The sequence below is a fragment of the Mirounga angustirostris genome, unplaced genomic scaffold (genome assembly GCF_029215605.1).
Source record: "Mirounga angustirostris isolate CCGP_5_RB_7025 unplaced genomic scaffold, mMirAng1.0.hap1 SCAF_15, whole genome shotgun sequence".
NCBI classification, from domain to species: Eukaryota; Metazoa; Chordata; class Mammalia; order Carnivora; family Phocidae; genus Mirounga; species Mirounga angustirostris.
This window is the reverse complement of record NW_026991723.1, coordinates 65,464,111-65,752,468: the sequence shown is the minus strand read 5'-3', so window position 1 is coordinate 65,752,468 and position 288,358 is coordinate 65,464,111. Positions and strand designations below refer to the sequence as shown.

Genomic DNA, 288,358 nt, shown 5'->3' with positions numbered 1-288,358 from the left:
CACAGTTTGGCTATTGTGGACATTGCTGCTATAAACATCGGGGTGCATGTACCCCTTCGGATCCCTACTTTTGTATCTTTGGGGTAAATACCCAGTAGTGCAATTGCTGGATCATATGGTAGCTCTATTTTCAACTTTTTGAGGAACCTCCATACAGTTTTCCAGAGTGGCTGCACCAGCTTGCATTCCCACCAACAGTGTAGGAGGGTTCCCCTTTCTCCGCATCCCCGCCAACATCTGTCATTTCCTGACTTGTTAATTTTAGCCATTCTGACTGGTGTGAGGTGGTATCTCATTGAGGTTTTGATTTGGATTTCCCTGATGCTGAGCGATATTGAGCACTTTTTCATGTGTCTGTTGGCCATTTGGATGTCTTTGGAAAAATGTCTGTTCATGTCTTCTGCCCATTTCTTGATTGGATTCTTTGTTCTTTGGATGTTGAGTGTGATGAGTTCTTTATAGATTTTGGATACTAGCCCTTTATCTGATATGTCATTTGCAAATATCTTCTCCCATTCTGTCGGTTGTCTTTTGGTTTTGTTGACTGTTTCCTTTGCTTTGCAAAAGCTTTTTATCTTGATGAAGTCCCAATAGTTCATTCTTGCCCTTGCTTCCCTTGCCTTTGGCGATGTTTCTAGGAAGAAGTTGCTTCGGCTGAGGTCGAACAGGTTGCTGCCTGTGTTCTCCTTTAGGATTTTGATGGACTCCTGTCTCACACTGAGGTCTTCCAACCATTTGGAGTCTATTTTTGTGTGTGGTGTAAGGAAATGGTCCAGTTTCATTCTTCTGCATGTGGCTATCCAATTTTCCCAACACCATTTGTTGAAGAGACTGTCTTTTTTCCATTGCACATCCTTTCCTGCTGTCGAAGATTAGTTGACCATAGAGTGGAGGGTCCATTTCTGGGCTCTCTATTCTGTTCCATTGATCTATGTGTCTGTTTTTGTGCCAGTACCATGCTGTCTTGATGATGACAGCTTTGTAATAGAGCTGGAAGTCTGGAATTGTGATGCCGCCGGCTTTGCTTTTCTTTTTCAATATTCCTCTGGCTATGCGGGGTCTTTTCTGGTTCCATACAAATTTTAGGATGATTTGTTCCATGTCTTTGAAAAAAGTGGATGGTATTTTGATGGGGATTGCATTGAATGTGTAGATTGCCCTAGGTAGCATTGACATCTTCACAATATTTGTTCTTCCAATCCATGAGCATGGAACGTTTTTCCATTTCTTTGTGTCTTCCTCAATTTCTTTCATGAGTATTTTATAGTTTTCTGAGTACAGATCCTTTGTCTCTTTGGTTAGCTTTATTCCTAGGTATCTTATGGTTTTGGGTGCAATTGTAAATGGGATGGACTCCTTAATTTCTCTTTCTTCTGTCTTGTTGGTGTATAGGAATGCCACTGACTTCTGTGCATTGATTTTATATCCTGCCACTTGACTGAATTCCTGTACGAGTTCTAGCAGTTTTGGGGTGGAGTCTTTTGGGTTTTCCACATAAAGTATCATATCATCTGCAAAGAGTGAGAGTTTGACTTCTTCTTTGCCAATTTGGATGCCTTTGATTTCTTTTTGTTGTCTGATTGCTGTGGCTAGGACTTCCAATACTATGTTGAATAGCAGTGGTGATAGTGGACATCCCTGCCGCGTTCCTGACCTTAGGGGGAAAGCTCTCAGTTTTTCCCCATTGAGAATAATAGTTGCTGTAGGTTTTTCATAGATGGCTTTTATGATATTGAGGTATGTACCCTCTATCCCTATACTCTGAAGAGTTTTGATCAAGAAAGGATGCTGTACTTTGTCAAATGCTTTTTCTGCATCTATTGAGAGGATCATAGGATTCTTGTTCTTTCTTTTGTTAATGTATTGTATCACATTGATTGATTTGCGGATGTTGAACCAACCTTGCAGCCCAGGGATAAATCCCACTTGGTCATGGTGAATAATCCTTTTAATGTACTGTTGGATCCTATTGGCTAGTATTTTGGTGAGAATTTTTGCATCCATGTTCATCAGGGATATTGGTCTGTAATTCTCCTTTTTGATGGGGTCTTTCTCTGGTTTTGGGATCAAGGTAATGCTGGCCTCCTAAAATGAATTTGGAAGTTTTCCTTCCGTTTCTATTTTTTGGAACAGTTTCAGAAGAATAGGTATTAATTCTTCTTGAAAGGTTTGGTAGAATTCCCCTGGGAAGCCATCTGGCCCTGGGCTTTTGTTTTTTGGGAGATTTTTGATGACTGCTTCAATTTCCTTAGTGGTTATAGGTCTGTTCAGGCTTTCTATTTCATCCTGGTTCAGTTTTGGTAGTTGATACATCTCTAGGAATGCATCCATCTCTTCCAGGTTATCTAATTTGCTGGCATAGAGGTGCTCATAATATGTTCTTATAATTGTTTGTATTTCTTTGGTGTTGGTTGTGATCTCTCCTCTTTCATTCATGATTTTGTTGATTTGGGTCATTTCTCTTCTCTTTTTGATAAGTCTGGCCAGGGGTTTATCAATCTTCTTAATTCTTTCAAAGAACCAGCTCCTAGTTTTGTTGATCTGTTCTACTGTTCTTTTAGTTTCTATTTCATTGATTTCTGCTCTGATCTTTATGATTTCTCTTCTCCTGCTGGGTTTAGGCTTTAATTGCTGTTCTTTCTCCAGCTCCTTTAGGTGTAGGGTTAGGTTGTGTACTTGAGACCTTTCTTGTTTCTTGAGAAAGGCTTGTATTGCTATATACTTTCCTCTTAGGACTGCCTTTGCTGCATCCCAAAGATTTTGAACAGTTGTGTTTTCATTTTCATTGGTTTCCATGTATTTTTTTAATTCTTCTTTAATTTCCTGGTTGACCCATTCATTCTTCAGTAGGATGCTCTTTAGCCTCCATGTATTTGAGTTCTTTCCGACTTTCCTCTTGTGATTGAGTTCTAGTTTCAAAGCATTGTGGTCTGAAAATAGGCAGGGAATGATCCCAATCTTTTGGTACCGGTTGAGACCTGATTTATGACCTAGGATGTGATCTATTCTGGAGAATGTTCCATGGGCACTAGAGAAGAATGTGTATTCCGTTCCTTTGGGGTGGAATGTTCTGAATAGGTCTGTGAAGTCCATTTGGTCCAGTGTGTCATTTAAAGTCTTTATTTCCTTGTTGATCTTTTGCTTAGATGATCTGTCCATTTCAGTGAGGGGGGTGTTAAAGTCCCCCACTATTATTGTATTGTTGTCAATGTGTTTCTTTGCTTTTGTTATTAATTGCCTTATATAATTGGCTGCTCCCATGTTAGGGGCATAGATATTTACAATTGTTAGATCTTCTTGTAGGATAGATCCTTTAAGTATGATATAGTGTCCTTCCTCATCTCTTATTATAGTCTCTGGTTTAAAATCTAATTTGTCTGAGATAAGGATTGCCACCCCAGCTTTCTTTTGGTGTCCATTAGCATGGTAAATGGTTTTCCACCCCCTCACTTTCAATCTGGGGGTGTCTTTGGGTCTAAAATGAGTCTCTTGCAGACAGCATATCGATGGATCTTGTTTTTTAATCCAGTCTGATAGCCTGTGTCTTTTGATTGGGGCGTTTAGCCCGTTTACATTCAGGGTAACTATTGAAAGATAGGAATTTGGTGCCATTGTATTGCCTGTAAGGTGACTGTTACCATATATTGTCTGTGTTCCTTTCTGGTCTATGTTGCTTTTAGGGTCTCTCTTTGCTTAGAAGACCCCTTTCAAGATTTCCTGTAGGGCTGGTTTTGTGTTTGCAAATACCTTTAGTTTTTGTTTGTCCTGGAAGCTTTTTATCTCTCCTTCAATTTTCAATGACAGCCTAGCTGGATAGAGTATTCTTGGCTGCATATTTTTCTCATTTAGTGCTCTGAATATATCCTGCCAGTCCTTTCTGGCCTGCCAGGTCTCTGTGGATAGGTCTGTTGCCAATCTAATGTTTCTACCCTTGTAGGTTACATATCTCTTCTCCCGAGCTGCTTTCGGGATTTTCTCTTTGTCCATGAGACTCGTAAGTTTTACTATTAGATGTCGGGGAGTTGACCTATTTTTATTGATTTTGAGAGGGGTTCTCTGTGCTTCCTGGATTTTCATGCCTGTTTCTTTCCCCAAATTAGGGAAGTTCTCTGCTCTAATTTGCTCCATTATACCTTCTGGCCCTCTCTCTCTTTCTTCTTCTTCTGGGATCCCAATTATTCTAATGTTGTTTCGTCTTATGGTATCGCTTATCTCTCCAATTCTGCCCTCGTGATCCAGTAGTTGTTTATCTCTCTTTTTCTCAGCTTCTTTATTTTCCATCATTTCATCTTCTATATTACTGATTCTCTCTTCTGCCTCATTTATTCTAGCAGTTAGCGCCCCCAGTTTTGATTGCACCTCATTAATAGCCTTTTTGATTTCTACTTGGTTGGATTTTAGCTCTTTTACTTCTCCAGAAAGGGTTTCTCTAATAACTTCCATATTTTTTTCAAGCCCAGCTAGTATCTTTAAAGTGATGATTCTGAACTCTAGATCTGACATCGTACTAATGTCCGTATTGAGTAGGTCCCTGGCAGTCGGTACTACCTCTTGTTCTTTTTGTTGAGGTGATTTTTTCCATCTTGTCATTTTGTGCAGAGGAGAATAGATTAATGAGAGAACAAAATGCTAGCAGATTAACCACGTCCCCAGAAAATATACTCTAAACAAATCAGAAAAGACCTGAAGCAGTGGGATAAGAAAGGGAAAGAGAGAAAAAAGAAAAAGAAGAAAAAGAAAAAGATAAAGATAAAAACAAAAACAAACAAAACAACAACAACAAAAGGAAAACCGGAATGTAATCAAATATGATCTATATGGTATATAGATCAGTGCCACACACTAGATTTGGGGTGTATTTTGGTCTTTTAGAAGAAAGTGCCTCCCAAAATTTTAAAGAAAGAAAAACTTATATATGTACAAAAATAAGGGTTGATATGATGAAGGGATGGAATATGACTGTAAAAATGGAAATTATAAAAAATGTTATAAAAGGAATTGATAAGAAGTTGTTTGAAAAAAGAAAGAAGAGGATTTAAAAACAGAAAAAAGAAAAAGAGAAAATAAAAAGGGAGAGGATGTGATCAGGCGGGGGAATAGAAAACACCATATACTAGAGATTTAGGGTATATTTTAATCTGTTAGAAGAAACTATCTCAAAATTTTAAAGAGAGAACAACTTATATATATAAGCCAAAAATATGGGTAACTACTATGAAGGGATAGAATATGACTCTAAGAATGAAAAATAAAAATGTTTTTTTTTTAAAAAAGAGATTGATAAGATGTTGGTTGAAAAAGGGAAAAAGAAAAATTCAAAAAGAAATAAAAAGACAAAAAGACAGTTAAAAAAAATTAACTTGAAAAGACTAAAGAATCATGGTAAAAAAGCCGTGAATTCTATGTGCAGTAGTCCCCTAGCGCTGGAGTTCTGCCGCTCTCATTGATCGGTAAACTTGGTCTTGGCTGGCTGTTCTCGCTGATCTTCTGGGGGAGGAGCCTGTTGCCGTGGTTTCCAAATGTCTCTGCCAGAGGTGGAATTGCCCCGCCCTTGCCCCCTCCTGGCTAAGTAATCTGCTTGGGTTTGCTCTCCGGGGCTTTGTTCCCTGCGAGCTTTCCGTACAGCTTTGGAGGCGGAGAGTGAAAATGGCGGCCTCCCAATCTCCGCCCTGGAGGAGCCGAGAACTCGGGGCCCCGCTCCTCAGTGAGCCCCCAGAGAAAAGCCGTCAGTCACTCCCGTCTCCCCGGTCTCCGGCCGCACCCCGTGCTCACCCGGCCTGTGACCGTGCGTTTCTATCTCTGGCACCCGACCCCGGGTGGAGTCTCCAAACCCAGCAGATCCCTGCGGTGCACTCCCGCGTGGCTCCTCCCGGGGGAGGAACGTGAGTCTCCCCGGATCTGCCGCTTGTTGGGTCCCTGCTGGAGGAGCAGGGGCCCGACTGGGCCGCGGATCACGGTTTATGGCCACCCCGAGCTGAGAACCCGCGCCTGGGCTCCGCCTCTGCAGCCAGCTTCCCTGCTCCGTTACCTGGGAGCTCTGCCACACTCAGGCACCCCCGGTCTTTCTGTGACCCCGAGGGTCCTGAGACCTCACTGTCCCGGAGGGTTCCACCCCCCGCTTAGCCACCCGAGTGACGTCCCTCAGCGGAGCAGACTTTTAAAAGTTCCGATTTTGTGCTCCGCGGCTCTATCACTTGCCAGAAGCGGCCGATGGAGGCCCCTCCCCCGCCGTCTATCCTCCCGAATATCGCCTCAGATTCACTTCTCCGCACGTCCTACCTTCCAGAAAGTGGACGCTTTTCTGTTCAGAGAGTTGTTGGCTATTCTTTTCTTCGATCTCCTGTTGAGTTTGTAGGTGTTCAGAATGGTTTGATCCCTATCCAGCTGAATTCCTGAGAGGAGACGAAATCCAGGTCTCCTACTCCTCCGCCATCTTGCTCCGCCCCCACCCCAATCTTAGTATATTCTTAACACAAGTTTAACATTTTGAAAGCTATATGTATTGCTGCAAAAAAGTGTGAGGCTGAGAAATAACAACCTTGGTTGGCTACAGGTTCAGCTCTAATCTTACTCACTGTTGCTTAAATTTGAAACATCAATAGAAACATTAATAGACTAATAACCCATATTTCTTTTTTATTTCTCAGGACTGTACAGTACTTATATACAAATTGTCCAACTTGTTCTAAGAGGGGAAAGTGTTTTCTTTACACTTCTAATTTCAAAATTTGAAGATTTCTTTATTTACTGGATAGAGTCTGAAATGAAATTGAGGTCTATTCTTTTTCTTTCCTTTTTTTTAAAGAAACTGTTTATTTTCTGTCAACCTTATTTCCATTTTGTTTGCCTCTGTGGAAGAGCAGCTTAAGACCACTCAGTGGTTGGTTCCCACCCATTCAGTGGCCAGAGCAGTGGGAGCTGCAGACCAGTCTTCAGTGGCAGGCTGAGCACTCCAGTCTGCAGTAGGCAACTGCTGAATAGGCACAGAGGTTACATGCATGCCTTCAGACCTGTCTTCAGGTAGCAGTGAACTCAGGAGCTGGAGTAGTCCATTCATCCTGAAATTCCTCTTTGGTCACAACATTTTCAGCAGTGGGCTGCTCTTCCTTTTCAATCTCTTCAGGATCTCTATAGAAGTAGAGCTCAGGCATGACCTCCCATGGGTGTTCATGGGAAATGGTGCCAGGCACGAGCGAACTTCTCAGGCCAGCATCAATATCAGACCCATTGAGTGAGCTCCCTTGTTGTTGCAAGGGATGGCAATGTCCACACAGCACAGAAGAGAGCCTGTGTTACACAGAGCGATGGTAGGCATGTTAACAGAAAACACCCCTGTGAGAGGCTGGTGGTCAGCCCTGGGATCAGTAACCACCAGAAGTCTCGGCTCTCAGAAGGCTGCCTGGTTCTGGGTAGTGAAGGTTCCAGAAGTGAAGCAGCTAGCAATGGGAGTGGCTCCAGTAGCAGCAGCAAACTTTAGCACACCTGGCCAATATTCCTGGATGACATGACGTTGACATCAGCTGGGTTTCCAACAGCAACAATGGCATGAGCTGCCAGCAGAAGCTTCTTCTACATTGTCTTTAGATTTATGATGCAGGTACCACCACTTCTCCTTTTGTAGATGTACTATTCCTTTTGGAAGTCAAGGTTCATGCCACCTAAGTGGGTTCCTGCTGCAAGTAATTTGAGGACATCCTCCTCCTTCATTTGCAGGACATCAAGGACTCCAGACATTGTGAAGGTTGTAACTTAAAGTTACAACAGGAATGCAGAACAATGCTGTATGGACCCCTCCCTGGGTGGCACAGAAAGGTCACGTGTATTATGGATTTCTGTACATTGTAAATGGTATTTAATCACATTCATTTTTTTGAAGGGGAATATCATCCAGTTTATTTCTCTGATGTGTAGGACACTACATGAGAATAAATAATAGCTCTTTGAGTGGAGAATGAATAGATGGATGTATTTACAGGTTTGCTTACAACAGACATTCTAGAGTCACAAAGAACCAATTTTCTTACTATTTATTTCATATTACTGTCATATTTTAAAATTCCTAAAATGGCTTCCATTAGCATATTACATTAAAGTAAGAGAAAGAAAAGGAGTCATAATCTTTAAAGATTTTTCTAAAGATATCCACAGGAGAATTATTTCTCAATTTCTACTCACTCCCCCAAATTCCAGATACTCATATTTCAAGCACTTACTATACCCTAGATATTTTAAAAAGTTATTTCATTTAATCCTCAAAGCAACTGAGTATGTTGTACAAAAACTTTGTTGTTGTTGTTGTTGAGAAGGAGGGAATTTAGCCAAATCACAAATCACATGACAGGTAAGTGGCATAGACCAAATTAAACTTCAGAGTCATTTTATTACAAACTGTGTAAGGCTATTTTCATTTTCCTCAACTATCCTTCTCTTTCTTCCCTCTATTTTTTAAAATTGTGAAATAATCTCCAATTTTGGATTGGTAATCTCTACAAATTTGCTAAATCATTTGTCTTTTAAAATCATGAGAAAGATAAGAAAGAGACAATTAAGACTGCAAAGGAATATGGATAGAGTTAAATTGGATTATAATAAATTTGCACATCAATCTTGGCACATTGACAAAGGACATGATTCCTTGTCATTATTCAGGTCTCTGGTTAAATGTCACCTTCCTTAGAGTCTTTTTTGGATTATTCCATGCAACACATATCCCCTCACTCTGTCTTCACTAAATATATTTATATTCTTTATAATATTACTAATATTTGAAATGTTATTATTGACATGTTTGTTTACTGTCTGCTTGCCCTCCAAAAAGTAGCTCTTGAGGGATTGGTCTTTGTCTCTTTTGTTCACCATCATTTCTCCAGTGCCTTGGACAATATTTGATAGAATTAAGTTGGACCAGTAATACCTGTTTAATTATCATTAAATGAATGATTAATTACTTACTTTCAGAATCAAACTATGTTTTTTAGGGAAGCTGCATAAGGTCTCTGTGGTGGTTTTCCCATTTATTAAAAAAAATAACTACCTCACAATGAGTTATAAGCATTACATAAAATAAAGTGAAATAATGTGAACTATAGTATTTGTCCCTTAGGAGAGACCCTCAAAAAGTATTTGTTGCTATGGTCACATAAAATATTTACTTGATAGAACAATTCAGTGAAATAGATAATTTATTTATGAAATACATGCACATTTATGCACAAACTTAAAAAGTGGAGAAATTAAGGATAAAAAAAGGCAAGTTAGTTGTTGATAATTATATAGTCAAAAAAGTGATTGCATTTTAATCTTGAACCCATATTTTTTTTTTTAAGATTTTATTTATTTATTTATTTGACTGAGCGAGACACAGCGAGAGAGGGAACACAAACAGGGGGAGTGGGAGAGGAAGAAGCAGGCTCCCCACCAAGCAGGGAGCCTGATGCGGGGCTTGATCCCAGGACCCTTGGATCATGACCTGAGCTGAAGGCAGATGCTTAACAACTGAGTCACCCAGGTGCCCCTTGAACCCATATTTCTTACTTTAATCTCTCAACTTGCTTGCTGAGGCATGGGGGTGACTAGAGACTCTATTTATACACAAACTTTTTGGAAAAGGTAGTAGATAATACAAATGAGTATGGAATTCTGTTAAACTCACTAGTTCATTTCACTTTAAACAGCCAATAGTCATTAAGCAGAATGGATTTAAAGTAATGACCTAGAAATCAAAGGCAGTGTATAACCTATTACAAATCTCTTGAGCCATCCAACAATTTTTAAACACTCTTTTGATTTTGAAGTTGCTATGTCATAAAATAACATTTTGGAAATTGAAGAGGAAAATGATGTAGAGTGTATGTACGCTCTGAAACTTAAATTTCACTATTTCACTGTAATTACCAGAGAGGAGCAATGGTAACTTAGTAAAATCCAATTACATTTTTTTTTTTTCAGCCAGGGGATCAGAGAGAGTGAAGTTGCAGAGAGAAAATGGTTTGTGTTTTCCCTATAACTAAAATTTTCCTCTTTCCATATCCTATTTAGATCCTTCTCTATTTTTCAGTGCTATGTGTATCATTACAGTTGATTACCAATTAACATGTAAGTAATTGTATGATGATGATAATACTGTGGCTGTCCCTCTCTTTCTCAGGAAGCCCTGCAGATAAATTATAAGCGATCGATTCCTGTTGAAGTGAATAGATGGCCTAGTTTTGCTGCAATATTCAAGTTCTTTTCCTCCACAGTCAATTCCCAGTGTCCTAGTGATTTATCTACCTTTGCTAAATTTCGTGTTCATGTTCTTTTTACCAGTGGCATGGAATTTTAATTAGCATTTGATAAAATGTATAAGGATACTTTCTAAACTAGGAATGGAGAAAAACTACATTTTTTTTCTACCTCTACATGTCAAGATTTCTGCAAGCTAGTAGAAGCTAAAAGGCAATAATAGTTTGTGCATTTTTAACTAATGATATATAGGGCTTAATATGTGACAGTGCCTTGGTTATATCCTGGGAAATTCTAAGTTCTGTTAGGTTTCTTGGTGTAATACAATGTGTTCAGGAACAATTGAACGTCTGTTTATCATTATTTCTACCATTTTATTTTAAAATAATTTTAAACTTAGATAAAATTTACAAAAATTGTATATATAACTGAATTTTTTCAGACTTATTAATTTTCAACTCTTGCCCACATTTGCTTTACCTTCTCTATAAGAAATCATATAATAGTTTTATAAACCCACAATACTTCAGCATGCATTTCCTAAGACCAAATTATTTAATCACCTAGCCATAATCCATAATACAGTAATCAAATTCAAGAAATGTACCATCAATATACCTTTAGCATACTTTGCATTGCATATTCCAATTTCATCAACTGTCACAGTGATATGCTTTATAGCTATTTATTTTCTAGCATAAGATTTGGTCTAGGATCAGAAATTGTATTTAGCTATCATGTCTATTTAATTTCCTTCAACCTGGAGCAGTTCCTTATGTTTTCTTCCTTTCATGTCATTAAAGAATATAACCAGTAATTTTATAGAATACCCTCAACTTGGGTATTACTTTCTCCCTATAAATAGATTCAGGTATGCATTATGGGCTGGGACACTACATAAGTGATGCTATATATTTTTCAGAATACCATACCCAGTAGCATATAATTTTTGTTTGTCTTGTATTGATGATGTTAATTTTGATAGCTTGGTGAATTAATTATCTATTTTTGCCTAACAGTGGGGCACAAAATTAGCAGTTTAAAGAATACACAACTTTACTGTATGACAGTTTCACTGGGTCAGAGAAATGGGGTGGCTCATGTGGGTGTTCTATTTCATAACCAAGATGGCAAACACAGTTGAGGTTGTGGTATCTTTTCAAGGCTCAACTACAAAAGGATCTGCTTTAAATCTCACATGATTCTAGGCAGAATTTGGACCCTTGCAGGCCATAGGACTGACAGCCTTAGTTCCTTCGGCCTATGCATCCCTCAATTCCATGGGCCTCTCAATAGGGCAGCTCAGAATATAGCAGCTTGCTTCATCAAAACCAGCAGGGGAGAAAGGCTACTAGCAAGATGGGTTACAAACTTACGTAGTATTATCTTGCAAGTGGCATCTCATTATCTTTGCTGTATTCTATTAAATTAAGTAGCAGGTCTTGCCCATATTCAACAAAATGAGTTTATAGTAGGCATGACTACCAGAAGGAGGGATCCTTCTAAGAGTCTGCCCTCCCCACTGTAAGACTTACTATGGTATTTTCTGATTCCTTCACCACTTAGTTACCGTTTTTCATTTTGTCATTTATACATTTATAAGGGGGGTATTTGAGATTATGTAATATACTATTCCACAATAACCCCTCCATTCCATAGTTTTAGTACCCATCAATAATTATTACCAGAATGTAATTTACTACATTAGTTCTGAAATAGTACTTTTCTAATTCATAATCCATTCTATATTTATTAGCATTCTATTATCAAGAAAGGATTTGTTCTATCACATATTTGTCTATTATAATCAATATGTGTCATTTTTCTCTGTCTTTAATATTTTCCCTTTATTTGATTTTTAGGTATTTAATTATGATGTCCCTTTATGTGATTTTCTGTATTCTAAATTCGTTGTGGTTTCTTGAACTGCTTGAGTTTGCCCATGTATAATTTTCTTCAAATTTGGAAAATTCTGGCCATCATTTTATTTCAATGTTTTTTCTGTCCCCCACCTCCAGCATCAGTGGCTCTAATTAAATTTATGTTAGGCTATTGGAATAAAAGGATTAAAATATGACAGCATATACCTAAAACATGGGGAAGAGAGGGGTAAAGAATGAGTTCAAGCTTAAATGATCATCAACTTAATGTAAACTGTTATATGCAGAAGAGGTTATATACAAACTTAATAATAACCATATATTGAAAACCACTAATAAGTGTACAAAGAATATAGACAAAGAAATCTAAATATATCACTAAAGAAAATCAGCAAACCATAAAAGAGAGAAAGACAAGAAAGGATAAGAAAAAAAATCTTCAGAAACAACCACAAAACAAATAATAAAATGACAAGAATTACATACCTATCAATAATTACTTTGAATATAAATGGACTAAATGCTCTAATCAAAAGACATAGGGTGACAGAATGAATTAAAAACAAGACCCATCTGTATGCTGGCTTAAAGAGACTCATTTTAGACCTAATGACACCTGCAGATTGAAAGTGAGGGTATGGAGAAACATCTATAATGTAAATGGATGTCAAATATAAGCTGGAGTAGCAATACTTCTATCAGACAAAGTAGACTTTAAAATAAAGACTGTAACAAGAGACAAAGAAGGACACTATATAATCATAAAGGGGACAATCCAACAGTAAGATATAACAATTGTAACTATGCACCCAACATGGAAGCACCAAAATACATAAAACAGTTAAAAACAAACATACAGGATCTAACCAATAATAATACAATAACAGTAGGGGACTTTAACACCTCACTTATATCAATGGACAGATCACATAAACAGAAAATGAACAAGAAACAAAACCTTTGAATGAAACACTGGAACAGAATGACTTAACAGATATATTCAGAGCATTCCATCCTAAAACAGCAGAATACACATTCTTTTCAAATGCAGATGGAAAATTCTCCAAAACAGATCACATAATAGCCCACAAAATAAGCCTCAACCAATTCAAGAAGATCAAATCATACTATGCATATTTTCTGACCACAATGCTATGAAACTAGAAGTCAAGCACCAAAATAAATAAATAAATAAAAATAAAACAAAACCTCTCCCCACAAAACTGGGAAGACCACAGATACATGGAGGTTAAATAACATGCTATTAAAGAATGAATGGGTCAAGCAGGAAATAAGAGAAGGAATTAAGAAGAAATTAAATTAGAGAAGAAATTATGAAAATGAAAACATAACAGTCCAAAACCTCTGGGATGCAGCAAAAGTGGTTCGAAGAGGGAAGTTGATAGCAATACAGACCTACCTCAAGAAGCAGGAAAAATCTCAAATAAACAACTTAACTTTACACCTAAAGGAGCTAGAAAAAGAACAATAAACCAAATCCAAAACCAGCAGAAGAATGGAAATAATATAAGTTAGAGCAGAAATAAGTGATACAGAAACTAAAAAAGCCCAATAGAACAATGAAACCAGGAGGGGTTCTTCAGGAAAAAAAAATCAATAAAATTGATAAACCTCTAGGGAGACTTATCAGGAAAAAAGAGAAAGGATTCAAATAAATAAAATCACAAATGAGAGAGGAGAAATGAGCAACACCACAGAAATACAAACTATTATGAGAGAATATTGTGAAAAACTACATGCCAACAAATTGGACAACCTGGAAGAAATGTATAAATTCCTAGAAACATATAAACTACTAAAACTGAAACAGGAAGAAATGAAAACTTGAAGAGACCTATAACCAGCAAAGAAATTGAATCAGTAACCAAAAAACTCCCCAAAAATGAAAGTCCAGGACCAAATGGCTTCACAGGTAAATTCTACCAAACGTTAAAAAAAGAGATAAACTTACTCTTCTCAAACTATTAAAAAAAAATTAGAAAAGGCAGGAATACTTCAAAATTCATTCTATGAGGCCAGAATTACCCTGATACCAAAATCAGATGGAGACTCTACTAAAAAAACTATAGGCCAATATCCCTGATGAACATGGATGCAAAAATACTCAATAAAATACTAGCAAGCCAAATCCAACAATACATTAAAAAAAAATCATTCACCATGATCAAGTGTGATTTATTTCTGAGAGGTCAACTGCCAAACACTGATGAAAGAAGCTGAAGACAGCACAAAGAAATGGAAAGACATTCCATGCTCATGGATTGAAAGAACAAATATTGTTAAAATGTTTATACTACCCAAAGCAATCTACACATCTAATGCAATCCCTATCAAAATACCACCAGCATTTTTCACAACACCAGAACAAACAATCCTAAAATTTGTATGGAACCACAAAAGACTGAATAGTCAAAGCTATCTTGAAAAAGCAAAGCAAAGCTGGAGGCATCACAATTCTGGACTTCAAGTTATATTACAGAACTGTGGTAATCAAAACAATATAGTAATGGTACAAAAATAGACACACAGATCAACAGAACAGAATAAAAGCCCAGAAATGAACCCACATATACATGGTCAGTTAATCTTCAACAAAGCGGGAAAGGATATCCAATGGGAAAAAGACAGTCTCTTCAACAAATGGTGTTGGGAAAACTGGACAGGTATGTGCAAAAGAATGAAACTGGATTACTTTCTTATGCCATACACAAAAATAAATTCAAAATGGATTAAAGACCTAACTATGAGACCTGAAACCATAAAAATCCTAGAAGAGAACACAGAGTAACTTCTTTGACAACGGCTATAGGAACTTTTTTTCTAGATATGTCTTCAGAGGCAAGGGAAATAAAAGCAAAAATAAACTTTTGGGACTACATCAGAATAAGAAGTTTCTGCACAGTGAAGGAAACAATCAACAAAACTAAAAGGCAACCTACGGAATGGGAGAAAATATTTGCAAATGACATATTTGATAAAGGGCTAGTATCCAAAATATATAAAGAACTTATAAAGCTCAGGGCACCTGGATGGCTCAGTCAGTTAAGCATCTACCTTCAGCGCAGGTCATGGGGATTGAACCTCTCACTGGACTCCCTGCTCAGTGGGGAGCCTGCTTCTACCTCTGCCCCTGCTCCCCCACTCTTGCTCTCTTTCTCTTGCTCTCTCTCTCTCTGTTACTCTTAAATAAATAAAATCTTAAAAAAAAAGAACTTATAAAGCTCAACACCCCAAAAATGAATAATCCAATTAAAAAATAGGCAGATGACAGAATAGACATTTTTCCAAAGAAGACATCCAGATGGCCAACAGACACATGAAAAGATGCTCAACATCACTGATCATCAGGGAAATACAAATCAAAACTACAATGAGGTATCTCCTCACACCTGTCAGAATGGCTAAAATCAACAACACAAGAAACAACAGGTGTTGGCAAGGATGTGGAGAGAGGAGAACCCTCTTGCACTGTTGGTGGGAATGCAAAATGGTGTAGGCACTGTGGAAAACAGTATAGAGGTTCCTCACAAAGTTAAAAATAGAACTACCTTGTGATCCTGCAACCACACTATTGGGTATTACTCAAAGAATACAGAAACACTAATTCAAAGGGATACATATACCCCTTTGTTTATAATAGCATTATTTGCAATGCCAACCTATGGAGGCAGCCCAAACATCCATTGACTGATGAACTGTTAAAGAAGTGGTGTATGTATGTATACACACACACACACACACACACACAATGGAATATTATTCAGCCATAAAAAGGAATGAAATCTTTTTGTTTGCAAGGACATGGATGGAGCTAGAGAGTATAGTGCTAAGCAAAATAAGGTAGAGAAAGACAAATACCATGTCATTTCACTCATATGTGCAATTTAAGAAACAAAACAAATGATCATAGAGGGAAAAAAAGAGAAAGGCAAACCAAGAAACAGACTCTTAACTATGGAGAACAAACTAATGGTTACCAGAGGAGAGGTGAGTGGGGGGAATGGGTTAAATAGGTGATAGAGATTAAGGAGGTCATTTGTTATGATGAGCACAGCATGATGTATGGAAGTGCTGAATTACTGTATTGTATGCTGAAACTATTACACTATATGTTAACCAACTGTAATTAAAATGAAAACTTAAAAAATTACATTAGGCTATTTGATATTGATCTACACTTTACTGAGCCTTTGTCTATTATTTTGAATTTTTTTCTCTTATTGCATTTTGTATATTTTTCAAGTATACTGGTATTTTCTTCTGCTCTTTCAAATATACTATTTATCCTTTCCAGTGTGTTTTTCTTTTCAGCTATTGTATTTTTGATCTCCAGCATTCTACTTGAGTTTTTGATATATTTTTTTCTCATTATATTTAATCTTTTCTCTGTGTTTATTAAACAAAGGGAATATATTTATAGTAGATCTGAAGACTCTGCTCCATTACCCATGCATTACGAAGTCTTTCCATTCTGGCAGGTGGAAACACAAACTAATCTCTGTGAATAATGCGAGTATGTTAGTATATTGCCCTCCAGTGCTTCTTTCCTTTTTCTCACGTAGTTTCCTCTCACACATGTGCAGATTAGTTTTCAATCAAAAAGTCGAGGAGAACCTTCTTAGATCTCTGAAGATCTCCAGAAAAATACCTCTCATAAGACAGACTCCTTCACAAATTCTAGCTACCATGCCTTTTCCAAATGATAATCTTTATCATGTCTATCAGTAAGGTCATTGGTTCTCTTTGGATTACCACTCCCTGCCCTGAACCTGAAAACTCTTCAGGTAGTATGTTGGGATACACCCGAGACTCAGATAATTTGTTTTTCTTCTTTTGGTTACCACACTGCTACTGTTTAAGGCCAGAAGAAAATAAGTGCTGTTCTTCTGACAAAATCATGGCCATAAATACAAATCCTGGTACAATGTCTTTGTGTGTGTGTGTTATACTCATTTAATGTTTTAATTTATTCCATAATAATGATCAGTATTTATTGAGCCAAGCACTTTTCTAACATTTCAGATGTATAAACACTTTTGGTCCTTTCAACATCCCCATGAAATAAGCACTATTTTAAAATATTTATTTATTTTTATTGAGATACAATTGACTTATGACATTATTTTAGTATTATCTCATGGCACCATCTCTTAATGTGATTTATTTGTTAATATTTTATTTTTGGAATATTACGTCAATATTCATAAGTAATATCAATCTGTTGTTTTTGTATTATCTTTGTCAGGTTTATTTATCAATTTAATATTTGATTCATTAAATGAATTTGGAGTTTTTTCATTTTTTTAATGCTCTGAAGTTATATAGAATTAATACTCTCTATTTTTCAAAGATTTGTTGAATTTCCTTGTACAACTATCTATTACTAGTGCCTTTTAGGTGGGATGTTGTCTTGATAACTTTCTATATGCCCATATATGTGTAAACTGGTCTCTTTAATTCTTTAATCTGCTATAATTCATTTTGGTAAACTGTATTTGGCTAAGAAATTATCTAGTTCTTTTAGGTTTTCATATTTACTTGTATAGAGATGTACCAAGTCATAACTTCAGATTTTTAAAATTTCTTATGTATAGGTATTTATTTCCCATTTTTCATTTCTTATTTTCTACATTGGTGCTGTCTTCCTTTTTAGTTAATCAAATTTGTCAACTGATTTGTCAACTCTATTCAAAGAACCAAGATTTCATTTATTAATATGATCTACTATTTTTTCTGTTATCTACAATTTACTAGTTTTTCATTGTGTTTCTTCTGGATTGCGCTGTTGATCATTTTCTAGCATTTTCAGTCAGGAACTTATGATTACTGCTTAAAATATATGCCATGGATTTGATATGTATCATTTTCATCATTATTTTTCAGAAATTCTTCATTTATTATTTTATCTTCATTTGGTATTGTTTAATAAAAGCTTTTATTTTTCATTTTTTAAATTAACTTAGATATTGACAAATTATTTTTAAATTTAAATTTAATTTCTAGTTTATCCTATTATGATCAGAGTGTGTTGTTAATTGTTCTATTTTATGGAATTTATTTTTTGTGTGACCTAATATATGATCAGTTTTTTATAACTGTGACAGATCCTTGAAAAGAACACATATATTTGCCATTATCAGGGTATACTATTTAATATATATCTATAAGATCTCCCTTAGATCTTATTTATTCTGACTTTTTAATCTCTTGACATATCTTGCACTAAGAAGTTACATCAGAATATCAGAGTATTTCTTTTTCTTCTTCCATGCTCTGTGGTTTCTGCTTCATGTAGGTGGTTGCTGGGCACGCAGGAACTTTAAAATATTATATCTAGGGGTGCCTGGGTGGCTCAATCGGTTAAGCATCCCACTCTTGTTTTTGACTCAGGTCATGATCTCAGGGTGCTGTAATTGAGCCCCACATCAGGAGTCTGCTTGAGATTGTCTCTCCCTCTCCCTCAAATAAATAAACAAATAAATAAATAAAATCTTTAAAATGTTATATCTATGTTGTGAATTTTGGCTCAACAATCTTACTAAATTAAGTATTATTGTGGATTTTTCTGGGTTAATTTTCCCAAGTCCATGTGGGTTTTTTTTTTAATATAAAAACATTTCTCTTGTGTTATAATTTAAAACATTTGTTTCTTTGTTTTTTCTTCTTCATATCTTCCAATTATATATATATATATCAGGTTTTTTGTTTGTTTGCTTTGTTTTTTGTTTGTTGTCCATTTTAGTCACTTTTGATCTTATCCTTTTTAAGATATGATTTTTATTCTCTTGGCTATTTTCCCATCATTCTTCAAAGCCCCTTACTAAATTATGTCAATCTATGTTCTCTTGGACATTTTGTAATTTATTTTTCATTTTAATAGTGAGATTGGCTTCTCCCTCTAACCCTCCCCCCCATGTACTCTCTCTCTCTCTCTCATTCTCGCTCTCTCAAATAAATAAATAAAATTATTTAAAAAAAATAGTGAGATTGGCTTTATTAAAATCATTTTTTTTCTTAAGTTCAATCAACTCTCCCTATATTTTATGCTGCATTTTTAATCCAAATTCATTCTTAATTTTTGAATTTCAGATTCCATCTTTTGTTTAATATTTGTTCATGCTTGATTGAGGATTTGAAGTATTTTTTTACAATTGCCTTTCATTTTGAAGTTATTTTGTTGTGAGAAAGCATAATCAGCTGATTTACATTCTCTGTATACTTAATACAGTAGCTTCATATCCAGTTGGTCAGACTTTTTCCTTTTTCTGGTATCCTATCATGTCTCCTATCCTACTCTTCCCATTTCTCTATGAAGAACCACTTGTCTCTATATATCTGCTTTTCTCCTAGAAAAAAATGCTTCTTTGAGGGTGTCACTTCTGGTCCAGGTCTCTTTGAATCCCTTTTTATGTAGTTAATATTGTGACTTGTTAAGAACTAGATATGTGGTCAGTATTTTGAACTTAGTTTTAGACTTTCTCTTCCTGTGGGTGATTTTATCTGTGTTTTGTCTAAGACCTCCATTCCCTTCTCTTTTGCAGAGTCTCTTGAGTCTCCTCTCCCTCATTCCTTTCATGTACAGTATGCAGTAGTGAAATCTGATGTTATTTCTTCATAAATAATTTCACCTGTGAAAATCTCTGCATCCTAGTATTGCTAAGTTGTGAAGCAAGTGCTTTTATTTCATATTTCTTTTGTTTTATTTTGTTCATATTTATGCTTGTCTGGGAGGATGTGTCAAGAAATTCAGATTTAGGCAGCTGCTATTATCCTAGAGCAACCCTATTTATTCTTCAAGTAATTCAGCAGTGCTAAGTGGTGGGATAATAATGCAATCATAAAATAATATAAGCTAACATGATTGATGATATACCTGTTCCAAATAATATTATAGGAACTTTCCATGTTTTTTTCCACCTAATCCTTGTGATACTCTAAGATAAACATCATTTATCTTTTCGTTTTAAAGATAAGAAAACTAAGGTTTCAATGGTAAGTGGCAGAGCTGATATTTCAACTAAGCTCTATTTTTCTACAATGTAGATGCTCTTTGCACAACATATCAATGTACAGATTTTGTTCTCAATTCTGCTATGCATATATCTTGAGCAAACTTCTTAAACTATCTCAGTATCTCAGCTTTCTGAAAATAATAGTTAAATCATAAATAATAAATTCTACCTCATTGGGTTGTTGAAATGATTAAATTTATATAAATCAACTAGGTTGTTGCCTGGTAAACCATAGGAGCTTAAAGAATAGCAGCTTTCTATTACTTGGCCATTGTATATAATTTAGAATGCAGTAATTTATACCACGTACTGAGCACTGAAGGAAGTGAGATGTGCACACTGTCTAAAGGGTTTGGAAAAAGCTTACAGTCTAAGACAAAGGAAGGCAGACTGTTAAAACGAATAATTTAACTGATGGGGTGAATTTGAGAAGTGTCTCACAACATGAAACATAGGAAAACCAAGCAAGAATGAGGATCACAAGCAGAAGACAGAAACTGGGGTCTCGTTACTTCTGCCTTCATGGGACATGTGAGCATATGACAGAAGCTAGGAGGTCAATATTCAGGAGGTCTATCTGGTTCCAATATTGAAGAGTGGCTGAAAATTTTTCCTCTTTTACTTTTCTACTGATCCTGATGGAATTCCTTGCTTCAGATCAGGGACCTCATAGATTTCTGAAATTCCATTTAATATATTCACAATTATAATAACTCAATGGCGAGTGCACATCACATGTTAAAAATCTGTGAGTGACTTTTGGGCCAATGTAATCTGTATTCTCTTTAGATTACTTGGTCTAAATTGTAGCTTATAATTTTTAAAGAGAGAGGGTTATTTTTGACAATTCAATTTTAAAAATACATTATGTCCATCTTTCACAATAAACACTGGTAGAATTGGGTATACAGTGTGCATTTTTAGAAATTGTTGTATAATCGAGTTTCCAATTAAAAAAAACTTCTAAGAGGAATTTATAAGAAATTAAGATTTTAAAAGACACAATTTAATGGACTATTTATTCAATCTCACATTAATAAGCCCAGTGCGTTTTTAAATACACATTATCTATGTTCCTGCACATACCCATTTTGATCATTCTAATTAAATATAATTAAATTGAATGATGTGTATAGCTAGGCACCATCTGCCAATTCCTGATGTTGATTCACAACTTATTAACACTTTTTGAATAAGATCCAGAGGTAGCTTTATTAGAAAGAGTACTAAAGTCAGCAAAACTAGGATCAGGTCCTGACATTGCACTTTCTTCTAAATAAAAGTGCAATTGGTTAAATCTCTCTGAGCTTTGCCTTCCTATTTGGAAATAGTAATAATAATATGAACCCATGCTATTGATGTGAGAAAAAGTATCATGAAATCTGGGTATGTCACAGTTTAGATCTTTTTTTTTTTTTTAAATATGAACACCTATTTCATCAAGATATTTGCAAAAAAGCCCTCAACTACATGTGTTAGAGTTATATTTCTACCTTTTAAAATTTTAAATATCTGTTATGGGCTGAATTGTGTTCCTCCTAAATTCAATGTTGAAGTCCCAACCCTCAGTATCTCAGAATGCAACCACATTAAGATATAAAGTTTTTAAAGAGGTGACTGAGATAAATGAGACCATTAGGGTGGACCCCTAATCTGATATGGCTGGCATCCTTAGAAGAAGAGGAAGAAACACTGAGGGCAAAAGTGCAAAGCTGGAGGACCATGTGAACATGTTGCAAGAGAAAGGGCATCTGAAAGCTAAAGAGAGAAGCCTCAGGAGAAATGAAACTTGCTGACAACTTGATCAGGGATTTCAGCCTCCAGAACTGTGAAAAACAAATTTCTATTGGTTTAGCCACCGTGTTTGTAGTATTTTGTAATTGCAGCCCTAGCAAACTAATACAATATTCCATTTTCTCCATTTACTTCCATATACTCAAACAAAACTGCACAGAACAAACAATATAGAACACATAGTTTTAAGACTGTAATACTTGATAATGTATTTTTAGTTACATAAAAAAGTGTTATCCCACTGATAAATCTTCTCTTACCAATACTTCCTGAGCTCCTTTGCCCCATCTTTCCCAGAACAATCCCTGTGAGTAATTGCTCATTAAGAACTGTGCAAAGGGCAAATCGAAGCACCACTATTACAAGAAGCTCTTGCTTTAGCTGGCCACTGGCCTGATGTAAAGTTCACATGTGCATCTGGGAAAGAATTAATGGGAAGAAAAGCTAACAAAAAGCAAGCAACAAATCACTTTTTTTTTTTTTTTGCTACTCTCACTTGTTTAGAATCATATGGATGATTGCAACATACTACAAAGAGTAAAGGCCAGTGCCCTCTTTTGAGATACATTTGTTCACTGCAATGCTTTTGCAGCATCTGCTTCCACTGTGGTTTTCTTGGGTTTCTTATTTCTTGATCATCTTTTGCTATCTCAAATTCTGCTTAGACTTCAATTGTAATAGGTTAAAACATGACTAGGCTAAAATCATTCTTTTCTGCTCTTCCATCAAGTGTCTAGTTCTTTTCCTAAGACCCTGTACCACTCATTTTATACATTAAAATAACTTGTATAATCATTTCAAGGTACCTATTTTGATACATGGAAATAATTTCATTCCATTTTTGTTTATTAAATTATTCATAGGATTGTAAACTTCAGAAAATAACACAAAACTATTTCTCTAAAACTCAACACTTAAAATCTAAGTTGTTGGCAGGAAGTAAATTCTATATGAAACTTACATACACTTTTTTCAGCTTCTCTTTCAGAAAATGCAAAGGCTTAAATTCAAGAATGAATCAAGTTACAAAGTTTCTTATTCCATATCCCTTATCCCCCCACACACATACCCCATGTTGCCATTGTCACAGAACCTGTTTATTTTATTACCATCTTTTAGGGCTTCATTCTCAAATTCCAACAGCTCCTTATTCTCCTGTCTTATTTTGCTTTAGGTCCCATACAATATGCTTACTTGATGCATCATTTATCAAATCTCTGATTCTGTATCTTCCAAGCCTGTCACCTGAATGGTGAACAACTTTTTCCTTCAAATTTTCTAATTCTTTAATGCCTGGAACATAATAGAGATGGCTTTTTTAAAAAATATTTTATTTATTTTTTTGAGAGAGCGAGAGAGCATAAGAGAGAGCACAAGCCGGGGGGGGGGTGGGTAGAGGAAGAAGGAGAAGCAGACTCCCCGCTGAGCAGGGAGCCCAATGTGGGGCTCCATTCCAGCCTGGGATCATGACCTATGCTGAAGGCAGATGCTTAACCAAAAACAAAGCTACCCAGGCGCCCCAAGATGGCTTTTTTGCCTAAAAGAAATTTTGTTTATGTGAAAACGAGGGCAATCAGTATTAGCAAATATTGATAACTTGAGCTCGTACAAGTATTGCAGTCTTGTCTGTGTTAGCTTGGCTAAGCGGGTGTCAACTTGACTAAGTTGGCATCACTTCTCTTTATGGTTCCATTGTGACTGTTTTGAACTATATTAACTTGGCTCAGGTGAAACTAAATTTCTGAGAACACCTTCTCTGTTTGATTCTAGGTTAACATTAGTCAAATAAAAAAAAGAAAAAAAGAAAAAGAAAATCATGAGATTTGGGATGTGTTAAGTGAAGCAAACGGCAATATACTTAGAATGTGTCATTGTTGGAGGCAGAGTGAGATATCCTAGGAGCTTCCAGCTTATCCTTGTTCATATCTAATACAGGTCTATCTATTCTTCCCAATTTTTGGCCATGATGGCCAACAGCAATCCAAAACCCAAATACTTGGCTATGAAATTACGGAAGCTTTCACTAAAACAAGGCAACAATTGCCAATAAAAAGCAAGTATTGATGTGAACACAAACTTGCTACAAGAGTGAAAATAATGGCATAAGTGAAAATAAAGAATATAAAGGGTTTCACCTATTACTTTTTTTTTTTTTAAAGATTTTATTTATTTGACAGAGAGAGACACAGTGAGAGAGGGAACACAAGCAGGGGGAATGGGAGAGGGAGAAGCAGGCTTCCCACGGAGCAGGGACCCCGATGCGGGGCTCGATCCCAGGACTCTGGGATCATGACCTGAGCCAAAGGCAGACGCTTAACGACTGAGCCACCCAGGTGCCCCTCATCTATTACTTTTAATTGCATTGAAGAACTTGGAGAAATAAGATGATAAGCTTAGGCTTTTAATTCTCTACTCAGATTCTGGTAATGATCCACGACACTTTGAAAACTTCCCTGAAAGAAACCATTGTCTCCTATAACCAAAGGACTGACTTTCTCAAAACTAAACACATAAACTTTAATCCTATAGGTCACTGAATTATTCCACAAAATATAGTTACAGTCTTGCAGAATCTAATGTTAAACTTAAGGCTTTGACTGGGAAGGAACCCCTGAAACTTGTTGTGCAGTCATTTGGGCAATTTCCAGGAAAGCTGAGGATTTTGAAGACTTGCATCGTTTGACCCTCCTTTGACAGTACAAGTAACCTTTTCTCCCCACATCAGAGGTGAATCTCTCCCTGAATAAAGAACGTGCGATGACCTCCACTAAGGTAATCCTCTATGGGTTGCTGACCCTTCTAATCTGTACTACCTATATCACTTCTCATTGCTTCTTTTTTTTTTTTAAGATTTTATTTATTTATTTGAGAGAGAGAATGAGATAGAGAGCATGAGAGGGGGGAGGGTCAGAGAGAGAAGCAGACTCCCTGCTGAGCAGGGAGCCCGACGTGGGACTTGATCCCGGGACTCCAGGATCATGACCTGAGCCGAAGGCAGTCGCTTAACCAACTGAGCCACTCAGGCGCCCACTTCTCATTGCTTCTAAGCTGGGGGAAAAAAGTGACTAGTTTTATGTAGTGGTCAAAAGTTAAGCCACACTGATACTTACAGCAATGTGGAAATGAATAAGATACCTAATGGAATTGAGTATTTGGGTAAGAAGATTTCTGGGCAGAAGCCTGAAAGTGCCAACTGGATTCAGGAAAGCTATCTATTTATCTATCTGCCATCTGATATAGAGAAATGAATAATTAAGAAACAAATTTCCGATAGAAAGAGAATACTTTTCATGTAAGGATCTACTGGGTTTGAAATGGTTTGTTTTCACATAGGTTTCAAAATAAGAAATGGCCTGAGAGAAAAGACCAAATCCAGGGCTGTCAGTAAAAGATGGTCTGGGGTTAATATCCCAAGGGTGTGCCTGTAACACTCTTTTGTAAGACCTCTGGAAGATTTATGATGGTGCCTCATAAATGCTCTCAGCTAGACACAAAGATTTCTATGAGCATTCTTCATAGACCTTTTCTTCTAGAGGGTTTCTTTCTTTCTTTCTTTTTTTTTTTTTAAAGATTTTATTTATTTATTTGACAGAGAGAGAGACAGCGAGAGAGGAAACATAAGCAGGGGGAGTGGGAGAGGGAGAAGCAGGCTTCCCACTGAGCAGGGAGCCCGAGGCGGGGCTCGATCCCAGGACCCCAGGATCATGACCTGAGACGAAGGCAGATGCTTAATGACTGAGCCACCCAGGCGCCCCTCTTCTAGAGGGTTTCTAAAAATCTTTTAAAGTATTCTCACTTACCAACTTTACTCTCAGCCCAAGGGAGAGAGAGACTTGTCTCAAAGAGACTTGTAGGTATGGCTTCTGCCTAATGGAGTGGATTGTAATTTGATACACAGAAAGTCTGCAAGGATTTCAGAGAAGTTATGCATTTGGCAAAGAAAAGTATACAGTTCAAAATGCAAAGAGATCTTAGAGTCTTCAGCTTCCTACATGAGGAATCAGGTTGGGAAAACTAAGGCATTAGGAAAAATTGAAGCATTAAGAGCCCAGTAGGCAGAACTCAGTTGAGGAGAACAAAGGAGTAGAAACGGACCCTAATCAGTGGAGAAGAGCAATTGTCAACCCATACATGGCTGGATTTTAGCTTTGCTATGGCTAGGGGCTGCTATGTGCCTCCCATTTTGACACCCCCACCCCCCACACTTTTTGTTGTTGTTGTTTGTTTGTTTGTTCAGTTCTCCTGAACCTGTTTCACAATTTTATCCTGTGTTTGTGGAGTACAGATAATTTGTCATTTTAGTTCATAGGTTTCAGAATAAGAGAAACTTAAGGAACCACATCTATACCCTGGCCTCATTTAAATGAAGATATGTTAAGCCTTAAGATTGAGCCTGATGCCACAGTAGAATAAGGCTTTTAGGACTATTGGGTCTGAGTGTATTTTTATGTGAGAAGAATATCACTCTGTAGGGCCAGAAAGTCAATTGTGGTTTTTAATTTCCAAAGACAGTCTGTAGCTTGAATAATAGATAGAATATGATAGAACTGGCGTTGTATAATTTCCAATCCTTGCCTTTAGGAGGACTGACAGCTTCTGCTTCTCCTCCCTTGGAATTCTTGCTTTTGGGAACCCTGATTTTCCACGTAGAAAGTATAACTACTCTGCTGGAGAGATCATGTGTAGAGACCTATGTAAAAGCTATGTGGAAAGGATAGGCACTGTGATTACATGGTCATGAAGAAAGACTAAATCATTCCAGCATCTCAGCTGAGCCTCAAGAAGCCTCCAGCACCAGCTGGGACCTTCATTCAACTTCAGGAAAGACTTCAACTGAGGCCACCATAAGAACTGCCAAGTTGAACCCATCAACCAACAGAACAGATGATAAAATGAGTGATGTGTTAACCCACTAAGTTTAAGAGCAGTTATACAACAACAGATAACTGTGTCTTTTTATCTGCTGAGATAATAAATAGAAGCTTCTGTGTTTATATTTTATTTCTGAGGATACATCAACACTCTTCCCTGACCCTAACTTATCCTACATAATAGATAACATTTCCCTCATGGTGATAGAAATTTTCAGGATTAATGTGAAATTCAGACATGAATAATGCCTCTTATCTATGCCAGGTATGCTGAGCCTTTGAGATTCATGAGAAATCAGTTCATTAGGTTAAGAGATTTGCTCTGAGATCATCACTCTTGGATATTAATGCATAAAAGGGTAATGTTAAGGTTGTGTGGCTTCTTGAAGTAAAGAGCTTTTGTATTTTTTTCCCCATCAAAAACTCTCTCTTTAGCATATGGGTTTTTTTTTTTAAGATTTTATTTATTTATTTGACAGAGAGAGAGAGAGAGCATGAACACAAGCAGGTGAAGCTGCAGAGGGAGAGGGAGAAGCAGGCTCCCCAATGAGCAGGGAGCCCGACATGGGGCTCAATCCCAGGACCCTGGGATCATGACCAGAGCCGAAGGCAGATGCTTAACCGACTGAGCCACCCAGGTGATCCTCTAGCATATGTTTTAAAAGTGAAATATTTGGAACATTTCAAAGCTTTTAATTAATCTAGTTTCAAATTTTCCTCCAAATGTTTATCATTAATGTTAAACACTAAAACAAAGATGGCAAAGATGTATTATTTTGTTCAATTTTTACCTCCATATAACAGACATTGTTAACTATCCATATTATTTTCCATTGAGCTCAGACATGACTGTAGAAAGCTTCATGACATATTTCTCAAAGCAACTACTATTAGTAGATTGGATTCAGTATTGTAATATAAAATAAATTTGCCATACTTATAATAAAGGTATTTCCATTGATAAGAGAGAAAAGAGAAAATTCTGTATGTTTGAACAGTATTATTTCATACTGTTCTTGAAATTCCAGCAAATGCACAGAATAAAAATTATTAAGAGATGAAGGGAATGCTAAAGAATCAAACCTTAGAGATAATATGATTATATACTTTGTACTCCAATATGTTAATTGAGAAAGAATGAAATTTGGGCCGGAATTCTAATTAGAAGGCACTATGCAAATAAATCTTTAGATATAATCTTTAGATATCAGTAGTTTCCTATATTTCTTTAATAAAAAGAAGTATATTGAAATGATCTCAATATATAAAAACATTAGCTAGAAATGGATAAGAACCAAGGAAGAAAATTTTTAAATTTGATTCTGAGATACAGAAGAATGGATTGAAGTACAAGTATACTAAATAGCTAGATGGAAAGATCAATGTCACAAAAGTAATAATATTTTCAAATCAATTTGTTATATTAATGTGATTATCATAAAATAATAATGACAATTATTTCTGGTACCTAAAACATAATCCAAATTCTTTTCTGGGATAATCAAGAATTCTTAGTGTTTTAACAAGCTACATAAATTACGATTGTATAATACAGACAGACACAATAACAATCAGGCAAAGAAAAGAATCAGAATAGAAAAAATGAAAACAAACCTAAGGATAATGAATATGGCAGTTCATATTTATAGGGGAAGTTTGGATTATTTAATAGTTGGTACAGGGATAACCAGTTAAGTATTAGAAAAATAAAGTTATATTTATACTGGCATTACATACAAAAACAATGTCACTTTAAATCTGTATAAAAGACACAAACAAAGCCCCATGAAAAGAAGAAATTTTTTTCATATGGGAAAATGCATAGGTGATCTTAAGGTGATCTCAACCATTTATAAGTAAAAGCAGAGAAAAACATTTAGATATTTTATTTCTGTAGTAAGTACATCTTGTTAAGTCTACTCAGCCCTCAACAACTCTCCTTTCTCTTGTAAGAACCTCTTTCTGTTCTGGGTTCACAGAGACGGGAACCTAACCATCATATTTAATTAAGTATGATGTCTTTTGTTGTTGTTTCTGTCAGTTTTTAGACTAGTGCTTGGCAAATATAGACACTTAACGGATATTTGTTAATTAATGCCTAAGTAGGACTGTGCATATTACTTCTCTCAGGAATCTAGAAATTCAACTTGGAACATGTAAAGAAAATGATAAGAAGATGTCATATACTTCTCTGAAAACACAAGAGGCACTTCATCCTCAGAAGTAAGGAAAATGCAGAGAGAAAATTCAGAGTTCAGAGGTTTAATATCCAAAAATGGAGAAATTACCAAAAAATTACAGTGCATTCATGCAATATATAACTGTGCATTCAATAAAGAACACATTCTCAAAGCATACTTAAGAGCGAAGTGGAAAAAGTGCACGGTATAAAAGCTAAGGACAAAAGAAGACTACAGTAACATTTATTTTTTTGAAAGCAAATAAAATCTTTTATTTTTATGCCATTATTAATCTACTAGATAATAGTTCTGAATAGTAATAGTGACAATGTACATCTGATTACAGAATAAAAATAAGTGAAATGAATGACAGCAATTTTATAAAGGATAGGAGGGAGTAATTGGGAATATTGTTATAACTGTACTATCAGTGAAATAACAGTTAATTGAAAATGGATTTTTTTTTAATGAATCAATTAGTAACTCCAAATTTTAGTTTTATCATCCTGAAATAATACATGGCTCTACCTCACAGTTTTCATAAAACCACATACAAGAATGTGCTATTTTAAACTATAACTGTGCTGTCAATTTAAGTTCTTCTTATTAATTGACATAGTAATATACAGAGTTGGCTTCTAGATGCATTTTTTAAAACATTTAATATCCCCTCATCCATTCTCTACCCCCCAAGCCCCATACACACTAATCCTGCCTCTGACAACTACCAATCTTTTTTATCTATAAGCTTTTTTTTTTTTTGAAGATTTTATTTATTTGAGAGAGAGAGAGTGAGTGAGTGGGGAGAGGCAGGGGGGAGAGAGAGAGAGATTCTGAAACAGACTCCGTGCTGAGCACAGAGCCCCATGAGAGGCTTGATTTCACAACCGTGAGATTATGACCTGAGCCAAAACCAAGAGTCTGCTTCTTAACTGACTGAGCTGCCCAGGTGCCCCAGCTGTTTTTTTTTTTTTTAAGAGTCCACATAGAAGAGAGATCATATGGTATTTGTCTTTCTCTGATTTATTTCACTTATCATAATGCCCTTGAGGTCTGTCCATGTTGTTGCAAATGGCAAGCTTTCATTCTTTTTCATGGCTAAATAATATTCCATTTTATATAATACTGTAATTCCTTTTTCTTTTTTTTTTTTTTAGATTTAATTATTTATTTGAGAGAGAGAGGAAGAGTGAGAGAGCACAAGCCGGAAACTGGCGGTGGGTGAGTGGGTTTGGGGGGGGAGAAGCAGGCTTCTTACTGAGCAGGGAGCCCAACATGGGGCTGGATTCCAGGACCCTGGGATCATGACCTGAGCCAAAGGCAGACACTTAACCTACTGAGCCACCCAGACACCTCTATATACCATAATTTCTTTATCTATTTATCTGTCAGTAGACAGGCTGCTTTCATATCTTGGCTATTGTAAATAGTGCTGCAATGAACATAGGGTGCATATATCTTTTCAAATTAGTGTTTTCATTTTCTTCAGATAAATACCCAGAAGTGGAATTGATGGATCACATGGTAGTTCTGTTTTTAATTTTTTAATAAAGATTTTATTTATTTATTTGACAGAAAGAGAGAGAGCTAGAGAGAGAGAGCACGAGCAGGTGAGGGGCAGAGGGAGAAGCATACTTCTCACTGAGCAGGGAGCCCGATGCAGGGACTCTGGGATCATGACCTGAGCTGAAGGCAGACACTTACCTGACTGAACCACCCAGGGGCCTCACTATTTTTAATTTTTTGAGGAACCTCCATACAGTTTTCCATGGTGGCTGCACAAATTTATACTCCCACTAACAAAGCATGAGGGTTGCCTTTGTCCACATCCTCACTGACACTTATTTTTTGTCTTTTTGATAATAGCCATTCTAACAGGTGTGAAATGATATCTCATTGGGGTTTTGGTTTGCATTTCCTTGATGATTAATGATGTTCCGCATCTTTTCATGTGCTTGCTGGCTATATATCTTCTTTGGGAAAATGTCTGTTCAGGTCTTCTGTCCATTTTTAAATCAGATTGTTTGTTTTTTTTGCTATTGAGTTTTATGTGTTCTTTATATATTTTGGATATTAACCCCTTATTAGATACATGATTTACAAATATTTTCTCCCATTCAGAATTTGTCTTTTCATTTTGTTGATGGTTTCCAACTGTTTGTTTTTATGATTGATTTAATATGTGGGAATACAGTAAAAACCCTGGCATATTATTTGGCCAGAAACAATCTTTGGTTGGATAACTGAAAAAGTCACTTATAATTGGAAATATAAACTTTAATTTTACGCACACACATGCATACACAGATAGACATATGCAAGCATGTAACTGAACTCACCTATTAATTCATTGATTAGGGTTATCTTGTCTTCTTTAAAAAAATCCAAGCCTTTACTTAGAAAAAAACCACAATTGCCATCATTTAATGTAGGGCTAAGTTCTTTTTTTTCAGACTGCTGATTAGAATCTCATATAATCTTATCTACCTAAACTGCAATTAGAATACATCACCTATGGCACAGAATTTTACGTTTCTTCAAAATACAACATTAAATTAAAAGCTCTTGCAAAGTTATCTGAAAGAGGAATCACCCAGAGTTTTACAGATATTCTCCCTAATCATTTCCTAAAATTAATGGTACAGGATTTTTAAAACAAAGCTTTCCTAAAACACCTTATTGAGCTTTCATAGAAATCATTCCTTATTTTCATAGGTATATTTTAGTTTTTTACATATAGTTAATGAAACCATATATTTGTATTAATAAGTAAAATAAAAATAACAGCTACTCTGTAATCAAACTTAACTAGTTTTTGTATGCTTTTATAACTCAACTGGTGGAACAGAAATGTCCAGGTTAGTGAAGAGTAGCCCACTAGCCATGAGTGTTCAGTGTTTAGCATAGCAGAGAAGAAGTCTTTATGTGTAGTAACTGACAGAATTAGTTAACCTTTCTCTCAGTTAAGTGTGGTTCTGTGAGGAAAACTACACACTGTGAAGCTATTTTTTTTTTTTTAAGATTTTATTTATTTTGACAGAGAGAGAGAGACAGTGAGACAGGGAACACAAGCAGGAGGAGTGGGAGAGGGAGAAGCAGACTTCCCACCGATCAGGGAGCCCGATATGGGGCTCCATCCCAGGACCCTGGGATCATGACCTGAGCCGAAGGCAGAAGCTTAACGACTGAGCCACCCAGGCACCCCTGTGAAGCTATTTTCTATTTATGGCCTATCAAATGTACACTGTTCAGGTATGCAGTTTTAAATATGTGTAACACTAAGTTACTGATTAAACTCAGTAGGGTACAAACAAGAAGTTGCTTTATTACTAGCTTTTAAAAAAATTTATATTGCAAAAATAATGAACATACAAAAATAAATAAAACATAGTTGCACAATTTCACAAATATTATAAAGTGAAACCCATTTAACCATCACCTGGGTCAAGAAATTGCTAGCACATCTTACCTATCACAATGTCTCCCGTCCCACAAAGGTAACCACTGTCCTGACTTTCATGATCACCATTTGTTTACTTTTTACAACTTTTTATGACTAATTTCCCTTTATATGTAACGTAGTTTACTTTTGCTTGTTTTTAAAATTTATAAACATGGAATCTGGCCTCCTTTTTTTCTTCAACTATATATATGTCAGATATAACCAGATGGTTGCATGTAGTGCCAGAGTCCTATCTTTTCTTGGTGTTCTCTCTGGAACATATATATACTTAATGATTATTATCCTCATATTTGGGACTATGGTCAAAACATGAAATAGAAGTCCCCTTCAACATTTGGTTTCATCTGTTTCTTTAAGTGTGTTCAAATACACATAAAGAGACATACTAGTTAAATAAAATAAACTTTAAGATTCTGTGAATGTGCTTACCTTCTCATTTCAATTATTTGTAATTAAACTTTTGAAATTTAAATTTTTTTGGTGTTCATAGCAACATATTAATTCAATAATAAATAATTGAAGAATAACGTTCTATGGTTAATAGACAACTATTCAATTATTTCAATAAGCATTGTAGGGTCTAGAAGGGAAAATAAAAGCATTAACATAACCATGGTATTACTGTTAACTCTCTCGGCTTTTGTAGCTCAGTTGTGCTCATATCTCCAACTATTTTGAAGATTTTACTTTCTCACTATTTACAAACCAACACACTAAAAGCAAAAAAATGTTTAGTTTTTGTTTTTAACCTTAAGGTTAAAAATTCACTAATGTTAAACTATAAATAAAATCATAATCTTAATATTGGTAATTTCTACAACAATATTTATAAATGTTTCTGATTTTTAATTATTTCACACATTAGAAGCTTTTATGAAATATGCACCATTATTGAGAATTATTTAATAAAGTCATTTGCCTAAAGATTTTATAAGGCGAACTTGAACTTAACCTTGACTTAATTATAAAATATTTAAATGTTCTATCTTTATTGTTATGACAAGCATACATGATTCTGAGTTTAAAACCTATCAAATTTCAATGTAGATCGCTGACCCCTTAATTTATGCCAGAGATGAAATTAATATTAATATAATCTACTAAGGATTTTTGTGCTAATATACTCCTATCAATATTTATTAGTTCCCTAAACAGAAGGCTTATTTCATTATGGCTACCTCTGTAGCATATAGCAACTAGTTTCATCTATTGACTCGTTATCCAAATAGAAAAAATATATACCTTAAAGTCTGTCTCTAAACTACATCTCCAGGGGCGCCTGGGTGGCTCAGTCGTTAAGCGTCTGCCTTCAGCTCGGGTCATGATCCCAGGGTCCTGGGATTGAGCCCCGCATCGGGCTCCCTGCTCCGCGGGGAGCCTGCTTCTCCCTCTCCCACTCCCCCTGCTTGTGTTCCCTCTCTCGCTGTCTCTCTCTCAGTTGAAAAATAAATAAAATCTTTAAACTACATCTCCACACTCTAAGTATTTCTTGATAACTTATTATATATTTGTTTTGATGAAATTGGAAGTTCTTGAGATTGGAGCTGGAGCAACAGCATATTCTGCCTGAATTCCACAATCAAAAATTGATATGAACCTAGAAAGTTAATTTTAAAAAATGCATTATAATTATTCTCTAAACTGCTTAATGAAGTGCAAAAATGGCAGGTTTAGAGAATCTTTAATTTTAAAACTAAAGTACTTCAGAACTTTAGAATCACTCCACTTTCACCTCACTTATAGCTCTCATTTTCAAAAGTAGTTTAACAAGGCAGCCCCTGTATTTCTCAGGAGGATGAAATAGTGTCTAATCAGTTATTTTGAAAAAAAGTGATTATAATTACCTCAGAATAAAATGCTTCCCCAGGACGTAAATTTGGAAATGATTGCAACTGAACACACTTTAAATTATCATTTTTACAGATTCTAAGAAATAAAACTTCTTTGGCATGGGTAAGTCATGTAGAATGACTAAGTTGTGGAATTTTCCAAGTTAGAGTATAATTTATCATTTTGCAAAACTAAGGTAAGGTAAGATTATGGTTACTTATTGCTGCACTGCACAAATACATATTTGCCCCCCAAACAGAAATACTAGAGTAATTTACACAAATAAATTATATCAGAACTTAAAACAAGAAGAAAATATGTGAAAAAAATGGCACACTTACATAAAAATAAATTGGGAAATAATTATACCCGAGATTAACATGAGTCAGACTTCCAGCCTTTTTTGATATTGTTAAATTTTACAGCAGATAATCTTTTCACAATTTGGTTGAAACTTATTTTTCTACATTTGTTGACACCCTCATCCTACATCCCATAAAACTTAAAATAAATGTCTATACACTGTACATATTACCAACCATTCCTCAACATCATGTTCATTCATCACTTTATATATTCTCACACTGCACAATATATTCAAGATGGCAAAAAATGCAGAACACCTTATAATCTAACACTTAAAAGACTATCAAACACTGTGATATTAATTCTATAAGTTATTAAAATAGAAACATGTTCATGATATTTTGCTAATTTAAAAATAGTGGTTAACATAGCACAAGGAATGTGTTAACTATTATCCTAATTTGGAAATATGTTAGTGTCTGTTAGGGTATACATAGAAATCCATCAAAATATACAGACAGTACAAGACTAGTAATTTTTGGAATGAAATTTTATATTTTGTTTATAATTTTCTGTATTGTTGACTTGTTAATAACATTTTAGTTTTAAAATAAAAATAAAGCTAATTTAATTTAAAAAATTTCTTGGATAGGTATTTTTAATTATATTTGCTGGTATATTGATTAAAACACTAAGTCCTGTCAAAAAAAGTTCTTTTTATATAAATGAAAATAATATATAACAAATGTTTTATAAAGGCTTCAATTCCTTTGCTTTCAGACTTTATTAAGGAACAAAAATATTTTAAATTTTGTATCTGTATTTGTATATCTTGTATGAAATCTCTTCTCTCTTACTTTTCATTGATTTGCTTTTTTATTTTGAATTATTTTCATGTTTTCCCTCCATATAACTGATTGATTTCACTGCTCTATTTTTTTTCTTTCATAGATAAGAAGTAAATTTCTTGAATTCAATTTTTTAAATAATTTTGCTATAATTTCCCTTTTTTTCCTGGCCTAAATCTAGTTAATGGGACAAATCTTAGAGATGGATTCACTAACTCTGAAATGTGCTACACATTATTTAAACTGGTTGCATTAATTATAATAAAATTAAAAAAGCCATACTGGAGTCAAAATTATAGTTAATAAATATGTGTAAATTCTATAACAAATATACATTAAGTAAGCAAAGTTTCTGACAGTAAACCTATAAAAAAATTACAGCAAGGAGAGCCTTGAAGTAAGTATAGTTCATAGGAAATAACAGGAAACCCTCATAATTAAGTAAAATTTGACAAGATATCTACTGAAAAGCAAATTGCCAGAAAAATTCAATTTTATGGTGAAAATTTGCAGATTATTTCCCTAAACAGAATTGTACTTTACCTGGATATTGTTTTTATGATAAGCATTTATAAATAATTATTTATCTTCTATATATTTGCCCAATATTTTTGTTTATCTCTTGATTTAAATTCTCAACGAATTCTGTTGAAATGTAGGACCTGTAGTTTGAACTACAATTTGGCAAAGTCTTCTGACTTATGACCTTTAATTTTTACCTTCAATATAGACTTTAATGGTATGTTCTTAGGTATTTTGCAATTCTTTCTTATACAATTTCCTTCATCTTTCCTCCTCTTCCTGTTATTTGTACACCTGTCATCTCATTCTGTTCTCCTCTTTGAGTTTTCTGTTTCTATTTGATAGAAATCATATCTTCTTGCATTCTATTGAGGATGGAAACAGTTTCAAGGAATCTGCTACTTGATACTTCAGTGGGTCAGTTTTAGAAGTATGCTTTTGTATTAAGACCTTAAGGTATTTTTCATTTCCCATTGTTGCAATTTTTAATGGCCTATTTATATTTTCTATTTTTTTTTTCTTTGTAAGAATTCACTCATAGCCAGTATATGACAACAGGCAGGGGTGCGGTTTGACTTCAAGGCCTCTCTGAATATCTTTCATAGATCTGGAATTAAAGGCATACTAATGAAACTGTTTACTTTTCAATTTCCACTTTGGATTGGGCTTTTATCAAAGGCAGTTATACTATTTCCTATTAGCAAGTTCAGAATTTCTATATTTTGGAGTGATTATCTGAAAATTCTCAAATTCTGGTATTCATTTAGGGTATTTTATGTCTCTTTCACTACTTAAAAAGTAATCTAATTCACGAGATAATGCAACTAACTATTAATATTCCAGTTTTGTTTTTGGATAGTTACATTGCCTAAGTGAATGTGGGATAAAAGGTAGTGAAGACAGAACACTTTGGTTTTCTCAAAAAGTACCAGCCTCAGACTACAGTGAAGGCCTAGAAATGATCTGTTCTGCTCAAATTTTGAATTTATGATGCAGGGAAGGTTGAAGGTAAGAATGAGGATAGGTGGGGTGGGGGAGCAGATGTGGTGGAAAGAATAATCATTTTTTTAGCAAGGCATTTTCTCTTTTTTTGGGAGGCTCCAAGATTGGGGGCTTTCTGTTTGAATCTATCAGTCCCTTTTTAGCAATTGCTCCAGAATTATGGATATGGGATTGCCAGGTTTTACAACTGTTTCACATCTTTTTAAGTATTTAAGGGGAAATTTGGTGAATCAGAAACTCTTATTAGGGACTACTAGTCTTCTAAATAAGCATTTCAGAAGTTTTAGAATTATTGTAAAGAGAGCACACAGAGTTCCTGTATACCCCACACCCAGTAGTCCCATTAGCTACATCATTCATAGGATGGTCCATTTGCTACAATTAATTAACCAAAACTAATACTTTATTATTAACAAAAGTTTGTATTTTATTCAGGTTTCCTCAGATTTTCATTAATGTCATTTTTATGTTCTAGAATCCCATTTAGGAAATCATATTTCTTTGTCATGTCTCCTAAAGCTCTTCTTGGCTGTGACACTTTCTCAGATTTTCCTTGTTTTTTATGACCTTGACAGTTTTAAGGAGTACTAGTCAGGTAATTTGTAAAATGTCTCACAACTGAGTTTTGTCTGCTCTTCATCTTATGATTGGATTGGAGTAATGTTTCGGGGAAGAAGATCACAGAGGTCGAGTGCCATCCTCATCACATGTCAAGAGTATCAATATGACTTTCACTGTTGATATTAACCTTGATCACCTGGCTTGAGCTAATAATCACATTTCTCTCTTGTCAGATTTAAAGCTAATTTCCCCTCTTCCTTTTCATGCTGTATTCTTTGGAAGAAAGTCATTATGGTCAATTCCCACTTAAAGAATAGGAAATTATACTTCACCTCTGTAACAATGGAATATCTACATAAATTATTTGGAAAGTTTCTGCATGGGAGATTAGTCTTCCCCATTTATCTACTTATATCAGTATGGACTGATGGATATTTATTTTATATTTTCAGTTACAACCCAATGCTATTTTTCTTATTTAGTTGTTTAGATTGTTCCAGCTTTTACCTTTGGGAACTCTTTCAGTTGGCTCTTGGATACCACTGACACACTCTCATTATTGTTACTATTATTTTTAGTGATTTTTACTTTCTGTCACTACCAGATGCCGCAGGCTCATTTTGTGTAATTCCTGCCCCGGTATCAGTTGTAGGATCAATGATTTCTCTAAGGGGCCCTGTTCCCTTTTACTGGAGTATAGTGTTTGAATCCAAGATCTAGATTCTGCATATGCTCATTGTTATTGGGTGGTCATTGTTTCTAGGTCCTCTCAGCTGACAAAGCAAGGAGATACATTTGTGTATACTAACCCATGTATATGCACCAACCCTCCATTCTCCACACATATACCTATATTAAGTTAAACATGTGTCCATACTGATGTCTTCATCTGTAATCCGTTACCACATGGAACATTGTAGCCTACTCCTCTCTCTTACCTGTAATCTCTTACTCCAAGGAGACACCAGACTCCTACCACTTGCATTCATTTACTTAATTGTTCAATTCTAATATACATGTACAGTGATTTCTGAACTATTAATCAATCCATACTCCCACAAAAAAACAACTTTATCAACAATAGCACAATGGTCATATGAAGTTCCTTTGTCTTTAGTCTTACAGATCCCACTCATTTCAAAAGTTACTTAAGTCAGTATCTTATTTCCCTGTTCCCTTCAGTGATGTTGTTTTATACATTGTACTACATTTAGATCGTTTTGTAACATCCTGCATTCCATCCTGAGATTCCCCAGCCTTCTTACTGAGTTTTAAAATTTGCATACATCGAGGTTTATTTAAAGTGGTAAAGTTCTGTGTACTATAAAGTTTTATGGTTCTTGACAAATGTCTACTGTCTTGTACTCACCTCTACAGTATCATATATTATGATTTCACTGTTTAAAAATCCCTGTGCTTCACCTCTTTAGCCTCCTCACCAGCTCTTTTGTGAAGATGTATACAGGCCTCCCCATACAACATGTACACACACACACACACACACACACACACACACACACCCTAACTAGTCTGCTTAGTGGAAGAGCTGGTAGATGTGGTTGTGATGTGTTGCACCTATCTCTGTGTCTCTCCAATTTGCTTGTCTTAGGGTTGCAAAATGGCCTAGAGTTGGAATTTTAAACATATATGTCAAAAAAGCACAAAGAACTTAAAGGTGGTGGCACAGATAGTGTGAATATGTTACCTTAAGTATACAAAAACAGGACTACATTAGATTATCAGGATTCCTTTAAAAGCTACCAATTTTACTAAAGATACAAAGAATATTTTTGGAAGATAAAGATTGTAAGGAATAGTATGGACTTCCAGTCCATTTCTTACTGCAATCAGTAACAGTTGGAAATACTATTTAAACTGAAAGTTAATTTAGTTTATATAAGCAATTTTAATATTGTAGAGAATGAACAAAGTGGAAATCAATGTCACTGCAAGGAAATCAAGGTCATTACTATTGCAAGCATTCCAATTGCTTCCATACACAAAAATAACAAAAAATACGGTGATGTTCCAACCACCAGAGATTCTATCACAAAGCATTTAAAATTGTATGTTTAGTTGGTCTCTAGACTGTCATGACTAAAAATTGAAGTTAATATCCCTATTTTATATTCCCTCTTTAAAAGCTAAGAGCATAACATAACCTAGCAGAATCAAGTACTCCAAGAATTATGAGTTAGGAGAGCAAATAAAACATCATTTTATATATGGAATTAAATCAACTAGTCAAAGTGGAAGTCTCAATGAAAACGATAAGGTCAAACAATACAAGGGGAAAAGCATGGTATCTATAATCCATTTGATCCGGATTCAGTAAGCTTTAATTTCTCTACCTGTAAAATGGTATAATAATAACTACCTTATATGGTTACTGTAAGGATTAAATCAGATATTTGTTAAGTCACTAGCATCTAATATTCAGTGTACGAGACATATCATTCTTTTCAAACTTCCTGATATTCCAGTTTTTTTCTTTATAATGGTGATGATAATAACAATAATGGCAATAATGTAATGCATCTTAACATTTACTGAGTGCTACTATACATCTTATACTACTAGTATTATATATTACATACACTATTGGTTTTATATACCAGATGGGGAGAAAAGTGATTCTTTCATTACATATCACTTTAAAAACTCCATTTTATAAGTGAGGAAATTTAAGTCCCCAAAAGCTAAGTAAATCACCTAAGGTTATACAGTTAGTAAGAAGTAAAGCCAAAATATGAACCCAGGCAGTTTGGAACCCACTTCTAGCCTCTCTCTCTCTCTCTTTTTTTTTTTTTTTTGAGAGGCACAGGATAGAGAATGCTTTACAATAACCATTGTCCTAGAAATATGGTAGTTATATGCATTGTTATACTCCATATATGCCACAATAAAGAGAGAGAATTTGTGAAACGGGTTAAATTAATTCAATCATACCTTTGAATATCTGAAAAGGCCAATCACATCCTTGATATGTGGTACAGCAAGAATATCAGTAGCCTAAATCATACTGTTGTATTTTTTTTAGCAGAGTTGATATGTGCCTTTAAAATAATGCATAATAGTATCACCCCATCCCCACCTCTTGCCTTGAAAAAATATCTATAGGTGTTTAAAATTTATTTAATAATTTCCTAGTATTATATTATTCAGATTACGAACTTTGCCAACATCTTTGGGCATTTTGAAATGAAAGTACAATTGAATGACTTTCTAAAAGAGATGTGCACTGATTTGGATTACCACAAATTATTATATTTAGTGTACACTCATTTTTTTTTTATGTTACCTTGGCAGCTCTACAATACAGTTAAAATACCCTTAAGGAAAAAAAATCAATTTTTATTAATAAAATACAGACCACCTGATATCCTACTTTATGACAAAACCACAATAATATTAGCTGCCATACATTGCACACCTATGATATGTCAGTCATATTAATATTACTGTGTACTTGACAGACTCTTCAATCTATGCCTCCCTCTTCACCTGAATATGAAAACTATCTGGGGCTTATGGTCTCCAGCACTGCTTTCTAACTTGTCTCTATTGCTGCCACCTGATGTCCTACAATTTACTCTCATTTCTGGCTCTCAGTTTACTTTCGACATTAATTCTTTCTACAGTATCTTCAATGACCTCAAGGCTAGCCTATTCACAGCTGATTCTCTGGTTTCCTTGTTCTCAACTCTATTGAGCTTTACCTCCAATCTACTTAAGTCATCTCATACAGCTTATTTGGTAAATCATCATTACCTGGAAGTTTCCCATGTATTAATTCTTCAATTTTACCTTATAATATCCTACTATCTTACATCGTAACCTTTCAATTTGATTTCTGTTATTCCCTCCACTGATTCCTCAAAACCACTGAGAAGCTGTTCTTTTTTTTTTCTATTACAGTAACTTTTAAATATAATTTCTATTTACTGAATCTTAATTAACACATTTTCTGGATTTTTTTTAAAGATTTTATTTATTTATTTGACAGAGATACAGCGAGAGAGGGAACACAAGCAGGGGGAGTGGGAGAGGGAGAAGTCTTCCCGCTGAGCAGGGAGCCCAATGCGGGGCTTGATCCCAGGACTCTGGATCATGACCTGAGCCGAAGGCAGACACTTATCGACTGAGCCACCAGGCACCCCACACATTTTCTGGATTTTATGATGGACAATTTTTTAAGTGCTGCAGGCACTTTGTTGTTTTTTGTTCTAAAATTTACTCCTCCTTAAATAAACAGAGCTTTTTATGACTTTGATATCTTCCCCAAAACAAGGGAAATGAGATTCTTTGCCAACATCACAGTGCACCTGGTTACCATTAGATCCTACTCAGTGTATGTTAGATTAAATGGTTAGTTGATATATACTTACATTACCATCTCAGTATTGTACCAACTCCAGTGGAGTTTGAGCCATAGGTAGTCTTAGCACAAGATGTTTGACAAGAGTTCTATGTTTGATGAAGGTTTTGTGTGTAATGTATAAGGATCCAATTTTGCACATCCTGGAATTTTTGGCCCAGGCATTACATCAGTTAAAATTTCTGTCTATGCCTAGCTTCGTTTCCATTGTTCTAGGATAGCAGTACTGCCAAATTAAAGACAATCTCATTACCGCTGTTTGCCTTAGATTAGCTGTTGCTGCATTACATAGAGCCTCCTAAGAAAAACTTTCGAAATGCTGGCTATCTAGGCAGATAATAGAGAGCTTCTATTGGCTTACTGTCCTTCAGTACTTACTCCTTACAATCTGGGACATTAATGAGGCTTTGTATATCTACCATTTTCTCTCCTTCTTCAGAAGTAACTACAAATCAGCACATTTCCTACTTTTATTTTCTATAAATAAAATATTCTGGCATATGGATGAATAGTTTTTTAAGTTTGAGGGCCATTTGTGATCCTCCTTGATTCTTATATTTCTGATATTAATTTCAATAGTGATCAGGGTATGGGAGGAGTGAATTAGTTTTCTATCAATATTGTATGCTGAAGACTCTTAAATATTTTGGCAAAGATAACTTTACAATTATTTCCAATTTCTACAATTATCTTTATTCTGATTCTTCAAAAGAAGTAAATTCTGAAATAATCTACTCTTTATCAAGTTTAATTAAATGAAAACATTCATTGTGATGATCTATATGTTGAAAAGAAAACTAAAGTGCTTGTTCAATAAATAATGTTTTTAATTTTTCAAAATAAAATGTCATTCATTCAAGTGCCTTTAATTCTAGTGGCCTTCAATTTTCATGCTGAATTTGGTCTGATGGTAACTAAAAATTGACAGGAAAGCCCTGTAGCAATACTGATATTTAAATTTAGATACACATATACACACAAGTACAATTAAACTAGGGAAACTGGAATAAGATGTGGATTGTATCAATGTCAATATTCTGGTTGTGATACTGCACTACATTTTTTCAATTTGTTACCACTGGGAGAAACCAGGTAAAGGATACATGGATTATTCTCTGTATTATTGTTTATAACTGTATGTGGATTCATACATACAATTTATAGTTATCTTAAATAAGTTTAAATTTTAAAAATCAAAATGAAACTTGCTCTAACATGAAAAAGTGAATAACACTCATCTAACTATAATTTTCTTTGTAAAGATTTATATATATATAATGTTCTAGAAATGGCTTATCTTTTATACCATCTTTTAATATCATTTCTGACCTAAGTACTAAACTTCCCAAGATGATTTCCCTTAAAAATTAAGAAAACATTTTTATTTCTGTAAATAAATTCATAACTTTTATAAATTCACAAATCTATAAATTTCTATTTTTATGTATTTGAAGACAGATAACCTGAAACCAGTGAGCTTGAGTATTATGAATCATATCCTTATTGAATCTGGAATAGTTTACACTTGTTCTCTCTATTAAACTCATTCATAAATGAATGAAACTGAATGCACTGCTTTCAGTTATTTCTATCTAGGTATATTTTCTATTCTTAGCAGCAAACATTATTGATTTCTCACATAATCCCTGCTAAGATTATATGTTTTTGTATCTTTTGATAAATTGTCAGCCATTAAATGAGGAATTTAAGTTAATGAATGAGACTAGATTCTAAAAGTAAAAAATACCATAGCTTTAATAGCTCTATTTGTGTATGTTTTAAAATAGATCAGTTACAGGGCGCCTGGGTGGCTCAGTTGGTTAAGCGACTGCCTTCGGCTCAGGTCATGATCCTGGAGTCCTGGGATGGAGTCCCACATCAGGCTCCCAGCTCAGTGGGGAGCCTGCTTCTCCCTCTGACCCTCTCACCTCTCATGCTGTTTCTCTCTCTCTCTCTCATAAATAAATAAATAAATAAAATCTTTAAAAAAAATAGATCAATTACAGACATATTGACTATTTTACCAAATTAATATCAAATTAGATAGATTAATATTGATTATCACATGTATCCACCAGGAAATAAATATCAAAATAGAACTGAATAATTTGCAGAGAGTATAATAAAGCATTTCTGCAGGGTGTAAGGAAATCATAAGGATACTGCAGTAATTTGGGCTAGCAATAGTGAGGCTGTGCATCCCCCTCAGGCAGGAAAAGACAGAAGGTGAGGCAGCCCCCTAACAGTCCTAGATGACCTGCAGGACAAGTGCTAGAGGCACATGAACTGTGATCTCATCTCCTTCAGCTTATTGACATTTTTTAATAGTGCTCCCCTTTGGTCAAATCCAATAGGAAGCCAGAAGACAAGAGAACCAGCCAATTTAATCAATGCAGGTCAGTTTTCTGGGGCAGTCAGATGAGAAAGATGAAGAATGAATCTCAAAGGGCAAATGAAAGACAGCACAGCATATTTTGTATTTAAAGAAATAGTAATATCCTATTCTCTAGAGTTCTGAAGCCATTTGGTAATGACTATTTTAAACTTATGTGCAATACCTACAGCAAAACAAAACAGAACAAAAACTGTACTAACCAGGTTGGACAAATCCAATTTCATTAAACTTGTGGCACCTACTCTCTCTCTCTTTCCCCTCTTCCCCAACACAATACAAATAATGCAATCATAGTATGTGCTTTGGGATTCATTCAGTATGCTAAAGAACATTCCCAATTCATTGATTCAGTGAAACTTTGTTAAGCACCTTCTATGTGCCTGGAATTATGTTAGGCATTGAAATACAAAGATGAATAAGCCTAGGTCTCTGAGTCCACATATCTCAACTATCACAGTATTTCTCATTCTTTCACAGTTACTGTATCTTCCCTTTCTCATGGCAGTCTACTTTCAAAAGGGTACTAGTTTATACCCTGTACAGACATTGCACTTTTAATCTACTCCCTTTCTAAACTACATTTGTATTAAGTACTCTCCTCTTGGCTATTTTTGCAAATTAGACAGTGACAGTGGAACATGTAGAAACAAATTCATGTGGTAGAATTCATGTGAATTCCAGATAAATCTGAGCGTATTGTCTTTGAAGTCTAAAAGTAAGAGAGAAGTACAAATCTAAGATCTTCCTGATTTTGTCAGTATAAGTAAGCTTCCCTCCATCCTCCTTTCTATTTCTTTTGATTTTTCCTTTCAGATTGTGGTCACTGCTTATGGTCACTCTATTAGTGTCACCTTTTCTCTGTGTTTGTCCTTGTTATTTCTGTTATTTTGGTGTAATTTTGTTATTTTTTAATTAAAGTCCATTACTCCTTCATGTGGCATTTCTTCAAGTACCCGCATATAGGGTCCCCAGAAAAACCAGCATGGACTGATGGAAATAGTTTCTAGAGAGTAGGAATTAGATGGGTGTGCTGGCATCTAGTAATATGACTTCCTATGAACCTGTCTGTTGTGTGCAGGGGTACATAAACGGTTTTAATGGCAGTGTCAGTAAGGTAGTTTCAGGTGACAGAGTTGATCATTCTGCCACTTGTAAAGCCTAGGACATGACTTGGGAAGCTCTAAATTTTAACTTCTATGGTAATGTACCAGTCTGTTTATTATTCCTGCTGCCTTCACTACCCACTGGCTGTAGTGATCTTGCTAAAGTCCCAAAAAAACACATTGTACTTGTGCGTACTGAAGCCAGTATCCCTCAGGCTAAAATCCAGATTGGCCACAGACAATCCTTCCAGACTCATTCCTTGTTTGTCCCCAGATTTATGCATCATGATACACCAAATTAACTGTAAGGTCCTACGATTTCCGTCCCTGTTCATAATCTTGTGACTTTTCACATGTCCTTTGCTTTAGCTAGAATATCTTCTCTAAGACCAATTGCCTAAAACCAACATAAATTTCAAGAATGAGTTAAGCCTTCCCTACTAAGAATCCCCTCTATCTTCTAAACACATTGCAATGGCTTTTTCCTTTCATGTCCTCATTGTAATACCTACATATATCTTCTTGCAGTACTTCATCTTTTTGCACGGATGTTTGTATTCCTTATACCACCCTCTATATTATAATTTGTACAGCATTCTTTTAGCTTGGTATCACTTTTTTCCCCTTAAAGATGGGGGTTCTCTTTTTATTTTTGTGGCTCTCATAGGATCTTGAAATTACTGCCCCAAATAAATATTTGCTGAATAATTATATTTGCTAGGAAGTTTCTGGAATATCCAGAAAAATGGTATTGCTAAAAGTATAATAATTCTGCCTTCCAATCACTGTTCACAGGGAAATTATGTGAACAGTTTATATATTCCAGTTATTTTATTGAAAAATTAGCTGAGGTAGAAAAAGCATGAATAATTTAGATTCAATTATTCTAGTATATTATGCCTTCTCAAGGAAGGAAATGAAAGAGAATATAGCAGAAACAAAGCAAACCTCATTGGGAATTTTGTATTGATTCTTCTTTTTGTGTAAGATTATTAACATGACTATTTCATGGAGTTTATCTAAAACTGAATCTGGTCACAGAAAGAATAATAATTTAAACACAAGTTTCACATCCTTGTTCTAACTGTAAAAGCATAATGAAAGTCATAAATCAGTAGTTTGCCAGCTATGAGATATATGCACTTATTTCCTGTTAACTTTTTAAACATTTTCTGTCTCTTGCTTAAATTAATAACACCTGCTTCAAAGCTCATAGAACTTCTATTTCAGAGATATTTCTAGTTTTCTCTTAAGAAATACAGTGATTGGGAAAATGGATGTATAGCCATCAGATTAAGGAGCACAGTTCTTGAAGTAAAGTAAAAGAGCCTATTTTTATGAATAATTTTTCTGTAGTTGATTCTTGGAGAAATCACAATACTGTTGAGCTAAAAATAGATGAAAAGAAATGATATACAATTTTCTATGTTGAATTGTGTAATATAATTGTTGAATTAAAAAAAAACTTGTTATAAATCATATTATCTATTTCCCACTATGTCCCACAATATCCCACAGCTGAATAGTGCATTAATTCAATAAAAATGTGAACAGTGTATATAAAACATTAAGGAATAAAACAAAAATAAATTATTTTTTACGCTATGTTGGTAATGGAAATGAAAAGGCAAGCCATATAGTGGGAGAAAATATCTGAAAATTCTTATTCAGAATACACAAATAACAAATATAAATCAATGAAAAGATAAAATTGACATGCTAATTTATAATTGGTTAAAGAACTTGAATAGACACTTCACAAATGAGAACATTCACATGGACAATAAGTATAGCCAAAAATGCTTAAAATAATTATGCATCTGAGAAGCTTAATTTAAAACCACAGTGAGATAAAACTATATACCTGCACTCTGGTCTATATATCTAATCTTCAGTGTATGTATAATCATGAATGTACACATTAGTAAAATTAATTCAGGTATATCTTTAAAATGTGGGCATTTTAATAGTCAAAATTACACCTCAGTGTAAAAAGGCAAAGGATGTAAATCAGAAGGACTTGGATCATCTGAGAAATAAATGTATACTGCAGATTTGGGACTCTCATTCTGGAAGTTTTTTTATAATTTGTAGGGGGCAGCAAGCCATATGTATTACATTCATTTTATTCATTTGCCCTTCAATGACTCCCTTGTATTTTTCAGTTTTAAACAAAAGTTTTCCTTTTGATGTCAAGGAAGTGTGCTTGGGTACAGGTTGGGCATGGAATTAAAGGAAACAGAATGACAGTTTGGCAGATTTCCTTGAGCAAGGCAGGAAGAAGGCAAGTAGGAAGGGAGGAAGGAAGGCACAAGGAGGAAATGGAGAGAAAGAGGGGTGGAAAAGAAAACAGGATATTAATTTATCAATTCTTTCTACTTTGCCAAATTTATGTTAATGAGTGCTTTGAGTTTGGATTTAATTGTCTGTAATACATAGTTTGGACACAAAATCAAACTTAGTTACTATCTGCCTGTTTGGAGCCATGGGTATTCTAAACAATTGGTTCTCTATTTCGATATCAATATATCAATTTTATAATGTCCATGTTAATTCTGAGATCTGTTCATTATTTTAAAAATATTTTTATTTATTTATTTATTTGAGAGAGTGAGAGAGAGAGAGAGCATGAACAGGGTGGAGGGCCAGAGAGAGGGGGAGAAGCAGACTCCTCGCTGGGCAGGAAGCCCGATGTTGCACTTGATCCCTGGACTCCGGGATCATGACCTGAGCCAAAGACAGATGCTTAACCTACTGAGCCACCCAGGTGCCCCTAAAATCTGTTCATTAATGTAAGATTTTGGGATAAGACAGTTATCCTTATTTCATTAAAGAAAATAGAGCAAACTCCGTTTTAATTTCTAAAGTCTTCATATTTCATCTTCAGGCATATATTTAAACTAACAACAAAGTGAAATACAATTTAATAATTATTACACAATACACAAATAAAAATAAAAAACAATGTTAGATAAATTTTAAAAAGTAAAAGTATTACCAAAACACCACATTCTATGTTTTTATTTCTGTCCTTTCTGATAATTCATTAGTCTGACACTAAAACAAGGATTAAGAACACACTGGACATGCATTTACATACTGTGTTTAGTTTCTGTGGTGACTATGTTATAAAATAATTACAACAACAACACCCAGAAATCAAGAGCCAAAATACCCACATGAAAACCAGCATTATGCTACAAAAAAAGCACATGTATTTGAACTATTAAAAGTTCTCTTTGACTATGGATAACTTTGAAATATCATCAGTAACTTCGGGCGCCTGGGTGGCTCAGTCGTTAAGCGTCTGCCTTCGGCTCAGGTCATGATACCAGGGTCCTGGGATCGAGTCCCACATCGGGTTCCCTCCTCAGCGGGAAGCCTGCTCTCCCTCTCCCACTCCCGGGGCTTGTGTTCCTGCTCTCGCTATCTCTGTCTCTGTCAAATAAATAAATAAAAAATCTTAAAAAAAAAGAAATATCATCAGTAACTTGAACTACTGTATTATCAATTTAAAAAAGAGAAGATTTAGATATGTTAACTGTTTCATGACATTATTGGATGCAAATATTGAGATTGCCCTCCTTTCAAAGTGTTTTAATCATCCTTAATCTTTGATTAACGTTATACTATCTGCTCCAAATGGTTAGCCTTTCTTTTCCTTTATTTTCTTGCTCTAAAACTAATGAGAAAGCAGTCTTCCCTGGGTTTTCAGAATATATTGCAATCCTCTGGTGTGAGCCTTATCCTTCCAGACACTATTCTTGTAATTTGGTGGCATCCTGTGCTGTTCATTATGGGAACTGGGTTGTTTAGAGATTCCTGAGAACATCCAAAATTCTCCTTTTAATTATACCCCACCCCCTTGTTTTCACATTTGGATTAGTTATGATTGCAGCCCAAATCAGTCAGTTTAAAGCCTCTCTCATCTTTTGGGAGCTGTCATCTTTCAAGTCCTACAGGATGGATCTCTTCCTGGAACTATCGAACTCTGCTCTTTTCAGGTGACCTATTTGACCCAGGCTCTTCCCGTATCATCAGCACAAAGCTGATTTGTCAATTTCTCTGAGGAGTCCTGTCATTTCTGTTTAACCCACTTTATCCATCTTGATTTCAATTAAGATGCAAGATATGAACACCTCTACTGGGTTCCTGTATTGTCTGGGAAATATCTTTATTTTAACAAATTTTCTCTGCTAGTTTTTTGTTTTCTTCTTTTTTTCTTCCCCAGATCTAGGCAATAAATTCCAACTTATACATCCCTGGAACTAATTTTCCAACACAGAATTCCCCCTCCATTCTTCTTCTTCTACCTCACTTATAATACTTAGCCTCTAGCAACTCATGAAAATTACCACTGAAATGTTCCTACTAGTTTATGGCTCTAGTGGTTTCTGTTCCAGAGAAGCAGATCTTGGTTCCCATCTCTCTAGATGCACCTGGGTCTCCAGATCTTAGGGTGCAGTTTGCCATGAAACTTAAGTTCTCTTATGGCCCCAAGAGAAGTCAGTGATTTCAGTTTGTTCAGCTTTGTCTTGTAAAAATGGGAGTGACATTTTCTAAGCTCTTTACATTTCAAATTTAAACCTGAGATCTTTGCTTTGATTTTTAATCTGCTTGGTTAATTTTGAGACCTTCTGTACCTCATTTATTTATTTAGTCATTCTTTTGCTTAAACATTTAATACACAGTTATTTTATATGTGAGTACTTGGATTACTTGTTGTCTAAATATGTTTTTGTGGTATTTAATTTTAGAGAATTAAGTACAGAATTATGTTAAATTTGCTTTTCTCGGGAGGCAATATGAGTTTGATTATACTGGGTTTCATTAGCTAATACTAATCTGTAGCCACTTTCATTGAATATCTTGTCTTGGGGTTTCCCTGACCTCAAGGATACTAACTATCCTATCTGCAAAACCACTGAAAGCAGACTATCATTACTTACTCTCAGATGGCACTTTTATTTCCATTTTCTAGTTAGACTAAATCAGACATGTTCCTTCTTTTTCTTTTCTTTTCGCCCTCACTTTCACTGAAGTTGTAACCACTGCAGAGGACCTCTCAGGTTCAGTTGTTGATTTAGACTGCTCATTCCTAAAGATCTATGTTCACAGGACTGGTATTTTCCCCAGGATACCCTTGATCTATGATTTTGCTTTATATTTTTGTTTCTGAACTTGGTTTATTTTGATGAGTCCTTTAGTGATCTCCCTCAGTTTTGTTAGTTCAGCAATACATTTTAAATGTATTAAATGTTTAACAGTATTGGTAAAAATCTCTGTATTTTGCAGCATGAGGGCTTTTCTTGATGTCTAGTCTATAACTCTGCTGGAAGCTGAACAACTCATTCACTCTTCAACCCTCTCTAATTGACTTCTCTCTTCTCAATTACAATGAAAATGTCCTCTCAAGATCACTACTGATTTCTATGATGAGAACTTTTTCTGGGTGCTTGACTTTTCTTTTTCTTTATTTTTTATTTTTTAAAAGATTTTGTTTATTTGAGAGAGAGAAAGAGAGCACAAGTGGAGGGGGGGAGGGCAGTGGGAGAGGGAGAAGCAGACTCCTTGCTGAGCAGGGAGCCTGGTGTGGGGCTCTATCCCAGGAACCTAGGATCATGACCTGAGCCGAAGGCAGATGCTTTACCAACTGAACCACCCCAGCGTCCCTTTCTTTTTCCTTTTAAATCATCCTCTCATCAGCATTCTGCAGTGACCTTGCTTCTCCTTTTGAAATGCTCACTTTTTGATTTCCGGGCTAATAATTCTCTACTTATTCTAGGCAAACTTCCTGTTGGTATACCACTTATTAAAAAGGAAAGGGGGAAAAAAAAAGAAGGAAGGAGGGAAAAAGGAAGGAAGGAAGGAAAGAAAAAAAGACATGGCTGAAAATTTAGGAACTTTTATCTTATTTTTCTCCTTTATCTAAAGCTGTCACCTAACCTTCCTTTTTCATAAAATACTCCATATCTTCCCCATTCCATACTATTTCAGTTTTCTCAACTTTTATTTTACATTTTTTTTAGTACCATGTAGTTTAACACAAATTACTGTTCAATTTTTATATGTATTATTCTTGAATCAAACACACTGCAAAGACCCTAAAAGCAGGAATTACTGTGTTCATAAGCAATCTATCTCTCAACTATAGAACTTAGCACAGTGAACAGTCATGAAGACATCATACTTGTACTCTAAGTTAATGGTATAGTGCCTGCACATGATTGTTACTCAAAAAGTTTGTTAGACTCTACAGTAGCTTCCTATGTTGTTCAGATAGTGCTAAAAAGCACCACAGGATCCCTGTTCCCACTCCCTCAATCTCTCTGATGTCATCTGTTGATTTTGTCCTCACTCCACACCAGCTACTTTGGCCACCTTGCTGTTCCTTGAACATGCTAGGCAAGCTTGCACTGCAGAGATTTTTGCAGTTGCTTTCTTTACTTTCTAATTTTTCTTGACATAAAAATGGCTCTTTTCTCTATCATCTTTTCTGGTCTTTATCCCAATGTTAACTTACTTCTCACTGACTATACTTTTTAAAATTACATCTTTACTAAAAAAAAAACAAAAACAAAAACCCTGAAGCCAGGAATACTCTATCCAACAAGGCTATCAATGAGAATAGATAAAGAGATAAAGGAAGAGTTTTCCAGAAAAACAAAAGTTAAAGGAATTCATGACCACTAAACCAGCTCTATGAGAAATGTTAAAGAGGACTCTGGGTGGAAAGACAAGACTATAAGCAGGAGTAAGAAAAGTAGGAAGCACAAAAGCAGTAAAATTAAGTATATCCATAAAAATCAGTCAAAGGATTCACAAAATAAAAGAATGTAAAGGATGACACCATATACTTAAAATGTGGGGGAGAGAGGAGTAAAGAATAGGTTCAAACTTAAGCAACCATCAACTCAATATAGACTGCAATATGCATAAGATGTTATATACAAACCTAATGGTTAACCACAAATCAAAACCCAGTAATAGACATGAAGAAAATAAAGAGGAAGAAATCCAAATATATCACAAAAGAAAGCCAACAAACCATGAGAGAAGAGAGTAAGGGAAGAAAGGAACAGAGAACTACAAAAACAACCATAAAACAAATAACAAGGGCGCCTGGGTGCTCAGTTGGTTAAGCGACTGCCTTCGGCTCAGGTCATGATCCTGGAGTCCCGGGATCGAGTCCCGCATCGGGCTCCCTGCTCGGCAGGGAGTCTGCTTCTCCCTCTGACCCTCCCCCCTCTCATGTACTCGTTCTCTCTCATTCTCTCTCTCTCAAATAAATAAATAAAATCTTTAAAAAAAAATAACAAAATGGCAATAAGTACATACCAATCAATAACTACTTTGAATGTAAAATAGATTAAACACTCCAATCAAAAGACACAGGGTGAAGAATGGATAAAAAAGCAACACCCATCTATATGCTGCCTATAAGAGACTCATTTGAGAAATAAAGACACATGCAGGGCGCCTGGGTGGCTCAGATGGTTAAGCGTCTGCCTTCGGCTCAGGTCATGATCCCAGGGTCCTGGGATCGAGTCCCATATCGGGCTCCCGGCTCAGCGGGGAGCCTGCTTCTCCCTCTGACCCTCTCCCCTCTCATGCTGTTTCTCTCTCGCTCGCTCTCTAAAAAATAAATAAAATCTTAAAAAAAAAAAAAAAGAATACTACTTATAAAAAAAAAAGACACATGCAGATTGAAAGTGATGGGAGGGAGAAGCAGTTATCATGCAAATGAAAGTGAAAAGAAAGTTGGGGTAGCAATATTTTTATCAGACAACATAGGCTTTAAAACAAAGACTGTAACAAGAGACAAATAAGGACACTATATAATCATAAAGGGAAAAATCTAACAAGAAGATACAACAATTGTAAATATTTATGCACCCAACACAGGAGCACTGAAATGCATAAAGCAGCTATTAACAAATGGAAGTAATCCATAGTAATACAATAATAGTAGGGGACTTTAACACCCCACTTACATCAATAGGAAGGTCATCCAAATAGGAAATCTACAAGGAAACAATGGCTTTGAATGATATATTGGACCAGATGGATCTAACAGATATATTCAGAACATTCCATCCTTGGGCACCTGGGTGGCTCAGTCATTAAGTGTCTGCCTTCCGCTCGGGTCATGATCCCAGGGTCCTGGGATCGAGTCCCACATCGGGCTCCCTGCTTGGCAGGAAGCCTGCTTCTCCCTCTCCCACTCCCCCTGCTTGTGTTCCTGCTCTCGCTATCTCTCTCTCTGTCAAATAAATAAATAAAATCTTAAAAAAAAAAAAAGAACATTCCATCCTAAAACAGCAGAATACACATTATTTTCAAGAGCTCAAAGAACATTCTCCAGAATAGATCACATGTTAGGCCAAAAAACAAATCTCAACAATTTCAAAAAGATCAAAGTCATACCATTCATCTTTTCTGACCACAAACTAGAAATCAACCACAAGGAAAAGTCTAGAAAGAACACATATTCATGGAGGTTAAATGCCATGCTACTAAATAAAGAATGAGTCAACCAAGAAATTAGAGGAAATTAAAAAATACATGGAGATAAATGAAAATGAAAATATAATGGTCCAAAATCTGAGATGTGGAAAAAGCTGGTCTAAGAGGGAAAGTTCATACCAATACAAACCTACCTCAAGAAGCAAGAAAAATCTCACATAAACAACCTAACCTTATACATAAAGAAGCTAGAAAAAGAACAAACAAACCTCAAGACCAGTAGAAGGAAGGAAATACTAAAGATTAGAGCAGGAATAAATAAAATAGAAACTAAAAAAAAACACTAGAACAGATGAAAAGATCAATAAAATTGATAAATCTTTGGCCAGGCTCATGAGAGAGAGAGAGAGAAAGAGAGAGAGAGAGGACTCAAACTCAAAAATGAAAGAGGAGAAATGACAACTGACACAACAGAAATACAAAGGATTATAAGAGAATATTATGAAAAATTATAGACTAAAAAACTGGACAACCTAGAAGAAATGGATAAATTACTAGAAACATATAACCTTCCAAAACTGAATTAGGAAAAAATAGAAAATTTGAACAGACTGATTATCAGCAATGAAATTGAAGCAGTAATAAAAAAACTCCAACAAACAAAAGTCCAGGATCAGAAAGCTTCACAGGTGAATTCTACCAAACATTTAAAGAAGAGTTAATACTTCTCAAACTATTCAAAAAAACAGAAGAGAAAAGCGAGCTTTCAAATTCATTCTATGAGGCCAACATTACCCTGATGCTAAAACCAGATAAGGATACCGCAAAAAAAGAGAACTATAGGCCAATATCTCTGATGAACATAGATGCAAAAATCCTCAACAAAATATTAGTAAACTGAATCCAACAATACATTTAAAAAATCATTCGCCATGATGAAATGTGATTTATTCCTGAGATGCAAGGTAGTTCAATGTTCACAAATCAATCAAATGTGATACATCAACAAGAGAAAAAATAAAAACTGTATGATCATTTCAATAGAAGCAGAAAAAAAGCATTTGACAAAGTATGGCGTTCATTCATGATAAAAACCCTCAACAAAGTAGGTTTAGAGGGAACATACCTCAACATAATAAGGGCCATATAAAAAAACCCCACAGCTAACATTATATTCAATGGTGAAAAACTGAGAGATTTTCCCCTAAGATCAGGAACAAGACAAGGATGTCTACTCTCACCATTTTTAGTCAACATAGCACTGGAAGTCCTAATTCAGAGTTTACATTAGGGTACACTCCTGCTGTTTTATATTCTGTGGGTTTGACAAATATATAATGACATGTATCCACCATATAGTATTATACAAAATAGTTTCACTGTCCTAAAATTCCTCTGTGTTCTGCCTCTTAATTCTGTTCATTACATTTAACTTTTAATTTGATCTTTTCTCCTGACTCACAATGTTATAAATGTTTTGGAGTATAGAGCTGAAGGAGTAAAGCAAGGCTCAAATTCAGCCTCTGCTCTCCTACCTTACTTGAGCACCCTGGCACCAGCCTGTATCTATGAAGGGAACACATTTTCCATGATTGAAAGGTAGTGTTTTCCTGCCATTCTTGAACTCTCAGGAATGCATAATTTTAAGAAAAGCACTTACAATGTGCTTTACCATAAAAGGATAAGTCTATGTCACAGCACAATAGAATTACCTAAAATGCTATATTGTTGAATTTATGTTGCCAAATTTCCTTTGTTTCAAATAATTAAAGTATATTGTTATGGGACAACATTTGATTCTGCCTATGTGAGCAAAGAAAGAATTATGAAACCTGTATCAGCTATATTTTGACACAATAATCCTAATAACAAAAAACATAAAACTTTAGGGGTATACAGTTGGTACATACGTACTCCTCCTGTATGTGGAGGCTTACACTGGGCTTTGAGGATTCAAATTGGCCCTGCAAAATAGGTCTTTCATTCTCCATCTGGGCTGGTAAACAAGTCCAGGTGTTTTCTCATTAAAGAGATTGCAAAGGTGTAAAAAGGCATATAGGAACACACTAGTGATCTTCAAACTTGTATTACATCTGCAGTGCTCCACTGGCCAAAGTAAGTCATGAAAAAACCCAGCGGGAGGGCACTGCAAAGTTGGATGACAAAGGGCACAGGTATAGGAAGAGGTGAAGGACTGAGGACAATAATGCTTCCTTAGTAGTATGAATCTGGCATACATGCGTACTTAAATCACATAAGTATATGTCAAAAGATTTAAGTAGTATATCCAAGTGTTTGCAGAATTCAGTCTGCAGATGCATTTACATGGCTTTTAAATAATGACAGCCTATAGAAATGCTTTGTCCAGCACTGGAAAGTTTATCTAATTGTCTACTTCATTTCTTTCTTGTGGAGGGACAACCTGACCAAAAAAAAGGATTTCAAAAGTATCCATAATAGTAAAAGGCTTTGGTTTTAAGGCATAATTTTATTCCCCTAAATAATGTAAGCCAAGCCATGCAAAAACTAATCTTTCTCTGAAAGTGAGTTTTCATTTTCTCTCAAACAAAAGAAAAAAAAAAACATCCATTCTAAATCCAATCAAGTATCTAAAGATAGAGTTTGTGGAAAGAAAAAATATTTGTTTAGTAGAGGACAAGTGCATATTCTCTTTTCATTTCTTTACAAAACTTCTTGAAAATGCCTAGGCTCTGATGGTAACAATTTTCATTTCAATAAATAAGATGGTTTGAGTATCACTAAGCCAACACTGGCCAATATCAAAGCATAAAATTTACAGGGATATCTGGGCTTATTTCTGTATAAAAACAGCAAAATCACATGTATTAAAAAGCATCCCTGGGGCTACATCTGTGGTCAGAGAACCAAGATTTTCATTCCAGGCTGTTTACCTAAGAAAGAATATATTTACCTCTTTAAAGAGGAACTGTCCATTAACGTTTCTTAAGTGGCTCAACAATTAGGAAATCTACTTTGCTGATATCAGCAAGTGTATACAATAGTACACAATCAATTAGCTGCTGGCTGAACTGAAGACTAACAGTAAAATTATTCAAGTGCACGGTGAAAGTAAAGCTCAGAGATGAATTTTTTTTTTATCCTATAGGATGCTTCAAAATATGGAATATAAGGCAGATATGTGGTATAGGGTTGATAGAATCGCTGTTAAAAGAATCCGTTTCAACTATCTTCCACTGCTTCAAGTCATAAAACAGCTCAGCCATTCCCAGAAAATTTGTCTCATCAGTATGCCAGTTGTGTCTGATTTCTTTTGCTTGGCAATATAATTATAAACTTTTCAAGTAGCTAGGGAGGCAATGCTTTTAGTTTTATGTTTTTGCTTGATCAGTTTCATATGATTCTAGCCTTTTATATTTCAGCATTCTTCACACTAAAACACTCAGCAGGGAAATAAAATCATATACAGGATGGAAACACTTAAGGTGGTTCTGCAGTTTTCTTAGCTTCTTGCTTTCATTAGCAAGAGATTTGACACAAGGAGCACTGTGACTTTTGTGACCTAATAACATTGGTATTAAAAATAAAACCAAGGTTTTGTAAATTATGGCATTCATATATTTCTTAGGAACTTTCTGCTAAAGCTAGACCTGTTGAAAAAGTAAATAAAGACATTCATAGTCTTAATAGCAAGGCACAGTCCCTTTGATTTCATTTAAAGGAATTCATAGGATTCATACATGACACTGATAATGGTAATTTGTTACTTGAGAGCATGATCCTAAATTGTTACTTGATTTATGATGCAAATCACCCATCATTTAATTAGAGTGAAAATCTGGCATATTAACATATCTTTACCAAAAATTGATGATATTTTTCAAAGGGTGAAAGAAAATTACAGATCTAAAACTCTTGTGTTTTCACTTGCATTGGGCTTATGGGAGACTAGAAGTCTTAACCTAATAGTTATCTACTTCTCCAACCTCATTTCTGACCTCATTTTATGAACCAGACATATCACATTTGAATCCTGGCTCAACAACTTACTGAGTGGACACCTTAGCCTATTACATAACTTTTTGGAAAATCAGTTTTCTCACATTTAAAATGGGAATAAATTCTGTTACTATGAATTAAATGACATGCTATGTATGTCACACATAAAATATGATATATAAATTCTAATTGTTACATGAATTAAATGGCATGATACATATACATAGTGTGTATAATATATATAGTATGCTATATATATACTTATATATAAAGAGTATATATACTCTTTCAAATCGCATGCAAACACATGCACATACACACTGCTTTAAATGGTATCAGATAAATAGAATGCATGCAATAAATTATATCTAGCTCCTACAACAAGAGCATGACATATTATGTACATTCAAGAAAGATTTGTTATATGAATTAATACTATTATTATTGTTACTATCATTGTTTTATTATGTCCTCCTGTACTTCAGTGATATGAATCTATTTTCAATTTTATGAGCACATGGTCCTCATTTTGGTTTCTGACTCTTTCCATACCTTTTTTTTTTTCCTTTTTGGAATGTTTTCCTATTTTTTTTCTACCTAGTAATTACCTCTTCCACTGCTATAACTCATATCTAGTGTCATCTAATCTAACTTTCCTTGACTAAACCTTGATACCTGAGTTGTTTTTAAAATACTGACTTTATTTCTAATGTAAGGTGTTTGACCACTAACATAAGTGCTTTAAATGTTGTCTACTGTGGACATCCCTCACTAGAGTATCAGCTCATCGAAGGAAAGGGTTATGGATTGTTCAACTATTTTTCTCAAAGAAATAGCATGCTGTATTATGATGAAAAATGGCTGGTTTCATTACTTCTTTTTGCAAATCAACACTATTGTCTCTAATGTATTCAATATTCTCTGTCCAGTATTAGTATTTATCTTGAAGCCATACTAGAATTAATGAAATGCAGAGAAAGGAGAGCATGGTCTCTGACCCTACATTTTAAGCTTCATTTCACAGTATCTATAATATTTAATGGTAGATGAGGAAATAATGTGACTGAATATCACTGCAATAGCTATTCAAGCTATTGTGCATTGTATGTTTCTCTGAAAGGAAAAGACACATTATATTCCATTTAGGACAATTAGGATGATTGTCTCTCTTTGGAGAGATTTTGAACGTTCTGTCATACGTATAATTTGAATAGCTTAAAATGCAATTTGTTTTCAGGCTGGGGATTTAGTACTATGGCGATCCTTAGAAAACCAACTGATATTCCTAAACAATTTTTGGTTGTAAAGCATACATTTTTATAAAGTTGCTAATTACATGGCTACTGTTCATTTTCAAAGCCAATATACAGATAAATTCCTTTTAATCCTGAAGAAGATACATGAAAACAAATCAGTTAACTGACAATGAGTTTGGTCAAAATTTGAATAATCTGGAGAGACAAATACTCATTCTATTTTCAAAGATCTCCACCAAAACATATATTTTGCTTTACTCTCTCATTGCTCAATGTGGCTAATCATATCTCATATAGACACATGAAATTATAATCCTTCATGTTCCTCATATTGAGGACCAGGCTTTTTAGGTCATCTTCACTCATCTTCCACTACTAAATTCATTCTACCCACTTGTAGGTCATGAAGGTCTCCACACTGGTTTAACGTACCCTTGTATGAAGATGGACTGCAGAAAAACAAAAGACCCTAATTGCCTTAAAGCTATGTATTGATTTGGTTGAGCTTGTTCTTCCAGAATCAAGGTGAATCATTGGATATAACTTCTGAGCATGTGTTCTAAGCTTTATTTTACCCTAAGTTGTATGAAGAGGTCAGTACTGGAATTTTTAGTAACTGAAGAATTTTCTGAAATGTATCGTCCAAGGACTAATATTTTTTCTTATAATGTGACTGATTTAGATCCACAATGGAAAGATACTCATTGTTAGCTTTTCTTATGTGTTTCTAAATTTTACTTTAATTTTTAAATTATGTTACAATACACATAACATAAAATGTACCACCATAATCATTTATAAGTGTACAGTTCCATGACATTAAGTTCAACATCAACATTGTTGAACAACCATCACCCACATCCATCTTCAGAACTCTTTTCATCTTGCAAAACTGAAGCCCTAAAGCCATTAAACAATAATTCCCATTCACCCCTCCCTCCAGCCCCTGGTAAACACCATTCTGTTTTCTGCCTCTATAAATCTGACTACTCTTGATGCCTCATATAAGTGGAATCATACAGTATCTGTCTTTTTGTGACTGGCTTATTTCACTTAGCATAATGTCCTTAAGGCCCATCCATGTTATAGCATGTGTGATTCTGTGATTATAGATATATTCTATATTTGCACTGTCTAATATGATAGGCATTAGTCACATGTGGCTATTGAACATCTGAAATATGGCTAGTGTGACTTAGGACCTAAAATTTAAATTAAAAAATTTTTAAATTAAGTTTGAATTGTTACATAATGACTAACGGCTACTTTGTTTGACAGCACCGTCTATATAATCTGTACCAATTATTTCCCTGGTTTATCAATTTTAGATATGATTTTTATTGCTATGGTATGTTATGGCTTAGCTCATATATATCCTTCCATTCAGCCACTATCACTTTTTTTAAAACACTATCACTTTTTAAAATAAAATTTTTTCTCAGTTATCTTTGTAATTTTAAAATAATGCACCAATTCTTTATGTCCTTCTTTTAACAATTATAAACAAACCTGTGGAATGGTATCCCCACTCTTTCTCTTCTTAGAACTTTCTGCACTTTCATTTTTAATGCCGTCAAAGTTTATAACAATTATACTTTCTTCCTGTAATCATAATTCACACTTCATTTTTTTGACCTACTAAATATTACTTACTATAAATCCTAATGATCATTTTGTCTTTTTCTTATACTGACTTTTATTTGATTTCTCTAGAATTTTTAAATCAATATTTTTTTCTGGCACTATTTAAATGTATTATTTTTAAAGTTTTTCCAAGTTCTTCATTTAATCAAATATCCTGTAAGGTTTTTGTTTCAGAGACCTCCCTGAAACAGCTTCAATCTAGACTCACTGCTCTCTAGATATGCTGAACAGTATTGAATTGGCCTTTCCATTTTCCTCTTTCCAGAATTCTTTACATGGCTTTCTATATCCTATGTTGCTACTTTTTTCTTTTTAATTTTAAGTGGTTTATCAAGTAACTTCCCAAGAAAGAATGGGTATGCCATAGGCAAACTTTCTAAGTCACTGCCTATTTTAAAATGTCTTCTTTTGGGGGTGCCTGGGTAGCTCAGTCAGTTGAGTGTCTGACTCTTGATTTTGGCTCAGGTCATGATTCATGATCCTAGCTAGTGTCCTGAGATCAAGCCCCACACTGGGCTCCATCCTCAGTGGGGAGTCTGCTTGAGGATTCTCTCTCCTCTCCCTCTGCCCCTCCCTCCACTCATGCACGCACATGCGTGCATGCTCTCTCTCAAATAAATAAATCTTTAAAAAAATAAAATAAGCAAAATAAAATGTCTTCTTTTTTTATGCTAAAACATATACACTGAGTTACAAAGTTGGCTTGATACAGAATTCTGGGCCAAAAAAGTTTTCCCACAGAACACTGAAGCCATCGATTGCTTGTAGTCCTATGGGACTATCCCTTTTTTTTTTTATTATGTTGTTAATCACCATACATTACATCATTAGTTTTTGATGTAGTGTTCCATGATTCATTGCGTATAACACCCAGTGCTCCATTCAGTACCTGCCCTCTTTAATACCCATCACCAGGCTAACCCATCCCCCCACCTCCCTCCCTTCTAGAACCCTCAGTTTGTTTCTCAGAGTCTGTAGTCTCCCATGGTTCATCTCCCCCTCTGACTTCCCCCCCTTTCATTTTTCCCTTCCTGCTATCTTCTTTTTTTTTTTTTTTAACATAAAATGTATTATTTGTTTCAGAGGTACAGGTCTGTGATTCAACAGTCTTACACAATTAAGCTATGTGCCATGTGTGTACTCTCTATTTAGGTGACCATTGGTTTTACCTGAAAGATTTTAGTATCTACTTTTTTTATACTTGTTTTTTTTTTCTGAATGATGGTAGACTTCATATTAGAAATCCATCATTTTGGAGATATATATTTGGAAAGAAATAAAAACTTCTTTGAGATATATACTTTTTGTTTTTGTTTGGGAGGCTTTGTTCCATTTGTTTGGAAACCCCTTCACACTCAACTAGAGAGCCTACTTTCTCATAAGTTATGCAGCATCAAACCAAACTTACCTAAAGCATTTGTTCATAAGCTGTGGTACTTTTTGGACATTTCATGGAGATTAGGGTAGATTTCACTAAATGATGTATCTATTTCTAAAGAGCGTAGTCCCTTTAAAACTCTACTTCCAATAACAAAATGGTGATAACAACTATTCTGTGATGATTTCATTAAATAAATATGGATACCAAAGGAAGCTAAGTTGAATCCAACATTACTATATACTTTAATCACCTTGTTAATTATATAGTTTACTCTTTATTATTTTTTCCTTAGGAGTAGCACTCCTTGGGGTATGGCAATGTCTCATATTCAAAAAGGAATATAGAAATGATAGTATTTAAATTTTGGATACTGGAATAATGGAATTTAGGACTTACAGGCCATACCAAGCCCCAAGCAAAATTTCTTTCATACATTAAATTGAAATTCCCATCAGTTACTGAAAATATTTTATGTAAATTCAGATTAATTATCTTGGCTACTTAATGGTACCTGATAGTTCCCTTCTCCCATGTTTCAGCTCAGTGAGGGGCTATCTCCTGTTAATACCAACTCCCAAAGTGGCAATCTACTGTTAATATTCATCAGTGGTTATACAAAAGATATTTAATTATTTAACTCTTTTTTTAAATTGCAATGTCCTCACCTTTGGACACAGGCATATTTTCTTGAGGTGAGGTTTATAACAATTCATGATTAGTAAGTGGCTCTGTGCTCAGAATAACCTCAGAAAATAACCTAATTATCTTATTTGGTATTTTACTAAGTAATTAGGAAACTTACTCAAAGAATAGAATCTAAGGCTACTAAGTCCCAGTTTTTATTTTTGCTTCCTCCACTAAAATGGTCTATGAAAAAGAGGCTATAGGTTCTTTCATAAACTAAATGAGCAAAAGATCCTAGAAAGATAAGAAAATTGAGATATTTTTCTTATGTTAGAAAATTAATCAAGTCTCAGTTTAGAAAAGGAAGGTCAATAAAGAGCAACCACATCATCATTCTCCCTAAGGTATAATGTCAAATTTTTCATACAGCCAGTTTAAAGTTTCTTGGGTAATTTCAAACTTCTAATGTAATATTTTTCTTCACTTATGGTAATTTATTCCAGTTATTTCTACCTCATCTCATCAGCAGCTCAAACTGATTCAAAACTGAAATGCTCTTCTAGATGTGTCTCTTTAGATTTTCGTGTCTGTCAATAGAATTTTCATAAGGCAAAAATCCTGGTGGGAAGGGAAGCTCACATGACAATAATCTGATAATCTAGCTAAATTTGATGTTGTTCAAAACAAAATCAATGTCAACGAATTCTTCAGTTGTACCTGGAGGATTCTAACAATTTATTTTTCCCTTGGGTCTGGGTCTTACTAAGATTCAACATATCAAATATCACTTAGTTCCTTTAATTTTTATCTTGAAATTTCTCATTATAAGGCATAAAATTAGTTCTTTACCAGAGAGGCTATATTTTCCTCAAACTCTTAGGTTCAAGCTCCCATTGAAAAGATAGATTTTTTAAAAATGAGAAACCTAACTTGTATTTGAGAATGTGTTCTGAATTTTTTAAATGTTTAGCCTACCAAGTTCCTTCCTGTCCACCCATATGTCACTAAAAATCACCATATTTTTGTACTTTATATTGATTAGGTTTCTGTTTCATTCTGATGGCAAATAGGGCCTGAGTTTTCATCCTTTATTTTCTCAGCATGTATTCTCTTGTGATTAATTAGCTCTGAATTATATTTGAACTTCTTTCCATGTGCATCAGACTGATGGAATTTCTTTCCTGTAGGAAGTTTCTGTTGGGTAACAAGAACTGAGCTCAGAATAAAACTTCAAAATTAATTAAAATGTATGGCTTGTCTCGGAGGCAATAGCAGCATAGTATACCCAAGAAGATTTCCTTATTATAGTTTCTATTTTTCTTTTTCTAGACTGTTGGTGGTCAAAAGGATTAAGAACAATACAAATAATTCTGCAGTTCTTAAGATACTAAAACAGATTAATTTTCATTCCAAAAAGAAGTAAATAATGGCATTTTTTCCCACTTGTTTTGGAAGATGTGATTTTGTTACCCATTTACTGCTGTCACTTTTGTTTCTAAAACTAAGGAAAACATTGCAATAATAGTTAGCTGATGACAAATAGTTAACTAACAAGTATCCCCAGAGCACTTTCAAAAAAGTGAGTATTTTTCACTGGAATCACTGAAAGCAAGGCCAATGCTACCTGTGAATGTGCAGGTGTGTGAGTACAAGTGTATGTCTGTCTGTGTGCTTAAAGGGCAAACTTAACCCCCTGTGCATCCTAATCTTTCACTGCCCCCAATGTATTCTGCTTTCAAAAGTAGTATGATCAAGTCTCTACTGTAGTGATTCACGGATGTAAGTTCGTCAGGTGTATTATAGATGTGGTTTATGTGTGCTGTGGCAGCAAGAGTGTTATGAAATACCTTTCAAGTGGATGAACAGCTTTTAAGCATTAGGAAACAGCAATATGGGAGAAAATAACCCTCAAATGTTTTGGGGCATCAAGGTGATTTTCCCTAATTAAGACACTATCAGAATATCAACTTATAGGGTAGTTCCATAGCCACTGAAAAGTTGAAGCCTGAGAAATCTATTGTTCAGATGAGAGATGTGTTAATTATTGGGATTTAAAAAATATCCCTGGGCTCTTGTCTAGCACTTGTGACTGAAGAATTACATAAGCAGGATTACTCTATCCATAGACACTGACTGCATTTCTATTCCTTTTAGAATAAATTTGGATGACTTTCTATCTCTCTTTTTCTTCTTTTCTTTTCTTGTAAGATTTGTTTGAGAGAGAGAGGGAGAGTGCGAGTGCACATGTGCAGAGGGGAGGGGCACAGGGAGAGGAAGAGAGAATCTCAAGCAGACTCCATGCTGAGCATGAAGCCTGATACAGGACTCAATCTCACAACACTGAGATCAGGACCTGAGCCAAAACCAAGAGTCAGATGCTTAACCAACTACACCACCCAGGCACCCCCTCTATCTCTCCTTTTTCTACTGACCAGGGGAAGTTCTAGGAGCTAAGCTCTGTAATATACTCAGATGCTAATCAAATTGGTCCACTAACTGTAAAGAACCCCAAAAATGGGCTTCCTCAGTGTTGTTATTGTTGTTTTATCCAAAACCACCAATACAAAATGTCTCTGGGCCCAACTACATTTGTGAGCTTGTTTGGAGGTTCTAGCAGGGGAGTACAGCTACTCATATACCCTTGACCGAAGAATGGTCCTCCTCTATCGGGGAAGGTCGTCCTCTTCAACCGAGTGCGCAGCTTCGGGAGGGATGCACATGGAGTGGTGAGGGAGGAAGGGGACACCCGCCTAGCCAGCCAGATCAGCCGAATCAACCCTGGTGATCAATGGGGTGACAGATGTCGCAGCCAGATCGCCCTCACATCCCCAACTACATTTGTAAAACGTGCTTTCTTTTCATTTAAGCAAATCAACTCAAAGCTATGTATACCTCAAACAAACAGAAACAAACATACATGCACACAAACACTAAAATGAAGGCCAACTGATATGTCATTCGCAAATATCTTCTCCCTTTCTGTCGGTTGTCTTTTGGTTTTGTTGACTGTTTCCTTTGCTGTGCAACTTTTTTATCTCGATGAAGTCCCAATAGTTCATTTTTGTCCTTGCTTCCCTTGCCTTTGGCGACATTTCCAGGAAGAAGTTGCTGAGGCTGAGGTTGAAGAGGTTGCTGTCTGTGTTCTCCTTTAGGATTTTGATGGACTCCTGTCTCACATTTAGGTCTTTCATCCATTTTGAGTCTATTTTTGTGTGTGATGTAAGGAAATGGTCCAGTTTCATCCTTCTGCATGGGGCTGTCCAATTTTCCCAACACCATTTGTTGAAGAGACTGTCTTTTTTCCATTGGACATTCTTTCCTGCTTTGTCAAAGATGAGCTGACCATAGAGTTGAGGGTCCATTTCTGGGCTCTCTATTCTGTTCCATTGATCTATGTGTCTGTTTTTGTGCCAGTACCATACTATTTTGATGATTACAGCTTTGTAATAGAGCTTGAAGTCCAGATCAGATAAAAGGCTAGTACCCAAAATCTATAAAGAACTTATTAAACTCAACACCCAAAGAACACATAATCCAATCAAGAAATGGGCAGAAGACATGAACAGACATTTTTCCAAAGAAGACATCCAAATGGCCAACAGACACATGAAAAAGTGCTCAACATCACTTGGCATCAGGGAAATCCAAATCAAAACCTCAATGAGATACCATCTCACACCAGTCAGAATGGCTAAAATTAACAAGTCAGGAAACAACAGATGTTGGCGGGGATGCGGAGAAAGGGGAACCCTCCTACATTGTTGGTGGGAATGCAAGCTGGTGCAGCCACTCTGGAAAATAGTATGGAGGTTCCTCAAAAAGTTGAAAATAGAGCTACCATACAATCCAGCAATTGCACTACTGGATATTTACCCCAAAGATACAAATGTAGGGATCCAAAGCGGTACGTGCTCCCCAATGTTTATAGCAGCACTGTCCACAATAGCCAAACTATGGAAAGAGCCTAGATGTCCATCAATAGATGAATGGATAAAGAAGATGTGGTATATATATACAGTGGAATATTATGCAGCCATCAAAAAACCCCGAAATCTTGCCATTTGCAGCAATGTGGATGGAACTAGAGGGTATTATGCTAAGTGACATAAGTCAATCAGAGAAAGACATGTATCATATGATCTCACTGATATGAGGAATTCTTAATCTCAGGAAACAAACTGAGGGTTGTTGGAGTAGTGGGGTGATGGGATGGCTGGGTGATAGACATTGGGGAGGGTATGGGCTATGGTGAGCACTGTGAATTGTGTAAGACTGTTGAATCACAGACCTGTACCTCTGAAACAAATAATACGTTATATGTTAAAAACAAAAAAAAAGATAGTAAGAAGGGAATAATGAAGGGGGGGGGAATCAGTGCGGGAGACGAACCATGAGAGACTATGGACTCTGAGAAACAAACTGAGGGTTCTAGAGGGGAAGGGGTGGGGGGGATGGGTTAGCCTGGTGATGGGTATTAAAGAGGGCACGTATTGAATGGAGCACTGGGTGTTATATGCAAACAATGAATCATGGAACACTACATCAAAATCTAATGATGTAATGTATGGTGATTAACATAACATAATAAAATAAAATTTAAAAAAATGAAGGCCAACTGAAAAATTCTGCCTCATTTAAACTTATGTAAAAAGCTATATGGTGAAGTCTTGAGGCATCTTTGTTGACAGTGCTTTGTGATTAACAAGAGGATATTTGTCAATCCAGTGACACTCTACATTCTGGTTATGTGAGTATGAGACATTTATTAAACAATATGCTTTTGCTTTACCATCACTGGTAATACCATGTCGTATACTAAACAAAAGAAAAAGTCTTTTTCTGTTTGATGTTTTTCTCAGTATGTAAATGTTATGTGAGCCTCAGAAACATTGAGATGAGTGTGGTGGAATGTGATTTAAACAGCTCTCATTAAGGCCACCATTTACAAAATAAAAGTAAATTGAAAAGTAAAAGTAAGTTAAAAAATTGCATAGAAAAAATTTGGAAATGTAGCACAGTGAAATATTAAGTGATGTGATTAGATGGTGATACTACTGCTTACTTCTTCTGGTTTCATTTTAAATTTTAATAATACCTGTGTGTCATTTTAAATATAAAAATTATTTTTAAAGCAATATTCCTTGTTGATAATAACAGGAAATATTTTTGACAATGGCAACACATCAAGGGAGGTGAAACCTCAGAAGAAAAATATTTCATGTTTCAGTTTTGAGGTGTTGAATTCTTTTTATAATAGGTTTCATTCATTTACTTGTCAAAAGTCAGTTGGAGCTAAGTTTTGAAAGGAACATGATACTACATGGAGCCATTCTTTTATTAGAGATAGCTATTAAATATTTAACAGCATATGAAAACTGCCTTTGCAATACGATTCTCACAGCAAGATTAATCTGAGGTTAGAGTACAATATGCCTGAGCATAGTTCTTCAATAATGAAAAAAATTATTCATATTCTGATCAGAAAATCATTCTGCGTGGTTAAATTTGCAATGCGGGAGCTAATAGGCTGTTTGTCATTTGGCTAAACTGCATATACTTTCTTTTTGAAAATAACTTTTCTGAATTTTTGAAACTGACTATGTCAATATGCTAGGTTCTATTTGTTTATATCACCTTTGAGGATGACCAGTGTTATGGTTGTCCACAGTAGACTCTCATGTAGCACGACCCTTAGGGACTTAAGATCACAGAATTTAAGATATTTTAATGACTTCATCTTGTTCCTAATAACCACTAATATCATGAATTTTCAAGTTCACTCTTGATTTAGTGATTCTTGTATGAAGATTTTAAGCTAGTCTTCACGTCTCCAGTACCTATCATACTCCCCTGACCAAATACAAGTTACATGGCTTGGGAGGAGAATGAGATGGGGGTGCATGGAGAGAATATTATCAGCAAAGGAAAAATAAATCAAGTGCTGAAACTCTATCTTCAGTTCTGAGAACAATCCCTTGAAAGTCTCCTTACATTCTAGGCATTTTTTTATTATTATTAACAAGCATTCACATATCTGTAAATGTCTAGGCTTTATTATATATCTTGGACTCTGTGAACTTTCTCCTTGATCAGTATTAGTTCAGAAAGCAAATACAGGGGTTGCATATATCAAACACATGACCTGTGGAAATGGACAAATCAGAGGTTTTTCGAAGTAGCTCAGTTCTCTTGGTAAGGAAATACAAGCTGAAGACTACACATTACCTAATTCTGTATCATATGTGACTCCCAATTCTTACTATTTATATGGAAAACCCTAAATATTTCACAAATTCAAGAAAGGTATTTTAAAATCTTATCTCTTATATTCAAATCCTCTTATAAAAACTTGTACTGCTCTGCCTTATTGAAAAAAAAATCCCAATCAACTCTAAATTTACCAATTCCCTATTTAAGGCAGAATACCCATGATCTTAGGTGAAGGAGAAAAGGATAAAAATTGAGCAGGGCAAGTGCTCGTTATTTTTCATTTACCTCCTTCCTCAGGAATCCATTATTTACTTTCTCTTTTCTGATTTGTGAAATGAAGACCAAGCCTTATGTAATATTACTTCATTCAGACTTCCTTTATAGTCAGCGTCAGCCCATGGAAATTACAAGCAAAGATCAGAAGGTGGGAAGGGGAGTCAAATTGAGAAATTTCTTACATGCTCCCTTCCTGTTCTGACATTAATTTTATCTCCATAGGGCTACAATGACTATCAGGAGGCCTCTCTGTCAAAATTCCATCTCACTTAGCTTCAGTAACCCTATTTCTTCTTTTGTTCCTACACTCCTGGAATGGTAATAGCTTCTCTCTGATGTTCACTCTTGAAATAAACTTCTCTTTTACTATTTTTAAAGTTGCATCTGTTTAATAAACTAACATGCTGTCTTTCTTTCTTAGATTTCAGTATTATTATGAACTGTCCTAGCTTTCTGTGTCTTCATGGGTATTATTGAAGTTATTTTATAGATGTTGGCCAGGTGCCAATTTAAATCGTATAAGTTTAATTTGCAAAGAGTCTTTTCCTCCAAAATTTAAAACCAGTGTCTGGAATATAATTATGCCCACATCATTCCTCTGCTTATGATATTTAAATGGCCTATGTTGCCCATAGGATAAAGTTGAATTTCCTTTACAACTGTGCTTCTTAAAGTATGGTTGACAGAACTTTGGGCATCTCAAAAATCCTTTCAAGAGATCTGGGGGGTTATAACTATGTTCACAGTAATGCAAAGATAGTATTCACCTTTTTTATTGGCCTGACATTTACACTGATGGTTCAACAACATGGTGCCTTAGCATGAATCACAGCAATAGTGACAAACTGAAGTAAGTAGTCACTGTATTCTTCACCAGATGAGCTAGCCAAAAAAAAGCAAATTTCACATATGGAGTAGTAAAAATTATTAATTTTATTAAATTTCAACCTTTTAAGTGTATATAATTTTCTTTGTGATGACATGGGGAGTACATATAAAGCAGTTCTACTGCATACCAAAGTGTGATGGTTGTTCAAGAAAATTACTTGTATAATTACATCGGTTATATAGTGAGCTAATGGCTTTTTTATAGGACACTTTTTTATGTGACTTTTTAATGGAACACTATTTTACTTGGATGAAAGAATAACAGAAAAACTATCGTTATTCAATCCTGAGTAGGATTCTCAAAAATGGCAGGCATATTCTCAAAAAAAGAAGTATAGACCACTTCAAGGAAAACAAGTGACAATATGTGTTTTTTCAATGATAAAATTTGGGCTTTCAAGAAAAAAAAAAAGAATTTTGGAAAACTTTTATCCACTATAAACTTCACACTTTCCTAATAATCAAGGCTTTTCTGATGAGATTGATATTGATATTCATGCCATTTTCTTGATACTGTATAGTAAAATGAGTCACCATTTGAAAGATCTCCATAATGACTCAGTGAATGAATATTTTCCAAATAACCAGTATATAATGTTATGAAATCATGCATGGGTAAAAGGTTCATTCAAGATGCGAGAGACAAATGTATTTTAATGTAACCGTGCAAAATTTGTGTGGTTTTAGATTTCATATTTCAAATAAACTTTATAAATCTGCTTCTTTAAAATTTTGTTCTTATCAAAAATATTTACAATTATTGAAATGTCTTTCAAAATATTCCTTCCTTTCCCAACTACAGATCAGTCTGAGATCAAATTCTCTTCAAGTATTTCAACCAAAAAAATATAACAAATAAAATGCAGAAGCATATATGAGAGGATAGTTATTTTCTATTAAGTCAGTCATTTTATTTTTTTAAGATTTTTTATTTATTTATTGGAGGGAGAGCACAAGCAGGGGGTAGAGGCAGAGGGAGAGGGAGAAGCAGACTCCCCACTGTGCAGGGAGCCCAATGTGGGGTTCGATCCCAGGACCCTGGGATCATGACCTGAGTCTAAGGCAGATGCTTAACGACTGAGCCACCCAGGAGCCCCTAAAATATCTTTAAATGAACTAATAACTATGTGCAAGTTTTGTCTTAATTTCTAACATGTTAATACTTACAGATATAACCCACATAATCAAAAGTTTTTGGGGTTCTCAATGATTTTTAAAATTGTAAAATAGTCCTAGGATTAACATTCTTGAGAAGTAAAAAATGTTAAGATTTTATCCAGGTCTATTTCACCAATGTCATTTGCCAATACCAACCTTTTTAAACCTCCAAAGTATCAGTTTTCATATTGCCTGAGCAAGCAAAATATTGCCTGAGCAAGCAAAGTTTCCCTCTACTGAAGTGCTTTAACAGATCTTCCCTTTAAGTAAAATGTGGGGCTGAGTATGCCAAGATTAATGCCCCTTTATTTATTGCTGAATTCAGTTGTTAATTTGTAATAATATAATTGTAGTATGTATATTTACTTAAAATCTATGGAGCTGGGCGCCTGGGTGGCTCAGTTGGTTAAGCGACTGCCTTCAGCTCAGGTCATGATCCTGGAGTCCCTGGATCGAGTCCCGCATCAGGCTCCCTGCTCGGCAGGGAGTCTGCTTCTCCCTCTGACCCTCCTCCCTCTCATGCTCTCTGTCTCTCATTCTCTCTGTCTCAAATAAATAAATAAAATCTTTAAAAAAAAAAATCTATGGAGCTGGGACATCTGGGTGGCTCAGTCAGTTAAGTGTCTGCCTTTGGCTCAGATCATGATCCCAGGGTCCTGGAGTCAAGTCCCATACTGGGTTCCTTCCTTGGTGGGGAGCCTGCTTCTCCTTCTGCCTGCCACTCCTCCTGCTTGTGCTCACTCTCTCTCTCTGACAAATAAATAAAATCTTAAAAAAAATTAAAAAATAAAATCTATGGAGAGTACAGATATCTACTTCTCTTATTTTGTCTTAACTAAAGATTATGGGTTTGTGGTGGGGGAGGGTACCAGAAATGAATAGTTGGCTTAATTTCAAAAAGTCAAGTGTAATTTGATTTATCTACATCAGAACTTACCTATATGACATAAGGTAAGAAAGACCTATGCCTTATCCATAGGAAATGGAGAAAGGATGAAGATATCAACAGTATACCAGGAAATAATTCATCTGTATGCAAATTCACAAAACTGACAGAGGAAAATGATAAAACAAATTCATGATGAGAATAAATAAGACAGATATAGAATTTCAATGGAGAGTTTGGAATAATGGAAAATTCTTAAAAAGGGTAATTAAGCTAAGAGAGGCCCGACAGAGTAAGGTTATTTAATCATAATAATTTTGAAACAACAACTTTAAAATAAAGTTTCAAATAAAAAGTTTGTAAAAACAAATGAAAAAAGCATTTATAAATAGATCCACCACAATGCAATTAGAATGTCACGTTGATGTAATCCCTTCAATATGTCTCCTGTTCTCAATTAAAAGAGAGGCTTTTACAAGCTGACTTAATATCACTTTTCTCAGTTTTTCATCTGTAAAATGACGGTGAGAATAGTATCCTACTGCACGGAGTTGCTATGAGGATTAGATGAACTAATATATATATGACATCCTTAGAACAGTGCTTGGCTCAGAGCAAGTGTTCCACAAATAGAAGTTGTTATTATTGGCATTAGTGTTGTTTGAAGTGCTTAAAAAGAGACTAGTATGAACTGAATGTTTGTGTCCCCCCCCACCCCATTCAAAGCCCTAATCCCCAGTGTAATGGTATTTGGAGGTGGGGCCTTTGGGAGGTAATTAAATTTGGATGAGCTCATGAGCTCCCCAGGATGGAATTAGTGCCCTTATAAGAAGAGGAAGAGACCAGAGCCCTCACTCTCTACACCATGTAAAAATAGAGCAAAAAAGTCATTGTCTGTAAACCAGGAAGAGTGTCCCACTAGACACTGAATCTGCTAGCACTTTGATCTTGGACTTCCCAGCTTCCATATTTTTGAGAAATAAATGTCTGTTGCTTTAAAAAAATAAATAAATAAAAAGAGGTTTTCAGGCCAACTGGCCATGTCTCTTCAATAGTTCACTATCATACAAAGGATACTGCAAGAGTAAAAAAAAAAAAAAAAAAAAAAAATCAAACACCGTAACAACTAGATATAATCTATGTTAGATAGGGTAAGGATACTAGATTGGTTTCAGCCAATCTTTCTCTAATGGAAAAAGGAGACATGAGGGTGGTAAGTGCAGCATTATTTTGCTCATAATACTTTGTATTTTGATTTTTTGCCTATTTATATATCTTTATAATTTAACTGATACAAATTAATATTTTAAAATATAGAAACTAAAAGACTAAGGAAAATTTCACCAATTCTACCACCTATTAAATGATAACTAACTTTAAACATATTTACCTTGAGTCTTCTTTATGTTTTTTTTTTTAAAGATTTATTTATTTATTTGAGAGAGAGAGAGAGTGTGTGTATGTGCATGTGTGAGCGGGGGCAAGGGGGAAGGGCAGAGGAAGAGGGAGAGAGAGAATCTCAAGTGGACTCCCCCCTGAGTGTGAAGACCCTGAGATCATGGTCTGAGCTGAAATCAAGAGTCCAATGCTTAACAAACTGAGCCACCCAGGTGCCCCTTCTTTATATGTCTTTAAACTTAATAAACTATCATTTATTCATTTAGCTTATTATGACATAAGTTTATACATAAGGAAGAGTTTCAAAAATACTACAGAGAACTTCTGTATATGTTTCACCCAGAATCCCCTAATGTTGACATCTTACATAACTATGGTACAATGATCAAAACCATGAAATTAATGTTATTATGATGCTATTAAGTAAACTACAGACTTTATTCAGATGTTATCAGTTTTTCCACTAATGTCCTATTTTGGTTTTGGGATTCTATCTAAGATACATTGTATTTAGTTGTTATCTCTCCTTAATCTTCTGCAGTTTGTAACATGCTTCAGTCCTGTCTTTCATAACCTTGACACATTTGAAGAGCATTGGTCAAATATTTTGATGAATGGACCTCTATCTGTTTTTTATCTAATGTTTGGTCATAATTAGATTAGGCTATTAATTATTAAGAAGACTATCACAGATAGAATTAACAAAATTTAAAGTATTCCCTTTAAACAATTTTGAAACTTTATTTTCTCAAGGTATTATGCCATACGTTTTTTCCCCATCCGAATGACAATTTTAATGGGCATTATTTTTTCATCTGGGATAACTATAGGGAAGTATTAAATAGAATATACGTACACTGATAATAAACTAGTACAATAAGATGGTGTGATGAAGATAATGTAAAAAAAGGCAGTTAAAATCATCAATGATTTCTAATATCATGAGAGATCATTAATTAGGGTAGACAGAACTTGAGATGGGTTTTGCAAGGTAGGGGAAATTGCTAACTAGGGAGACTGAAACTTTATATGCAAAGAAAGTGATTTAGAAACATCCTGGGAGTAAGGATATAAGATAGCGTGAAGATGCTATAAAGAGATTATCCAGCTGATTTTTAAATCCTTTCACAAATATCTTACTATATTCTAAAAATATAACTATGAAGTAGCTGCCGTTATCTATTTTCATTAATGAAATTAATTGAGGCACAAAGACGCAGAAAGATCTCTTACTAGATCACCCTCTGTAAACATGACATGAAGAATCAAATTCAGATGATTTGGATTTCTAGTTTTATTCTTTCCATCGCTTTTTCTGGGTTCTTCAGCATTACCTTGGCATAAATTGGTGATGTAATAAAAAATCATTCCATCTATATCATGTCTTCTCTCTTTTTGAATTCTTATTTTGCTTTATCTTGTAGACTGCTGAGACAGTTAAACTTTTTTTTCTTTTTCAGAAATCATATTTTAAGCCTTGAATATCTATGAATATTTCCTCTCTGTTGCCTCCATATGTAAGAGAGTATTTGAATCAGCAAGCATTTTTGGATTAACTATTTTTCATCAAAATTCAACAGAAATGGCTCTTATGGATTCAGTATTACTGAGAAGTCTGACATAAGCCTGATAGTTATTATTATTTTTAGAAAATCCAGTAAGACAAGAAAACATAAAACACATTTAAAAAAATAGGTGTGATATATATTGTTTTCACCTAATTGTAATAGGCAACGCAGGCAAATTTTTCATAAAACTATATACACACATTTGTTTGCTTATTTATTTATTTTCTCTCATGCCCACTGTCATCCATTTGTCTAGTTCTCCTTCATGCCTATCCATAAATAATCCCTGTTATTAGTTTCTTGTGTATCCTTCCAGTATTTCTTTATATATATATATATGTGTGTATTATATTGTATATGCAAACAAATAAGTATTTTTATATAATAGAAATGGAGTCTAGGATTTATATTGTTCTACAACTAGCTTTGTTCTTATAAAATAAATATTAGAGATCTTTTCACATAGAGTTTCTTTATTATTATTTTTACAACTGCATAGTATATTATATTGCATGCAGAATTTAGTGTATATTGACTCATGGAATAACATTTTGTGATTACATATATAAGGATAAGGGCTCAGATAACTATTAACAGTTATGTTCATCTAAATGAACGTTCATGGGACAATGGAAAATTGCATGGAATATTAGCCAATTCTTCCATGTACAGGAATATTCTGTCTTTTGCATCTGTATGACATCTTTGGCCTCTGATCACAAAATGCCATTAATACACCATAACCACTGTGACAAATAACAAGTCCCCTAAAGATTTACGGAATAATTCTAGAGGAAGTTGTTACCCCAGGTGAGAACCATTCTATTAAAGAGTAAGTACTGCTGAGATTTCTATCTCATGAATATTTAACAATATATTAAAAAATATGGCCTAAGACTAGTTACAAAGAATGATTTTGGTTCGTATCTAACTACTTTCTGATGGCTAGTCTTGTCCAACAGTTGAGTGGCCTTTTGCCAAGGCCATAGTCCATGGAGAGAATGTTAGAGAAGAAGGCTGTGAGTCAGCTAGAACTCTTCAAGACAGTACTTCTGCAGTTGGAGCAATGCAGTTTAAGGTTGGCTGAAAAGTGTGCCATCTGGATTACATTCTAAGATTGATTTAGATGAGTAAAAAGTTACACTAAATGACCTCTGACACTCATATGTTACTATTCTTTACATTAGACATTCCCTAAATCTCTATAAAAACCCTGAGAATAACTGAAAAAAAATTACAATTACTATATACTTCCTGTGCTGCTATTTCAAATAATCATTTGCTTTTATACACATATTTTTGGGGGAACTAAAAGGCTTGAAGATTTTGGGTTTTCATTCTTTCACTCACATTTCACACTGATTTTAAGAAATAAAAGGATTTGTTATATTAACTTTGTTTGTGTTGAGTGATATAGATTATAGTTTCCATAACTAAGGACAGCCCAATTAAAGTCATGCATTCAGTGCTAAAATGTGACATTAAATCAAACATTTGACATTTTAATTCATATTTTAGTACTTTCAGGTGGTTGTATAAAAACATTAGTCAATGTAAGCTGTTCACTGTGCTCAATGATATAAGATCACCTGTCATTGTACTTACCTCCGGAAATAACATTCATTCTGCCTACTGCTCTCATTATAGTTCTGAAAAACAGAAATTCAGGATCATAAGTTAATTTCACATCACCTCCTCATGTCCTAAAATATTTCTTCTTTTAAGATACAGACATATACGGGCGCCTGGGTGACTCAGTTGGTTAAGCGACTGCCTTCGGCTCAGGTCATGATCCTGGAGTCCCAGGATCGAGTCCCGCATCGGGCTCCCTGCTTGGCAGGGAGTCTGCTTCTCCCTCTCCTGCTCCCCCCTCTTGTGCTCTCTCTCTCTCTCTCTCAAATAAATAAATAAAATCTTAAAAAAAAAAAAGATACATATAAGTAAATACATTCTCTTTATGAAATCAGTGATTTTAAAAAGTTCAATGAACCAAATAATCCTTGAGTTATTTTACAAACTAGCCATCGTTTAATTTTATATATATACATTTTACAAACCTTGCTTTTAAGGGATGTTGGTATTTTATATTGGGTTCATTCGCCAGCACCCTGTTGCAAATGTTAATTCATTATATATTATAAACCTTAAAATGTCTCTGCTAATTATTAACTGAGGAAATTTGGCCACATTAAAACTTTTTAAACTTCTATTTCCTCATCGGTAAGGTAAACATACAAGCATCTTTTTTCCATAGTTAATGAGAGGAAACCTTATGATATATATATTTTTCTTTTTGGTACATATAAGCCATTGGTAGATAGTATCTTTTATAATCAACTACTTTTCTTCTATAAGATGGCTTTTTTTTTTTTTAATGCCAGCCATAATGATTCCTCTCTTCCCACTTCATCCAGTCATTGTCAGTTGATGTCTTCCTACCTCCAGGCAGAAAATGAAATTACTAAAATAAAATTCATGGATTAGGGGTCTGAATGCAGCACATTGCAATTTGGTACTTTTGTCGAAATTACTGAATTGTTTCATGTAGGAGCACTGCTGTTATCAGTACATACGGAGAAGAAGAATTAGCACATCTTCTATATACTTAAGATATTAGAGAGATTTACAATACAGATTATCTCCTGAGGAGATGATGAAAATCTAACACCTAAGGTTTGTGAAGTGAACTCTACCCTGGCCACCATTAGAGAAGAAAATCTAAAACAGCTATGTGGATAAACAGTGGAGAATAAGAAAAAAAAAAAAAGCTGTTTGAATGAAAATGCAGAATCCAGTTAGATCTTTATTTGCTTAATGGCTAGTAATGAGAAAAAAATACAGTCTTACAAGAAGTCTATAAAATAATGTTTCAGATGAAGTAAAGAGATCATTAGTTTGAAGATTCAAAGAAAGAACACATGTCTCAAAACTATAGGATCCCAAAGAATATATGACTGTTTGGCATAATAAATAATACAACATGAACATATAATATTTTTCATACTATTTCCTCAGTCACATCATAAAGAGGCTTGTGTGCAGGGATGGGAAAATTGCTGCAGCCCTTTTTGCAAACAGACTACCACAATGGAATACCACACATACCCACCAAATTCTCCACTAAAATGGAAAATATCAAGTATTCATGAGGATGTAGAACAACTAGAACTCTTACATACTGCTAATAAGACTGTTAAGAAGCTGGCACAACCATTTAGGTAAAATGTTTGACATTATGTACTACAACTGGATGCAGTACCTAAAATTCCATTTCCAGGTAGATATGCAATATAAATGCATGTAGAAATAATTTTCTCTAAAAGAAATTAAAATACTCATAACAGCATCATTCAGAGTCTCAGAAAACTGAAAACATCACAAATTTTTTTTATTAGCAATAGAATAGATTTTTTTTTTTTAAAGATTTTATTTATTTATTTGAGAGAGAGAATGAGAGAGAGCACATGAGAGGGGGGAGGGTCAGAGGGAGAAGCAGACTCCCTGCCAAGCAGGGAGCCCGATGCGGGACTCGATCCAGGGACTCCAGGATCATGACCTGAGCCGAAGGCAGTCGCTTAACCAACTGAGCCACCCAGGCGCCCTAGATTTTTTTTTTTAATTGTGGCGTGTTCACACAGTGAAATACTACACAGGAGGGCCAGTGTCCCATGAGTGCTATGTGGGAAGTCACACAGAGCCCTTTACTCAAAGGGGCCCTGTCCTTGTTTGGTTTACTATTCTGCTGTCATGATCTAAAATTCTTAATAATTTTTCAATAAGGGTCTCTGCAAATTATGTCACTGGCCATTTGTACAGCAATGACAACAAATAATAAGCAAATAGAGGAAAAGATATGTATGAATATCCCTAGCAAAATATCACATAAAAGAATGGATATTTTATGATTTTAATTATCTAAAGTACAACAGACAAAATGAATTAATTCTGTTAGAAATCAGAAGAAGGTTTAGTAGCTAAAATTGGATCACAAAGAACCTTGGGTACTGCAGAATCATATTTCATAATGTGGGTCTCATTTACACATGTGTTCACTTTGTGAAAATGCATTGAACCATACTCTTAATATTTGTTCACATTGTTTTATGTATATTACACTACAATACACAAATTAAGCAAAAATCATTGAAATCTTGATGTGTGGAAATAACTAAAGTTGAAGGAGGAAGAGAAGAAGGAGGAGAAGTAGAAGGAAAAGAAATGGAAAATGGTCTACAAAATTTAAATACAACACAACGATAAGCCAGTCATTGTTTTTTATATTCTTTTCTCTCATTATGGTATGGTGCTTTCAGACTACAATACTTAGTTTATCTTCTTTAGCTTTTATCTCATAATGATACTCAGGATTGGGTCTTAAAAATCACAATCACCAATCTGTTTTCTATTACCATATTTTTGCCTTTTAGCGAATATAAAATAAGTGGAATAATATAGTAGGTTGGCTTCTGGAGTCTGTCTTCTTAAACATAGTATAAAGCTTTTGAGATTTACCCATGTCGTTGTTTTGTGTATCAGGGCTTTCTTTTCTCTTTTAATTGCTGAATAGTATTTCATTGTAAGGATGTACTATAATTTGTTTATCCATTCACTAGTTTGTGGGTGTTCTGGTTGTTACCACTTTTTGGTGATTATGAATAAAGCTGATATAAACATTACTGTTCAAGTTTTGTGTAGAAATGTGTTTTCATTTTCTTTTGGTAAATATCTAGGAGAATGATTGCTAAGTTATATAGTAAGTGTATGCTTAACTAAACTGCCAAAGTATGATTCAAAGTGGTCATACCATTTTGTATTCACAGCAGCAATGTACGAGAGGATGAAGTTGCTCCACATTCTCTATATTTGTTATTGTTAATGTGTTTGATTTTAGCCAGTTTAGTTGGTGTGTAAGAGTAGCTTCTTATGATTTTAATTTGCATTTATCTAGTGACAAATGCATTTATACATCTTTTAATGTGTTTGTTATTCATATGTCTTCATTGGCAGTTTCTTCTCAAGGTATTTCCTAGTTTTAAAAATTCAGATGGTTTTTCTTCTTATTTTTATTTGCAAGAATTCTTTATATCCTCTGGATATGAGACCTCTATCAAATACATGTTTTGCAAATATTGTCTCCCAGTTTGTGGTTCACCTTTTCATTTCTTAAGTGTCTTTTAAACAGGGGGAAAAAGTTTACTATTGATGATATTCAATTCATCACTTTCTTCTTTTATAACTCATTTTTTAAGGGTGTCTAAGAAATCTTTCCCTACCACAAAGACACGAAGATCTTTCCTATATTTTATTTTTTTTAATTTAAAAATTTATTTATTTGAGAGAGAGAGAGAGAGAGAGCATGAGCAGGGGCAGAGGGAGAGGGGAAACAGACTCCCCTGTGAACGTGGAGCCTGACACAGAGGGTGGGGGTGGGGGTGGGAGGTTGATCTCAGGACCCTGAGATCATGAGCTGAGCCAAAATCAAGTTAGACACTTAACCAACTGAGTCACCCAGGCACCTCTCCTACTTTTTCTTTAAAAATTTTATAGTTTTAAGTTCTTATATTAGGCCTATAATCCATGCCAAGCTACTTTTTATATATCATGTGAGATAAGATTTGAGGTTCATTTATTTATTTTCAGATGAACATCCAGTTATTTTGGCACCATTTCTTGAGAAGATAATCATTGGCATGTTTGAGGAAGATCAGTTTGCCAGCCAGCACCTGGCCCTGGCCCTTCAGCCCCATACAATCTCATGGCTCCTGCATTCTTCCATTATGGACCTAGATCTATCCCTCTTCTTCAGTACTCTGCCCCACAAATTCTTACTACCTCTGCCTCCTTGAATTCTGGTCTCTGTCTTCTCAAATAAATGTGACTGACATGTTCCTTTTGGATTCTTCCTCGCTGCTTTGCTACCTCCAGCCAGTAATCTGGAGGTGATCACAAGACCCACCTCATTCTATCTGAGATCACAGTCTTGTGCTACCTGTTTTCCAGTGTCTGAAAAATATGTAATTTCATATATTTTTCCATTTTTTCCGTTGTTTACAGTTCAGTGGCAATTCGCTCTGCAGTTAAATTATAGGTAAAAGTACAAGCCCAACAATCATGCATTTTAAAACAAGCAATTAATTTACAACTTATTTTATAAATTTTCAGTTGGGTCTAGAAGACCTTGAGTCCTTCTTATTGGAAATTAGTATGTTTTGTTTGTTATAAATTAAAATAAATTGTTTCAGTTTATTTTTGTCTTTTAATTCTGGCTCCAGGTATCTACGTGGCACTAGTCAATCCTTAATCCAGCTCTCCAAAATATGGGTAGTTAGTTGATAGTACGTATCTGAGGTAGGAAGTACTGTTGAACAAATTCTGAGAAACAGAAACTTAATGAGAAGCATAAAGCAATGTTATTTCTTTTCTTTTCTTTTTTTTTTTTAAGATTTTATTTATTTATTTGACAGAGAGAGACACAGCAAGAGAGGGAACACAAGCAGGGGGAGTGGGAGAGGGAGAAGCACGCTTCCCGCTGAGCAGGGAGCCCAATGCAGGGCTCGATCCCAGGACCCTGGGATCATGACCTGAGCCGAAGGCAGACGCTTAACGACTGAGCTACCCAGGCACCCCAACAATGTTCTATTTCTTGTTTTTACTGATCTGCATAAATTTTAGGCCCAAGATGGTTCCATTTCCCTTCAATTCAAGAAAAGTAATTTAATACCTAGTTATTATGTTTCTTGTATAAGGTTTCTTATAAATCAAATGATACATGTATGGAATGAAGTGATTTCTCCTGGTTGCTGTGTAGGTCTTAATTTTAACAATCGGTTTCACCATTTGTCACTGACAAGATCTTTTATTAAAGGGATTAAAACATCCCGTTTCCCAGAACAGATTCAATACAGGTGGTCTCAAAATTTCATACATTCTAAATAAGGCTGGAAGGCTGTTTTGTCACTGCTCTCCTTGTTTCCCCTTTAGAATATATGATTCATGAGTATTGGATGGACTCCTTTTATGTAAGACTTAAAAGCGTTAGGCTCACATGAACATTTAAAATTAACAATAGATTAGTAACACAGATAGCTGGCTGTGTATGCTATATGTATAAAGACATATTCTGAAAGCAGTATTTATATATATAAGAAAAAATTCTAGTCAGTAATTAAATGTGCCAAGGTGTAAGACACAGATAAGCTGATTTAGGAGTAAGTCCAAAAAGACTCATGTGGTTAATTTCAGCCCTCCTCTCTCCAAATCTTGCAACTACTGTCCCTAGATCTCTCCTGCCTCCTTTTTGAAACACTACATGCTTCCTCTGGTATTATTTGTCCCTTATTAAAGCACATTAATAAAACTTAGTTTGCATGACTACAGAAATGTTCCTTGTTATCTCTGGATAACAGGATTTAAAAATAACTTACTCCAAGGTAGTCCCCTAATTGTTTCACAGGAAAAAGGTCCTACTTTTGGTATACATATTTTAGTATTCAAAATGCACTCTTTATTTAGTTTTTAAACATTGCAAGGTCTGGGGTATAAAATAGTATACAGTACCTCCTGCCAGCTGAAGTTTTCTATAATGACTTCAAAATTAATAATTCATCTTGGAATATTCTCCATTAACTAAAATGTTTGCTATAGGCTAAATGTTTTGTTCCTCCAAAATTCATATTTTGAAACCCTAACCCAGTGTGATGGTATTCAAAGTGGGGCCTATGAGAAGTAATTAGGATTAGATAAGATCATTAGGGTGGGTCCTCATGATGGAATTAGTTCCCTTATAAAAAAGAGATACCTGAGAGAGAGTGTGCCATCTCTATCGTTCACTCACTCTCTCTCTCTTTCTCTCACCCCCAACCTTTTTGCTCACCACCTTCTCTCTCCACTCTGTGTGCTGGAAGAAAGCTCTTACCACAAGCTGACCATGATAGCGCCCTGATCTAAACTTATAGCCTTTAGAACTGTGAGAAAATAAATTTTTGCTAAGTCACCCAGTCTATGGTATTTTGTTATGACAGCCCAAGCTTACTAATACAATATTTATGATATAATTTGAAGGAAAAGAGCAGTTTATAGCCCTATCTATATGGCATGATCACAGTTTTACTTAAAATATATTTATATACATATAAAATGATTTTATATGAATGCATCTACATGAAAAATATAGGGAGATTATATGTGTGATTTTTATTTTTACTTCTGCTATTGTTCACATTGTCTACAATGCAGAAGACTCTGCAAACATTTTGAAATGCAACTTTATCACCTACCCCATCAATTCTTTTCCCCATGCTGTGTTCTCTTGCTTACATGTAAATAATAAGCAGAGCCAAAACCTGGAGCTTACTGTGGGCTTTCACTTCTCTGTTACCACCCAGGAATTCTCAAATCCATCTCATTCTTTCTATTCCCAATATTACTGCCTCAGTCTAGCCCTCACTTTCTTTTTCTTTTTCCCATGATTAGCCTCCTCATTTGGTATCTTACACCTCCCAAATTCATTCTCTGCAAAGCAGTCATAGTGACTAACTTCTCTAAAACATAAATCTGAGCTTTTTTATTCTCTTGCTTCAATTTCCTTTAAAGTCTTCCCACTCATTTACAAATTAAAAAAACAAAAATTCAGTTATTCATGGTTTATATGCAGCATTCAAACAAATTCCTGAGGAGGAAGGGTCTGTTTGCTGTGATTTCTCCACTGGAATGACAGCAAGTTCATTCCTGTGATGCAGGGAAGAATACATGGGTATGGGTAAATGTCAGCCTTAGGCAATGAGCTCATTGCAGAGTATGTTTTGGCATACTAATGATCTTTTTTTTCCCCCCTTAAGAGAGGGAGGCTAAGGAAATCAGAAAATGTTTAATGACTGACTGACTACCTATATAGGATAATCTATGTAGGTTTATGATCAATATATGCTCCAGGGTTTTTTTAAAAAATCTAGCTGAAAAGCACAGACATAATGAATAAAAGATGGGTATTTCAAGAAATGAGGAGATATCATTTTTCTAAAATTTCCAAAATTTTAGATATTTTATTCAAAAATTATGTAGTGAGTACTTTCTATTTACCAGACTCAGGTCATAGGGACAAGAATATTTGTTAGAAAAAGCACAAGGCAGACATTGTAATATGTATAACTTTAAATAATTAATACTACTGTGTACAATAAACTGCTATATGATAATACCAAGGATAGCAAATCCAAATTATCTCAAGTTGCTGAGTTAGGAAAAAATGCTTTCCTGTACACCATTTATCATACTTGCCTACCTTGTCTAGGTATAAGCATTTTGCAATGTACTGTTCAGGCTGCAAATGCTCCTGATTTCACAGAGTGCAGCAGGGGAACTAATTGCTTCACCAACGATAATTGAAAAGATAGCACACAAGTAAACCTTAAATGTGGGGGAGCGGGTTGCACTTTGTAATTTTTTATTCATTAAGCTTTAGTTGTTTTCTAAGGAGGGAGGCTTTCCCCAGCTACAGAGACCTTAGATGTTAACCAGACTCTCAGATTCTTGGGGAGGGTAAGCCCTGGGAAAAAGAAGAAAAAGATGGAAACAATAAATTTGCAAAATCAACTTTTCAAGAGGCTTTATATCCTCGTTGCTGAACTGCAGTATAGGATAGATAGCCATATATAAATTCCATTTTCCAGGAAGTTGAAATAGGCAGTTTAAAAAATATACTACTTCAGGATCATATTAATACAGTGAATAAAGTGAATGTTTCTCTAAATATTGGCTAATTTTACATGTAATTGCTAACACAGTTGCAAAAGATTTATTTTAACTCATATAGCAATATCAACAAAAGGTTGAAATTATTCATTTTTTTTTAAAGATTTTATTTATTCATTTGAGAGAGAGAGAATGAGAGAGGGCAAGCACATGAGAGGGGGGAGGGTCAGAGGGAGAAGCAGACTCCCCGCCGAGCAGGGAGCCCGATGCGGGACTCGATCCAGGGACTCCAGGATCATGACCTGAGCCGAAGGCAGTCGCTTAACCAACTGAGCCACCCAGGCGCCCCTGAAATTATTCATTTTGAGATTAAATATGTAAAAGTTACTTAAAGATAATTTTTTAAGAATAAAAATCTAAGGTAAAATTTCATGGTTAATGTATTTGGATTATTTAATGTCTTTTTAAATTTTTAACTAAATTTAACTGATATCCTCTATGATTTATACTTTTCCTATCAATAATAAAGGTGGGAAATAAATACAGGGTAAGATATCAACAGATGAACATTCTGAATGCAAAATCGGCCACATACTTTATTGAGTCTTCTCCCCTTAAAAGAAGCGTTACATGTAGAAAAGCAAAAGAACAGACAGATGAAACTGTTTAAATAGAGTAAAACCACTAACCTGGGCTACATGTCAAGTGTATATTCCAATGGGATAAGTAAAATAAACTCTGCTACAAATGCCTGATATTCCTTTTCATCAAAAGTTCTTCTACAACTTTTCCATTTGATCTGATTCTAGAAAGGGAATTATAACTTATGCAGCAATATGCAGGCATTAATTACTAGTGATATGAGAAGAAAAAAAGAAAGACTATTTAATAGCATCAACAATAATAATGGCCAACATTTAAAGAGTGTTCTGAAGTTTACAAATCACTTTTTACATACATTGTTTCTTTAATTATTTAATTAACCTTTAATTAATGATTTTCTCCAAAAAAGCTTTTCCAACTAATCACCCACCACTGTTCTCTCCTTGTAATATGAAAGTAACATTAAAAAATTAAAAGAGCTACTGGAGCTATTACCAAGCCAATGAAGATATAAAATAAATTAATTAAAATGTAAGAACTATATAAAAATGAAACCCAAACACTGAAATCTAATATATAAGCAAGGAATTATGTCTTTGGCATTCACTTAGGATATACCTCTCCAATTTAAGGAAGAAATCTTTTAGAAAACATACATAATGTTAATCATAACTATATATAAAAAAAGAACTTTATGCTAGCTAATACATCAAACAGAACTGAAGGCAAATAATAGACTAAGAATACCTGTAAAACATATAAAGATATAGGTCAACAATTTGTAATATTAGCTTTTACTTGTATTATGCTTTAATTTATGCCTGATTTTCTCCTCAAAATAAGGGTGCAATGGCCTTAACGTGTAAGTAACTTCAACAAAAAAATAAAACTAAACTAATGTTTCACGAAGAAATTTGCTGGATATGAATAAGAAACATAACGAAAATAATAGAAACGGCTGATAGTATATAAAAAACAGTTCAGTCACAGCAATAATTAAATATATAAAAATAAATCATTAATAATCTATAGATTTCTACTATCATTATGGCAAAATACTTATTACAGCATTTTTTAAAAAGATTTATTTATTTATTACTTGAGAGAGAGTGTGGTGGGGGAAGGGGAAGGGCAGAGGGAGAGAGAATCTCAAGCAGACTCCCCACTGAGCATGGAGGCCACTGAGGGGCTCGATCCAATGACCATGAGATCATGACCTAAGCGGAAATTAATAGTCGGTCGGTTAACCAACTGAGTCACCCAGGTGTCCCTATTATAGCACTATTTTTTTTTTTTATAGCACTATTTTTTTAAGAGCAGAGTATGGGCCAGAAAGCTGCCAGGGAAAGCCGCCAGAGAACAAAAGCCCCCAAAAAACGATTTTCACTGAGCCCATCCTCTGCCACAGGGGGCAGGGCAACTCTGCCCAAACAGGGTTGCCTGAGTAACAATGATGCAGGCCCATCCCCCAGAAGACAGGCTGGGAGAACAAGAGGCCAGCAACCCTAAGGTCCCTAGAAAACAGGTGCATCTTGCTTGGGTTGTGGTCAATAATTTGGACTCTGTACATTCCCTCAACCACTCAACAGAATGACTAGGAGGAGGAACCCCCAAAATAGGAAAGACTCAGAGACTGTGACTTCTGCCACACATTTACAAATGGATACAGATATAACCAAGATATCAGAGATGGAATTCAGGGTAGCAATTGTGAAGACAATAGCTAGGATGGAGAAATCGATTAATGGCAACATAGAGTCTCTAAGGGCAGAAATGAAAGCTGAATTGGCAGAACTTAAAAATGCTATCAATGAGATCCAATCTAATCTAGATAATCTAATAGCTAGGGTAAGCAAGGCAGAAGAATGAATCAGTGATCTAGAAGACCATTTAATAGACAAGAAAGAAAAAGAAGCCAGAGAAAAACAACTCAAAATCCATGAAAATAGAATCAGAGAAATAAGTGACACCATGAAATGTTCCAATGTCAGAATTATTGGGATCCCTGAGGGGGTGGAGAGAGAGAGAGGACTAGAAGATATATTTGAGCAAATCATAGCTGAGAACTACCCTAATCTGGGGAATGAAACAAACATTCATGTCCTAGAGGCAGAGAGGACCCCTCCCAAGATCAAGGAAAACAGGCCAACACCCGGTATGTAATAGTAAAACTCACAAATCTTAGAACCAAGGGAACCATCTTAAGGGCAGTTAGGGGGAAGAGATTCTTTACGTACAGAGGGAGGAACAACAAAATAATGTCAGACCTATCCACAGAGACCTGGCAAGCCAGAAAGGGCTAGCAAGACATATTCTGGGTACTAAATTCGAAGAACGTGCAGCCAAGAATATTTTATCTGGCAAGTCTGTCATTTAGAATGGATATAGAGATGCAGATCCTCCAAGATCGGCAGAAACTGAAAGCATATGTGACCACTAAGCTGGCCCTGCAAGAAATATTTAGAGGGTTCTATAAAAGGAGAAAGACCCCAAGCATGATATACAACAGAAATTTACAGAGACAATCTATAAAAACAAGGTGTTCACAAGTAACATGATGACAATAAATTCGTATCTTTCAATAATCACTCTCAATGTAAATGGTCTAAACACTCCCATAAAACGGCACAGGGTTGCAGATTGGATAAAAAGACAGGACCTATCCATATGTTGTCTACAAGAGACTCATTTTGAACCTAAAGATACATCCAGACTGAAAGTGAAGGGATGCAGTTCCATCTTCCATGCCAAAGAACCTCAAAAGAGAGCTGGGGTAGCAATTCTTATACCAGACAGATTAGATTTTAAGCTAAAGACTGTAGTTAGAGACACAGAAAGAGATTACATCATTCTTAAAGGGTCTATCCAACAAGAAGATCTAACGGGGCGCCTAGGTGGCTCAGTCATTAAGCGTCTGCCTTTGGCTCAGGTCATGATCCCAGGGTCCTGGGATCGAGCCCCGCATCGGGCTCCCTGTTTGGTGGGAAGCCTGCTTCTCCCTCTCCCACTCCCCCTGCTTGTGTTCCCTCTCTTGCTGTGTCTCTCTGTCAAATAAATAAATAAAATCTTAAAAAAAAAAAAGAAGATCTAACAATTGTAAACATCTCTGACCCCAACATGGAAGCAGCCATCTACATAAGCCAACTGTTAACCAAAATAAAGAGTCATATTGATAACAATACGTTAATTGTAGGTACCTCAATACTCCACTCTCAGCAATAGACAGATCATCTAGCAGAAAATCAACAAAGAAACAAGAGCTTTGAATTACACACTGGACCAGATAGATCTCATAGGTATATACAGAACATTCCACCCTAAAACAACAGAATACTCATTCTTCTCGAGCGCACATCGAACTTTCTCCAGAATAGATCATATACTGGGTCACAAATCAGGTCTCAACTGATTCCAGAGGACTGAGACTATTCCCTGCATATTCTCAGACCATAATGCTTTAAAACTGGACCTCATTCACAGGAAAAAATTTGGAAGAAATTCAAACACTTGGAAGCTAAAGACCACTCTGCTCAAGAATGTTTGGGTCAACCAGGAAATCAAAGAAGAACTTAAACAATTCATGGAAACCAAGGAAAATGAAAACACATTGGTTCAAAAACCTATGGGATACTGCAAAGGCAGTCCTAAGGGGGAAATACATAGCCATCCAAGCCTCACTCAAAAAAATAGGAAAATCCCAAATTCACCAACTAATTTTACACCCTAAAGAACTAGAGAAAAAGTAACAAATGATGCCTAAGCCATGCATTAGAAGAGAAATAATTAGGATTAGAGCAGAGATCAATGAATTAGAAACCAGAAACACAGTAGATCAGATCAATGAAACTAGAAGCTGGTTCTTTGAAAGAATTAATAAGATCGATAAACCACTGGCCAGACTTATCCAAAAGAAGAGAGAAAGGACCCAAATTAATAAAATTATGAATGAAAGAGAAGAGGTCACAACTAACACCAAGGAAATAGAAACAATTATTAGAAATTATTATCAATAACTATATGCCAATAATTTAAGTAACCTGGAAGAAATGGATGCCTTCCTGGAAACCTATAAACTCCCAAAACTGAAACAGGAAGAAATTGACAACCTGAATAGGCCAATAACCAGTAATGAGATTGAAGCAGTGATCAAAAACCTCCCAAAAAACAAGAGTCCAGGGACTGATGGATTCCCTGGGGAATTCTACCAAACATTCAAAGAAGAAATAATACTTATCATCTTGAAGATGTTTCAAAAAATAGAAACAGAAGGAAAGCTTCCAGACTCATTCTGTGAGGCCAGCATTACCTTAATCCCCAAACCAGGCAAAGACCCCATCAAAAAGAATTTCAGAATGATATTCCTAATGAATATGGATTCCAAAATTCTCAACAAAATCCTAGCTAATAGGATCCAACAATACATTAAAAGGATCATCCACCATGACCAAATGGGATTTATCCCCGGGATGCAAGGGTGGTTCAACATTCGGAAATCAATCAGTATGATAGAACACATTAATAAGCGGAGGGAGAAGAACCATATGGTCCTCTCAATTGATGCAGAAAAAGCATTTGACAAAATACAGCATCCTTTCCTGATTAAAACTCTTCAGAGTATAGGGATAGAGGGAACATTCCTTAAATTCATAAAACCCATCTATGAAAAATGCACAGTGAATATCATCCTCAATAGAGAAAAGCTGAGAGCCTTTCCCTTAAGATCAGGAAAACGACAAGGATACCCACTCTCACCACTACTGTTCAACACAGTATTAGAAGTCCTAGCAACAGCAATCAGACAACAAAGAGAAATAAAAGGTATTCAAATTGGCAAAGAGGAAGTCAAACTCTCTCTCTTCACAGATGACATGATACTTTATGTGGAAAATCCAAAAGACTCCACCCCAAAATTACTAGAACTCATACAGCAATTCAGTAATATGGCAGGATACAAAATCAATGCACAGAAATCAGTTGCTTTCTTATAGACTAACAATGCAACTGTAGAAAGAGAAATTAGAGAAACGATTCCATTTATAATAGCACTAAAAACCATAAGATACCTTGGAATAAACCTAACCAAAGAGGTAAAGGATCTATACTCTAGGAACTACAGAACACTCATGAAAGAAATTGAAGAAGACACAAAAAGATGGAAAAACATTCCATGCTCATGGATCAGAAGAATAAACATTGTTAAAATGTCTATGCTATCCAGAGCCATCTATCTTCAACACCATTCCGAGGTATGGGATGACATTTTTCAATTCCAATGACATTTTTCCAAAGTGCTGGAACAAAAAATCCTAAAATTTGTATGGAATCAGAAAAGACCCCGAATTGCCAAGGAAATGTTGAAAAAGAAAAACAAAGCTGGGGGCATGATGTTGCCTGATTTCAAGCTATATTACAAAGCTGTGATCACCAAGACAGCATGGTACTGGCACAAAAACAGACATATAGACCAATGGAACAGAATAGAGAGCCCAGATATGGACCCTCAACTCTATGGTCAAATAATCTTTGACAAAGCAGGAAAAAACATGCAATGGAAAAAAGACAGTCTCTTCAATAAATGGTGCTGGGAAAATTGGACAGTCACATGCAGAAGAATGAAACTCAACCATTCTCTAACACCATTCACAAAGATAAGCTCAAAATGGATGAAAGACCTCAATGTGAGACAGGAATCCATCAAAATCCTAGAGAAGTACATAGGCAGTAACCTCTTTGACATCACCCACAGCAACTTCTTTTAAGATACATCTCCAAAGGCTAGTGAAACAAAAGCAAAAATGAACCTTTGGGACTTCATCAAGATAAAAAGCTTCTGCACAGCAAAGGAAACAGTCAACAAAACAAAGAGGCAACCCACAGAATGGGAGAAGATATTTGCAAATGACACTACAGATAAAGGGCTGGCATCCAAGATCCATAAGAACTTCTCAAACTGAACATCCAAAAAACAAATAATGAAGTCAAAAAATGGGCAGAAGATATGAACAGACACTTCTCTGAAGAAGACATACAAATGGCTAACAGACACATGAAAAAATGTTCATCATCATTAGCATCAGGGAAATTCCAATCAAAACCTCACCTTAGAGCAGTTAGAGTGGCAAAAATTGACAAGGCAAGAAACAACAAATGTTGGAGAAGTTGTTCAGAAAGGGTCACCCTCTTACACTGTTGGTGGGAATGCAAGTTGGTACAGCCACTTTGGAAAACAGTGTGGAGATGCCTCAGAAAATTAAAAATAGAGCTACCATATGACCCAGCAATTGCACTACTGGGTATTTACCCCAAAGACACAGATGTAGTGAAAAGAAGGGCCATATGCACCCCAATGTTCATAGCAGCAATGTCCACAATAGCCAAATTGTGGAAAGAGCCAAGATGCCCTTCAAGAGATGAATGGATAAAGAAGATGTGATCCATACATACAATGGAATACTACTCAGCCATCAGAAAGACCATCAGAATACCCAACTTTTACATCAACATGGATGGGACTGGAAGAGATTATACTAAGTGAAATAAGTCAAGCAGAGAAAGTCAATTATATGGTTTCACTTATTTGTGGAACATAAGGAATAGCATGGAGGACATTAGGAGAAGGAAGGGAAAAATGAAGGGGCGGAATTGGAGCGAGAGATGAACCATGAGAAACTATGGACTCTGAGAAACAAACCAAGGGTTTTAGAGGGGAAGGGGATGGGGGGATGTGTTAGCCTGGTAATGGGTATTAAGGAGGGCACGTACTGCATGGAGCACTGGGTGTTATACACAAACAATGGATCGTGAATCACTACATCAAAAACTAATGATGTATTGTATGGTGACTAACATAACATAATAAAATTAAATTAAATTTAAAAAAATAAAATAAAACCAGAACTTGGGACAAAAAAAAGAGAGCAAAGTATGGGATAAATCAAAATGCCCTTATACAAGGGCATTATTGGTTTAAAAAATAAGGAAATAAATCAGGATTTGAAATTTTAGTTACTTATGACATTGAGATGACAAAATTGAGTGAACATAACATTAAAATGTTGTTAGTAGCACATTTTATGTATGTTTATATGTATATGTAGTAATTTTAATATGTAATATCTCATACATATATAAATATATAGCAAATATTGGAAAGTAATAAAATCATAAATTTGTATTAAACTGAAAAAGTTTTACTGGAAGAATTCAGATATGTTCATTATGACAATATTCATTTTTATAGTAAATTTTAGACAGTTTCTATAACTACAGAGGAAATTAAAATTTATTAATTACTTTAATTTATTTATTTTAGAGAGGGAGAGAGTGGGGAGGGGCAGAAGGAAAGGGAGAGGAGAACTTTAAGCGGGCTCTACACCCAGCATGGAGCTGGTCATGGGGCTGGATTTCACAACCCTGGGATCATGACCTGAGCTGAAATCCAGAGTCAGATGCTTAACAAACTGAGCCACTCAGGTGCCCCTAATTTATTCATTTTAATCACAAAAATATAAAAATGCTTTTTAATAAGAATTTGATTAAGATAACTCTTTGAAACCATTCCCTTAATTGGTGTTTCAATGAAGAAAACAAGATTGGAACAAAAATGCCACAAGGTTACCAATTGTCCTTTCAAAACATAGGGTAGAACCTCAAATATAAGAGCAGCTTTTTCTCATGTTTTATGTTAATCTTCAAATTGGAAGGCAGAGGAAAACCTAAGTAGAAAAATGCTAAGCAGATAATGCTCTATAGAAAAATTGACAAGGTAAATAGAAGAACAGATTAGGGAATTTAATTTATGCATCTGCAGGTGCTTTAACTGCTGACAGATATCGTATTTAAATCTGTTGGAAAGAACTGGCTGAATATCCAAAAGAAAAAAAATATATATTTTTTTCTGTTAAATGCAATAGCTATAGTGTATTTGTGGTTTAGAGCAAAGATTTTTAAATCCTCCATGTCATTATGTTACCTTCAAAAATATTCTTAGAAAACTATATTTATTTCTCTTGTACCAAGCTCCAACAGCAAAATGCTGCCACAATTCAAATGGCATATTTTTAAAATAATTCCACAAATAAGCCCAACATGAGCCTCTTACAAAAAGTTTTTTTCTTGGCTTCAGTGCTAGATTCACTGAGCTGAAGTATTTTTTCAAACACAATTTATATCCACAGTGATTATTCAGAAACGGATTACCTAGTTTATGGGTTTTCCAGGTGCTTGGCTTCTTTCTTTTTACAGCTTTTTTTTTTTTTTTTCTTTTCAGGTTGGTCAATAAGAGCTATGCTACTGCCCTTAAGATGCAGCTCAAAGCAAGCATAAATTCTGAGGTTCAAATAGATCTTCTTGAAAGTGTTAACCAGGTCACACATTAGATGTGAAACCTTCAATAATAATTTTGTGGAACTTTATTTGTAAAAAATGCAGTATCTAAAAGATAAAAATAGTAATTATTTATTGAGTACTTCCTATGTGCTGGTCACTCCTCTAGGTATGCTACATTAATTCATTAGTCTTCACAATGAATGATATTGTCCTTTTTTTAGAGATGAGGACAACAAAGTACAGAGAGAGGTCAATACATTGCCAAGGTCACAGGGTGTTAGTAATGCTTCAAGGTTATGAAGTCTGACTGAGAACAGGATCTCTTTATCATTAATCCCCTTAATTAACATTTACATGGCTGAATGAAAAGCACAAGCAACAAATGCAAAAACAGATAAATTAGACTTCATCAACATTAAAATTTGTGATCCACAGAACACCATCAAGAGAGTGAAAAGATAACCCACAGCATAAGAGAAAATATTTGCAATTCATATACCTGGTAGAGATTAACAGCCAAAATATGTAAAGGCTCCTAAAACTCAATAACAAGAAACTATTCAATTCAAAAATGGGCAAAGGATTTGAATAGACATCTATCCAAAAAAGATAAGCAAATGGCCAATAACAACAACAACAAAAAAAAACATAAAAAAATGTGCAACATCACCAGTCATTAGGGGAATGAAAATCAAAACCAGAGGGAGATATCACTTCACACCCATTATGATAGCTATTATAAAACAAAACAAAACAAAAACAAAAAGCAAATAGAAAATAATAAGTGTTGGCAAGGATGTATACAAATAAGAAAACTTGTGCATTGTTGGTAAGAATGCAAAATGATGCAGCTGCCATAAGAAACAATTTGGCACTTCCTTAAGAAGTTAAAAGTAGAATTACCATATGATCCAGCATTTCCACTTCTCCATATATACACAAAAGAATTGAAAGGAGAGACTCAAACAGATACTGGTATAACAATTTTCACAGAAGCATCATTTACAATACCAAAATGTGAAAAGAACTCAAACATTTATCAATAGATGAATGGATAATCAAAATATAGTATATAAATACAGTGGAATATTATTTAGCCATAAAATATAAATTTTGACATGTCCTACAACATGAATGACTTTTAAAAACATTATGCTAACTAAAATAAACCAGACACAAAAAAGATAAACACAATACGGTTCCACTTATATGAGGAACCTACAGCAGGCAAATTTACAGAGATAGTAGAGTTGAAATACCAGCGGCTGGTCAGGGGGATGGGAGTTATTGTTTAATGATTACAAAACTTCTATTTGATGAGGAAAAGGGTCCGGAAATGGACATTGGTCATAATTCTACAATATTGGGAATGTACTCAATGGTAATAGATTGTACACTTAAAAATAGTTAAAATGATAAACTTATGTATATTTTACCACCATAAAGAATAGCTCCCCCTCAAAGCCACCCAAAGAATTATAATTTTCAAAATAGTTCTAAAAACATCACTTCTCCCTGTCTCATCATTTGCCACCTTACTCCAGGGCACTATCATCTTTTTTTTTTAAATTTTTTATTGTTATGTTAATCACCATACATTACATCATTAGTTTTTGATGTAGTGTTCCATGATTCATTGTTTGTGTATAATACCCAGTGATCCATGCAGAATGCAGGGCACTATCATCTTTAATCCAGATTTTTTGCAATTGGCCCTAATCTTTCTATTTCTATCCTTGGGATTTAATTCTATTCTCCACACAGCATCTAGAGCCAACCATTTAAAATACAAGACAGATCATGTTACTCTTCTGCTTAAAATCTTACAGTGACTGTCTGTTTAATGCAGAGTAATCCCCAAAGTCCTTTCAATAGTTTTTAAGGACTTACATGATCTGATTTCCCCATTAACTTTTGATCTCAAATCTTACCAGGGTCATACCAAAGTAAAAGTGATGGAAGTGGTCTGTCCTGGGGGAGAGGAAAGTTTTATCACTGACATTGTGTATCACCAGGTACATGGTGATAATTAAAAGCAAAACTACTTTTGGTTAGTTTTATTATAATTTATACATTTTCTATAGAAAATATACCTCTTCCTGCTTTCAGCTGGGATTGGGCATGTGCCATGAACTCCTCGGTCTCTCGTTGACTCCACTCTTCCTTTCTTCATTCCACTATCTCTACTTTTATCTCCTAACCTGTTGATTAAATTCATTAAGCAATGTATATGAGTCAGGGCCTTTGCATTTGCTATTCTATCAAGCTGAAACACTAGGTATCCATCTGAGTGGTCAGTTTCCTCATCTATATCAGCCATTAATTCATAAATCACTCCCTCTATGTGGCCTTCCCTGACTTCTCTATTGCAAAGTACAATTAGAGTATCACCACCAGGGACGCCTGAGTGGCTCAGTTGGTTAAGCGTCGGCTGTTGGCTCAGGTCAAGATCCCAGGGTCCTGGGATTGAGTCCCACATCAGGCTCCTTGCTTCGCAGGGAGGCTGCTTCTCCCTCTGCCTGCCACTCCCCCTGCTTGTGCGTGCTCTCTCTCTGACAAATAAAGAAATAAGATCTTAAAAAAAAAAAGACTGTCACCACCATATACCACATTCTTCCCATCTTCATTTCTCAGCACTTTTTACGATATATCTAACATGTTCTTTTCATTAATTTATTATGTTTATCGCTTGTCTCTTTCACAGGAATAAAAGCTTCCTGGGTTTGAGGATTTTTCATCTGGTGGTTTAATGTTGTGAATCCAGCAGAGAGCACTGGCTGGCTCACAGTGAACATTTAATAAATTCTTGTTCAACGAATGAATGAATGAATGTATGAGTGAATGAATGAAACAAATCATTGGTGCTTAACTGTATACTCAATAGGTGCAAATGCCACTATCTGCCTAGTCAGAACACATATAAAAATGTTTATCATCACTAGTAACTGAAACGAAGTGAAGTTAAATATGCCTCTGTTTTATCAATTATCAAATTGAGAAACATACAGGTGACCCTTGAACAACATGGGGGCTAGAAAGGAAGACTCCTGCACAGTTGAAAATCCACATATAACTTCTGACTCCCCCAAAACTGAACTACTAAAACACTACTATTGACTGGAAGCCTTACCAAAACATTAAGTTTATTAACACATATTTTGTATATGTATTATGCACTGTATTCTTATAATAAAATAAGCTAAAAAAAGCAAATGTTATTAAGATAATCATAAGGAAAAGCAAATACATTTACAGTACTATATTGTAAAAAATCCACATATGAGTGGAACCACACAGGTCAAGGGTCAACTGTATATTATTGCAAAAGGGTTAGCAAAGGAAAATGAAACCATCTCTTTATACTATTTATGACAATGATAAATGTTAAATTTTGAGGGAAAGTAAAAAACAGTTTAAAATGGCTAAAAATATGACTCAACACTTAATACTCATTTTTAAACTTTAAAAAACCCTTGAATACTGTATTTATTTTTAATATATTCATATATACATACATATCTGTGTGTGTGTGTGCCTATGGGTAAGGAAGATATATCCTTTCTAAGAGACCCTTCAGAAGTACTCCTTTCATCTTTTAGTGCATTTCTGTGCACTAATTATGGAGGTCACCACTAGTTCCTATGAAAAACAGATGCTGTATTCAAGAGTAATTTGATTACCTACAAAGGACTCCATTGTTGACTAAATTAGACCTCTGAGGAACCAACTATTCAGTTCAGTTGCAAAGGGAATCTATGAATGATGACATCAGGAGAAGCTGGACATTTGGAATTCTTCAGCATATTATTTGCCCAGTGCAGTATCCTAGTCACCACCAAGACCTGATTTAGACATACCTTTGAATCAAACTGTGTGAGAGATGTACATCATGTTGACATGTTTCCTCACATTATTAACATATGCAGAAATTTTAGTCACTTGATAGTGCTTTCTAAGAGCACTGCTTTTGTTTAATCTGAGAAATTATTGAAATATTTTTAAGCAAGGATAAACTGAAATAATTTAATTATAGATTCAAGTAAGATATGTGAATGATCTTTTGGACTAAAAAGCTTATGTAAAAATGAAAATCATTGTTCTAGAAATAAGAGCAAAATTTCAAAGTGTCAACCAGATAAGAATTAAGGAAAACAGGTATTAAACATGTATTAATTCCATTGAAAGATCTCCTTCCAATTAAATACCCTCTGCTTAATAGATATTTGGCAAAAGTAGAGTCCCTGATCTATGAAATCTATCTATGAAATCATCTGCACAAACCAAATCTGAGTCTAACTCACAAAGAAGAGGAATATTCTATAAATCAGCACAAAGGCACTCTGACTCACAACTATCAGTATATAGCAACAGTAATTATGTAATTATAAATGATGCCCTATACCATTATAAAGGCCAAGAAATGAGATCAGCCCCTTTCAAATATCTTCAAATAATTTTTAGATGGTCTTTTTGTGACTTTTTAAAAATTACAGTACTGACAGTTCATTAAGTTTGACTTAATTTTGCAAAAACTCCACTTAGAAGCAAATGGTGGACTCAAGCTGAATGAATTGAGGAATGAATGAATGAATTCATTACTAATCAAATAACATGTGTCTTAGCCATTTGGGCTGCTATAACAAAAATACCATAGGTCAGGTGGTTTATAAACAAAATAATTTATTTCTCAGAGTTTTGGATTAAAGAAGTCCAAGATCACAACACCAGTATGGTTGGATGAGGGCCCTCTTTGGGCTTGCAGACTTCTCATTGTATCCTCAGATAGCAAAAAGAATAAGCCAGCTCTCTGGGATCTCTTTGATAAGGGCACTAATCTCAATCATTGCGGCTCCACCTTTATGACCTAATCCACTTCCCAAAGGCCCCACCTCCTAACACTGTCATCTTTGGGGGCTAAGATTTCAACATATGAATTTGGGGAAAACACATTCAAACTATAGTAATACTTCAATGTTCTTTTTTTTAACAAAGCACTTTTCTGTTGTTTTATAACATAAAATGTCACCAATAAGCCTATTAGAGAAGATTCATCCTCTTTCTCTGTTGAAGAAATAGAGGTTTGGAAATGCACCCCCCAAAAAGTCCCTGATATTTAAAGGTCTTTTATAGATTTTGTCATTTAAAATTTTTATGATGATTATATTTCATAATTTATCCCTGCCTCTATAACATCATTATTCCACCACTTATATAATGTAGAACCATTTCAATTGTTTAAAATTATTTCTAGTCTAGGGGTACCTAGGTAGCTGTCAGTTAAACATCTGCCTTTGGCTCAGGTCATGATCTTGGGGTCCTGGGATCAAGCCCCACATCAGGCTCCCTGCTCAGTGGGGAGTCTGTTTCTCCCTCCCCTCTGCCTCTCCCCACTGCTCGTGCGTGCTCTCTCTCTCTCTTAAATTAATAAATAAAATCTTTAAAAAAGATACTTTAAAATTATTTCTAGTCTAAAATATCATCTTGCCAGGAAATCCTGGTGCTGCCTCTTCAATTCCTACTAAGCTATTTGAAAATGAGAAGCAAATTAAAATAAATAATTCCAGAAGAGAAGTCTGAAAACAACATAATGCTTGAAATTTTCAATAACAACAAGACAATGCTAGTGAAGTCAGAATTCTCAGTGATGAATGCAGGTTTTACCACCTAAAAAGAACAAGTTTGTTAGACTGAAAGAAGAAGGGGTGCTGATTCATCTTTCTGCTTCTCCCTGATATCTGGAATAGGCACTCTGAGTCTGTATCAAAGAGAGAACTGGGTAGTCAGCCATCAGCTTCACAGCTATCAATTCCTCAGGTGGCTAGAGTTTGTTCTTCCACTCTAACAAGTACCACTCTTTCTACATGGATTTACTGCCTCAAGTTCTTAAGGAAATGACTGCACAGAAGTGAATGAAAGGACCAAAAGGAACAAAGTAGATCCTAAGTTGCTCATGGCACAACGATGTGTATATAGTTCTAACAAGCATATTATTTAGGTAAGGTTGAAATTAGGAACATGCCTATAGCCTTGCAGGCATCTTAAAATTTTTCAAGTGTCAGTCACACTTTCTATAAAGAAAATTTATTATTTTATTTTTATTATGAAAAAAAATTCTATATATTACTCAGTGCTTATCACGGTAAGTGTACTCATAATCCCTTTCACTTATTTTACTCTTCCCCTGACTCAACTCTCCTCTGGCAACCACCAATTTGTTCTTTTAAGGGTCTGTTTTTTCTGTGTTTTTCTTTTTTTCTTGTTCATTTGTTTTGTTTCTTAAATTCCACATGTGAGTGAAAGCATATGGTATTTGTCTTCTCTGACTTATTTCACTTAGCATAATACCCTTTAGTTTCACCGATGTTGTTTCAAATGGCAAAATCTCATTTTTTAAGGCTAATATCCCATTGTATATATCAACCACATCTTTATCAATTCATTTATGAACACTTCGTTTGCTTCCATATTCTGGCTATTGTAAATGCCACAATAAAATAGGGGTGCATGTATCTTTTCGAATTAAGTGTTTTCATTTTCTTTGGGTAAATACCCAGTAGTAGAATTGCTGGATCATATGTTAATTCTAATCTTAAGTTTTTGAGGAATCTACACTGTGTTTTCCACTGTGGCTGCATCAGCTTGCATTCCCAAAGTTTCCTTTTTCTTCACACCCTCACCAACACTCAGTGTTTTGGGTTTTAGCCATTCTGACAGATGTGAGTGATATCCCATTATTGTTTTGATTTGAATTTCTCTGATGATTAGTGATACTGAACATCGTCTTATGTGTCTGTAGGCCATCTGTATCTCTTCCTTGGAAAATATTCAAGTCCTCTGCCCACTTTTAAATCTGATTATTTGTGGGGTTTTTAGGTATTGAGTTGTATCAGTTCTTTATATATTTTGGATATTAACCCCTTATCAGATATATCATTTGTAAATATCTTTTCCAATTCAGGTTTTTGTTTTGTTGATGGTTTCCTTTGCTGTGCAAAAGCTTTTAATTTTGGTGTAGTCTCAATAGTTTAATTTTGCTTTTGTTTCCCTTGCCTGAGGGTACATATCTAAAAAAATGTTTCTGTGGTTGATGTCAAAGAGATTATTGCCTATGTTTTTGCATTCTTTGGGTAAATACCTGGTAGTGCAATTGCTGGATCATAGGATAGTTCTATTTTTAACTTCTTGAGGAACCTCCATACTGTTTTCTAGGGTGGCTGCACCAGTTTGCATTCCCATCAACAGAAAAGGGTTCCCCTTTCTCCACATTGTTGCCAACACCTGTTGTTTCTTCTGTTGTTAATTTGAGTCATTTTGTGAGGTGATACCTCATTGTACTTTGATTAGATTTTTAAAAAGATTTTATTCATTTATTTATTTATTTATTTATTTATTTGATAGAGAGAGAGAGAGAGAGAAAGCACAAGCAGGGGGAGCAGCAGGCAGAGGGAGAGGGAGAAACAGGCTCCCCACAGAGCAGGTTTGATTCCAGGACCTTGGGATCATGACCTGAGCCAAAGGCAAACGCTTAACCGACTGAGCCACCCTATATTATAGGTGTGCCCCTAGATTTTATTTTTTTTAAGTAATCTTTACACCCAATGTGGGGCTCAAACTTACAACCCTGAGGTCAAGAATCACATATAAATAATGTCATACAATATTTGTCTTTCTCTGTATGGCATATCACTAAGCATAATGTCCTCAAGGTCCATTCAGGTGGTCACAAATGGCAAGATTTTCTTCTTTCTCCTGGATGAATATAATTGACTTTTGAATAATACAGTTTTGAACTGTGCAGGTCCACTTACTTGTGGATTTTTTCAATAAATACATTACAGCACCATAAATGTATTTCTCTTCCTCATTTTCTTAATAATACTGTCTTTTCTCTTGCTTACTTTATTTAAGAATATAGTATATAATACATGTAAAATACAAAATATGTGTTAACTGTTATCAATGAATCTTCTGGCAAAAGTAGGTTATTAGGGCACCTGGGTGGCTCAGTTGGTTAAGCGACTGCCTTTGGCTCAGGTCATGATCCCGGAGTCCTGGGATCGAGTCCCACATCGGGCTCCTGGCTCAGCGGAGAGCCTGCTTCTCCCTCTGACCCTATCCCCTCTCATGCTGTTTCTCTCTCTCTCTCTCTCAAGTAAATAAACAAATAAAATCTTTAAAAAAAAAAAAAGTAGGTTATTAGTAGTTAACTTTTTGGGGAGTCAATAGTTAATATATATATTTTCAACTGCAGAGGGTTGGTACCCCTACCCATTGCACTATTTCAGGGTCAAATGAACATACTGTATTATATATATTTATATATCGCTTATATTTATCAATTCATCTACTGAAGAACATTTAGATTGTTTCCATGTCTGCAATAAATATGTAAGTGCAGGGGGAAAAAAAGAATAGTTAATGCCTATTCTTGTCAAACTAATCCAAAAAAATAGAATAAGAATTTTAAAAGATTCCAAACTCATTCTATGAGGTCAAAATTTCACTGATACCAAACCCAGATAAAGACATTACAAAAAAGAGACCTACAGGCCAAGATCTCTGATGGACATGGCTGCAAAAATCTTCAACAAAAGCAAACTGCATCCAACAATACATTAAACAATACATTAAAATAATCACCATGATCAAGTGTGATTTATTCCTGAGATGCAAGGGTGGTTCAATATTTACAAAACAATCAACATGATATCTCACATCAACAAGAGAAAGGATAAAAATCATATGATAATTTCAATAGGCGCAGAAAAAGAATTTGAGAAAGTACAAAATTCATTCATGATAAAAAACCTTCAAAAAGGAGGATTAGAGGGAACATACCTCAACATAATAAAGGCCATATGTGAAAAACCCCCAGCTGACATCATACTCAATAGGGAAAAAACTGAGAGCTTTTCCTCTTGGGTCAGGAACAAGAAAAAGATGTCCACTCACTACTTTTATTCAACATGGTACTGGAATTCCTAGCCACAGCAATCAGACAACAAAAAGGAATAAAAGTCATCCAAATTGGTAAAGAAGAAGTAAAACTTCTACTATTTGCAGATGACATGATATATATAGAAAATCCTAAAGACTCCACTAAAAAACTACTAGAACTCATAAATGAATTGAGTAAAATTGTAGGATACAAAATTAATGTACAGAAATTGGTTGCATTTCTATACACTAATAACAGAGTAGCAGAAAGAAATTAACAAGTACACAAAAGAGAATAAAATACATAGGAATAAACTTAACCAAGGAGGTGAGAGACCTGTATACCAAAAACTATAAAATATTGATGAAAGAAGTTGAAGATGATACAAACAAGTGGAAATATATTCCATGCTCATGGATTGAAAGAATCAATACTTTAAAATATCAATCCCACCCAAAGATTCTACAGATTTAATGCAATCACTATCAAAATACCAACACCATTTTTCATGGAACTAGAACAAATAATCCAAAAATTTGTATGAATCACAAAAAACCCCAAATAGCCAAAGCAATCTTAAAAAGAACAAAATTAGAGGTGTCACAATCCCAGATTTCAAGAGTATTTATTAGTTTTAATAATTACTAAATCATGTTTGCTTTCCTGTAAGACAAGTTCTAAGGTGCTAGTTCTAGCAGAGAAAACTTTAAAAAAACTCCACTACATTCCCTTCTCTCAGCACAAAGAGTAAAGTATGTATTAATCACCCATCTACTTCTTGTGTACAAAAATGAATTGCTTCTAGTTTGAAAATGACACTATGTCCCGCATTCCAGCATGGTGATTGGCACTTATGTAGTAGGAGTGAAAAGTGTGAGGATTTAAAGCTGGCAGCAAACTTCTTTAATGGATTGATGTAAGGAAGGGAAACCACAAGGCATGGGGTGGGTATGCTAGAATCAAGGAGTAACAGTCAATTCTCAGCAAGATAGGATGAGAGATTTGATTTCATCTTGAGAAAGATAAAGAAGAACTGAAAAGGGTAGCGAAAAGAAGCACGAGATAATCCAGTAAGTTTTAGGCTATAGAAGTTTAAGCAGGTATTAAAGGTCCTCTGTGGCCAATGGCTCTTTGTCAAATAGGATTGCTAATACAATCTGAAGGTATTTAATTTAATGGATATGGACATTCACTATCCCATCTTTTCCCAAATCTTTGAAAACATCAGTAAACAAGTCCATTTCTTGGGATGGATAGGGGTGTGTGTGTATGTGAGTGTATGTGTGTGCATGTGCACACGTGTGCACAGATGCATGTAATGGTGGCGGTCACAGTATTTTGTTTTGCTTTGTTTTTCCTCAAAAGCAAGGGGTTGGTTCATTTTCAAGTTGTTGTTGACATTATGCAAGTCAGATATTACATATACAGGATGGCAAGAAAGCATATCAACCAAGGAAGTAAATGTCTGCACCATGAAAGTATGAACATTTTTACCATCCTCTAAAGTACTTCAAAATACTTGGGGACAATTTCAGAGCATGAAAATTTCAGTTTAAGTAATCATATCTAGATTTCAAGTGGGCAGAAGGATCTAGGATCCAGATATCTTGTGAGTTACAATGAATGAATTGATAAATATTTATAGCATTATAGAGACCAGTGAAATCATATAGACCATTACTGCATTTTACACATAGGAAGAAGTAGAAAAGAAGTTATCTGATTAAACACATCAGCAAGAAGGGGGCAACACCAAAAATATAACCCAGTTTCACTGCTTTATAGCATTTGACAAGACCAGAGCTCTTTGTAATATTCCATGATTTAAATCCCTCTCGTTTAATAAGGCTACAAACTCTGAATTTGCTTTAGATAAGGGACATCCTTCAGATTTCCTATTTGAATGCATTTAAATGTATAAATGGATTTGAATGTAAAAGTTGTATTTCAAAAATCATGCTCAGAGTCCAGTGTTATATACCTATCTATCCTGGTTTATATGATACAAGCATATCAACTTGGACAGAAATGTTCTTCCCTGGGTCTCTTAATATTAGCAAATATATTTGACCTATATTGTTAAATAAAATATAAAATCTAAAATAGCTTTTCTAATCTATTGCTTCCTAAGTTTTAAATTATTCCTTCCTTAGGCAATAAAGTTATAAGTAGTTGAAAAAGGGAACTACAGTATAAGTTCTATTATTGGAAATGCTGAAATACAGATAGGCCTATGTTTGGTTCTTTCAGAATTACTCATTTTTATATTTTTTGCTTCCATTCTTTTTCCAAGCATTAGAATCAGGAATGCTAAGAATAGTATTAGTTATAGCATTTTCCATGAGTGAAAGTGGACCAGGTTTCTATAAATAATGCATTTTAAATTAACTAGCAGCAACATCCTTGACTTAGAAAATACGTCCTGGTTATCAGTTCCAGATAGGAAATGTGTGTACAAAATATAATCACCAACCATGCATTACTACTACAGACCTTTATTCTCTCCCAGTTGATTGCTACCCGGTTTATACTAGGAAGTTGTTTAGTTATGGAGTTTGCAGTGTGTTCTTATTTACATTTCCCATCTTCGTATATATTACAGAATATAAAAAATTCTCCCTTGGAGAAAAAAAAATATGGTACCTATTTCTGAAATTATTATACAATCATTTGAACATTTTTGATACACTGAAAAAGTGAAATAAGAGTAGTGGATATAACCATGTCTATATCTCACATTTAAAATAATAAAGTCAGGGGTTTAGAGATAATAAGTATTTTGGATATTTTTACTAGAAACTAAATTCTCTGAGACAAGAGCCCAGATGATTTAACTATCTTTTAATTGCTTCTAAAGACTAAGACTCCAATCATTTTCTTTATACTTCCTATGTGTATTAAGATTGTAAATATTTGTAATTCTGATTAATCTAGTCCCATATTCCTTCTCTAAAGTAATACTTTAAAAGCTAAATTCTTACAATACTTAAGTGTTTTAAAAGTGCCTTGATGAGTAACATCTAATTTAATCATTATGACATATTCAGGTATGATATTTTGATTTGTAATAAGACCTATGTATTTTTAAAGCTTTTATTTATTTCTTTTAGAGACAGAGAGTAGGGGGAGAAGGAGAGAGAGAATCTCAAGCAGACACCACACTGAACACAGAGCCCAATGTTGGGCTCAATCTCAAAACCCTGAGATTACCACCTGAGTAGAAAGCAAGAGTTTGGTGGTTAACGGACTGTGCCACCCAGGCACCTCAACAAGAACTATGTATTTGGTCTTTTTCTGCTTTTCTGTCACAGAGTTCTTAAAACCCTTAAAATTTCCTAAGTGATTAAAGTGATAAAGGTCTTTTGTTGTGTTAATGAGGTGATCAAAGTGATAAAGGTCTTTTGTTATGTTAATGAGGCGACTTTGGAACACCTACGGATGGGAGCTGGTTGCCAGGAGAACCAAGGACTTTCAGTACTTCCTCTGACCTCCCAGGAGGAGAGAGGGGCTGAAGGTTGAATCGGTTTCCAATGGTCAGTGATTTAATCAATCATGCCTATGTAATGAAGCCTCCATAGAATCCCAAAAGGATTGGGTTTGGAAAGCTTCTGGGTTGTGAACGCATGGAGATCTGGGGAGAATGGTGTGCTCAGAGAGGGCATGGAAACTCTGCACTGTTTCTATGCCTTGCCCTATGCATCTCTTCCATCTGGCTGTTCTTGAGTTTTATCCTGGTAAGTAAAATGTTTCTCTGAGTTTTGTGAAACACTAGCAAATTACTTGAACCACGGACATGGTTGTGGTAACTTCTGATCTATAGCCTGTCAGTCAGAAGCTCAGGTGACAAATTGGACTTGTGACTGGCCATCTGAAGTCCAAAGAAGTAGTTGTAGGAACCTCTACTTGTAGCTGGTTGGTCAGAACCTGGGCTTCTGACTGGTGTCCCAAGTGGGTGGGGAATAATCTTATAGGCTGGAACCTTAACCTGTGGAATCTGATGCTATCTCCAGGTATATCAGAATTGGGTTGAATGGTAAGGACACCAACTGGTGTTAGTGAGAATTGCTTGTTGGTGGAATTGCCCCCCAAACATTCATTGGAATTGGTTCTAGACCCCAGAAAGGGCAGAACACCATTTCATAAATGAGAAAATAGTTTTCTCAGTTTGTCAGTGAAATTTTCATGACCATAGAGTCTTTTGTTCTTGCTTTTCTATGGAAAGACAGAGATTTTAGTGACTCTAAATCATGAAATCCCAAGTTTGTCCAGCCTCCTCAGGCCACTAAAAGAAACACATGAAAGAGACATTCAGAGTAAAGGGCCAACTTATTTCTATAGGGTTTTGGGGAACTCATAACCTTGGTATATTTAGCAGAAGCACATGAGTACAATGGTTGATTTTAAGATTCATCTTGACAAAAGCAAGCTAAACACCGCATCCCCCCTGAGAACCATGTTTCAGTTTAAGGGCAAGTATTCTAAAGGCTGATGGTCTGTGTTCAAATCCCACCTCAGGCACTTGGCTCTATGCCCTTGAGCATACTAATATTTAAAGCTCAGTCTTCTATACTTAAGTCAAGGATTTGATGTGAAAGTTTAAGGAAATGAGGCTTGAGAAGTGCCTACCAAGGCACAGAATAAGCATTCAACAATAATTATTGCCATTTTCATTTTCATGAGCTTATGAGCTCTTAGCATTTGGATGACAGAATAGATGTATAAAAAGACACACCTGGGGTACCAGGGTGGCTCAGTCGTGTCTGATTTTTTATTTCGGCTCAAGTCATGATCTCAGGGTTGTGAGATCGAGCCCCACATCGGGCTCCATGCTCAGCAGGGAATCTACTTGAGATTCCCTCCTTCTTCCTCTGCCCTCCCCCTGCTTGCATGCAGGTGCTCTCTTTCTCTCTCTCTCTCAAATCAATAAATAAATCTTAAAAAAAAGACACACCTAGAAAAAACAAGGCCAAAGTCTTGAGTGCAGATGAAATAATATACCATTCTCTAGTCATTTTTAGGACACATCTACTTTTATGCAATAAACAGCCCAAAACAGTCCCACTACATCATATGGTAGAGCAATCTCACCTCACATGGTAGAGCCAACTTCTTTAAATATGGTTCATGGACCTGTCTCAAAATCACACAGAATTCTTGTTATAAAATATTAAGTAGCAAACATAATATTATCAAGCTCACAAATGAGATAAATTTGGATAAGGAACACTTTGGGTTCTCTGAGTGAATTTGAATGTATATGTGTGTGTGTGTGTGTGTGTGTATTTGAAGCTTATTTATACCTTAAGTCTCAATTCTAAACTTGGACAAACTGACAATTCCTCCTCTCTTTCTCACACATACACACTCTTAACTAAACTTAATCATTGCAATTCAGATTAATTTGTTATATCTTAGTTATTTAAAGTACAAATCTAACTGCTCCTCTCTACCCCACCTCTGTCCAGATTGATTCCATATTCCAGTAAAAAGTGCCATTGGGAAAAGACTGTCTAAACCTAGTTTGTGTTCTTCCACCAGGCTATCATCAGATAAAATGCATCTCATCATTTTGGGCCCATATTTAATAACCTTTAGTGACTACCAATTTTCTACAGGATGACACCTAAGTTCCTTAGTAAGACACATAAGCATTGCTCTTTCTTCTACCTCCTTATTTCATATATATCCCTGCTTTAGTTTCTGGGCTCCAGAAACCTTAACTCTTCTAAGATGAAAACACATACTTTTATTGAATTTGTGTCTTTGCTGATTTTTCTCATTCTACTTGGAATATTTTTCTCTTGCCTCTTTAATTGGCTCATTCCTATTCACTTTTAAAATTCAGAATAGAAGTCAAACTTCTTAAGGAATTTTCTCTGCACCCAACTGAATACACACACAATGGCATATCCTTATTAAGATGGTGTTCCTCTCCTGGGTCTCCAACAATACTCTGCTACCAAATCTTCACCATGATTTTTAAAATATCTATTATCTTCTCCTGTCTGCTGAGCCCCTTCACAAGCATATTATTAGTGCAATTACCTATGGCTAAACTCTCAGAAGGGTTCCACATTTGGGTTTCAATGATCTGCAGTCATTTTCTTGAAGTTTTTAATAATCGTATCGTGAATTTGTGTTTTGTAAGTTAAGTCTGATAGGAAAATGGAGGATGTGTTGTGTGTGTATGTGTGTGTGAGAGAGAGAGAGAGAGAGAGAGAGTGATGGTAGGAGGCTTAGAGCCTGAGCTCCTAGATATCTGGCCTCCTATTGCTTCCCATTTCCCTTGAATGGATTCTTAGCTGCCCACTCCTCTACCACCTGGTCCTCCCCCTACCCTGCACCTCCCACACACAGACACACAACATTGCTGTGGTCATGGTCAAGTGTATGCTCTAGGGCATCTCAGTAAGGGGCAAAGTAGATATTTCCACCCCAGGGCTAGTATACCACTGTGTATTCAGAGGATAACCACTCACCCCTGATCTAGTAATCAAAGGCAGCATGATGAGAGATTGTAACCTAAGTGTAGATGTCTGTGAGGGGTTAGGTAAGTGAGCCAGTAGAAACAGAGCAAAATTATTTCCAAGGCCACATTAAATAGCAAATTAAAAAAAAAAAAAATCCCAGATCCAGAAATACACTGTGAAAAATGAAAACCTTTTATATTTTATTACTTTTAAGGGCACCTCTTTCCTATTTTTTTAACAAGGGTCCCAGCATTTTTGTTTTACCTGAGACTTGCAGGTTATATATCCAACCCTGCCTGTCTGAGTCTATGAAATCCTTAAGTTTGGGACTGTCCTACTCACCTCCGTAACTGCAGCATATGGCACTATACCTATGTCATAATGAGAACTCATTATATATTTGTTAAATGAATGAGTAAATGAATAATTATTGCATAGGGTGCCTCAGTTGGTTGAGCAACTGCCTTCAGCTCAGGTCATGATCCTTGAGACCCTGGATCGAGTCCCGCATTGGGCTCCCTGCTCAGCAGGGAGTCTGCTTTTCCCTCTGACCCTCCTCCCTCTCATGCTCTCTGTTTCTCATTGTCTCTCTCTCAAATAAATAAAATCTTTAAAAAAATAATTATTGCATAATACAATTTACCACTTTTCATAAGAAGGTATGCTTGAATAGTAAGCTCTGTGATGAAGAGATATTTGCAAAAAACTTTTGACTTGTTCATCACAACACATAACAAATAGCATATAAAAGCTGTAAAAAACTGAAATAGCATTTTCTGCACATAGTAAAATTGACTTCATGCCCTGCCTCTTTTCAAAATATTTTTTTTCCAAAACAATTTTGTTGTTTGCCATATTTTAGTAAAAAAAAAAAAAGCTGTGTCTTCTCTTTGATTTGGTACTGTGATTAAAGAAGTGATTTTCATTTGTTTTTATCAGTAAAGGGTTTTGAAATTACACCAAGCAACAGTACACCAAATACTTGGGAGAAAAATGCATTCAGAAAAGAAATACATACCTATACCTACACATGGATAGTGATTAAATGAATCAAGAGATGAACTACTCTGTGTACTATAGTACCCAAGCCATTTGGCAATCTACTGTGCTTATGATGTCTATTTCAATATTATATATGTTGATTTCAGTCTCGTAGAAAGGGAAAGAAAAAGCTTGAGGGTAGAGTGTTTTTGTAAATAAAACATGTGCTATATGACTAGATAAACCCAGGTGAATGTTAATTTGCATTCATTCAATTTTCTACTACTAGTTGCCGGCCAATACAATATAGAAAGATGTTACAGTCTGGTCTTATATGGAAAAACTCAGGAATATTACAGAAGTAGATATCTGGATAAAATGATTAAATGTAAAGAGACCTCTATTAGAGAAGGTAATCTTTATTCAGTAAGTCAACCATTTTTTAAAAAAAGATTTTATTTATTTATTTGAGAGAGAGAGGGCACAAGCTGGAGGAGGGGCAGAGGGAGAGAGACAAGTAGACTTCCCCATTGAGCAGGGGGCCTGACATGGGGCTCCATCCCAGGACTCTGAGATCATGACCTGAGCAGTCAGATGCTTAACTGAATGAGCCACCCAGGTGCCCCAAGTCAACCATTTTTTAAAAACACTTTTATATGCCAGGAAGTGAATGAGCTACTTGAGATAGGTCAGTTACAAAGCAATACAGATTCTGCCCTTACAGAACTTATGGCCCACTGAAGATGAAAGGCATTAGGCAACTAACTAGAAATATTTTTGGTAAATAGCTAAATGTGTAATATGGAATCTATCCTAATATAAAGAGTGAGTGGTACCAGAAAAGGCTTCCCTGAGGAAATTAGGTTTAACTTGCGACCTGAAGGATAAGGATGACTTAGGTAGGTTTAAAGAGAAGATGCAGCAGCATTTCCAACTTTGCAATTTTTGCTAACAGGTAACAAATCTATTCTTACAATTATTTACATATTTTTAAAAAGGAACTATACAAAATTTAAAAAGCAGAATTACTAATTTGGAATGTGTGATAGCTTAAAGAAATTATCCAATTGCATTTGTACTCACCTATCAAGAGAGATTTTGCTTAGCAAAGTAATAGGGAAAAAACCACTTGTAATGGGACTTTATTTAAGAATGGTTTAATAATTGGAACATTTAAATACTAAAAAAAATAGTGACATTTAAAATTTTTTTTAATTTAAGTATTTAAGACTGGCTTTCTTAAAACTTACTCCAAATTAGTGAGATATTACATTACATTTAAAAGGGTGCTTTGCACTGTCTAGAAGTAGCTTAGTCAAGAACCCTTCCAAACCACACACCAGCTGTCCTATGTTGGACAAATAATTTAATCTCTCAGACATCTGTCCCTTCATCTGTACCAAAAGGAAGAAATATTACCCCAGGACAGATTTGAGAATTAAATAATTAAATATAAACAGAATGTTTAAGATTCTATTCTAAAACACATAGTAGATAACCAATAAATTTTATTTTTTTAAGTCAAATTATTCTTTCATTCTTCCACCAAACATACGTGGAGTATCTACTTTTTGAATAGCAGAGGATATACTATAAAGATTTTAGTGCCAAACTTAGTTTTAAGTACCAACTGAACCTCTTCGTAGTTGTATTATGCATAACTACCTAAATTCATTAGTCTCTGAATATATGAAATAGAAATAATAACTATCTTTCAGAAATATTTAAAAGCAAAAGGCTTTACATATCTAAAATGTCCATTAAGTGAAGAACAGTAGACACTCAACAAATGTTTGTGTTCTCCTCCCCATTATTATTTATTGGACACTGTGATAGGTACAATGGGGAAAAAACAAATTAATTATAATCTCCTCATAGAATTGATGTTCTTAAATATGGAAATGACATACACAGATAATCTGAATATACCCTAATACATGCACTCTTTACTAAGGAAAACATAAGAAATGAAATTAAGATATTATAAGAATTCAAAATATGGAATAACTAAAACTAAGAAATAAATAAAACTAGTACTATGTTCCAGAAATATATGTAAATATTTTTTCAATATTTCTGTTTATCTTATTTGTATTAATATTTTTTCTATATTATATTTCAAACAAAATGAGTTATACTTTATGAAACTGCTTGATTCAAAGTAGAGTTAACTTAATATGATTAATGATGTTTTGCTGCAAATAAATTGGTAAATTTAAAATGTAATTTTAGAAACATGTATTTACATATTTACATTTCACTTGTCAGCTTATTTTTATGTTATTGTCAAATAAAAGGATCTTCATTTCAATTATACCAAAATGCATTAACTTCTTCCTTTATGAAAAATGAACTCCAGGGGTGCCTGAATGGCTCAGTCAGTTAAGCATCTGCCTTCAGCTCAGGTCATGATCTCGGGTCCTGGGACCAAGCCCCAGGTCGAGCTCTATGCTCAGTGGGGAGTCTGCTTGTTTCCCTTTCCCTCTACCCCTCCCCCTGGCTTGTGATTTCTCTTCTCAAACAAACAAACAAACAAACAAACAATGAACTCAAATTTCTACTTCCAGCTGTGATGTCATAAAATATGGTAGGTCAAAGAACTTAATAAGAACTGAAATATGGTGGAGAAATTACAAAATCACATTTTTAAAGGTCTAAGAGAACTGTGTAAGCAACAAGGAGCTCTACAGTGGAAAGCAGCCTTTACAAATGAACTTATTTCTAATCCCTTTTTTCTTGGGAGGAATTTATGGACTCTTATAGCAAGCTGTGGATTAGGGTTAGATCTCAAGAACAGAGAAACCAGGAATATTTTTGGCGGTCAGGAAAGCATGGCCAGCTTTCTCCAATTTTTTTTGATGAATCCTGGCCTGAATGAATGGGAACACAGAAAGCTAAAAAGAAACCCCCTGAAGAAATAGTGAAATCTTCTCAGTCTTGTGTTGTACCTATATTTAATCATGTTGGATTGCCTGCTTTACCAAAAAAAAAAAAAAAAAAATTCTGTAAGATTTAAACAAAACCAAAATCTCATAGCATAATATTAAAAATGTCCAGAAAGAAAATTACTTAGAACATGGAAACACAACCTACACTTCTGCTCACAAGGGTAAAGGTAATCAACAGATACCAACACAGATCTGACACTTTATTTTTTCTATTTGTTTTAAATTTTATTTTATTATGTTATATCACCATTCATTACATCATTAGTTTTTGACCTGGTGTTCCATGATTCATTGTTTGCATATAACACCCAGTGCTCCATTCAATACGTGCCCTCCTTAATACCCATCACCAGGCTAACCCATCTCCCCTCTAGAACCCTTAGTTTGTTTCTCAGAGTCCATAGTCTCTCATGGTTCTTGTCCCCCTCTAATTCCCCCCCCTTCATTTTTCCCTTCCTACTATCTTCTTTTTTTTTTTTTTTTTTAACATATAATGTATTATTTGTTTCGTAGGTACAGGTCTGTGATTCATCAGGCTTACCCAATTCACAGTGCTCACCATAGCACATACCCTCCCCAATGTCTGTCACCCAGCCACCCCATCCCTCCCACCCCCCACCACTCCAGCAACCCTCAGTTTGTTTCCTGGGATTAAGAATTCCTCATATCAGTGAGATCATATGATACTTGTCTTTCTCTGATTGACTCACTTCGCTTAGCATAATACCCTCCAGTTCTATCCACGTTGCTGCAAAAGGCAAGATTTCTTTTTTTTTTTTGATGGCTGCATAATATTTCATTATATGTGTGTGTGTATGTGTGTGTGTGTGTATATATATATATATATATATATATATATATATATATATATATATATATATATATACATACCACATCTTCTTTATCCATTCATCTCTTGATGGACATCTTGGCTCTTTCCATAGTTTGGCTACTGTGGACATTGCTGCTATAAACATTGGGGTGCATGTACCCCTTTGGATCCCTACATTTGTATCTTTGGGGTAAATACCCAGTAGTTCAATTGCTGGGTCGTAGGGTAGCTCTATTTTTTTTTTTAAAGATTTTTTTAAATTTATTTATTTGAGAGAGAGAGTGAGAGAGAGAGAGAGCACAAGAGGGGGGAGCGGGAGAGGGAGAAGCAGACTCCCTGCCGAGCAGGGAGCCCGATGCGGGACTCGATCCAGGGACTCCAGGATCATGACCTGAGCCGAAGGCAGTCGCTTAACCAACTGAGCCACCCAGGCGCCCAGTAGGGTAGCTCTATTTTACAACTTTTTGAGGAACCTCCATACTGTTTTCCAGAATGGCTGCACCAGCTTGCATTCCCACCAACAGTGTAGGAGGGTTCCCCTTTTTCTGCATCACCGCCAACATCCTTTGTTTCCTGACTTGTTAATTTTAACCATTCTGACTGGTGTGAGGTGGTACCTCATTGAGGTTTTGATTTGGATTTCCCTGATGCTGAGTGATGTTGAGCACTTTTTCATGTGTCTGTTGGCCATTTGGACTGACAAACACTTTAAAGCAGTTATTATAAAAATGCACAAATAAGCAACCAGGAACACTCATACAACATTCAGCAAATAAATAGGAGATATAAAGAAGAACCAAGTAGAAATTTAGAACTTAAAAATGCAATAGCAGAAGTTTTAAAAATCACTGGATGGGCTTAATAGTAGAATAGACATGGTGGAAGAAAGAGTCAATGAACTGAAAAATAGATCAATAGAAATTATCCTATCTGAACAACAGAGAGAGGGAAAAAAAGATTAAAAAAATAAAAATAAAATGAAAGGCCAATTTACCTGTAAAACTTTGATAGAAGTTCTTGTAATTGGAATCTCAGAAGTAGGGAAGAGAGACAACAGATTACTTTCAAAAATACCTTCTAAAGAAAGTTCTTCAGACTAAAGGGCAATGACACAGGAAAGAAGAAAGAACAACAGAAATGGCAAACATCTTGGTAAATATAATAGACTGTTCTTTCCTTTTATGAGTTTTTAAAGATTTTTCTGATGATTGAAAGCAAAAATTACAACTTCTGCTGGAGTTTTCAATGTGAAGAGATGTAATATATAAGACAATTACAGAATGAATGGCCTCATATGGTAGCAACATTTCTACATCATAATCAAAGTGGTAAAATACTGATGCTTAGTAAACTGTGAAAGGTTAAGTATGTCTTTTGTAATTCCTAGAGCAACTTCAAGAAAAGAAAAACATTAAATATAGTCAAAATCATGATAAATTAAAATGGAATACTAAAAAAGTTTGAATAACATTTTTCTTCCAAAAAGGGAGAATGTGGTAGATCTAAATTCATATATATCAGTAATTACATTAAATGTAAATAGTATATACACACTAATTAAGAGACAGAGATTATCATAAGGGAAAAAATATGTCTCACTAATATGATATTAAAAAATTCACATCAAATATAACAATGCAAATAGATTATAAGAACTGGCCAAGGACACAAAAAAGCTGGTCCAAAAGCCCTAAAACTAGAACAAACTTAGCATGTTGAATGATATATTAAATGTTTATGACTCAGTTGGTTAAGCGACTTCCTTCGGCTCAGGTCATGATCCTGGAGTCCCAGGATCGCGTCCTGCATCGGGCTCCCTACTCAGCAGGGAGTCTGCTTCTCCCTCTGACCCTCCCCCCTCTCATGTGCTCTCTCTCTCTCATTCTCTCTCTCAAATAAATAAATAAAATCTTTAAAAAAAATGTTTATGACTGTGTATAAGAAACCAGAGTTTATACATGAATATTTTAAAGTCAATTAATTCCAAATTATGGGATTGGAGACCATTTTTATTTTGCTGGAACTTATTTGCAATTTTTACATTTTCTAAAATAAGCATTACTAAATTATTCCTGATTCTAATAAATGCATTGGGAGAGGAGATGAGAAACAAACACTATTTGTAGTTGAAGTAAATAAATTTTAGGGACCCACTACAGAAGTTGGTGGGGATATGGGGATAGATAAAATTTCTGGGTTTTTTTTTTTTTTTTTAGATTTATTTATTAGAGAGAGAGCGTAAGCACGGACATGGTGGGAGGGGCAGAGGGAGAGAGAATCTCAGGCCGACTCCCTGCTGAGCATGGAGCCAGACACAGGGCTCAATGTCATGACCTTGAGATCATGACCTGAGCTGAAATCAAGAGTTGGATGTCCAACAGAGTCACCCAGGTGCCCTGATAAAATTTGTGTTTTAGAAGTTGGTAACACTCTACATGTAAATCAAGAATTCATGAGAAAGAAAAGTTATATTGGAGACAGAAAGCTCAATTTAGAAAATTGTGATGGATACTTCTGACTGAGAAGTTAGTAATATGAAGTTGGAAGTTTAGGTATGAATTTCAAAAATGTGGGAGCTAGAATATAGAATGGGGAATATCTGCAGATAAATGGAATGTAGTTTTAAGGGCATAGATTAAAAATCTGTTTACAGAAAGCTTATTTGTTTAAATGGCTGAGTATACATCATGTAGTTTTGCATTCTGAAGGGGTGGCAAGAGGAGATTTATTACTAGCATTAAGTGGGGAAGGCTGATGTTATATCGTAAGGGCAGTGGTGTTAATATGCATATTTATAAGAACAAGTAGGTCCTTCTCTATATTTTACCACTTAAACACACCTCTGATTGCTACAGTAATTTAACCTTTACCTAATTTCACTAAATTACTTGTAAACACCAGCCAGTAAAAGTTAACTGAAGAAAATGTAATTGAATATTTGAGTATGGCCCTACTATACAATTAGGCAATTCTTTGTGACTGATAGTTTTAATGAGACATCAATTCAAAGTAAAAGCTTGGAAAATATATATTACAGACTTTCGTTGGGCTTCAAATGAGGCAAATCCTAATGGGCAAATAGCTTTATGTTTTTTAGTCAAGAAATATTTATTAACTACAAGGAAGACAAGCATCATTTATTTGTGATCTTGTTTTTTTTTAAATAGTCAATTGTCATTGATAGTTCAAAATAATGGAGCACAGGGTATTATATGCAAACAATGAATCATAGAACACTACATCAAAAACTAATGATGTAATGTATGGTGATTAACATAATAAAATAAAAAAAATATTCCAGGCAGAAAGCCATTTAAAAAAAAAGAGAGTTCAAAATAAATAGCAGTATTAAGAAAGTTGCTTAGATCAGGAACTACTGTTTTTACAGTGTCAAACACCAAACACAGGGAAACAGCCACTCTAATTCATACCTATTAGCTCTAAACTGGGTGGTATTCACAGCAGGACCTTGAAAAGATATCCTTTGACACCAAGCTCTCTAGTTGCAATTCCTTAAATGTAAGACTTTAAATATAGCACCTCCATTGATTGTATTTCTCTCTGTCTGGGCTATGTATTCCTTCCATTGTAGCCTTTAATCTTACCTTACTCCTTCACTTGCCTTATCCTGTCTTACTCCAAATCACACAATTAAGCAATTCTTTGTAACTGATACTTTTTAAAATTTAAATTCAATTACTTAACATTTAGTGTATTATTAGTTTCAGAGGTAGAGTTTAGTGATCTATTAGTTGAATATAACACCCAGTGCTCATCACATCATATGCCCTCCTTAATGTCCATCACCCAGTTACCACATTCCCCCTCCCACCTCCCCTCCATACTTTTAATGAGACGTTAGTTCCTTTAAGAATTGGTGCTGAGACGGACCAAACATTTATTTTTGGTCATATGTGAAAGACGGTTTCACTAATTCCAATGAAGGAGGACTAAAATCACACTGTATTATTTGCTTTTTGATATGTTAATATTTTTGCTAAACAAATGTGGCTTTCATTACTTATTACAAATGAATTATCACATGATTCATTATAAAGTCCAATATTTGTTTTTATTTTTTGATTTAAATATTTCTGTATTCATTAAAATTATCCCCATTGAACATTTATGAATTCACAGAAATTAAACATATTAATATAAAAAAAGGTTTTTTAAATTGTAACAAGTCTACATGTATTAAACTTGCTTCAAATTATTACTGAAGACAGAAAAAAAGGCAGTGAACTTATTAACATTCTAGAAAAAAAATCATGGACTAAAAATCCCATGTTATACATGTGGAAAAAATTAGTAGAAATTTAAACAAAATATCCTTTGGGAACCTGGGCTGCAAAGCTTTATAAACAAAAGCTAGGCTCAGACTTTTCATCTATAGTTCTAAATAACTGAATAAAGGGGAACTTTGCAATGGATTATGAAGGGAAAATATTGCATATCTAGAATTTTATATCAGCCAGTTGTCTTTTCTCTATGACAGTAGCAGGTTAATAGTCTTGGATATAAACCAGCTTATTTATCCTTCTTAAATAGTTGTCATTCAGCAGTGAGTGATTAATTGAAAAAGAAAATCTACCCTGTGAGAATCTTAATATAAAATATCTGGTATTCTTTTAAAGAGTCATCAAACGCTGCCAAGTGGAAACAGTATATCATGCATAATACAAGTCTAGGGGCTGAAATTTCAACTTTGTAATTTTGAACAAATTACTTAACTTCATTTAATTTCATGATTTATGCAATCATAGATCAGTGTCACATTCTTGTACGTCTTATTTCAGTGTGAAAGAGACAAATGCTATAAAGATAATTACAGTATTTATATGTTACTTAGTAAGGTTACAACTAGTGTTCTAATAATTTATACAATTAACTTAATTAGTCCTGGCAACAGTACTGTAAGATAGGTATTATTATTGTTACTACTATTACTATTTTATTATTGACTATTTTGTAGGTAATGAAACTCTGGTATAGAAAGGTTAAGTTTTTAAAGTCACAGGGCAGGAAAGTGGTAGAGCCAGTATTCAGTCCCAGGCATTTTGGACCTGGATTCTGTGTTTTGAACCTTTACCTATTAAGGAATTACTAACATTAATATAGGAATTTGCAAATTACAAAGAAGAAAAAAAAGAAAAAAATTTTTAGCAATTTTTGTAGTTTTTTTTTACATATATTTTACACATTTATTTTCTTCTTTATGACTGGAGTTAACATAGTATAAACTCTACCAATGAAACTACTATATCTAGGTTAAACTAATGAAAAACTATATCTCATGTTTATAAAAAAATAAACTTTTTTCTCTTAAATTTTGACACCTTTCAGAATCTGATGCTGAAACACTTCAAATTTCCTTCTCTCTATACTAAAGTAGACGTGGGCTTCCCTTCTTTTCTGTTTTCCCTGTGTGGTAGGTAGAATTCTAAATTGAACACTCAACTCCCATCTCCCATCTCCTGATGTATAAACTCCACATAATCTCATTTCCTTGAGTTTAGGAGGAAACTGTGAGTATTATAGGATATTGCTCCTGTAATTGGGTAACCTCATATAGCAAAGGTATAGGGATTTTGCAGATATAATTAAAGTCCCTAATATATTGACTTTAGGTGAATCAAAAGGGACCTTATCCTAGGTGGGCCTGGCCTAATCAGGTGAGCCAGCAGTAGTTAATATTACCTACTTTTTTCTATTGCAAAATTGAGAAATTTTCTATTTTGTATGAATGGTATTACCAACTATTCTCAATCTGGGTAAGGTTGATGTTCAACATACACATTTTTATTATATAGTGTTTTAGTGTGGTCTTCACTGTCTAAGCATAAATAATGCATAAAAGAGGTATCTATTAAAAATTATCGTGTAACACATAATTCAATACATGAAAATTTATATATGGGTATGTGTATGCATACACATAAATAAAAGAGATGTCTGAATGAATGGTCACCAAACTGTGGGCTGATGGTTTTCAGTATAATGAGATTTTAGGTGATTTTTATTTTCTTCTTAACAGTCATATGTATGAACACTTCAAATTATTTACAGTAAACCATTTGTTATTTTATAATCAAGGCAGCTCCCTTGTGAAAAAATAGAAGGAAAATTTTGAGAAAACATATACTAAAATATTGACAGTGATTATCTTTGATGGGAAAATGAATAGTGTTGTTTTCTATTTTTATTATTGAAATTTTAAATTATAATTTGAGTATATGCTCTATGGCAACAATTTAAACAACAGAGGGTACATATTTAGAAATTAAAAATATACCAACACTAGTATCTCTGGACTCAATTGCAATGTGACTCTTCCTTCTAAATAAAACACACTTTTTAATAGTTTGATCTATACCTTCACATACACAGTTGGTAGGGAAATGACAGATAAGCTGTCTGTTGTTCGAGAGGTAGAGAAATAATTTAATACTACCTTGACCTATTTGATATAAAATTGGTTTCTTTATTCTTCTAGGTCCCAGGGAGAGGGAAGGAAGAAACTCTTAGCACATGTATGCATTTATAAAATCACTGTTACAATTAGATACAGAATATTTCCATCACCAACTGTTACTTTGTACCACTTTGCAATCCTTCTCACACTATTTGCCGTCACTATAGATTGGTTTTCTTTTTCTAAAGTATGTATTCTGACTTCTTTCATTCAGCATAAAGATTTTAAGATTCATCACCTTTTTTTTTTTGTATCAGTGGCATGTTCATCTTTATTGCTAAGTAGCATTCTTTTGCATGGATATTCCACAGTTTGCTTAGTCATTCACCAGTTGAACACTTGTATTATTTTCGGTTTTCCACTAGTATGAATAAAGCTACTATGAATATTCTTGCACCGTTCTTTGTGTGGACATACGTTTTCATTTCTTTGGAGTAAATACCTAGGAATAGAATGGCTGAATTTCCTGAGAGGTGGATATTTAACTTTTTTTTTTTTTAAGATTTTATTTATTTATTTGACAGAGAATGAGAGCAGGAACACAAGCAGGGGGAGTGGGAGAGGAAAAAGCAGGCTTCCCGCTGAGCAGGGAGCCTGATGCAGGGCTTGATCCCAGGACTCTGGGATCATGACTTGAGCCGAAGGCAGACACTTAACGACTGAGCCACCCAGGTACCTTGGATATTTAATTTTTAAAGAAACTGCTAGACAGATTTCCAAAGTGGTTGTACCATTTCATATTCCCACCAGCAGGGTCTCAGAGTTCAAGTTGTTCCACATCTTCACCAATAATTGTGAACTTCAGTCTCTTTAATTTCAGCCATTTTAAGAGTTGTGCATTAGTATCACCATGTGTTCTTAGTTTGTAATTTCCTCATGATTAATGATGTTGAGAAGGTATGCTTATTAGACATTTGTATATGCTCTCTTATTAATCATCTGTTCAAGTCATTTGTCAATTTTTTCTATTGGGTTGATTCCTTTTGACTATTTTACTATTGTAGGAGTTCCTTATATATTATGGATACAAATCCTTTGCCAGATTTATTAAGAGTATTTTATTCCAATCTGTGCCTTGCTATTTATTTTCATTATGGTGTCTTTCAAAGATCAAATGTTTCTGTGATAAATTCTAATTCATCATTTATTGCTTTAACTTTATGGTTCTTGTTTTATATTACTAAGAAATATTCGCTAATGTCAAAGTCATAAACATTTTTATAGAAATTTTATAATTGTAGTTTTTATATTTAGATCCATGACTCATTTTATGTTTATTTTTGTATATGGTATGAGGTAAAGCTTAAGTTTGTTCGTTCCTTCCTTCCTTCCTTCTTCCTTTCTTTTAAGCAAGCTATACGCCCAATGTGGGGCTTGAACTCAGAGATCAAGTCACATGCTCTACCGACCAAGCTAGCCAGGCACCGCAAGGTTCATTTCTATTCTTATGACTATATAGTTCTTTAAGCATCAATTGTTTACAAATCAATGCGTTCCATATTTAATTGCCTTGGAAACTTTAGGGAAAATCAATTAACAATATGTAGTGATTATATTTCTATACTTTCTATTCTGTTCTCTCTTTTTTTAAAGATTTTATTTATTTTTTGACAGAGAGAGAGAGACAGCCAGAGAGGGAACACAAGCAGGGGGAGTGGGAGAGGAAGAAGCAGGCTTCCCGCTGAGCAGGGAGCCTGATGCAGGACTCAAAAATGCGGGGCTCAATCCCAAGACCCTGGGATCATGACCTGAGACGAAGGCAGACGCTTAACAACTGAGCCACCCAGGCACCCCTCTATTCTGTTTTCTTGATCTAGCGTCTATCCTCTTGCCAATACCACATTTTCTTAATTACTGTAGCTTTATAATAAGACTTGAAGTCAGGTAACATAAGTTCGTCAACTTTTTCTTCTTTTTAAAAATTTCTTTCAGAGACTACCAGTCTGGGTAGGATGATGTAGATCCACTTTTTCCCCCTCTGCAGGCTCATCCTTCCACAACAAAAGGGGAGTCCCTAGGGCAACATCAAGCAACCTCGTCACCACTAGCAAGGAGTATCAATCAGTAGCCCCAAAAATAAGTGGCCAGGGAAAACATTCTTTATCCCCTGGGGCTGACATCCCTTTTCTGTCAAGAGACAAAAAAGTGGGAGAGCAGAACTTACAAGAGAAACTCAGCTGCAGTAGGTGTCTCAATCTGGGAAGCCTCTTACCTCATAAGCCTGAGATTCTCCTCCCCTGCCAAGGGACACAGACAGAACAAGAAAAAGGGATGCAGTCACACTAAGTGCCCTAGTCTGGGAAGCCTATTTATATCCATAGGCTGAGATTTTTGTCTCCACACTGGAGCTATTAGGGCAACCAGGGGCACTGATAAAACTATCCCAACACATGCTTTCCCCACAACAGGCATTCCTGGCTGGTCTGGGAAAACCTGTTCTGCCCAATTAGGCAACATCAACAGAGACCAGTAGGAGCCTAAGCAGTACAAGATAAACCAAGTGGACCAAAGTAAGATTGCAAAGTCTCTAAAAATTAAACTGTCATTGGAAACATAGCCTCCTCTCCTCAAATACACAATGATAAAAGATCCAAAAGTAAAAGAACACAGTGATTCTAAATGTATACACACCAAACAACAGAGACTCAAACTGCATGAAGCAAAAATTGATAGTGCTGAAAGGAGAAAGAGACAAATCTGAAATTGTAGTTGGGGATTTCAACCCACCTATCCCCCTTGAAAATTGAAGGAACTCTCAGAAAATCAACAAAGACATAAACGATCTGAACAATGCCATCAACTAAAAGAATATGTTTTATATAAATACATTATTCCACTTAACATAAAAATGTACATTTTTTTCAAGGGACCCTTGGAGCATTCAACAATATAAACTATATCCTAGATTGCAAAACAAACTTTGGCACATTTAAAAGAATTGAAATCATACAGAACATGTTTTCTGACCATAATCAAATCAAATTAGAAATCAATAAAACAAGGACAACTGTAGGATGGTTTTGCATCTTGATTATAGTGGTGGACATATGATCTACACAAGTATTTAAACTGCATCATTTTTAGGCATATGAATTAAGTATAAATACTTGAGTACAGTGTTAAATAAATGTGAGAACAGGCATTATTGTCTCCCTCATAATCTTAGAGGAAAAGCATTAAATATTTCAACATTAAACATATTACCTTTATGTTTCTCCTAGATGTCTTTTATCAAATTGAGGAATGTCTTTCTCTCCCTTGTTTGCTGAGGTTTTTTTATGAATAAGGAGTGTTGAATTTTGTTAAATTCTTTTTCTCCATCTATTGAAATTATTTGTTTTGTGTCCTTTATTCTCTTAATATGACGAATCGCACTGATTAATTTAAGCAAGTTCAAATACCCTTCCATTCCTGGAACTGAATCTATTTCTTCATAATGTATTTTCCTCATATATTTTTGGATCCAGTTTGATAATACTGTTAAAGACTTCTGTGCCTATGTTCATAATCAATATTTGTTGGCAATTTATCTTTCTAATTTCATTGTCAGGATACATCTTTCTGTTAACGAGTCTCAAAAGATGATAGGGAGAGTTCCATGCTCCTCTACTTTATCTGAAAAACTTTAGGATTGAACGTTTAGGATCTAATCACAAAGTTTTGTTGTCGTTGCTGTTGTTAGACTGTTTTTGATCATTCCTTTTCTACTTCTATTCCTTTTTTAGATTAGAGAGAGAAAAAGAGAAAGAGTGGGGGGTGAGAGAAATACAGAGACGTGGAAATGGAAACCAAAGATCTGCATTTGGAGCGTGAGCTAGCACAGATCCATTATTTGGCCACCATCTGTTGGCGATTACACGACTTGATGCCCTTCCAGCAGCTCCTGGAGCAGGAGACAATGATTCGCCTAGCCTCTAACCACGGCAACCTGGAGATTAGGCACGAGTTCCGCCGGGATGATAATGGCTTCTGGAAGATTCCCGAGCCCGCCATAAAAACGCGTCTCCCAGTAGTTTCGACACGGTTATAGAACAAACCAGCCACAAGCCTCTGCAGCCGACCGCAGCGAACCACGCGGGTGGGAAGATAACCACCAAAGTGCGGCCTCAGTCAGAGCTAGCGTGAAAACACCCGCAAGGGGCTACTTCCGGTCGGAGCAGCCAGCCCGAGCCTCGCGGCTGAAGGGGCTCAAGCCTCGCAGCTCGCAGCCACGCCTCAGCTCCCGCCTCAGCCACAGCCCCGCCGCCCTGCACACCCGGCCCCTGAAAGGCCCCAGCCCGCGTCCTTTGACCTCGAGTCTCACGACGTCTCCTCTGCTGAGGCCAAGCAGAAGAAAAACCAAAAGCAACTTGGCGGAGAGCCTCTCAGAACATGGCTGCCTGCTGTCGCCCAGCGTGTGGGCTCCCGCGAGCCTGCCAGGCCTCCTCCCCTGGCAGCGACGGGGAAGACAGCCTCCATTTTCTGCTCCCCAGAGAGCCCACCTGTACCCGCAGTACCCGCAGTGTGAGCTCCTCCGACAGGCCGGCTCCAACAGCTCTCCAGGCTTCCGCGGCGTTTCAGTCGGCTCGTGTGGTGCTCGTGCCCGCCAGGGTGGGGCTGTGCCTCGAACGGTCCAGAAACTACACTGACTCACGGCCTTCACCAGCCGACCCCACCGAGCGGGAGCTTCTTCCAGGTGGATCCCATTCAACATCCTGGCGAATGAAAATGGTGTCCCGACTGACTGGCTCCGCTTGCTGAGGTAAGCCCTGCGGCAGGGTCCGGGGGGACGTGGAGCACAGGTGCCGTGCGGCCCCTGACCGGCGGGCATGCGGCTGGGACGAGGTCACTGGGCGGCCACCTGCTGCAGTCGCCTGCCTCTGTCGGGGGGTGGGGGTGTGTGTGGGGGGGAAACGCATCTGCTGCAGCCCTGTCGCTAGATCTCTGATTGTCCGAGTCAAAATACAGCTTTCTGCTTTGTTCATTTTTTGCCTTGTTTGCTGGATTTCTACGTTGCTGTTTTCCACTTTTCAAATTTTCCCATTTTGACTTTTAGTTTACCCTGCGCGATTATTTTTAAAATGTGTTTTAATGCAGGTCCTTGGGTCATTAATTTTAGACCTTTAAAATTTTTGGTTTAGTATGAGCACTTAAAGGTAAACATTTCCCTCTAATAATTGTTTTGGTTGTTTCTCCAAATTTTTGTATGTATTTTGTATATTGCTTAGTTCAAACGATTCTATGATTTCTCCTTTGATCCCCATCCCTCAGATCTAGATTTTAAGCGTGTTGTTTAATTGAAAATATTTTTGGTTTTCCTAGATATGTTGTTATTGATGTCTAATTTACTTTGTGATCAGAGAATTTATTTCCCCTGATTTCAATTCTGTTAAATTGATTCAGACACTTTATGGCCCAGTTTATGGTCCATTTTGGTGAATAAAATACGAGCACTCAGAAAGAATGTGTATTCTGACATTTTCATGTGTAGGGTTCTATAATTATTAGATCAAGGTTTTTGTCTTAGGTTTTCTTTTTGTGTGTGTATGTGTGTCTGGTGGTTCAATCAGTTCTTCAAGGGAACTATTAAAATATTCTATGATCTTGAATTACCTAGTTCTTTAATTTTGTAGTTTTCACACCATGTTTTAAAGGTTGGTTGTCAGGTCATACACATTTATGATTGTTCTATCTTCCTGATGAATTGAGCCTTGTATCCTTGTTAAATAGTCTGTTTTATCTCTGGCAATAATCTTTTCTTGAGGTCTACTTTATCTTATTAAAGTAGCTAATCCAGCTTTATGCTTAGGGTTTGTATTATATGTCATTTCTATCCATTTGTCCTCAACCTGTCTGAGCTTTAAATTTCATGACCTATATAGCATAGAGTTAGGTCCTGCTTTCATTGATTTTTATAATCTTTGCCTTTTAATTAGAATTTTATCAATCCATAAACATCCTATGTAGTTATTGATACTTGTTTCAGGTTTGCCATTAGGCAATTTCTGTATGACCCCTCTATTTCCCCCATCCTTATTTTCTAGCTTTCTTACTATGTGAGTGAGTTTAAGAATTCCATTTTAAGTTACCCACTGACACTTTTTTCAGTAGTTGTTCTAGGATTAAGTTTTTGCAGTCTGTATAAAGTTAATATTGTAGTACTTCATATGCTGTATGGAAAACTTGCAAACACATGGATCCATTTACCACAACCTCATCATTCTACATGTTTTCTCATGCTATGGATGTTTTAAGCCCAAAAGATAGCATTATAGTTTTTGCTTTAAATAGTCATGTGTATTTTAGCTAAACTAAGAGAAAGCTTTATTTTATATTAACATATATGCTGTTCTTCATTTCTCCTTGATGGTTCATTTTTATCCCCCCTCTGATACTTTTTTTTTTTTCCAACTAGAAGAAATTCCTTTAGAATTTACAGGTACAGTGCTCATGACAAAGTTCCTTATTCTCATATCTGAACATAATTCTGTGTTTACCTTTTATTTTTTCTTTTATCTGCTTAATGATATTTTTTCACCCTCCTCTTGCTTCCACAGCTGCTCATACGAAGTCTTTGGTAATATGAATTACTCTTTCCCTGTGTATGATACTCCACTTTCTCTAGCTAATTTAAAAAAAATTCTCTTTGATTTTTACAACTTTTCTGTGCTGGGGTTTAGTTTTATTTGTGTTTTTTCTGCTTGGGGTTTACTAAGCCTCTTGTTTGTATAAAATTATATATTCCACATTTGGGAAGTTTTTGACTGTTATTTCTTAAATTTTTTTCCTGCTCTATTCTCTTGTCAGTACTTCTTTGGCTCAAATTTTGTTTACTTTATACTTTTGATAAGTTCCACAGATTCCTGAAGCTCTTATTTTTTTTCACCAAACATTTTTCTTGTTCTTCTTCAGACTGAATTTTTTCCTATTGATCTATCTTCAAGATCACTGATTTCCTTTCCTCCATTTCCATTCTTTTCCAAAAAATGTTTTATTCAGATATTTTTCTGGAATTTTTATCAAGCTCTTGTTTTATCTTATTTTTTTCTGCTGAGATTTCCTAGGTTTTTATACATTATGAGTGTTTCTCCTTAATTACATCGTGTGTGTGCATACACATATATACACACATATATATTAGCTCTTTTAAAGTCTTTCTCTGATTTCAACATCTGGATAACTCAGGGTTAAAGTTTGTTGACAATTTTCCTTGTAAAAATGACTAGCATTTTTTTCTGGTTTCTCATACCTAATTGATTTTAATTATATTCCTCTCATTGTGAAGGTAGTATTATATAATTTGCATTTAATTATATTATGAATGGTGGGGATTTTTTGTTTTAATAGGCAATTTGGTTAGATTCAAATTTCAAACATTTTATTACATTTCAAATCCCAGTTTACTTGTTTTAGCATTCATTGAAAGCCACTTTGAGTCTGAACCGTGCATGTATGGTTCAGAAACCATCCAGAGATTCAGGTACAGTTTATTCTCAGGATTTAGGGCTCCTTCTCTGTGGCTCTCTCCTTTCCACGATTCTTGCCTCAGTTTTTAGGAGTACAATTGTTTTGAAATACGTTTTCTGGTTTTTAAGGTCAGAAAGTCTTCAGGTTCTCTAAGAGTTATAGCCATTTCCCACATTGAAAATGTTGACCTAACTTCAAACTAAAAGCCAGGGAGAAATCACAGTATTCTTTTTTTAACAAGTGTTAACTCTGCTCTAGAATGTACCTGCATTTGATCACTATCCATTGCTTTGAAGTCATTGCTTTTTTTCTAGTTTGTCTGGACTTTATAGTTATGTACAAGAGCACTGGGTTCCAGTAGAAGCTATTTGACCATGCTGCAAGTGATAGTCCTTGCTTCATTTTTTTATTATTCTTTCATAACTCCAGTCAGGGAGATAGGAGATGAAGAGCCAGCAACAGCAGTGCTGGGGCTGGCTGGGTCTCCTGCTTCCCAGGGAATGATGTAGGCCCTCAGTTTCAGCCCATACTAAGATATATTTGCATATAGGATTTCATAATTTGCATGGTTTTTAAACATATAGGAAAGGAGTTCTGAATTATATCTCACAACATCCTTTTATTTTTTTAAGATTTATTTGAGAGAGAGAGGGCACGCGTGAGCACGTACACACATACTCACAGGAGGAGGGGTGGAGGGAGAGAATCTCCAGTAGACTCCCTGCTGAATGTGGAGCCCTACCCAAGGCTCCATCTCAGGACCCTGCGATCATTACCCGGGCCAAAATCGAGAGTTGGATGCTTAATCAACTCAGCCATCCAGGTACCCCTCACAACATCCCTTTATGGGCTTCTGCCCCTAATACATACTTCTTGTTTAAACTGTGATTCATAGAAAGGTTGTAACTTGAACATATTTAAGTGTTCTGGAAAGAGATAGGCTTCAAATCAGTCCTGTCCTTTTGTCTCCTGTTTTACTGCTATTACATACAATTACTAAGTGGTTAACTTTATTGAAATTATATAGTGTTATTGTTTCATTATATAATTTTCAAATTTCACTAAACTTTTGCAAATGTATTCAGTGACAGCATATTGTGGAAATGTTCAAAAATCATATCCTGGATTAGTTTAGATCTGTAGAATCAACAGAAAATTCAAAATTACATTCATAAGAATTGAAAGGGAATTTCAGATTTTACATGTCCTCTTTATATTGCCATTTTATTTTTCAGAAATTCATGTGCTTGCTAATCTAAGATAAAATATACATCTCAAACTTGTTGTGAGGGTAAGTATAATCTGGGTGTCAGTTCCTATGGTGACTGAATAATAGAAATTAAAGCACATATCTGTCTTAATTACTCAAATTAAAGATGAATAGATAAGCCAAATAAACTTTACTAAATTTACTGCCATAGATATTTCATGCACAAAAAATTTTATAGCTGTAATTAAAAAAATACTAGTTCAGATTCTATCGTATTTATGGGGCATTTGATATTCTATAGAAATACCTGTTTTTAATTCTTGAGTGAAACAGTGAAGCAACTCCTTAAAAATTAAAAATGAGGGAAATGAGATTTACTGACCTTTGACAGTTAAGCTAGGGAACAAACATTTAACAGGGAAATTTGGTAAATTCTAAACTCCCAACATTTTATAGTGAGATGTAGGAAAAGCTTATGGATTTCTCCTAATCAAGTTATCAGAATCTAGCTTAAGGCCAAGTAAGTCTAGAAGCAAGATAAAATTAGACCATAGAAAATATTAATACAGAGGGAAAATTAAAGATATCCAGAGAAGATAAGATAGCCCAAAGAAGACTATTTGATAAACACTGAAATATTTCAATAAATACTGAAAACATTTTCAATTGCATCGAAATTGCAGTATTCAGTGCATATTGAACATAGTTAATGGGCAATCAGAAGTTCAAAGAAACTGTATTTGGATTTGTAATGTAACTAGACAATAAGAAAAAAAAAACTGATGTGAAGTTTTCAGTGTGTTTCAGGCTTCGCATAACACGATCTCTTTCAATACTAATGGCGTGCTCTTAAGTATTCGCATTTTTGTGACCATTCAGTAGCTCAGTGTTAACTAATAAGTTGGGTTTCTGTTGTCTACTCTGATATTGGTATATATCTTTTTAGTTTAGATTATATTTGTTAGATTAGGCTCTTAAGGACTCATTCTTCTAAGCATTCAACAACAAACTTAAACCTAAATCTTTCAGATTAACTTTTATATTAGTGAACATGTCTAGCTAGTTGAGATAATGTTTTGTGTTGCTACTTAAATTCATCGTTCCATCCCTTGCTCTTTAACTCAATGACACTGAAGCTGATTTAGAATATATACAAAAGATATATAAGGCCTGAAACTGTATATTACTAACACATATAAGTAAATCTAGAAATATGACTATAATATGATTTGCCATTTATAAAACAAGCTAAATGGTGCGTTTGGAACACCAATAATGGCTAAAGTCATTAGCAGTACTGTATAGAATAGGCAAAATTAGTGGAGGGCAGAGAATGTCAGACTGTTGGAACAGGGACCACAACAAGAGAAGAAAGCGTAAGACAAAACTGAACATTTTCTGAGAAGTTAGCCCAAGGAGGAGATGATGATCCACTGAGAGGGCAAGCTTAACTGGTTCTTGATGGGAGATGAGAAAAAGCACTTGAGTAGAACAAAGGGCCAGGGTCTGGGCACTGCATTTAGGTAAAGGAGTTCTTTCCTTTAGCAAAGACAAATTATTTTCTGGGCAAATAGGATTAATCTTTGTCATAAGGAATGAAACTTTTTTAATTAATGAAATATAGTAAATATAAATTCTTTATTCATGTAAAAGGGAGAGCTTAACTGTTATTTTAATGCATATATCTTGCTGGAGAGAGAAGGACAAACTTATATTACTTCTGCTAGGTAATTTTTATCAGTGAAGAATGATAATTAATTTTTCAAATTATATATGTGTATATGTGTGTATTTATGCAATCTTAGAGCTATTGATTTGTCCAAAATCACACAATTATCCAGGATTCACATTGAGAGCTTCTGACTTTTGCCTTCTTTTCAATTCTTTATAATGCAGTTGTAGTGTTAAGCTGGATGGTCCTTGACTAGGATGTTAAAATATACTGTTCCCTACGATGCTTGAATTCTTAATTTTTGTCTCTTGTAAGATGGCTGCAAAATATAGGTGATAATTTTGTCGTATGCAATGAATAGGTGTCACTACTTCTAACCCTTTATATATTTGAGAAATTTTCTCTGTTCTTTATGTAGGGAAAAATAGCTAGATTTAAGTTACTAGTTCATAATATTTTCATATCAATTTATTAACAATTCATTTTACTGTTAAATTTAATATTGCAGAGGCAAAGTCTGAAGCCAATTTAATAGCTGTTTTTTTGCATGTGACTTACTGTTATGATATCATTAGTGTTACTGTTTGTTCTTTACCCTGTTCTGGTTTTGTGGGGTTTTTGTTTTTTGTTTGTTTTTTGTTTTTTGTCTTGTTTCTCTTTGCTTGTTTTTTGCCTCCCTTCCTCAAGATTATACTGCTTGTATTAAGCCCTCATAAATTTCAGGACAAGTTTCAGTTGTTGGTCAAGTAAGTATACATGAAAACATTTTTTTTTTTTACTTTAAAAGTTGTGCCATAAAATGGTCCCTATAAACAAAAAATCCACGAAGAATTAAGTTTTAAACTTTCTTGATACATAGCAACACTTACATCCCTGTTTCTTTACTATGTACACATTTTTATTCAATGATCTTGATATCTAAAACTGAAATTTTGTCTGCCAAGCCCAGGCCAATCTCACATTTATCTTTGAAGATTCTATCACAATTTGTGCACACTGATGGAGAAACCTATCACATGCCCATTAAATTAAATAAAACCAATCTTTCTCTGAAATTAAATTATTTGCTGCTAACACATGGATTTCTTTACTTTGTCCCAGATAATGGGACAGGAATTATACCAGGTATAATCAGGAATTATACCAAATCATTTTACGTATCTCTAGAGCATTGTGCTTAATTAATCTTTTTGTGTACATATGCATGGCTATAGCATCTAATCTAAAATAATTGAAAATCTAAAAATATTTTTAATAACATCAGGAACCATGGTATTGAAAGACATTATTAGCTAAATCTCCAGTGACTCACAGATTGGAGAGGAACAGAAGGTGAGCAGAGATTTAACTGTAAGGTTTTAAAAGAGGTGCAGATAAAGAATTATGGAATTGTAGGGGAGGGATTATCATTTACTTGAAATGAGCAGTTGTTTGCCGGTCTTAAGCAAACTTTTCAATTTTAATACTACTAAAGCAAAAGATCTCTCATGGGAAATCCATATAATCCATTTACCTACCACAGAACTTACTAGAAATAATTTTTATTTGTATGCCTCCAGTATTGAATTGAATTTTCTATAAGTGATCTCAATTTTTGATTGAGAATAAAGTAAAATGTGCCATTTATTTTTTTTAAAATGAAGTAAATTTTTAATAAATGCTATAGAGAAGGAATGCATATATTAAAGTTTCTTCCTTGAAAATCAATACTGATGTAGTAAGAGGAAAGAGAAGGAAAGGATTCAAAGTCTCCAGTCTGGTCCTCCCACCCTGGGCTCTGTACAATACCCTACTGCCCAGATGCAAGCAGAAGTATCATTGGTAGTAGTAACTCAGAATCTAAGACAAAATTCATCTACTTGTACATTTTCTTATTTGTTCATTAAGTATTATCAATTTTATGTTAGAAGTCACATTAAATTATATGAATATAAACCTAGGTAAAGTATCTATACTGTTTTAGCATTTTGGCTAGAGCTGTATCATAGTAAAAGCATGTGTTAGGAGTCAGGCAAACCTGGATTCAAATTCATATTTTAATTCTGTGACCTTCAGCTTTCTTATTTGTGAAGAGCAACCTATCTGAATATGCTGTTTTATTAACATTAAAAGTAAAGTGCTTAGGAAAATGAATTAGTATTACCGATGCTTAAATTATAGAGCAAGGCTAAATCCACTGAGAAAAATGTAAGTTCTTTCAGGTTAAATTTTTAATAGATAATTGACTACCAATTTGTCCCCTTCTGGAGCATTTTAAAAGCAAATGTTGAGGGGCACCTGGGTGGCTCAGTCGGTTAAGCATCCTATGCTTATTTTGGCTCAGGTCATCATCTTGGGGTTGTGAGATCAAGCCCTGCATTGGGCTCTGCGCTCAGCACAAAGTCTGCTTGAAATCCTTTCTCTCCCTCTCCCTCTCTCTGGCACATGTGCGTGCTCTCTCTCGTAAATAAATAAATAAAATCTTTAAAAAGCAAATGTTTAGAGTTAATGTGTATTTGTTTAGGTTGGACTCTATCAAAAAAGAAAAATCTGCTGTAAATAGTATAAACTTCCATGCTTCCTTCTTGAAAAATATAAGCCAAATCTGTCACCCACTTCTGTCAAATATGCAGGTTATTATGGCCTGGCATATAACAGAAGCTTTATCCTAGCTTCATCTGCTAATCTTCTCTCCTGGTAGTAGGATTTTAAATCACATAAATTCTGCTATAATTCAGTTTGTCAGTTGACAGCTGTGTGAACTTTATAGTTTAGTTCCTCAGATCTGAATTTCCTATCTGGTAAAATAATGTTAACAATATCTACCTGGAGAGATTTGTGAGGATTAAAATATACACATAGAATACACAGTGAAGTGTGTAGTAAGTATTCAATAAATTGTTATCACATTTCAGCCCCCTATTACTTTATATCCTTATATTTATATTGCAAAACCCTATTTTTAAGAACGACATAGAGCATAGATGAACAAGTAGGCTCGATGTTAATAATGATTTTACTTCAGTTTGATGTCATTCATAATTTTAAATAAAGTTAGTCATGTCTCTTTGACCCTCTCTATATTAAAATTTCTAATTTCACACATAAACATTAGAGATCAATTATTTAGCTCAGTATCCAAGGCTTCCCTGATCCCCCTGCTTTCTGAACTTGAATAAGGCAAAAATTTCTTTCCTCCCAAGCATTGAAAGCTAAATCTCTGAATGAAAGGAAGTAGGAACTAAATGAAAATCCAAACTAATTTTACTTAAGCAGTTAAAGCTTTCACAGTGAATGATTTGGAGCTCTTCAGTGTTACTTAGTGAATGTAATCACACATATTTGTCTTGTTGAAAATTATATTGTGACATATGCGTGGTAAGCAGGACTGCTATTATATAAATTGCTCAAGATTTGTTGCTTGAAGTTGTAGAGTACAAAAAGAAATCATGAAGTTTTCTCAACAAAAATATATCCATTTAAAGAGAACGTAAGTTGTTAACCAGTAAGACTAACCAATCTGATTAATATTTACACATTATTTGAGTTCAGTAGCAAAAATGTAAAATGTCTGATACATAGGAGAGAATAACTGGTTGGTATTCTGAAGAGTAGTATTTGAAAGATTCAGGGTTCTGAAGGACAGGATTAGAAGTTCTTAGACAAGTAGATGAAAGACCAGATTTCTTCATGGGCATAACAAAATGTTTCTTCTATTTCATTCTGCAATTATTTCTTTAATCCTTTTCTTCTCAATTTCAGTGTGTGTGTGTGTGTGTGTGTGTGTCTGTGTAAATAATCTATACATTCCTTTTAGAGTTTACAGGTGAATGAGGGAGATAATCAGACAAAACAACTTAAAGCTTATATAAGGGGGCTATAAGAGCATATAAAAGGAGGACTGATCTAGTCTGGATACATTAGGGAAAGCTTAACCAAGAATGTAGTTGAATGAGATTTTAAGGGTAACCAGATTATATCTGGGTAAATGAATGGGAAGATATTTAAGGTATAGGAATACTTTAATGGAAGTCCTGATGGGGAAATTAACATGATACTTTTGAAGATCTGGGAAATTTTCAGATTTTCAGGCTAGTGTGGCCAGAGTGCAGATCCATGAAGGATCAATGGTAGGATATGAATCCTCAAAATATTTTTGAAATATTATACCAAAATTACCCAAAGTATTATAGAAAGAAAATATTAAATATTTTACATATTTTCAGCATCTTTACCATTCTATAAAATATTTATTCCTGGAATAAATATTTGTATCCTGAAGAATTTATATAGAAAAGCTCATGAAAGAGAAAAACATGACTGAAAACCTAACAGTCCTATATATCCTAAAAATGTGTCTTAGAATAGAATTCATTGTCAAGTCAAACGATAAGATCATTACAACCGCATGGTACAATTGTAGCAACTTTCATTAATCTTCAAATAGATTGTACTGTTGTCAAATCTTAGTAGTTTATGAAAAAACAGCATGCTTATTGTTATGTTCACCAAAATCTGCAAGTTGACTGTAGTTTGGCTGATCAATGCAGAGAAACTTCTTCAGATTGCTTCAGAGCTGAGCTTGGTTTCAGCTGCAGTTTGGATTCAAGGCCTGTTTGAAGTGTCTCAACATTCTTTTTGGGCATGAGTGTAAACATCTGATATCTCTTTAGACCTTGATCTTGAGCTGCCATTCTTTCACTTCCACCCACCCATATTCCATGGACTAAAAGCAAATCACATGGCCAAGCCCACCTTCAATAGGGGTGAAGAATTCTCCCACACTGGTAAGAGGTACTATAAAGATATAGAAGATCCAAATGAATAATGCTAATACAGAAAGAATAAGAAGAATTTGATGATTCAGTTCACCTCAGAGGTAAAATTGAGGGAGCAGAAACTACAACCTCTGGAGCTGCTAGAACCCTGGATTAGGTAGCTTGCAGTTTTAGTAGTCATTGCCATTACCTCCTCAGAATTTGTAAACTATGTGGCAAAACCAAGGAGACTATGTTGCTTAAACACCATGTTCTAATTTTTTTTTTTTTTTTTTTAATTAGAGAAGAGAGAACAAGCAGTGGGAGGGGTGGAGACAGGGAGAGGGAGAAGCAGGAGCCCCGCTGAACAGGGAGCCTGACGTGGGGCTCTGTCTCAGGACCCTGGGATCATGACCTGAGCCGATGACAGCCGCTTTACCGACTGAGCCACCCAGGCGCCCCTAGATACCATGTTCTTATTGCTGAAACAGTCAAAACCAATCAGACCTTCATCTATAAATTATTTCAGATCCCTTATATTTTCCATCATATGTTTTCACATTTCCTCTTGTACTTTCTTCTTGTTGCATTCTTGTTAGGGTTACATTTTCCTTTAGATGATGGTTCAGTGTTATTCCTTTTTTTGTTTGTTTTTGTGAAATGATAGCTTTGGATGCAAGCAGAATGAGGAATTTCACGGAGTAGTGGTAGATTGAGAAAAATGATTTGGGTTATATTAGACACATAAAAGTACTGCTCAGTTCCATGTTTGGTAGGAACCGTAGTGTACCTAAATCAGGAAAAAGGGAGTGGCAAAAAGGGGCAAATAGGAAGAGGGTATTGCTGTATTTTCTTGTTTTCTTTATGGTCTTTCAACTGATTTTTTTTTTTCTTTCAGTGGTTAAGTATGTCATTAATACTCATCAGTGATGATTCATATTTTAGCACAGTTCTGTAACTATCTGAAAAATATCCAGGATTTGGAGAACAATGAGCAGTAATTTGGGATTTTTTTTTAAGACTAGTGTTAATCTGGGGTGCCTGGTGGCTCAGTTGGTTAAGCAGCTGCCTTCGGTTCAGGTCATGATCCTGGAGTCCCTGGATCGAGTCCCGCATCGGGCTTCCTGCTCGGCAGGGAGTCTGCTTCTTCCTCTGACCCTCTTCCCTCTCGTGCTCTCTGTCTCTCATTCTCTCTCTCAAAAAAAAAAAACAAAACAAAACAACACTTTAAAAATAAACAAACAAAGACTAGCGTTAATCCTAATACTAGTAATTAAGAGGCAAGTAAGTATTTAACGGTAAGCTATCATCAGGGAATGGAGCTCACTTGTCGATTTTAACTAGTAAATTGTTGGGTTCATTGGTCCCATATAAATTCAGTTAATATTTTGTCTACATATTTTAATAAGTGAGTGTTTAGGGGAGATAGTTTCATTCTCAATATTACATTAGAAAGTATATTCTATGTACAGGGAACTGTCAATTCCTAGAAAATCCTCTGGAATAGGGTCACTGATATTTCCAAAGTTGAAAGTTTAATTACTTTTACCTATTAAAATTAGGCAATTAATTTTACCTATTTTCTGGATAAAACTCAGTTGTATAATAGGTTATTGACTGTATCTTTTTAAATCTCCTTTATATTCACAGGACCCTATGAGCCAGGCCAGTAATATTTTTACTTTTCAAATGAGCCAAGTGTATCTTAGTAGCACATTAGCATAGATCTAAAATATTGGTGGGGTGTAAATAAAATATAGGTTTTATGACCTCTACGATATGTATGCCTTTCATAGTAAAACACTTTTATCTGCTAATAGAATTAAGTCTTTTATTTTAGAATACCAATATCTCAGCACTGTGCTCAAGCAGTAAATGTGTGGTTGATTTTGTACATATTTTGTAAATCACTTGGAATCCTATCAAATGTCTACTTATAAATGTGAAATTACCTATAAAAAGGTTTACTTTTTAAACTTGCCACTTACTATCTATGTAACCTTGAACATGGTACTTAACTGCTCAGTGTCTGTTTCCCCATCCATGAAATGGAGATAATTTTACCAACTTCAGACAGTTGCTGTGTAGGTTATATGAATCAATATGTATAGCATACTTAGCATAGGGCCTGGCATGTACTAAGTCTTACATAAATGCTAGCTATTACTAATATCATCATTAATCTTTATTTTTTTTTAAAGCACGGTGTCAATGTTTGAATAAGGACTAAAGGTTGACATTGTGTTTACCTGGTCTTTTAAGACAAAGATAATGAAGTCATATAGGAAGTGAATAAAACTGGTTTCAGCAAAGGAATAAGAAAAAAAGTTATTAAGGATTAAATCTAGGCCTCCACTTTCTGTCAGTAAATCAAAATTAGAAAACATAAGTTGTGTTTATTAATGTCCGAAAAGTAGAACAAGGTCTAGATTGAGAATGTTATAAAAGAAATTAAGTGGGGACCGTTGCACCATAAATACTAAAGATTTCCCTGTTTATATTTAATCTTTATAGTCTCCAAATTGTACCCAAAGACAAGCAGATATTAATAGAGTAATAATAGGGAAATGGAACAGGTACTCAAACACTGATCCTCATTCTCATTATGATGTAGCTAGGGAGATAGCAACTGATATAGGTTTCTCCTAAGTCTTTACAATAGATAAAATGTTGGCACAGTTATTTGAACTTTAAAATGAATAAGGGGAATTACAGACTGCTTAGAGTTAGAACACAGTCATAATCACAACGTGGCTCTCTTCAGATATAGTTGTACAGTGGCCTTGAAAGCTTATCTTCTTGGGTGCATTGCAGTGATAACCAAAATTTTTAATAAATTTCATGGCAATATCTGAGTTAGGAGTAAATCTCTGCAATTTTGGTAGTTTTAGGAAAAAGACCTTAGAGCCACTTCTACAGCTGTTCAAGAATAAATTTCCAGCTTGAGCAATATAGAAAAACCCAAGTGCATGAAGAAGAGTTACAATAAAATAATTAAGGGGCACCTGGGTGGCTCAGTCAGTTAAGGGTCTGACTCTTGGTTTTAGCTCAGGTCATGATCCCAGGATTATGGGATAGAGACCTCTGTCAGAGCCCCTTGTTGGGCTCTGCGCTAAGCAGGGAGTCTGCTGGAGATTCTCTTCTCCCCTTCCCCCCATCCCTGCTCGCTCTCTCATGTGTGCGCTCTCTCTCAAATAAATCTTTAAAAAAATAGAAATAATTAAAGTTGAGCAGAACTCTGGAGGGAATCTAAAAAAAAAAATTGTACATGAAAAATTCTTAACCTTGACTTTCTCAGAAAAAAATCTTGGTTCTAGATATGGGTTGTTTAACAGTTTATTTATTTTTCAGACTTTTTTTTCTTTAAATATTCAAGAAGGATCTGTAGAGATATAATATAAGTATGGTTTTCTCTGAGAAATACATGTGCCTCCTTTTGAGTTCAAGAAGGTATCCTGTGCTCCAAGCTTTTGATCCATGGTCTTTCCAATTTTGATTACTTCTCTAGTAAACAGATCAATTGCTTTAGTGATGTTATCCAGGATTTTGGTAATTGTTTTCACTATGGCATACAAAACTTTGTGTACTTTGCACATTCCCCTTATGAATAAAAGAGAACTAAAGTAGGGCAGAGAACAACATTTTAATATTTTCTGGCAGTGGCTACATTGTTTAAGTTTATATATAATCTTTTAATCTTTCTTTTCCAAAGCTTGATAGTTTTTATTAAAGAGAAATTTGTTTACCTTGCTATAACCTGAACTCTGACATTGACATTGTAGCCGAAGGACTGTAAATCTTTAAGAAAAGTTTCAGAGATATTGAGAGCATAATATTGGTTGGAATGAACAAGAGGGAAAACAAAACAACAAAACTCTTGCAGTTTTCCTTAAGAAACTAGTTATTTTTTTAACTCATGGCCGTGTGCAATTTTCCAGCTATTATAAGTGTGGCCTGAAAAAATATTTTATTTTAAAAAAGGATTTAAGATAGTTTAATATAATCTTTTATATTCAAGTAGTTAATATTTTTCAAAAGTATTTGCTTCTATTTCACATTATTTCTTCTGATATATACTCAAAAGTGAAAAACTTTTTTGGTTCTTATTCTCAATCTACAAATGGCTTTGCAAACATTTTAGTAACTGTTTCCCTTAGCAGTGAGTAAGATTGAATATAATACCTCCACTGTTTTTTAGTTTAAGATTTCCATATCAATTGATCAATTTATTATTTATGAAGTTGGCATGTCTCCAGATAAATGGATTTTTTATTTTATTTTTTATTTTTTTTTTTAAGATTTCATTTATTTGAGAGAGAGAGAGAGAATGAGAGAGAGCACATGAGAAGGGGAAGGGTCAGAGGGAGAAGCAGACTCCCTGCCGAGCAGGGAGCCTGATATGGGACTCGATCCAGGGACTCCAGGATCATGACCTGAGCCAAGGCAGTTGCTCAACCAACTGAGCCTCCCAGGTGCCCAGATAAATGGATTTTTTAGAGATATCAATGTATTGCATCAATTTCCTAGCTAATTTCAGCCATAGAGAATACACAAAACATCTATATCAGTCATTGTGCACACAGATAATCATGTATTATGTATAATGGATATATGTTACATAATACATAAAAAATATATATTTTATACATAAATTTTCAGCAAAGTAAATAACCTGTTACTACATAGGTATTTTCTCCACAAATCTTGACCAAATACGCTTAGCTGTATTCAAAATCAGTTACAACTGTTGCTTCACATTGGTTGTTGTTGGTCTATAGAAGGATGTGTATTTCATGCATATGGCCTAGATTTCTCTTTATTCATTAATAACATACACAGTAGATATAAACTTAATCATATGAATAGTATAAATTCCATTCAAATAATTCTTTATTCATTATATATTCTTTGTCTATGTCTATTCATTACTGGAAAGGAAAGAGTTAGCATTAGGCCTGTAACCTATTTCTCCTCTGTTTGGGACACTCAGGAAAGAAAGATGAGCTGTAAAATCTACCATAAACATGCTGATTACAGAATTCTGGAAAACCTACTAATAGGGCTTACCAGAAGGAATGACCTTTCCTATGAAATGCTCTTAGCAGTATGCACCTGCATATTTGTTATTGTCAAAAATTTGAAATCATTCTGGTCTGGAGAAGATAAGAATCATTAGCATGCATGCTGTTATTGTGAACCCTGTGGAGGACCATACCTCTGAGCTAGAAAAACTCTACCATGGTGGGAAATATGTGGACCAAAGAATCAGTAAATGGAAATGGGGGAAGTTGTGGCAAACAAAGGATGCTCATGGTCTCAAGTAAGAAAGCAAACACGCTATTTCCACAAGAGTGCTTCACGGGGGAAATCGGAGGGGTAGACGAACCATGAGAGACGATGGACTCTGAAAAACAAACAGGGTTCTAGAGGGGAGGGGGGTGGGAGGATGGGTTAGCCTGGTGGTGGGTATTGAGGAGGGCACATTCTGCATGGAGCACTGGGTGTTATGCACAAACAATGAATCATGGAACACTTCATCTAAAACTAATGATGTAATGTATGGGGATTAACATAAGAATAAAAAAAAAGTCAATGAATATAAAAAATAAATAAATAAATACCAGAAATTTTGCCAAAAAAAAAAAAAGAATGCTTCAGAGCAAGAGAATAAGCCTGTTAGCTCTTTGTCAAATCTAGCATTCACTAGTGGCAGATTCTTGGAGAAACCTCTGTATCTCTTTTCTCCAAAAAGAGGAATTAGACTCTTGATTTATGAGCTCTGCCCCAAAACCCCACCTAGATAATTTGGTGAAAAGACGTGACACAGTACTCATGATAACTCAACTTATCAGTAACCACCTACTACCATTTGATTCACAGTTTATAGTCTGTATTTACCATTCTGGTTATTTTTCTGATGACTTGAGAAAAATACTACCAGTGAATCATAGAGGGTGGAGAATGCTGAACAGCCGAGCTTCTGTCACTCTGTATGGCTGTTAATCAAGGTGATGCATTGCTAAGACAGCTGCCTGGGTGTGACAAAGGAGATTGCTGCTGCCTTCCCAGCATGTCAGAAGTTTATTTGCTACTTTGAATATATGGAATGTGAACGTCAATGGAATGCTTTTAAAGAAGGTGCAGATGGGACCTGAAGAGCCTCAAGGGAGGTCAGTTTGGATGTGATTTGATGTCTTGATATTACCAATAATATCCCTCTGGAGATACATAAGGGACATTTATGTGATACCTTATATCACACCCAGATGGGGATATAGTATGGGATTGACAGTACCTAAGTGACAGCTTCATGGGGCACATAATGTTTTTGGGTGCATGTAGTTTCCAAAATTGCACAGAAACAATAAATATTCAGTGGCAGTAATATATGCTGTGGCTTTATCAGATCTGTCCATGCAGCCTAAGATATTCCATGAAGGTTTAAGGAGTTGGTCTTGGAATTGCTTAGTGTGGCCAAAGTAATATTACTAGAGCTTTGTCAACAGGAGTAAAAGATAAGCTAAACCAGATAGGAACACTAGAGGGACCTCTGTTTCAAGAGAATGATCGTGACTGGAATCAATCTGGAAGATTTAATGAAGCTATAAGCAAATGAACTAATTGGACAATAGTTCTCATGGAAAATCATTAACAGTGTTGAGAGAAGTCCTATATTCTCATACAAAAAAGGACTAGTTAATATTCTAATATTTATGGAATCTACTATTTTTAAAGGTCAATGGTTGAGAGTGCTAGAAGGGAATAGGTTATATTAATGGGATTCGTTACAAATTTATGGCAGGTTGTCCTGGACAGTTGAGCAAATATCATTTTTCCCTAATGGCCTTAGTACACAAAATAACATGGACCTTCTTTATGCAGTTGGTTGGGATTGGAGAGATCAAAGAATGACACTGTGTTTTCATTGTTACAATATTACATAATGGCATCTGTACCTGTAAAACCTATACTAGGACATGTGGAATATGGTTATAACCACAAAGCAGACAGAGTCCGAATTTTTTTTTTTTTTTAAAGATTTTATTTATTTATTTGAGAGAGAATGAGAGAGAGCACATGAGAGGGGGGAGGGTCAGAGGGAGAAGCAGACTCCCTGCAGAGCAGGGAGCCCGATGCGGGACTCGATCCAGGGACTCCAGGATCATGACCTGAGCCGAAGGCAGTCGCTTAACCAACTGAGCCACCCAGGCGCCCCCAGAGTCCAGAATTTACTAAAATATGGCCTCTGTCAGCACAGCTGTTAATGAGAATATGTGATACATTAGAAAAGATCATTTCTGTTGGAAAAGGAGTAATTACACTGGATTTTTTTTCCTATTGTATGTTAAACATTAATTCCTCTGTCACAAACCTATGATGTAATAAAAGGGTTGGTAAGTTCATTGATAGAGTGGAATGAAAACCAAATTTAAGTAGACAGTGACTTTAAGAATGAGAACATAGTTTGGGAGAAAGCTATTTCATCAATTTTGTGCTTTAAATCTATGAATTAGACCAATAAAAGTGACTTTGATCTTAGAAATAAAAAGACACAAGTAAAAGCTTCCATCAAAATATAAAATATTCTATTTGCATAGGATGTAGAAAGAACACCTGGAATGAGCATCGCTTCCAAACTAACAACAGAAAGTGCTAGATAATCTACCAAATCATAACATTTCATGAATCCATAAGACAGCTGCAGTAATAGGAAAATAGTTGGAATACAGAGAGAAAAAAGATGGAAACACATGGTCATCTGTTACAGCATATGAGAGGAAGACATGCTGCACACTATACAAAAGAGAGAGAAATAAAAAAAGTAAAAATAAAAGCTGAGTCTGGTCTAGTGTAGAACCTATGAGAGTCAAAGAAACAGGCATAGTTTGGGCCCACTGTTCGGCTTTTCTCCGTGGACCTCAAGAGGGCATTCAGGAGAAAGATTGGGGTTAGGATAGAGGAGTTAATAAATCATGTCAGTCATGTGCAGGAGGAAGGTGACAATTGCTGTTAAAAGATACAAAGCCCCATCCAGATGCTGCTCTGCTATGAAGGCTTTAAGCCATTGCGGGAAGGGCAGTAAAACCTGCAAGCCCCAGAACATAGGTGAAGACACATTGTGCCTGGAGGAAAGATTAAAGATAATCCCTCTATTTATTGGAGAGAGGAAGGAAGGCATCCCATGTTCATATTAGAAACTCTTACCACCGGAGGAAGGTTAGGATCTCTGAAATAGCCCAACCCTTGAGATTTAGGGAGATAATATTTTTTTAAATCTTGTTCCCCCCACCAGCTTAGCAAATATAGAAGCAACTCTCAAGAACTTAGCTAAGCCTGATGGAGCTGAGCTGTGAGGAGTCAAAGTCGGCAACTGAGATGACAAGCTTCAATGAAAGTAATAGTCAAAGCTTTAATCACTTAGTTTAGGCAAGGAAACTGGAGAAAGTTCCAACTCCTTGTTCCATTTCCCCACGTGGAATGCTCACCTGCTGTATCAACACAGATATGGGGGTCATTTCACGGTGGGGAGAGCCCTGAACAAATAGTGCTTACAGTTGTATGGACCTAGAGGCTGGAGGAGAGCAAGCGAGAAGGGTTAGGAGTGGAAAAGTAGTGAGTAAAGTGTCTTTAAGGTTCTTGTCCTCCCCCTGTGCTCCAATAAAGAGGTCTTGACAGAAGCAATGGAGGAAGGCTTTTGCCAAATGGCCCAGATAAAGAAGATTCTGAATGGAGGCTCCTGGGCTAGGAATGCAGATTTATTTAAGAGCCTTGTTGGCCAGGGGGCCTGAGTCCTTTCCTAGTGTTGACCAGGAAATTCCCATATTAACTGGTTAAAGGTTATATTTATGGAGGGTTGAATCTTAGATATTACATCTTGGTTTGCTGACTTGAGGCCTTAACCTAAGTGAGACCATTTTTGGCTTTGGCTTTCTTTTCAACACCCAAACTGTATGCTCTCTATAAGTATCACACTTTTAATATAATGACATAATAGGTTAAGAGTAAAGTTATGGACAAAAATATATTACATAAACATTACTCAGAAGTTCTTAATTATTTGGATATAAAACTCTACATTTCTAAAAACTCAAGAGTTAAATAAAAAGTCCAAAGTAAGATAGCACCCTACTAACAAAGAATTACTTGGCACAAAATATCAATAGTGCTGAGATTGAGAAACCCTCTTCTAGAAAATAGAAGGATAGGAAATAATGTAAAATTAGTATTTTATATTATAAAAAATTAATGCCATCATTAGTACCAAAACTTAAAGGGGAAATCAGAAGAAAAAACAATAACTTTAAGAACATAGACAAAAGGATGCTCAATAAAATTTTGAAAAATTTAATCCAGCAGTATGAAAAATTAATCATGTCAAGGCAGGGTTTATGGCAGGAATGCAAAATTCATTATTTAAAAATAAATCCATATAATTTTCCATATACACAAATTAAATATAAAACTGACAATTTTGGATATTTTATTGCTAATATGTTTGAGTGGATACCTTTTGAGGGGGCATAAGGCATTCTAGTTTCCAAATGGGCATCTTGAGCAAAACTTACAAAAAGAGGACAAAAACCTATTTTATCTATTTTAAAACTTCAGTGCTGAGCTTCAACAAAAGTCTAGACTCAATTTTTGGGGTAACTTTATTTCAGGCAACTTGTTGTTCTCACCTACCTCTGTGCTTTTGTCAGAGACAGTTTGGTTCGCCATGATAGGCCTCCTTAACTTTAAATCTAGAGGGCAGATTCTGGAGTTTTTGTTCCTTACCTCTCAAAAAGCCTGTGTCTGTGAAAGATGTTGCAGACTTTACACTCTGGTCCCCAGGCCCCACAGCCAACTTTGAATATCAAGAAATATTTTGGCATCTCAGTAATGTCCTTGATGAACTCACCAGCTTCTTTCTTTGTAAGTCAGTGGATGCTGACTCACCCAACATTTACATAATTAAGGGGGATCACTCAAATGGATATTTATAAAACATGTACAATCTCCTTCAAGGTGATTTCTGTCCTTCCTAAAAGATAAAAGCTCCTGGCAACATATAGCTAGTGGTTTCATTATCATGTGTGTCAAACAGGATACTCTGTTACAGATTGGAGAGTTCAGAAGACAAGGTGAATGGTCTGAATTCAGTATATATTTGTTGAGCCACTAGTATATACCAGGCACTGATGATATGAAATTAATATATCAGATCCATATTTTAGAACCATTACTCTGGAGAAAGTACAGAGAACTAGTGTAAGAAAGAGAAAGTTAGAAAACCTTTGCAGGTATCCAAGTAAGAGATGATAGCAGCATAAACTATTACACTTAGTCTAGCCTTTCTTAGTTTTGACAGTGTAAGAAAATACAGTTTGGCCAAGTTTTGGGAATTAAAATCAACATGATATATGAATTGATGTGACTGTTGTGGTAAACAGTCAATATAACTATATATTCAATTATGGATACATAATACGGAAGAAGGAACAAATTTGGTAAGAGAAGAAATAAATTGTATTTTAAGCAAACTGAATTTTACATGTCTAGTAAGTCTGGAACAAGTGCTAAGATTTTAGAGATACAGAATTAAGAATAAGAATTAAGACCACAGATTACTGCAGTTAAATCATAAGAATGGAGAACATTTCAGGGCAGAGATTATAGAAAGAATGGAAGGGTCAAGTACAGACCTCTTGGGAAATATAAACCTTCACAGGACTGGATAGATGAAGGGACATCCACAGAGGTACCAACAAATGGGCTTTAATGGGAGTGGAATCCTCAAACCCAAGACCCAGGAGAGGAGAGAGAGGGTTTGTTGTTTTGTTTTTAAAGATTTTATTTACTTGACAGAGAGAGACACAGTGAGAGAGGGAACACAAGCAGGGGGAGTGGGAGAGGGAGAAGCAGGCTTCCCACTGAGCAGGGAGCCCGATGTGGGGCTCGATCCCAGGACCCTGGGATCATGACCTGAGCTGAAGGCAGATGCTTAACGACTGAGCCACTCAGGCGGCCCTGTTTTTTTTTATTTTTTAAAGATTAATTTATTTGGGGGAAAGAGCATGAGTAGGGGGAAGCACAGAGGGAGAAGCAGACTCCCTGCTGAGCAGGGAGCACAATGCACGGGCTCAATCCCAGGATCCTGAGATCATGACCTGAGCCGAAGGCAGAGGCCTAACCTACTGAGCCAACCAGGCACCCCAGGTTTGTTTTTTGTTAAAGAAATGATATAACACTGTTCAGAAGTCAAGGAGGATAAGGAATAAAAGTGGGAAGTGTCTTTGAAAATCAGGAAGTGTAGAATGACTTGTAGTAACGGCAGTTTTATTGGATTTGAGGGTAACAACGGTGAAAATTTGGTTACACAATTTCTTTTTCCTGCTCTCTCAGATCTGAAATTTTCAAGGTTTACCTTTATTTTAGAAATAAAATGCCTTTTGAACAACCAAAAGATGAAGAAGAATATAGATAATCTAAATCACTAAAATTACAGAGAAAATTCACTTAGAAATGTTTTAACTTATATGAATTTTCTATGTATAAATAGTAAAAACTACAGTGTTGAAAGAAATAGTGCTGACCATCTTGAAAGTACATTAGAAATCTCAGTTTTGCTAGTGTAGCAATTATATTCCTCAGCTTGTGAAAATTTGCCAGCAAAAATATTTCATGTATTTAAAATCATAGTCCTAGACAATCACCTCTGATTTCTTTTTTCAAGCTACAATTTTAAGACTGTGAAACACTCTTCAAAAAAACATTTTATTTATCACACTTAAAAAGCAATTTTCCTGCAAAGATAATTAGTGGGCAGATCACTCAAGCCCTTTCTGTAAGCAAAATTTTGAAGTAGGTATACATAATGTCACTGTACTAATTTCAGCATGATGGTAGAATTGTTTTACATTGATAATACTGGTCAGTTTGATCCTGAGAATTTATTAAAAATTTAAACAAAATAATATTTTTCTTTAACAAGAAAGAATAGGAATTAGTCACATACATACACATTCACTCAATCTTATGTAACTGTTGATAATTGAGAATATTCATTGACCTGTATCCTAAAGGAAGAATAAATTTAAATTATGAGTTGTTGGACATGGAGACTTTAAAAGGCTGGTAGGGTAAGGGGAGAAGGGAAATAATGATTTGGTACTAATATGCACACTCTTTGTTCTGGGAGAATCACTGAATTACTGAAGGGAGGGGGATGCAAAGCTGAGAAAATGAGATAATTCTCAAAATTGTTAGAAATAAGAGTATGGGTCACAAAGAACATGTAGAGCCATTCATAGAAGCTCCCAAAAGATTTTCTTTCCCTCAAAGCATGGATTGTAAATAAGGTATCAGATATTTGTGTGGTTGGATCTTCAGCATAAGTATACCATCCCACATCTAAATTTTGCCCTTAAGTTTTATTTTCCCTTAAACTATTGTCAGTATTCTGACTACTGTTTGTGGAGTAGGTGTCTCTAGTTTTCTAGGTTATTGTGTGCCTCTTAGAATATTTCAGTTGAAATAGGAAATACAGTTTGCAGATATTTTCTATAATCCCATATGTGGCGTTTTCTCTAATTTGATCGTTCGCTGTGTAGGAGCTTTTTAGTTTGATGTAGTCCCACTTACCCATGAGGTAACTGTCAAATTCATAGAAACAGAATAAAATGGTGGTTGCCAAGGGCTTGGGGAAGAAGGACATGCTGAGTTGCTATCTAATGGGTATAAAGTTTTGGTTATATAAGTTCTAGAGATCTGTTGTATGGTATTGTGCCTATAGTTAACAATATTGTATCATGCACTTAAAATTTTAAGAGGGTAGATCTCGTGAAGTGTTCTTATTACAATATATGTAAAATTAATGAATTAAAATAAAAAAGACTTAGATCTAGACACCAGCAAAAAAAGAAAAAAGATTTTTTGCAAGAAAATAATTAAACATGAAGATCTTATAACCTTTGTTCAAATGTATTGCAGGCTAAAACTCAGGACTTCAATGAAAACGTTGAATAGTATGAGTAAACATAAATGATAATGTGAAAATTTGAGAGAGGGAGACTAGTAAAACAAAGGGATTGAACTCTGTAGGTAGAAAGGGAATTTGGTTTATATGTATGTGAGCTGAAATCTGTGATCTCACTGTAGTTTCTGTGGCTTTTGAGTAGGTAACCATCACTGGATTCCAGGATTGCATGCAGTTTTCTGAAAGACTTTCTGTTTCATCCCTTCCCTTGCATTTCAGTAACTCCTTCTCATTCTTCATCTTTTCCAAAGAGGTCTTCCTAAATCTCAGATCATAATAAATTTTCTTATGAGAACATGAACTCATTTTAACTTTATCATACTTTACTGTAATTATATTGTTTTAAAGTACTAATCCTGAAACCTTATTTTAATATTTTTGGGTGCTTATAATCATCTTACTCTTTATTCTTTTCCTAGTGGTAGGAAATTAGTGCTAAAGAAATAGAATTGAATAATTGAATAAATGAAAGAATTTAAGTATAATTTACCATTTTTTTTGACATGGAACATCAGACAGAACAACAATCTTTATACCAATAGAGGGAGTGATTAAATTATCTAAGATTAGTTTTGCAATAAATCTATTAAAATACATATCAAAATTGGAGCAGATATAGGATGTCTTAAGGAATAATTGAAATTTAATCTTTGAATCTTTAGCTATATGGTAATTGCTCATCAATTATTCAACTATTTGGCAATTTGTTGAATATTAGACAATTTTTCATTTTCATATTTCCTGGATAGGAAATCAGAGATGTTGAAAAATAAGTTATTGGAAAATCAATAGTATAACTAGAATATTCTTTGTCAAGTTAAGCTTTTGGCCTCTTAAAAGATGACTTGTCATGTTTAAACTATTGATTGCTTCCTGCCATAATCAGATGTTCAGATGAGATGTTAAAACTTTCATCTTTGTACAAGAATTAGCTTTTTAGATATTTATTTTAAACCTGTAGAATAAATCATATTTGTGTTGATGGATGAGAGAGATGAGGGGAGAAATCTAACAGAGTCATCACAGATAATTTCACATTCATCTTTTTAAATTCTGTGAGATGAAAGGGAAACAAAAATTGGGCCATCAGAGGACTTCTTTTTTTTTTTTAATTTTAGCATTGCAAACAAAAGTAGCTAGAAAATATCCTGCTACTCAATTTTGCTCAATTATTGGAACGCCATAATAGGTCTCATAAAAGTTAATCTCTCTACCAGTGTCTGCTTACTAGGAAACTCAGGCTAAGGCGATTCATATGAGAACTGGGGTCCAGGAAAGCAGATGATAGGGTAATGTGTTGTAGTTGGATTACTTGCTGCCAGACTTCTTACTGATGTTTCCAGTTGGTGGAACAGAGAGACCCTAGCACAAGATAAAAGTGCAGTTGTTAAAATTTTCACTTTTGGTGAACTGGGATGGTATACTGCTGAGGAGAAATGTATTAGTTGATAGGAAATATACTGCATTTGAAAAATATGGGGAAAATAGTAACTGTGGACAATGGAATCGGCTAGCTATGATGGGAATAATTAATTGACAAGTGAAATCTAAGCGCAAAAGGCAAACAGTCTCTGGTTGCATATAAAAAGGCTTTCATCTCTTTTAAGGGAGGTCAGAGAATCAGAGAAAACAGGGCCTGCCCCAGGAATAAACTATCATATTAATTGAGCTCCCAAAGAGGTAGGTGTGATATGCCAAAGTTAGAGTCCTGTTTGGGAAAGAATGGGATATGGATCCATTGAGATGAGAAATTTGGATTGATTCACTGAAATGTCTTGGAAGTACCTATTTTTTTTAGGACTCCCTGACTTGTTCAAATGGCCCAATATTTTCTATTAAATGCTGTCAGTAAGCCTTGGTTAAAGAAGATCAAGAGACTTCCCCAAGACAACATGTGCATCTCTCATAATATGTACTCACTTTCCCTCCTTGCCCAAATCCCAGTAAGTAGGATTAAGTAACCTCTTGTATTTAAGGATAAATGGAGTCTCATAAGAAATGAAAGGACCCAAAAAGGTAATAAGACCTTGCTTGTGTATGCCTGCAGAAGCTGGGAACATGTGCAAGGGATATCAGGAGGTCTTGAAACTAAAGTTGGATAAATTAGAGGTTATTAAATTGTGGGTGTCTCCTAGGATACAAGATGAAAGAACCCTGTGAGATAGTATAAACATGATATTAGGATGGTTTTTAAAAGCATGAGAAAAATGGCCCCATCACCCACAAACTTCCTAATTCAATAATTAGTTTTAACAGGTTATTTTGTAGATTACCTTGGGTTTTCTACTTCCTCACTGTGTGAAAAAATATATATCTATAATAAAATTAATCCTCCTTTGATACCCATATTTCATGATTCATCAAGTTAATCGTGATCTTGTCAAGACTAAATTCTCTTTACTCTCATTGTAAGTTGTTTATTCTGTCCATTTTCATTGAATTGGGGATTTCTGATGTCTTCATTTTTCTGACTTTCATTTTATCTTTTTTTCTCATTTAACTCATTAACTAGGCTAAATCATACCTAATATGTCTTGGAACATATTTTCTCCTGCACAGAAGTTACTCCTTCAGTCTTCTGAATATTCAACTGCTCTTTCTAAAATGAATATTTCCCACTGGATTTTAAGTACACCAATAATACCCTTGGAAAGAAAATAAAAGAGTAAGAAAAAAATTCCTCCCACCATCCTCTTATATCTCAAGAAACTATTCTATTTTTATCTCTTTTCTAGCAAAACTTCAAAAAAGTGTTCTAAGCATTGCCTTCATTTATTTACTATTCACTCACTCTTAAAAACTATAATTTTAGTTCCAAACCTCATTACTCCACCCAAATTGTTCTAAATTGGCAGTAAACCCTCATGTAACTAAATACAATGAACATGCTTTATTCCTTATCTTGATACTGTCTTGATAAGTGCAACTCTTTCTTGCTAGGCTTACATAAAGTAATCTACTTTTCCTCCTCCCTCTCTAACAAATCATTTGCTGTCTTCTTAGAAGTACATAGCTCTTTAAATATAAAATATTTGGGCTCTTCAATATCAACTTTCTGTTCTACTGTTTTCTCATTTTGCGGTTTCCCTGGGAAATTTTGTCCATATCTAAGATGAAATTGCCTCTTACACAAAGAAGCCATGCGTATTTTCATTCGCGCATCTATCTTTTCCCTAAGTTTGAGGCTTATTACATCTAGTTGTTTACTTGAGTTTTCTTCTTAGATCCTTAAAGGGCAACTAAGTTTCAACATGTCCAAAACTGAGGTCTCTTTTTCGCCGCCATCCTGCTCTGCGTGGCTGGCTGCTTCTCACCATGTCTTCTCGCAAGACTTTCAGAATCAAGCGATTCCTGGCCAAGAAACAAAAGCAGAATTGTCCCATTCCCCAGTGGATTCGGATGAAAACTGGTAATAAGATCAGGTACAACTCCAAGAGGAGGCACTGGAGGAGAACCAAGCTGGGTCTGTAAGGTGTCACCCATCATGAGATGACACACTTAATTGGCACACATATTTAATTAAGCTGCGTGAAGATCATGTGTTCTATCATTCTGTAAACATCCTTCCTACCTGGCGGTAGACTTGTCTTATCATGGAAATGATTTTCTCTGTGAGTACACCTCCACACCAGTAGGTTGGTTCGGTAATAAATGCGAGACCTTTCACCTCCAAAAAAAAAAAACAAAACAAAAACAAAAACAAAAAAAACTGAGTTCTCCTTTTTCACTCACATGACAGAGTTTTGTTTTTGTTTTGCTCCTTATATTCCTTAATGGCACTACCATCCAACCAATAATACATAGAAATTATGCAAATATAGAGATCATTCTGGACTCCTACCCCTCCCATAACCACCATATTGTATACATAAATTTGGTAGAATGAATTATGGTTCAAATTCTTTACTCCCCTATAGTAGGATTATATATCCACAGCACTTTTTATGCTGTTTTACAGTATTTCCTTCATACTTTCCCTCTCCACTGATGTGATTAAGCTTGCCCTCTAACATTGTTTTGAACCACCATGAAAATAGCATGTCCCAGAATAGCTTCACACTCTTAATCCTAAACCTCAGAATAATAGCACATGGAGCACAGACCTGAAACCAGCCAGTAGCCTGTAGTACCTTAAGGCTCAAACAAGGCCAGTTTAGATAAAGTAAATGGTAGTGTATTTGCACACCTGCAAATCTAAGGACTGTGAGCATGAAAATATGTATTTGTTGTTGTAAGCCAGAAGGATTGTCAAGTTTTTTAATATGCTACAGACCTGATGATTAAGATCATCACTCCTATTAATTTTACCTTCTAAATATCTCTTGAGTTGATTTACTTTTCTGTTTCTCTTCTGTCCTATCAAAGTTACTATTACCTCTTGAATACTGAAATTGTTGCCTAATGACTCTACCTGTGTCTATTCCTGTCTCTTTGTGTCTTGTCTCAATATTGCTTTGAGAGCCATTCTTTGGAGACATGAGTTGAAAAATACCTTCATTTTCTTCCAGTCCTCCTTTATATGTAAACACTTCAGGTGCTGTTCTTTCCTTTTAAAAAGAGACAAAATCTTTGAAAGCCTTTTGTAATTGGGCTTATTGGTCTCATTTTCTTTCAAGCTGCCACATACCCTCTGCTTCAATCAAATTGACTTTCGTTCCTTCACACTTATGTTTTCCTGGCATTGAAATTGTACCCATGTTGTTTCTTTTGATTGGCACACTCATCCAGTTTCTGTTTTTCTCTGGTTAACTCTTTATTACCATTCAGATCTCAGTCCCTTCCTCAAAAAATATTTCATATTCTTCATAACCAGGTCAAAACTCTATCATATCCTTTATCCTTTGATTTTGTTGTACTTACACATTTGAAAGTATACATCTATTTATTTCATTTACTTCTACCTTCTATAAGAATGTTAAGTTCTTGAGAACATGACTAATGTCAGTAGGACAATGCCTGGCATATAGAGGTTGCTCATTAAATAGGAATAAATAGATTTTATTTCAACCATTGCCTCCAGAGGCAGTCATACCAAAACTTAGTAATGTTAAAAACTTTTGCTTTGATGTCTCACTTAACCACATCTCACTTATTTTGAACTGAAATAACATATTTGTTGAGATTGCAGCTTGGTTTGCAGGCATATGGATTTGCTACATCTGATCTTGCATATATGCAATCAAAAGTTTTTCCACTTTGCAGATCAGCCAATTATGTTTTATTGTTGCTATTGATTGCATTGGATTACTGTTATTCAGTTTTAAAAGAATATTTTTCACATCTCTTAAAATGTGGCTCAGAGTGGAATGCTAAAACTTGAAGTTAAAGGCTAGCTCATTCTATTTTATTTCCATACTTGTTGATTCTGAAGAAGCTGTTTTACTTCCAAAATGAGTTGTTTGACTTTATTATTTTTGACATTTTTGAGCCTTATATAACCATTCATAAGAGAAAAAATTTAAAAAGAAACTAAGACAAAATTTGTGAAAAGTATACTATGAAATAGGAATATTCAATAAGCATAAATATAGATAATATTTTTATGAAATGAGTGCTAATTTTATAGTCTGTAAAATTTTTTCTTTTGTCTTTATACTTGTTAAAAAAAAATGGTTAATTTTTCAGGAGAAGGATTGATATGGTGCCAGAATAAAAATGTAACTGCTTAGCTTTGACTGTCATTTGAAATTATTTTTTAGTTCCCAACAAAAAATAAATGTTCTTTCTTTGAGATAAGAGGTTTTTAAATTACTTCAGCTCACTTGAGCATAAGAGTCCATCTTCTCATTCTAGCATACTTGAAAAATCACTGTCATAAACTATAGGATAGCAAAAACTCAAATGACATAAAATATTCCATTCAAATCAAAAGAGGAAGGAGAAGGTCCTTTATTTATTTATTTATTTATTCACCTGGGCCATTAAGAGTGGACAACAGAAGTAGGGCATGGGTATAACAACCTCTAAACCAAAGTCCATCATGGGAATACATTAGAAACATTAGGGGAAAGCTGAAAGTAGAGAAGATTTTTAACCTGTTCCTGTCTGGAAACTTGAGAAGGAAACCAGTAGAAAGATAATAAGACTTTCAGTTTTGGTTTCACACATAAAGCACATAGATGTCATCACATTCTTCCTCACAAGAAAAAGTTGGGAAAAAAACCCTGAAAATAAACAACTCTTCTTAGATCTTTCAGAGAATTGAGATCACAAGGAAAATCACTATTTCCCAAACTGGAAAGACGGATGAATACAAAGAATTACAGCTCAACTTGAACGGTTGCTGGAGTCAGCAACTGGTAGGAATACTTAAAGGTAATTACTTATTGCTAGAGACTGAGCCCTGACTAGTTTGAGAGCTAAAAATCCTGGAAGCCTAGCCTTGGTGGCGTTGTCTGGGGTGGGTGGGTGGGGGAAGCGGGGACTATAACAACTTTTGTGAGTTACCTCCTACAAGAAAAATCTTCTCCAGCCTCCAAGATAAGGAGGGGCAGAGGTAATCTTTTCAAGTACACTCAGATCATTTTGTTCTCCTTAAGAGACTGCCATCGAGAGAAGCTTTTATCAGGACCTAACTGTCTTGGGAGAAGGGAACTACCCAACTACAACCTCCTCTAGCTTTCAATACAGGGAAAAAGAAAACCCAATTCCTGCCCTACCAGTCTTTCTGGTACAACTAAGGGGAGGAAGAAAACCGCACTGAGAAGTACTTGTGACTGTCATAGCCCAGGGGCACAGACTCACTGAAAGACCAAGATTTAACCAGATGATTATGGAATGCTTCACCTTTTCCATACTTTACCACTACATCAACAGTGCTTCTTTATAATAATGGGGATTAGCTGAAATAACTGCAAAGCTTAGACCTTATTTAATAAGGAGTCTTTTGGGAGACCAGAGACCACAGGAAAGACAAAAACAAGAATACTAGAAAAATTTTAGTGTTTGATAGTACAGGTACAGCAAACACAGCCTGACTTCTAGCTAGATAAACATAAAGCCTCGCACTAAAGACTTATTAACTTCAGTTGTTTATTTTTTTAACCTTATACATCATATCTAGCTTTCAATGAAGAATAACAAGACCTACTAAGACAAAAATGTAACTGAATAAACAAAATAAGCAATAGCCCTGGACGCATATATGACAGAAATTTTGGACTCCTCACAACAGGAATTTAAAACAACTATCATTAAAATGTGAAGAACTATAATAAGAAAAGTAGACAACATGAAAGAAAGGTAATGGAAACAAAAAGATGAAAACTCGAAAGAATCAAAAGGAAATGCTGGAAATTAAAAAAAAAAAAAAACTGTAACAAATGAAGAATTCCTTCCATGGTTTCATCAGCAGACTGGACAGGACCAATAAAGAATCAGTGAGCTTGAAGATATGGCAATACCAATACCAAATTGAAAAACAAAGGAAAAAAAATATGGGGGGAAAAAGCCACAGAATATTCAAGAACTATGGGATAATTACAAAATGTGTAACAGGCATAATGAGAAAATAAGGAGAAGAGAGAAACAGAATATTGGAAGTTATAATAGTTGAGAATTTTCCAAAATTAATGACAGATAGTAAACCTCAGATGCAAGAAGCTGTAAGAACACAAAGTAAGATAAATTCCAAAAAATCTAAAAGTAGGCATATCATATTCAAACTATAGATAATCAAAGACAAAAAATGGAGGAGAGCAAAGAAAAGTATAACACTTTACCTATACTGAAACAAAGATAAGAATTATATCAAATTTCTCCTGAGAAACTATGCAAGAAAAGAGTGGGATGAACTATTTAAAGTATTTAAAAGAAAAAAAAAAAGTTAAGCTAGAATTATAGGTGAAATTTTCTTCAAAAGTGAACAAGAAATAAAGAATTCCTCTGAAAAAGAAAAAATCGAGAGAACTTGTTTTCACTAGATCTGCCTTGCAGGAAATGTTGAGTTTCCTCAGAAAGTAAACTCAATCTACATAAAGAAAAGGAAAATGTTATAGAAAGAATAGGTGAAGGTAAAATAAAATCTTTTATTTTCTTATTTTTAATTGATGTAACAGATAGTATGTTCAAAATAATAATAGCAATGATATATTTGGCTTTTATAATTTATTGATAAATGTATGATAGCAATGTTATAAGGGACAGGAAAAAGGAATCAGAAATACTTTTCTATCAGGTATCTGCATTACCTGTGAAGCAATTTACTATTTGAAAATGGATTTAGGTTAGTTTTAAGTTATTAAGTTTTTATTGCGCTCTGCGGCACAATAAGGAATGAGTGTAAAAAAAAAAAAAGTGCTAAGGGAGGAGAGAAAATGGGATCATATAAAATGCTCAGTTGAAACCAGAGAAGGCAGAAAAGGGCCAAAACAAAGAGAAACAAAGAACAAAGGCAGTAAATAGGGAACAGTTACAAACATAATCAGTATTAGTCCAAATATATCATTCATCACTTTAAATATGAATGGTCAAAATATAAAAATTAAAAATCAGTGTTATTTGGATGGATGAAAAACAAAAGTTATCTGTGTTTTGTCTACAAGAAACCCATTTTAAATATAAAGACAGAAATTATTTAATAGTGAAGGGATGGAGAAAGATGTAACGTGATAATACTAATCAAAGGAAAAGTAGAATATTCATTGCAGACAAAGCTGACTTCAGAACAAGAAAAATTATCAGGGATGAAGAGGACATTAATAATGATAAAGGGTACAATTTTCCATGAAAACATAACTGTCTATAATGTGTATACACCTAAGAAGAAAGTGTCAAAATATGTAAGGCGACAACTCCTAGAACAGCAAGAAGAAATAGATGAATTCACTGTTATTGCTTGTGACTTCACTTAGCAGCAATTGATAGAATCATCAGGCAGAAATAATTAAGGATATAGTTGAAATGAACAGCACCACTGATTAATGACATTTGTAATTAATATAATTGACATTTAGGGGGGGCCTGGGTAGCTCAGTCGGTTAAGCGTCTTCCTTCAGCTCAGGTCATGATCTGGGAGTCCTGGGATTGAGCCCCCCATCAGTTCCCTACTTAGCAGGGAGTCTGCTTCTCCCTCTGCCCTTCACCCTGCTCATGCTCTCTCTCTCTCACTCTCAAATAAATAAAATCTTAGAAATATATATATAATTGACATCTATAGAATACCTTATCCAAAACAGCAGAATACACATGTTTCTCAGGCTCACATAGAACATTTGTCAAGATAGGCTGTAATCTGGAACACAAAGCATTCACTAATAAGTTTAAAGGAACAGAAATTATTACAAAGTGTGCTCTCAGACCATGATGGAATTAAGCTGGAAATCAATTACAGAAAGATAGCTAGAAAAATCTCAAAAAATTTGGAGATTAAACAAAACCCATTTAAGTAATACAGGGGACAAAGAACCCTGAAGAGGAATTTAAAAACAGTTTTGAACTAAATAAAAATGAAAACTTACCAGGATTGGTAAGATGCAAGAACATTAATACCTAGACAAAAACTTATAGCATTTAATGAATGTATTAGGGCAAAAGGAGGTTCTAAAATAATCTGTGTTTCCACATTATAAAAGAAGAAAATATTAAATCCAAAGTTAAGCAGAAGAAAAACCAAAAAGAAATCAATGAAATTGATAACAGGGAAAGAATATCAATAGAGAAAATCAATAAAACCAAACAATTGCTCCTTGAAAACATCAATGAAACTAATCAAATTCCAGCCAAACTAACTAAGAATAAAAGAGGAGAGACACAATTTAGTAACATGGTAAATGAAAGGGGGGCCATCACGATTCCGTGAACATTAGCGGGTAATAAAGAATACCGTGACCATTTCTGTGTCCACAAATTTGATAACTTAGATGAAATGGACTAATTCCTTGAAGGATACAGTACCAAAACTCACAAGGAGAAAGAGATAATCTCAATAGGCCTATATCTACCAAAAAATTGAGTAAGTAACTAATAACTTTTCAAAACAGCACCAAGGCCTAGATGATTTTACTGGTGAAGTCTACCAAACATTTAAAGAAAAAATATTACCAATTCTCTAAGATTTCTTTCAGAAATAGAAGAGAATATTCCTAACTGATTTTAAGAGGCAAGCATTATCCTAACCAAAGCCAAAGACATTACAAGAAACAAAAACCAAAGAACAATATCTCTCATTAACATAGATGTAAAAGTCCTTTAAAAATATTAATAAGTCAAATGCAACATTGTATAAATATACACCTCGACTTACTGATACTTATTCTGTGCGTATACAATTCAACATGTGAAAACCAATTAATATAATCTATCACATCAGTAGGATAAAGAACTTGATCTATGAATTCAGTGTAATTCCAAAGTCCCACCAAGTTATTTTGCAGATAGAGGCGACTGATTTTGAAATTTACACAGAAAGGCAAAAGACCACAATGTTTAAGATAAGACAAAGTTGGAGGACTGACACTACCCGATTTCAAGACTATATAAAGCCATAATAATCAAAACAGTGTGGTATTAATGAGAAATTAAACAAATAGATTAGTGGGACAAATAGCCAAGAAATAGAGATATACAAATATAGTCAACTCATCCTTGACAAAGGAAGAAGGGCTAATTTCAACAAACAGTGGTAGAACAACTGAACATCTTCATGCAAAAAAATGAGTGTACACACAGACTCTAAACCTTTCATAAAAATTAACTCAAAATGGATTCTAGACCTAAATTAAAATGTGTACAACTCTAAAATTTGTAGAAGATATCAGGAGAAAATCTAGGTGACATTGGATTTGGCAATGACAACACCAAAGGCAAGAACCATGATAAATTGATAAATTTTATAAAATTGATAAATTGGATTTAAAAGTTTTGCTCTACAAAGGACAATTAGTAGACTCTCTATAAGAGTGAAAAGCTAAACGACAGACCAGGAGAAATATTTTCAAAACAGTTATCTGGTAAAAGACTCATAGCCAAAAAAATTCAAATTCAAAAAATAAAGAATACTTAAAATTCAAAAAATAAAACAACCCAGCTAAAAGAGATAAAAGGGGTGGCTTAGTCGGTTAAGCCTCTGACTCTTGATTTTGGCTCAGGTCATGATCTCCGGGTAATGAGATTGAGCCCCGCATTGGACTGTGCTGTGCACTGGGTGTGAAGCCTGCTTAAGATATTCTCTCTCCCTCTGCCCCTCCCTGCCTTGATCAATCAATCAATGGATAAATGGGTAAATAAATGGATAAAGGGATAAATAAATAAAAGATCTGGACACCACCAAAGATATACAGATAGGAAATAAGCATATCAAATGATGCTCAATGTTATATAACTACAAATTAAAATAATGAAATAACACTAAGCACTTATTAGAATAACCAAAATCCATATAACTGACAAAATCAAATTCTGTTAAGGGTGTGGAGAAATAAGAACTCTCATTCCATGCTGGTGGGAATGGTACAGTTGCTTTGGAAGTCAGTTTGGCAGTTTCTTAGGAAATTAAACATAATCTTACCATACAATCCAGTAGTTGTGGCCCTTGTTACTTATCCAAATGAGTTAAAAACTTAGGCCTACAAAAAAGCCTGTGTGTGAATTTTTATAGCAACTTTATTCATAATTGCCAAAAACTGGAAGCAAATACTCTTCAATAGATGAATGGATAAACAAACTATGGGACATCCATGCAACTGATTATTATTCAGCAATAAAAAGAAATGAGCTATCAAGCCATGATAAGATGTGAAGGAAACCTAAATGCATATTGCTAAGTGAAAGAAGTCAGTTTGAAGAGGCTACATACTTGATCCAATATTATTTCAACTATTTTATGTTCTGGGAAAGGCAAAACTCTAGAGACAGTAAAAGCTCAATAGTTGCCAGGGTTCTGGGGACGGGTGGGGGTTGGATGTGTGAGAAAACCAGGAGTTTTAGGACAATGAATTATATAGTATTATGCAGAATACTGTATGGTGTATACATCCCATTATGCATTTGTCAAGACCATAGAATTTACAACACAAAGAGTGAATCCCAACATATATTATGGATTTTGGTTAGTAATAATGTATCATTATTGATTCATAACAAATCTACCACACCAAAACAGTGTGTTAATAGTAGAAAATATAGACAGGGATTTTCATTCATATTTTTTTCTGTAAACCTAAAACTGGTCTGAAAAAAGGAAAAACCTATTTTTTAAAAAGATAATGAAATCAGGGTGTTACAAATGGAGATGTGATAATTGGGGCGACTACTATGAATATGTAAGTCTTATACAGATATGTAAATCTTATACTGTTTCTGATAGAATGGTAGGTTGTGACTAGCCAATGATTCCATTGGAAAAACCAGGAAGAACAAATTAAATTTAATTATACAAGTCATTTTTTGTAATGAAATCAGAAAGCTTTGGGAGCAGCTAAGACTAAAATGAACTAGAGGCGCCTGGGTGGCTCAGTTGGTTGAGCTTCCAACTTGATTTCGGCACAGGTCATGATCTTGGGGTCTTGAGATCCAAGCCCACCTTGGGCTCTGAGCTCAGCAGGGAGTCCACTTGAGATTCTCTCTCTCCATCTCCCTCTGCCCCTCTCCCATCATGCTCGTGCTCATTCTCTCTCTCTCAAATAAATAAGTCTTGAAAAACAAAAAAAGACTAAAATGAACTAAACTTTTTTAGAGGTATTTTTGAGGTGAACCTACCAAGGCGATCTCCAAGCCATTTTACACTTCAGGGATATATGCAGATACTGGATACATACCTAGGTAGAGGACTTCTGCTTGGACAAAAAGAAAAGCAAGGTTTTACGAGGCTGATAGGAAAATTAGAAACTTGAAGAGAATGAAGTACATGTGTAGTTTTCTTCATAGTACAGCTGTTGAATTTATTGTTGAATGGGAGCTAGGGAGATACGCAGAAAACTTCTAAAAGGCAAAATCTTCCACAGTTTCATGTGACTTTGGGGGGAAAAAACTGACTGGAAGAATACCTGCCTTAAATACTTTTCTGCTTGTTTCCTTTTAAGCCAACCTCAAATGGAGGTTTGAAAGCTGGGATGGAACTCAAGAAGGTCAGAGCTGAGTCTACCCAGCTTTTAGGGCTAGAGTCCGAGAAACCTGCCAGGCTTGTAATTAAAGGCCCTGGAGGGATGTACTCTAGGAACAAAGGTGAAATGGAAGTAGATTTAATGTTTGTAAAACTGAAGTCCAATCCCAACTTAGTTATATATGATACTAGATTAAGTTAGTCTGTTTATCCCCTTGTTAGACTAAAGGTCTGAAACACTGGTGAAAGATGAAATGAATTAATACAGTGCTCAGCATAAACATATTTAAAAAGCATTTGGAAATATGACTGATAATCACAAGGAAAGACAACAATAGATGAAGATGCGCATATGATCCAGATGTTTCAACTAGCAAAGAAGGATTTTAAAATAACTATGATTAATATGTTGAAGACAAAAGAGAAAAATAAAATGACAATAGAAAAACAATTTTCAATACAGAATTACAACTTAGAAATGAACTAAATCATTGTTCATAAATTGGAAGAATCAATATTATGAAGATAATTTTCCCCAAATTGATGCATAAATTCATTGCAATTCCTTTGAATGCCAAATAATTTTCTCTGGACATTTTCTCTGGTCATTGCTGTATTTTGACATATATATATATGTCATATATATATATATATGTCAAAACCTATATATATATATATAGGTTTTAACTGTTTGGTTTTAACTGTTATTTCCCCAATGAGTTAAGCACAACATATATGTTTATATGTTTTGTTTTGATGTTTTGTGCTTAACTCATTGGGGAAATAACAGCTAAAACCAAAATCTCCCAAACCAGAAAATATTTCTACAAAGGTGAGGTAGAAGAGAAAGAAAACAGTTTCATTACTGAGTAAGTATCATTCAGAATGTAGTATGCATCACAGGCAATCCCCTAAGCGACTGTAAAGACAGAAATTTCACCCTTTTATATAGTGAAGCAGACAGTTCATTACACACGTTCTCAAGATAAACAATGACTAGTCCTCAACATAAGAGTACTTAACAAGCACTATTTTTTACATATTTTCACACTGTTTACTTGGTGTTTGGGATGACTGTATGTATTAGCTAATTTGTTTTATGTAAAAAGGTCATTTTGCAAGTTGGAATGAAGCCTTCTGAAGTTAGGCTCCTACACTCCTGCAGAAACTGGGAGATAGGGACACTATCCTTCTTGATTACATTTCAAAGAGATGGTTTCTAGATCCTTAAGAAAGACAGTCCTGAGTCTTATAGCTGTCAAGAGGCTTATTTGTTTTTTAAAAAGATTAATATACATTTTACTTTCTCTGACTGGCTTATTTCCCTTAGTATAATACCCTCTAGTTTCCATGTCATTGCAGATGGCAAGATTTCATTCTTTTTGATGGCTAAGTAATATTCCATTATATGTATTTACACACACACATGTACATACCCCATCTTTTTTATCCATTCGTCTGTTGATGGACATCTGGGCTCTTAACATATTTTGGGCTATTGTGGACATTGCTGCTATAAACACTGGGGTGCATGTGCCCCTTCGAATTATCACTCATATGTGGAATTTAAGAAAACATGAACATAGGGGAAGGGAAGGAAAAATAAGATGAAAACAGAGGGAGGCAAACCATTAATAAACTCTTAACTATAGGAAACAAACAGAGGGTTGCTGGAGGGGAGATGGGTGGGAGGATGGGGTAATTGGGTGAGGGGCATTAAGGAGGACACTTGAAGAAAGAGCACTGGGTGTTATATGCAACTGATGAATCACTAAATTCTACCTCTGAAACTAATAATACAGTATATGTTAAATTGAATTTAAATAAAAAATTAAAAAAATAAAAAGCTTTATATACATTTCAGAGACAGAAGAAGAACTTACAAGTTTTCTAGGATAAATTTTCCAAGAAAAGCCATGGTGAATTGGGGAGGTAGGGGGTAAGTCTTTCTCTTTATTTTCAGCAGGGGGAATTAAGCTTTTTTTTTTTTTTTTAGGTTGTAGATGACCTTTTTTTTTCTACATCATCCTTCCAGTAAAACTGGTTAAAATATTTTTGTATCATATTTAGGGCTTGAGTACCTGGATGCATATTAATTACTTTTACCTGGTTATTATAAAAAGTCACTAATGAATATGGCCTCAACTTTACTGTTAGTAATTAACCTATTGGATTTAAAAGTCCAGACTCTGTTTATACCAGAAGTATAATTTCTAATTGGAAATGATGTTGTGGGAACTATTACCATGAGTACAGAATGAAAAAGTAATGTAAAAAGTATCATATTTGGGGCACCTGGGTGGCTTGGTCGGTTAAGCGTCTGCCTTTGGTTCAGGTCATGATCCCAGGGTCCTGGGATGGAGCCTGGGTTGGGCTCCCTACTCAGCGGGGAGTCTGCTTCTCCCTCTACCCCTCCCTCTGCTCGTGATCTCTCTCAAATAAATAAATAAAATCTTTTTTTTTTAAAGTATCATATTTGTCTTCTAGTAAATAGTGATTTTTAGCATAATAACCCTACTGTGAACAGAATGGTAATATTTTGCTAGAATACCTTAGTTCACTACCGATACCACTATCAATACCAGTTACTGTAGAAAACATAGGTTTTAAGTTCTTTGTGGGAAACCCAGTCCAGTTCTCCCTCAGTGCTGGCTTCATATGAGAAGGATGAATCCAGTTGTTATTGTCAGTTTTTCCATTTTGATAGTTTGATGGGTGATCAGCAGCACTTGAGAGGGTCTCTCCCAATGGGGTGACAGCCTATCTTCTCTGCGTAACACTTTTACATAGATGAAATCTTCTGGTCAGTGGAGGTGGTAGGTTTCTTTGGCAAGTCCTTCTAGGTCCTTATTATTTTTATGTTTTAAAGTTTCTAGGGAAAAGAATTCTTTTAAGTAATGGATGTGATTTGGAGAACATTCAGTTAAGTCAAGCATCGGATATGGTCTCAGAACAAAATTAATAGGCCCTCCCAAATATAAGTTTACAGGGAGAGATTCCATACTTGTTTTTGTGCATCACTCTAATACATAACAAGGCTAGTGGTAAAACGCTAGGCAATTTTAACATAGCAGGTCACAAACTTTTAACCAATGAGGGCCTTTTTGGGGGTTTCTTTTTTGTTTAGTTTGATTCATTTGATCTGTTTGTCCAGAGGACAGAGGCATAAAGGAATCTGCAAGCATTTGTGTACTTTGCATTGAGAGTAGAAATAAAATGGCTTCCTCTATTCTAGTTAATGAGCTTTGATATCCCAAAAGAGGGAATTATGTGTATTAAGAGAATCTTTACTGCTCTCTGAGTATTGTCTTTTATTTTTTATTTTATTTTATTTAAAGATTTAATTTACAGGGCGCTTGGGTGGCTCAGTCGTTAAGCGTCTGCCTTTGGCTCAGGTCATGATCCCAGGGTACTGGGATCGAGCCCCACATCTAGCTCCCTGCTCAGTGGGAAGCCTGCTTCTCCCTCTGCTACTTCCCCTGCTTGTGTTCCCTCTCTTGTTCTCTCTCTCTCTCTGTCAAATAAATAAATAAATAAAATAGATTTAATTTATTTATTTGAGAAAGTGTGAGAGTGTGGGTGGGGTGGGGCAAGAGGAGAGGGAGAGAGAATCTCAAGCAGACTCCACATTGAGTGTGGAGCCCATCACTGGGCAAGATCCTGTGACCATGAGATTTTGACCTGAGCTGAAACCAAGAGTCAGACACTTAACCAGCTGCAACACCCAGGTGTCTCTGAGTATTGGCTTTTAAAGAGGGGAAAGACTTCATGCCATATGGACACATACATACCATAACTGGATAAATCTCTAACCTTTTATAAGTATTAGTTCTATGAAATTCAGCTGCCATCAAGTTCTTGGTAAAGTTTGTCAGGGAGAATTTCCTGCATTTGGGAATACACTGTAAGGATTCTCCTGACATATAGTACATTTCTTTAATGTTTTGAATAATTTAATCTTTTTGCTAGGCATTGTGATAGTTTAGTGCCTTTAAAATTCCTCTTTATCAGATGATTTTGATGAAACAACAATCCCAACTGAGCAAATAGGTACTGTGGTATAGGAATTATTTTGTTAAATATTATAGTCCAGTCAAATTTCTTTTATAATCCATTTCTCCATTTCTTTTTGTCAAGAATATTTTGAAAAAGAAAAAAGTTTCTTATTGTATTAAAAGTGGAGTTTCTTTTCCTTTTTTCTTTAAGATTTATTATTTTAGAGAGAAAGTGAGAGAGCGAGTGAGCATGCTTTGGGGTGGGGGGGCGAAGAGGGAAAGGGAGAGCGAGAATCCCAAGCAGACTCCCTGCAGAATGCGGGGCTCGATCTCGTCACCCCAAGATCATGACCTCAGCCAAAACTAAGAGTTGGACACCCAACCAACTGAGCCACCCAGGCGCCCCAAAAAGGTGGAGTTTCTAAGTTTGGTGTCTGCCGTGTTTTAATATCTGTTTTTGCAGTTCTGTCATCAGAATTATTACCATTAGAAACTTTGTCCTTCTGCCCTCTGTGAGCTCTATAATGAATTGCTTATATCTGATGAACAAGCAGAGTAAAGCCTTAAATAAGCTATCAATTTTTCATGAGATATTTTAGTTCTCATTGAAGTAAAAAAAAAAAATCCTCTTTTTAAAAATTTAATCTTGTTGCATGACAGACAACAAATATATATTTATTATTAGAATATATGTTCACTTTAAGTCCAGACCAAGAATTGTAGTTTCAGTAACTGTTATTAACAATCTTCTTGTACAGACTTAATTCCAGACAAAACATAAGCTCCTCAAGTTTTATGATGAGTCACCACAACATAGCCTTAACTGGGCCACTTTTATCCCAAGTACATGACTATCAATAAACATTATCAAATATGTAATACGAATAGAAATATCAGATAAATCATGTTGGATTTTTAATAAATTTAGAATCTCTAAATATGGGAGAGAGTTTGTAGCCAATTTTAGCTGTTTAGAGTCTTTTCAGGGGCTCTTGGGTGGCTAAGTTGGTGAAGCGTCCAACTCTTGATTTCAGCTAAGGTCATAATCTCATGGTTGTGCAGTCAAGCCCTATGTTGGGCTCTGCACTGGGCGCGTGGAGTCTGCTTAAGATTCTCTCCTTCTCCCTCTGTCCCCCGCCATGCTTGCTCTCCTGCTCTCTCTCTCTGAAGACAAAACAAAACAAAAACCTCTTCAGGATCTGAGGTCCACAATTACGCCATCAGAGATTGTGATCACTCTGCAAATGCTGGAATCTACCATCTTTAATACTGTTACACTGCCATAAATTGGCTAAGATTATTTGTTGTTGTTGTTTTTAGTAGGCCATTTTATCTGCAAAATGAGCAGACTCCTAGATTTTAACACTCTGTAGCCTATAGCTGACAAAAGATGCCCTAAATATTTTACTTAAGTTTGGCAATACTGAAATTTGTGTGGTGCAGCTTTATGCTCCTGTGAAGCAAAGATGTGTGTGTTTCTGTGTGTGTGTATCCTGAAGTAAATATTCTAAGAGAAGAAAGTAGAAGGAAGTCTCTTCTCTGTTTTCAACAGGGAACTGGAAACTGTATGAAGAAATCATTACTTTAAATGTAAATGGCTTAAACTCTTCAATAAAAAGTCAGATATTGGCAGAATGGATAAAAACAAATGGTCCAATTGTATACTGTCTACAAGAGACTCACTTTAGATACACAGACACAAATAATTTGAAAGTGAAAGGATGGAAAAGGATATTCCATGAAATAGTAACCAAAAGAAAATGAGGTGGCTATACTAATACTAGATAAAATAGACTTTAAATAAAAAAAAAGTTTATAAGACACAAAGAAGGGCATTATATATTAATAATACATTTAATACAATAAGAAGATATAATGATAGGGGTGCCTGGGTGGCTCAGTTGTTAAACGTCTGCCTTCAGCTCAGGTCATGATCCCAGGGTCCTGGGATTGAGCCCCACATCGGGCTTCCTGCTCCGCGGGAAGCCTGCTTCTCCCTCTCCCACTCCCCCTGCTTGTGTTCCCTCTCTCACTGTGTCTCTCTCTGTCAAATAAATAAAATCTTAAAAAAAAAAAGATATGATAAAAAACTTATATACCTAATGACAGAATATCAAAATAAATGAAACCCAAACTGACAGAATTGAATGGAGAAATTGCCCAAACTGACAGAATTGAATGGAGAAATTGACAGTTGTACAATAATGGCTGGAAACTTTAGAGCTCCACTCTCAATAATGGATAGAACAACTAGGCAGAAGATAAGGAAGGAAGGACTTAAATGACAGACCAATTAGATCTAACAGACATACACCCGCTTCATCCAACAACAGTTACTCATTCTTCTCAAGTGCAGGTGGGAAATTTTCCAGGATAGGCCATATCTTAGACCACATATTAAATCTCAGTAGGTTTAAAAAAGTATCATACAAGGTATCTTCTTTGTGCACAAAAGGAAGAAGAAATCAGTAACAGAAGTAAAACTAAAAAATTCTAAAACTGTAGAAATTAAATAAACTTTAAAAAAACAATTGAACAAAGAATATATCACAGGAAAATTAGAAAATAATGATTGAAAATGAAGGAACAGTATACCAGAATGTATGGGAAATAGCAAAAGCTGTGATAAAGGGGAAATTCATAGCTATAAATACATTAAAAAACAAAGTCAACAACAAAATCAACAACCTAACTTTACAACTTAAGGAAATAGAAAAAAAACACACTGAACCTAAAACCAGCAGAAAGAAGGAAATAGTAAATATTAAAATAGACATAAATGAAATAGAGAAAACAACAGAGAAAATTAATGAAACCAAAAGTTTTTTTTTTTCTTTTTTAAATCAACATAGGTCTACAAATGGCCAGTAAAGCCATGAGAAGATGCTCAACATCACTAGTTATTAGGGAAATGCAAACCAAAACTACAGTGAAATATCAGCTCATATCCATTAGGATAACTACTATCAAAAAGACAAAATTTAACATGTATTAGCAAGAGTGTATAGAATTTAGAAACCTTGTGCATTGTTAGTGGGAATGTAAAATGGTACACTACGATAGAAAATAATATGACCTTTCCTCAGAAATTAAAAATGGAATGATATGATCTAGCAATTCCACTTCTGGGTATATGCTCAAAATAATTGGAAGTAAGGTCTTGAAGATATATTTTTACACCCATGTTCATAGCGGCATTATTCACACTTGCTAAAATGTGAAAGCAACCCAAATGTCTATTGCTGGATGAATGGATAACCAAAATGTGTATACATACCATGGAATATTATTCAGTCTTTAAAAAGTAGGAAATTCTGACATATGCTAAAACATGGAAGAATTTTGAAGATATTCTAAGGAAATAAGCATAAATATGTAAGATAAATACAGTATGATTCTACTTATATTAAGCTACTTAGAGTGGTCAAAATCATAGAGAAAGAAAGTAGAATGGTGGTTACCAGGGGTGAGGGGGAGGGGGAAATAGGGACTTATTGTTTAATTGTTTAACTGTTAGAGTTTTAGTTTTGCAAGATGAAGAGTTATGGAGAGATGTGATGGTTGCAGAACATGAATATATCTAATACCACTAAACTACAATTAAAAATGTTTAAAACGGTGAATTTTATGTTGTAGTATTTTACTACAATAAAAATATTTTGGAAAAAAGACGGAGTCTGAAGAATAATCAAGACTTAGATAGGCAGAAATGGAGAGAGAAGGGTATTTCAGAAGAAAGAATTATACATGCAAATCTTAGTCACAAAAGGTCTTAGTCCTGCTGGTTGTGGTAGGAGAGGCAGGAATATGGGTGGAAAGACCAGCAGGGGACAAACTATGCAAGACATTCAAATCCAAGCTGTGGTGTATACACCGTATTTCCCAGCAAAAGAGAGGAAGCATGGCTGTTCAGACTGTGTAGGAGTGTTCAAACTGGGCAGTAAGTGTATCTGGAAGAGCACGGTCTAGAGACCTGTTGGGGAGAGAGATTAAAAAAATAATCAATGGTATTTTAATCTATTGACATGTTAATTAAATTATTTTGTTACATTGCTGCTTATATCCTCATTTTCCTTGTGGATTCATTTATTTTTTTTCCTGAAGTATGTTTTTTAATAACTCTGAGCCATAGAATCTATGAATATATTAGTTTTCTGAAAATTTCTGTGATTCACTTATGCCCTTCAGTGAGAGAGTTCATCTTGATATACAATTAAGTTGATAGTTATTTTTTCTTGGCATCTGAAGGTAACAACTCCTGTTTTTATGGTCTCTATTGGGCTCATAAAAATGTGTTATCAGTCCAGTTGCAATTATTTGAAATTAATGAACTTTTTCTTAACTCTTATTTATTAATTTCTTTTTGTGATTAGGATTTTGTAATAGAGTTTAAATCTTTTTATAATGAGTAAGATATGGTATACTACTTTCAAATTTCTACTCAAGTCTTTAATGTAGGAAAATGTTAGGAATTACTTTTTGGAAAATTATTTCTCTCATTTTCTTCTACAAATCCTATTAGACATATATTGGGCCTTCTCATTCTATGTCTTATGCATTTAAACCTCCTTTCTTTTTTTTTTTTTTTAATTTCTCTGTGATTTAGGGACACCTGGGTGGCTCAGTCAGTTAAGCATCTGCCTTGACTCAGGTCATGATCCCAAGGGTTTGGGGATCAAGTCCCACATTGGGCTCCTTGCTCAGCAGGGAGCCTGCTTCTCCCTCTACCTGCAGCTCCCCCTGCTTGTGCTCTCTTTCTCTCTCTCTCTCTTTCTCTCTGATAAATAAATAAATAAAACCTTTAAAGAATTTTTTTCTGTGATTTATTCTGAAAATTTCCTATGCTCTGTACATCATTTCACTAATTACTTCTTTTGGTCATACAATTCTGATATGCTACTTAAGCTTTACATTCAGGATTTTTTAATTCTAGTGATTCCTTTTCATTTCTATTTCATTTTTTCACTGTTCTGATTTTTAAAATAATCTGTTTTTCATTATAGTTTATCTTTCTATTATAATAATTTAATACATATTTGCTAATTTCTCTCAAATTTACTTTTTCCTCAATTAGTAAGTTAATTTTTTTCTTTGTATATGTGCAAGTTTTATCTTTCATGTTGTTTTTTTCCCATTGCATGAAGTACAATTTTTTTTGGAAGCTTCTCTTTTGCAGAATTGCTTTCCTCTCCCTATCCTCAACCCCCACGAGTGGAGGAAAATGTAGTCACAAAATGCTTTTACTATTGTGGTGACTCCTCCTATGTTCCCAGAGTTTTAGTTGTCTTCAGAGCAGTTCATTAATCAGTTTAATTTGTCAGGGTCTCTTCATTTATCAGAAATATAAATTCAGATCCCAGCCTTACATTCCTTACTGAAGATATAAAGACAAAAAAAAAAAAAAAAAAGCACCTGGATTTCTGAGCTGTGACAAGTTTCCCCTGATATTTCCTTAGTTAGTGAAGTTCTTTTTTTTTTTATCATTTTCTTTCCAAAGTCAGGTCAGCCTTTTGAAAGGCTTTAGTTGAGGGTCTTTAGTTTCAGCACTATACTTGATGTGAGCCTAATTCCACCATTCCTTTCTTCTGACAGGTATTACAGTGTACTCCTAGAGTCATTATCTGAGCTTCCTGGCCACCATAGGATCAGCTGATAGGTTTACCACTGACCTTCAACTCTCTCTTCATTTATAGTAACTGGAGATGTCCTTCTTTTTTTTTTTCCAAACCCAATTGTGGGTTAAAATTTTTTACCTTTAATGTGTAAATTCAATATATATGTGTTTAGACTGAGGATAGTAGGAGAAAAGGTGGAGAGATGTCTATAACACCTCAATAGATCATGGAGTCAGAAGAAACTATAAGCCATTTTCTGTATAATATGAAGTGAAGCCTTTAAATCTCTATGGAGTAGACTGTTTCCCAATACTTGAGGGTCAAGGAAAGGACTGCTTAGTTATGCTAATGTAAAATTGAGACTAAAATTGAAATTGAAAGCAGATGAGGAACTATGATTATAAGGACTTCACGTACTTTGTGTAATAATGAAAAAGGTTGACTATATTATGGTAGTGTTCTGTCTTTCCTCAGAAAAAATGCTTCTTTCTTAGAGTGGATTTAGACTAACGTGCCTATAAACTCATATTTATTCTTCTGGAGACATGTATGGTTTTTGTTGTTGTTTGCTTGCTTGCTTGTTTATTTTTGAGCACTTGCAAAAGATTGCAGGAGAGTTATGCAGGTCTTATTTCCACCAGAATCAAGATGAGAGATTGAAGTATCTGGATGGATGTAATAAGTGTTGTCTTCGATTTAACATATATTGCTCTTAATATATTATTTAAGTTTTTGAGGAATGGGAAATATTCCTGGATTTTCCCATTTAATTTGGCAAGGATTTTAAATAGAAGCTATTAGTTTCTTTTTTTCCCCCTGATTACAAATAATTTATCCCCTTGAATTTTCTGATCAAGTTAGAAATTGGGTAATTATAGGGGGAAAAAAAAAGAAAACATTCTGTCAAACATTTTTGAGATAGGAAATATGGCCTGGGAAGTTAGGCAGTATTTTGGGTTGAGAAGTAAATCTCTTCCCTTCTAAGTGCCTCAAATTCACTCTGAACTAGATTCTGGGCAGATCATGTGTGCTTAAGGGCACCTTGGGGTAAATCTGGATTTTGACACAGAAGGAGTGACAGAGAGGAAGTCCTTAAGCTTGTTAGAAAGGCATCTAGGAAAGAGACTCTTAACTTTAGGAAACACACTGAGGGTTGCTGGAGGGGAGTTTGGGGGGGTGGGGAAACTGGGTGATGGGCAAAGGAGGGCATGAGATGTAATGAGCACTGCCTGTTATATGCCACTGATGATTAAACTGAACTCTACATCTGAAACTAGTGATACACTCTATGTTAACTAATTGAATTTAAATAAAATAAGATTTTAAAAAAAGGCATCTAGAAAAACTTCGCCACTCAGTGTGGTGAGAAGGGCAGTAGTAGCAAGCAGTAGCAACATCACCTGGGAGCTTGCGCCCTACCTGACACTTCCTGCAGAATCTGCATTTTTTTAAATTTTTTATTGTTATGTTAATCCCCATACATTACATCATTAGTTTTAGATGTAGTGTTCCATGATTCATTGTTTGTGCATAACACCCAGTGCTCCATGCAGAACGTGCCCTCTTTACTACCCATCACCAGGCTAACCCATCCTCCCACCCCCCTCCCCTCTAGAACCCTGTTTGTTTTTCAGAGTCCATCGTCTCTCATGGTTCGTCTCCCCCCCAATTCCCCCCCCTTCATTCTTCCCCTCCTGCTATCAGAATCTGCATCTTTTTTTTTTAAAGATTTTATTTATTCATTTATTTGAGAGAGTGAGGGAGAGAGAGCACATGAGAGGAGGGAAGGTCAGAGGGAGAAGCAGACCCCCTGCCGAGCAGGGATCCTGATGCAAGACTCGATCCCGGGACTCCAGGATCATGACCTGAGCCGAAGGCAGTCGCCTAACCAACTGAGCCACCCAGGCACCCCAGAATCTGCATCTTAATAAGATATCCAAATGACTTGTAATGGACATTCAAATTTGAGAAGTGCTGCTGTAAAGAACTGAGCAAGATATGTCAGGGAGGTGGATTTTAATTTCTGTCATATCTATTTGCTAATTTTAATTATTTGCATAATTAATACTATATTTGCATTTAGTACTATGTTTTGTTATCTTTGAACCTGTAGTGAAGAGCTATTATCCCAACCTAGTCTTGTAAGGAGAAAAGAAAATTAAGCCATTCATGTGCATCTGCCTTGGGTCAGAGTGACAAAATAGAGAGAGGTAAGTGTCCTCCTTGCAATAGGAGATTTAATATTAGGTGTTACCTGCCCCAGAGTGCAGAATATAATGAGAAGCTGTATGGTCAAGGGTCTATACATAAAATAGTTTCTTGAGACCAGAGGTACTGGCACAGAGATCTGAATTGACTGAATGCTGTGCTATATTTATCCTTGTATCTTAGTTCCCTGTACAGTGTGCAATAGTGTCTATGGTAGGAACTGGGTAATTGTTCATTGAATTAAATCAAAATGCAGTGAATAAAGGCTTCTTGACATGTGGATTATTTCATATTTTATTCATTTTATTCTTCAATGTAATTATAGTAAGTCTGTCTCTTTGGATCTTCTACAAATTAATCTTCATTCTCTTCTTTGGAACTTTACATAATAAACCTGTGTTCATATATATAAAGTAGCCCTTAAATACTTGAAGCTCTCCATTTTGATATGCCAAGCTCTAATGCCCAACATCATATCTCTACGTGCTGACAGCACTCACCTTTTTTCAAATATCTCCCCTGGGAATCTTTTATTCAGACCCTTCATCATTATGACCACAGTACTATTACCAAGCGTAAATGTTTTAGTGTCTCTTTTGAAGGGGAGAGACTGTTGTCCTTTTCATATCTCAAAGGATATTCTGGGGATTTCAGAGGTACAAAGAGTTGAGAGAATTAAGCTGGAGAAAACTCATCTAAAGTGTTTGAATAGACAAAATCAATGACTGCTGGTTAAATGAGAGGCACATAGCAAATACACTGTAAAATGAATTGAATGGTAATGAAAATACCTGCAGAAAATTTGATTAGAATCTGGGGAATCTACAAAGGTATCTAGATAGTAGAAATGCATTTCCAAAGTCCATTTAATTCTGTCAATATAACTTAGTAAATTTGCAGTTAGTCTCATTAAAAGAATTAATTTAAATACATCAAACTTTTCATATTAAAGGTAGTGTTGTGGAAAACTTTGGGTGCATCTGAAATTATTTTCCTTGTGGATCCACAGAGATGGGTCCTTTAAACTATCTTTCAGAAGTTTAAAAAGATTTTTTAATTAAACTCGGTATGCCATACTTTGTAGAACTAATAAAGATAGAATGCCACTTACCTCGCATGAATTCAATTTAAAAATTTACTTGTGTTTCAGATAGCTTTGCTATATGGAGAATATTCCAAAATATTATCTTGAAGCCTCGTGTTATTGAGGATTAGATCACTGAACTCTGTCAAAATGAAAGCACTAATGTTTGGTAAATATAAAGTCAAGCATATAAATAAATATAAAGAAAAATCTAGACATGATATAAGGATGTCAAGGATTGGAGAAGTAGTTGAGAATTTCAAGTATACTTGGGTATAAGTTTCAATCAGCTAGTCAATGCATGGTAGTCAAGACACTTTAATACGGCCAATGAGAAAGTTTCACTCAATACAAGGAAGGTCTCAGATGGCCACACAATGAGACAGATTGTTTCCAACTTAATTAAATTATAGCCTGTGATGTAGATCCTCAACAATATGGACAAAAAGAGAAGGGAAACCAAGATTCAGAGACCCAGGAAAATGAATGGAAATTATAGTCTTAAGAGACAACATAAATAAAGTAATGCGGTAGTAACATGGAAGTTTCAGGTAGACGATTTTTATTAATGGTAATTTTAAATAGACTTGGAGACCTGAAAATCTATTAGCAAAGTCTCAAGGGAATGAAAAAGGTTCAGAGATGCTGGCATGTGGATTAAAATCCATAGATTAATTGGGATGGGGGTATTAGTAGCCAGAAAATCAGACTTTGAGCAACCCTATATAGAGGTCAAACTTCAGGTTCTGAGTATGGGTGGGATTGATTTAGTTGTGACCTATGTCTTTATAGAATACAGAACTGTGGATTGAATAAATCAGGGGCTTTGCTTATACAACATCACATGGTTCTTTGTGTGGAGGAGGAGGGTAAGTCATACAGAATAATGAAAATGCAATTTGTGTTAATTTACTACAGATTTTAATTGCAATAGATCTAGAGAGAAGAGACTAAAGTAACTATCAGCGTGGCTTGTTTTACAAAACTAGGGTAACAGTTTCCGTAGTGTAGTGGTTATCATGTTCGCCTCACGAAACTAGGGTAACATGGTTTTATTTTATATATTTAACTGTCAAATATTTCTAGGGTAGAAACCACTTTTGGAAACAAATCTAAGCAGGGGGAGTATTAATTTTATGTCATTTGTGACAAATTATTTGTTACTGCTGATCAAATTTTCTGTGTCCTTCACTGAAAAATTAGAAGTAAAAAAAAGATGTATAAAGTATGTGTTTCCTGTTAGTCACAGTATAGTTTCCTTTTTGGCTCCTATATTTAAGAATTTAAATTCTAGAGTTAAACTTACTGTGTTTAAATTCCAGCTTCAACATCTAGTAGCCATGTGACCTTAACTGAATTATTTAGTCTCTTTATGTCTATTTCCTAATCTGTAAAGTGGGTATCTACTTAAAATGGTTCTTATGAGGATTAAATGTTATACGTGAACTGATCAGAAGAGTGCTTAGCATATAATACACACACAGTAAATATTGAATATTATCATTTTAGCAATCAAAAGAATGAAATTATCTTGAAATGGTATTAATATATATTTCACATTTATCTTCTTATACTGTAATACGGTTTAAGGAGACATAACATATTGAACATTAACTAAACTCCATAGCTTATTAAGGTTTTCCCTAAATTTTATTATTCCCCCAAATTTTATATCATATCATTGCTACTGTCTCATTACTGAGTATCTGTGTTTCTCATTTTTATATCTCACCTTTATCCATTTACAGACAGTGAAAAGCTCATTCCAGAAGTGAAGCAAAAATAAAACAAAATTTAGATAATATTTAATAAGTTATCTTAATTTAAAATTGCTATTACTATGCAGATAATATTTAATTATTTTTAGTGCTCTAAAACTCCAAAGAGGCAATTTAAAATAAACAGCAGTAGCTAGGAATACAATTAAGGAAAATTATTTCACTTATACATTTTACCCCCCTCTCCCTGTATACACACACATATACACTTCATACATATCTTTCTTTTCCCACCTCTTCCAAATTTCATCAACGGAAATAAGTACTGACATAATTATGCATTTTTGTGAGGTGATTTTGTAGTTCATTGTTTCCTTCCCACAAGTATAGTTTGTTGGCATATATAGAGCTGTTCAGCGACTAATGAAATATTTCTCTCAGGTATCTATGTGTGTTTGTGTGTAAGCAGCATTGCATGTTATTTTTCTTTCTTTTGGGTTTCAATGAATATATATCTATAGGGTGAGGTACAAAACCAAAATTATATTTAACACTTCATTAAGGGATATATTACAGTTAAGCCTCATTAAATTCTGACATAACAAACTAATTTACATTTAAAATTGAATCTGTTAAAAGAGGAATAATCAAACACAAATGATTCTTATTGTTATTTTAGTTTTTCTCAAATTAGTAAACTTTATGTTTTAGAGGAGTTTTAGGTTTACAGCAAAATTAAGCAGAAAGTGCAGAGTTCCCAAATGGGCAAACATGCCTATGATTAGCATCCTACATTACAGTGGACATTTGTTATGATCAGTAAACCTGCATCGACACATCATTATCACCCAAAGTCTATAGTTTACATTAGGGTTCACTCTTGGCATTGTACATGCTATGGGTTTTGTCAAATGTATAATGATATGTATCTACCATTGTAATATTTTAGTTTTGGTCCATAAAAATACTTTAAGTTTATTTTTTTTATTTTTATTTATTTTTTTAAAGATTTTATTTATTTACTTGACAGAGTCACAGCAAGAAAGGGAACACAAGCAGGGAGAGTGGGAAAGGAAAAGCAGGCTTCCTGCAGAGCAGGGAGTCCGATGCGGGGCTTGATCCCAGGACCGTGGGATCATAACCTGAGCCGAAGGCAGACGCCCAATGACTGAGCCACCCAGGCGCCCAAAAATACTTTAAGTTTATACTTCAATTTTTATCCATCTTCTCAGGACCTTGACTAGACATTTCTCTACCCATTGCAAATTCATTCACCCTACTGCTACTACTTAGGACCTATGATAGGGAATGCAGATCCAAGCTGCCTTGAAGATATTCACCTCTGAAGTTTATCAGTGGCTTAAAACTACAATATCTATTTCAGTTAAATATTATCAAGTAAAACCCCCACAATTTAGTGTCTTAAAACAACTTTGGCTTATTATTTCTAGGATGCTGTGTGTTCAATAGGCCGTTCTTTTGGTTTCACCTGAGCTCCTTTATAAAGTGCTGAACTCGGCTGCAGTGCTGTTTGGGCTGGAAGTTTGAAAATGACCATTCACAAATCTCACAGTAGTACTGGGCTGGTCATGTGGGGCAACTCAGTTTTCTTTTACATGGCTATTAATATTCCAGTAGGCCCAATTGTTTCTTTACAAGGCATTCTTAGGACAGCATTCCAAAAGAGCAAAGGCAAAAGCCAAAAGGTATCTTGAAGCTTAGGCTCGAAAACTTCCACGGCATCACGTCTGGTACATTCTATTACTGAAAGCAAGATTCCGGGCCAGCACAAATTTAAGAGGTGGGAAAATAGTCTCCAACAGTTGATGAGAGGAACTACAAAGATTTGTGCCCATGTTTAATCTACCACACTGTTCTATTCCTGATATTAAAACATCTTTGGAATGATCTTAGAAATGTTTGTGAAAACAATAAGGCAAAATTTTCGATGAATTTGTCAAGAATAGATCATACATTGTCAAGTCTGTAAACCTCTTGTTGGTTGTAAGCTCCTCAATTGATAATGATTCTTCCTATTTCTATCCCTTTTATTTAGTAAAGGTCCTGAGACACAGTATGCATTGAAAAGCACTTTTTTAAATTAACATATAATGCATTATTTGTTTCAGGAGTACAGGTCTGTGATTCATCAGTCTTATACAATTCACAGCGCTCACCATAGCACATACTCTCCCCAGTGTCCATCACCCAGCCACTCCATCCCTCCCAACCCCGTCCATTCCAGCAACTCTCAGTTTGTTTCCTGAGATTAAGAGTCTCTTATGGTTTGTCTCCCTCTCTGGTTTTGTCTTGTTTAATTTTTCCTTCCCTTCCCCTATGATCCTCTGTCTTGTTTCTCAAATTCCACATATCAGCAAGATCCTATGATAATTGACTTTCTCTGATTTATTTCGGAAAAGCACTTGTTTTATAATGACTTATTTAAATAATTTCTACAAAAGTCATATAATGTCTAAAGAGCAAATGCTGAAACCTTATCTATACTTTTTAGGCCAAAGGGACTCCATTGGCTTAGTTATAATTAACCTCAGAACATTAGTAAGTAAAAGTCACAATTCAAAGGTTTTATAAATTCAGTGAAGTATGTTTTAGATATTTAGTGAGTTACTGCAAATAAGCTTTCAACTTAGTTTTCTTTTTCAAGGTGGACCAAATGATTGTGCACTTTGGGGCACATCATGGAAGATGCTTTTCAAAATAAAACTCTTTAATATGAGATGCCATAAAAAATGACTTAAAGTATATTATTAGGATGATCTAAAATCTTATATCTTTTTGTAAGGTTAGTTAATATATGTTCTGTTTAACATTCAAAATAAAAACATTTACTTTGTTTAATCATTAATGAATGTGTTGATACATATGTAGAGCAATTACTTTATTGAAAATGTTAACAACTTTGCAAATATACATTTATTAAGAGTGCAGGGTCTAGAGTGAGACTATTTGGAATCTCAAACATTTAATATTTGTATGAATTGAAAGTTATGCTACATTGTTCAGCTTACATTGTTCATCTGGAAAACTGGGTAACAATAGCTATCACAGTATAAAGTAGGCTTAAGGAATAAATCAGATGACTGATGTAAAGATCTAATCAAAGTGACCAGTGATAGTTACCTGATTTTTATTATATTTGTATTAACTCTTAAAGACAATTGGTAAATTCTGTTATCTCTGAAGTGATGACAAGACAGAGGAATCTCTAAAACTAAATACAAATTTAAAATGTGTATATAAATTTTTTCTTCCATATCCTATTTGGAAAACAGTTCAGTGATTATAGTGCTAAACTAATTATGTGAATTGAGCAGTAGTACTTGGCAGGCAGTGCATTTCTGAATGATAACAGTATGCCTCAGGTGGCATGAAAGCATACCAAGCTGAAGGCTATCAATTTTACCACCTGAGAAGTGTTCTAATTAACCCAAAATACAGAGCCTGAAGTGGCTGCTCCATTACTGCCAATAAGAGAAACAGCTGGGTCCTTAGATTTATTAGCCTGCAAATTGCTGACTGTCAATTCCAAAACACCAACTGTGCCTTCTATTTGCAAGTCTTCTCCAGTATGTAGTTGAAGTGTAAGGTCAGTTAATTATAGAAGGAGATATATTAAGTGGTAATAGAAGTGCTTGGGCATCAAGGACAAACTTATCCTGCCTGGAAACCCAGCTCCATTATATTTTCCCTATGTGACCTTGGAGAATTAATTAATTAAAGCATACATCCTTATCTATAGGTTGCGGATAGTTAATTTCTTTTTATATATTGTAGTGAAGATTAGTAAAGATACACTTTATATGCCTAGAGTAGTTTTGATGTGTAATTATCATGGATGTTGGTTTTTTTCTACTTCTGCCTCTCATCCTTCGTAATATACAGAAGCACTTAGTCAAATGAATGATCCCAAGTTAGGCAGCTGCATGTGTTAGTCTTATTTTATGTATTTATTAAGGAATATAGTGATCTAATCTACAATAGTGTAATGTTATTTATTTTATGGAAAGCATAACTGTATTCTCAAGTTCACATTTTTTCTCTTAAATGTATTAACAGGTTAATGGCTTATCTATTCAGGGCCAAGGAATTTATAGTGTTTAGCAGACAGACCCTTTTGACTTTATAATAAAACTTTCATTTTATTGGGCAGACAAGATGAATAAATGTGATGTCATCCCCACTACTGCATCTAAAATGTTTACGGTATACAGTGACACCTTTACTTCATTGCTATTGTCAGTGATCCGTATTATGGAACTGTTTTATAAAGGAGTATGTTTTAAAATGTTTCCAAGTCAGTAACTAAATCCTTTCCTTTGAATGGAAAGCAATGTGCATCTACTTCTATGCTGGATTTATTCAGTATAATGAAGTCAGTTTATGAAGTGTTTTAAGTTTATGTTCGGGAAAACCTGGAATGGTAATATTGAGGGTAATCCTTCGAGGTAAGTAAAAATGTGAACTTATGGGATGCCTGGGTGGCTCAGTCAGTTAAGCATCTGCCTTCAGCTCAGGTCATGATCCCAGGGTCCTGGGATCTAGTCCTGCATCGGGCCTCTTGCTCAGTGGGGAGCCTGCTTCTCCCTCTGTGTGCTGCTTCCCTTGCTTGTGCACACTCTTGCTCTCTCTCTGAAAAATAAATAGATAAATCTTTAAATAAAAGGGCAACCCTCTTTGGTCCCCTCCCTCAAAAAAAATGTGGACTTATGTACATGGTTACCATAGTCATAGGATAAAATAATCAGAAATTTACAAGGATTTATATCAACTCTTGGTTGTGATGATGTTATGTAGCTTTAAGTCTGCATTCTTGGTTCCAGTATACAATTTTCTTCTAGAAGCAGCATGAGGTTATGCGTGGGTAACTATGTGAAAGCTACCCATTCTAACTTCTGGGCAGAATATTTAGATCCTTTCCTTCCCCACTCTGTCCTATCCTGAGGAGGATGTAGTTTTGCAGCAGGTCAAATGAAAAGATCAATAGTTCTGGTTGAAGGTAAAGTGTAGTGTTAGTTTGTTGTTTTTTTGTGTGTGTGTGTGTTTTAGCCAATCTGTTAAAATTCTAATCCAAGGTGGGATGGTAGTGAAGAAGGAAATTACTGCCTCATGGTGGTACAAAAGGTATGGCTATTGTAGATTTCACTGTGGTGTAAAATGTGGTCACCACCAGCAATATCTGACCATTGACCCCCTAAAATGTGGCTCCAAATTAAGATATGATATTAGTTTAAAAATATACACTGGATGTGAAATACTTAAAGGACCAAAAATACCTCATAATTTTGTATGATTTTTTTGCCTTTGATGCCATAATATTTTGGGTTAAGTAAAAACAAATCTTTAGAATGAGTTTTGCTTGTTTTTACTGTTTAAATGTGGCTTCCAGAAAAATTAAAATTACACATGTGGCTCACATATTTCTATTGAATACATATGTATTCATGTATGAATGTATATATGACTATGTATAACTTATTTACAAAGCCTGCCCTCCATATTTTTCCCATAGGAATTTAGGGCTGATATCCTAAGTCTGTGTTCTCTCTACTTTTTGTTTTAGAGGTTTAGTTTATAGCATCTGTGGGGTACCAAATATAGAACTAAATATTTAAAACATGTAAGATATAAGAATGAAGCATGCTTCTTATGTATAGCATTCTTCAGGTCACATACAGTTATGTGAATAGCATACTTAAATGATCAGAAATGGCCCAAGGGTATGATTCTTGACTGAGTGAATCATTCTTGTGGCAGATAAAAAGGACAAGCCCAGAATCTATCCTTATGGACCACATAAAGCATTTGTAGATTAACATATAAAGTGTCTAAACAAGCTCTGAGGAATGTATAATAAAAGGAGAATGCTGGAACTCAGAAATCACCAGTGAAAACACACTCTTAAAAAGAAGATGCTGGGGCGCCTGGGTGGCTCAGTCGGTTAAGCATCTGCCTTCGGCTCAGGTCATGACCCCAGGGTCCTGGGATCGAGCCCTGTATGACATCGGGCTCCCTGCTCCACGGGAAGCCTGCTTCTCCCTCTCCTACTTCCCCTGCTTTTGTTCCCTTTTTGGCTGTGTCTCTCTGCCAAATAAATAAATACAATCTTTAAAAAAAAGAAGATGCTACTGTAAGTGGAATGACAGCTCTGACAATGACTTTGAATCAGGGAGAAGGCTAAGAAATCATTGTCAACATTGGAGATTGCAATGGGACCAATTCATTATTTTTTTGAAATTGATTTACCAAAAAAATACAAACAACACATGCACAAACATATAGAATTAGACATTTGACCTGACTCTCTGCTGTGATCTGTGTGTCAAGGTCATCATAAATTGGTAGGGAAAAGAATAAAAGAATTCCATAACAAATTTGGAAGAAATGACAGAATAAGGATAATAACCGTGGTCGGCTGCAGCAGTCTCCACAATTATCCACCATGGTTTTTTTCCAATGATAATGAACAGACTTTTACCTCAGGAAGTGAAGTCTTGTTTTCCACTCTGAATCTAGCTTTGTGACTAGGTTTGATTAGTAAGAGTATAGTGGGTTAAATAGGTGATGGGGATTAAAGAGTGCACTTGTTACATACAGAGTGCCTCTGTATGTAAGTGTTGAATCACTAAATTGTACACCTGAAAATAGTATTATACTGTATGTTAACTGGCATTTCAATAAAAACTTAAAAATAAGAGTACAGTGAATTAGATGTTATGCCAGTTCCAAGCCTAACCCTCAAGGAATGTTGCATGCTTTTCATCTCACTTTTTGAACTCTGAACCACTATGTAAAACAATCCCAGGCTAGCCTGCTGGATGATACATTTTAGAGCAGCCAGCTCTAGCTAGTGGGCCAGTTGAGCTCAAATATATGAGTTAGCCCAGCTGAGATCAATTGTGCCTATCCCAGCAGAACCACACAGCTGACCAGAGGCTCATGAGCAGTAATACATGGTTATTATTTTAAGGCATTTGGTTTTGGGGTAGCTTGTTAAGCAGCAATAGATGACTGATTGAACAACCATTTTGAAACCTCTAATGAGATTAAGGGTCTAGGCAATAATCACTAAATTATTTTAAAGCCATAGATGTAAAATGAAAATGTTGCCAGAAATAACTCTGGAGATAGAGGTAAAAATAATGGATTTGTGTAGTTAAAACCATAAATAGTTATGACATAAATATAAGTTTGGAAATGTGGCAGTTAGCTGATACAATGTGATGTAATTTTTTTTTCAGGAGGAGAACAAATATATTTAATAACTTTAGACTTTAATTTCTTAATAATTCAGAATTCCTAGAGTAAATAAATATAAAGTACCCCACAATAAATACACTAAATATAAATTCACATTATTTATAAGAAAAAATATAAAGCTTTACTGAAATACCTAAAAATTCCTAAAGGAGGAATTGTATTATGTTCATGAACAGAGGGTTATACAATCATAAATTCTAATTTCTAATTCCAAATTCACTTATAGATTGACAAGCTAACTTGTTTACATATAAAAGTTTTTTTTTTTAAGGTAAAGGAATAAGGTTAGCCATGTTATTCCTAAAAAAAAATGATACCTTTCCATTTGAAATTTTAAAACTTATAAAGCAATAGTAATTAAAAGAATTTAGTATTGGTGCAAAAGATTAGACCTTTCAACTATATATTTCACATACTTTGTAAATATTAGATGTGTCATTGTGATGTGGGAAACAAAGGCAAAAGAAAAAATTAAATTTCCTTACTACCTACATTGACAAGTCCTTATAACAGGTAGAGTGACCTTCCTCTGGGAGCTCAGCTGCCTCGATGTTGACACTTCGCCAAGGGCAAAAGGCCATCTTAGCTTAACATTATCCCAACCCCAGAAGTATCATATAAGTCTGCTTTAACATATAAAAATTCTTCTTGAAACTTCCTTTATCTTTATCCCCCCAAGATACATGTTAGCAGTCGTTCTCCAAGCATATGGCCCACTGATATACATCTGAAGGGTCTCATGACTGAGGGTTTAAACGGTAATAAATGACCTTTTCCTAAAAATATCTAGCCCTTTCAAGGTCCTGGAAACCTTTCTTCCAAAATTCCTTAGAGACTTAGGCTATCCCTAATCCCCTCCCAACTTGAAAGTATATAATCAGTCATCCATCACAACCCAGTGCAGCTCTTTCTGCCCATGGGTCCTGTCCCCGTGCTTTAATAAAACCACCTTTTTGCACTGAAAACTTCTCAAGAATTCTTTTTTGGCCATTGGCTCCCGAACCCAACATTTCCTACATCAATTGCAGATAAGAAGGGGAATAAATCGCTTAAAAATGGTATTGTGGTGGGTGCCTGGGTGGCTCAGATGGTTAAGCATCTGCCTTCGGCTCAGGTCATGATCCCGGGGTCCTGGGATCGAGTCCCGCATCGGGCTCCCTGCTAGGCGGGGAGCCTGCTTCTCTCTCTGCCTCTGCCTCTCTCTCTCTCTCTCTGACTCTCATGAATAAATAAATAAAAAAAAATTAAAAAAAATAAATAATGGTATTGTGGTGTAGGGAAAATATATTTTCACAAGGAAAAGTGGAAGTAGATCTTTGTATTTATAAGAAACTGTTACTTTTTTTTAAATTTTTTTGTTCTGTTAATCCCCATACATTACATCATTAGTTCTAGATGTAGTGTTCCATGATTCATTGTTTGTGCATAACACCCAGTGCTCCATGCAGAACGTGCCCTCTTTAATACCCATCACCAGGCTAACCCATCCTCCCACCCCCCTCCCCTCTAGAACCCTCAGTTTGTTTTTCAGAGTCCATCGTCTCTCAAGGTTCATCTCCCCCTCCCGATTTCTGCCCCCTTCATTCTTCCCCTCCTGTTATCTTCTTTTTTTTTTTTTTAACATATATTGCATTATTTGTTTCAGAGGTACAGATCTGTGATTCAACAGTCTTGCACAATTCACAGCACTAACCATAGCACATACCCTCCCCAACATCTATCACCCAGCCACCCCATCCCTCCCACCCGCCCCCCACTCCAGCAACCCTCAGTATGTTTCCTGAGATTAAGAATTCCTCATATCAGTGAGATCATATGATACATGTCTTTCTCTGATTGACTTATTTCGCTCAGCATAACACCCTCCAGTTCCATCCGCATCGTTGGGAATTGGATCTGTTTCTTAAAAGTTTAGGTCTGGAGCACCTGGGTGGTTCAGTCGATTGAGTGTCTGACTTTTGATTTCGGCCTAGGTCCTGATCTTGTGTCCTGAGCTGGAGCCCTGCATCTGCTTTCCCTCTTGGCTAGGAGTCTGCTTGAGATTCTCTCTCTCTGTGCCCCTCCTCGTGTGCTCTCTCTCTCTCTCAAATAAATCTGTAAAAAAATTTCACTTAAAAGTTTAGGTCCCAGGGGCGCCTGGGTGGCTCAGTTGGTTGGGCAACTGCCTTCGGCTCAGGTCATGATCCTGGAGTCCCTGGATCAAGTCCCGCATCGGGCTCCCTGCTCGGCAGGGAGTCTGCTTCTCCCTCTGACCCTCCTCCGTCTCATATGCTCTCTCTCTCTCATTCTCTCTCTCATAAATAAATAAAATCTTTAAAAAAGAAAAAAAAGAAAAGAAAAGGACTTAATGCTTATGTGTTTGAATAAACAACATCTGCTCCTGTAAGAAATAAATAGCATGGCTTCCATCCCATTTAGTTCTATCAGAAATGAGAATGACTCAATACTAAGTGAAATAAGTCAGAGAAAGACAAATACCATATTATTTCACTCATGTGGAATTTAAGAAACAAAAAAAATGAACAAAGGAAAAAATAGAGACAAACCAAGAAACAGATTCTTTTTTTTTTTTTAAACAGGCTAACCCATCCCCCCAACCCCCTCCCCTCTAGAATCCTCAGTTTGTTTCTCAGAGTCCATAGTCTCTCATGGTTTGTCTCCACCTCCGATTTCCCCCTCTTCATTTTTCCCTTCCTGCTATCTTCTTTTTTTTTTTTTAACATATATTATTTGTTTCAGAGGTACAGGTCTGTGATTCAGCAGTCTTACACAATTCACAGTGCTTACCGTAGTATACACCCTCCCAGTGTCTATCACCCAGCCACCCCATCCCTCCCACCCCCCACCACTCTAGCAACCCTCAGTTTCCTGAGATTAATTCCTCATATCAGTGAGATCATATGATACAAGTCTTTCTCTGACTGACTTATTTCGCTCATCATAATACCCTCCAGTTCCATCCACATCGTTGCAAATGGCACGATTTCATTCCTTTTGATGGCTGCATAATATTCCATTGTATATATATACCACATCTTTTTTATCCATGCATCTGTTGATGGACATCTTGGCTCTTTCCACAGTTTGGCTATTGTGGACATTGCTGCTATAAACATCGGGGTGCACGTACCCCTTTGGATCCCTACATTTGTATCTTTGGGGTAAATACCCAGTAGTGCAATTGCTGGGTCATATGGTAGCTCTATTTTCAACTTTTTGAGGAACCTCCATACTGTTTTCCAGAGTGGCTGCACCAGTTTGCATTCCCACCAACAGTGTAGGAGGGTTCCCCTTTCTCCGCATCCCCACCAACATCTGTCGTTTCCTGACTTGTAGCCATTCTGACTGGTGTGAGGTGGTATCTCATTGAGATTTGGATTTGGATTTCCCTGATGCCAAGCGATGTTGGGCACTTTTTCATGTGTCTGTTGGCCATTTGGATGTCTTCTTTGGAAAAATGTCTGTTCATGTCTTCTGCCCATTTCTTGATTGGATCATTTGTTCTTTGGGTGTTGAGTTTGATAAGTTCTTTATAGATTTTGGATACTAACCCTTTATCTGATATGTCATTTGCAAATATCTTCTCCCATTCTGTCCATTGTCTTTTGGTTTTGTTGACCATTTCTTTTGCTGTGCAAAAACTTTTTATCTTGATGAAGTCCCAATAGTTCATTTTTGCCCTTGTTTCCCTTGCCTTTGGCGATGTTTCTAGGAAGAAGTTGCTGTGGCTGAGGTCGAAGAGGTTGCTGCCTGTGTTCTCCTCTAGGATTTTGATGGACTCCTGTCTCACATTGAGGTCTTTCAACCATTTGGAGTCTATTTTTGTGTGTGGTGTAAGGAAATGGTCCAGTTTCATTCTTCTGCATGTGGCTGTCCAATTTTCCCAACACCATTTGTTGAAGAGACTGTCTTTTCTCCTTTGGACATTCTTTCCTGCTTTGTCGAAGATTAGTTGACCATAGAGTTGAGGGTCCATTTCTGGGCTCTCTATTCTGTTCCATTGATCTGTGTGCCTGTTTTTGTGCCAGTACCATACTGTCTTGATGATGACAGCTTTGTAACAGAGCTTGAAGTCCGGAATTGTGATGCCACCAGCTTTGCTTTTCTTTTTCAATATTCCTCTGGCTATGCGGGGTCTTTTCTGGTTCCATACAAATTTTAGGGTTATTTGTTCCATTTCTTTGAAAAAAATGGATGGTATTTTGATAGAGATTGCATTGAATGTGTAGATTGCTCTAGGTAGCATTGACATCTTCACAATATTTGTTCTTTGAATCTGTGAGCATGGAACGTTTTTCCATTTCTTTGTGTCTTCCTCAATTTCTTTCATGAGTGTTTCATAGTTTTCTGTAGCCACAGCAATCAGACAGCAAAAAGAAATAAAAGGCATCCGAGTCAGCAAAGAAGTCAAACTCTCACTCTTTGCAAATGATATGATACTTTATGTGGAAAACCCAAAAGACTCCACCCTAAAACTTCTAGAACTCATACAGGAATTCAGTAAAGTGGCAGGATATAAAATCAGTGCACAGAAATCAGTGGCATTCCTATACACCAACAACAAGACAGAAGAAAGAGAAATTAAGGAGTCGATCCCATTTACAATTGCACCCAAAACCATAAGATACCTAGGAATAAATCTAATCAAAGAGGCAGACTCTTTTAACTGTAGAGAACTGATAGTTACCAGAGAGGAGGTTGTTGGGGGGGTGGGATGAGTGAAATAGGTGATGGAGATTAAAAAGTACACTTATGATGAGCACTGAGTAATGCTCAGAATTGTTGATTCACTATATTTTACACCTGAAACTAATATAACACTGTTAACTATGCTGGAATTAAAATAAAAAAACTTAAAAAATATTTAAACTGGGGTTAGGGGGCTTTGCACATGTTTGTGGATATTATTGTTATTGTCATTCAAAAGCAAATCAAGTGAAGTTGCAATGGAAATCTTCTGGAACCAATATCTAATGGCAATAAATAACTTTTTGTGCAAAAAAGGGAAGTACTCTCACATAGGAATTCATTAGAATGTGCTGGCTCTACAGCCATCTGATTAGAGCAGCTGAAGCAATTTCGTTAATACCACTGCTTTCAGATTCTTTATTTTATGCCTAGAAGTCTATCCACAAAATTATATAAATCTATCCAAAGGCTACTCCTTGACCCTTCCCCAGTTACAAATCTTCTTCACCTTACTATGTAGGTATTTTATTTATGAAGAGGAAGTAGATAAACTTTCTGCAGGCTCTTGAATGATAGATCAAGTCATTAAAGATAAAGCAACCATATGTATTAACTTGCCTAAGAAAAGTTCTGGTATATGCCTGTCAACCTCGTAATTATTAATAACACTTCTATTCTCTAAAGTGTCTCAGTTTGGACAATAAATTATATGGTCACTGTTTTTATAGGCCTACTGGCTACTTCACTTCTGAAATATTTCTTAAGAGGTGAGTGATGCTTTAGTATATCATGATTTGACTAATTCAGAAGCATCCTGTTTGATCTAATTCCAAAGATTCCTACTTAAAATATTTTACACATTGTTACAAAATTAGTATTTCCATATTAAAATCTGATCATGCCACTCTCCTGTTAATAGAATGTAAAGGGCTCCACTAAACTTTAAGGATGAAAGTTAAATTCCATTCTTTGCATATGAAGATGTAAATGATCTGATAATATCCACGTTTCCTGTTTCATTCTTAATACTTCCCTACATGTACACTTAATGTTAATTATGTTAAATTTCTTGTGATTTCTCATGCCTCTGTGTTTTTAACTCTTGCTGGTCTCTATCTGGAATAGACTTTAGTCCTTATTTGTCTAAATTCTTTCTCATTCTCACCCTTTTAAAACTTAGGAGAAAAAGGCTGATCTTACAGCTGAGTCCAGCATGTGCATACTTCTAAGTCTGGTACTTATAATATCACTTCACTTAAAATTTGTATTTTGTTTTTCATTCTAAACTGAGCAACTTGCAAGATTATTATTTGTTAATATTTTATTTTTCCAGAACTTGCCATTATGTCTGACATATCAAATATTTAATAAATAGTTCCAAAAATGAATAATTCTATTTCTGTATTCCATATTATTTGTCATAATGAGCTTACATGGACAAACATACAAATAGAGGCTATTCATGTATAACCTGGGAATTGTTTCTGTTTCAATGACTTTAAGTAAAATAAACAACATATAAAAAAGAAATAAACTAAGGAAATTTATTTTTGCTGATTTATTGGTAGTTTTAGTTTATGTTTTTGTCATAAATCCTACCAAATTATTTTGGACAATAAATATGGATGAGTAAGTTATCTTCATAATGTGTGAAACAAATGAATTTTTCCCTTTAATATTCTCTCTATAATTAGACAGTAAAGAATAGACCATTACTCACAAAAATTGCAAATAATGAAAATATCCTTGAAGTTAATCCTCAAGGAGAGGATATGAGCAGTTTGAGCATAGAACATCAATAGGAAACTTGGAAAAAAACTGTTAAGTCCATAAAAATTATATGAAAATATGAACAACTCCACTAGTTACTGTAGAAAAGTAAATTATCAGAATTTCAAATAAGTGCCATTTTATGCCTATTAAATTTGTAAAATTAAAAATCAGTGGTGATAATATACCATCAAGTATGTAGTAAAACTGATAGAGGGCTGGTGGTAGGAAAAATTGTTATAACCATCTTTGAAAATATTATGGTAATGCACTTCAAATATCATAGACATTTTTATAGTTTTTTTCAATAATCGTACCTTTGAAAATGTATTTAAAAATATAACATGAAATGAAGCTAAAATATGAATAAAGGTACTCTTCAAGGTGTTATTTATAAAGTCTACTGTATCACAGTATCCCTGAAGAGGCTATTAATTGTAGAAAACCATTTTTTTTGAGGTATAATTGACATACAGTATTATATTAGTTTTAGGTGTACAACATAGTGATTTGACATTTGTATACATTGCAGTAATAAGCCTAGTTACTATCTATTACCTTACAAAGTTAATACAGTATTATTGACTATATTCCCCATGCTGTATATAACATCTACATGACTTTATTTCATAATTGGAAGTTTGTACATTTTAATCCCCTTCACTCATTTTGCCAATCCCCCCAAACCCTTCTACCTGTCTTCCCCTCTGGCAACCACGAAACTGTTCTCTGTATCTATGGGTCTTGGGTATTGTTTTGTGTTTTAGATTCCACATATAGGTGAAATCATGTATTTGGCTTTCTCTGACTTATTTCATTTAGCATAATATCTTCAAGGTCCATACATGTTGCAAATGGCAAGATTTTTTTTTTTTTTATGGCTGAGTTGTATTCCATTGTATATATCACATCTTCTTTATCCATTCATCCATTCGTGGATACTTAAGTTTTCATATCTTGGCTATTGTAAATAATGCTGCAGTGAACATAGAGATACATGTGTCTTTTTGAATTAGTGTTTTTTATTTCTTTGGATATATACCTAGTAATGGAATTGCTGGATCATATGGTATCTCTATTTTTAATTTTTAATTTTTTGAGGAACAACATTCAGCAGTGTACAAGGGTTCCCCTTCATATCCTCACTAACACTTATTTCTTCTTTTTGAGGATAGACATTCTGACTTGTGCGAGGTGGTACCTCATTGTGGTTTGATTTGCATTTCCCTGATGATTAGTGATGTTGAGCATTTTTTCATGTACCTATAGTCTGTATGTCTTCTTTAGAGAAATGTCTATTCAGATCCCTGCCCATTTTTTAATTGGTTTGGTTTCTTGTTATTTAGTTTTATGAGTTCTTCATATTTTTTGGATATTAACCACTTATATGATTTGCAAATATTTTTTCTCATTCATTAGGTTGCCTTTTTCTTTTGTTGATGGTTTCCTTTGCTGTACAGAATGTTTTAGTTTGATGTAGTCCCATTTGAATATTTTTTCTTTTTGTTACCCTTGTCTTTGGAGTCAGATCCAAAAAAGTATCACTAAGACCATTGTCAAGGAACTTTCTGCCTATATTTTCTTCTAGGATGAAAATGAGTTTAAGAGCTATTGCCTTAGCATCTATGTATGGACAATGGTAGTTCTTCAGAGAGAAACCTGAACCATATTATATTATCCTTTGTGGAACTAATTGGCTTAGCCTTATGTGCATTTAAGGGATACATTCAGAAGCAACTTAGGTTGCTGTCACCATGTTTAAGATGAAAATGTGACCCTTTTTGTTACACAATGAGGATATTATCTTTATATTACAACCTAAGTGAGAAATGTGTATCTGGTTTCCATAAGAAGATAATTGTTATATTTCTGAGCAATCTTAATTAACGTTATGGTCACTAAAACATTCCTTTTTACCCTGTTGGTTGCTAGAAATATTAGGGCCAGATATTGGATAAATTGTATCAATAGTATAGGATTTTGTATTTTGTCTTCTAAATTTATTTTTGAGATCTACTTAATATTTGTATCTATGTATATTATCTTACCATATTTCAATTTTATAAACTACCTAACAGTTTTTGACATAATGAAATTAAGCATAAAGGTAAATATTAAAGAAGGAAACTATTTGCTTTCAGTGGTTTTCTTCATCTACATGATACTCAGCAGAGGGTGAAATATTTTATCACAGTAAGATGCTTCAAATTCCAAGTATTTAATAAATGAACAGTATTATAGCAAGATTTATATAAGTGGTTGGTCTTTTAATTGAGTAAAATATATTATTTATTTTGGGGGTAAGTAAATGATTTGCCCAAGATATTATCTGAATATCTGAAGTTAAACCAAGCTATAGAGTTAAACCAAGCTATTTTTATTTCAGGTACTGGGATTGGTTGTGGTTTCTCAATGGTGTGTGTGTGTGTGTGTGTGTGTGTGTGTCTGTGTGTGTGGGGGTACTACAGACACACTAGTACTGCACTGCTCCAAAATTAATTGTCATATTAGAAAACTATTGTGTGTGTATATATAGTGTGTGTGTATATATATGTGTATAAATGTATATTATATGTATGGTAATAAATTATATAAATTGTTATATATATTATATGTAGCATCAATATGCATACTTGCATGCTTCTATCAAACATTATCAAATATTATTGGGCAGACATTTGTTTTGCAAGTCAAAACTATATATATTTTTTTAAATTTTTTATTTATTTGCGAGAGAGAGAATGAGAGACAGAGAGCATGAGAGGGAGGAGGGTCAGAGGGAGAAGCAGACTCCCTGCCGAGCAGGGAGCCCGATGCGGGACTCGATCCCGGGACTCCAGGATCATGACCTGAGCTGAAGGCAGTCGCTTAACCAACTGAGCCACCCAGGCGCCCCAAAACTATATTTGAAATGTTTATGTATCCTTGCTAACTAAATATATACATGTTTTGAAATCTTTCTGACTAATCTCTGCTTCAGTGACAAGCAGAGGAGGTTCTGGCTTCTGTCTTTTTTTCCAATGTCTCCAGCAAACCATAGATCTAACAGTGTCATTCTGTTTCTTATTAGAAGTTCCTAATATCTCATTAAATTTTGACCTTATGGTTTGACCTTATTGCTTTACAGTTTCTATCACTGCATGATTCAGTAATGCAAGCCACTGTATACCTCTTCTGTTAACTTTCTTTGATTTTTTTTTTTTAAGATTTTATTTATTTATTCGTGAGAGACAGAGGCAGAGAGAGAAGCAGGCTCCCCGTGGAGCAGGGAGCCCGATGCGGGACTCGATCCCAGGACCCTGGGATCACGACCTGAGCCGAAGGCAGATGCTTAACCGACTAAGCCACCCAGGCGTCCCAACTTTCTTTGATTTTAATGGACCTTTTCATGATCAGTGTATATGACACAGCAGAGCACAAATATAGAATTAAATTCTCTGCCAAGCATAGGTTGACAGACTGAAATGTATTGTCATATTTTTGTGTGACAGTTGTATGTTCTTAATCAATTTTATATTACATATTCATATTTTATTCTCTGCTTCAAACCCTTCTGTTAAGGGTTGCACATTTCTTATGTCTACTATATCTACTATAGGTATTATTTTAGCATTTAGCCTTACATGGAGTTTACCACCTACTTTGGGCTGTATTTGCAAGCAATACAACTTCAGAATTTCCCCCCATTACCAAAATCATACCATTATCATGTGTGGCTTATAATATTTGCTCACTGATTTTTCAATAAATGCATCAATAAAATTTTAAAAAATCACAAAATGTTTTAGTAACAAGAATGGAATTCAGAACAATTATTTTTTAATGTTTGAGAAGATCCTTGGAAAAGTAGAAAGCATCACTTACACAGGCATAAGGCTTTTATGCCAACATTATTAAAAATAGCATCCTTAAAAGTGTTCAGCAATCAGTGATCATGGAGTTATTCTTCCTCACTCATTCTTGGCACATGCCTTATATCTGTGGAGTTATGAGAGAAAAATTAGCAATATTCCACTTCAGTTAACAGCTGAATATAATTGTCTTAAGGAAACTCAGAATGTCACACTGTTCCTACATTTTGAAAAGTTCCCATACCTGAAAAACAGTTAAGTACTCCTGAGAGGCCCTTACACAATCCTTAGCTGATTAGACCACTTGGAGTTTGAGGCAGCTGTGCAGGCAAATTATTTTGCATCAGAATATGGATTTTTATGAAGCTACATAGATTTCGTAAATAAACCTGAAGAAATGCTACACCTGTGCTCCCAGAATGTTGTGAAAATTCTCAGTTTCTTTTTGATTAAAATGTATCATTACAAACTTGTTTTGAGACAAATTCTTGCCTTGGCATTGTCCCATGTGTTTGAGAAGCATAAACTTTCAAATGAAGTGTTCAGCAAGGCTTGAAAATGATAATGATAAGAAAAAAACATCACAAAATTTTGGGGGCAGGCAGGGTAGGAACATACTATGTTGAGAAAATTTTTTTCAGTACACAGAGTAAAAATTCAGCTATTGTAGTGTTGTGACTTTGTTAAATTAACATTTGTTAAGTAGTGCCCAGGGTGGCAGTTGGTTAGCTAAATTTCAACAAAAAACCACCAGAGAATTGAAATAGAGCAGTTTATTACTCACAGATCCTGGAGGAGGTGCATACAGCATGCCTGGAGGGACCATGTGGGTATGTCAAGGCAGATTGCAGCTAGAGAGAGCAGCAGGACTTAGGGTCCATGGCTAGAGTGCTTTGGGGTTCCCAGGTTAAAGCCAGATTGGTCACTATAACCAAAGAGCAGGGCTTTGGTAAGCTCCAGAGGGGCACCAAGGGGAAGGCCCTGGGTGGGCAAGACTGTTTATCATAAAGACTATTGAGGGAGTCATATGAAGAACTTATATTTATTTGTGTCTCTGTGGACTTTTATCTAGGGCGTGTGCTTGCAGGAAGGGATAGTGGTCATTTCAAGGCCCCTTTTTGCCACTTGGCCACACCAAATTGATGCCGAGCAGCAATATTATGGAGTAGTTTAGGCAAACTCTTGACAAGTAGCATTAAATAAGTAGATTGAAAGGAGGCAAAGTGGTGTGGTTCTGGGAAAATTGCCTGATTGAGGAGTTAACTAGATTCAAGCACCCATCATGCACTAACTACTTTTGTGACCTTGACCAAGTTAATTTACCTCTTTCTAAACTTTTAACTTCTTATCACTACTGTGAATATAATGGTTGTGATGATTTTATGTTCTATTAAAACATGTGTATTGAGTCTCTAACTCAGCTGTGGTCTAGGTATGCTTAATATAATCACTAAAGCTCTTTAAAACCAGAGAGATTTCTCCAGCTGGTTTTAGAAGGGGAACTCAGATTCAGAATGTGAGAAGGATTTGATGTGAGGTAAGTTCTCCATTGGTGGCTTTGAACTGGAGGAGGCCGTAGAGCAAAGACCTAGTTGCTGAGAGCAGTTCTTATCAGTAGAAACCGGGGACTTCAGAGCTATAACAGCAAAGAATATAATTCTGCCAATAATGGGAATGAGTATGAAAGTGTATTCTTTGATAGGGTCTAGAAATCAAGGCTGGACCTTGATTTCAGCCTTATGAGAATGTAGGCAGAGAACTGGTCAAGGCTTCCTGTGCATCTGAACTGCCATACTGTGATATAATAAATGTGGTTCCTTTTAAACACTTAAGTTGTGGTAATCTGTCATGAATCAATAGACAAATAACATATCTTTAGTGAGGTTCTTTTAGTGTTAAATTCTTTGTTTTTCCATATTTATTTTTAGATATTTATCGTCCCCCAAACTTTGAAGATATTATTTCAATTGCTTTTCATTTTTTAAAAATTTTATTGTAGTTGTTGTCTGCCTTCTGTTTTAAGACATCAATTTGGACTTAACTTTGGCTCCTTTATAAATAATCTTTTAGCTGCTTTAATAATCTTTTTAAAAAAATTGACAGTACAACAATATTTCTAGATGTAGATTTCTTTAAACTTTTTTTTCTTCCCTTTCTTACTTCCTTCTGCATTTTTATATTTTAGCTCTCTGTCACAGCATTGCTAAAGAAAGTGAACTATATCATTTAAAAATCCTGGTTTAGGGGTGCCTGAGTGGCTCAGCCATTAAGCGTCTGCCTTCGGCTCAGGTCATGATCCCAGGGTCCTGGGATCGAGCCCCGCATCGGGCTCCCTGCTCCGCGGGAAGCCTGCTTCTCCCTCTCCCACTCCTGCTTGTGTTCCCTCTCTCACTGTGTCTCTCTGTGTCAAATAAATAAATAAAATCTTAAAAAAAAAATCCTGGTTTAATAAAAGAGGGGAGTTTCTAAAATCAACTTAGTTTCATCGTCATTTACAAGGTTTTGCTTATTGTTCATTATACAGCCAAAATAAATGAAGAATTAGATCAGTAGGGACTGGTAGGTTTCCACTAGGCAGTTTCATCTTTGCCCACTATATAGTTTTACAAATATGTGTCTTTATTTTTTATCTTTGAGGGTATCCCTTACTATCTTGGTAACTGTATGATAGTTTTATAAAAATGGCTTCCAAAATATTATTTCATTACTTTTGCGTTTTCACATAGAGAGTTTTTCAAGGTATCTGGTTTTCTATAATAGCAGATATATAAGTAGAAAAGGTCTGATATGCTCTTTAGTTTGTAAGGTAAGTGATGCAGAAATAATGAAGGGTGTAAGAAAAAGGAATAGCAGTCATATTTGCCTTTTTTTAAAGTCATACCATCAGTAGAATGGGGAGTATATTGTAGGATGTAATGAACTGAGGAAGCGGATGAAAACCTTATTTAGAAAAATGTAGTGTAGGGGCGCCTGGGTGGCTCAGTGGGTTAGGTGTCTGACTATTGATTTCGGCTCAGGTCATGATCTCAGGGTCCTGGGATTGAGCCCCGCGTCAGGCTCTGTGTTCATGTGGAGTCTGTTTGCAATTCTTCCTTTCCCTCTACTCCTCCCCCTACTTTCTCTCTCTCTGCCTCTCTCTCTCTATCTCTCAAATCTTTAAAAGAAGAAAAGAAAAATGGTAGTGTATTTGGAAAAGAAAGGAAGATGCAAGAGAATGTTGGGTGGCAAACTCAATAAGAATTTGTAAATTGCTGGACTTAAAAGGTTAAGAAAAAGGAATGTGGCCATATTTTAAACAATTCTTTATTAAAGTTTTGATGGAGTTGTTTCTCAACAACCTACAAGGGAATCAGAAAAGGAGATGGATTGGGGATGGTAGTGGCACAAAAGTATTTTGAGTGTTTTGAGATTGATTATGTGGAGACAGAGCTGTCCTACTAGACATTTGGAGTTACTGATTTGAGGTTCAAAAGAGAGATGGCAGCCATACACACACACACACACACACACACACACACACACACACACTTTAAAAGAAACATCAACAAATGGAAAAACTTGAAGCTTTTTTACTGGGTGGTATTGCACAGGCAGAGTTTATAGTAAACCAAGAAGGGGAGAATCAGGGGTCATCACAGTTAATTGTTCTATTACAGAACAGTAATTTGACCGGGGGAAAATGAGAACTTTCAATAATATGTTCATTTCATTTTTGCCTACTGGTTTCTCTTTTCTAAATGCTGTTGGTGATGGAGAATAGACTGTGTTAATTTCCTACATTGTCATGCTATTCTTTGTTGAATGAAAACACATTCCAAAAGTTAGTTTTAAAAATGTCACTGCTCATCTTGGATATGATTATGGAAAAACATAAGGTTGTGGGTTTTAAAAATTGTAACCTGATCTCCCTCAAGAACGTTTTATTCCTAAACAGACTTTTGGAAATGTATTCTACCTTGTTACTCAAAGGTTCAGGTTTTTTTTTTTTTTCCTCACAGTGAAATCTATAATTAAATTGCACATTTCTATGGACAGTTATATTCAACATGTATCTCCAGTCAAAGAAGTAACACACCAAATGTGGGATGTTTTTCGTGGAAGCACTTTGATTCCATGCTTATTATGAGTTCTGTGGTGCAGAATTACTAGAGATTGCTCACAAGAAGCAGAATAATTCATCTATGCTAAAAATACACTGAAAGTATTTCCCCATCCATAATTCATTAGAAATAGTGTTCAGGGAACATTGAAGCTATGAAATGAAATAAACCTTATAAAGTAATGATAAAATCATAGACCTAATTCAGAGAGATATATCAAGGGTTTCACTTGTTACTGTATGTGAATTCAAATAGCATAAGTTCTTATAGTACAACTTATTTGCACTATTGCCAGGAGGATACTTTTAGGGTAAAAGTATAAAGTTGCCTGCTGATGTCATCATTCAAACTTTTGTGTTTACAGCATTGTAGTGAAGTGCAGTGGACAGAACTTAGTTTACTGTATTATCTGTCAAACTTTTCCATAATTTCGAAATTTTCAAAATAAACATTGTTAGAAATAAAGAGCAAATGAAAGCAAACACATCTATGTATTATTTTCAAGTGTAATACCATGTTTGTACAAAACAAACTTTAATGTTCATAAATTAGTCAAAACAACTAATTAAAAAATAATCAAGTGAAGAAAATCAAATGATGAAAAATGGTGTTTACAGTATTAGTTCCTAGTTTACTAAGGTTTTACTTTTTTTAAATTGTGAATGAATATTATATCACAGAAACTGCTTTTTTATCTTAATTATTCAGGTTTTCTGAAAATTTTCACTTATAATTTTTACTTTATGAAGCTAATATAATGGCTTGCATAGATTGGTTTTCTAAGGTTAAAAAATCGAATGTTCTTTTTATAAAACTTACACATGATTATCTTTTTAAAATACACTTTAGACTTTATGTGATATTAGTTTTTATTTTTACAACTGTAAGGTTGTTTAAGGTTGTTTGCCTTGGGATTTTCCTTAATTGCCCTTGCTGGTTTCATACCAAGGCTTAAACTATTCTGTGGCATATTTTGTTCAAATTTAGAAGTTTTTGGTAGAACTTACCAGTGAAGGCATCTGAATTCAGAATTTTGTTTATGAAAAGCTTTTGTTCAGTAATTAAATTTCTTTATTGTTATAGGTGTTTTCAGGCATTCTGTTCTCTCTTCAATCTCTTTTACTATTTTTTTTCCCCAGGAATTTATTTCATGCATATTTTGAATTTATTAGCATACAATTGTTTATAATCTACTCCAAAAACATTTTAATATCTGCAGAATCTGAATTAATGTCCTACATTTCATTACACATATTTTTAAAAATTTTGTGTCCCTTCTTCTTTTTCCTTTTTTTCTATAAGTCTTGCTAGAGATTGATTTATCTTATTAGAATTTTTAAAGAATTAACTTGACCATACTGAACTTCTGTATTTTTTCTCTTTTATTAAATTCCTTCTTTTACATTTCATACCTTCTGATTTATTTGCTGTATGTTTTCATTATTTTTCTAACTTCCTGAGGTGGAAACTTAGCCTGTAAATTTTAGTATTTATAGATAAACATGTCTCAGACAAGGATGAAATGTCAGTTTATTCTCTATCTTCAGTGAGAATGTTAGTATATTCTCTATCTTCAGTGGATGTTTATCTTTTTGCATGAGCTCCTTGCAAGACAATTTCTTTACCAACATACCTGACCTCAAGCAACTACTGATCTGTCACTGCAGATTCGTCTTTTAGTAGAATTTCATGAGAATAGAATCAGAAAATATGTACTTTTTTTGGTGTCTGACTTTTCTAGTTATTTAGTGGGAATGTTAGTCTGCCACAGTTACTTAATCATAGCCAGAAGAAAAGATCCTCCATGGGGCACCTGGGTGGCTCAGTCGGTTAAGCGTGTGACTTTGGCTCAGTTCATAATCTTGGGGTCCTGGGATCAAACCCCCTGTCAGGCTCCAGGCTCAGTGGGGAGTCTGATTACCCTCTCAACCTGTCCCTTCCCCTCCCCCTGCTCCCCTGCTTGTGCTCTGTCTCTCTCTCAAATAAATAAAATCTAAAAAAAAAAAGGAAAAGAAAAGAAAGAAAAGGTCCTTCCTGATAATTTTGAAAGTCAAAACTTTATTAATGTTTAAATTACGCAGGATAAAATACATCCATTTTAAGGGTACACTGATGAGTATTGACAATTTTAATACATAACCAACTAACTATTCAAGTTATGAAAAATTGTCATCAGTTCAAAATATTCCGTCATGCTCCTTTGTAGTTAAAAATCCCCTTGCACCCCATTATTTTTTATGGCTGAGTAATATTCCTATATATATATTATATATATAATATGTACATAAATACATGTACATATTCTTTATCCATTAATTAGTCGATGGACACTTGGGCTGTTAAATAGGTGATGGGGATTAGAGAGTGCACTTGTGGTGAGCACCAAATGTTGTGTGGAAGTGTTGAATTACTAAATTGTACACCTGAAACTAATAATACACTATCTTAACTAACTAGAATTTAAATAAAAACTTAAAAAAATCCCCCTCCATCCCTAGAAACAAGATACCATGAACTTTCTGTCATTTTGGACCAATATTAATTTTTTTTTATTTTATGTAAGTTCCATTTCAAGTTAATTTTTTTGGAGTGAGGTAAACATTAACTTTCAATTTTTAAAAATATGGGCATCTATTTGTTTTAATGCTATTGCTAAGAGACTGTTCTCTATTGGATTAACTTGATGTTTTGTCAAAAACACTAAAAATCTATTCTGAAGTAACTATTTGATTTCATGTGATCTATAAATATGTTTACATCAGTATCAAATTGTCTTAAATATTTTCTTTATCCCTAATCTTGAAAAAAAAGACCAGTTTTTAATAATTTCTTATGATTATGGCTGTGGATTTTTCACAGTTGCCTTTTACTGGGTTGAGTGATTTTCTTTTTATTTAATGATGTGCTGCTAAATGTTTAACAGCCAGTTTTGTGTCCTGATTTGTAGCATTTGTGAGTTTTTATGGTATAAAATTTCCCACTCTAGCTATTTAAATTATCAATATGATATTAATTGAAACAGAATTTCTGAGAATTTAACAATCAGCTCTGTCGGGCTAGCTCCAGCATATCAGTACATCTATTTCTAGATTGCTGAGAATTTTTATCACTCTCATTAAATACACCTATATTTAGAAGTGGGGTGTGTATATATGTCTTTTAATATATTGATCTCTTTTTATAAGGCATCATACCTCTTTATCCTTTAGGATAATCACTTGCTTTTGTGTTTAATTACCTCTGTCAATTTTCTGTAGTTCATTTTTTTTTTTTTTAAGATTTATTTACTTGAGAGAGAGAGTTTGTATGTGTGCAAGCAGCGGGAGGGGCAGAGGGAAACGGAAAGAATATCTCAAGGGGACTCCGTGCTGAGTGTGGAGCCAGACTTGGCTTGATCCGGATCCTGAGATCACAACATGAGCCAAAATCAGCAGTCGGTCGCCTAACCAACTGCACTACCCAGGCGCCCTACAGTTCATTTTTATTTTCTACTGATGTTCCTTGATTTCTTTTCAAATACTATATACCAAACATTTGTAAAGCCTAAAGATATTGGGACTATCACCTAAAAAATAGATTATCCAGAAAAAAAGTATGATTATTGTTTATTCATTAATTTTTTAGTACATGCTTTTTAATAATAAAAGTGTATAGCTATAAATTTTCCTCTGAGTATAGCTTTTCCTATCTTTCCCAGCTTTTGTTATGTTTTCTTTTCTTACAGTAGTTTGCTTTTTTAGCTTTTGTTTCCTTTTTGGTGGAAGAATTATATAGGAACAAAATTATAAACAGAGAATGTTGCCTGAATATATATCCTTTTAAAATGTGTTTATGTTTTCCTTATATATGCTTTGAATATTTTTTATATATTTTCCATAGGCTTGATAAAGACCGTTTACTCTCTAGTATAGGAGGATATAAATAGTTTATATAGACAGATAAATATATGATTGATTCATTGACTATATTGTTAAATTTCCCTCATCCAAACTTTATTTACTAGATTTGACTGCTTCTGATGAAGATAAATTGAAATATTCTACCCAAATTATTTTTAAATTACAGTTTTTATATCTGATTAATATTTACCTAATATGTTGTTTGGTGTATTTAGTTTTGATATTTTTAGAGTGGCTTCATGTCCATCTGAGCAAAAACAAATGTATCTATTACACATTCAACATCTATATAATTTATAAGAAATACGCTTTACTTTATAAATGTTTGTTAAACAGCAGCCATGTTCTAATCTTGACTACAACCTAGAGGGTCTCATATCTTGATAGTTTATTTTAATCTTTCGGGGGAAGGGCCATAGCCAACTACGTTATGGATTTGGCATGTAGTTGGCGCTCTAAAATATTATTGTGTTAAGATGGAGAAAAGTATATATAATCTTTTTGTAAAAGGAACTGGTGGACCTGAAATATGCCTAATTAATAATTTTATCTTTGTCTTTCAAGTATTTGCTAGTATTTCATATTTCTCCAATTCTTCCTTCTAAATAATTTTACTTTTTTCCTATTTTCTGTACTTACATCATCCTACCTCTAGTAAGAAAAGGTATTTTCAACACAAGGAACTCTAAGCCTAATATTAAATTTGGCTTTAAACTTTAAACTGTTTGTGAAAAAATGTGGAAACTTCAATTTCTGGTTACATATTACTCAGTGGATCTCCTTTTCAAGGACAGAGCCCCATATTAGCCACAATTTTAGGTTAAAAAAATTTTAATCTGTCTATATTTATCTTATTTTTTTCAGATGAGAAATATTTGGTTATCTTTTTTGGTAAATTATTAATTTGCTCATATTTCAAGATCATTTTGAAACATAGAGGGGGAAGTACTGTTTATCTTAACATACATGATTACCTCCAGGGTCAGCAAATATAGCTGAAACATGCATTACAGAAAATATGGAAACAATTACATCCCTAATTCTTTGTAAATATTTAAGTTATATTATTAAGCAAGTGTCATAATGATTGTTCTCTTTGGTGGTCAGAGAAGAGACTCAATTTGATGGGAAGAGGTGTAAAAAAATCTAATCTGTCACATTTATGATACTTTTATTCTCTAAGCTTTATTTAGTTTGCTTTCACAACTTTCACTGAGGGGGTTTTACAGTGCACTTGGTATTGGCAAATGTTTGATAATTGCCTAGCATGTATGGAAGTACAAAATAACACTTCCAACCTTTAAGACCAAATACTTTGGTAAATACCACAGATGCCAAATTGCTCTAGCAGGTGTTAAATTGCTACTAGTGTATCACCTTGGGATATGATGAAGATAAATGGAGCACTGTGTATTTTCCCAGTATTCCACAATTACTGGAACACCTGTGCTAAACGATGTGGGGCTAATGCACCATAAACATCCTCACAGTGCTCAAAGGACCTTCTAGTTTCACATTTCAACTTGCTTACAGAGCCTTAATGTAGGTGTTGGAAGTGTTTCACCTATCCTTGGCACTGCTACCATACAGTGACGTAGCCGTGCCATCCCTATTCATGGCAGCTGACTTTTTCCTGTCCCTGTCCAGTTTTTTTTTTTTTTTTGGTTAATCTCCTTACCTTATTTTAATATTTTCTTCTGTCTATTCGTACCTCATTTTTGTTACAGGATTACATATGCCTCCTTTTGCTTCATAAATTATCTTCGCTCTTTGCTTTAACATCAAAGACTTGCATCATTGTAGTAATATTGGATGCTCTTATCACTGTAGTTCTGGCACATCTGTTTTTCAGCAGATCGCCTTTGCCATATGTAAATCCTGATAGGCAATATGGAGGTTTTAAAGATGACGATAATGTGTTAGATGGAAATGCTTGTGAATATATTTGTGGTAGCTGTGGATCTGGCAACTGTTTTTAATATTTGGATCTGTTTTTATCCAATTTAAATGTTAAAAGTCACATAGGGGTGTGTGTGTGTATTAATGTATTTATGAGAACAATATCCATAGTTATTGTGAATTAAGTTGCTATTTTTGTTACATATTATATATTTTCTTTTAAGCTACTAAGTTTTTGAGTATTTTATTTTTAAGTAGGCTCCACCCCTCATGTGGAGCTCAACACGGCACTTGAACTCTCGACCCTGAGATCAACCCTGAGCTGAGATCAAGAGTCGGATGCTTGGGTGCCTGGGTGGCTCAGTTGGTTAAACAACTGCCTTCAGCTCAGGTTCCCAGGTCCTGGGATTGAGACCCACATCGGGCTCCCCCTGGTCAGTGGGGAGCCTGCTTCTCCCTCTCCCTCTGCCTGCCACTCCCTCTGCTTGTGTTCTCTCTCTCTCTCTGTCAAATAAATAAATAAAATCTTAAAAAAAAAAAAGAGTCAAATGCTTAACTGACTGAGCCACCCAGTTTATCTTTTTATTTTTTTACATACACTGATGTGCTATTTTTTATTGAGACATAATTGACATACATTATATTAGTTTCAGGTGTACAGTGATTCGACATTTATATACACTGTGAAATGATCGCCACAATAAGTCTAGTCACTGCCTGGCACAATAAAAGGTTACAAAACTTTTGTGTGTGTGTGTGTGTGTGATGAGAACTTTCAAGATTCACTCCCAGTAACTTTCAAATATGTACTACAATACCATTGACTACTCACCATGCCACATACCATATCCCTATGACCTATTCATTTCATAGCTAGAAGTCTGTTACAGATTATTTTTAAGAACCTTATTGAGATAAGTTCACAAACCATACAATTCAACATTTGAAAGTGTATAACACAGTGTTTGGAGTATGTTTACAGGTTTGTGTGACTATTACCACAATCTATTTTTAGAGCATTTTTATTCCCTGGAAAGGAAATTCCTATACCCACTAGCAGTTGATCCCTATCCCCATACACCATACCTCCTCCAGCCCAGGGCAACCACTAATCTATTGTGTGTCTCTATAAATTTGTCTTTTTGTTCTTTCACTATTTTAAAAATAATCTCTTTACATTTCAGTAATTTTAATTTTATGAACTTAAATGTGGATTTTTCCCCTTCTATGGTGTTCATAGAATTTTGCAATTTATGGCTTCATATTTTTTGTCATTTTGCAAAAGCTATCTTCAATTATTGTCTGCTCCACCTGTCTCTCTCTTTTATTCTACATTGCTTTGCCACCAGTGTGTGTATACCTTTATATAGCTCTTCTTTTACAGATTGAGGTCTCTACAGTATATCTCATATAGAACTTATATAACTGTAGTTTATATTTCATGTTTTAGGTGTGAGATAAGTCTTATTTCTAATGCTCCATCACTATCAGGATTTGGAGCAATAGTGGGGAAGGCAAGGGAAATTCTGAGAATCTGTACATTTTATGTATGTTAGAGTGTAAACTGTTTTTATTGATTTATTGCATCTGTCTCTGAAATAAACAGAGGGATCTCTATGAATCTAGAGCATATCAAGCTTTCACCTCGCTTGTTTATTTAGTTTTTTTTTTTTTTCTAAGACCCTGATTAGAAAATAAGAAGCCCTGTGACTTTCCATTAAAAGCATGCTGGGCGCCTGGGTGGCTCAGTCGTTAAATGTCTGCCTTCAGCTCAGGTCATGGTCCCAGGATCCTGGGATCGAGTCCCACATCAGGCTCCCTGCTCAGCGAGAAGCCTGCTTCTACCTGTTCACTCCCCCTGCTTGTGTTCCCTCTCTCGTTGTGTCTCTCTCTGTCAAATAAATAAATAAAATCTTAAAAAAAAAATAAACATGCAGAGAGGCATGAACTACTTTATCACAATGGCTTTCAATGCCTTTGAAATATGAAATATTATATTATTATTGGGTTCAGAAGTCACTATCCAGGCTTATCCAGAAAGTGATTATTTTTCAGAAATGATGAGAAAGAGTAAAGACAGGATAAAGAGAGGTTTGATAATCTCTGAATGTATAGTGCTACTCTAACCCTGACAATTTCAAACTCCAAAAATATCATCCTGAATCCATAGGTATAGACAAAACAGACCCTAATATACGGAACAATCAAAAAGCAACCTTTTTTTGGTATTATTTAACAACATTTATGAACTAGAGTATCAGAAACTTGCTCTGTGAATTTACTGTTTGGAATGAATATGTGGAGATAAGTTTATTAATAAAAGAATATTTTTTCTTCATATACCCATGCAAACAAAATAGTATGACATGTTCATAAAGTTTAATGAAATTTTGTTTGAATAAGGTATTTATTGATATTTGCTTGAAGGCAAATACTCTGCTCTTTAAAAAATAAATAATAAAGTCAGTGCCATCTCCTTGAGTTTAAACCGTTAGATAAATAAGGCAACTTAGAATCCATTTCCCTCACCACCATTCACTCTATAAATGTTTATAGCAAGGCCGTATGACTCACATTTTAGCAGCCAATCTATTATGCCAAATTGTTGTTTTTTTGGGTCATGTAAAGGTCTGTGAACAAACATGTAAGAGACTCTAAGCTAAGTTGTCAGAATTGACAGAGCTATCCTGTATTTTGTCATCCCAGTGCTGGTTTTTTATCTGAAGAAAAGTCTATTTCCTGAATGAAATTTAATGGTTTAATCATGCTAAAGAATGACATGAGTCAAAATAACCACCTTAGAAAGTTAAACATATTCAACTAAAAAGGTAATGAAGTAAAAAGAAGTGGAGGATTCAATTCTTGTCTGGGAAGTATGCCCAAGTTTTCAATAAATGAATAATAGAAATGTTTGTATAATAATAATCAATCCTTCCAATAATGTGTTTGCTGTCAGTTTATAATCGTGTTGAGTAATTAAATTCCAATGAATTCAGTTGCTAAGTCAGGCATATGCTTTGAGTTATCAGTATGGCCAGGGACCTCTCCCAGGTGCCTGCCTTGAGCAACTTCCCTGGGTCAGGTTAGAAGAGCTTTTATACTAATTGCTACAGTTTCCTTCTGTAGAGGCTTTGCTACTTAAATCAGTTATTAACCAGTGCCTGCTATGAGAAGGCAGAGAGGTATGAGCCAGAGACAGAATGTTAGTCTGGCTGTGAATGCCATCCTGTCAGCTCACAGATCTCTGCCCAGTCTGCATTCTTAGTTCTGTGACATGGCTCAGAATGAAATAAATACTGTCCTCTTACCATCTTCTTCTTATCTCTACCAAGATCTCCTCAAACTCTTATTTATGGAGCAGTTTATCTCTTTTTCCCTCCTTTCCTCTCTCCCTTCTCTCCTTTTCTCTCATTTTGTCTCTGTTTCTCTCTCTTTCTCTCTCCCCGCCCCCACTCTCTCTCTCACACACACACACGTGTGCACACACACGCATCACTTTTTCTCCTGTTAGTATTATAATTTAGTGTATGCACTCAAATTTTCACTCTAGAATTTCTGTGGAATAGTGTAATCAAAATATATTCCTAGACAAAATGGATCTCACCCAAGGAGGAATGCTGATAGAAGCTATCAAGTGTTAATCTCCATGTACAGCTTTACTATAAACATGTAAAGGCATACTGAGAAAGACAAAAACCATATAATTTCACTCATATATGGAATCTTAAAAAAAGCAAATGAATAAATAAAAAGCAGAATCAGACCTATAAATACAGAGGAAAAAACTGATGGTTGCCAGAGGGAAGGAGGGTGGAGGCATGGGCAAAATGGGTGAAGGGGAGTGGGAGATACAGGCTTCCAGTTACGGAATGAGTAAGTCACAGGAAAAAAAGGCACAGAATAGGGAAGATAGTCAATGATATTGTAATAGCATTTGTATGGTGACAAATGGTAGCTACACTTGTGGTGAGCATAACATAATATACAGAGAAGTTGAATCACTATGTTGTAAACCTGAACTAATGTAACATTGTATATCAACTAGACTCAAATTAAAAAAAAATTGAAATGTAAAAAAAAAAAATGATCTAGGAAAAAGTCCTGGAAAGTCATAATAGTCAATAGCATGGATTTAGATGTCAGATAGACCTGAGTTGAAATCACTGTCCTATAATTACTCAGTGAGTGATTTGAAAAAGTTATTTTATGGCTGAGTAATATTCCACTTTGCATATATACTATATCTTCTTTCTCCATTAGTTGATAGACACTTGAGCTACTAAACAGGTGATGGGGATGAAAGTGTACACTTAACGGTGAGCACCAGGTTTTGGTTGTATGGAGGTGCTGAATCACTATATTGTACGCTTGAAATTAATATTATGCTGTATGTTAACTAACTGGAATTTAAATAAGAACTTAAAAAATATTATTTCACAGACTCCCTCAGTTTCATTAAATGCATTATTGGGAAAGTCATACCATCAATCTTGTGTAATCATTTTGAGAATTAAGAGTAATTATTATTATTATTTTTTTTAAAGAATTTATTTGAGAGAGAGAGAATGAGAGACAGAGAGCACGAGAGGGAAGAGGGCAGAGGGAGAAGCAGACCCCCTGCTGAGCAGGGAGCCCGATGTGGGACTCGATCCAGGGACTCCAGGATCATGACCTGAGCCGAAGGCAGTCGCTTAACCAACTGAGCCACCCAGGTGCCCCGAGAATTAAGAGTAATTATACATGAAAGTGCTTACCTAGTGCCTTACTTGAAACCAAGTGAATACTTTGGTATCTAATACGTTTATTTAGCTGTCTCCTATTTATCTATAATATGAACATGAAATTTACTCAAAAATGTAAACAAATTTTTGTTTTTCCACTTGTGTTTTAAAATAAGGACTTTTTTCTTACTGGTCAATAAGCTTTTCCCTAATTTGTGAGAACCTCTTAATAAAATTCTAAAAAGACAAAAAAAATGTAATCAAATTTTATTTGGTGTTCTTTCTTAGCAATGCATAGTTGAGGATATTTTATAATTGGAAATCATCATTAAAGTATTATGATTCTCAGTTTCTCTTCTCTGATCAAGGCAACCATTCATTGGCTTTTTCTCATACTTGATTGTGTTTTAACTTTCCTGGAATTTCAATAAAAGGGCTTATATGTTATATGGTATGTACTTTTACATCTAGCTTCTTTTTCTCCTCATATGGAAAGGGACATGGAAAGACATTTTTGGTATGATATGACTGTTTTATATGTTAATTTTGGTGGTGGTTAAATAGGTTATATACATTTTTTAAAACTCATCAAAATGAGTTCATTTTATTATACGGGAAATATTTATCAATAAAGTTGATTTAAAGAAAGTCCAGCAAAGAAAACTCTAGGCCAAAATATTTTCAGCAGTAAAATAATTTAAAATTAAAATACTTTAGCAGGTCTTCAAAAAATAGAAAAAGGAAAAGGAAATACTTCCCAAGAAATTCTATAATGCCAGCAAAATTTGGAAGCCAAAACCTCAACAAAATTATAAGAAAGGAAATTTTCAGGCAAAATCTCATTCATGAGCATAGGTGTAAAAATAAAAAAATATATATTACTAAATCAAATTCAGCCAACAATAAATTACATTATATAAAGATAATGTGTGTATGCATGTGTATGTGTGTATATATACACACATATGTATAATATATTAACGAAGTTATGACTGAAAGGTCTTATTCCAGAAATGTAAATCTGGTATAATGATAGAATATGTAACACTGTATCTCAGCACTTTAAGAAAAAAATAGAAGCATCATATGACCATATTGATAGATTCAGAAAAAGGATTTGATAAAGCACAATGCATTCATTTTAAACTCCTAACCATTTAGGAATATAAAGGACCTACCTTAATTTGATAAGGAGTATCTACAAGGAACTTAGAGCAAGGAACTTGGTGAATTATTAAAACTTTCCCATTAATATCTGAAAAGCAAAAATTATGCCTTCAATGTGACTTAAGTTCAACATTATACTGATGACTCTAGACAGTCTGATATTAAAAAGAAATAAGGTATAAGGATTGGAAGTTAAGATTTAAAACTACCATTTTATAGATGATTATTATGTATATGCATAAATATCTAACAGAATTAGAATCATTTTTTAATTAAATATAACAAGTTCATTATCAGTTAGTTCCTTTATGTTCTACACTTGTCAGAATAACTAAAATCAACAACACAAGAAACAAGTGTTGGCAAGGATGTGGAGATTTTACAGTATTGGTCTTTCTCTGACTTATTTCTCTTAACGTAATCTCCTTAGGGTGTATTCATTCCATCCATGTTGTTACAAATGACAGAAGTTCTTTTTTATGGTTGAGTAATATTCCATCTCTCTCTCTCTCTCTCTCTCTCTCTCTCTCTCACACACACACACACACACACACACACACACACCTTCTACCACATTTTCTTTATCCATTTGTCTGTCAGTGGATACTTAGATTGTTTCTATGTCTTGGCTATTGTAAATAAAACTTCAGTGAACATGGGGTTACAGATATATTTTTGATTTAGTGTTTTTGTTTCCTTCGGATAAATACTCAGAAGTAGAATTCCTGAATCATATAGTAGTTCTATTTTAATTTTTTGAGGAACCTCCATGTAGTTTTTCACCAATATACATTTTCATATATGCAAAATCTGATGCTCACTCTTTCTGACTTTTCCTCCCCAGTATTTTTCTTCTTACTTTCTAGCAGTGGGCTCACCATAATTTCATGTTCTTTTAGTAACTCAGTGCAGCATACTTCTATATAAATGTTGAAGGCCATCTGTGACACTGACTGAAGGTCTGACCTCACATTAAAAACCATAAAAACATGACATTCATTTAATGCTTAGTTCTTCTTTTAAGAAAATCGTTCTTGGTTTTGTTCACTAGACATTTCATGGGTGTGTGTTGTTGTTGTTGTTTTTAATACATAATTTGTTATTTGTGGAAGGGCTGGTCTAATTTGAGCCTCTCTGCCATCAGTGGAAATAGAAGCAGTTTCTATTAAAATGAAACATTATTTATAACTTATGACTGAATAATTTTATTCTTGGTTACATAGTCAATAAAAGTCTGTGTATATGTACTGAGAGAGAAGAATAGAAATGTTCATAGGAACTTTATCTTATAGTTAAAACTGTAGGCCAGTCAAATTCAATCAATGATATAACAGATTAATACATTTTTATATATTTATACATGGACTACTATACAATAAGAGCAATGTAATCATTATGGGTACTTATAATTGATTTTAAAAAAGACATTTTAATAAAAAAGACACAAGAATGTATACTGCATGATTCCATTTATAAAAAATCAAGAATAGAAAAAAAAGTACAGAGTACAATTTTGTAAGCTAGGACTTGGGGCCCTTTGGAGAAGTAGGATAGCCATTGTGATTTTGAGTGGCCTTAGAGGTATTTATTTCTATACATTTTGTGATGATTACTGATATCATGATGACTGCACTCTGAATTACTATCTGTACATTTCTTATGTATGCCACATAAAAGTTAAAAATGAATGAAAAATTTCAGAAACACAAAGAGGCCACAATGTCATATACCTAGGCTAAATAACCTTTTTTGGTCAAGGTTTATATGTAGCTTAATTGTAATGTGTAATGTGTAGGACAGAATTTTATATGCTTATTACAATCTAAAAAAAGACATTTTAATCTATTATTATTTAATCTGGATTCTTCCCATAACTCATTTTCATTACCACAAAACCCCAACTCTTATAACTAAATTATGTACAAAGTTTTTGTAACTAATATTCTATTTTAATATTTCTTAATATAGCTTTATTTCCCTCTAACAAATGTTTTTAGGAAACCATCTACCGAATCTGATGAGATAATGAGTTGCTTGCTTTAATACGTTGTCAGTGCCTGACTTTTTCATATATTGTATACACACATAAGAAGCTGTAGTTTTTTTTGGTAAATCTGATACAGTATTTTTAGCTTTATGGATTTTATTTTACTGTTCTTTGATATTTCTTGGTAGCAGTATTCTTTTACATTTAGAAGAGTTAAAAGTTAATTTCTCAATTCTTCAACTCCCAGGGAGATGTAGTCCCTTTTCCCTGTTGCTCCTGTTAAGTATACCTAAAAATCCTGGATATTATATACAAAACAAACAAAAAGGCTATAAAATGTGGAGAAAAGGAAGACTGACTAGGGACTTGAGGACATTAGGAACAATGTAATAATTTTTCTGGGCTTTCTTTTTGTCTCATATATTATAGATATGGAGCTAAAGAGGCCAGAAATCTGGAAATGCCAGTGAGTGAGAGTCCTCCCCCTGCAAAAAAAAAAAACCCAGCAATGCTCTATAATTATCTCCTTATCAATTAGGATGCCTTTTATGCCTTTTTGTTGTCTGATTGCTGTGGCTAGAACTTCTAGTACTTTGTTGAATAAAAGTAGTTAGAATGGACATCCTTGTATTGTTCCTGATCTTAGGGGAGAAGCTCTCAGTTTTTCCCCATTGAGTATGATGTTAGCTATGGGTTTTTCATAATGGGCTTTATAATACTGATGCATGTTCCCTCTAAGTCTCCTTAGTTGAGGGTTTTTATCATGAATGGATATTGCACTTCATCAGATGCTTTTTCTTCATATGGAAATGACGGTATGGTTTTTATTCTTTCTTTTGTTGATGTGAAGTATGTTGATTGATTTGCAAATATTGAACCACCCTTGCATCCCAGAAATAAATTCCACTTGATTATGGTGAATGATTTTCTTTTAATGTATTGTTGGATTTGGTTTGCTAGTTTTGGTTTAGGATTTTTGCTTCCAAGGTCATCAGAGTTATTGGCCTGTAGTTCTTTTTCTTTTTCTTTTTTTTTTTTTTTTTGTCTCTGTCTCATTTTGATATCAGGATAATGCTAGCCTTGTAGAATGAATTTGGAAATTTGGAATAGTTTGAAAAGAATAGGTATTAACTCTTCTTTAAATGTTTGGTAGAATTCATCTGTGAAATGATCTTTTCCTGGACCTTGTTTGTTGGGAGTTTTTTGATTACTGATTCAATTTCATTGTTGGTAATCTGTTCAAATTTTTTATTTCTTCCTGATTCAGTTTTGGGAGGTTTTATGTTTCTAGGAATTTATCCATTTCTTCTAGGTTGTCCAATTTGTTGATATATAATTCTTCACAATATTCTCTTATAATCCTTTGTACTTCTGAGGTGTCAGTTGTCATTTCTCTTTCATTTCTGATTTTGTTTATTTGAATCCTTTCTCTTTTATTTATTTTTATTGAGTCTGGCTAAAGTTTTATCAATTTTGTTGATCTTTTCAAAGAATCTGCTCCTGGTTTTATTAGTCTTTTTTTTTACTTTCTATTTCATTTATTTCTGCTATAATTTTTATTATTTCCTTCTGCTGGTTGGGGTTTTGTTTTTCTTTTTCTAGCTCCTTTAGATGTAAGTTTAACTTGTTTATTTGAGTTTTTTCTTGCTTCTTGAGCTAGGCCTGTGTTGCTATACATTTTCCTCTTAGAATAGCTTATGCTGCATCCCAAAGCTCTTGTACCATTATGTTTTCATTTTCATTTGTCTCTATGTATTTTTTGATTTCCTCTTTATTTCCTGGTTGACCCATTCATTGTTTAGCAGCATGTTATTTCACCTCCATGTATTTATGTTCTTCCCAGATTTTTTCTTGTAATTGATTTCTGGTTTCATAGCATTGTGATTGGAAAAGATGCATGGTATGACTTCATTCTTTTTGAATTTATTGAGACTTGTTTTGCAGCCTAATATGTGATCTGTTATGGAGAGTGTTCTATGTGCACTGGAAAAGAATGTGTATTTTGCTTTTTTGGGTGGAATGTTCTGAATATATCTGTTAGATTCATCTGGTCCAATATGCCATTCAAAACCACTGTTTCCTTGTTGATTTTCTGTTTGGTTGATCTATCCATTGATGTAAAGTCTCCTACTGTTATTGTGTTACTATTGATTACTTTCTTTATGTTTGTTACTAGCTGCTTTATGTATTTGTTCCCATTTTGGGTGCATAAATATTTACAGTTGTTATATATTCCTGTTGTATTGTTCCCTCTATAATTATATAGTGTTCATCTTTGTTACAGTCTTTGTTTTAAAGTCTGTTTTGTCTGATAATTGTTGCTACCCTGGCTTTCTTTTCACTTTCATTTGTATAATAAATTCCCTTCTATCACTTCACTTTCAGTCTGCATGTATCTTTAGATCTGAAATGAGTCTCTCCTAGGCAACATATAGATGGGTCTTGCTTTTTTATCCATTCTGTCACCCTGTGTCTTTTGGTTGAAGTGTTTAGTCCATTTACATTCAAAGTAATGCTGATAGGTATGTACTTATGCCACTTTGTTACTTTATGGTTGTTTTTGTAATTCTCTTTTCCTCTCTTCTCTTGCTCTCTTCTCTTACAGGTGCTGGCTTCCTTTGTGATATACTTAGATTCCTTTGTTTTACATATGCCTTACAGTTTTGATTTGTAGTTACTATTAGGTTTATATATATAACATCTTTTGCATATAGTAGTTATATTATGTTGATGGCTGCTTAAGTTTGAACCTATTTTTTACTCCTCTTTCCTCCATGTTTCAGGTGTATGGTGTCTACCTTACATCCTTTTATTTTGTAAATTCCCTGGCTGGTTTTTATAGACGTACTTAATTTTATTGGTTTTCTGCTTCCTACTTTTCATACTCCTACTTGGGGGCGGTGCACTTTTAGCAAGTTAGGTATTTAGTGTTGGCACTGCAGGGTTCCCACAGGTGTCCCTGTGTCTAGGCTGGGGTGTTCCAGACTAAAATCTTTCCCACCAGCTCCTTTGTTCCTGGAGAAGTCTCCCAATGATCCCTGACCCTCCTGCACAGATGTTGAGATTAGTAAACAGGTTTCCCATATATCCCAGCATTTTTCAAACTGCTGTTTCTTTTTTTTTTTTTTAAGATTTTATTTATTTATTTGAGAGAGAGAATGAGATAGAGAGAGCATGAGAGGGGGGAGGGTCAAAGGGAGAAGCAGACTCCCCGCCGAGCAGGGAGCCCGATGTGGGACTCGATCCCGGGACTCCAGGATCATGACCCAAGCCAAAGGCAGGCGCTTAACCAACTGAGCCACCCAGGCGCCCTCAAACTGCTGTTTCTATGCTGTATCTCCCTGGGGCTGTTTGTTGTGCTTTCTCTTTAAGTGTGGGAACTATGTTTCCTATCACCCTCCCAGTTCTTCTAGAGCCAAGCCTACTGATTTTTAAAGTTCCAGGTGTTAAACCCTGCTGATTGTATGAACTTGTGAAATTATGCCTTTCTGGTTTTCAACGCCCAATGTTATAGGGATTCGTTGTCTCCATGCAGTTTCCTCATGCCTGGGGTGCTTAGTGTGAGGGTTCTTGCCCCCCCACTCCGTGTCCTTGGCATCCCTCCCTCCTACAAATAGTCCCATGGGTCTGTTTACCTCCTTCTGTCATCTCTGCTCTTCCTACCCTCTTCAATGTGGCTTCTCTACATTTAGCTGTGGAGAGTCTGTTCTGCCAGTCGTTGGGTCAATTTCTGGGTTATTTACACTGATGTGGGTGTTATCTGGTTGTATACATGAGATGAGGTGAGCTTAGGACTGTCCTACTTTGCCATCTTCCCAGATGGTCATTTCTTTAAAAAAAAAAAAAAATCATTTTTTTTTATTGGTGATAGCATACATACAAAAAAGTACACAGCTCTTAAGCCACAATATGGACATCTGTCTATAACTTTTTCTCAGATAAGGAAATACAATATTATCAGTCTCTCATAAACTCCCTTTTTGCCTCCTCATAGTTATTACCCTTTTCTTCCTGTTACTGTTTTTTTTTAAATAGAAAAGAAACATGTAGACTTGTGGCAGCAGTTAGAAAATTCTCAGACAGTTGGTTTCAACTTTTTGTGCCCTGCAGATATGCCATCATTAGTTTTGACGTGCTGATTGCACATTGTTGAAGGTTTAAGCTCAGTGGAGACAAAAGTAACTTCGGAAACAGAGTTATAATTTGTCCTCATCAAAATATATGGGCTTTTTTTCTTGAGAAGGTATATGTAGCACAAGGAAATCTAAAATATATTACTGGGTTTCCATTAGATTTCTGTGTCAGCTAAGGAGCCTGAAGGAAGAGTCGTGGTTTTGGACAGGCTGTTTCTAATGAGAATGCTGAGGTTGTCTCATGAATTCTTATGCTGAAGTACACAATTTAGTCTGCAAAGGCATCAAATGGGTAACTCACTAGAAAACTTAAGTTAAAATTTTGTTCTGGGGAATGATGCATATTAAAACCAAAGTTTATAAGTTGCAGTTAATTTTGAAACGGTTCTGTTGCTAAAAGTATATGCTCAAAAGAAAAGGACAATATATGTGGTCTGGTTACCTGATTGTTCCATGTGATGTTTGTTTCATCAAGATGATAAAATATATTTTTATATTTTCTAATAGGGGAAAAAGTAAATATTATGCTAAGCCCTGTAGGCCATTCCTTCCTACTATATATACTTGGTAACAAAACATGTTTGACAGTCAAGCAGAAGACAAAAATCTGATCATGAAGCTCTGAAGGTAGCAAATCTAACAGTGGATCTCAGGTGGTGCTTGAAGGTCTAGAGATCTGAGACGTTGTACATGTTCCCAAGTGCAGTCAGAAAAGTCTAGCTCGACAGTGTCTGCATAGAGAACTGCAGATAACGGTATCCTCTGTAGGGGAAAGGTATACAAGTGCAGGGCACATTTCAGTTTTATAGCAGTCTGGACTCCTCAGTGTCTAAATAACACAGATCTTTATCATGGTAACAAAAGCCTTTTCAAATTTTGAATGAAAATTTTCTTCCTATCGTAACTGCCATTGCACTCCCATGTTTAAGTAGCACACTAACTGTAAAAAACTACTTCCTATGATCTTTGCATTATGACTACCCTAGAGTAGTCCTTGGATGATTTTGAATAGATAGCTGTAGTGGTTAAACTTTATTCTCTAGGCATTAGAAAGTATTAATAAGTTCAGACTTATAAAACTGTTCATTCATTTGTGTGTTTAAGGGAGTTTCATATGACAAATGCTTGAAAATTAACAATATGTTATTATCTATCCAACCTCCTTTACAGAGAAAGTTTCTTTAATGAGAAAATTGGGGGATTATAGTATATGCTTTGGTGATACATATATAATTTCTACAAGAGAAACACATAATTTGTGAATCTGATAAGAGAAAATTTCTGTCCCTTATAATACTATAAGTACGTATGTTTCTATAAGTACTACGAATATTTATGTTTCTAGAAGTATTGTAAGTACTTATATTTCTGTAAGTACTGTGTATCTGGAGGATATAATTCTGGCTTGGAGGGGGCCAGAATAAAGCTTTTATCACATAGCATGTTCAAACTGTGCACCATATCTACAGCAGTCTATATATACTCCTTCCAGACTTGCAAAACACATTTTCAAAAACAGATTCCATAGGATACAGCCATGGGTGGAGCCTTAAAACATGTTTTTAAAAAACTTTGTCTTGGGGAATAGTTGTGTACACTTCCAAAATCATTTATTTCATTCATTAAAATACTAAATATGATGCTAGGAGTTCATATCATACATTTTACTTGCACATTTTTCCTATATGTTCGTCAGAGAAGAGAAGTTGATGGTGAGTTGAACTATGAAAAATATGCAGTCAGCTCTTTTATCTTGATGTAAATAGTTTGAAAAAGACTAATTTGATAGCTAAGAATGGAAAAAGATTAGGAGAAGTATGTAAACTTTATTAAAATGAACACTATGCAAATATTCCATTTGTCTTTTATTTTAGCTGAATTAGCCAATGATTGAATGCTTTCTTTTTCAGCATCTTAATGAACAATGTATTTTTTTCTTATAATTCTCTATCATTCTCAGTATTTAAGGAAGAATTACTCTTTTTCAAAATCTTCTTATAAGAAGACCTAAATTATAGCTCTACAATAAACTGAAATTAGAGTATCATTTATAGAAAAATAATTATGTTTTTAATCTTTATTTTTTTATCTTCACTTTCCCATCTTTTCTGTCTCACAAAGCAATTGCCTAGTACATGACTTCTGGTTAACCATTCAATCAGTTATTAATTATCAAACATTAACTGCTCAGTTACTCTTTAGCAGACTTTGCACTGTTTTCTGCATTAAGTCTATGGCATTTTTTTGGAAGTATTCCTTGGGTACCACCTCACCTGTGATTGGCACCTGGATTGTCTAAGTGCTGTTCTTCTCTCATACTGCATTTGGGAGCTACAAGTGACATCCTCTGAGGAAACCAGGCCCTCCCTCTTGCTATGTGGCCAAACAGCTACATAGTCAATTGAAGCTTTTCCCTCCCACATTTTCTGGATTTAGATGAAACAGCACACCACAGAATGTGAGATCAAATATTCTGAGGGCCTCCAAATGGGCCAGATGGTGGAATTCACAATAGAAAGGGTATCATCTCCCTGTGGGTTAAATTTTGACCAGTAGGAATGAGGAGATAAATTTCCCCTCTCTCTCTCATAGGCTACACCAAAGACTAGCTCACCCTCATAGTCTAATCAGACAAATCCTGTTTGTAAAGTGTGTAAGTCTTCTGAGCAACCATATCTCTCATTGCTTATAGTCACCAAGTGGTAGCAAGACTGATGATGCATCACTTTGTAATGTTTCCTATCTTTCTTTGCTTACATCCTATGCCTGTCTTTTTACCACTAAATTTAGAGTGTTTAATGCATTGCCTAGCATACACTAAATACATGTCACTTACAATTTTCTTAATACTGCCATACTGTATTAATTATTTTGTATTTATATAAGGTCTTTCTTGGTATTAAAATTCCATTGTTGCTATCCGTGTAGAGATCAGTGTTGCCAGAAAAAATAAAGATCGCTCACACTGAATCATAATGAACATGGCTTACTGTAAAACAGTGATGGTCCAAATAATTTTGGAAAAAAAAAAACAAAACCCAGAACTCGAAACTCTTGGGGGACATTTATTAATTTGATATAAAGGATGTACTAAAGCAAACCTAAGGGCTTTAAAGGAAGTTTTTTTTTGTTTTTTTGTTTTTTGTTTTTTTACCCTCCCACATCATACAGCCCTGTTCCACAAGGCAAAACTCACAGTGGTAGCTGACCCATAGAGAGACCAATGAATTTCATCTTCTGAATTATCAGCATCCCTCATTCTTTTAATGAAATGTAACAACTGTGCAATGAATCAATTGGCTATGGAAAGAGGACGCCCTGGGGGTGAGCAGCACAGCCTGTGAGAGTGAAATCTCTGAAATGAAATGAAATCTGTCTTCAAAGCCTATTAATAATTTGAAGAAATAGAAGTGCAAAAGACTCAAAATACCTTCATGACTAAGGAAAAGTTTTTGCAAGTAGTTCACAAGCCACATTTGAAATTTAAGTAAAGGGTAGGTTTTTAAAATTTGTATGCTTGTATATAATTAGCAATGCAGTATTTAGAAAGTATGACTTAGAAAAATAAGTTCTTTACAACATATTATGAAAGGAAAGAAAACTAATATTTTTTGAGTGCTGTGCAAGGTACTTTGCCTGAATCACTCCACAAAATCTGCACAATAATCACATGAGGTTGATATATTTTGTCATTTAGGATAATTTCTAGTTTCCTTATTTTAGAAGGCTGAACCCTGGGTTGAGTACTATATTTGTGTGAATCCAATATTTTATGTTTTTCCCATTATATCCCATAGCTCTAGCTTCCAGTTTTCTCCTTCTTTATAATACTATATGTATTTGCTAAGATTAGACTGAATTTTAAGTGAGATTTAATATTTTAAAAGTATACTTCATGATCTTTTTTATTATTGCTAAATAATTCTATTTTCATTGAAATACTTATTTCCTCTAAATAGAAGTTTAACAAAATTTAAAGAAAAATATTTAGAAATATATTTAGAAAATACTTAGGAACATATTTAGAAAAGAAAAATATTTAGAAAAAATATTTAGATCAAGAAATTTGCTGGATAGCGGATATTTCTGCAATTAGAAAATATAGTCCTAAATTACATCATTCTTTACTATTTAATCCTTTTATGAGTTACACACATGGCTCTTCAGAACCACTGAGGTAAGAATAGCATGCCTTTGCCTCTTTGAGGCTCAGCCCCTATGAGTTAACTCATTCACTTTTATGCCTTTAAATTTTTCTTGGCTTTCAGTTTGTATCTCCATTGCTCTATCTTCCTTTTCAAATGGGTAAAAGCTTGTGAGGCCACATACTTTTCCTAGGCATTTTTGGGTACAAGAAATTTGTGTAATTATTATAAATTGCCAACATGATCTCCATTTAGTAATAAAAATGTTTTACTTATGTAATATAAACTCTGAACTTCTCAGCAAAGTCCTGCTGCAGGCTAGACTTCTTATTGACAGTATATGTTGTCAATTAGTAAGGGTATAATTAATACCCTTACTAGTTAAGTATATTACTATATACTATTAAGTATATAATTCTCTCCTTCCTTATTGTTTATGGGGAATGGGGGAGGAAGTAGAGGTTAGAAGGGCAGGGAATTTCTTTATTAATATTGTCGAACAATGCTTTCCCATCTCTGGGTTTAGAAGTTGTTTAAATCTCACTATTTCCTAAATGGGTAATTTTGTTGGTACTTTTGAGAACCTCCATCCTTTCCAACACACACCCACCCACAGTCTTCATGTTGGCAAATCCTGTCCAGTCCTGCAGTTGCTTGCTCCTTTCTCATACCTGTACACTCAATAGGCATCTTTTCCTTCTAATTCCCATATCAGCCTTTAGGTAGTTTGCAGGGCATGAGTAGGTAGCTCTCTGTCCTGCATGCCCCACAGCTGCTCCACAAGATCCACTTAAGCGTTCTTCTCCTGAAATATTGCTCCAAGTGAGGTGGATCCCAGGGCATCAGCCACTCCCTTTTGTTCTGCCATCAAAGCAGAGAGCCCATCTCTCATCCTGTAGATTTCCCAAGAAGACTTAAAATACCTGTTCAGAGTATATTTCCTAACTGCCAGGCAAGATATCAAGCTCTCCAAATAATCCCATTAAATCTCCTTAAAAAGAAGGGTGGGACTCACTGTACAATAGCACTTTTTTACCAAATAGATCTACTTCAACAACTTTCTCATTTTCTAACCACACAACAATAAATGCTCATGAAAGTAAATAATCTAAATAAATCAATACTTTCTCTGGTAGCCCCCAGGAAGATCTGCCATTAGTTGCTTTGGAATTTGATACTGGCTGAGTATTTGTATCTTATTCACATTTCAAATTTTAATATTCTATTGTGATAACATAGATCTATCTAATGTCTTTATTTGGATGATGTTAGACATAGCCAAATTAAACAAAAACAGGTTATTTGCACTTCCTCTTTCTTCCCAGTATCAGTAAATGTTTATATGCCCATTTATCTAACTGTGAAACAAATGACTTCAGATACAGTCTGTATTCTTCCTTCCTATAATCCACCCGCTATGTAATCTATCAGCAATTCTTTTTTTTTATTTATTCTTATGTTAATCCCCATACATTACATCATTAGTTTTAGATGTAGTGTTCCATGATTCATTGTTTGTGCATAACACCCAGTGCTCCATGCAGAATGTGCCCTCCTCAATACCCATCACCAGGCTAACCCATCCTCCCACCCCCCTCCCCTCTAGAACCCTCAGTTTGTTTTTCAGAGTCCATCGTCTCTCATGGTTCGTCTACCCCTCCGATTTCCCCCGCTTCATTCTTCCCCTCCTGCTACCTTCTTCTTCTTCTTCTTTTTTTTTATTTTATTCTTATGTTAATCCCCATACATTACATCATTAGTTTTATTTTTTTTTTAATTTTTTTTAAATTTATTTATTTGAGAGAGTGAGAATGAGAGAGAGAGAGAGTACATGAGAGGGGGGAGGATTAGAGGGAGAAGCAGGCTCCCCGCTGAGCAGGGAGCCCGATGCGGGACTCGATCCAGGGACTCCAGGATCATGACCTGAGCCGAAGGCAGTCGCCCAACCAACTGAGCCACCCAGGCGCCCCTACATCATTAGTTTTAGATGAAGTGTTCCATGATTCATTGTTTGTGCACACCACCCAGTGCTCCATGCAGAATGTGCCCTCTTCAATACCCACCACCAGGCTAACCCATCCTCCCACCCCCCTCCCCTCTAGAACCCGCAGTTTGTTTTTCAGAGTCTATCGTCTCTCATGGTTCGTCTACCCCTCCGATTTCCCCCGCTTCATTCTTCCCCTCCCACTACCACCTTCTTCTTTTTTTTTTTGCTTAACATATATTGCATTATTTGTTTCAGAGGTACAGATCTGAGATTCAATAGTCTTGCACAATTCACAGTGCTTACCAGAGCACATACCCTCCCCAGTGTCTATCACCCAGTCACCCCATCCCTCCCACCCCACCCCCCACTCCAGCAACCCTCAGTTTGTTTCCTGCGATTAAGAATTCCTCATATCAGTGAGGTCATATAAACATGTCTTTCTCTGTTTGACTTATTTCGCTCAACATAATACCTTCCAGTTCCATCCACATCGTTGCAAATGGCAAGATCTCATTCCTTTTGATGGCTGCATAATATTCCATCGTATATATATACCACATCTTCTTTATCCATTCATCTGTCGATGGACATCTTGGCTCTTTCCACAGTTTGGCTATTGTGGACATTGCTGCTATAAACATCAGGGTGCACGTACCCAAAACCGTAAGATACCTAGGAATAAATCTAACCAAAGAGACAAAGAATCTGTACTCAGAAAACTATAAAATACTCATGAAAGAAATTGAGGAAGACACAAAGAAATGGAAAAACGTTCCATGCTCATGGATTGGAAGAACAAATATTGTGAAGATGTCAATGCTACCTAGAGCAATCTACACATGCAATGCAATCCCCATCAAAATACCATCCACTTTTTTCAAAGAAATGGAACAAATAATCCTAAAATTTGTATGGAACCAGAAAAGACCCCGCATAGCCAGAGGAATGTTGAAAAAGAAAAGCAAAGCGGGCGGCATCACAATTCCGGACTTCCAGTTCTATTACAAAGCTGTCATCATCAAGACAATGGTACTGGCACAAAAACAGGCCCATAGGTCAGTGGAACAGAATAGAGAGCCCAGAAATGAACCCTCAACTCTATGGTCAACTCATCTTTGACAAAGCAGGAAAGAATGTCCAATGGAACAAAGACAGTCTCTTCAACAAATGGTGTTGGGAAGATTGGATAGCCACATGCAGAAGAGTGAAACTGCACCATTTCCTTACACCACACACAAAAATAGACTCCAAATGGTTGAAAGACCTCAATGTGAGACAGGAGTCCATCAAAATCCTAAAGGAGAACACAGGCAGCAACCTGTTCGACCTCAGCCGAAGCAACTTCTTCCTAGAAACATTGCCAAAGGCAAGGGAAGCAAGGGCAAAAATGAACTATTGGGACTTCATCAAGATAAAAAGCTTTTGCAAAGCAAAGGAAACAGTCAACAAAACCAAAAGACAATATGGGAGAAGATATTTGCAAATGACATATCAGATAAAGGGCTAGTATCCAAAATCTACAAAGAACTTATCAAACTCAACACCCAAAGAACAAATGATCTAATCAAGAAAGGGGCAGAAGCCATGAACAGACATTTTTCCAAAGAAGACATCCAAATGGCCAACAGACACATGAAAAAGTGCTCAACATCACTCGGCATCAGGGAAATCCAAATCAAAACCTCAATGAGATACCACCTCACACCAGTCAGAATGGCTACAAGTCAGGAAACGACAGATGTTGGCGGGGATGCGGAGAAAGGGGAACCCTCCTACACTGTTGGTGGGAATGCAAGCTGGTGCAGCCACTCTGGAAAACAGTATGGAGGTTCCTCAAAAAGTTGAAAGTAGAGCTACCATATGATCCAGCAATTGCACTACTGGGTATTTACCCCAAAGATACAAAAGTAGGGATCTATCAGCAATTCTTATTCAGACTACCTTAAAAAGATGTAATGAAATCTGTCCACTTCTCTATCTCCAGTGCTTCTACGCTAGCCCTCTTTCATTGCTTCATTAGATTACTATAATAACTTTTTTAAAAAAGATTTATTTATTTGAGAGAGAGAGAGAGAGACCATGAGTGGGAGGGGCAGAAGAGGGAGAGAGAATCTCAAGCAGACTCTGCACTGAGCTTGGGACCCCATGTGGGGCTTGATCTCATGACTCTGAGATCACGACCTGAGCCAAAACCAAGAATCCAATGCTTAACTGATTATGCCCCTGAGGCACCTCTATGTTGGTCTCTGCCTCCACTTTTGGCACAATCCACCTGTCCCCTTAGAATTAACTTACATCATCCAGAATGACTTTTAAAAACAGCTCAGAGTATATCATTTCTCTGTTTAAAAACTTCTGAAGTTTTCTCATCATCCTTTTGTGATAGCATAATAAAATCAAAGTTAAGAATGCTCTCTATGACTAAACACATGAACATCTCCTCAGCCTCATTTTCTACTTTCCAATCAAACCACCTCATTTTCACTTCCATAAAAAATACCAAATATTTCCTATCTCAGGGCCTTTCACCTGCCATTCTATCATCCTGTGCAGTTCCCTTCTGGACTACTATTATGCTGACCCCCCCATTTATTATTCAGGTCTCAGTTAAAATGACATCACTTTTAAAAGACCTCTGATTATCTGAAACAAAACACCTTCTCAAAAAGCAATTACTCCCTATTATGTCACTCTAATTTATCTTTCAAAAAACCTACTACACTTATAAGGAATTTTGTGTATTTTTGGTTTACATTGTATTGTTTTCTTTCCCTATAAGTTAAAGTTAGATCTTCAAAGAAAAGAACCAGTGCTCTCTTACCTACACCTGCATTTCTAGTTATAAACATTTCCAACTGTAAACATATAATTCATTCATATTATAAAGCCTTTTTTACTTTCCACAAATATTTCCTATGGATACTTTTTAATTACTTGTTTTTTAAAATTTTATTCAGTAAATTATTTATGCATTCACAGATCTGTAATGATCATGTACTGTTCAATATTATACTAAGCATTTTATGTATAAAATAGCTTGGTAAGTGCAATGAGAAAGATACACAGATGATCTGACAATAATAAATGCATATATAAATGGTAGCAGTGTGGCAGAAAGAATAAAACTTCCAGGAGGTAGTTAACCAGAGCTGATGTCTTTAGAATGAGCATCAAAACAAGGTTTGGTTAAGAGCTCTCAAGGCAAAAGAAACGCAATAAATCAAAGGCTTGGGGCCGAATAAAGGCATGTGGATATATAAATATGAAAGGAGTTAATATGATGATAGACAGTTATGGCAGAAAATGTATGTTGAGAATACTGAACTTAAAATTACAAATAAATTATGGAATATTTAAATGCAAATTACATCTGATCACATTTACCTTCTGAAAAGATTTAATTTTTTTTAAAAGATTTTATTTATTTGTCAGAGAGAGAGAGAGAGCGTGCGTGCACAAGCAGGGAGAGTGACCCGCAGAGGGAGAAGCAGGCTCCCCGCTGAGCAAGGAGCCGGATGTGGGACTCAATCCCAGAACCCTGGGATCATGACCTGAGCCGAAGGCAGACACTTAACCTACTAAGCCACCCAGGCATCCCTGAAAAGATTTAATTTGAGGCATATAGAGACTCATAGATAAGATCCACAATTGAAGAGTATTTTAGTAACCTAAGTAAGAAATGATGAAGACACCAACTAAGGTGTGAACATGATATGGATAGATTCAGGATAGAATTCTGATTGATAGGCTTGATAGGTGATAGGCTACAAGAGTGAGGGAGAGGTGAAGGATGACTCATTGATTTCTGATTGAATGGTAGAAAGATTCATTATGAGAAGGGGAATGCATTTAAAGTTTGATCAGTTTATTTTTCTTAAATGAACTATAGTTGACACTTAATTTTGAAGTGTCTGGGGGATTTCAAGATTGAGATGTGCAGCAGGTGAGGGATAGCTGTTGAAAGTAGAGATTTGGGAGTCATTGCTGTTATTTTGAAGCCTTAGATGGGTTGGGTTGGATAATCAAAGGAAGTGTGTTTGACTCTATGTGGTAAATAACCAGTTTGAAATTTTGATGTTGAACTTTTAAGTCACCAAAAATGGTGACAGAATTTGAATTAAATGGGAAAACTATAAGCAATTTGACAAACTCTTTGATGAATGAGGAATAGTTGCAAGTCCTAAATCAATAGATGACACAGATGAGCATAATTTTCAAAGAAAAAGCAGTATTGTTAGAAACATTTTGAAGATTAATAGTCTGAAATAAACTCTGTATTAAGCATTTTATCTCTAATTAAAAAACTTGAAATATGCAGGGTCAAATTAGAAATTTATTTTTGAGAGGATTGTAGAAGTAGAGCTTTCAGGAGAGGACTACTAGCTTTTTTATGGCAACTTAGTATTTTCTAGGAACAGTTTGAGGTAGTAAGTGTGCTGTTCATAATAAGAAGAGCAGTGTAACATAGGTTTAAGAATATAAGTTGATTAAGTCACTGGCTCCAAGTTTTCAAATGGACTTATTTTTATAAATTTGCATTCAGGTAAACACAAGGTGAAGCCTGTGGTGGAATGATGATGAAGCTAGCAACTGTACCCATGTTTTAAAGCACAAAGCTGTATAAGCCTAATCTGTAGATTTAGAAATTTAGTAAACCCTCCCTCATAGATTTATTCTTTATTCTTTGCACAGAATTATATTTGGTGTCATGGAGTATAAAAAAGATTTATTAATAGGAATCATAGAAATAATTATAATACCAATAAAAATGATCACCATCATAACACTTTTATTGTAATGAAAAAGGGTTAATAATTTCTACATAATTTCATCTCTTACAGAACAATTAAAGTCCCAAATAAAAGACTTATTGTCCAAGCATTGTGATGTGGTTACCCCCTTGGGCAGAGGAGAAGAGGACATCTTTTTGTGTAATCTTTTTTTATAATTGAGGTGAAATTCACACACTGTAAAATTAACCAAACAATTCAGTGACATTTAGTACATTCACAGTGTTGTGCAACTACCATTTCTATTTCTAAAACATTTTCATTGCCCCAAAATAAAACCCCATACTTACTAAGCTGTTACTCCTTATTCTTCCTTTCCCCTGGACCCTTATAACCACCCATTTGCTTTTTGACTATAAATCTATAGAGACATCTTTGTTATAACATGTCTCAGTACTTCATTCCTTTTTATGGAATGATATTTCCTTTTTTTTTTTTTTTTTTTTTTAACGGGGTGGGAGAGAGAATCTTAAGGAAGCTCTATGCCCAGCACAGAGCCTGACATGGAACTCAATCTCACAACCCTGAGATCAGACCTGACCCAAAATCAAGAGTCGGATGCTTAACCGACTGAGCCACCCAGGCACCTATTGAAATAATTTTATGGAATAATATTCCATTGCATGTATATACTATAATTTGTTTATCCTCTCATTCATTGATGGACATTGGGTTTTTTTTTCCCCCACCATTAGCTATTGTGGATGGTGCTGCTGTGAATATCCATGTACAATTATTTGAGTTTGTTTTCAAATCTTAGGATAATATATCTAGGAGTGGGATAGCTGTATCATATGGTAATTCTATGCTTAACTTTTTGAGGAATTACCAAACTGGTTTCCATAGTGGCTGTACCATTTTACATTCCCATCAATAGTATGCGGTGATTCCAATTTACCCACATACTTGCCAAGACTTATTATTTTCTGTGGTTTTTGTTTTTGTTTTTGTTAAAGCTGTGAAATAGTATCTAGTCATTTTAATTTGCATGTCTCTGAGGACTGATAAAGTTAAGAATCTTATGTGCTTATTGATCATTTTTTTCTATATCTTCTTTGGGAAAATGTCTATTCAGTGTTTTGCCCATATTTTAATTGTTTTGTTGTTGTTGTTGTTGAGAGTAGGACACCTTGCATGCTGCCAACCAAGGGACACACGCAAAGGAAAGTAAAATGTTCTTACCTAAATAAGAACATTGGATTTTGAACAATCAAATAAATGTGTGCCATAGTATTTTTAGCTTTCCTGCCTCACTCAAGAGAGGATCTATTTTGGCATTTATTGCATTGAATTTTTTTCTTTGAATTTAAGGGTTGTTAAAGGCCAGATATCCTTCCTTGTACTACGTATAGCACAATATTTATTGATTTGTTAATTTAACAATGGCTTCTTAACTCAATTTGTTGATCACTGAGTATACCTTCCATAAAATTATTTTTATCAAGTTGCTGAAACTCAGAATGTGTATGTCCTCTTCTATAATGTCTATTTCTGTGTTGAAGTAGTGGTTATGTAGTAATTAGGAAGTGAACACTTCTAGCAGATTAATGGTTACACTTTAAAAACTAGTTATTGGCTATTAGTAAGATGCACTTATTTGGAAGAGTCTTGTTGGGAAAAAAAATTGAGGAGCTAAGGCGTGATTTTTGCATAGTCCACATAATAGAATTGAGGTAAACAGAGCATTGAGCTAGAAGGACTCCAACCACATCACTTACTGAACTGTTCTTGTAGCACTTGAAAGTAAATTATGAAGGCCTATTTGGAATGAAGAATGTTTTAATAATGTGCGTTTATATTCAATCAGTAGGAAAGGCTTTGAAATGTCCATCTGTGACAAGCACAGAAAATATAACACTTAAATGGACTCAAATATTTCTTACAAGGTAATTTGCAGTTTGTGAAACTGTTACATTTTAGTCACCCAGGAAGAGAATCCTTAATCCATTTGTTAGGCCTGTCTTTTTATTTACACTATGTATGTTCTCTCAGTGTAAATAAGTGAATGAAGTAGACTTGCATGTTCCTTCTGTGGCTGTCATTATTAGTGTAAATATAGCCAGGCTAATGAAAGCAATTTCATGTTTATTGTCTAAGTAAAATGCAACTGATGATGTAGTTTTGATATGCTTGTGGCTATTTAAAAATGAAATATCTCTCAGTGAATCTTGAGATTCCAGCATATGATTGAGATAGAAACCATTTGTTTTATTCCCAACTCCATGTCTGACCTTAAATATGTTACAAATAATCCCAGCAACTGGATAATGCCTATGAACAAGTGGCTAATGTCCCTTACCAGTTGGTAAATTAGTATAGTGTGCTTGTGTGAAAATTCTTGTTTTCCACCTACACATTTGTTTGTTCAAACAATTGTTTCTTAGTGTTTATTAAGCAAAAACTCTCTTACTCCTTAAATGGAAAGGCAGCAATAAAAGCATGATTTTTTGAGTGTGAGAGGTCCACATTTGAATTCCTATTCTTATGTTTTTGTAGCTTTGTAACTTTGACAGATTATGTAATTTCCTCATTCTTCTGTTTTTATTTGTTTGACTAGTAACTTTCTACCTACAAGGTATTAATAACTTCCCTATTATTCATTATTCCCACATGGACAGCTAGATTGGCCATAAAGGCAACTCTTTTAAAAGTGGCTCGTGCTATTAGGATGCTAGTGATTTAAATTATTTAGTCTGATAGAATTTTATCGGGGTTTTCGTCTCTTCTGTCTCAATTGGAAGGGCCAATTTATGATCTCTCAATTTACATTTATGACTCAGATATTTACTTGTACCTGACTTTGTGGTTTCTTGTTCTAATGAATGTTTAATTGCCTTGGTTTCTTCTTTACAACTATCAGACTCATTTTGATATTAGACTTCAATATCAAATATAAATCATTAGTTTCTTTTTGTAAATGTTTGTTATTTTCATTGCCGAGTATAGGTCATTAGAAGTCAGCTCATTTTTTGCATTTGAATGAGAGTTTGAGGGAATGGCCTGTGTACTGGAAATTCTTCATTTACGTCTTATCAGTTGGAATTAGATGTTTATCAAAATAATGTTTAGATTTATGTTAGTAACTAACATTTATTGAATGCTTTCTATGCCATGCCATGATCTAAAGGTTTTACATATTCTGTCACTTAATCCTTACCATCCTATGAGATTAGTACTAATATTATCTACATTTTATAGATGATCTATTATAGAAAGGTAATACATCCCAAACCACCATGTTAGCGAAAAGTTTTACTTTTCTGAGTAGTTTTTACTCGGTAGTTAGTTAATTCCTAGTTATTTAATAGCTAAAAACTTATTTAAAAAGCCTCTCAAAACCTACTCAACAGGGCATCTGGGTGGCTCAGTAGGTTGAGCGTCTGACTCTTGCTTTCAGCTCAGCTCATGATCTCAGGGTCTTGAGATAGAGCCCTGCTAGAGGCTCCGTGCTCAGCAGGGAGTCTGCTTCTCTCCCTCTGCCCCTCCCCTGGCTCTTGTGTGCTCTCTCACTCTCTCTCTAAAATAAATAAATAGATACTAAAAAAAACCTAAATGACACAAATCTAGGAGTATTTGAGGCACGTGGTTCATGGGATGTATTTTGATGTAATAATTCTTCCTAATCACATCACACAACATTAGGAAAACTCTACATAAGGCAAGTTAATCAAGAGTTATATACAAAAATAAGCAAGACTTGGCATTCTAATAATTTTTATTTAGTTTGCTCGTTATAGATAAACTAGGGAATATAGGTAACATCTGGAGGTGCTTGAAGCAACATCTATTCATAGTTTGGATGCTTGCATATAGTCTTATTGTACTAAATTAAGTTTTGCATCTTCCAGCTTTTTACTACCACAGAATCAAACTCTTGCTTTCTATTTCAGGTGGTATGATTCTATCAATATCTACTTAAAAAATTTATAATATCTGGGAATTCTTTGCCTATTGCCCAATCTAGTCTGAATAGCAGTATTATTTAACCTAGAATGTTCTTTTATGTAGTTTTTATTAAATTAGGATAACATTTTAAAAATAAAGACCTTCCCAATAAAGATCTGATTTTCTTCCTTTCTTGGGAAAGTGACCAGCAGATTTGGAAATATTGGACCAGCATTCAGCTGGAGCCAAATTGTAGTTACACAGTTTAGACAAAATAAACACTTTCTGGTTCAACAAAGTACGAAAACAAAGTATTCAGCAGTAAATGTGTATCTTTTGCCTTATACCCACCTTTACTTCTCTATAGGTAGTGGAATTTGTGACCCCTGGTTTGAGATATCCAACAATAGACATACTTCTGAATCTCAATTTCTGTATTTCAATCAGTTGTAATGCCATTTAACAGCAGAAGTGGGGTTCATCAGTTTAACCCGATTTTCAAGTTCGGAATGTCAGAGGAATGCATCTGTCATAGAAAATTAAGAAGTAGTCATACAGTACTTAATAGCCTAAGAAACTTAATCTGTTTACCAAATCACTTGACTTACTGTCTAGGCTTTTCTTTCCTCCCCGCCCCCCAACTGAGGAATATCAAGTTCAATATCTTATCCCTGTAAACTTCAAATGAAATCAGATTGTCTTTTCTTTCAAACATAAATCCAATAATTAATATCTAGTCATCAGTCTCTTATATGGATTGTTTCTTGAAAACCAAAGACAATAATTGAGTTTAAAATGCTGTGCTTAACATTTCAGGGTGATACATGGCAAATGCAGTGGAGAATCTTTTTCCATCACTGTGGATTTTGTAATGGAAATTCACTTAAGTGAGAGCCTATCAATTTGTAGTATATCATCTCACTCTAGTTAAGACCAAGCTTCATTGAACACATGCCCACCCCCTACACAGAATAAATTGCATCTTGGCAGAGCAATTCTTTTAAATAAATATTTTCTCTCTTTTAATTTTAAATAAGCCTTTACCATCTGTTCTGTCCTTTAGTTACAAATGCCGAAGTACATAACTTACTATCGTGCCATTTACAAACTATAGACAGAGAAGTGACTTAGTACTTGGCATTCCTTTGTTCTTAATTCTACACAATATTTGTTTTCCTTTTCTCATGCCTCAAATATAATGGAAGATATTATTCTGTACTGACATCTAGAAGTCTTTCCTGGCAAAAACAGAATGCAGGAAATAAGAATGATTAATTTGAAAGACTTAATCAAAGCCATACCTGCAGAAATGTGATGTACCTGGAGAATTGTAATCATATAGAGGGGATGTTAAGCCTAATTGTATCAGGCAGATGCAATACAGATTGCATTATAGCCAAGACTCTTGGTAAAGGAAACTCAGGTTGTCTTCTATGAAGGACGAGAGATTTTTCCAAAGAAACCAAGAATTAAAGATTACATTCATCCTGTCTACATCTTTGATAGGCTGTATATTCCAGGAGTATAGGAAAAATTACCTAGTCTATTTCATTTCAAATTGAAGATCCTATGAAAAGTCACCAAAACATTCCTTTCACTTTCATCAAAATGTATCACCTGCCATATTTCTGATAACCAGATTAATTTATTGGTTGTTTTAATAAGTTCTTAAGGACCAACTCTGTATCCAGAGCCACTTCTAATCTGTTATTTTTAAGAAGTACAGAAATATGTAGTGACGTATTCATTTAAAATAATGAAGTATGTGGATAACATACATTCCTAGTGGAAATCAAGCTTGATTTTTATCTGCTTGTCTCATTCTAACTTACAAATGAAAGTATTGGGATAACATTTTGAAAAATTCTTGAAGAAGGAAGGAAGGTAGGAGGGAAGAGGTGAACTATACTGCTATTTGCTTAACCTCAACCCCATACTTTTTGATAAATACTAGTTTTTATTGCCCTTGATTTTTAGATAGGTGTTGCTATTTATTGTCTATGTTTCTATGTCATTATTATTTAAATTAGTGTTGGAAAAGAAATCTAAGCAACAAGATACATACTGCAAGAAGATACGTAAAGAGAGTGAATGAAGAAATTCTGAAGTAGAATTAAAGGAAAGAAAAACTATAGGGACCTCCAATAAGTAAAATGTAGTTTCCTCTCTGTTAAAATCAGCAAATGATGGTCCAAAATCATGTAGAGAACATGACAACCAGGCACAATTGCAAGGTTTTATGATTTCCCCCAAAATGGCAAGGAGGTAATAATTATGTTGAATAAGATCAGAAAAATGTTTTGAACTAACCTTAAATCATGTTCCAGGTTAATCCAGTGAAATGGATACTTCTTTTTATTAGTAGGGTTGTAGATCAGCACAATCAAATGAAATTTTAGGCATCTTTGAATTGAAAAAAAATCACAAAATTACACTGTCTGTTCTAGATAACAAATGTTTACCTATGAATGAATGAATTCTGAATATTAAAACATCACAGGAATTTCTAGTACGTTTGTTCTTTCTACACATTTCATGCAGGCTCTATGTATGACATTTGATGTTGATTAAACTCAGCATAACTTGAATTCAATAGTGATCACATATTTCAGATATTCTCAGGAGCTCAGATAAATGGGAATATGATATCCAGAAATATTTCACACTACTGGTGACTTTGGAAATAATGCAATAAATTCTTTTTAATATGAAATAAGAACATATAATTATTAATTCAATATTAAGAATGTATTTTCTCCTTATATGAATTTTACTAATGATCTGAAATTCATGGTTATTTTTAGTTACAAACATTATCAGTTCTTCATTGTAAATATTCTTAGTTTTGTTTTCTATGTAAGCTTTAAATTTTGTAATAAAGCTTAAGTTTACATTTATTTTCACAAACATAAAATTGAATATTATTCATAATTCATAAAATCCTGGATTTATTCTGCTGCTCTAAAACATTTCCTTCTATCTGAGAATATAAAGAAGTCTATATTATAAGATCCTGCCATTTTGTTTCTAATTACTTGTCCCAGAGATTTAACCCTAGAAGGCCCACTAAAAATACTGCTCCTTCCCTCTATCCATACTTTCCTGTCTGTTAATCCTTCCAACTTCATCCTGCCATTGCCAAGGTAAAGAATTTTTATTCAACCAGATTAGATCCTCTTTGATGCAAAAGCCTACTGAGAAATATGCAGCACCAGCTATGAAAGGTAGAACTATAAGAAAAGACACATTACTTAAATATATTGAAGACATATAGTGTAAAAAACTTTTCCACTTATTTTTTCCTTAAAATTATTTTTTTTGTTATTAAAAAAATGAAAGCTATGGAAATTAGAAGGACAAATGAATGACAGGTTCTATATTGGAGGATGAGTTATGTAGCTTTATTATTTTTTTTCATATTAACCTAGTTATTTAATATCTTTGAGTGTCAGGTAAATAGAAACAATCTACTCTACTAACAACATGGGTTTGTTGTAAAATCTAATGAGAACAAATTTGGTGAAAGAATTTGGTAAGCTATAAAAAATTGTAGTGGAATCTAATTTTACATGTTTTGTTATAATATGGAATATATTATGAAATAAAACCATATCTCCCTTAACATATTTAATTCATATTGAAATGTTACACAACCAAGCCTGAAAATTATGAGTAGACGTAATTGACTAATACAGTTGCTGTTATTATAGTCCTCAGCAAGAAGATTATGCATATTCAGAATTTATTTTTTATTACAATTAAAAAATGATTTACAATGCCCATGTTCTTTTGCTTTGCTATAAAAATTTCAAACCCAACTGTTTAGCTTTAGCTTACTAAAGGAACTATTTGCTCTTTCAGTCCTTCATCTTTCATTTCTGCTCCCATGTAGCAATTCTTAGGTTTTTACTACTACATTTATGGTCTCTCGTTAGCAATTGGGAAGGTTCTCAAAGATTACCTGAACCATGGCTTAAGCATCTATATATCTTAGGACTTTTTGAAATTTTTCATTTTATAGATTGTGTAAGGTAATTCAACAAAAAATTATGAATCCATTTAATTTTACATTTCTTGGAAGTTCTTGGAGTATGAGTCATGCAGGAAATCAAAACAACTCAAAATCTTGCCTTAAGTGTTAATTATTTCTCACATTTGTCCTTTGAATGTGCAAAGCACTGCAGAATATCTGAAGCCAACCAAGGAGTAAAGAATTATCGTTTTTTTGTTGTTGTTGTTTACATTTTGTTTTCCCTGATGGCAGAATTTCAGTTCCTCAGTTCCTGTGATTTGTCATGCTGGTTCTTGAATGTGCTGTCTAGAAACTCTTCACTTTCACCACTACCTCATGGTGCCCCTAGGTTTATTCATCTTCTTTCACTGGCTAGATGACTTATGCAATGTGAATCCAGATTGCATTTCTTTGTATATTGCTGACCAGTGTGACCCCTAGCACTTATCACAATCCATAGTTCAAAGAAGGCCCTCAAATAATATTTGTCAGAAAGATCAATTTGAATGCAATTCTGATTAAGTAGAAAAAAAGAAATAAAATATAATCTTAGAAAAAAAATGTCAAAAGTGATCAAAGGAAATTATAGTGTCTGGAGAACCATAAATAATACTTTTAAATATATAGAATGAGCAAAAGAGTAAATGAATATCTAGTAGGCTTAATATTAAGTACCCACTTTAGGTTTTAAACTGGAAACTGACAAAATGGATTGCAAGCAAATTTGGTAACATGAATATCATGAAAATTGGAAGTTTTTTCACAGTTTATTTTCTGGTTCCTGCAGAAGAAACAAATATTTTTCCAGTAGTGTAGGGCTGACCCAAAACAGTAACTTTCAAACAGATGTCATTGTGCTGGTGATCAGAGGAAAAAAAGTGGTGGGAAAACAGTACCTCTCCAGAAATACCACATAAGCTTGAAGTCTGACTGATCTGGGCAACAGTATGTGAGGAGCAGCTGTTACAGATTGGAGTATATAATACAAGTAAGTATAATATCCAGGAATTGCAAGGTGGTACAATTTTTTGAAAAGAAGACTAAAAACCTCATACCCAAACTGCTTAAAATCCACCTTAATCTCTTAAGTAATATAGCCTTATTGAGTATCAGAATTTAGGAATATTATTTTTATCCTGCAGCAAGTTGAGAATTTTATGCAAATACAGTAAGTATAATCTCAGAGAAACTTCTCTAGAGACTCACTGAGAATGATTCAATGGGTATACATAAACAGAGTGGTCTTTACAATATAGTCTGTAAATAAGAAAATAAACATTTGAGAAAAAATACCTAATTGATCATATTTCTGTCAAAAATACTGACCAAAACTAAGCTATTGCAGACCCAAAGTTTTTTTAATTTGTATTCTTAGATAAAGAAAAGTCATTGTCTTGTGCATTAATCAGTGTGGGAAATCGTAATCAGGATCTCATAGGATTTTAAAGAGGGCAGGGAAAACATGAGCTATTGCATGCAAAGCCTTTAGAACTGGGTATGGCATACTAAGCCTGAGGGCATATTAGCTAGTAGTAGATGTAGTATATAAAAGCTTAGGCATAGCTAAAATGTAATCAATTTATATCATAAATCCAAGGCTTTCCAATGAAAAAAGCCAGAAGAAAGAGGGATATATATTGTTTTGAAAAGAAGACTAAAAACCTCATGCCCAAACTGCTTTATATATATATAAAAATATTTATATATATATTATATATATATATATTTATATATATATAAAAAACAGCTATTTATTAGAATAAAGCCTAATTAATATAAATCCTTTTCTCACAGAAAGGAAGTGTTGGTGAGGACACCATCATTAAATGTGTGCTTTATGGACCATTTCTGATAATATATTTTCCTTACTTTAATAGCTTGCTGCAATTCTTTGTATTTGTGTCACTTTCCATTTGTATCCAAAGAAGTGCCCTCAAATAATCTGTGTGCTATGGGAAACATTTTGTTATTAAGCCAAAACCAATGATGCAAATCTGATTCACTTTTACACTGTATTAACTAAGTATGGATATCTTTAATAATCTTTAATATTCTGTTTCTGAAGTGTGATACAACCTAAAATCATAGGAAGTTAGTTATTTAAGTTTCTAGGGTTGGAGGAAGGACAGTTTATAAACTGCAAGTAGGAATGGAATTCACATGATGAGCAGTATGTTTCGGGAATCCATCATTATGAGTCTTTCCCGATGCAGGGATCCTCCACATCCTAGAACACTCTATTGTCAAAGCTAAAAAGGCCAAATACAGCATGCATGCGGTCAGGTAACCTAAGCTTGACCAATTTGATTCCCTCCCCCAAATTTTAATAAATCAGTGTAAAAATAAACAGAAACATCTTAAAATTCATTCTTCTGCTGATAACAGTGATATTTCAGTAAGTACTCCATACTTAGTGTCCAGTGGTGGAGTCATAGAATCAAGTTTTTCTGAGTTATGTTCTTGGCATTCATGAAATTCATGAATTCAGTTGCCTGCATACTCTTGATTCTTGCTAGTTTTCTCAGATGAATTTTCTAGCACTTTCTTGTTTCTATGAGCCACTCTGTAGCTTTCCAAAAATTTCCATTTCAGTCATTTATTACATCCAAATGTTTGTTATAGATAATTACACCTAGATGGAAGGAATTTGAGTGCTTTGGTTATCTTGCATATTTGAAGCTAGAGGCAGCTCAAATTTAATAATCAGAGTTTGAATAAAAGGATACATAATATACAGTAGAGGAATAGCCAAATAATCGTCAATATTTATTTGGAAATAATTTCCCAATAAAAATAAGTGGTTGGGGAGAGAATTGCCAATTCCATACAACAGGCAAAAGGAGTATCAGAGTGAGATAGCCACAAATATTGAACTTGGATAGCTTAAAAAGCAAAAACAAAGACCAAAAAAAAAAAAAAAAACCAGTTCAGACAATAACCTGAGGAACCAAATGAATGCTTCAGGCTTTCTCTTTCTTTCAAAAATTGATCTCTTATACTCTGATGTTGCAAGTGGAAGTAACTGAAAGCGTAATGTGAAGTTTTAGCTTTCAGGTTACTAAATTAAAATGTTACTTGTTTTGCAGCCTTGCTTGGGGTCTTTCATAAAATATGGGGCATTTATTGTTTTAAGTGTGGCATACCAAGATGGAAATAAGTTAGAGTTTAGGGATTTTTATCTCTTTCAAAATCTCAAGAACATTACTGAAATTAAAAAATAGGAAAAAATGTCACTGAAAGTTCTTACTAACTAAAGTGCCCTTTCCCCTTGCAGATGAGACTGATTTTTCTCTCTATTAAATAAATTGTTATGTCCTGAACGTAGAGAATAACAGGGAGATAAGGCAAATTCTCCTCTTGTTGTGGCATTATATTTGCTCTTCTTTATCTTTGCAACTGTATCTAGAATTAAATTCAGACATGTTGGGAACGGAGGAGCAATTCTAAAATATAAAAGAATACATGAAAGTAGCTAGAAGATTTTTCCAATTTATGTATGTAAAATATACTGAGAATATGTGTAGGGATAGATTTTGATGATGCTTGACTAAGAAGAGAAGAATAACATTTTGAATCAAACTGAATTTATTAATGGAAGTACATTTATCAGAATTTCTGAATTAGTTTTGCTAACTCAAGCAGTGGGGCGTTGTAATTTTTGTGCACTTACTGGTTGAATATTGGATGAAGTTGCAAATAAAGTTGAGGTACCAGAATTTATTTTATATTGGGAAGTGACTCCAGTGAATTAGGGAAATAGAAATAATGTGTGGACTTTAAATATGTAACTCACCTATTGCCTGTCTCATCCTAGAGAACTCCATAAACAATTCCTCTACCAAAGTCTGAAAAATATATTGGTGTGTAGGGAGTGCCCAAGATCATTCCCAGATTCAATGATTCACTATGAGGACTCACAGGATTCATGATGTAGTTGTACTCATGGCTATGATTAGAGAGAAGGGATACAAAACAAAATCAGCACAGGGAAAATGTGCATGGGAGGAAAGTCCAGAGGAAACCAACCTCAAGTGTCCAAGAATTTTCTCCTGGTGGAGGCCCATAGGGCATGTTTAATTCCTCTAGCAAGGAGTTATGACAGCATTTGAGAGATGTTGTCTATCAGGGAAGCTCATAAGAGATTCATTGCTCAATGTTTTTATTGGGACCTGATCACATGGGCACCCTCTTCTTAGCAAGTCCCAACATTTCAGACTTCAGAAGTAAAGCAGGTGTTCAGCAGAAACCATATTGTTTATACAAACCATCTAGGCATAGTGAACCATTTTTATCAGTTCTAGGAATTGTGAAAACCCTTCTAAAATCCAAGTCCCTGGAATCTAACCAAGTTCCACATCCTTACATGTAGGTCTTTCGAAGGAAGGCAGTCTCAGGCCTGCTATATTAACTCTTTGCAGCTCAGTTAGTGAGAGAACAGCATTTTTGAAAAATGCTTAATGTCTCTGTTCTGTAGTCTTGCTTTCTGATGTAAAATTCTATAGTTGAAAAGGGACCTCTGATTTCAAATGAGGGTGAAAGGATAGCAGGGTGCCAGATAGGAAATGGAGGCACTTAGTTTCTACTTGTTCAGAGGCCAAATGGATATGGGTTTACTTCAATACACACAAGGATAAACATGGTAAACAAAACAATCTAACCCTAAAAGATCTTTCTTCATTACAATTGTTCATGGTGTCCTTAGGAATAAAGGAGATAAACAGATAAGGTGCTACTTGGAGTTCATAATCAAAAAAGGCCAACAAAATATTTTCAGTTACAGTGAATCTGATTACTTAACCAACAAAATAGCAAGTTACAAACTTTCAGTAGTTATCAATTCGAGGTATTTGTAAATAAAGGGAGACTTGGTTCACCTAAGGAAGCATATTGTAATCAAATCATAGATGCTATGACTCTCCCTCTTATCATGCCCTAAAGTGATCTGCACCTCTTTATCCAAGTAACAGTGTACAGCATAAAGGAAAATATAGAGCTTATTTGGGGGAATTTTGGACAGTTGCTATGGGAGATTGCAACCAGCACATCCCCGCTTAGTCTCTTATTAATATATATTTTAAATTCCATATTAAAGCCCATATCTTATAATCCTTGTAGTGATGTGTGTGTGTGTTGTTTTAATTGAACTCTGACTAACAAACTTGTTCTGAGATAATAATGGTTCTTTTGGTATAAGTTTGTCACTGAAACACACCAGAAAATGTGGAAGAGGCTTATGATAGGTAAAGGAATATAATTTTTAAACTAGTCAGTCATACATTAGGCCCAATGGAATCTGTCCATTAAAATGTCTTCCATTTATGAGTAAATAGTAAGGATACATCTTCTCAACTAACAACATCCTCATACTTGTTTTTCTCATGGAAATTCATGACTATAAGAAAGACCAAATGGAAGTTCCTGGAATAATTCTGTGTGTCAGTATTGAGTCAGAAGCAACACTGTGTTGCTTTGGGAATCACACATCATAAAACTAGCAAATTTCAGAAGTGATAATCCCTGTTACATTACTATTTAACTCTTCAATTTGGCTGAAACAAAAGATAAATTTGTCCTTAAGAATTACAAAGCTTTATCATGAACTTAATTAGGTGGTTTTCCAATTGCAACTACTATCCCAAATGTTCTTCCCTTACTAAAGCAAATCAATACAGCTCCTGGCATCTGGTATGCTGTTATTGATCCAGAGATAACATTTTTCCCCCATCTAAACCAGTAGACAGCAAACATAAAAAGTTCTCTGCTTTCACCTGGCAGGGACAGCAGCTCAGTAGGGTACTTCCAAATCTTAAGCCACCATCTAGTTTTTAAAAAATCTTGAAAACAGGAAATAGAAGTTCTCTTTATTAAAGAAAGTTCTTATCCAAGAATGTGTAACAAAGTCAATAAAAATACAGATTTTCTTCCTTGCTAAACTTTCTACAAATCCAGTGATTTGCAGTATACTAGGGTATCCCTTTCAAAGGTACAGATAAATGCATCATAGAACCAGTCTCACTAAGGATGACTTACGGCACCTAGTGAGTTTAATAAAAATTTAGGTGTAATGGGCATGTGATCTATAGCATGACAGCTATAGTTAATAAATACTGTATTGCATATTTGAAAGTTGTTAGGAGTAAATCTTAAAAGTTCTCATCACAGAAAAAAAAATTGTGACTATGGTGAGGGATGTTAACTAGACTTACTGCTTGGATCATTTTACAGTATATGCAAATATCAAATTGTGTTATATACACAAAACTAATATAATATTGTCTATTATACCTCTATAAAACAAAAATGAAAAAAAAATTGATGCAATTCAAATTACTTTGGAGTATGCTACTCCAATTCATTTAGTTGTTACTGAAAGGCTTTTCCATTTAAATCCTTTACCTAACAGGTTTCAGTTCGAGCAATTTGACATTCAGCTTTATGACTCAGCAGATCTACTGATGCTTACTTACAATTCTTGTAGCAAAAGGGGGTGCTTTATTTAGATTATGGCAAAACCTAATAGAATCACAATAAAGGCCCTAGTTCATTCGTTCGTTCCTTCGTTCCATTAAAGTTATTGCCTCTCTAATAAGTAGTGATTCTCCTTTTAAAAAAGGCCTTTTAGGGGGACCTGGGTGGCTCAGTCGGTTAAGTGTTTACCTTCAGCTCAGGTCATGATCCCAGGGTCCTGGGATTGAGTCCCACATTGGGCTCCCTGCTCAGCAGAGAGCCTGCTTCTCCCTCTCCCTCTGCTGCTCACCTTGCTTGTGCTTGCTTTCTCTCTCTCTCTCTCTCTCTCTCTTTCTGTCAAATAAATGAATAAAATCTTAAAAAAAAAAAGACCTTTTATCTGCTACTAAGCCCTTATGAAGTTTAAACATCTGACCATGGGACAAGTGAACATGCCTCCTACCAAGCTGTCCATTATTAGCTAGATGATATCTGTCTGTTTAGCCTTAAGGCAGTTGTGCCCTGCAGCACTTTTTGTCAAGTGAATGTGCTTTTTATGACACTAGATCCAAGGATGTTCTGAAAGCTTAACTTAGTTGCAGGTAAAAACTTATTATCCCCAACACTTTGGTTTTACTTCTCCTCTGTCCTTAACTCACACTTAAAGATTCATGTGGATGACTTATAAATAAGTGAATGAGTTGGAAAATAGGAGCCTGATTTATAAATGACTTTATTGATTTTAACAGTCCAAAGTTCACTGATATGCCATTAGAACCTCATTCAGAAGTGTCCTAAACATATACAGGAAAGTTCTTTTATTGTGAAAAAAACTTTAATCAGGAAATACCATTGCCTCTGCCTGGATGATGAAATGGCTAGAAATAAGAATCTTCAGGGATTCATGGGCAGTGAGCAGTTTTTTGGGCTGATGATCAGAGATTTGGGAGGAACAAAGTTGGAGAACTAGTGATAGAGATGTTTCAAAAAGAAGTAAATGGCTGGGCCTCACAAAAGTTGTAAAATATGTGTTTTATATACATATTCATTAAATGTCCACTCTGAAGGCGGTTCTTAATGTTAGATGGATAAGGACATCTAGTTGTATAAATATCAGTGATCTCTGAGTAAGTTAATATCAGACATTGCTACATATAACAGGAAAAATGAAAGACCAGCAATTTAAAAAATTTAGAATTTTATTTCTTTAATAGAAAACACCATGAGCTGTGTAGTCCATGACTGTTATGGGAGCTTCATTTTCATGAGTGAACTGTTTTCCTTCTATTTTCTGCCTCACTGTCTTATTAACATTCCTTCCACTTTCACGTTCAGCTCATGGCAAAGAATTGTTACTAGAGCTCTAGGCATCAATTTTGCATGCCAAGGGACAGGAAGGAGGGAAAGCTACAGTATAAAAAGACCCAAATATCATCTAAATCATGTTTTGGAAATCTTTCACAGTACTTTTATTTGTGTATCCCAGATCAGAACTTAGCCCTGTGCTTTCACCTGGATGAGGGACAAAGAAAGTCTTTTAGCTAGTCTTTTGCTGCTCTAGATAAAATTTGGATTCTATTATTAAGGATGAAAAAGTGAAGGTATAGTCAATGGAAAACAGCAGTCTGTGACAACCTGTTTTATTTGCCATCCCTTGGCTTGATCAATGTCTTGATTTGAAAAAAAAAAAAAAACTATTTTGGCAGAGACGGGTATATGTAAAGAATGAACAACATGAATAGACCCACTGCAAAGCCTTGCTTATCCTACACCTTAGCTATGCCTTACAGCAGTTTGCAAGAATAAGGTGATTAGAGTAATATCAGTATTAAGATATATGCTCTTATTCATCTGTTCATATATGGTTTATTTCTTCCTTAGCCAAAGTACTCACGTCTTGGAGCCATGAGGTTAGACTATTTGGATGACTTCTATTACCATCATACCCAATCACTTATACATAAGTTTCTAACCCATGCTTTCTGGTGTCTATTGATTTAACTTAACAGGAGAAATAATTCTACCAAAGGATACAAAAAAAGTTTCTAATAGATTGGAGGTGTTCCCTCTGTATATCAAACTGTGTGACTGGGCTTTATAGTGGGCCAAGGGAGGAGTATAGATGGAACTAAGAAAATCATTCCATGGTTTTCTTCTAGAACTACCAAAACTGGGGTAAATGTTAACAGAAACTTTTACAACTACTTTAAAATACAGGGCCAAAAAAATTCTTAGGTCTGTACATAGGATGAAGATTTAGTTTAATCATACGGTAGGTAGAATAATGGTCCCTGAAAGATGTCACATCCTAATTCTCAGACTCTGTAATTATGTTACCTCCAAAAAGTACATTGCAGGTGGTGGTAAGGTAAGGAATGCCCACATGGTCCCAAGATAAACCCAGGTGTCCTTTAAGAGGGAGGCAGGAGAGTAAGAGAGTTTTGAAGATGTTATACACCTGGCTTTAAGGTTGGAGAAAGGGAACAGAAGCCAAGGAATCAAGAGTCCTCTAGAAGACAGAAAAACAGAAATAGATTTTCCCCTAAAGCCTACAGAAGAAATGCAGCCCTGCCAACACCTTGATTTTATTACAGTAAGACGTGTTTCAAAACTATAAAATAATTTTCATATATGTTGTTTTAAGCAACAAAGTTATATCAACAATAGGAAATTCAAGCATTACTATTTGGTCAAAAACTTTAAAACCAATGTTGGTTGAAGGGAAAGGAAGCTTGGAATGCTAACAAAGAAAGCGACTTTTGGAGGTGATGGATGTGTTTATGGCATAGATTGTGGTGATGGTTTCATGGATGTATACTTACCTCCAAACTCAGCAAGCTGTATACATTAAATATGAACAGCTTTTTATATTTCAAAAAAAAAAGACCAAAGAGTTGGATAAAAAAAGAAATTTAAAATACTAATTACAACCACATAGCTAGTTGTAGAAATGAATACTAGCTTTATTCTTTGGGGAATCACACATATATTTATTTTAACTGATTTTGTGTCTAGTTTCCTATTCTTTTGCTTCTTTTTTAAATAGGGGACTTTTGTGGTGGTGAAACGTGTGTGTGTGTGTGTATGTGTGTGTCTATCTGTTATGGGATATAGAAGCAGAAGGATGTCTGAACTGTTTATTTTACCTGGAGATCTTGGCTTGAAACTGGTTAATGTAGTTAACTAATGAGATTTTGGGTGAGGTCTTTGGGAATGTGGATGATTCCATTTCCTGTTGTTTGAGGAAAGGTTGTATTATGCTGATTGAGAACAGATTAAATCAGTAGAGCCAAATACCCAAATGGGGCAAGGACATATAAATTGATCAATCTGAAGCTCACGTTTGGAATTTTTAATTTGGAGTGAAGGACCCAAAAGAACAGGGGTATCTTAGGGCTTATTCATGTTGGAGAAGAAAGATAACATTACCAGAGGCAGTATCCATTCTTCTGTGGCAATAGTATCTTAACCATGCAGGTTGTGTTCATGGTACTGACTGTATTTTTGGCACCATACCTTTCCTTTTGGATTTTACAGTTATGCCAGTACTGTTTCTCCAGGCTTTCCATCGATGCTGTAAATTATTTGATATTCTTTCAATAAAATGTGGTTTTTTGTTGGCTTGTTTATATTATGTAGTGTCAACTTTTATATGGGGAGAGATAAGTTTAATTTAAATAACATGACAATTATTAGGTTATATTTTGCCCTGGGTCAGTGATATTTCCAAAAGTTTTACCATGGTTTGAGTGTAACATAATATATATCAGATCCTTTGCTCTAACCCTGTGGATTTTGGATGAGTGGTATGGCTAAGATCATCCTTCAGGTTCCTGAAAGTAGAAAAAGGAACCCCTCAGATAAATGGCACAATTCATTCACAGGGGTGGCCATCACAGTTTATATAAATTAACATTTTGATTTATTTTGTTTTATCAACATTTCTGCATAGGTACATTTGTCTGACAAACACTGTTCAGCTCTGGATCAACTGAAAACAGTCAATTTCTATAAAAGTAAGACTGAGGACGAGATTTAGGCTGTGCTAGTTCAATATGATAATGCTTTCCTGGAAGCTTTTCAGATAGTCCGTCTTTGTTTTATCAAAATGTTTTCTTTTTCCTTTTTTTTTAAGATTTTATTTATTTGAGAGAGAGAGAGCATGAGTCAGGAGAGGGGCAGAGGTGTAGGGGGAGCAAGAGGGAGAGAATCTCAAGCCGACTCTGTGCTGAGCATGGAGCCTGTGGTGGCTGGATCTTACCACTCTGAGATCATGACCTGAGCCGAAACCAAGAGTCAGATGCTTAAATGACTGATCCACCAAGGCACCCCTCTAAATGTTTGTTTTCAAACTTTAAGGGTAGGAAGATTAAAATCATCTAGCATTTTCTTTTTCTGAGAACATTATGGTCTAAAATACTGTGGAGGGCGCCTGGGTGGCTCAGTTGGTTAAGCGACTACCTTCGGCTCAGGTCATGATCCTGGAGTCCCGGGATCGAGTCCCGCATCGGGCTCCCTGCTCGGCAGGGAGTCTGCTTTTCCCTCTGACCCTCCTCCCTCTCATGCTCTCTGTCTCTCATTCTCTCTGTCTCAAATAAATAAATAAAATCTTTAAAAAAATAAAAAAATAAAATAAAAAAATAAAAAATAAATAAATAAATAAATAAATAAATAAATAAATAAATAAATAAAATACTGTGGAACTCATTATATCTCTAGGCCACCATTTCTCAAATTTTTGATCTCAGGATACTTACAAATTATTGAGGAACACATGAGTTTTTGTATGTGTGGGTTATATCTATCAATATTTACCATATTAGAAGTTAAATCTGATAAATATTTAAAATACAATAATATACAAATAAACATTCCATTAGTTTCCATAGTGATAATATCACATTTCATGTAACCTTTGGAAGTCTCTTTTGTACATGTATGAGAGAAAAAGAGTAGAGAAGGCAAACCATACCCTAGTGTTATTATGAAAATAGTTTTAATTTCATGAACTCCCTTGTCTTAGAGAATCATAGGAGTCTACAGACGACATTTTGAGAAATGTTATTGTAGGCATTTGTAAATACAGGTCTGACTGTTTCCAAGATTTTACAGAAGCTTAAATATTTTATTTAGGCATTGACACACATCTGAGTGCACTTGCTATGTCTCAGTTTTGTAAAAAGTGCTTTTTGTATACTATTTACCCTTATTTTATGGATAAAGAAATAGAAGCTCAGAAAGGCAAGTGATTTGTCTAGAGTGATGGTATTAGTGGATTTCAAACTTAGTCTCCCTAATTCCTTCTAACAGAGGTGTTGCTATTTTCACTATAACATCCTTTAATATTCCAGAAGGAATAGATGACATCTACAATTAAAGTTTACTAATGTGTACTGGATTATAGTTTTCAAGGAATATTAAATTTGAAAATATTATATATTAACTTAGAATGTAGATTATTTTTGTTACCAACTCTACCATCATGGCATTTTTTTTAAGTATTTTTTTTATTTTGTTATGTTCACCACCATACATTACTTCATTAGTTTTTGATGTAGTGTTCCATGACTCATTGCGTATAATACCCAGTGCTCCATTCCATACGTGCCGTCTTTAATACCCATCACCAGGCTAATCCATCCCCACACCCCCCCCCCATTTGTCTTTGAGAATTTTGACTAATTCCCTAAAAATTCCAGTGGCAAATTAGTCCAATAAATAAATTCACACAGGAAATATCTTCAACTTAATCAGAACTGAAGTTAGAGGGGCACCTGGGTCGCTCAGTCAGTTAAGCGTCTGCCTTTGGCTCAGGTCATCATCTCAGGGTCCTGGGATCGAGTCCTGCATCGGGCTCCCTGCTCAGTGGGGAGTTTGCTTCTCCCTCTTCCTCTGTCCCTCCCCACCCCGACCCCTGCTTGTGCTCTCTCTTTTGCTCTCTCTCAAATAAAATCTTAAAAAAAAAAAAAAGAACTGGAATTAGAATTCCAGCTCTAATGCTTAATGGCAAGGTTATCTTGGTTGCATTAGTCCTTGTAAAATTCAAGTCAGTTCAGCAAACACCAATTGGAGTGTTATGTACATTATTCATGACATTATTGTGAGCACTGGAGATAGAGACATGAGCTGAGACAGTCTCTTTCTTTGTTGTTATTTTGGTTTCAGTATTGCTGTTGTGGGTTCAAAGAAAGGACATACATAGAAGGCCTTGCACCATAATTGTCTCATATTTTTAATTAATCATCTCTAATAGTTAATTACATTTTCCTTTGGGGATAACACATTTTTTTTTAGCGGTTAATACATTGTTTTTCAACATGTTAGTTAAGAAACTAGATATGATTACCTCTAAAGTTCCCTTTAACTTTACTATTTCATTTATCTTGAAAATTACTGTATGAATATTCAAGATAAAAATGGGCACTTTGTGCATATATCATACCAGTGTGATTCTGTACATCAACTTATTAGCAAACTTTCAAATGTGCAGAAAACATGATTGTCTCATTCCAGGAAAACCAGTTAGAAACATTTACCTTTTTGTATTTTGTTCTGTGATAATTGTAAACATCACTTACAAGTTATCTTTAATTTCTTATTTATTACTTCTGTGGTAAGATGTGTTTTAACTCCTAGGATGGCATAGAGGTTTTATTTAAAAAATCTGCTTTAGGGCGCCTGGGTGGCTCAGTTGGTTAAGCGACTGCCTTCGGCTCAGGTCATGATCCTGGAGTCCCGGGATCGAGTCCCGCATCGGGCTCCCTGCTCGGCAGGGAGTCTGCTTCTCCCTCTGACCCTCCTCCCTCTCATGCTCTCTGTCTCTCATTCTCTCTCTCTCAAATTAAAAAAAAAAAAATCTGCTTTATTGTTTCATATGATGTTCATAGAATGATAATAATGATTCCAGTATAGGAAATATAATAACTCAAAGACCCTAGGTAAAAAATTATATATCCTAGTTATGTGTCTATAAAGTTATATCGATCCATCATCTATCCATCCATCTATCTATCAATTTATATATCTAGAAAAAACCCACACACTCAACATTTATATTTACATGTTCTGCTATTACTGTGTTTTCAACCTGGGAACCATATCTGCTTGTTTTCCAATGTATATCCTGTCCTTAGAAGTAACACATAGTAAGGATTCAATATATATTTGTTGAAAAAATGGATAGATGGATTAATGAATGTAGTTAGGAGAAAAAGAGTGTTATGGAGAGTACAGAAAGGAAAATTTTTGCTGGGGAATTTTTTTAGAATAGGTGTTACTTGAAGTGGTTCTTAAAGAAGGAATGGGAAGGCATACATAAAGAAAAGATGAAAGAAATATTGTCCTGGGTAGAGGAAACAGAGCAAGCAGCCTTATAAAATATAACACATGTATTTTGGGGGATAGCATGGAGTCTTGTTTGGAGGAACAGAGAAAATACAGAAGGAAGAGTGACAGATATGTTCATAAAATTATGATTGGGACATATATTAGCTTATTTTTGATTGTTTTCACACAGAGTGAGATTTTTTTTTTTCCATAAGTGATAAAAAATTAATCATTAGCTGAAGACAAATATGAAGTTCAGTATTCTCTTTTTCTCATTAAACTTGTTTTAGTGGGCCTCAAAATTCTGTGGCAGATTTTTGGTCATGTTATTTCCATTAAAAAGTACTAAAATCAGTATTTTTGGAAACAATTTGACCAAAATGATTTCACTCGTATGTGGAATTTAAGAAATGAAACAGATGAACATAAGAAAAAAAAAGAGAGGCAAACCATAAAACAGACTCTTAACTATAGAGAACAAACTGAGGATTGCTGGAGGGGAGGTGGATGGGTTAAATGGGTGATGGGTATTAAGGGTACTTGTGATGATCACTGGGTGTTATATGAAAGTGATGAATCACTAAATTCTATTTCTGAAACTAATATTACAATATATGTTAACTAACTGGAATTTAAATAAAAACTTGAAGCTACACAAAAAAGTAATGATTATAGAAACTAATAACTTAAAATTGCCACGTATGTACAAAAAAACCCAAATGGTCCACAGAATATTCTCCTTTCCTTCTAAATTTTTTATGATGCATTGCTATCATTAGTCAGTCTTCTACTATTAAACTTAAATGGCCAATTGACAAAAACAGTTCTGACACTGTTCTTCCACCACTGATTAAGACTCGGTGGCAAGTATTGGAGTATATATTCATTTAGGCTTCTGAGCTTTCTGGGCAGACTTGGTGATCTTGCCAGCTCCAGCTGCCTTCTTATCCACTGCTTTGGTGACACACACAGCAACGGTCTGTCTCATGTCACTAACAGCAAAATGGCCTGGAGGAAGATAGTCTGAGAAGCTCTCAACACACATAGGCTTGCCAGGAACCATATCAATGATGGCAGCATCACCAGATTTCAAGAACTAGGGGCCGTTCCAGCTTTTTTGCAGATGATAAAATCAATCCCCTCCATGAGCTCAGCAAACTTGCAAACAGTATGAGCTGTGACAGTACAGTACAGGAGCATATCCAGCACTGATTTGGCCATCAGTGGGTCATTTTTGCTGTCATATTACCAGTCATATTACCATGATGAATATCTTTGACAGATACGTTCTTGACATTGAAGACCACATTGTCCCCAGGAAGGGCCTCACTCAGAACTTCATGGTGCATTTCAACAGACTTTATTTCAGTTGTAACATTGGAGCAAACGTGATCACCATGCTGGGTTTAAGAACACTTGTCTCCACTTGGCCCACAGGGACAGTACACAGGCCACCAATTTTGTAGATGTCCTGAGAGGGCAGAAGCAATGGCTTGTCAGTTGGATGAGTTGGTGGCAGAATGCAATCCAAAGTTTCAAGCAGCATGGTTCTACTGGTATTGTCATCTTTATGGGTGATTTTCCATCCCTTGAACCAAGGCATGTTAGCATTTGGTTCTAGTGTGTTGTCACCATTCCTACCAGAAATTGGCACAAATGCTACTGTGTCAGGGTTATAGCCAATTTTCTTAATGTAGGTACTGACTTCCTTAATGATTTCCTTGTATCTCTTCTGGCTGTAGGACAACTCAGTGGAATCCATTTTGTTAACATCAACAATTAGTTGTTCCACACCGAGTGTGTAAGCCAGAAGGGCATGCTCATGGGTCTGACCATTCTTGGAGATACCTGCTTTAAATTCACCAACACCGGGGTGCCTGGGTGGCTCAGTCGTTAAGCATCTGCTTTCAGCTCAGGTCATGATCCCAGGGTCCTGGAATCGAGCCCCACATCAGGCTCCCTGCTCAGCAGGAAACCTGCTTCTCCCTCTCTCACTTCCTCTGCTTGTGTTCCCTCTGTCACTGTTTCTCTCTCTCTGTCAAATAAATAAATAAAATCTTAAAAAAAAAAAAATTCACCAACACCAGCAGCAACAATCAGGGCAGCACAGTCAGCCTGAGCCTGAGATGTGCCTGTAATCATGTTTTTGATAAAGTCTCTGTGTCCTGGGACATCAGTGATGGTCACATAATACTTGATGGTCTCAAATTTCCACAGGAAGAAATCATAGGTGATACTATGTTCATGTTTAGCTTTCAGTTTATTCAAGACCCAGGCATACCTAAGGGAGCCCTTTCCTATCTCATCAGCCTCCTTCTCAAATTTTTCGATAGTTCTTTTGTCGATCCCACTACATTTGTAGATCAGATGACCAGTAGTGATAGACTTGCCAGAATCTACGTGTCCAATGATGACAATGTTGATATCAGTCTTTTCCTTTCCCATTTTGATTTAGGTTTAGTGGTGGTTTTCATGATACCTATGTTCTGGTGTCAAACCCGTTGTGAAAAAGTGAAGTTCAGTATTCTGATAGAGAACCCATAATTGGTTTTTAGTTTCTTCACTTAAAGAGTAAAAGGATTGGTCTGGCTATGGTCATTTCAGCTTTAATATGGTATTAATATATCATTATCATTGGATCCAAAACCATATGATCTAAAATGATAAATTCATTCTTTTGCAAAATTTAAATGGCTACTTATATCTACTAAATGGTTTCCTGTGATATTCTTTACAATCATTAGTTTATGACCCACTTAGCTTATTTGTCAGTTATTAAGTAAATATTTCTATAGATAATTCAATTTTGTCTTTCCCTCATCTAAGAAGTTTCCTCAGATCTATGGGAAAATTATGAAAAATAATTTTTCTGGCCCATTATTCTTAATAGATATATTAGGGCATATCTACTTTAAATCCTTTGTAGAAAAAGGCAGATCATAAATGAAAGCATAACAGGGCACCTGGGCAGCTCAAGTGTCTGACTCTTGGTTTCAGCTCAGGTCATGATCTCAGAGTCCTGAGATGAAGCCCCATGTTGGGGTTGGTGCTCAGTACAGAGTCTATTGTCCCTCTCCCTCTGTTCCTCCTCTCTCTTTCAAATAAATAAATAAAATAAAATAAAATAAATGAAAGCATAACATTAGATGCATGGTTGTATTTTAGCACACAGTTTTTGTGTAATATTCATAAATAAATGGTTCTGAAGACCATATGTAACTTATCTAATGATGTTAATAGCTTAAAACTCCTTTAATATTTGAAAAAAAATATTTTAATAGTGTTAACTCCTTCCTCACTGAAATATTTATATCCTCATTGATAGCTGCATGACTAAGTACAGCACAGTGTTTGTGAGTATCAGATTCCACATAATTTTTAGAAGCAATTTTGTTTTTCTGATTTCTAATCAAGATTGAAAACAGCTTCAAAATTCACCTTATTTTACCAGATATCAGTGACAATTTGGGGTGTTTTCTTAACCTCATATCAATTCTACCCTAACGTAAAATCAAGCTCTTGATACCCCTTACCCAGCTTCAAAGTTAACATCATGTGTAGTCATGGTACTGTTCTCAAAATTAAGATAATTGGGACAAATACTCTTAACATTGGTAAAATACTGTTAACCAAAATACAAAATTTATTTTGATTTCACTATCTTTCCTCTTTTTCTTTTTTTTTTGTCTTCCAGAATCTAATCCAGAAGCCTGCATTGCATTTTGTTGTCCTGTCTTCTTAGTTGCCTCTGGTTTGTGACAGTTTCTCTGTCTTTAATTGTCTCTCATAACATTGACATTTCTGAAGAGCGTTTGACACTTTTGAAAGTATTTTGTAGAATGTCATTCAATTTGGGTCTGATGTCTGTCTGATGTTTTTCTTTTTTTTTTTTTAAGATTTCATTTATTTATTTGACAGAGAGAGCACAAGCAGGGGGAGTGGCAGGCAGAGGGAGAGGGAGAAGCAGGCTCTTGGCTGAGCAGGACTCAATCCCAGGACCCTGGGATCATGACCTGAGCCGAAGGCAGAGGCTTAATGACTGAGCCACCCAGGCGCCCTGTCTGATGTTTTCTCATGACTTTGTTGAAGTTTTGAATTTGGGGAAAAAATAGAAGAGATGGGCCCTGATGATATGAATGGATCACATCGGCAGTTACATGTCATTCTGGCTTATAATGCTGTTATTAACCTTGATCCTTTGGTTAAGATGGTGTCTACCTGGTTTCTCCACTGAATAGTTACAATTTTCCCTCAGGTAATTAAGCAATACCTGAGGGAAAATAATTTGAGGTTATATAAAGTTCTCTTTATAATTTTGCCTACTAATTTTGGCCTACCCTACAACAATTATTACTGTGGGGTTCTAATCTTTCTCACTTAGTTACATTTTTCTTCTATAATTAAGAGATATCTTTTCTTTATATTGCTATGGACTCATGCATATTTGTTTTAATCTCTGGGTTATGATGCAAAACTATCATTGTTTCTCAAATTGTGTTAGCTTTGGCCACTGGGAGCTCTTTCACATTGGCTTCTGTGTCCCTTTGATGTGCTGTCATCATTGTCATGTAGTCTTCCTTTATCAGTTCTTTATCTCCTGGAATGTTAAGATATTCCTGGTTTATGTTGTATTTTTCTTTATCTTTGCCTTGGGATCAACAACTTCTCCAAGGGTCCCTGGTCTTTTTTTACTGGGGCTGGTATTTAGAAACTAAGATCTGTGCACTAGTTCACTAGTTTTACTAGGTGCTACCTGGGTGTCCCTGCTCTAGGTCTTCTCATTGGATAGAGAGAGGAAATGTTTCACACTTCTGTATTTCTTTTATATACACACATATTTTTTTAAAACTTTTTTTTTTAAGATTTTTTTTTTATTAATTTATTTGAGAGAGAGAATGAGATAGAGAGAGCATGAGACAGGGGAGGGTCAGAGGGAGAAGCAGACTCCCCGCTGAGCAGGGAGCCCGATGTGGGACTCGATCCTGGGACTCCAGGATCATGACCTGAGCCGAAGGCAGTCGCTTAACCAACTGAGCCACCCAGGTGCCCCGATATACACACATATTTTTAAAACCTGTGAAATCTGGCACCTGGGTGGCTCAGTTGTTAGGGTCTGCCTTCAGCTCAGGTCATGATCCTGGGGTCCTGGGATTGAGCCCCGCCTTGGGCTCCCTGCTCAGCGGGAAGCCTGCTTCTCCCTCTCCCACTCCCCCTGCTTGAGTTTCCTCTCTTGCTGTCTTTCCCTCTATCAAATAAATAAATAAAATCTTAAAACAAAACAAAACAAAAAACCCTGTGAAATCATACCAAATTCCAAATAACTAATAACTCCAAATACCTGGTAACTCCAAATCAAATCCAACATTTCAGTATTTATTATATCATTCTCTCTTTATTTCTAACATCTTCCATCAGCAAGAAACCTGGCTTTCATTTTCTACAATATATGTCTTTATTTGTTATACATGTAATGTACAGTTGACCATTGAACAATGCAGGGGTTAGGGGTACTGACCGCCCACTCAGTCAAAACTCTGTAACTTTTGACCATCCCCCCAGAACTGAACTGCTAATAGCCTATTGTTCAGCAGCTTACTAATAACAGTCGATCAACATATATTTTGTATATGTATTATATACTGTGTTCTTACAATAAAGTAAGCTAGAGAAAAATTTTGAGAAATTCATAAAGAAAAAATATTTAGAGTACTGTACTTTATTGAAAAAAAAAATCTATGTGTAAGTGGACCCATACAGTTCAAACCATGTTGTTCAAGGGTCAACTGTGTATCTCTATATATTCATTGTGTTCAGTTATGGCAGAAATGAGGGCAATAACTGGTAGCTGGTAGCTGTATAACAGATGTCAACAGTAACAGGTGCTGGGCGCCTGGGTGGCTCAGTTGGTTAAGCGACTGCCTTTGGCTCAGGTCATGATCCTGGAGTCCCGGGATCGAGTCCCATATCGGGCTCCTTGCGCAGCAGGGGGTCTGCTTCTCCCTCTGACCCTCCCCCCTCTCATGTGCTCTCTCTCTCTCATTCTCTCTCTCAAATAAATAAATAAAATCTTTAAAAAGAAAAAAAAAACAGTAACAGGTGCTAAGTACATTGGGATTCTATGTTAAACCAGTGGGTTCAATTAAAAGATTATTTGACTTCTTGACTTCTTTAGCTGTTTCTTAGCTCAGTAATTAAACAGAACCTAATGCCTTTGAGAGGATTTTTCAAAGTCCAATAAAATGGGAACATGTATCATTTGTAACCAAATTCTAATATTTAATATTAGTATAAGTATACTACTAATAAAGTTTGCATTTGAAAGCGTGCATTGCCTATTCACCAGGCAAAATTTAATAATAATGTTGATAATAATAGCAATAAAAACCTACATTTGTATAATACCTCACAATTTCTCAAAACACTTTAACATATCCAGTCAGTATGTTGGCAGTGGAAAGAGACAGAATAGTTGTATTAAAAAACGCCAGGTTCAAACATTAGCCAAACCCTGAGCTGATGTTCACCAAGTAAGCACCATTGTGGTACAGGGATTGACATCTACTCTGATCATTTTGTATCTGTATTAGTCAGGGTTCTATCAGAAAAGCAGAACCAGAAGAATCTGGACATCCAAACACAAGCTAGCATCCATGACTATGAATAGAAACTATATCAGTTCTTGTTGCCTCTGACCTTGATGGTATGGGTGTCTTATAGGAAGGACCTTCCTTATGGAGCAAACCCATAGACCTAGCCCTGGAGTCAGAGAAGAGAAGGAGAATCCAGAGGAAGGCTCTGCAACTACCTCCTGCCAACAGGATAAGCCCACAGGTATGTGACAATGTGTGAGCTACTAAATGACTGCTGCTTCACTTCTGCCTTCCATAGAAACCTCCCATATAGATGAAAACATAAGAAAAGGTATTTTGGGAAATGAGTTCAGTCTAGTCAAGCTAATGCTTTACAAAGCCCCCACACAGTACCTATTTGTCCTTTCACAAGTTTTAAGATTTTTTTTAGTTTATACAAAAGTTAAAGCTAATAAAATTATAATGTCATTATAAGCATTAAATTTATGAAATATGCAAAGCATATACTTAAGTATTTCAGTAATTGTTTTAGTAATAATAAATCTTTTCCTTATATCTGTAGTTGACATCAGTCATTTCATTCACTGCCTTTTGTAAGAGTCAAGAAAATTATAGCAATTAAAAGCTTTTAATTTCTACCAAAAATAAATGTATACAATGAGTATATTTTAAAGATGAAGTCAAGAAAGATCTCTGTGGAAATTATTAAGAATGAGAAGGAGAAAAGTTGATACTTCAGTTTTGCATAAATAATTACATAATTTCTCAAACATAAATTCTTATGTATATGTAAGTATACATTTACAGATATTTAATTCTTAATTTTAGGTTCTGTGCTTTATGAGATTAAAGATTAAAATATGTAATATCTATCCTGAATACTACTTGGAAACCAGGTACTATCCTCCATTTCTTCCCTCCTCCTCCTCCTTTCTCCATCCCACAGAAGCTTGATATTACTTCTGGATGTGAATGGATATGGTAAATGAAGTTACAATTTCAGTTGTTTCAATTTTGCACCAGAGTTATCTGTTTATCTTAATATCATTTAAATATCTACATGGTTTATTGTCTTTAGACAATATCAGAATCACCCTACAACATTAATCTTTTATATTGAGATATTGAACATTATCTGGTTATGTTTTAGTACCCTTGTTCATCAAATTATTAGGTCAAAAAATTAATAATGTTCTTATGTGCAAAGCTCATATAAATTGATAAGAACACTACTTTGGCAATGTCAGAAAAGAAAACTTCAGTAGAAAATTCAGAGGGGATTTAAAAATATTAAAAATGGAAAAAATATTTCAACCTCATTTATAATAACTTGAACCATGTCAAATTGCCATTCTTGTGTATCAGAATCAGTCTATATTAATAATTTAATGTTTACCCTAATAATTTAAGATGTTAAAATGAAATGGAGAGAAATTTTATTTGATTTTTAAATTACCAAATATAAAAAGTAACATAAGTAATGCTGAAAAGGACAGGGAGTGGTATTGCATTGAGCGTAGTGAACACAAACAATACTACTTTTCTGAAAGGAAATTTGTTACCTTGTACCAACAAATTAAAAATAATTATTTAATCAGAGAAAAAGACAGAATATGGTATGTATAGGGAGATAGCCTGGATTCAAACTTTAGTTGGCCATTTATTTTCTATTTATCTTGTATAGGTTTCTTAACCTCTGTGTGCTTCCATTTTCTCATCTGTAAAGAAGAAAGAATTGTGAGAATTAAATATGAGCATGAATATGAAGAAAGTAGCACAGTGCCTCACATATAAGTGATAAATTATTGGCAACATTCTAAATGAGCAGCAAAAAAAGAATATTTAACTAAATCTGAATTCTTATACTAAATGAAGTAAGAAATAGCCCTCTGTACTTAGAACATAACATGTTTCTAGAGAAACAGAATAATCCTTTATATGAAGCACAGTTAAAGCATGACATAATATTGCATATATAATATGATTTCAATATGGAAATTTTATCCTAAAGATTAATAGTGATTTAAAAAGATTTGAAAATTTCAGTGTGACTCAGACCACTTTGAAATGGTACAAAAATATTCATACACCAAAATTCTTTATATATACTAAAAAGATAAATACAAAAAAAAATGAAGTCATAACTAGAAGAGACTCTAGTAAATATTTCTATTATGGTGATGTAGTAGTCTGGATTCCCTCAGAAAAGCAGAACCAATAGGAGCAATATGTCCTGTTATATGTGTAGAATTATCATAAGGAATTGACTCACATGATAATGGAGGCCAAAAAGTCCCAAAATCTGATGTTAGCAAGCTGGAGAACAAGGAGATCCAATGATAGAGTTACCAGTCGGGGTATGAAGGCCTGAGAACTAGGAAAACTGATGGTATAAGACTTAGTCCAGGTTGTTATTAGAGATTAACAAGCCTGTAAGAGAAAGGGAAAAGCTGTACTCTTGGTATGTAGTGTACTTTTTTTTTCCCATAGGAATAGTATAGGCTAAAATATTTTTAAAACTTTAGATCTCCCCATCTTATTAGTGTATATATTTCACTTAGGAAAAATACCTAACAGTGTCTATCTAGTGTTAGATTTTGAAGGAAACAAGCGATGGTTTATAGGAAAGTAGGACCTAAAAGTCTCTTGAATTTAGATTATCTGGCATTTCAATTTGTTTTTTACCCTGCTCTCAAGGTAACCATGTTTAGTTCGTGCTCATAAATCAGATTCATAAGGCAGTCTGAGATTCTTATTACATAGTGGGTGAGGTTTTTCTACCATTTTTTTCTTACATTGTTTCAATAAAGAAGTACACACTGAAATAATTTATTAACAAAACACCTTACATTATGCAGGGTTAGTTTATCATATTAAAAGTTTAGCATTGTTTATTAACATAATTGTTTATTTTATAGATAAAATGAGTGACTAGTATTAATGTATTAATAGTAGTGTCTTAGGGCCATTAGGGCTGCTATAACAGCTCTATAATACCAGAGACTGGGTGGCTTTTACACAGCAGAAATTTATTCCTTACCATTCAGGAGGTAGGAAGTCTAAGATCAGGGTGCCGGCATGGTCAGGTTCTAGGGAGGACTTTCTTCCAGATTGCAGATTGCTGATTTCTTTTTGTATCCTCCCATGGTGGAAGTTGGTGAGAGAGGTCTCTCAGACTCTTTAATAAGGCCACTTTCTCATTTATGAGGTTTCTGCCTTCGTGACTTAATTACCTCCCAAAAGCTCCATCCTCTAATACCACCAATTTGGGGATTAGGATTTCAACATATAAATTTGGGAGGAACACAGATACTCAATATAGCAACAAGTACGTTGATGTGTTCTTACATGGTTATCTAAATAAATTGTTCTTGAACATATAGCCATGCATATAGGTGGCCACAAAACCATCTATTTTGGTGTGCAAGTTTGAAAAGTACAAAAAGTGTGATTTTTTTTGTAGATATATTTTTTTAACATTTAAAACATTTTTCATTTAAAATAATGAAATCATTGGCTTACTACTAAGGCTAAACCTACCTTAGAGAATATACCTTGTGGGTATTTAATTTGTGGTAAAGTCTCTAATTTGTGGTCAAAAATGTATATTAAAAATATAATTTTTGAGGTGTCAGTTTATTTTGCAATATAGAATATATTAATCTGTATAAACCAATAGTATGTAAATGAATTTAGTGGGGTTATTTAACCAGTCTTAAAAGTCAATTTAGAGTGTTATGGAACTAGATGTTATATGGAAAACCATAGTAGGGAGTTATCTTTGCTTTTTCGTCATTTCCACATTGTCACATGCATTTAAATATATAGAATGCATAAAACACTTTGACTTAATATATAGTAGTAGTTCTTCAAATAAAATAATTGAACAGAATTTGGACCTCACTTGGCTCCAACTATCACCAGGAATACCTGACTGGTCATTGTGGTAGAACTGACTGTCAACCAGAAATCTCTGCAGAGTGTTATTATTGGATGGTTACCCATGTTCTGCATCTTCTGTACTTAGAAATTTTCATGTGATTGAGTTATAGTGAATGGAATCTAAACAGTAGTAATATGCATCAATTACAGTCCTGAAACAATAAAATTCCTTTTCATTCTCCCATGGTCTTCTTCTTTCTGGCCAACATCGGTGTGCACTCCAAGGTTGATCTTGAAATCTGTGCATTGAAGATGGCAGAATCTGTCAACCTAGATGCCTGAATGAAAGCATAGATGTAGGTAGTCCAAAACCTGGTTATTTTCCCAGTAAGATTTTGTCAGAAGAAATGATTTTGTGTGACTGTACATGTATGGGATGTTAAGACACTGAAATTCAGTGACTACACAGATTCTGCTTGTATTTCACAGGTTTCAATTAGACAATATTTATTGCTGTTAATTGTTTCAAATGTTGAAAGGACTACACAAAAGATCTGTGTATTATAACTACTTCTAATGGTGTGTGTGTGCATGTGCACATCTGCACGTGGACAGTTGAAATGGAGTTATTTTGAATCCCACCAAATCTGAGAAAAAAGTTCTAAACCCTCAGTAAATCTGTTGCAGAAGCAAATCCCAGAGTTTTAGGGAGAGTCAGGCTATGTGACCTTATAGCCAGATAATTAAGCAGATGACTACCTAGAATTTTAAATTGTTATAATATACTATATTATACTGTAATAAACTCTGGAGATACAAGTAAAAACTCATCTCTGTTCTGCACATGGGAAAAATGAATACTATGTGGGAAAGTCTAACATGGGAACAAAAATATAGTGAATAGTATTCTCAATAGTAGAGATTAAGTAAAAGATTTTTCATAAAGGGAGATTAGAGCAAGGACAGATTAAGGAGACAAGTGTGACTTATGTTTAGGGAACACTACTTAGATGCCTTTGCAAACGTAAAGAAGTTGGGTTAGGCCAGGCTTGAAAGGATAATTCAAGTAAAGGTATGGAGAACTTTCTTAAAAAAAAATCTTTCATTAGGTTTCAGGTTTTAAACATGCAAATTATCCTTTGGGAAACAGCTTTTAAAGTAAGGTATACCAATTCTTGAGAGGTAAAGATAATTGTAGCTTAGGAGCAGAAATTTCTGGGAAACAAAAACAGATTTATAAAGGAAACAGCAGACAAGGGAGTCCCTGTAATTCATAAGGATTTGAAGGTACCTGGTTTAAAGATACACATATTTTCACAGATTCTTTTCTAAGTTGAAAATATGCAGAACAGTAAAATTAACATTTTAATTATGTAAGATATAAGTGACTATAGCCCCTTCTTATTTGTCAAATAAATCCTAGATTCAAATATAAATTAGAGGGACTAGGTAATACACAGGTGAGAGATTGTATTTTTCAAAAATGGCTATAGAAGTATTTCTGGTCCCTTCTGCTCTTCTGAAACAATGCCAGCCCTCCATCAATAGATTGAGTCTACTTTCCTTTCCCTGTGAATTGGGTAGGCTTGTGATTCTTCCACACAATGGAGTGTGGTGGATGTTAGGTTACATGATTTACAAGGCTACATTTTAAAAAGAAAACAGCATACAGCTTCTCCCTGGCATGATTGTGTATTCTTGCATGCTCTCAAACGTATACTCTATTGATATTTACAATTGGAACCAGCCTTCAGATCCTGAAGAAGTCCATACTATAACATGTAGAGAGACAAGATGAAAAAGCCTGTATTTAGAAGAACTGAGGCACCCATCTGATACTTAGCATCATCCTCCAGTCATGTAAGGGAATTCTCATCACATTATTCTAGCTCCTACTCTTTTGAGTCTTTTGTTTGAGTCTCCAGTCATTCTAAAGCAAAATCAAGTCATCTCTGCTGCACATCTGAAGTGTAGACCTGTACAATTTATAAATGTAACTAATGGTGGTTTTACTTCACTGAGGTTCAGTAAAGATGCTGCTGTCTCACTTTCTTCACTTGTTATGTGACCTGGAAATCAGAAGTGAGACTGTCCTTTTTCTTTCCTTTTTCCCTCTGACTTTCATATACAGTAGAGGATTTGGGGAATCAACAATGATAGTCACAAAATGAAGCTTTAATTTTTTAACTTAGCATATTCATCTATACATTTTATAAATATATAAAACTTTTATAATTTGAAATCTTTAAAATTATTTTAAAAATTTCCTTTTCTTTCTCAATCTTGCCTTCTTCATTTTATTTATTTACTAGGTTCATTAGTTATCTGTGACTATGTAAAAAATTACCACAAACTTATGAGCTTGAAATGACACCGATTTATTATCTCACAATTTCTGTAGGTTAGTAGTTTGGTACAGACTTATGTGGGTTCTCTGCTACAGGTATCACAAGGCTGAAACCAGGCTACATACTCATCTGGAGGCTTGAGTAGGGAAGAATCTACTTCCAGGCATCCTGAGATTACAGGCAGAATCCATTTCTTTGCAGTTGTCTGATGCATTGCAATTTGTATATTCTAAGCCAGCAACAAAGAAAACAAGTGTTTATCTCTGCTGATTTGAGTCTCTGATCTCTACATCCTGTTTTGAAGGGCCCACCAACGACAATCTCCCTGTTGAATAACTTGAAGTTACATGTCCTACCCAAACTCAAGGGAAGGAAATTACACAAAATCATGGATACTAGGGTGTAAAAATCATGGGGACCACCCTAGTGTGTGTTTTCCATAATAGGCAAATGAATTCTCACCAACATTTCATTCTCAGTCAAGACAAATATCTTGGTTTCTTTGACAGATTATGTAAAACTTTACTTTCACCAAAGGTCCCATATTTTTTAACATTATATCATCATCATGAATAGTAATAGTCTAAATTTCATGAATGCCAAACAATTTTCCATTCAAATTTTATAAAATCCAACAATAATTTAATAAATATAATTGAAAGTAGAAACTTCTCTGGCATTAGGTGCAAAAGAATCTGAATTCAAAGTCTAGTTTAGATCTACCTGCTGTGTCTTTGTACAAAATGTTTTACCTCTCAGAACCTTAGATTTCTTATCTGTAATTAGCAGATTTTATTTCTGTGTTTGTATGGATAGATTCAGAGCAATCTAAATTAATATTTGGCTACTTGAAATCTAGTGTGTGAAATATAAATATGCATATAAAAATATACCATGTGTTATGAGGCCTATACATATATGTATATATATAACTGGAAAGCCAGGAAAAGCTTCTAGCCTAATATGATATCTTTATTTCATTGAGCAATTTCTCATTATTATATTCTGTCAAAATGACATCACATTCTGTCTTCTATTTTATTACCATTTCACACTGAAAAGTATAAACAGACAATAAATCTTGTCTTTTCAGGCAGAACAAAATTACCTTTGTTTTAAAAATTCCTTCTCTCCTTAAAGATCAAAGCATTTTAAAGATTTTACAACTTCTGTAAGTTCTTTGTCTACTTAATTATAATATGAAGAATGAGAAATTTTATATTCAGTGACCAAGCCAATTATATTCAGTATAAATAAATAGTATATTTTGAAATGCATTTATACAATGAACAAAATCTGTAATTTGTGTTGAGAAAGCCATGCACTTTTTAGTCATGGTAATAGTCCATTAGAAAATTGGGAATCCATGATTTCATGAGAAATAAATTCCTTCTGAGCAAAATATCCAGATGTATAGTATACTTCAAATCTCCCCCTGCCTGCATTTGTTTACAAATGCACTAGAATTTAGTGAAGTCCTGTTTGCACTAAGAGATTTATTTTACAAGAATAGCAAAAGGGAGAGGTATCCATCATCTGACTGGGGCAAATTTATAAGGTTTTTGTGTTTCTTTCTGTGTAGTTTAAATTGACAACAATTTCAGTGAACTTGGGGAAGCCAAATTGGGAACAATTCTGCATCTGTTCACTATTGACCTTAGTTGTGATGAGTAGACACTTTTTTCCCCTAAAAGCATACTATAATTTTATTTGGTTTTGCTTCTATGAACAAAAACAACAGAAATGTATATCCTCATAAAAATACCCCAGGAATGTACAGAGCTGGGCTTAGGATGCATGTGGTAAACTTAATTAGGGGTCAGGAAACTTCCTCAGAGGAAGGATGGAGAAATGGTAAAAGGGAGACAGATTTCAAGTTAAAATGAGGAAGAGTATTCTAACAATGAAATCTGCCTCACTGTAGTAATCTAGAGAAGTTCAGGTCTCACCTTATGGTAAAAATTGTATCTTTGGTATCTTGGGGAAACAGCTGTTTCTATCCGGGAATTCCTGGTTGTTTCTAAGATCTTTTGTGAATCCTAAAGCCAAGTTTCTTTTAGCCCTTTTGATGAATAAATCTTGCACTACCTTTCAGAAGGACAGTGAGCATAATCTAAAAGTCCTCCCTTAGAGTATATTTTGTTTATCCCTGATAACTCTAACTTTTTAAAAAGATTTTTATTTATTTACTTGAGAGAGAGCACGAGCAGGGGGAGAGGCAGAGGGAGAGAGAAAGGAAGAAACAGACTCTCTGCTGAACAGGGAGCCTGATGTGGGGCTCGATCCCAGGTCCCTGGGATCATGACCTGAGCTGAAGGCAGAGACGCTCAACCAACTGAGCCACCCAGGGGTCCCCCTGATAATTCTAACTTACATTCAGCCCACCACAGATGGTTTTATAGAAATACACTATAAACAACTTTATATGTGCTTTTTATCACTAAATGTTCTTTTTTGGGGGGGGGCATAATGGGGTAGTGTTCTATTACTTTATTCAGTGTTCTCAGGATTGATGATTCTGAAGTCAGTAGTGGTTCTAGAGACTTCAGCTGTAGTTTGAGGACCTTCAGTAGATATCTGTTATTGGACCATCTTACATAAGAAGGAGCTGTATAAGAAATAATTGCATATGTTCAGTTGAGTGAACTGTTCTTTACCGTACATGATACTTATTCATTTAATAAGCAATGACTTCTACTAGAGCCAAGATCTGTGTGTCTCCAAAAATCTTTTACCCTTTAATATCAAAGGAATTGAAATTGTATTCAATAATCATATGACACAGATGCCACAGAGATGGAAGAAGTTTTCTACAGTAAGTTTCAATCCTTAGTTGTATCCCCAAAATGTGTCTCAGTGTACTGAACATAATTCCAGCAAGTAAAATAACATGCCCCCTCTCCGTGGTTGGACTCAGTAAATAAATATAATTTTATTCAACAATAGAAGGGGAAATATCTGAGTTACATGGATAGAAAGATAGTATATTGAAGTCCTATATTGTGCATTTTTAAGGAATTTTTAATAACAGATTTGACTAGTGGTTATTGCTTTGTGTGTTAATCTTAACATAAGTTTTACTTTTGACTAACCCAGTAATAGGATGTACCAATGTATTCTTTATCCCGGCACCTAGAACATGGCGGATTTTTTTTTTAATAGTGAGTAAAGTTTCCAGCTGCTTCTTAACCAGGTGGGTATTGAAACTCACCATGATTTTCCAGATGATTAAAGACCTAAATGTAAGATGATAATTTATTGTAGAACTATAAGAGAATGTAAATGCCTTAAGGTAGAAAACTTTAAAGATGTTTTATGAAAAGCATGATTCAAAAATAAAATACTGCTATATTTTAGTATATCAAAAACAATTTCTGTTGGGTGAAAGGTACAATATAAGAGTGCTAGAGGACAAGTCAAGGAGATGACACAATGTATATTATCATATATATGACTGGAGATGATATAAATACAGAATAATTTTTTGAAATAATGTGATAAAAATAATAGAAAAAGAAAATTACAAGAATTACTGAGAAAAAGGAAACCAGTAGAATCAATAAACATTAAAAAGTACTGAACTTTGCATGAAATATGTACAAGAAAAATTAAAACCACAATAAGCTATTTTAAATCTATCAAAGGGCAAAAAATTAGAAAGTTTGGCAATATCAACTGGGGAAAAAAGCTATTCCTGTGAGTGTCTACACTGGAAAATCATGCTGAAGAGCATTTAACAGTATCTTAAGGTGAAAGTGTGAATTACTTATGACTCAATAAATCCACTTCTAGTTAGATACCCTAGAGAAAGTCTTATGCACATGCACCAGGATTCATTGCAGAACTGAATTCAATATCAAAAATTATGGAAATAACCTATATATCCCATTAATAGTAAATTGAATAAAGACATTGTGGAAATTTTACAAATTGAACATTGCATGAAGTTAAAATGAATTATATATATCAAGTGATTTAAAGCATGTTGGAAGATGCTACATCAATATCATTAAAATGATGCTATATTTTTTCATGAATACACATTTAATGGAAAAATAACAAAAATACATAGAAGAAAAATACTCTAGAAAAGGAAGGGAAATAGCAAAGTAAAATAGAACACAAGAGGCTTTAATTATATCTGTGGTGGTGGTAGTGGGGTGTGTGAGATGTGAAGCACATGTGATAACACCCACACATTTCTTAATTATTAGTGGTCCAATCATAGGTGATTTGGGATTTCTCTCCCCTTTATTTTTTTTAATTTTTTAAAAGTATTTATTTAAATTCCAGGGAATTAACATACAGTGTATATTAGTTTCAGGTGAACAATATAGTGATTCAACACTTCCATACAACACCCTGTGCTCATCACAAGTGCCCTCCTTAATCCCCATCATCTATTTCATCCATCCCCTATTTCACCCATCCCCTCATCCACCTCCCCTCTGGTAACCATTTGTTCTCTATAGTTAAGAGTTTGTTTCTTAGTTTGCCTTTCTCTTTTTTCCCCCATGTTCATATGTTTTCTTAAATTCCACTTTATTATCCCTAATTCTGCATATTCAATATAAAACATATCTTTCAAGAAAACATTTTTGTTCTAGGAAGAATTAATTATGAAATGTAGAAGAGATAGGCATCTTCTTTTCTTGAATAAGTGTATATGAATAAGTATACTTTCATAAAATGGACCAGTAGTGTTCAGAGATGGGGTTTGTTTAGGGAGCATTTAGTCAAAATTACTTTGGGGTCCAGAAACTTTTTTAAGAAGGGCGCCTGTGTAGCTCAGTCAGTTAAACCTCTGCCTTAGGCTCAGGTCATGATCCCAGGGTCCTGAGATCCAGCCCAGCCTTGGGCTCCCTGCTCAGCACGGAGTCTGCTCCTCCCTTTCCCTCTGCCCATCCTCCTTGTTCATGCTCTCTCTCTCAAATAAGCAAATAAAATCTTAAAAAACCCACAAACTTTCTTAGAGGAAAAGATATAAACAGATACTTTTTCCATTTCTCAAATGATTTATGCTATTTTTAAAAGAACAGAGGAAGACATGTATCATATGACCTCACTGATATGAGGAATTCTTAATCTCAAGAAACAAACTGAGGGTTGCTGGAGTGGTGGGCGTGGGAGGGATGGGGTGGCTGGGTGATAGACATTGGGGAGGGTATGTGCTATGGTGAGCGCTGTGAATTGTGTAAGACTGTTGAATCACAGATCTCTACCTCTGAAACAAGTAATACAATATATGTTAAAAAAAAAAAAGTTAGGAGGGGAAGAATGAAGGGGGGGAAATTGGAGGGAAAGACGAACCATGAGAGACAATGGAGTCTGAAAAACAAACTGAGGGTTCTAGAGGGGAGGGGGGTGGGAGGATGGGTTAGCCTGGTGATGGGTATTAAAGAGGGCACGTTCTGCATGGAGCACTGGGTGTTATGCACAAACAATGAATCATGGAACACTACATCAAAAACTAATGATGTAATGTATGGTGATTAACATAACAATAAAAAATAGACCACTCGTTAAAAAAGAAGGAGGGGGAGAAGAAGAAAAAGAAAAGAAAAGAAAAATCCCTTTGTTCATCAATAAGAATTACATTGTGGGGCTTAGGAATCTAGACTGAGTCTTTATTCCATATCAGAGCCTGGGAACAGTTGAAGTGGAGCTGTTCTGACCCAGCCTGTGGCTGAGGCTCAAAGTTGCTTCACAAAAGCATTTTTGTATGTTGTCTTATGTTTGGAAAACTAGCTGGTTTATGAGGGTAAATGATAGAGCTCAAAACCCCCCCCAAAAACAAAAAGAAGCACAAATATAAGGCACTTTTGCAATCAGTGTGGAAAGATTGTTATTGATTTAACCATTTTCTTATACCAAAGTAATGATATTCATTCCATTGGAATTATATTGCTTTTCAGTTTATAAAAGAAATCTGCTAATGTGAAACTATTTTAAATTCTTCGCTGCCACGATTAGCTCATTTTAAAGAGGAGTATGCTGTTTCTTATCTGAGATTTGGACATCTGATCACATGTTTAAAGAGAAGTAGGGATCTTATAGTCATTTTGTTTGCCCTTTTATTGAGTATTAATATGGGTTTCACAGTCATCCTGATGATAGATAATATTAACCATACAGTTATGAAACAAGACTTACAGAAGTTAAACCATCTACCTGTAGTTTTGCAGCAAAGTGCTTGTAGGCAGGACATATTTGTTGAATGAATGAACAAATATTTATGAGCCAAAGTCATGGTTTAAAGCAACGCCTGGCTATGTGATTCATGTTCTTCAATTATATAACTCACAGTTGACATTTTATACATATTTTAAAGAACTGACTGTATTCCCTTAAAATCAGTAACTACCATTAAGAATTTTCTTCCATTTAATTCACAGGATGTTCAGATGTTGGGTACTTTTTCTCCACAACGTTTCTGCTAATATACAGTATAGGGAATTTTGCATGCCTGAATAAAGCCATGAATTTCATTTCAAAACTCACTAAAATTCTCAAGAATGTCTGAGATCTGGGCGCCTGGGTGGCTCAGATGGTTAAACGTCTGCCTTTGGCTCAGGTCATGATCCCAGGGTCCTGGGATCGGGTCCTGCATCGGGCTCCCTGCTTGGTACAGAGCCTGCTTCTCCCTCTCCCTCTGCTATTCCCTCTGCTTGTGCTCTTCTGTCTATCTCTCTGTCAAATAAATAAATAAAATCTTAAAAAAAAAAAAAAAGAATCTGAGATCTAACAAGTGCCAGTGAACATTTAGGATGATTTTAAAAGTATATATTACAGTCAGCCTTTTGGAGCAAAAATTTCTCAAATAAGAAAAATATTGAAGAGCTTACTCTCTAGTTTATGAATTATTAGGATTATTATGGACTTCCAGAACCTGTTTTGTGCATTATGTAGTCATTTGAATAGAACATCAATCATGTCAAACAATTGGAGATAATTGTAGTAATAATTTGCTTTTGGTTCCCACATATTAATCTTTAGTTTAGAGCTTACCTGTTGAATCAAGGATTTTGAAATCACCTTGACATTTGTGGAGATTAGAAACCACAATAAAGATTTGTGGAAATGAATGCACTGAAAGTTTTGTGTGGTGGTGATTATAACCATCCATCATCTCTTTTCTCTTGGCTGAACTTGAAGGTAAGATCCCAGACTCACATCTATGCAGTAGCAAAAGAGGCACTTTTGAGAAAGGCCTTCTTGTGCTGGCTGGAATCTGAAAATCTTTTGGTAAGACCAAATGGTTTTGTTTTGTTTTGTTTTTTGAAAGAAAGGATTCAGGGTTGAAAGTGAGCTCAGGTAAGACATCGCTAATATTTTATTCCTCTTATTTTAATTGAAGTATAATTGACACACAATGTTAGATTAACTTCAGGTGTAAAACGTAGTGATTTGACAACCTTATGGTTTTGCTATGCTCACCACAAGTGTAGCTACTGTTACTATATGGCACTATTACAATACCATTGACTATATTTCCTATGCTGTGCCTTTCATCCTTGTGATTTATTCACTATATAACTGGAAGCCTATATCTCCCACTCCCCTTCATACTTTTTGACCATCCCCCATTCCCCTCTCTCTGGCAACCACCAGTTTGTTTATGGGTCTCTTTCTGCTTTTGTTTGTTTTGTTTTTTAGATTCTACATATAAGTGAAATCATATGTATTTGTCTTTCTCTGACTTGTATCAATTAGCATAACATCCTCAAGGTCCATCCATGTTGTCGCAAATGCCAAAATCTCATCCTTTTTCTATGACTGTATAGTATTTGTGTGTGTGTGTGTGTGTGTACACACCACATCTTCTTTATCCATTCATGTATGGATGGAAATTAGATTGCTTTGATATCTTGCCTATAGTAAATAATGCTGCAGAAACATAGAGGTGCATATGTCTTTTCAAATTAGTATTTTCATTTTCTTTGGGTAAATACCCATAATGGAATTACTAGATTGTATGCTATTTCTATTTTTAATTTTTTGAAGAACTTCCATAATGTTTTCATAGTGGTTGCACCAATTTACATTCCCCCCAACATTGTACAGGGGGTTCCTTTTCCTCTACGTCCTTCCCAACACTTGTTATTTCTTGTCTTTTTGATACTAACCATTCTGACAGGTATAACCTCACTATGGTTTTGATTTTCATTTCTCTGTTGATAAGTGATGTTGACCATCTTTTCATGTGTCTGTTGGCCATCTGTATGTCTTCTTTGGAAAAAAAAATGTCTATTCAGGTCCATTTTTAAAAGTCAGATTATTTGTATTTTTTTAAATAGAATCATATGAGTTCTTCATATATTTTGTATATTAACCACTTGTTGGGCATATCATTTGTAAATGTCTTTTCCCATTCAATAGGTTGCTTTTTCATTTTCTTGATGGCCTTTTTCACTGTACAAAAGTTTTTTATTTTGTTGTCACCCCAATAGTTTATTTTTGCTTTTTTCCTCTTACCTTAGGGCACATATCTAGAAAAATGTTGCTAAGGCTGATGTCAAAGAGATTATAGTCCATGTTTTTAACAGGAATTTTATGATTTCAAGTCTCACATTTGGATCTTTTCAAATAAGAAAAATACTGAAGAGATTTTGTTTGTGTATGGTGTAAAAAATGGTCCAGAAAGCACTATTTTTTTGAAACATTTAATTTTTTTGGTTAAGAACAGAAACATCTCTGATTTTGTGATGGTAGTTTCTTTTCCTTACAAGAAGTCAATAAAGAGTAGTTGAACTCACATATACACAAAGAAAAACTAAGATAATTAAGATGAAAACACTGAAACCAAATCCTTTGGCATTTGGGCAGAAATTATACTTTTGATGGGCAACTCGCCCACACACATCCCATGATGGATTCAGTTCTCGGTGAATATGTTACCGGTTTGTTTACTAAATTATCACTATTATTCCTCTTCCTTGTTGGACTATAGCTGGACTACATTTATCTTCCCTTCCTTCATTTTTGAGGGGTTATATGATTGGGTTTCATGCTGTGGAAGATGAATTGGTCTGCCCAACAAAATGAATTGTAGAAAAGTGGGAAATGGAACAGTTCTAGGGGTCTTTTACCTCATTGATGTATAGATGTTTCATCAATGCCAGTAATATTTGATTTCTCTGTTGGTAGTGTATAAACAGAAGGAAGGGATTCCCTGTACACAAGAGGAAGTAGAAAGAATCAAGTTTCCATGCAGTAGAGCTTGAGTTTGGATATGACTAAAGAAATGGTTTTCTATCATCTGAAGTGCTGCCTCAGGCAACTAACCATTGAGAAAGAATATTGTAGCCCAGATTTCTGGTGCCACATTATAGGACTTTGGAACAATTACAAAGCATTCTTGAGGTTTAGAAATGGGATACACAAAGAGGAAAGTGAATCCTTACCTATACCATCTAACCAGTTATTTTCCTCCATTGATACCACTCTTTTATTTTATTATTATGTTATGTTAATCACCATACATCACATCATTAGTTTTTGATGTAGTGTTCCATGATTCATTGTTTGTGCATAACACCCAGTGCTCCATGCAGAACGTGCCCTCTTTAATACCCATCACCAGGCTAACCCATCCCCCCTCTAGAACCCTCAGTTTGTTTTTCAGACTCCATCATCTCTCATGGTTCATCTCCCCCTCCGATTCCCCCCTTCATTCTTTCCCTCCTACTTTCCTCTTCTTCTTCTTCTTCTTCTTCTTCTTCTTCTTCTTCTTCTTCTTCTTCTTCTTCTTTCTTCTTTCTTCTTTCTTCTTTCTTCTTTCTTCTTTCTTTTCTTCTTTCTTCTTTCTTCTTCTTTCTTCTTCTTCTTTCTTCTTCTTCTTCTTCCTCTTCTTCTTCCTCTTCTTCTTCTTCTTCTTCTTCTTCTTCTTCCTTTCTTCTTCTTCTTCTTCCTCTTCTTCTTCTTCTTCTTCTTCTTCTTCTTCTTCTTCTTCTTCTTCTTCTTCTTCTTCTTCTTCCTTCTTCTTCTTCCTTCTTCTTTCTTCTTCTTCTTCTTCTTCCTCTTCTTCTCCTCCTTCTTCTCCTTCTCCTTCTCCTCTCTTCTTCTTCCTTCTTTTTTTTAACATATAATGTATTATTTGCTTCAGAAGTACAGATCTGTGATTCAACAGTCTTGCACACTTCACAGCGCTCACCATAGCTATCACCCAGCCACCCCATGCCTCCCACCCCCCACCACGCCAGCAACCCTCAGTTTGTTTCTGAGATTAAGAATTCCTCATATCAGTGAGGTCACATGATACATGTCTTTCTCTGATTGACTTACTTTGCTCAGCATAATACCCTCCATTTCCATCCACGTCATTGCAAATGGCAAGATTTCATTCTTTTTGATGGCTACATAATATTCCATTGTATATATATATACCACATCTTCTTTATCCATGCATCTGTTGATGGACATCTTGGCTCTTTCCACAGTTTGGCTATTGTGGACATTGCTGCTATAAACATCAGGGTGCACATACCCCTTCGGATCCCTACATTTGTATCTTTGGAGTAAATACCCAGTAGTGCAATTGCTGGGTCATATGGTAGCTCTATTTTCAGCTTTTTGAGGAACCTCCATACTGTCTTCCAGAGTGGCCGTTTGGATGTCTTCTTTGGAAAAATGTCTGTTCATGTCGTCTGCCCATTTCTTGATTGGATCATTTGTTCTTTGGATGTTGAGTTTAAGAAGTTCTTTATAGATTTTGGATACTAGCCCTTTATCTGATATGTCATTTGCAAATATCTTCTCCCATTCTGTCCATTGTCTTTTGGTTTTGTTGACTGTTTCCTTTGCTTTGCAAAAGCTTTTTATCTTGATGAAGTCCCAATACTTCATTTTTGCCCTTGTTTCCCTTGCCTTTGGTGATGTTTCTAGGAAGAAGTTCCTGCGGCTGAGGTCAAACAGGTTGCTGCCTGTGTTCTCCTTTAGTATTTTGATGGACTCCTATCTCACATTTAGGTCTTTCAGCCATTTGGAGTCTATTTTTGTGTGTGGTGTAAGGAAATGGTCCATTCTTCTGCATGTGGCTGTCCAATTTTCCCAGCACCATTTGTTGAGGAGACTTTTTTCCATTGGACATTGTTTCTTGCTTTGTCGACGATTAGTTGACCATAGAGTTGAGGGTCCATTTCTGGGCTCTCTATTCTGTTCCATTGGTCTATGTGTCTGTTTTTGTGCCAGTACCATACTGTCTTGATGATGACAGCTTTGTAATAGAGCTGGAAGTCCGGAATTGTGCTGCCGCCAGCTTTGCTTTTCTTCGACATTTTTCCGGCTATTTGGGGTCTTTTCTGGTTCCATACAAATTTTAGGATGATTTGTTCCATTTCTTTGAAAAAAGTGGATGGTATTTTGATGGGGATTGCATTGAATGTGTAGATTGCTCTAGGTAGCATTGACATCTTCACAATATTTGTTCTTCCAATCCATGAGCATGGAACGTTTTTCCATTTCTTTGTGTCTTCCTCAATTTCTTTCATGAGTATTTTATAGTTGTCTGAGTACAGATTCTTTGCCTCTTTCGTTAGATTTATTCCTAGGTATCTTATGGTTTTGGGTGCAATTGTAAATGGGATCGACTCCTTAATTTCTCTTTCTTCTGTCTTGCTGGTGGTGTATAGAAATGCAACTGATTTCTTTGGATTGATTTTTATCCTGCCACTTTACTGAATTCCTGTAGGAGTTCTAACAGTTTTGGGGTGGAGTCTTTGGGGTTTTCCACATAAAGTATCATATCATCTGCAAACAGTGAGAGTTTGACTTCTTTGCCGATTTGGATGCCTTTTATTTCTTTTTGTTGTCTGATTGCTGTGGCTAGGACTTCTAATACTATATTGAATAGCAGTGGTGATAGTGGACATCCCTGCCATGTTTCTGACCTTAGGGGGAAAGCTCTCAGTCTTTCCCTATTGAGAATGATATTTTCTGTGGGTTTTCATAGATGGCTTTTATGATATTGAGGTATGTACCCTCTATGCCTATACTCTGAAGAGTTTTGATCAAGAAAGGATGCTGTACTTTGTCAAATGCTTTTTCTGCATCTATTGAGAGGATCATATGGTGTTGTTCTTTCTTTTATTAATGTGTTGTATCACACTGATTGATTTGTGGATGTTGAACCAACCTTGCAGCCCAGGGATAAATCCCACTTGGTTGTGGTGAATAATCCTTTTAATGTACTGTTGGATCCTATTGGCTAGCATTTTGGTGAGAATTTTTGCATCCATGTTCATCAAGGATATTGGTCTATAGTTCTCCTTTTTGATGAGGTCTTTGGTTTGGGGATCAAGGTAATGGTGGCCTCATAAAACGAGTTTGGAAGTTTTCCTTCCATTTCTGTTTTTTGGAACAGTTTCAGAATAGGTATTAATTCTTCTTTAAATGTTTGGTAGAATTCCCCTAGGAAGCCATCTGGCCCTGGGCTTTTGTTTTTTGGGATATTTTTGATGACTGCTTCAGTTTCCTTAGTGGTTACAGATCTCTTGTCCTGAGCTTTCAGGATTTTCTCTTGTCTCAGAGACTCGTAAGTTTTACTATTAGATGTCGGGGTGTTGACCTATTTTTATTGATTTGAGAGGGGTTCTCTGTGCCTCCTGGATTTTGATGCCTGTTTCCTTCCCCAAATTAGGGAAGTTCTGTGCTCTAATTTGCTCCAGTATACCTTCTGCCCCTCTCTCTCTTTCTTCTTCTTCTGGCATCCCAATTTTTGTAATATTGTTTCGTCTTATGGTATCACTTATCTCTCGAATTCTGCCCTCATGATCCAGTAGTTGTTTATCTCTCTTTTTCTCAGCTTCTTTATTTTCCATCATTTGGTCTTCTATATCAGTAATTCTGTTTTCTGCCTCATTTATCCTAGCAGTTAGAGCTTCCATTTTTTATTGCACCTCATTAATAGCCTTTTTGTTTTAGACTTGGTTAGATTTTAGTACTTTTATTTCTCCAGAAAGGGTTTCTCTAATAACTTCCATGTTTTTTTGAAGCCCAGCTAATATCTTTAAAATCATCATTCTGAACTCTAGTTCCTACATCATACTAATGTCTGTATTGCGTAGGTCCCTGGCAGTCGGTACTACCTCTTGTTCTTTTTGTTGAGGTGATTTTTTCCGTCTTGTCATTTTGTCCAGAGGAGAATAGATGAATGAGAGAACAAAATGCTAACAGGGTAACAATGTCCCCAGAAAATATACTGTAAACAAATCAGAAAAGACCTGAAACTGGGGGAAAAGAAACGGAAAGAAAGAAAAAAGAAAAAGTTAAAGATAAAAACAAACAAAAACAGAACAAAACAAAAAAAAAACAAAATGTGATCAAATATGATCAGCCTGGTGCATAGATCAGTGCCACACACTAGATTTTGGGTGTATTTTGGTCTGTTAGAAGAAAGTGCCTCCCAAAATTTTAAAGAAAGAAAAACTTACATATGTACAGAAATAAGGGTTGATATGATGAAGGGATGGAATATGACTGTAAAGATGAAAATTATAAAAAATTTTATAAAAGGAATTGATAAGTTGTTTGAAAAAAGAAAGAAGAGGATTAAAAAAAAAAAAGAAAAAGGGAGAGAATGTGATCAGGCAGGGGAGTAGAAAAAAACCATACACTAGAGATTTAGGGTATATTTTGATCTGTTAGAAGAAACTATCTCAAAATTTTAAAAGAGAACAACTTATATATATATGCCAAAAATACGGGTAACTACTATGAAGGGATAGAATATGACTCTAAAAATGAAAATAAAAATGTTTTTTAAAAATGGGATTGATAAGATGTTGGCTGAGAAAAGGGAAAAAGAAAAATTCAAATAAAAAAGAAAAAGAAAATTTAAAAAGTTAACTTTGAAAGACTAAAGAATCATGGGAAAAAGCCATGAATTCTATGTGCAGTATTCCCCTAGCACTGGAGTTCTGCCGTTCTCAAGGATCGGTAAACTTGGTCTTGGCTGGCTGTTCTTGCTGATGTTCTGGGGGAGGGGCCTGTTGCTGTGGTCCCCAGATGTCTTTGTCGGAGGCGGAATTGCCCCACCCTTGCCGGTCCGGGCTAGGTAATTGGCTCAGGTTTGCTCTCAGGAGCTTTTGTTTCCTGCAAGCTTTCCATACAGCTTTGGAGGAGGAGAGTAAAAATGGCGGCCTCCCAGTGTCCACCCCAGAGGAGCCGAGAACTCGGGGCCTGCTCCTTAGTGTGCCCCCAGAGAAAAGCAGTCAGTCACTCCCGTCTCCCAGGTCTCCAGCCTCACTCTGTGCTCACCCGGCCTGTGACTGAGCGTTTCTATCTCTGGCACACGACCCTGTGTGGAGTCTCCAAACCCAGCAGATGCCTGCGGTGCGCTCCCGCGCCGCTTCTCCCAGGGGAGGGAGGGGAGTCTCCCCGGATCTGCAGCTTGTTGGGTCCCTGCTGGAAGAGCAGTGGCCTGACTGTGCCGCGGATCACGGTTTATGGCAACCCCAAGCTGAGAGCCCACTCCTCTGCTCCGTCTCTGCAACTGGCTTCCCCGCTCTGATACCTGGGAGCTCTGCTGCACTCAGGCACCCCTGGTCTTCCTGTGATCCTGAGGGTCCTGAGACCACACTGTCCTGCGAGGGTTCCACCCCCCTGCTTAGCCATTGGAGTGACGTCCCTCTGCAGAGCCGACTTCTAAAAGTTCCGATTTTGTGCTCCACTGCTCTATCACTTGCCAGAAGCAGCCTATGGAGGCCCCCTCCCCCGCCTCCTATCTTCCCGAATATCGCCTTGGATTCACTTCTCTGCACTTCCTACCTTCCAGAAAGTGGTTGCTTTTCTCTTCAGAGAGTTGTTGCTGTTCTTTTCTTCGATCTCCTGTTGAGTTTGTAGGTGTTCAGAATGGTTTGATCCCTATCCAGCTGAATTCCTGGGACCAGATGAAATCCAGGTCTCGTACTCCTCTGCCATCTTGCTCCGCCCATTGATACCACTCTTGCCAGCCTCTAATTCTTTGCTTTCTTTGTGCCTCTCCCCCACAAATCTATGCTTTCATTGTATCACAGATGTAATTTTATTGTAATTTTCTGTTTATTTTATTCTAGTGAAGAAATATTTGTTGGCTACTCTACTGATCCAATAATGTTATAGTCCTTGAAAATGTATATTTCTTCCAGAAAATTTTGCTAAAATACTGATTTCTACCTGGAGGCTCCTCTGCTCTCAACTGTAGCTTCACTACATAGTGTTTTATTTTGACGTGCATCAGCTTAGATCAGTTTCTAAACATTGTTAATATTGACATTTTGGGTTAGATATTGCTTTTTGATTTAGAACTGTTTTGTGAATATCATGTTTAACATCATCTCTGGTTTCCACATACTAGATAACAGTTTTACCTCCCTTCTTCACTGAAACAACCTACAGAGTCTTAAAATACTATCAGATGTTTTTGGGTAGCAAAATCATGGTGTTTCAGAACCACTGACCTAGATACAGACACCCTGCTCCCTATGTAATACTCCCAAAAATACCTTAAAAAATTCCTTAAGAGTGATACTCTCAGGGCTGCTTTGGTTATTGCTGATTTGCACCTACTGTAACCAGTTTGACTAAGTGACTACAAAGGCATAAAAGACTCCACGGAAAGGTACTTTTGTATTGAGCTCTCCTGAAGCCAAGATTTGTTTCATAGATCTTGATGGTTCAACCCGGAGAAAGAAGAAAAGAAATACAAGGAGGAGGGCTTAGAGAAGAAAAGAGCGAAAATAAATAATATTGCAGCATTGTATATCCAAATCTAGAGACTAAGATTGCACCTATTTTCTGCTTTAGAAATTACTACTAGTGGGTGCCTGGGTGGCTCAGTCATTAAGCGTCTGCCTTCGGCTCAGGTCATAATCCCAGGGTCCTGGGATCAAGTCCCGCATCAGGCTCCCTGCTCACCAGGGAGTCTGCTTCTCCCTCTTCCACTCCCACTGCTTGTGCTTCTGCTCTTAATGTCTCTCTCTCTCTGTCAAATAAATAAATAAATAAATAAATAAATAAATAATAAATAATAAATAATCTTAAAAATGAAAAAAAGAAATCACTATAAATAGTAGTGGTTGTAGTAGCAACAGCAGCAGCAATACTAATAGAACAATAATAGCTTACTTTCAGTGTATTTTTTTTTATATTCCAAGCACTTGTCTAAGTATCTGTATAGAAAATGTAATTTAATCCTTATAACAACCTTATTATATAGATGAGGTAACTGGTATTAAAAGAGATTAAAATTTTTGCCCAAATAGGAAGAATCCAACACAATCAAAATTTTAGACAGGATTAACTGAGAATGGGTATAGGCTCAGGTTGTAGACACCTTCATGAGTCATCATTTGGAAGACAGAGAGTAAAGAGAAGATAGAATGTAATACCAAACACTTTCTTGTTTGTGTTAAACTTAGGTAACTTGACTGTATTACTCATATAAGCATGTGACTGATATGAAATAGACTAAATAATAAATATACTGGATTTTAGCAAACATATATCTAAAACTCTGGGATTCCTTGACATATTAAATGGAACATCTCATGGGAGGGATGGATCAGGTAAAAGTTTGGTACCAGAAAATCAGTGCAATAAAATCCTTGCTAATTCCCGTAGCTTTCACTTTTCCCATATCTATCAAAATGTCTTACAATCAAATTTCATGCGTTTCTTCAGAGGTTTTTTAGTGCCTGTGCTATTCCCTGCACGGCTGTGCTCTTTATCCCTTATGCTGGGAGGATGGTGCCTTATTGTATGAAATGAGGTCTATACTCACTGATCCATTGAAGGAGCCAACCTCAGACACAAATAACTACTATACAGAAACAGAGGCACCATAAATTTGAATAGTGCAACATAAGAATTAAAAAATTATTAATTTTATCCTTGGAACTAGACAGAATGCCATACAGTTCTTCCAGGTGAATGTGATATTTACTCTGTTCAAGTTGTACAGTTATCCTCTATGCAGAAGGCAGGTATATGAGGGCAGGAAGCAATAATGAACTTGCATGCCCTCTGCGTTTAATAAATATATTTTCAACACTCTCTATATTTTCTTCTCATTTATATGTCTCTAGACATAGATGTGGGACTATGATATTTATAAGATTTAATTACAAGATTAAAATTATAAGATTTAATTCCCTACAAGAAAGAGAAAACTGTCCTCCTATAATATATCAGCACAAAAGTCCTCATCTAACCTTTCCTGGCTTCTATTCTGTCAGTGTCCTGATTTTCCTTCCCTTGTAGTTTCTCTCTTTACCACCCCCACCACTCCAAGAATAAGTAAATCAACAATATATAGAAGTGACCCACAGGAGCAAGCTATGTAACATGGGTATTTTCTTTGAGATTTTCAAATCATCCCTCTTACTTGGGTGGCAGCTGCTTCTCAAGGATTTTTGGCTTTCTCTTTTTATCATGGTCCTTATCTGTGTACCAGCATCTCTGTAGTTTTAGATGTGAGAGGAATGCTTAGTCCTGCCCTGGCCTACACAGATTAAAAGTTTTTGTGAAAGTTTCTCTACTTTTATTGTTATACACAGGACCTTTCCTAGAGCCTTAACTATTTTTCCTTTGAAATTACATTTGCTACAATGGTCACACCTTACAATCAAGTATCCAATTCATGCTTCAGAAAGGTGGTGTAAGTGGATAACCGTTAAGGCTTCTTCCAACCCCAACATTATTTAATTCTATATGATTTTCTCTGAAAAGGAGGAACTCCAGGGCACGGGGCAGTCTGTGGGTGGACAGGAAAGCTTTTACATTTAATTCCCCATAATTTTCTCTGGGTAAGTGCAATGTCAAAAAATGATGATTGAACTAATCTGTATCCTAAAGGAAGGAAAAAGAAGTAATGCTTTCATGCCTTGGTGAAAAATTATGACCCAGTTTTAAAATGGATATGATAGAATGTTACTGAGATAATTACAGTATTTATAATCAAAGTATCTCTCTAAATATCTTATTTGCATTTACAGTTTTTTTTCCCAAGATTGTTAACTAATGTTAACTATTTACATGCTTTTTTGAATGCCATCTACATAAATAATTGGTTATCTTGGGGAAAGTGCAACAATTTACGATTTGACCTGCTTTTAATGTGAAAAGTATTAGCAGCAGTAGTAGTATAAGTATTGGTTCATTTGTTTCTGAGATCGGAGGAAAGCTGTTTCTTCTTACCCATACCTCCTTCAATTTCCTAATCTTTTTCTTTTAAAAAAAGGGTAATAATTAGAACCTATAATTCTCAGAAAGTTTTGAATGTTAGAAAGCTACATGTCCTTTTACACTCCAAACATACAGGCAGACACATACCTGCCCACCTCTAAAATAATATTTTTTGGACAATTTTAAAAATTGCTTAAAAACATCAAAGAAATAATGTACATTAAAATCTGAGGTTCTGTTCTTAAATCCTTTGCAGTTGAGAAAATTTTGAGGAACAAGGTATATTTCAGGGTGTCTTGATAGAGAGTTCTTAACAGGCCCATATGTCTTCTGGTGCATTGCTACCGTGGACCAGCGGCCGAGGATGTAGATGCAGGGACTATATTTTATGTGCATTTTTATATCCATCTCTCCTATGTTAACATTAATTCTGATCAAGCTGTAGGAAACAAGGTACCCTTCCTACTGTTGAGAATTACTGCTGTAATGTTCTACTTCACAGACTGCCCTCAGAAGCTTAAGAGGAGTCTTGTTAGTATGTTTTTCTATGGACTATAACTTTTGTGATATTCTCAAGTCATCTTGAAAGTGCCTAAATATTTATTTATTTATTTGTTTATTTATTTATTTATTTATTTATTTATTTATTTATTTATTTATTTATTTTTAAAGATTTTATTTATTTGACAGACACAGCGAGAGAGGGAACACAAGCAGGGGGGAGTGGGAGAGGGAGAAGCAGGATTCCCGCTGAGCAGGGAGCCTGATGTGGGGCTCCATCCCAGGACCCTGAGATCATGACCTGAGCTGAAGCAGACACTTAACAACTGAGCCACCCAGGTGCCCTGAAAATGCCTAAATATTTAAAAAATCATTCCTCTAGTGAAAATTACATGGACTTGGAGATCATACTTAGCTGGATTTGTTTCCTGGACCTGCCATGTGCCATCTGTGTGGCTTTAGGAAATTTATTCAACCTACCTAGGACTCTTTTTCATTAGACTATGAAGTAAACTAGATGAGGGAGCCTACGTAAAACCCACATATAGCACCTTCTTTTTTTGTCATTTACCCCATTTCAAGTCTGTTCTTCTGCTATGGTTACAGAATTTATGTTTTTTCACTTGGACATGTACTTACTTTGAGTTAAGACTTTATTTCCCAGCATTCTTGATTGTGGTATAGAAAAATGGGAAGTGTTACATGTAGGATATGGGAAGTTTTATAAATTACATTAATGAATAAATTTATTTGGTCAAATAGGTACAGAATGTCTCAAGCCCTCAAGCATATAGAAACACTCTTATCAAGCAGAATGATTCAAGGGCTCAGAGATTATCTCCTAGGACTGGTCAAAGGATAGTCTAGCTTTTAAATGTTCAAAGATTGAGTAACTCAGACCTACTGAGTCAACTCCTGTTCACTTCTGTATCTCCTTCCTTATGGTATAAGTGAAAGTGATGCTAGAGTTGTGACCTAATTCTCCATCTATATTCTCTCTTGCTTTCATCTCATCACACACTTCATTTGACCATGATATTTCTGTTCCTATAACTTCTCTTTCTTTGCTACCTCTTCCCAAGACCAATTTGGGGGGGAAAAAAAACAAACCAAAATTCTCTATTTTCTTCCTTTGGCCACAGTCCTATTTCCATCCTCTTTTTTTTTTTTAAGATTTTATTTATTTATTTGACAGAGAGAGAGTGAGAGAGGGAACACAAGCAGGGGGAGTGGGAGAGGGAGAAGCAGGCTTCCAGCTGAGCAGGGAGCCCGATGTGGGGCTCTATCCCAGGACCCTGGGATCATGACCTGAGCCGAAGGCAGACGCTTAACGACTGAGCCACCGGGGCACCCCTATTTCCATCCTCTTTATTTAAGGTCAAATTGCTTGAAATACGTTTTTATACTGGTCTCTCTATATTTCTTAATTTCTCATTAATTCCTACTCAACTATTACTGAATTGATGATATTCTATAGAAATCACCAGTGACTTCTTTGTTTCTTAACCCCAAAAATAATATTTCAGGATTGTTCTTATATGGGTGCAATTAAAAGTCATGGCCTCCCTCTGTACCAAAAGCTTTTCCATTGGATTCTGTGATAATTCAAACATTCATGCATTCAGAAACACTAATTAGTAACTTACTATGCGTCAAATACTGTTCTAAGAACTAAGTATGCAATGCCCAATAGACCAGTTTTCTATGCTTAGGTAGCTCATAACAACCACCACCACCATTTTTTATTCATCTACCACTTACTCTGAGCAAGAAGCTGAGCATAAATTATGTAATTCCCTGTAATTCCTGTAATGCTCCTTGTGAAAGCATTTTACAGAGGAAAAAACTTTAGTTAAGATACGTCAATTAACTTGACTAAGGCTTAACAACTAATAAGTCTTTGGACTTGAACCACTATCTATTAAATATCAAAGCCCATGAACTTAATTTTCTTTGAAAAAAATAATCTTACTCTTTATTCTCAGTGTCCTGGGCATATACAAGGACTTGCATGCAGCCTGATTGTTTTTAGTTTCTATGTTTTGCATATGCTGTTTCTGCTCCTTTTTTTTTTTTTAAAGATTTTATTTATTTATTTGACGAGAGAGAGCACGAGAGCAGGAACACAAGCAGTGGGAGTAGGAGGAGAAGCAGGCTTCCCGCCAACCAGGGAGCCCGATGTGGAGCTCCATCCCAGGACCCTGGGGTCATGACCTGAGCCTGAGCTGAAGGTAGACGCTTAACAACTGAGCCACCCAGGCACCCCTGCTGTTTCTGCTCTTTTGAATACTGTTTCCCCAGCTATTTATGAGCTTAGTCTTAACTTACTTAACTTCTGGGTAACTTACAGTGGTGACTCTCTTATGTGTTCCTGTGTCCTCCCAAAGAACTTACCCATTAAGTAGAATTTACCAGACTGTAATTTAATGGCCTGTTTATTAGTCTACATTTCCCAATAAAATATAATTTACTTGATAACTTCAATGGCTGGCACTTACTTAGACAACTACCTCTTCAATGAAGGAATGAATGATTATATTTTTGTGTTTTATTTTCCCCCAAAATACCACCTGTTCATGTTTTCAAAATAACTTCTTAGTTGACTTTTCTTCCTTTCCAACCATTTCTTCAATAATATTCAAATATTCTTAAGCTCCTACATGTACACAATGCTTTCTTTTTTTCTTATCCACAAAATGTGTTCCCTGTACCTAGCGCCACTCTTGAAATTCTTATCCTTCAAGACTTCTCTCAGACATAACTCTGCTATGAATCCTTCAGTAAATCTGCATCGCTTATGTAGGCAATAACATGTTGTTATGTCTTATATTTTATTTCCTCTGGTTCTCTTTCTAAAGAATGAGGTCTTAAAAAAAAAAAAAGAAGTCTTAATAGTATTCATTCTTAATAACCAAAGTCTTTAGCATAATCAGTGAAATAACTTCTTAATAAATTGTAGCCACTATAGTGGCTCTCAGAGTCTTTAGAACATAGATGAGTGTAATCTACAAAGTATTTAATTTTATCTTTTAAAATCTATTTTTTTTAAAGATTTTATTTGACAGAGAGAGACACAGCGAGAGAGGGAACACAAGCAGGGGGAGTGGGAGAGGGAGAAGCAGGCTTCCGGCTGAGCAGGGAGCCTGATGTGGGGCTCGATCCTAGCACCCTGGGATCATGACCTGAGCCAAAGGCAGACACATGTTTAAAATTTTATAAAGGACTACTTTTAAAAAAATTAAATACAAAGTAGAACTGAGATTGAGATGTGCTTTTATAATGCACTTGCATTCTGCCATATGTTCCGTATGTTCATGTACCTTATTGAAGAATCAACAAATTTGTATCCCTGAGATATTTCCTTTGGCAATTACACTCATATTATCTTCTAATGAGGCTGTTTTTTATTTTATCAATTACAGGAATTAATTATTTTTATTAGCTGATGATTTGAAACTCTTACATAAACTCTTATTTTAATTTTGTGACTGAAAAAAATTTCTCTAAAATATTTTTAAACTCTCTCCAGACTCCAGTTTGTTAACCTACAAATTAAAAAAAAAAAGTGATTATTTTTCTCCTTATGTTGTTAAAGGATGTTTTAAATTATTTATAGACAAATAATAAGAAAAGACAGTTTATCATGTTGCAGAAACCCATCATTAATTAGTAAAGATTAGCTACATTTTCTGAGATTGATGAATTATTTCCAGTTGTTTACAGACAAACAATACAAGCAGTCATGTCTGGGCAGCTGGAATAAATGACCTGTATATAAATAAATGTTGTTTTCAGTTGTGGAAGATTTCATCCTTTCTTGCACAGGTGCACATCCACTATAATTTTATAAACAATTTTAAGTTATTTAAGAAAAAAGAAAAAGATAAATTCACAGTAAATGATGGTCAGGGTTGACCTGCTTGACCTATTCTCTCTATTAAACTCCATTAATAGAGAAAGTCGACAATATTTAATAGCCACTGAATCACATTCTGCATTCATTTTGCTCATTTAAAGTCTTTATTATTCAATATTATATTACTTTCACAAGTTATAAAAAGTAAACTTTTAGTTCACTTTCTGTTTACAGAAGTGTGACTTAGAAAGTTTTTAGAGAGTTTGAACAAGGGAAATACCAAATATCAATTTGTGACTATAGTATAATGGTTTTTGGAATCAGATGGTTTGTTTCAAATCCCACTTCTGCAGTATACTAGCTGTGTGATGCTCAAGCTATTTTATTTAATCCCTGTAAGTATTTCTTTCTTTATCTATAAAATAGAGTAACAAATACTAGATATTTATACTGCTAAGAGACTCAAATGAAGCAATGTGTATAAAATACAAGTACCTGTAACAAGTAAGTTCTCAAAAAAATTAGGTACCATTATTATTCTATTGTTATTTTTTTAATTACCATTATTACAAATGTTATGGTTTGCATTTATGCTTTAATGAATGCCCACTGATTATATTTTGCCTTGGCTGATTTAATACACTTAATACATTGGCAAAAATAGATTATATTCATTAATTGATTGTAATTATTGCACTAAATTGTATAATCTGATTTATTTATATGGATATCTTAAGAATGGGATTATTGTTCCATGCCAGAGTGAGGCTAAAATACATCCCTGCCATAGGTAGATATACAACCAGAGCTATATCTGTAGATTTTTTTTTGCTTATTTTCAAACATTCTAATGTACAAATCAATAGTAGAAATGAACTTTAGTTAATAAGATGAAAGCAATAGTGGTTCATTAATTGTATCAAATATAAGATGTTAATACAAGATGTTCTAATGAAGTGCAAGATGTTATTATTAGGAGGAATGTATATGAGGGAAGGACAGTATATGGCAGTCTCTGTACTACCTACTCAATTTTTCTGTGAATTTAAAACTCTTCTAAATACAGTCTATTAATTCACTTAAAATAATTGTTTAAAATATGTTTAAATTTGGTGATATATGTAAAGAGCATTGAATGTATCCATATACTTTAAGGCAAATAGACTTTTAATGAATTCCTCTTTTTTAGAAAATAACTCAAAACTATGGAAAAAAATTCAGAAATATTTGTTATATAATAATTTTAATGGCGATAAGTTAAAAGCATGCCATTATTTATATATTTAAGTAAATTATTTTCCAAATAGAGACTGTTAGCCAGACAATCAAATTGTGTTTAAGGAAGTTTTTAATTGTCTGGGAACGTATCTATGATGAAATGTTAAGTAAAAAATAATTTTTGCTTCAATATTAAATATGTAACACATTATCAAATAAATATAGGATTAAAAACCTTTCTAGATAAATGAGTAGTTGGTAAAATAGCCATGATGCATTATGGACTTGATGTTTTCTAGCTTTTATTCTAAAGCTCATATTATATCCAATATTTCTTTTTTTCCCTCAAGTAAGCATTTGTATATAAAATATAATATCCCTTATTTACAAATTGGACCCCTATTTACAAATTGGATATTAAATAAAAATAAATTGACATACAAATCATAGGTTTTACATGCCAGAGCCAGGATTTAACCTTCTTTGATTCCAATCTCCATGTTCTTAAAAATGTTAAATAAAATAATTACAATGTCTGCATCTAGGTTATGCTATTAAGAGAAATTTTAAAAATTTTGAAAGCAGACACTATGAAATTTCTACTGTGAAATGATAGTTAATAAATAGAGAAAAAGGGATCATAGAAAATGCATAACTGATTTTCACTTCTGCATGTATGGTTATTTCTGGAAGAAATTTTTTTTTTTTAAGATTTTATTTATTTATTTGACAGAGAGAGACACAACGAGAGAGGGAACACAAGCAGGGTGAGTGGGAGAGGGAGAAGCAGGCTTCCCGCTGAGCAGGGAGCCCGATGCGGGGCTTGATCCCAGGATCACGCTTAATGACTGAGCCTCCCAGGCACCCCAGAAAGAAATTCTTTAAGTCTGAAAATATAACCTAAATGTTTTGATAATGTTTAGATTTTGTAATTTTTAGTCATTGAAAAAATAGATTTTTTCAAATTATCTTTTTTTTGGAAAATATGCTCACAAAATTGGCAGGCAGATGTAATATAATGGTAATTCCATGATTAATTACTACTAGGAATCCACAATTTCTAGTTTTTTAAGTCTTTGACTTTTCTGTTTTCTTTTTTATGTCATTACCTTTCATTCATCATCCTTCATTTTTATCAAATACCCATCTATCTATCTATCACAAAAATCCTGCTGTCAGAAGTAAAGTTCATGTCTGCCACAAAGTTTCCATATGGAAGTGGCTAATAGCAAGTGATGGTAAGGATGTGGAGAAATTGGAAACCTCCTGGATTGCTGATGGGTATGTAAAATGATACAGCTGCTGTGGAAGACAGTTTGGTAGCTCTTCAAATGTTAAGCAATAGAGTTACCATATGACCCAGTGATTCCACTCCTAGATATATTACCAAAAGAACTGAAAACATATGTCCTCACAAAAACATGTTCATTGCAGCATGATATATAATAGCCAAAATGTGTAAATAACCCAAATGTTCATCATCTCATGATGGATATATATGGTATATATATGTATAATGGAATATTAGACATAAAAAGGAGTACAATACTGATACATGCTATTAATGTTTATTAATGAACTTTGAAAACATTATGCTAAGTAAAAGAAGCCCAGTCACTTATATGATTCCAATCATATGAAATCTTCAGAAAAAATAAGTTCATTGAGATAGAAAGGAGATTAGTGGTTATTAGCAAGATATGAAGAAAGGGAGAAATGGGAAGTGACTTTTAATGGGTACAGGGTTTCTTTTTTGGGTGATGACTATATTCTGGAATTAGTGGTGATGGTTGTGCAACTTTGAATATACTAAAAAACCTACACTGTACATGTTAACATGCATTAATATGTTAACATGATTTGATGGTATATTAAAATCTCCACATAGTATTAGTTTTGGGAGTTATATATTGTAATTTTTCAAGAATGTGAAGTTGAAACTATTTGTATATTTTCTAACATAAACCTAATTGTGGGACAGAGTTTAGTGCGTACAACAGGGACACCATTCTAGATACTTTAAGCAAAATCAGTGGAATGATTATAGAACCAGATTATGCTCTGGGCTTTTCATATGACTCCCATAACATAACAGATCCTGAAATTTGGGGAAGCTACTAACTCTGGGGCAACGATTGGATTTACTGTGATACAGGAGTAATGTTACTACCAATCCCTGGCCACCAAGAAATGCCAGAAAACATTGTTTAAATGTTTGTGACCAGTTATAATAGCCAAAAAACAGCAAGATTTTTTCTTCTTGTTTCTTCTTTGTAAGTCTCAAAACAGTTCTTCTTTAGAGAAATATTCAGATTAGTAGTTGCAAGGGAATCTGGGAAGTGCAGTTTATAATTTTCTAAAATCTCAACTAGATGTTATATTAGAATTTGAGAGAGACCATTTCAATGTCTGACGCTAGCTCTTATAAATATTTTGAACCTTCAAAATAGAAAGGTTGAAATTTTTCTTTAAATAGGAGTCTTGTCTATCACACTAAATAATAATAGAGTTGGAATTAAAATTTTTGTGAAGATATGCTTCATAAAATAATATGAAAATCAGGACCTGGCATTCATTACCAAACTTTTGGAAAATTATTCTCCCCATTTCATTCTAAAATTCCATCTGTGAAAGTTCTTTGAGCCATCTGGTCATCTTAATTCTAACTACTGCAAGTTTTATTAAGATCATTGTAAGAGCCTCCTAATTGACCTACCTGCTTTAGCTTCTTCTTGCACTCAGTCAGATATAATTATTTCCCTTCAACACCCTAAACTTCCTCAATTTGAAAAGGTCAAAATACTAAAATATCTATACTAATCTTGCGTTATTTGATTCCAACCTAATTCTCCTCCATAAATTTTATCACCTTGTGTTTATTTCTTCACAAATCATATAGACTGTGTCTGGAATTCTTCTCTAACCATAGGGTAAAAATTTCCACTTCTGCATGTTTCTTCTTCCTGACATTCATTCCTTCACTTCAGAAATGTTAATCTACCCATTTTTCAGACCAACTAAAATATGTGCTTACTTATGAATCTTCCTCTGATGCCTCCAGAGTGTTGGATCCCACTGCCCTCCCCCAAATTTCTCGTTCTGTGGGACCTTTTTATATAGCATTTCTAAAATGTCTTCAAAGCAGGGACAACATAGTACTTTTATTTTTATTTCCACATACTAATATTTAGCTTGACACAAACAGATACCCAAAAGTTGTTTCAATAAGAGTAAAGAAACATAAGAATAAACAAATGGAGGGGTGCCTGGGTGGCTCAGTCGGTTAGGTGTCTGACTCTTGATTTCAGCTCAGGTCATGATCTCATGGGTCTTGAGATTCAGCCTGCATCAGGCTCCATGCTCAGTGGGGAGTCTCCTGGAGAGTCTCTTCCTCTGCCCCTCCCCCCACTTGCCCGAGCTCGCTCACTCTCTTTCAAATAAATAACTCTTTAAAAAAAGAATAAACAAATGAATATCTAATTTAACTGTCCTTTCACAGGTTTATAAGTAAATCTGTTATCAAGCATTAGAGTACGATCCGATGTTATGCTTCCAATTTGTAAATTTTGGCAGAGTTCAAGTTCCA

At 35.1% G+C, this 288,358-nt stretch overlaps 1 protein-coding gene and 1 pseudogene across 1 annotated transcript; one reads left to right on the top strand and one right to left on the bottom strand.

Annotated features, from left to right (window-relative positions):
* Nucleotides 1-6,864: 6,864 nt before the first annotated feature.
* On the bottom strand, nt 6,865-7,734 carry LOC123849404 (small ribosomal subunit protein uS2-like; annotated as a pseudogene).
* A 144,007-nt stretch (nt 7,735-151,741) lies between these two features.
* LOC123849403 (large ribosomal subunit protein eL39-like) lies at nt 151,742-152,152 on the top strand. Its single transcript, XM_045881996.3, has one exon. It carries the CDS (start codon nt 151,786-151,788, stop codon nt 151,939-151,941), a length of 156 nt encoding a protein of 51 aa, XP_045737952.1. The 5' UTR covers nt 151,742-151,785; the 3' UTR covers nt 151,942-152,152.
* Nucleotides 152,153-288,358: the final 136,206 nt, after the last annotated feature.

Coding starts and splice junctions, on each gene's coding strand:
- LOC123849403 (XM_045881996.3), top strand. CDS start 151,786: ATGTCTTCTCGCAAGACTTTCAGAATCAAGCGATTCCTGGCCAAGAAA.